This window comes from Gallinula chloropus (genome assembly GCF_964237585.1).
Source record: "Gallinula chloropus genome assembly, chromosome: 14".
Taxonomy (NCBI): Eukaryota; Metazoa; Chordata; class Aves; order Gruiformes; family Rallidae; genus Gallinula; species Gallinula chloropus.
Window position 1 is genome coordinate 1,975,700 of NC_140099.1, and position 253,189 is coordinate 2,228,888.

Consider the following 253,189-nt stretch of genomic DNA (forward strand, 5'->3'; position numbering starts at 1 on the left):
CTAAACCTCTCTGCTGGCTTTGAAAGTCCCATCCTGATTTTCATTTCCAATGTCACATAAATAAATGGATGCCAAGTTCTCTTTTAGGCTCTGAAATGAGTTACTGAAAATATAGCAAATCTGTAGCGATGATGGACATTTAAGAAGGCAGAGAGCTTACAATGGGAAAGAAAGGGAAAGGGAGAGATGGAGAGTCTTTTTGTGTTCATAGGCATGGCAAAGAGATATGACAGTGCTGCAAAAACTGTGCTTGCCCTTTTGCTGAGCAGCAAGTTAGAAAAACTGCAGTTCAGAGTAGCTTGAGGGAGGATGATCTAAAGCTGTACAGGGGAATTAGCATGTCTTAATCCATGGCTGCTCCCCAAAATGGCAAAGCAGGAGCCATCTCAGGGTGGTTATCTCAGCCCCAGTGAGAAAGCATCTGGCACTGCACATCTCAACGCTTGGACTGGCAGCGAAAGGGCAGTTGGCCCCCAGGGTTCCACACGTGATACCGGGAGACCCACAAAGCAGACTTGAGAGCTCCAGGGACTGGGTTGTGCTTGGGTACCCTGTCCAGATCAAGCAAAAGAGGCTCATTTTCCTGCCTTTACAACCCCTTCCCATGGCATAGGCAGGGTGGTCCAGGCAGGATGGACCACTGGCTCAACCCTCAGCCAGAGCAAGCTCAAAAGCGTGTGATGGGAAAGAGCCACAAACCCTCCTGAGATTTGGGGCAAGACTTCTAGCACAAATAGACCTGTGTAGGCTGGACAGGAGGCAGCTGCAGGCAGAAGACCCCACAGATCAGTCAACACAGTGCTAAGCCTGGACTAGTATCTGTTCCTGCTCCAGGACCTGGCTTCCAGACCGAAGATGCTCAGGGTCCTGCCAGCCAGAAGCCTCTGTAGTACAGGGCAGCTATTGTCCCCCTGAAGGGATGGATCTGCAGGTGAAGGGAAGGTCCTGACATCGTCTACACAGAGGCTTAATGAGGATAATTATGTTACAAGGCTTAGAGGTGTTGAGATACTTCAGCACTATGATGCTGTGTGAAGTCCGTAAACAGATTCTTCCCTTCTCGCATTTTATGGGGTGTGGAAAAAAAGCCAACCCACATCCCAGGCCAAATCCCCCTACCAGATGCCAATCTGGATCCTGACTGTGATCCTCAAGCTAACACTAACCAAGGCAACGACAGGAATGAAAAATGTGAAGCTCCATGCTAGCACAGGGTTTGAATTCTGCTCCAGAAGTTCGCATGTGAAAATTGATCTATGACTTTGCAACACACCACCGTTAATAATCAGTCTACCTAACACTTGCTATGGGCAGGGCTTCAAGATACCCCTCTCTTCCCTTAAAAAGCCATGGGAATGGTGGTGTTTCAGGTAGCACGGCGCAGTAAACCTTGGCAAACATTGAACTGTGTGGTCCTTAAACTGCACCTACCAAATCAGCCCGCAAGAAATGAAGCAGCTCCTGCTGAGGCCAGTGGCTGCTGTGAGCCAGGGCTCGAGTTGTCCTTTTGCACTACTAGCTAATATGAATCCAGCAAGATATTTCCTCTATTTCCCACTGCTACTTCCAAAGCTGATCTTTCTTCTTTCTTCTCTGGGGATACGGCAGGAGCTGGACACCAGAAAATCACCCACAGCGAATCCATCCTTCCCTCCGGCTAATGAGGAAATGTACCAGTAACTCTTTCCTCTGTGTTAAAAGAGAGGGGGTTTAAGCTCTCTCTGCATGCCTTCTCCTCACCCCAGCGCTCCCAAGAGCATTTAACACCAAATCTGCAACACGCGTGGCATTTCCCAGGTCTCAGTGGTGAGAAACCTTCATTGTCAGGGGCAAATGCCACATTGTACATTCCGGGGACTAACGGTGAGAAAATGTAGCCGTGCCTCTTTTTAATTTTCTCATCAGGTTAGAGGCATGTACATTGTAGGGGTTAATTGTCAGAAACGTTAATTGTTACCCTATGACTCCTGCTTCCCTTGTGTGTTAGTGGCACGCAGTCGGGGCTAATAGTGAGAAAATTTGACTGTAGCTCTACCACACTCTCTTCATTAGGCTAATGGAACATTTTCCTCTCATTTTCTCCCCAGGGTAGCTGTAGGAGTGCTACCTTATAATTGTTGCTCTTACTGTAATTGGCAGTAGTAGGAGGATGTATAATCTCATTGTCTTTCCTGTGCGGTGGTAGATTTATTTATGACCTATTGACAATTCCCAGCCAGCAGCTGTAGCGCAGTGAGTATTGCATTAGCCTTTCCCCCCAGCAAAGGGAAGACTACACAAAGGCTGTTATTAACTAGAAAGAACATGAACCCAAGATGTCCCTCAGGACCAAATATTAGCATCGCTAACTGCAAACAAAGGCGCTGCTGACCCTGAAGGTATATTGCTATCTTATTCCCAGGGACAAGGCCAACCTTTGTTGATTCACATGGTTTCTGGCATGCCACATCTCACCAGTAAAATGCAAATGGTTAAACTCATCTCTGGAGTAGCTCTAGCAAATTAACACCAAAGATGGGCCAGGTTGTCTTCAAGCAGACGCCACGCTGCCTTGTACAATAGCTTGGTGAGAAAACGAGATCTTGATTCAGCAGAGCACATCAATGAGGGGTATAGTCCACAGGAAAACAATTTTCAGTTCCCACTTTGGGATTTTGCTGAACAAGGGCCTAAACTGGTTTGGTATGAATAAACCGGATCCTTCTTCCCAACAATGACTGTCAGGATGCAGAAGCAGCTTGTAGGTCACAGCTGCAGTTGCCAGGCTGCTGAAAGAGGCAACTTTCCTGCCAATGACACCCTACAAACACCTTTTCCATCTGAGGCTGTCAGCGACCTTATTTATGTCCCTGTGTTCTTTCTGCCTAGGAGTCGCTGTTCCTCTTGCTCCCAGCTCCAGAGGAAGGCTCTTTATTCATGGACCAGTGTTTTCATAGCAGCAGCCTCAGACTTTCAAAGAGGCTGAGGGGCAGTGTAAGCCATGAAGCTCTCCAGGCTGGGGGAGCGTCCTCCTGTGACATCCTCCTGTGTTGGAGCAGCCACTGCATCACACTGCTGCTCCATGACCACCCAGGATGGAGAAAATAAATAAAGGTAAGCAGGGGTGTAAGTCAGTGTGGGATCAGAGCCTGAATGAAGCTAACACAGACCCCTCCCAGTATCTTTAAGTGATGCTCATTTTTTCCACCTGTCATCACCAAGGCTGAGGCAATCAAAGGAACATCTGGAAAATCCCCTCTGTCTCAGGATAGGCAGTACATGAAAAGAAAATCTCTCTCCTCCATGCTACTAGCTTTATTTATTTAATTTCCCATCCTCTCTCTGATTTTCAGTAAAAGCGAAGAGGAGAGCAAGAAAAAGGGAGGGAAGGAAAAACACTGACCCAGATTCACTGGCAAAGCAAAAGTAAAAGAAAGGGGATGGGGGGAGAATACAAAATGTTTGCATCCTGATACTGCATTCATGCTTGTGACAAGAGTCCTGCTCACCTTCACACTGCTCAGCCAGGTCTATCCATGCTCCCAGCTCTTCCCAGCCCAGGAAAAGCAGGTGTAGAGCTGGTCAAGGGCATTTCTTAGCAGGCAGGATTTTTTCTCTTGCAGAAGCGTTTGCCAGCTACACCCCAGAACGTGACCCAGGTAATGAGCTTTGCCATTCGCCACGTCGCGTGCGGGAGCTATTTTGGGAGCTGAACCAGCTTTGCTCTGCTGCTGAAATGCTTTGAACTTGGAGGGGTTGTCTCACGGACGCCTCTACTGATGAGAGCCGTAACACCCACCCTGACAGATTTAGCACACTTGGTGGTGGAAGCTCTCCCAAGAAAGGCTGGGACTTTGAAAGGGAACCTCGTGTCTTTGGATAAGATAGGAGAGCTTACCCATCCAGAGGCAGAGATGATGGAGGAGGGGTGGCCCGTGCTTGGCTGGAGCCTGGCATGAGCACCATGGAAAACCAAAGCGTGTACATACTCTGCAGGAGTGGGAGCCTGGGTTGTTCTACAAGAGCAGAAGCCATGGGGTCCCTGGAGAGTCATACCCTGAAGATAAAGTTTCCAAAGACAGAGGCACGTGGTCAACACAGGAGGAGATGGACACAGAGTCTGTGGTCTTTGCAAAGCCTCCCTGGAGCCTCACATGCCCCAACACAGGAACCACCCTCCTATATTAAATCCCACCCCGATCCCACTCCTTGCTCTTCGTCCAAGCTGACTGCTTGTCCTTCCCACCACTGTAAGAGGGCCCAGTCTGAGTCTCACGGGGTGCCAGTTTGGCTTGCATGACAGGGAAAACCAGCCTGTATTAGCCCATACGACCAGCAGCACACATGCATCGACAGGCAGGATGGATTTTCAGTGCCAAAGAGTGCTTTTGCCTATCTTTCACTGCACACAGATGTGTTTATTAAAACCAAGTGGGTCAGGCAGTTGATGTAACAGCATGATCTATGTAAAAGGCACTGGGAGGTGTTCGTTGTGCTGAGACTCTCCGCTCCTGACAGATTTATTCCTCTTCCTATGAAAAGACTTGACCGAAGTTGAATCTGCCCAACAGAGCCAGTAACAAGCTCCCCACTAACTTCAGTGAGACCAAGAATTCAGCATCATTCACTGGTTTGTACAGGGAATATTTTATTGACTCCACAAAAGGAATTACTCTCACTGGAAATTATGGGGAAAAGAAGAATCAGGTCTTTGGGGTTTTTAGCTTGTAAATAAAAACTAGGGCTCATTGATGACTTTGAAGGAGGATGAGTTTATCTCCCCAAGCAGGAACGGAACAGAATTGCTGCTGTTCTACCAGACCCACCCAGCCTAGCAAACCTGGGGTGACTCAGATGATCACGTGCTTCAGCCTCACACCTAGGGAAAAAATAAAATAAATCTAACACTTTTACAGGCTCCTGAATCCAGGAAGAAAGATTCACAGAATACACAGATTCACATAATTGTAGCAGTCTTTTTTTCTCCAGGCTGAACAGTCCCAGCTCACTCAGCCTTTCCTCACAGGGGAGGTGCTCCAGGCCCAATCATCTTTGTAGCCCTCCTCTGGACTCTTTCCAGGACATCCCTGTCTTTTTTCTACCAGGGAGCCCAGAACTGGATAGCCAGTACACCAAGTACCTTTTTTACAGTACATTTGCCTGTATTGTGGCTGGGCCTCCTTCCTTCCTACTCAGCTGCAGGGATGTGTGCAGCCACATCTGCCCCTTCATCCCCCTGAAGACTAACCATGTTTTCATAGAGTCACAGGGGTTGGAAGGGACCTTGAGAGCTCATCATGTCTCCTGCTTTGTTCTCAACCACATCCTCTCCCCGACCTTGCTGGCCACAGCACGGACGCTGATACAACCTTACAGGCTGGATACATCCCAGGACTTCATTTCACCTCACACTCATTGGCCAACCCCAAGTTCTCACTGGTGGGCAGTGGTACCCCCTTCAATTGGTGTTAGATCCAGCAGAAGACGCCTGCCAGCAGGCAGTGGAGATAATCTCTCTCTCACGTGCTGCCCAGCGACATGCACCACCATCCAACGTTATCAAATCCAGCCGGTTTGCGTGACCGGCTCCTGCTCCATCAGCAGCTGATTTAGAAAAGTCAGTTTGCTAATTGAGAAAAGTTTAATGAATTTTTGGTGTATGAAGAAAAAAAAAAATAAATAAAATAATAGCTGATTACTTTATATTACCAATGTGTTCGTTTGAAAAATTCATTACATTTATGTATTGTGTTTTCATGTAAATACCTCTGCCAAAATGTATTAGCAAAGAATACAATATTATGGTTCATGGTTCATGTGGTATCCGAAAGGAATAATTGTATAACTAATCAGTGAAAACAAAGTAAATGTTCCTCTTGAGTTTGTACAATAAAAAATGGAATTAAAACTATTCAGGCTCAAAAATGCAAATATGCCATGTTTCCCATCAGCAAGAAAATAAAAAATTAATATTTAGAAACCTTACAGGAGATCCAGGGTCTCTGGGATTTTCTGACAGCATCATGGCAAGGCACCGGTCCAGTCTTTGTTCAAATCACATCCCTGCAACACTGTCCTACAGCCCCACCACACAGTCCAGGGCTGCTTTGGGTTTGGGTAATTCACTTTTTGGGGGTGATGTGTAGCTTTCTCAAATGATCTCTCCAGTGTCAGGGAAGAATGGGAGAAAGGCGACATAGGGAAACAACCCTGGGGTGAGGCTCTTGGAGAATAACCTGTGTAATATATTCAAAGCAGATGACTAACGTTGTCATTTGTAATTCAGAGTCAGTCCCAGGGGAGGTGACTCTGGCCCAATCTGCAGGGCTGAAGGGATGCAGAGCTAAGGGACCCCAAATTTCCCCTCTGCTCCGGGCACTGCTGCATCTGAGCCCAGCTCCGACAGCATCTCCCAGGAGCAGTGGGACTTGGTGGCTTTCTCCTCTCTGTGCGACAGCAAGTCATCTCTGAAATGGTATAGCATCAGGGTAGGATAGCCTGTCCCCTCACCTGCACCAGTCTTCACCCCAGTCCCAGGAGGGAGCTGGGAAGCAGAGGAAAGGGCTTAGGAAGTATTTAAGGATTTAAACTCCCAGCTAAGGGCACAGAGGAGTCATGCCCAGTGCTAAGCAGCCAGTGGCAATGGCCTTGCACTGCAAAAGAGTCCATGCAGATCCCACCCCATCTGGGGTTACCTGTAAAATACAGATAGGAAGTCACCAGCAGTACCACTGGGGTGGAATATTGGTGAATTGGGGACACTGAAGTCCCAGTTGTTTCCCGTTCATGTATCTCTTGGGTGTATGTAGCCACAGTCTCTGTGTTTTCCAGAAGGCAGAGAGCTGTGGTGAGCAGGTGAGATGAAAGGAACATACCACATGGAGCCCCCCTGACTCTGGGCACTCCCAAAAAAGTGAAGGAAAAAGAAGTTTTGCTCAAAATACAGAGAACTCAACATGGTGACTGATGCTGTCTCAGATGGACACCTCTGGCAATGCAACGTGTGGAGCCTCTTGGATGGGATTTGTGTGTCTTGACAAGCAAAGAGAAAATAAAAATTTAAGAAAAGCAAAGCATGAAGAAAAGCGGGGGGGGGAAATCCACTTTCAGCATTACTTTGGGACTTCCTGATTTTCACAGCCCAGTGCCAACACCACTTTCACCACTCAGGTACTAGCAGGGCTGACGGGCTTCACCCAGGCTGCCAGCAAAGAAGCAGCCTCTTCCATGAAAGCAAAAAGCAGAGGTGGAGGAGGTTCAGCACAACCAGGTCAACTGCCAAGGTTGCAGGGTATGAGGTGGAGAGCATCCAAAACTGCTCACCTGGGGACAATGCACAGGTAGAGCTGCCCATTCCCAAGATAAATGCAGTCACACAGGATGCCTTAAATACAGTCAGACGGGATACCCCTACCCCTCGATCCAGTGGCTGGGGTGTCCCTTTGCCCAGAACCAGGCTAATTGTGCAGAAGGGTCAATATCCACAGTGCTAAATTATTAACAGCCTCAGGGCACACACCGGGCTCTGAGCCCAAGCTGGCTGAAAGCACTCAGACAGGCTTTCAAAGCAGTTTGGGGGCTACTGCAGTAGCCTTAATCATTGCGGATGCAGTGGCTGAAGTGTATTTATGAGCTGGTGCCTTCTCGGGAGGGTTTAGGGGGGGCACTTCTCTGTGCCTGAGCAGGTAGGCCAAGCCACACAGCCACCTCGGTGGGCACCTTTGGGCTGGTGTGCAGAATTGGCCTCGTCCAAGCATGCACTAGCTGCCTCTAACCACAAGAGTGTGCCTGCACCACAGTTTTGGGAAAATGTTAGCATTTTGTGAAGATGCTGTTAAAACCTCTCTTCATCTGCAGGAAAAGGGTTGTGGGCTCTATGCTAGGGATCCCCCAAAACATTGCTGTCCTCTCTGGAAGCCACCCCCCTTCTCCCAGCCCCCAACCACTGCTGCTGCCCCCATCTTGTGCCTGCTCTGCCCTGGCAAAACTGGGCCTTGCCCGACTAACGGAGATGAGGTCTAAGTGTCCTAGGATTGTCTTGGTTGTCCTCTCATTAAGGGCCACCATGATCCTCTGTAGATCTGGAGAAAAGAACCAGGACTTTGGAGCAAGTTCTGTCTTTTGCCACATGTCTGAGTCGGGGGTTTCTGCCCCAAGGTAGTTTTTATTCCCAGCCATGTAGCGCTGGGCATCAATACTGTTGCTTAAAGCTCTAAACTCTGGAGGTGAGTCCCTGTGTCTGCAGGGTGGGATGGTTCTCATCAATCTTTAAGAAGTGTCCTAACCACTAAGTGCATCTGATCTGGTTGTTCAGGTTCTTGATTATAAATAGGCATTTTTAGGGCACGACTGATCTGAACTGCTTCAGTTGGTGGCTGTAGGATGAGCAGGATTAAAAACTGTGTTTCAGCCCACATAAAGGAAGCCAAGAGTGTCAAACCCTAGTGCAGACATTGCCTTTGGTCAGCAAATCTCACATCCACTCTCTGGACATGTTACATTTTTGTATGTTACTGGGAGGAACGGTATCACCCTCAGGGATTATTTTGGGGGAAGCCACACTGATTTGGAAAATCACTCCTGCTGTTTGAGACCTGCTTTCCATGCAGGACTGTTCATATCCATACATCACTCAGCTGAGCATGACTGCTCTGAGCGTGGCTCCATCTCAGATCATTTGGGCATCAACTACAGCCCCTCACAGCAAGAGCTCTGCTTTGCCAGTGTCCTCTGAAACAACTGATCCCAATTACTGCCAGAAGGAGGAGGTGGTGGGGCTGCATGGCTTTGCCTTCTGCAGCCAACACCAGCCCAACACAGAGGCAAGAGAGTTTTGTCTGCAGGGTCTTCAGAGTAGAGCTCTGCACCTTTAAATTCACAGTAATATATGTACCATACTGATCAAAGTGATGGCTGACCTGCACAGGGTAGAGAGTTTTCACAACAGCCAGCTCCATATGGTAGGCTCACACCGAGGATCTGAGGTCTGATCTGGAGCTGAACACTCCCACATCCATGATTATTTGGCTGGAGCTGTTTGGGAGCCACTGCAGAAGTCAAGCCAAGCTGCCAAGTCTTGGGCTTGGTGCAAAGCCGAGCTCCCTCAAAGCCAAGGTGATGGGGAAGATGGATTTGGGTTGGCAATAGCTCCCTGTCATTTTCCATTTGAGAATGAAGACCAAACTCTGCCGGCAGTTGCCATCTGTACCAGCCTACTTGGACACAGCCATTTCTCTGCATGGGATCCAGGCAAAATAAGACAGCCAAGATAAACATTTGGTTCAAAAAGTGCTCACAGCCTACCAGGAGCAAAATGACATATTGCTCATCTGAAGGCCAGGGTTCCTCTGGGCCCACTGTCTAGCCTTTCCAAAATGGGATGGTGGCTTGCCTTCTCTGCTCATTTGCCTTTACATCACCTTTTCTTACACAGGTAGATGAGAGGATTGAACATCATATGCATGCCATGAAAACATGAGAGCACTGAATGTTTTGGAAGCTACCTGGCTATTTCACCAGCAGTGGTTCTGGGTCTCCAACTCTCTGGCTTCTCATATAAGTTCATTTTGAACAGCTTTTGTTGTATTAATTCAGCAGAGTTGGGTTTTTTTTTTTTTTGGACACACACACACACATTACTGTTGATGCCCTCTGTGCATGCACTTAAATACTTTTTCCCAATACTTTGGGGTTCAGCAGACTTGAGGAACATATTCTGGCCAGGCTTTCCAGCTCTGATCTGCATCTCCCAGCAAAGGACACATTTGGAGAATTTTTCTTTCCTTCATCCTACTTATACAAGAGACAAATACTTTAGCAAATAAACCAGCCCTGGTGATCTTTTCGTACACCCTGAATTACACGTTACACATGAGGCTGTGCTGTCAACAGCGCTGGACCACAGCAACAGTTATGTTCAGCAACAATGCCCAGCATACAGATGAGGCTGACAAAACACCCAAGTGTCAAATGCCTGTTAGTTATTCTGATGGTCTCTAAAAAACAAACACGTTGTGGGTTATGTTAGGACACAGAGTCTGCCTTCTCTTTCTGTGCCTTGTCTATTGCTTCTCTCCTTCAGTTTTGATGGGAACTGAATTTTTGTTTCCATGCAACTAGCAATAGTTACACAGATTTCATTCCTGAGCAGGTAATGGCCACTAGAGTCTATCGTTACTGGTTTATAATTAATTACTTTTAATGTGTTTATTGCATGGGACTTGTTAATGCAGAATTTCCCGGGAGTTTTCCTTACAGACACTTGGTATTGGGACCTATTCTCTTCCCTTGATGCAAATCTTTAGCCTTGACTGCCCCACATAATCATGTCTGACGACTGCAAGTTGTGGCACCTCAAAAATCCCTTTCTTTTCTGGTCAGCTCCAAATATTCTTAACAGGCTGAGTAGACCTTTAGGGGACCTTGCTTGATAACCTCTCCATGATGAATAATTATCGTTATTTCAATATTTGCTTTGCTTGCCTTAAATAAAGGTAATTCCTGACAGCAATTACCTCCCTCTTACCCCACAAGAATGTAATTTCTTAAATAATGTATAGGAATAAACCTGCTAGAGAGCTTTCTGTAGTGACTGATCTTCCCCAGTTCCCAATACTTCCAAGTATCCTAGTGTAAAATTAGATGCTACGTCTTGCCAATTTGCCTGCTAGAGAAACAAGACCTGCCAGTCTGTGGTTTCCAGGATGCTCCTTGCATCACCCAGCATCATAACCACACTGACTCAGACTGATTCAACCCACACTTGCTTTCTGTCTTCTCTCCAGTACTGGCCAAAGTGAACATCACGGAAGAAGTACAAGAACAGGATGAGCATGAAGTCTTTCCTCTGATACTATCTCAGTCTCCAGCAATTTGCCTCTTGGGGACTTTCTGAGCAAAAGATATTTGCAGATGGTTAGAAGCCCTCAGTTGATGCTTCTCTCCGGTCTCTTGAACCCATATAAGCTGTTGTCCTTCACAATTTCACGTTACCTATGGCCTTTTGCCATCCCCCTATACATATTTATATATACACACACACAGAAACCCCTGTATATCCATAAAGGAATAAGAATTGAGGTGCTCACGATGAAGTGAGGCCAAGATTTACATCCTGACATAGTGATGTTAAAATCTGCTGTCACGTTTACCAGGTTCCATTCCTCTGGTAAGCATCACTGTCTCCACAACATTTTTTTGGGTTACATTTCTGAGGCTGATTTTTTTTTCTCTCTTTCTAATATCCATATTCAGAAAGTTTGACATTTTCTACCCTGAGTGCTTCAGAGGATGCTGGAAAACATCCAGTACTCATCCTATCACTTTACTTTTTGGCTGGGTTTCAGTGCAGCCTTTTTTTTTTTTCTTTCAGGCAGAATTAAAAGATCATACAACAGGTTAGGGTTTTTTTTTTTTTAAATACATTTTATTGTTTTAAATAATTAGTTTAATTTCAGCTCCTTTTGTGTTTTCTTCTCACAGCCTTTGCAATCGATGTGTTTACTAGCAACTGAAGACATGGTGAATATCTGTGTTTATCAGCAGATAAATGCAGAAATTACATTTTGAATTCACTGACAGGAGCATTCACCCCTACAACACAATTTTGAGAGTTTAATCAAGAAACAAAAACTTGTGAGCCCAAACAAAACATCTTGGCTTTCTCATTTCAATTGCTAAATACTCACCCAGGCTGCATATGAATGAACTGCCGCCCCGAAATTATGTGCATAAATTATTTGGCAAACAAGGCTGAGTAATGAACAAATGCGGGTGAATTGCTGTGTTGGGGAAGAGAAAGCCAGGCATGATTCAGTCAATCACCTACTCGTTATGGCTGATTCCCTAGGCTCAAATTAGGCAATAATCAAGGATCCTTCTGCACAGCGGCTGGGGTGAGCATGGATGGGCTGTGAGCCTGCAGAGACGGGTTTGAGAGCTCCTGCATAGATGGGGCCGCTGCCTCCGGCATCTGACTCTCATTCATAGAATCATAGAATTATAGAATCACAGAAGGTGTGAGGTTGGAAGGGACCTTCAAAGCCCATCTAGTCCCACCCCTGCAGTGAGCAGGGACATCTTCACTAGAGCAGGTTGCTCAGAGCCCCATCAAGCCTGACCTTGAGTGTCTCCAGGGATGGGGCCTCCACCACCTCTCTGGGTAACCTGTGCCAGGGATCCACCACCCTCATATTGAACATTTTCTTTACAATATCCAACCTAAATCTCCCTCTTCCAGTCTAAAACCATCCCCCCTTGTCCTATCACTCCATGCCCTCAGGAACAATTCTTCCCCAGCTTTCTTGTAGGCCCCTTCAGGCACAGGAAGGCCGCGATAAGGCCTTCTCTTCTCCAGGCTGAACCAGCCCAACTCTCTCAGCCTGTCTTTACAGCAGAGGTGCTCCAGCCCTTGATTCATTTTCGTGGCTCCAAAGTGCCCAGCCAGATCTGGTGCTGACACTCAGACATGCCACAGATGTCAGGAAACTGCCATTCCCAACCCCACTTTAAACTGCTCTCAAGTGCCTCTGTGCCAAATAATAGTCCAGATGTGGCCTAAGCCAGGCTGACTGCTGCCTTGTAGTGTAAGCAGGTTATCACACAGGCACAGGCAAACGTGTCTGCTGTCATATCTGAGCTTCCAAAGTTACACTGGACACAGACCATGCACTGAAGCCTCACCAGGACAGCTCCTGCCAACTCTGCTTCTGGCACATCCTACAGGATACACCCCAATCAGGATTTGTTTGTCCTGAAAGGGCCACTCTAAATATCCATCCATAATCCTCATCCTTGCGGAGTGGTGGGGCAGAGGGAGGAAAGACTCCTGCTGCCACTCCCAGGACTTCAGCCTGAACCCTCCTGATGTCCCACCAGTCAACCTGGTGGTGAGTACCAAATCACAGGCACAAGCAGTCCCACCACCCTACCACCACGCTGTTGCCTGCAAGGCTCTGGCCTACAATGTCCTAAAAGGATCTAACGAGACCTTGTCAATGGGCTTCCCAGCAAGTAGGTTATATTGCAGGATAAACTACCTCTTGTTCCACTAGCTGCAGTGTGATGAGTTCCTGCTACACCAAGGAGCAACTGACTCTGCTGTCCCTACGCATACCCGGAGAGCAGAGTAGCCATTACCTCAAAATGTGGAAATGATGCATAGTCCAAATCAGATCCATATCTGTATTCCCAGCTGGAATTACAGAAGAGTTTTGAGAGTGATTTAAGAGATCTTTACCTCTCAAATAAGACTGTCTTCCAACCTTTTCTTCTAGGGCTCGTTCTTTTCCCACACAGAATTATCAGTCACCTGGATTTTGAGGATTTCATGGGATTTGTGGGATCCTTGCTGTCGATGAAGGATCCGAACAAACTTGTACACAGTTTATACATTGAGTGTGACCTCTAGCCGACAGCTGCTCTCCATTCAACCACACCCTCAGCCCCACCTCCTGCATGCTGAGCATAGACAAGGCACAAAGTTCAGTTTTGCAGCTTTCCAACTGCCCTTTGGCCTCACCAGGCACAGGTTTTAGGGAGGGGCATTGCACTGGCTGTGCTAGCTGTGAGCTGGTATCCACAGATCATCCAGGAAGCCAAGAATCAACAAAACACTCTCTGTGCCGAAGAGTTTTTATTAAACATCACTCCGATCAGACTTTTGGCTACCTGGGCTTCTGCTGAACTACAGGACACAATGCACATTGTAATAAGGAACAGCAGGTGGAACTACAAGAAGGACATTGAGGTCCTGGAGCGAGTCCAGAGAAGGGCAACCAGGCTGGGGAAGGGGCTGGAGGGCAAATCCTGTGAGGAGCAGCTGAGGGAGCTGGGGGTGTTCAGCCTGGAGAAGAGGAGGCTGTGGGGAGACCTTATCACCACCTCCCCTGCCCTGCCAGGAGGGTGCAGAGAGGTGGGTGATGGTCTCTCCAGCCAGGGGACAGGAGATGGGACAAGGGGCAATGGGCTCAAGCTGCCCCAGGGCAGGGTCAGATCAGCTGGGAGGGAAAAGTTCTTCCCTGGCAGAGCTGTCAGGGCCTGGCACAGGCTGCCCAGGGAGGGGCTGAGTCCCCACCCCTGGGTGTGTTTAACAGAGGGGAGATGAGGTGCTCAGGGATCTGGTTTTAGCACAGGACAGGAACGGTTGGACTCGATGATTTTAAAGGTCTTTTCTACCCTTATGATTCTGTGAAGTTTTCTATGCAAACACAGGGCATGACATGATATTAGCACAGGTTATAGGCCCCCAGCTTTGCTTTTGGTAAGCAGTGCTCATTCAGTGCTGAGGAATCATGCAATAGCTGTGCCAAGTGCCCTGAAGAATGTAGAAGTTACATTTCCCATTTTAAAGGAGAGGAGAAATAAAGGCAGGAAAGAGATTAAAACCAGCAGTCAAGCAGAAGCAGCTTCCACTGCAGAAGTCTGTGGTCATGTTGACAGCTTTACAATTAGATGTTTGTTGCAAAGGCAGTTAGCAGTCTGTGTTCCCACCCAGCCCCACCTCCCAGTGCACAACTTCCAGATCAAGACCGTAATTGTGACAGTTCTGCCCAGGGTCATGACAGAGCATCAGTGAGAGAGCTGGGTAAAAATGCATCCAGAGCATCAAAGCTGCTGCTATTTCCCTTCCAGAGAAAACAGACAGCAAAAGAAGCTTGAATATTCAGCTAAATCTGAATGTGAGTCCCACCCACCATCCAAACAAATGCAAAGGAGAGATTCCTAGAGAACTTTTACTCCAGCCATCCTCTTCCAGCCGCTCCTGATTTCCTGAGTGTCAGTAGCAGGTGGTGCAGGAGGTACTGCCAAGGCTTCCTTGGGGGATAATTTACACCCAAATGTAAAAAATATCCTTTTTAGTCCACTGAAAATACCAAACAATACCCCAGCTCTCACACAATGGCCCTTACACTTGACTTGTGAACTGCTGAGAAATATTCTCTGTGACAGTTTGCACTCAGAGGTGTGTAAGTTCATCTGTACCACACTTCCTTGGCTTGCTTAAGAGACTGTCCCATCAGAAGTCTTGCTGATGTCAAGACTTACAACTTGAAGTGTTCCTCCTCTGTCTTAAAGCCTGTTGCCCCGTCATGTAAGGAAATGAGATTGGTTTGACATGATTTGTTCTTGACAAATCCATGTTGACTGTCACTAATCTCCTTGTTTTCTCTTAAATTCTTACAAATTGTTTATTTGTTCCAGGATTTTTCAGGAAATTGAAGATAAGCTGATATGTCTAAAATTCCCTAACTCCTCCTTCTATCCCTCCCCTTCTTCACTAAGTTTCCATTCCTAATTCATATTCTATAGCTTTTAAAGGCTTTTACTCCCCTAAATATTTCATACCTTAGAGAGTCTATCAGCAAAAGAAAAACAGCAACTGGCAGAGGACCTTCTAAAAAGAGTCTCATACTTTAATGACCATATGCTACATCATATTTTAAACAGTTCTAGGTAGATTTTTTCAAAAGGCTGCAGTGTTGGTCTGTCTCTGTTCCAGCTGAAGTATGTAAGAGATTTCTCACTGGCCCCAAAGAAGGCTCAGAGATTCCTAAAATTTATTTTCCTAAGTCCAGAGATGTTCAGTATATACTGGCAGGTAAATGGTGAATATGGTGCCTTGTACAGTTTTCAGCAAGCTCACTGAAAAGGATGCAGAGTCAGGCGATTTTGTAAGAGGCTGTGACTACATTCTCCCTCACAGCTGTCAGCCAGACTTAACTGAGGTGGTCAGTCTGAGCCTAAAACTGTTAGTGGGTGTTATTGCAAGAAAGTCTGCCTGAATACCTGCCAGAGTGCTCCTTTCACACAGTAAAGAGGGACAGGTCAGAGCGTGTGGGTGAGCAGTTCATGCAAGAAGCTCAACATATCGACTTGCTCAAGTGAAAATACCTCCTTGTGCAATGCTGAGAGCACCGAAGAACGATGGAGCCAACCACCAGCTGGATGGGAAAGACTAACAGGTGTCATTCTCACAGCACTTTCCCTCCTGTGCCACAGGCTGTTTTCAGTGGAACGGGGTCTATATACACCAGTTGAGATGTTAGCTATGACCTTTTTTTCACAGTAAGGGTGAGGGAGCCCTGGGACAGGCTGCCCAGGGGGTGTGGAGTCTCCTTCTCTGGAGAGATTCAAGACCTGTCAGGACACCGACCTGTGTGACCTGTCCTAGGGACCCTGCTGTGGCAGGGGGTTGGACCTGATGATCTCTGGAGGTCCCTTCCAACCCTTAAATTCTGTGACTCTGTGATTTAGTTTTGCAGCTGTAGATGGAGCTTTCCTGTACACCACACTTGTAGCTGCCCCCTGAACGCTTCCTTCTCAGCCCCTTTTCGATGAAGGGTTGGGAGGAGAAGAGCTGTCTTCGGCTGTCTGCAGAGCAGCACATCATTTTAAAGTCATCATTCCCCATTAGCCTCACAGGCCAGATGCCAGGCAGAGTGGAATCAATCCTTTTCTATGAAGCCATTTCTAAATAAGCATCTCTGCTCTTAAGTAAATTTTCACTGGGTTTCTAAGCATCCATTAAGCCCAGGGGCAACAGAAAGCTGGGAAGATTCCCTGTTTTACTTGTTTCTTCCAATACTAGTGAGGACTGCTGTGTCCCCATGAGAGGAACCTTGGCAGGGTGGCAAAGACAGAAAAAACTTCCTGAAAAGCACAAGAGCTCCTTATTAGAAGGAGTATTCTTGAATGAGGTTGCCAACACACCTTTAGTGGTTAAGAGAAGCCAGCTTTAGTTTTCAGGGAGTCACATAAATTCACCTCTAGTAGGGGAAAAAAGAGGTAAGACCAAGTAATGGAATAAATATTGCCATGATTGACTCCTCCTTCACAGACTTCAGGTTTTTTTCTTTTTTTTTTAATTTTAACCTGTGAAACTTCCCTCACCATCATGTCATGCTTGGCTTTAATGTAGCTATAAAGGTGGACGTGGCAATTCTGCTGCTGTATTCATCCTGATACTACAGAGAAACCGTTATCCTCCCGGGGCTGCTGTCAGAAGAGATGCAGGTAGTGACTTTTGCGTCTTCCTCTGCTAAAACAGACTTGGGTCGTGACACAGGGTCACTGCTGTGGGACTGGCAGAGGCCGGAGTGCTGTACAACACTACCCCCTTGTGATTTCTGTTGTTACAACACCTTCTGAGCCGCAGTTTAGGACAGTGGGAACTGAGAACACTATTTGATACATACACATGGGGTTTGTTTTTACTGAATTCCTCTTTTCTTGTGCTGATAAACTTGTGCTATTTTTATATGATTCTATATTTGTTGCTTCAACACCTTGGACAGACCCGGTACTTCATCATTTTCCAGCTCATCCTGCATCACTTCTCAGTGCGATGTCCAGTGTGGAAACTTCAGCCTTGCAAGCTCCTGCTTGGGCAGGGGGTTGGACCCGATGATCTCTTGAGGTCCCTTCCAACCCCTACGATTCAGTGATCTTTGCTACCATCTGGCATTTCTGTGAGCTGCAGAGGACCAAAGCCAAGCTGCTTTAGTTGAATGACAGCATCTTTGCCCCCACAAATCGTGGCTGGGATCAAAGAGATCATAGCTCAGGTTGAGCAGCTGCTGTGGCACTGGGGAGACGATACCTCAGCTCCCCAGCAGCGGTATGGGTGCACAAGTGCAGCACCCTAAGTGCTAAAGCTTTGTGGGTATTTAGCAGTAACCCCACTTCAGCTGGCTTCACGAATCTGAACAGCCTGCCAAGTGCTGCCTCTTTACCCTTAAAGCATGACAAAGATGACAAGGAGACCAGCACAGGGACGAGGTGCAGGCACACGCTCACAGCCGGCACAGGGAGCAGCTCCTGAGCAAAGCAGAGACACTTTGGTGACAGTCCCCAGGTTCAGCTGAGAGCCTGGATGGCCAGGCAAGGCCATGGCAATGGGGCCAGCTCAGGGTGCAGCAGGCATGGTGGTGCTGCTCAGCCATCAGCTGCTCCTCCTCAAGGCTGTTCCCAGGAAGGGCGATGCCCTCAGGGCCACTACACTGGCCAGGCCCGTGAAGAACTGTAATGTGCCTACCTAAAAAGTCAGGTTCCAAAATGTGTCCTTTATTTTTGACATGGGTAAGTGGAAAGGGGGAGAAAAAAAATCTATTTTTATTATTGCTTTCGCTCAGAGGTCAAGTAACATGGTACGTTCTGGGTGGCTTTCCTAGAACAATGGAGAACATTTTAGTTGGAAGGAATTCTACTTCCATGTCAAACGCTCATGTCAAACGACTTCCCCTTCTCTGAGAAAAGAAAAAGACTGCTGCTTTGTTCAGCACTGACCTGCTCCCATTGTTTACTCCCCAGATGGAGTACAACACAATATTCTGTCTCCAACGTGCTTATTTCTGGTGCAGCTGGGATGTCACCCTCACCATGACAGGGGATGTGGCATGTTTAGAAGTCCTTTTTCCACCAAGGTTTCCTTGAATTCAGATCTAATATAGAGCAACTGTGAAGTTAAATCGATGTGTGGGTACTTGCCTGAAGTACTTAGCAGCAAAAGAGGAAGGACATCAACAGCTCCCTTTCTTTTCATAGATAACAGAACTATACAGGAAGAGTTTCCTAAGTGTGTGCTGTTTTCTTAACAAATAAATTAGCCATAGAAACACCCAAGGTCACAGAGTTACTGAACAAACACTAGAAACAATCAGGCTTGTGTTGAAGCCCCTTCCCTACTTCAGAAACTGGTTCCCTACGGCATGAGGGTGCTCGGGGCTGGTGGAGGTTCAAAAAGCAGGGAGAGGAAACTGAAGGAGTAAAATGAACCTAAAGCCACCAAAATATGGTGCCACTTCTGGTTCAGAACGGTCATTTAAAAAGCAGCTGTTGCGATAAAGACAGGAAATAAGACAACTAAGAGGGACAGGGGCACTCAGACCACGAACATGTCAACAGCAGCCACAGGACAACTTCAACCCCACTTCAGAGAGTGATGGGGAGGTGGGTGGGGCATCCATCTGGGATGAACTAATTATGCTGAAGCCCCTTTATTTCATGGGATGATGACACCCCCAAAGCACAGTTTGCCTGACCTGCTCTAGAAATCTTTGCTAGGATGGGCTGACTCCCACCACCACAGGGCCTCCTCCTCTCCACTGGCATTAAGGGGTATCTGCTCAGAGGTGTCTGCCCTACCCGTGTTCACCTTCAGTCAGATTCTCCCTCACTGGGAATAATGAACAGTTAAGACCAGCATCAGAACTGGGACCCTCTGAGTTTGCACGTGGTTCAACAGGTATGGAACAAAATATGGTACCAGGCTGTTAAGAGAGCACACAGGAGGCTTTTGCCTGTAACCTCATTGCAGGTAACACTGTTTTCATGGTAAGTTAGATCATCTTCACCCCCTCTTAACAGTGTTTGCTGGTGCTGGATCATCCTCTTAACACAAGTATCACCTTCTCACTCACCGTGCTACAACATGCCAAACAAGAAACGAATTTGGGCCATGCCTGAACTGACAAGGCATTTGTTTGCTCTTTCTGTTTAAACTGCCTGAGGACACTGAACTTCACAGCACTGCTGGTGTGCCAGAGCAGTTCAGCTCCAGCCCAGGCCCACAAAGGTCCTTTGGTGCCTGAAAACACACTCAAACCCCCATTACACCCTTGAACGAAATGATGTGTCTGAACACCTCTGTCCAACAACTGACCTGCAGAGCAACTGCAGGACACACAGAGCCAGCCTGAGTAGAGGTATTATGCATTAATCTTCCTGGAGTCTTGGAAAAGAAATAAATCTAAAAGGATACAGAGACCCATTTCTTTCTCCAAAACGTAAATATTTGTCATTAATCATTTTGAATAGAAGCCTTATAATTCACTGACTTTCAGATAGGTATTTTACTCTTTCCCTCCTTTACTTCAGAACTCAGCAAATCTGAAATGGAAGCCTGTAAGCCCAGGGACTGTTTTCTTCCCTGGAGAAACTCTCTTAGGACACACAGAGAAGTTGCAGGATTTCCCTTTGAAGTCCCAACTTGTCACTGCCTTGAAAAATAAGTGTAGCAAAGGACAATGGGCAAGCCTTTAAAACAGCACTGCAAAGCTGTCCTGTGAGGAAAGGAAGGCCCCACTATTTCTCTGTATTTTGAGGGGCTCTGTAACAGAATCCTGGCATCTGAAGGACCTGCTTGTTGTTGTGTTAACTAGTAGCACGTTCTGAAAAGAGGGATTGTTTAATGTCGAACAACAGTGGGGAAACTGAGCAGAACCCGGCCGGTGCCTGTCCCCAGGCGTATTGCCGCTGGCAGCGCCCTTGTGAGCTGCGCCCTGCCCAGCCAGCTCCAGGCCTATCGAACAGAACTCAGGGCCAACACGGCCGTGAGGGTCTCTGGCGCCTGAGGACAGGCGAGGCGGCAAAACAGACGCTTGAGGGCAACGCGCCGCCGCCAGAGGCTTCAGAGGCGCCGGGACACCGGCCCAGGGCGCAGCGGGAGCCAAGGCCCGAACCTGACCCGGGACGGCCGCGACCCCCACAGCGGCCCCTGCAGCAGGTGCCCCGAGCCCCCCGTGCTGACCAGCCGGGGCGGCGGCGGCGGGACCCTTCGGGCCAAGACGCCGCATTACGGGGAGGCGGGTCCGGGCCGCAGCCTGAAAACAGCCGGACCGCGCCCCGCCCGGGCTCATGGCGGGGCCGCCCCGCCCCGCCGTCGCTAGGCCCCGCCGCCAAGGGAGGAAGTGTCGTGAGGGCTGACAGGAAACTTGGTCGCGGGTTACGGCAGCGGCGGCCGCGCTTGGCGGCCGTTGGATGAGCGGAGAGTGGGAGCCGCGGCGCTGAGGAGACGCGGGGGTGAGTGGCCGCGGCGGCGGGCGGGGAGGCCGCGTTGGCGGCGGCAGGTGGCCGCCCGGGGCCCGCAAGGGACCGGGGAGAGGCCCCGGCGGCGGCGGCGGGGGGAGCGGGACAGCAGGAAAAGGCGGCGACGGGGCGGCGAGGCGGGGCCCGGGCACCGTCTCTGCCTTTGTTCGCGCCCCCCCCCCCCCCCCCCCCCCACCCGACCGCGGCCCGTGAGGAGGCCGCCGCCCCCCCCCTCGCCCCCGTCTCGTCTGACGCCCTCCTCCTCGGTGGGTTTGTGTCGGTCTCTCCCGTAGGATATGGCCGAGGTACCGCCGGGGCCTAGCAGCGTCCTCTCCTCGCAGGGGGATACGCTCTCCCCCTTCCCCGGAGGAGGAGGAGGAGGGGGGGCTGCTTCCTCCTCCTCTTCCACCTCCTCTGCTGCCGCCGCCGCCTGCACCGGGGCCCAGGACGAGGAGGCCGAAGAGGAGGAGGAAGAGGAGGGACCCGCGGGCGGACTGGAGCAGCAGCAGCGAGGAGGAGGAGGCAGCGACGGCGGCAAGGGGGGGCCGCAGCAGCACCGCCTCCACCACCACCACCATCATCCCCCGCACCACAACCACCAGCTCAACGGCCTCATCAGCCCCGAGCTGCGGCACCTGCGGGCCTCCCTCAAGAGCAAGATCCTCAGCTCGGAGGCAGGGGCGGTCCCCGAGGGGCTGGAGAACAAGCGAGCCAGCAAAACAATGGGCTCCGGACAGCAACAGTCATCGCCCCCGACCACAGCACCGTGCTCATCCTCCCTTACTAACCACCTCCCTCCCCAGGGAAGAACTGCACCCTCTCCTCCTCCTTCTCCCCCAGCAGCAGCAGCAACAGGGGACAGGAGCCAGCCTGCTGCCACTGCTACAACTGCTGCTAACACTGCAGCCCGCAATGGACTGGCAGAAGGGACTGGCTTGGAGGAGGAAGAGCAGGAGGAGGGGGATGAAGGAGGGGAGGAGGAGGAGGAGGAGGAGTCTCTGCTGCTACTCTCCAAGTCCTTAGGAGCAGCTTGCAGTTTGAAAGGCTCGGGAACGGACTCTCAGCCCGAGGAGGACCTAACGATACGATACGTCCGATACGAGTCAGAGCTGCAGATGCCCGATATCATGAGACTGATCACCAAAGATCTGTCTGAACCCTACTCCATTTACACATATAGGTATTTTATCCACAACTGGCCACAACTTTGCTTTTTGGTAAGTGCTGGAAGGGGCAAGGAGGGCAGGAGTTGGGAGTGGTTTGGGGCTGGGGAGGAGAGGATTAAAGGGTTGACATTTTTATAAATACCTCTAATAATCATTTGGTGTATAAAGACCAAGCTTTTTTGGAAGTACCTGTCTTCCTAACAAAGTCCTCCTGTGACCTGTGCTTGTATAGGTAGAGCATATGCCTGAAGCTCCTGTGTTTGTTAATACATGTCTGGAGTGGTGGGGAAAGGTTTTGAGCACAGGGCCAGCATCCAGGAATTCCAGGCTTCTAATCTTGGTTCTGACATTGACTCTTGCGACCTTTGGTAGCTCATTTTATCATCCAGCCTCAGTTCCTGGGCTTGGATTTAAAAAAGAAAGTACTTAGCCCACTAGTGTCTTACGAGTGCTGAGTAATTCTTGCACAATGGCTTTGAAACAGACTTCAGCATCGCTAGGAGAGAAACATGGAGTGCTATGTGGAGAGACAAGTACAACTGTTTTGCTCCTTACAGGTGTGGTAGTGTCCTCAGCGTGCCAAATTTGCCCTACTAACGATGTATTTGGCTTTATAATCTTCCTCCTGTGCTACTGAAAAGATTGATTTGGCTGTCACCCTGTCTTTCTAAATGTTTAGCATTTCTTAGGGAAGAACTTGTGCCTTGGTTGAAAAAAGTGTGCTTTCAGAATGCTAATCTGTCCACAGGTATATGCAACTGAGTGTAACCTGGCCTGAGGAGTGTAAGTGCATAGTGGGAGCTTAGCTGTGCTTGATTTACTCATAGGGAAACTTGTGCCTGCAAAAGAGAATGTTTATAGGAGTTTATGATGCTTTCTTGCTAAGGTAAATGATGAATCTTCCCTCTCTTGATGTTTTAATCAAAGCTGGACACCTCTCTGGAAGGTGGGATTTAGCCAGAGCCAAGACACCCTTCAATTTGGGAGTAGCTCTGTAAAATTTTACTAGGATGTGAGTACAGGAGGTGAAGCTAATGGAATCCATCTGGCCTTAAACTTCTGAATGTTCTTCATTTAAGGTCTGGTATAATTTATAGGGGGATTTATATGATTTATAGGAGGATTTTCAGAACTGTGCCTCTTAAAAATCCCTGAAGAGGGAATACAGTAGGATTATAGGAGGTTAAGCAAAGCATTACCTTCTGGAACAAAATAGAAATATAAAAATATTTGAAAACACTGTTAAATGCAAAAGCCACGTTTGCTGTTAGGAGGGTGCTGATCAGAGCACAACAGCATTTCTCAAGCACTGAGCTGTGAGGCTGCTTTACCTCATACTGAGAAGAGATGCCTGTGAACTACAAATGTCCATGCTTTCAGCATCAAGTGTGTCACTGGCAGTGCCAGAGCCACGTCTGACACTGTTAGATCACAGTGCATTTGTTGAGGCTTTAAATCTTTTCCTTTTTCCTTTGGTCAGGGTGTAACTTGAGAGTTTCATTAGGAAAAGAGCAGTGGCAAGTTGTTTAACACCAAAATAGCTGGTTTCTAATAGTTATTTCTAACAATTGCATTCAAAGAATAAGATGATATTCAAGGAAAAGAAAGTGTCTTAAGCTTATTTTATAGCTACAGCTTCTTTTTTTATAAACAGCCTTGAAGAACCAACGAAACTGAACTTGAACTCTGTGTATTTGCCTTTTTTTTTTGAAGGGTAGAACATGTAAAGTACATAAAACTGTAGAGAAGAGTGTGGCTATGAGTGTCTGAAGTCAGCAGATTGCTATCTGCTTCATAATTTGAAGCTCTTGCAGTATGTTGAGTCAAATTTGATGAGCTTTGTTGTGATTGCTTTTAGTATTTTTAAGGTTTGGTTTTTTCAGAGGTTGTCTTGAAGACTTTCTGTTCCATAAAATGTAATTTGTTCCTGCAGCTAATGGATTCCTGAACTGCTTCTATCTAATAAGTCTCTTTAAAATATTTATCTTCAGCTAGGAACTGCATATTCCAATTAGCAGGAACAGTGTCAGGATGGTGGACAGGAGCACAGTGCCTGATCTCACAGGATCATTTGTCATTAGTGCTCTGTGGTTTCACACCCTTCTGGTTTCAGGTTTTGGCTTGGGTTTGATTGCTCTTTGGGAAAGGGGTTAGACTGAACTTTGATTGTATTTGAAAAAAAACCTGTTCAGATGGGAGTTCAGTGAATTCCCGTCCTGAATTTCACCACCAACACCATTTTCATTTAAATCCTCCAGTGCCTGGTCCCCTGTCTGCCTTGCACTGTCCTGGGCTCCTTTCCCTCTCTCAGTATGTGAGGGGAAAGTAGTAACACTATTGTAACTTGAAGGTGGGATGTTTATTTCCCATAGATGATCAGAAATTGTCCCTTGCTGATACTCAGTAAAGTGTCTTGCTGTCTGTTTTGGATACCTGATGACGCAGAGCTGTTTTCTGGGGGCTTTATTAATACTGATCCTGTTGGTGATGGTTTCCTGGGTGTGGAACTTGCTCTGGTTTGGCTTGGCCTTCCCAAGGTGCACTGTTGCTCTACCAGCTAGTGCATCCTTTCTGTTCAGCCACCTTTTGCTTGTGCAGCCTCCCTGCCCCTCTGATTTGGGAACCCAAGATCTCTACCACCACCACATACGTGAAGTGTGTGTGTTGTAGAATTGAGTTTCTCTTGGTTGGGGGCTCCAAACATACACACAGTAGGATGTCCTGAAGGGAGCAGAGAAACAGGAGGGGAATCAGCTTTTTAAAAGGACAGACAATGGCAGGACAAGGGCGATGGAGTGAAGCTAAAGCAGGGAAGGGGGAGATGAGATATTAGGGGGAAGTTTTTTACAGAGAGAGTGGTGAGGGGCTGGAAGGGGCTGCCCAGAGAGGGGGTGGGTGCCCCGTCTCTGGGGGTGTTCAAGGCAGGTTGGCTGGGGCCCTGGGCAACCTTGTGTAGCTGCAGGCCTGGAGGTTGGTGTCCCTGCCTGTTGCAGGGGGTTGGAGCTCTGGGATCCTTGGGGTCCCTCCCAGCCCAGCCCAGGCTGGGATTCTGTGTCGCAGGTGCTGGTGTTGGTGCTAGAGAAGAGTGGAGAATGTGCAGCTGGAGGGAAGACAGGACCAATTCTAATTAGTCACTGCAGTGGTTTTACTGTATCAAACCACTTCCTAAACAAACATTAAAAAAAGTTCATACTCCACTCTAAAGGGACTTGCAGAGACCAGGAATCCTCAGAGCCTCCTCATTTCAACATCCCATTCATCTGTGTAGCCACCTTCCTGACTTCAGGGGTAACAGGTTGGGAATGTTTGACAATCAGTCCTGATGTGTTACACTGCAGCATGGTGTGGGTGAGCTGTGGCAAGGTAATAACCTTCTCCTCCTCCATAAACTGCAACTGTCTGCTTAAACTCAGGCCTCACCTGTCTTTGTGAGAGCAGGTTGGCACTGCGAGCTAGGTGTGGATGCCCTGTGAAGTGCCTGGTTTTTATTTACTCCCAGGAGCTCTGTCAGCCCAGTTTCTCTTCAAACTACCTATGATAACCACTCCTGCATCAAAAAAATGACAGAAGAAAGTGATATATTTTGTCTTGCATGAAGCATTTTTAAAGCATCACGACAGTGTTGCCCCCATATGGATTGTAAATTCATTTTCAAAGTTGTAGCTTACTTTTAAAGTGTTTACATGGCTTCTAGTCTTAGCAGTGTTAAAGTTCTAAACCTTCCATTTAGAACTGATACATTAAATATTTCAGAAAATTGTTTTCCAAATACTTTAGCGTGGGAGAGGTGAGCTTAGGAAACCTTGCTCTCTGCCAAAGTTTGGATAAGACAGGATGTAATAAAAGCAGGCTTCTGGCTGAGTGTTGTAACCTCTCCTGTAATTCACAATACTGCACCATTCAGCTGCCTTTTAAGAAAAATCTGGAAAATCTGTTGCTTTTATTGGGTTCTTAACTTTGCCACTAGCTATGGCAGCATTTATAATTTAAACTTTCACAAGTTTAAAAATAACCTATTAATTCTGTGTAAGTGGTTTTAGATGTGTTGTAAATCCGAAATGACTGCAGTTAAGATCTTGTTTTATACTAATGGCTTGCTTTTTCATTTTTTTAATTGGATTTTATTCATGAGTCTGAGCACACCTCATGTTGAAATTAAGGCTGGTAAGACATCGTCCCTGTTTTTTCTGTTGTGGAAAACTTGGGACGTAAAAGAAGAACCAGAAAAGTTAGTGAAGTGTCTGGGAAGCCTTCCTAGCCTCGTGGCAGACGGAGAAAGAAATTCCATTAGTACCCAGTCCCAATTTGCAAACTCCCTGTGCTGCAGTTTCCTCTTAGGAATGATTGTGGGGTTAGATACAAGCTCACTGTGCTGCTTCTCACTGCCAGGCTTGTGAAAACCTCAGTCCTTGCAGCATCTGAGTAGGAACAGCAGATAGTGAGTGTAGTTACTCCTGCCCAGGAGGGAATTACTCGTGTCCAGTTTCACAGAGTGGGAACAGAGCGACTCAGTGATTTCCCAGCATTGTAAAGACTGCCAGGCTTCAGGTTAAAACCATTAGCCTAAACCTACACTCTGATGGCCTGCAGTAACATGATCGCTGCATGTAAGCCACAGGAGTCCTGCAGAGCTGTTCCTGTGACACTTGGGGATGGGTTTTTGGCACGTGTGTGGCAGGGAAGCTGTACTGCAGTAACCCAGGTTCTGCTGCATTCGAATCGTGAGATGCTTCTCTTTCAGGGGCTGGCTGGTTGTTGCAGACTCCTGTAAATGGGAACAAATATCACAGAACCTGGGTGGGAGAGAGATGCTCAGACTGTGGCTGGCAGATATAATGCCATCTTTGCTCATTAAATTACTGCCAACTGTTTAATTTTGTGGAAAGTAATGTTTTTGCTGATTTACAGACGTTTCTGTGCTACCTCTTCTAGTAAGACATGGTCACAAATTAGAAGATACCAAATGTTTTAACATTTAAACTTATTCATAAGAACAAAGTTGATGCAAATACTGGATTTGAATTCATGTATGTTAATCCTGCATATGACTTACGATTGAAGTAAATCTTGTAGTACTCTGGGGTTTTTAATGCCTAATAGTAACTCTGTCTGAATTCTGTTTGTAGAAACTGGTATGTTTGGAAGTATTCTCTTACACCTGACAAGAAAATTTGGCCCATGATTGTCTTGATTCATAAATGGTGTTGTGTGGGAACTACTTTTCATCTCTCCTCCCTGCTCTCCCTAGTCCAGTCTTTTGGGTTTGTTATTATTCACACAGTTTAACCTTCTCCAGAGAGTTAAGTTACAAATTCTACACCACATTTTGGATTCTTTTCCAGGTGTAGGTTGGGTGGGAAGGAAGGAGAAAGGAGAGGGGGGAAAAAAAAACAACCCACCCTCAAATTGAGTTGGAAATAATACAGTAAGTGGAGTTGACTGGCACTTGCCAGCCTAGAGACAGAGAAATAGATTTCAGTGTTTGGGGAACCTGTAGCAAAGTAACTTCACTCAGCTCTGTGGCAACAGTGCTAAAGCCATCGGGTCCCTCCTCTGATCACTGAAACCAAATTCCTTCCTGTGCATTGAGCTTTTAAACACACGATTCCTGAGCTTAGCTTTTCCTGAAAAGTGCCCTAAACAAGAAGGAGCCTGGATATTTGATGTCTGGCATGTCACTGCTCTTGAAAACCTGCAGTTCTCCACAGGATAGTTACCATCAACAGTTTGCACGTGTTCACTTCAGGGCAGAGCAGAGCCACAACGTGCTCCTTTGCGTTGTGCTTCTTTCCTTCAGTGAGGTGTAAGATTACATCTAGGTACCCTGCATAATTATAGCAGTGTTATGAGCAGTCTGTCTGATGATGGTCTTTATTTAACTCCCAGGTTTTCTCAGGTCTGAGCTGAGCTACAGAACTTGCCTTGAGCTGGCGCTTTGCATACGCAGCATTAGGACAAGTACAGCTTTTCTCTGGAATAAACTGGGGTTTAGAACAGATGAAAGGCTGCTTAGAGGCTGTGTCTTTCAGTCTGTTTGGACCATGCTGCAGTTTTTGCTTTAAAAACCACTTGTTTAGATTGTTCAGGGTTTCTTCATGGTTAATTTAATAATTTAGAGGGCTGGAGCACCTCCCCTATGGAGAGAGGCTGAGGGAGCTGGGCTGGTTCAGCCTGGGGAAGAAAAGGCTGTGGGGGGACCTCACTGCAGCCTCCCAGTCCCTGAAGGGAGCAGAGGAACAGGAGGGGAATGGGCTTGTTAAAAGGGTAGATAATGGCAGGACAAGGGGGATGGATTAAAGCAAAAGGTTTAGATTAGATATTAGGGGGAAGCTCTTTACAGAGAGAGTGGTGAGGGGCTGGAACAGGCTGCCCAGAGAGGGGGTGGGTGTCCCTGCCTGTGGCAGGGGGTTGGAGCTCTGATCCTTGGGGTCCCTTCCAACCCAGACCAGTCTATGATTTTATGATAATGCTAAAAAATGTATTTTTCTGCCAAGTAAAAACTTAGCAATAATTAAATTCACTTGATGAGCTTAAACTATATTAGAAATGGTGTTACGATCCCACTGCATCGTACAGCTCTGGAGTTGCAGCTTGTATGTTTTTGGCTGCTTCATTTCACCTTTGACAGAGCTCCTGGTTGACAGCTAACTTGGTTAATAACCACCATCCAGGTAGAGATGCTGGAAGACCTTATTCTTGGGGTGAAAAAACTGCAGGTCTGTGCCTGCAGTATGATCTGCATGGATGAATCTTCTGTCCTCAGAGTCTCAGCCTCCAAGCTGTGTACAAAAAGGTTCAGGTGGTTGGAGACTATAGACTATGTCCCTTAAACTGGGGAAGAGGGCACTGGGTTCACAGGTGGGCTGCACAGAGGCCTGGCAATACTGGCCTTTGGCAAGTCCTGTCCATCTGACGTGTCTTACTGTTGTAAATTTGGACGATCCAGAAGCGCTTGTGCCAGCACATGCTTGTGCCAATCATCTGCTGTAGTCCTGCTTTATCCTACACTCGAGCTGAGGGCTGGTTCCCCCCAGAGATACAGGTCTGTCAGAGTCTGTGGATCCACTTACACACCCATACATACAAATACCAGTTTCCTTTTCATCTCTGTCAGTCTTTCCTGAATGAATAGTAATTCGTTCTCCCCTTGGATGCCATCCTACTCTGCAGCATTATTCAGTCTTACTGCTGCAGGTTATAATGTCATTAATCTCTCATGCTGCCTAATCCTTCAGTTAACATATGACTTAGATTTCCTACACCCTTTCTAACATATTTCATGGTAAAATCTTGGTGAACACAGTGGCTGTGGAAGCAGTTTGTTGGGTGCATGGGGAGGAGTCAGATTCTTTCCTTTTGGGGTTTTTTTCTTAATATTTCAGAATAACTCCATCTCCTTGATCACACTTTTTGTGACAATGCCACTGGGATTAACTGTCAGCTTGTAGCTCTTAACAAATGAAATCTCTGAACAGTTAAAATGTGTAAAATTAACTCTGTGCTTTTTTGTTTGTTCTTGGGGAGTCATAGGACTGAAAATGACAGTTTCTAAAGATTAAACACAGCAACATTTTTCTCTGATCCATTGTGGCCTTGACATTAAAACCGGACAAAAATTAAGCATGTTATCTGCCACAGCCCTTGTTACATGGAAATTCAGATCACTATAAAGCAGGAATGGACTTACCCCCCCCCCATAGCAGTCCATGTGAAAGGGTGATTTATGCCTTAACCTGGTCTTTTTTCCCCCCCCTTTCTTTCTTTTCTTTCTATCACATGTGTTCTTGCCTGTAGACTTAATGGAAATAGTACTGTGATTCTCTCCAGGACAATTCACTGGTTGTTAATTGACTGTAACTTTATTTGAATGTAATAAAGAAATAAGAGTCCTTTAATCTTATCTAGAATTTTGGAGATGGTTTTCAAATGTGTTCAGGTTTGGGGTTGTTTGGTTTTCTTTATAGCATTATGCAAACAAATGTTGTGTGGCTGTTTCACTTCAAATGAACTGGTTTACTGCTTTGAGTGGCACTGCAGATCACCAACTGAGAATGCATACGTGTATGTTTGTCTTTAAGGCCATGGTAGGTGAGGAGTGTGTAGGTGCCATCGTCTGCAAGCTGGATATGCACAAAAAGATGTTCCGCAGAGGTTATATAGCCATGTTAGCAGTGGATTCCAAATACAGAAGAAAAGGAATTGGTAAGAATAGCCTTTTTTGTTGTTTCTTACTTAAATCCTATAGTTGGGCTAACTGTAGCTGTCATAAAGGTTTAAGCAGAACTGTCTGTCCATCCCCCCACCTTAGTCAACCACACGAGTTCCCCAGGGGTTTTATTTTGTTAAAATAACCTGAAATGCCCCATGAGATTTACACCTGGGATACAGTAAAGCTAAAAAGGAAGGCAGGCAGCAGCCCCTTTCCTCTGCCTGTTACCACTGTCAAGTGGGAATTGCTTTGCCTTTTTCTGTGTGCCCTCATCACTGTGTTTCTGTTGTGTTCAATCTTTTTTCAGTGAACTTAGCCCCTGGCTTTCCCATATCAATTATGCATATATTGCCTGTTGGGGAGAATGTATGTAGCTTGTTGTATTAATAAGTGAATAAAAAGAGTAATGTGTTGCTACTTGAATGAGTGAAATGGAGATCTGTTTTGTTCAGCTATTACATGGTAAAAGAAATCACTCTTGACAGGGAGTTTGCCCTCCCTCATTAATCAGTTTTGCCCTGATGAAGGGATTTTCATTCTAACACCAGTTATTCTAGTTGGCTTAATTAAAGATCTCTTCTTACAGAACTTAATTTTTTTTTGGTGTTGGTTATTGTGACCTTAGTTTTGGTAACATTTTAAACTGAGAACACAGACATCATCTTTAAAGGCTAGAAATGTGCTTCACCTCTCCTGCACGCTGAACAGCCCCTACTTTTGTGATTAAACACTGACAATTACTGGCAGTGGGAAAGCAGGGTGTTACATGGCAGAATGGCACCATTGTGTTTGTTCCCCTCTTCAGGTGGGGAGGGAAAGGCAATTCTAAAAAACTTGAAGCACCATGTAGTATTGTAACTATTGAAGCATGTGCAGATTTCCCCCTCCTCAGTGCAATTCCCAAGCCATTGTTGGTTTCTGTAGTGGAGCAGAGGGAGGAAGATACTGAGCAGTCACTGTCTCTCCTTTCCTTTTAGCTGAGTCATGAAGGAGCCTGACATAATTTAATTGCAGGGGCTTGGATTCATAACTAAATAAGAACTAATGCTGCTGTTATGAAGATCTCTGCAAAATTTTTCCCTTGCTTTAGTCAGTTCATTACTTTACAATTATATAAATAGAATTTACATTTAAAGCCTTGCTTGCTTTAGTATTATGTATGTTGGGGTGTTTCCTACGTTTGCCACCTTGCTGTTTCTCAAAGTGTGCTGTTAATCTGAAGACTTGTTTCTTATGTAGTAGAGTTTTTGTCATGTGTTCACTGAAAAAAAAATAACCTTAATTTATTAAAGTTTTGAGACTACTTTAAAACATTCTCTAGATTCCTTGGGGTTTTTTTTCCTTTTCCTTAGCCTTCTTATGGAAGTGAGATTTATGCAATTTCATTGCACAGCACTTTTTTCCACTAATAACTTTGAAATCAACTTTCAATTTCACCCCAATTCTACAGACAGGTAGGGATATTACATTTGTAGAACTGTTGTGAAATAGATGAACAATAATGATAAAGAAATTAATTAATTGGCTGAGGGGAAGGGATGGGCTTCCACCATATTAGGTACTAGCAAATCCAAATGGGACTGAGCCACAAGAAAAGTGGTTTCCTAAGTTCTGTAGCTAATGGAAGTATTTGTTTTAGTAAGAGGAAATTCCCTTGGAAGATGAATGTCCTTCAAGTATGTGCCAGCAGATTTTGACTTTAAATGCAACAAAAAGGAATGAATCACATCTTGGAAGGCTGTATATATATATATAAACACTATGTTAAACATAGAAGCCTGTTTCTAATATCCTTGTGGTAGAAGAATCTTGCACTCAAGCTGAGTCTCTGGACAACTTTGAAGATTATTGTTTAAATTTGAGACTACAACTTGACTGCATCTTCTTGTTCCTTTTTTTTCCCCCTCCCTGCTTTCCCCAGGTGTCATATCATGTAGGTAGCACACATTAGTCCTATATAAACCAGCATCTTTTGCATTGCAACTCTGACACTTACTGAAATCTATATTTCAGGTACAAACTTGGTTAAGAAAGCTATTTATGCTATGGTTGAAGGAGATTGTGATGAGGTAAGATTTTATAATCACAAACTTTCATATTGTAAATGGCTTGCATTCTCCTATTGTGGGTTCATTTCACAGGTTTTTCTTCTACAGGATTTTTCTTTATTTAGGTGGGGGAGTGGGTTGGTAAGAAGCTATTCCTTTTATAATAAAAGGAAAAATAACCTCAGGAAATGATATGGCACAAATAGGAGAAGGGTTTTCTACATCTGTGCTTTAATTCAGTGTTTCAGGTTGTGTTTTACTTTGGGAAGCTGCCCCAGCCTGTGGTCACAGGCACCTTTTTCCTCCAAAGGCTCTAGTTTTAGGTGCTGCTGAGCAGTGTAGCTTGTACCTTGTGTGTCATACTTCCAGAATGCAGGAAGAGCCTGGAACAGTACGTGCTGTGGTGTTGCAGGCTGTCAGGCTATTCTGACAGCACAGAACTGTGTGGCATAGCACTAACTCAGCTCCTGTGGTTTAGCATGTCACTGAAAACTTGGAAGGAAAGTGACTTGAATCACTGTCAAAGTTTCTCTAGTCTGTATGTTATTAGGCTTTCCTTTTACCAGATTCCACTCCATTCTCTTTGAGTTTGGTGGGTGTTTATATAAAGCAACTAACTACCTTTAAGTGGCATATTTAACTTGTGAGGAACTCTTCCTGCATCCACCCTCCTTAATCTGGTTATCTGTCCCTTTAACTTTCATCTCCTTGCTACAATGCAATTGTCAGCTTGTTCCTGATGGGTGAGCTGTGTCAGAGCTAATGATCCTTTGATCTCCCTGTTACCTCCTTTCAACTGCTCCCTCAATTGTCCTGCTGCTGGTGAACTTGCTTATCCAAAGCTGCCATCGTTGTCACGGGACTTGTGGCACGTTCTCTGTTTGTTTTCCTTGCCGCTGGTGTGGTGGCTCTTGCAGCATCCCTGCATGTCTTTGGACTTCATGCATTGCTGGAGATATTTATTCTTCCCTTCAGATTCCTTTGTACTGGTTTGATTTCCCCCCACCCCCTATCATTTCTGTTGTTCTCAGGCAGTGTAATGCAACCCAGTATTTCTGTTGTTCTTTAAGTTTGCTTTGATTTGTTGCTTCCATCATCACACATAATATGCTTTGCTCTGATCTGTTTTGCCTCTTGCTACACCAAGCTAATAAATAAAAGTTGTGTTTGTTTTTCATGTGGCTTTCCACTGTGATCTTGAATTCTCTTGCTGCTGTTAGACTATTGAGGATTTTAAAACCAGTGAACTTGAGGAATGGTATCACACAGCTCATGGGGCAGGCAGAGAATTGAGATGCAGGAAAGTGAATTGCCTGCTGTTGTTAGTCACTAGTAGGACTGGCTGTGTCTACTCCAGCTCCCAGTGTTGCAGTAATTACCATATGATTTCTGAATGTGTGTGTACAACTTCTCCTGTGATTTCATTTCTAAATTGGGCTGTCTAACAGGTACACACATAACGATCTCTCCTGTGTCTGTGGTTTTTTCCTACCGCTGCAGTATCAGTCCAGGAGTCTTTACTGGGGCTCTCTTTATCTTTACAAAAATGAGATCAATGTGATAAAGATTGCAGGCTGGTCTGCAGTGTGGCCTCATTAAAACTTGGTCATGGGTGTTCAGCTGTGGTGCTGTGTAGGTGCTTTGTACCACCTGCACAGGGCATCTCCAGGGACGGTTCCTGTCCCTCTCCAACCCAAGGCACTGCAACAAAACCTCCTGAAAGCCTGTGCTGGATGGGTGCAGCCATGTTTCAGTTCCAGTTTGGAAACTGTGACTGTGTTTGTGGGATGATGATTCTGAACTACTTATGCCCTGCTCCCTGGGGGCTTTTGGCATCAGCTGAGTCTTGTCCTGGCACCGAGTTTGGAAATGGGAGCTCATGCTTGCACTACACAGAGTGCAAGAGTCTGATTCTGACTTCCCACACTGGTCATTCACACTGATTTGATAGATTTGTTTTTCTTCTGTAGCTTATCTGCAGCAAATAACTGATGTTTTCATGTTTTCTGCTTTGCCACCAAGTGTAGGCTTCTTGCAGATACACATAGGACAAAATAATGATGCTGGTTACTTAGTGAGTGGGGGGCTGCCTGGTTTTTAGTCATGAACAGAAACTTAAAAATCCAACTAGCCACCCATTAAAAGCTCTGTCCAACAGAGCCAAGACACTTGTCCTCACCAATTTTGACAACAGTTGTTGGGGGAACAGTTTCTGGCTGCCTGATTGATTGATTGATGCCTAGAGCTGACCAAACATGAAGTAGTGTATCACTGTAATTTGTCTTTGTGAGTTGTGTAAATAGTTTAATCATCTCTGCTGCTCCTAAGAGATTTTTCTACATCCCCTAAGACAATCAGATGCATGATGAAAATTAAAAGATGCTGCTACTTGGTATAAGATGAACTGGAATAAAAAACCCATGCTATTTTCTGAAACTTGCTTGGAATAGGATTAGCAATGTGAATGCACAGCTGTGGGTGTCATGAAAAATTTCCAAAGGCTGCTTGGAAACTCTTCCCTTCAATCTAATTATGGAATAGATGCAGTAAATATACTTAATTGTAATAACTGGTGGCATATAAGCTGGTGCATGCTCCGTTGAGTGTATTTGCTTTTCAGAGTTTGGATTTTTTGAGGTGTCAACATGGAGCCCTGAAAAATAAGGGATTTATACAACACCATAGGTGAAAACCTTGCAAAGCCACTAATATGCTGGCATTTCAAAGTATATTGCAATATATCAGTGATTAAGGACAGGTTTGGGGCTTAGGTTTTTTCTGTCCCTGTAAGCTAATTTAGTGGGGGAAAACTAAGCCAGGCCTGTGCAACAGGTGATCTGCAGGGCAAGCTTCTGTGGTCAGCCAGCTGCCTAAAAGGTAGCTTATGCTGTGCCTCAAAGTTGAGAGGCACTGTCCTTCCAGCCAGGGGTTGTTTCCTGGCTTGAGGAAGCTGTGGGGTAAGTGAAGAAGTGAGTTGGCTGGGATGGAATCTCTGTGGAGGGAGGAGATGGCCATGGAGCTGGCCATGGCCTGTATTAGAATAGGCAAGAGGGAAGTGACCTGATGCTGGGACTGAGTGGCTGAACTAGAAAGAACCTTGAGGCCTGGAGAAGGTAATCAACAGCATGCTGGGAGCTGGAGAGTCTGGATATAGCACTACAAAACTTGAGGGGTCCTTGTTTTGTTTATGGGTTTTTTTGGTAGTGGTTTTTTTCTGTTGTGGGTTTTTGGGTTGATTTTTTTTAACCTTGGTGACTTCCTCAGGCATTTGATGTTAATGAATTCTAATATTTGGGGTAGTGAACTGAAGGTTTTCAAGATGTAATGCCTGAGTTTCCAACAGGTCACAGTGACTTAGAATAACTGTGGGCTAGGTGCATAGAAAATGTGAGCTATGGAAATAAATCAGGTGAAGTTGAATAGTTTTGAAGGCATTATTCTTCCAGTGTAAAAAGGCAAGCATGTGCTCACTTCAGCAAGTTTGGCATCTGGCTGCTTTTTGTGTTATTTGCTTAGTTTTTACTGACAAGCAGTTTTTGGAAACTTTACTGCTTGGGACCTTCATGTGGAACTGTTACATCCCTTAATCACAATCAGAAAGGAGGAGTTGTTCATTTATACATGGATTTTTCCATCTGTAACAAATGACTGGAAGTAATCTGCATACCAATCATTCAGTCTGTGTTACTGAAATAATGTACTGTGCAAGTGGTAACTAATCAGAATAAGACTCTGATAGGTGGGACTCTTGAGGGCTTGGGGGTTTTATTAAGACACATAGAATGTGAAAAGGAATTGCAGCTTCTTGTGAGAATTGCCATTGAAAGTTTAGAGTGATTTAAAGTGGGTTTTTTTCACCACACCAGTAGGTGTGTCACTTCAATTCAGTACTGTGCTTACAGAAAAATATACATTTAACTTTTACAATCCTATTTGGCATGATCAAGCTATTGGCATCTTCACTTTTTCTTAATCAACAAACCATCAGAGGTATTGAATGTTTAATTTTGGGTGCTACCTTAAAAGTTAAGGGTGTTAAACTGATTAAGGATACTGGACAAACACCCATAACTTGAGTATGACAATATGCCAGACAGGTAAGAGTAATAACCTCTTCTGTGAGTGCTGAGAGTACTTTCTTCCTCTTATTTGATGTAGCTGCATTCACTCAATTACTCTGTTTCTAAACTTGAGTGCATTCAGCTTTTGAATTCCATTTTTCTTCAGTTGAGGAATAAATATTGGGTATGAAAACGTAATAACAAGAAACATTGCACTCTACTTTCACTAGCAAAGATTTCTTACTTCTAAACACAGCTAAAATGAGACCAGCTACAATGTTAGGTTTATGAAATTTAAGGAATCAGAGAAAGTAACAGCCTTCAGAAAGTTGCAGCTTGTGTAGAAAATGATGTTAAATCAAATCAGACCTTTGCTGGTCTCCAGGGGAGAGTGTGATTGTGTTATTAGAGGATTTAACAGGCACATGTGTGTGACAAAATAGACCCGATGGGACCAGAAATAAATGTGTAATGATTTAGGGTTTGGGGCTTGATTGACAGGAAGAGGTGAATCCTTCACAAAATGAAGCTAATGAAGTTTGGATAAAACATGGCTGTGTTGCCTTTTTAGAGAATAAAAACATGTCTGTGGCCCTTTGAGATCAACAAAGCCCTTTGAGACCAGGGAGTTCTTTTTCCATTGTGCTGAGTCTTCCTTAGAAATACCAGAGCCAATGGTTTGCATTTGCTTTCAAGATGAGCATTCACTCCAGTAGTGGGATTCCAAAGAACCTGAATTTCAACATTTAACCACTCCCTTGCAGTTCAGTCCTCTGCAGTGGTGGAAGTCGTTTAGCATCACAAGGTGTGTGAGCCTTCAGTTGGATACAGATGTGTTGTACCACTCTGCCAGCTTACTGAACTTTTACAAGAGGGAATGGCTGTTGCAGCTGGAGTTCAACAATAGTCTCCTGCACTGTGGATTTATGTGGGTCAGGTTTCCTCTTTGGGGTAATGCTTTGTTTTAATGTGAACCAAGCAGCTGCACAAGGTGCATAATTGTGTAGAAAACAGCACTCTTCAGGTATGCTGTTGTGCTGCTGTAATTTGGACTAGATACCCATTTTAATAGATGAAGGATGTTAAGAAGAATTGATCGAGTCCCAAGACTTGATAGTGATATTCTGTGAAGTGCCAGCAAGAGAACTTCAGTCTCCAAATCTTGCCTGAGGACTGGGAATTGAATTAGCTTGCTTCAAGCATGCAGGTACAACAGATTGTCCTGCTGTGACTTAAGAACTCTGACTATTAATATTTTAATGTGTGACTCAGTCCCTTTTTGGAAAATGAGCTACTTTTAGGTCTTATTTTCCCCTGGTGTATCCTGTTCAGGGGGTTGTTAGCTCCAGATTTGCTATTTATTTAAACATTCTTAGGCTGAGAAGCTGTGGGGAGAATTATCCATTGGAATGTGCTCAGAATGGCTTGAAACTTGAGTTTACATTGAAAGGACATTAACATCTCATTGAAGGTGACCAGTCTAACTGCTGGCTGCCTCCCTCTTCTACATGGGCTCAGCTGCTACTCAGACTGCAGAAAAGAAACCTGATGGAGAGGAAAAGGAAAGGTTTGCTTGCTACCAGCTTGCTTTGTGAAGCAGCTCAGCAACAAGCCAGGTGAGCTGGTGGAAAGGTGGGAGAGTGGAAACACAAGTCTAAAGGCAGCAGGGCCACAGAATCTATCAAGTGGAGTCTGTTAAACTGCTCTGCAAATACAGACTAATATTTTGCTCCTAGTTTTGGGTGAGTTGGGGATGCTAATGAGTTTTCCTGCTTTTTCTTGAAGGGGAAGGGAGTCCTGAGTTTTGAACTGGGGTCAATGGCTTTTTTTGGGACTGAGGGAGTTGTATGTATGTAGTTCTACATAGAGTAACATCAGATGCTGGTTTAGAAATAGCTGTTAGTGGACTTAAAAGCATCCATGATCATGGACTTAAAAGCATCCATGATCAGTTGTTTGCAGCAGAAATTGCTCAAGCTGTATTTTCATGTATGGTCTTTCTTCAGCTCTTGTTTAACATACAAATGTACATTGTCATGGGACATAGCTTATTACTTCAGCCTGTGTTCTTGCACAACATGATCTGTCCTTAGTAGCAGAATCCTTAAATAATTGGGTTGGACAACAGTAAAGAGGCAAAACGAGTTTTTATTACTTGGAGTTGGTACACAGCTTGAGAGCTACAGGAGAGCTCTGCTCAGTGTGCTTGCAGGAAAGAGGGGAGGGCAATTCAGAGGGACATACTTTCAGAAGCTGTGTTTGAACTTCTTGTGAACACCAGTGTAGATTTTTTGCTTGTACTTGAGACTTTTGGGAAAACTTTGATGGGAAGATAAAGGATGGGAAGTTCAACATGACCCAGCAACATGAGTTTGCAGCCTGGATGCCACCTGTGTCCTGGTTTGCATCAAAAGCAGTGTGACCAGCAGGTTGAGGGAGGTGGTTTTGCACCTCTCCTTTGGGGAGAACCCCCTGCAGTGCTGCATCCAGCTCTGAGGTCCCCAAGACAAGACAGACCTGCAGCAAGTCCAGAGGAGGCCACAGAGATGATGTGGGGGCTGGAGCACCTCTGTTCTGGAGCCAGGCTGAAAGAGTTGAGATTGCTCAGCTTAGAGAAGAGAAGGCTCAGGAGAACTTAGAGCAGCTTCTGGTCCTTAAAGGGTAGGCTCCAGGAAAGTCAGAGAGGGGCTGGAGGCAAGGGCCTGGAGGGCCAAGCCCAGGGGAATGGCCTTCAGCTGCAGGAGAGCAGCTGGAGAGGGGCTGGGAGGCAGAAATCCTTCCCAGGGAGGGGGGAGGCCCTGGCACAGGGTGCCCAGAGAAGCTGTGGCTGCCCCTGGATCCCTGGCCGTATTTAAGACCAGGTTGGATGGGGCTTTGGGCACACAGGGCTAGGGGAGGGTTTCCCTGCCAATGGCAGGGGGTAGCACTGGGGGGGCTTTAAGGTCCATTCCAACCTAAACCTGTCTGTGAGCCTGTGATTTTGAGTCTTAAATTGTACTGTGTTTACATTTGAGTTTGGTCTGAGCAATGTATGGCAGATCTTCCTGCAACTGGGATCTCACCACACAGGGGCAAAAAGATGGAAATAGCTGTTTTATTCCTCCTGTGAGCACTTTGAGTTTGGGATAGCTGAATATCAAGCACCAAGGTTCATTGCAAACATCAGGTCTGACAGTCTTGATGTGTGTATCCAGGTCTAAATCCATTGAGTTAGAGGTCAAAGATATTACATGACTAAGCAGAACTTCATGTGCCAAGTTCTTGTGACATGTAAACGTTCAGTTGCTCATGCAAAATTCAAAGTATGGTTTGGGCCTTGGCCAGTTTGGGTTGGTTTTTAGGGGGGCAGGGTGTTGGGAGGTGGGGATGGGGTGTTGGGAGGTGGGGATGGGGTGTTGGTTGGGGTTTGTTTCATCCTAGCTCTTGGGTATTGGGTTGAAATACCATGTGCAGCATTGAAGTCACACCTTGACATGAATGAAACTTGATTCCATTGACAACTGTTGATTAACTGCTCGTTGTATGTGGTGTTTTGGTTTTGTTGGGTCTTTTTGAAAGTGGGAGTGGTGGGGGTGTCACTGGAATGTGTGACAGAGCATTGATGCCAGTCATTGCCACCCAGTGTACCTTTAGATAACAACCTGCAAACTGCCACATAATCCCAACTGCTCTCTAATACCATGTGCTCTTTCTCTTCTTTCCTTAAAGGTGGTATTGGAAACAGAAATCACCAATAAGTCTGCTTTGAAACTTTATGAAAACCTGGGTTTTGTGCGAGACAAGAGGCTGTTCAGATACTATTTAAACGGAGTTGATGCACTGCGTCTTAAACTGTGGCTGCGTTAAGAGAAACCATCCCATCCAGCAACTGACATCCCAGCAGCGCAGAGTCGTCCTTTGCATGCAATGCAATTTGTACAAAATTGCTTTGCAAGGTGGACTTAGTAATTTCCAAGCAGCTCTTAACCTGTCAGTGTCTCATTCTGGGTGTCGCACATGTTTGTTGCACTTTGGCATGGCGCATTTGTTCCGAATCCAAACCCATCGTTTCCAACTCCCCAGTTCTTTTGGTACCAGCAAGATGTGCCAGTTGATAGCCAAGATAATGTTCATTCATTTGCAAGTCTACTGACTGTATTACGTACACAAGTGAACGTTTTACCAGAGAACCTGGATGTGGAAGGCCACTTTTGGTTCCAGAACAGAAAAACAAAAAGCCAATGTAGATTGTAAAATTCTATAAGTATACTAACATTTCATACAAAAAAAATTGCCATAGTTTTCTGGAAAAAGGCTTCAATTTTAGGTTTTATTTTTCAATATTGAATTTTTCCATTCTTAAATATTGGTACCTCAGTGATTAGTGAATGAAAAAATGTATTGTAGGGTGGGGTGTGTGTTACAATGAGTAACAGTAACAATTGAATTGCGTCTGCCAGTGCCTGTATAGATAAGTATATTTGTCTTCACCTCTAAGTTTGGAGTGCATGCTTTTATTCTTTTACTTTCTTCAATTGTCTTTGCAAGAAAATTTCTGCTTTTAATTTAAATTCTGGATTTGATAATAAATTATTTCAGATTTTTATAATTTGGATACTTCTCCCAAACAAGGGTTTGGAAGGCCCTTCTTTTCTTATAGCAAGGAGTGTAAGCTATTTTGAAAACCTTGAGTAGCTGCTGAAAGAGAACCTGATGTCACCAGTAAATCTCTGCTGGTTTTGGATGCACTTTTTTTTTTCATTAAAAAGAGTGAGGGACTTTTAAAAAGAAGATATAGAAAATTAATGTAAATTGGTATGATTTTATTTAATCAAAATTATTGCTAGGAGTTCTGAAAAAACAGCTATTTTAAGATAGTTGGAAATTTATTCTTTTATTTTTTTCAGATTCAGATCGCTTTGCTTCAGTGTTCTAAAATGCCTCAATCTTTGGTTCTTGGTCTTGGAAATAAATTTCAAGGTGTATTGTATGCATTTTTAGCTGCTCTCATTTTCTCTAAACTTACATGAGCTAAATTATTGGGGGATTTTCCCCCTCCTCTAAAATCAAAGCCGAGGGGAAGGTCTTTTCTCTCTCTCTCTCTCTCTCTTTCTTGCATTTGCTCTTGCTCTGTTTTTCTCCTCTTTTTTCTTCTCTTTTTTTAATTTTCATGTCTTTAATTGGGCTTACATAGGTTTTACCAGTACCCATCCATTTTTTCCAGTAATTACAGTGTCCAGGCTGTTGTCGTGGTTTGACCTGGCAGGCAGCTCAAACAGCCACACAGCTGTTCCCATCCTACCCAGTGGGATGGGGGAGAGAATCAAGAAGAAGGTGAGACGTGGGTTGAGATAAAGACAGTTTAACAGGACAGAAAAGGAAGAGAATAATGATAAAGTAATAAACAGAAGTGATGTGCTGTACAGCTCACCACCTGGAACCGGTGCTCAGCTTCTTCCTGAGCCACACAGTCTCTGGGCCAAGCCTCAGTTACATGCAGAACACGACACCATATGATTTGGAATATCCCTTTGGCCAGTTTGGGGGCAGCTGTCCTGGCCATTTCCCCTCCCAGCTTCTTGGCAGCCCCACCTTCTTGTTGGCAAGCCAGTCAAGAAGCTGAAAAGACCTTGACTGCTTGGCAACAACTAACAACATGGTGTGTTACCAACATGATCCTTGCCCTAAATCCAAAACACAGGACTATACCTGCTCCCAAGAAGAAATGAACTCCCTGCCAAAACCAGGACAGCGTTCTTGTTCAGTGGGGTTCTATAGCCCAGGTCTGTACCAGTTGGTTGGTGGCTTTTTTTCCACTTTAGAAAAAAATATAAAGAGAAGGTATTAATTGACTTCTGGAAGAACCTATGTAATCTGTGAAAAGGATGAACTCTCAATGAATTTTCTCTTCTGTAGTTGAGCGTACTCTTCAGATTTGCCTTACTATTTTTTTTTAAAGTATTTGGTTTGAATTATGGGGGGTTTTTTGCTAATTACTGTATGTTTAAAAACAAACCCAACAAAAACCCTACCTCCAGTAACATTTGGAAGAGAGCCCTGTGCAGGAAAACTGGATTTAAAGGAAAGCCTGATTTTGCACCGACCAATTGGACGTGGTGATGGGCATTTCTTACCATGTACAAATGATGAGTTGTATTTGAAAATAAAGAAATTTTGGGGTTTTTTAATGGAAATTGGCCCTTCTGAGTTTTCTGCTTGTAGACACTATTTGTGCTTTTGAAGGGGGTTTGTTCCCCTCAGTGAAGAAAACTCCTCTTTAAAATGGGGCTGGAGTCACAGAGCATGGTGAAGCTCAGCACAAAGCCTCTACGTCGCTGCTTTTATCCACATTATCCTGATCCCTCAGGTTTGCCAGTTTTTCTGGGCAGCTTTTCAGGAGGTTTTGTTCATAGTAATGTTAAATCAATCAAACCTGATTTCTCTCAACCATCTTCCAGGGGTCTGGGATGTAGTGATGGCTTAGTGAACGGAGGAGACCGAGCGGGAGGTTTCGTACCTCGGGAGCTGCTGTCGGACTCGTATCACAAACTGCAGCCCAGGCTCTCTTCTGTGTCTGCTGATGTTTAAAAACCAAAAAGCCAGACAGGCAAGTTTTCCACAGGTTAATATTTAAGCTGTGGGTGTCTTCAGATTCACAAGCCAACTTTAGAAGTTATCCCGGATCGCTTTTGCTGAAGGGGCAGCCAACACCACGGCTCCTGAGCAAACTTCAAATACAATTGCGTTTGTTTATGGTAAGAAGTCACTGTCACCATGCCCTGTGTGACAAGTACCGAGCAAAATAGGCACATGTGTCTCCTGACAGGGCCCATTGCCTGGGAGGTTCAGATAACTGCTGCTGTGTAGCACACAGGTCGCTGCGGAAGAGACCGAAGCTCTTTGTGTTGGGTGTGTACTAAAGGAAACAGATTCGTTCTCTTCTTGCTTGAGTTACCCAGTGGGAAGCTCTGAATTTGCAGAGAGGTGAATATAGGTTTTCAAAAGAAATCTAGCAATGAGAAGTTGGTTTTTTCTCCTGTCTGTTGCTAAAACACAGGCCTTTCCCTCCCCCCTCTCCTTTTGCATTGACAAATCGACCGGAGGAGTTGATGGCTTTTACGTTTCACTTTGCCCCGCAGTCTCCTGGCTGACCTGTCATTATATTGGTGTTTGGGTTTGGGGCTTGTTTGTTTGTTTGTTTGTTTTTTAAAGAAATGATCAGGTTCATTACCTTCAAGAGAAGGCCTCATCATCTAATTGGCATGGCAGAGTACGTCACAGACTCTTTTTATTCAGGGCACTGCAAGACATTGCTAGAACCGAGTGCTACGTGAAACAAACGTCACCACCAATGCTGGAGTTCAGGTATCAGGTGGGCATCCATGAGAATATCAAGTGTATCTCAAAATACTGGACTGCTGTTTTGAGTGGATTATGTTCTTCTGTCCCTTTATCTTTTTTTTTTTTTTTTTGATGAGAACAAAAACAGTGGGGTTATGAAATGTACAAGCTGTCTAAATACAATGCAGTCAAATAAATGGTTAAGTTGTTTATTTCCTTTTGAATGGAAACGTCCTGCTGCTTGTTTTGCTTTCCCTACGGACTAGGAGTGCCTGTGCTTGCTCTCAAGAGAGGAATGGCTGGAAAAACGTACAGGAGAATTGTTTATTGCTAGTAGATCTTAATTTCCACACCTCTCTTAGAAGCATCTTGGGTATTTGGATGAACTCGTCCAAGAATATGTTCTTAGTTCCACAGATGAGCTCAAAGGGGTCTATTTTTTCACGTGTACTAGGTTAGGACTAATGGATACCTCCTGGATGTTCCTGGGGGAGAAGAGCTGAGAGGTATAAAAGTGTACGATGCAAACCTATGGATTCTGGACATCCTTTGTGCTTTATTCCCTCTACAATGATGTTTAGGGACCTAAAACTTCCTAAGAATTTCCCAGCAAGCATGTGTGTGTGGCCGTGTGCTTGTGAAGAGGTGTGGAAATGACTGAGTTGTAACCAACCTCTGCTAGAACTTGCTGCTTGCCTGACAGCAGCTCCAAGCTTTTTATTCTTCCACCTTCTTTTCTGCTTCCTTACAGCAAGGCTAGCCAATTGCTAGAGTTTGTTATGAATTGGGGCTTCATGGACATTTCACCACCTCTTTTTGTCCCAACATTAGGAACTGTGGTACGGAACCAGAAATCTCTTCCCAACTTCAGGAACTGGATGCTGAGCGTTGCATGTCCCTGGCCATAAACCAGGAATGAACAGCCCTGATGGTTTGGTTTTTCACTCTTCCAGTTCCTCCAAGTGCTGAATTCTGGGCCAGATAAGGGTTAATGTATTTTTCCTTGCCTTGCATGGCAATGTGTATTTATAGCCCTAGTGTATCTCGTTAGTGTGTGTAGGCTAAAATAGATTTGGAGAGGCCTGGTGTTTCTCTTAATGGGAAATTTTAAGAAGTCTTTTTCTCAGAGATAGTCCAGACTGGCCAAGACTGCTTAGGAGATGTGTCCAGGAATGAGCATTTTATGTCTTGCCCACCAATGCACACTTTAAAACTGGATGATTTCTTGAAGTGTGCAGTGCAGAGGGATCCTGAGCTGTGACTCGTGCAGGGAAAAGAGTTCTGCAGGTCCACAGAAATGTTTTCAGTGAAGAAGCTGGGGATTTTCTCCTCCTATTGCTATCCAACTCCCTGTAGGAAAGATGGGTCTGTGGCAACTTTTGATCATTGATCTTCTTTGTAAGGTTCAAGGGTAAGGTAAAAAAAAGAGAGTGAAATTCAAGAGAGTTCAAGGTATTGCTGCTCTTAACTTGATGTACTCCACAGGAGGTCAGTCCTCCTTCGAAGAAGTCTGTGTGAGGCCTCTTCAAAGGGAATCGTGGGTACCTGTGGTGTCTGGATTGGAGGAGACTGAATGAATACATGTAAAGAGGCAGGAGTGGAGAGATGCTAAGTAGACAAACATATGAGGCTCAGGAAGCTGCCAGAGCTGAAAAGCCTCAAGAGATGGGAGACCACTGGGTGAAGCATCACCCACTATGTGTATCTGCTCCATTCCTCCTCTTCTGAGACGTCCCTGTGGCAACTGCTTCTGTTTTATGGCCAGAACTGGACTGGATGTAACTTGGTCTGAGCCAGGGTGCCTGTGTAGGACACTGCTTTCCAGGGACAGCTTTCTGTCTGCAGGCATTGCAGGCTGAGAAGGGTCTTGGTTTTGTAGACCTTTAGTCCAGGGCTCTGTAGGACAGGGGGTTCCTCTGCTCTAAGACTGTGCCAGAAAAGCTGCCCTGGGGATAATGGGAGTTTTCTATGTTTTCCCTACCAGGCCAGGGGTGTTTCCTCCTGTGCAGTCAGAGATGACTGTGATACCCTGTTACAGCTGAGAAATGCTTTCTGACCTTGCACTTGTCTAAACTGTGCCTTTTAAAATGATGATCCATTCTTGCACCTTGCCTGGTAGTGCAACTGCCCAGGAGCAATTGTTTTCTTCCTTCACTGAACATCTGTTACCATTTAGAAGATGCATCTAAACCAAAGAACCATCCCCTGTCTCACTGCCAGCAATTCCTTATTGATCTTTCGTTGGTGGCACAAGGTGGGAAAAGGTCAGATCCAGTCTGTGATTTCCCCTCTGCCAAAGCCTGAGGGTGGGTTGCTGTGTGCTTTTCTTGTATGGATTTGTATTGCCCATAGGCTGTAGGTGGAGTATTCCATGATTTTCATAGAATCATGGAATTACAGAGTGGGTGAGGTTGGAAGGGACCTTTAAAGCCCATCTAGTCCCACCCCTGCAGTGAGCAGGGACATCTTCACTAGATCAGGTCACTCAGAGCCCCATCAAGCCTGACCTTGGATGTCTCCAGGGATGGGGCCTCCACCACCTCTCTGGGCAACCTGTGCCAGTGACCCACCACCCTCAGAGGGAAAAACTTTTTCCTAATACTCAACTTAAATCTCCCAGTTTAAAACCATCCCACCTCGTCCTATCACTCCATGCCCTCAGGAACAGTTCTTCCCCAGCTTCCTACAGGCACCTTTCAGGGACTGAAAAGCCTCTATAAGGTCACCCTGGAGCCTTCTCTTCTCCAGGCTGAACCAGCCCAACTCTCTCAGCCTGGCTCCACAGGTGCTCCAGCCCTGGGATCATTTTCGTGGCCTCCTCTGGACATGCTCCAGCAGGTCCCTGCCCTTGTGCTGAGGGCTCCAGAGCTGGACACAGCACTGCAGGTGAGGTGTCCCCAGAGCAGAGCAGAGGGGCAGAATCCCCTCTCTCAATCAGCTGGTCATGCTCCTTGTGATGCTTTGGCTCAGGGGGTTGGACTTGATGATCTCTGGAGGTCCCTTCCAACCCCTACAGCTCTGATTCTGTCTGTAATAAGCCAGAAGCAAAAGAAGAGGCTGCAGCAGGGTTAAAACACCACAAGGAAGGCTGAAAAAGTAGGTGACCTTAAGAAACCTTTATGCAAAGCTAAAGTTACCACCAGTATTACAAAGCAGGGGGACCAAAAACTATCAGCTGGTGCACCCCTCCTCCCAGATAGACCCGTGAAAATACACGTCCTGCCCGTGTGGATGAGCTCCCTTCCCTGAGTAATCCAGAGCAGACAACTAATTGAGTAGTCCCGTTGCTACAGCTCCCTCCCAGGGGTGGCTGCACTGGAAAAGGCTCCTAGGCTGGCTCAAAATTACCCTTTAATATCGGAGAGAACAAACAAATGTGCCCTCCGAGTTGGGTGCCCCTGATGAAAGTGGTTGATGTGCTGCTTCTGAAGTGCTCTAAGTGTGCTTCAGCCTCATTGACTCGGAGCAGAAGGATTTGCTGGAGGAGGTAATTACATGGAGAAGAAAACCAGCTGCTCTCCAGCCAAATTAAGGATGTCCTCCTTCCCTGCCTGCCTTCTCCACGCAGCGGTGTGCTCACCTGAGGCTCCTCCAGCTTTCCAGGGAATAAAGGGCAGGTTCAGGTGATAAAATTCACTGGAAAATGTTCCTTTTATTTCTTTTTTCCTCCCCATTTTTTCACACAGGTGACTTTACCCTGCAGCGTTTTGCTTTCCTGAAGTCTGCTTGGACAGAATGTGGTTTCACAGCCCTACACCCCAGTTTGCTGGGGACCAGTGAGCTGGGCTGCCTGGAAATGTAAACAGCCTGGAAAAAGTAAATAAATCAGGAAGGATTTCAAGCCACACATGGCAGTCAGAGTCTTTTTTTCTGCAAATAGCAGAGGTTTTTATCTCGCTATCTCAAAGTGACATTCAAAAAAATTGCCCTCTTGGGGCTGGATGAGAAGTTCTTCATTACCCAGAACGGGGCTGGGTATGATTAAAAAGAGCAAGTCTTCTCCTTGGGGTTGGGGTTGGGGGTTTTTTTGGTTTATTAAAGTGAAAATTGAAAAGCTGGAAATCTCGGGGCTGCTGCTGAAGCAGCGATTGCTCAGGCAGTTTCATATATAAGCTGACAAATGGAGTTTGTAGAAGGCACCTACGGAGAGAGTGGTGAGGGGCTGGAACAGGCTGCCCAGAGAGGGGGTGGGTGCCCCATCCCTGGGGGTGTTCAAGGCCAGGTTGGATGGGGCCCTGGGCAACCTTGTGTAGCTCCAGGCCTGGAGGTTGGTGTCCCTGCCTGTGGCAGGGGGTTGGAGCTCTGTGATCCTTGGGGTCCCTCCTAACCCAGACCAGTCTGGGATTCTATTAAATCCACCAAAAATACATTTGTTGAAACATGAAACTTTGATGTTTTGGTGCTGTCTGTGTAGAAAGAGCTTTTCTCTCTCTCAGCAGGAATTCTGTAGGTCTTTGTTCTGCAGTAAACTCTGTGTTCCTGGAAAGTCCCTTGGAAGAAGCACACTCTGAAAACTTTACCAGCATCAAAATCCCAGGAATGTTTTAAAACCTACAGAAAGAGCCCTTCTTCTTTCGCAGATCCTGGAAGTGATTTCTGTGTTGGGGATTGCTTGGGCTTTTTTTTTTGCTCACCAGCTAAAGAGCTCCAAGCATGGAAATAAAAAAAAATAAATAAATCAAAGGGTTGGAAAAACATCTTAAAAATATCTTTTTAAAGATGCTTTGCCAGCTTCATCTCTCCTCTACTCCTGGTTGAGCTCCACAGGCTTTTATTTTTCAGCCTGTTCCAGCATCGGAAGAGCACGTTACTGTGAGGTGAGTTTTCTTTGGTAAATAGTTTCCAGGGAGATTTAAACTTTTTTAAAATTTAAATATCAATATCCTCGAAATTCAAAGAATTTTTTTTTGAGGTTTATTTCGCTTGTACCCAGCCCCCAGAACTATTTCTGTCACGGTGCACCAGGAACGCAGCAGTATTGCTGTGGCTGGTTTACACCATGTTGCTTCCAAAGCCCATCCTGGTGTCTTGGGGTGCTTTTGGAAGCTCTCCCTGATGCTGTGTGGGGACTGAACTCCTACAGATGGGGCAGAGAGGGCCCACCCCACCTCATCTGCAAGCAAAGAGTTGTGTGCTCACCCACACACCACATCTCTTGGATGCAGTCGGCGCCTGCAGGCTTCAGGGAAACTGAGGCAGGAGAGTCTGGGTGTGCTGGTGTCCTTTGAGCAGCGCAGAACAGCTGATGCTTTGGTGGTGAGTGCTGTCATCCTGCCCTGGAGCACGGGGGCTGTGTGAGGCTCGTGCAGATGGGGTGCTTGGGATACCCATGTGTTAAACACACCCAGGGCTGGGGACTCAGCCCCTCCCTGGGCAGCCTGTGCCAGGCCCTGACAGCTCGTTCAGTGAAGAACTTTTCCCTCCCAGCTGAGCTGACCCTGCCCTGGGGCAGCTTGAGCACATTGCCCCTCCTCCCATCTCCTGTCCCCTGGCTGCAGAGACCATCGCCCACCTCTCTGCACCCTCCTGGCAGGGCAGGGGAGGTGGGGAGAAGGTCTCCCCTCAGCCTCCTCTTCTCCAGGCTCAACACCCCCAGCTCCCTCAGCTGGTCCTCAGAGGATTTGCCCTCCAGCCCCTTCCCCAGCCTGGTTGCCCTTCTCTGGACTCGCTCCAGGACCTCAATGTCCTTCTTATGGTGAGGAGCCCAGAACTGGACCCAGCACTCGAGGTGCAGCCTCACCAGTGCCCAGTACAGGGGCACAATCCCCTCCCTGGACCTCCTGACCACGCTATTTTTGAAACAAGCAGGACCCCCTGGCCATGAAACCACAGCTGCAGTCGCATCCCCAGGCATTTTGGCCATTTCCCCCAGTTCTTACTGGTGTCCAGCAGGAGGTTTTACCGAGGTGCCTGCAGACCAGGGTGGTGAAGGGGTTGCAGCAGGTACAGGGAGTAGGGTTGGTTTCAAAAAGCAGCATGAAGAAGCCTGTGAAGGTGAATTAAAAAGCCCTAGTGTGTTTGGGAAGCTGAATTCCCTCCCCCAAAACTTGTGCATGATGAGGCTGTGCTAACCCCAGCCAGTTTACCCCCCCCCCCACACATGGATTCATGCAGTGAGTGACAGCAAAGAACACCTTTCCTAACCCCCAGGCTATGCATGATTTAAATGGTACCCACTTTTCCAGCCTGCTTTTCCACAGACCAGCCTGACTTGCTTAGAAATGAATAAAAAATGATTTTTTAATTTTTTTTAATACATTTAGAGGCTGAAGGGAAGTTGTGGCTCTCAGACAGTGTCCTGTGTTTGCTGGTCTCCCACCGCTCAGCTTCCTGCAGGCTTGGGACTGAATGTACAAACTGGGCCTTAACCATGGGCTTGCATGTTAAAGTGGGTTGCTGTAGGCTTGTCTGCCTCCTCTGACTGCAGCAACTCCAGCACTGGTTGGGCTGTAAACGGCTGGGGGCAGTGCTGGGGGTGGTGGTCAGGCTTCTCCACCGTCTTGCTCTGAATTCGTGGTGGTCACTTGAAAATCTCAGGATACAGACCCCCTGCAAAGGATTTGTCGTGACTTTTGCTCTGTGTTAACACCTGGGCCCCTCCTAAAGACAGAATTTCCCATGGTTCAAGACCTTTCCCCTTGTGTAAGGCCCTGCAAAGCTTCCAGTTGCTGTCCAGTCTGCTGTCTCCCATGCCTGTGACCCACCACAGCTCCTCACCTTGTCTGACAGGTATGACCAGGCTGCTTTCCCATGCGCTGGAGTAGCGATGGTGTGGCTGGGTTCTGCTGGGAGGCTGCTCCACCACTGCCTGCACAATCCAGCTCAGACACGTTAGATGAATAATCACAGAATCACAGGGGCTGGAAGGGACCTCCAGAGCCCATCAGTCCAACCCCCTGCCCAAGCAGGGTCCCTAGGACAGGGCACACAGGGAGACATCCAGATGGGGCTGGAATCTCTCCAGAGAAGGAGACTCCACACCCCCTGGGCAGCCTGTCCCAGGGCTCCCTCACCCTCACTGGGAAGAAGTTCTTCCCCAGATTGGTGTGGAACTCCCTATGCTCCAACTTGAGCCCATCGCCCCTTGTCCTGTCCCCACAGACACTGAGAAGAGGCTGCCCATGGCCCCCTGTGTCCCACACTTGAGATACTGATAAACACTGATCAAATCCCCTCTCAGTCTTCTTCTCTGCAGGCTGAACAGCCCCAGCTCCCTCAGCCTTTCCTCACAGGGAGATACAATAATGATAATCTGCAGCAGCAGCAGAGGTTTGGGTTCCAGTGTAACGGGTAAGAGCTTTACATAGAAATGAGGCAAGAGAAGGTTGGGATGCAAAGGTGTAATCTCTCTGCTTGGCTTTTAATAGGAAATAAGAGGAAAAGCAGCTAGGCAAGGCTGTGCTGAAGGATAAAGCAGATCCACAGGGCAGAAGACGGAGACAAACCCACGTAAGTTCCATATTTTCATGTGCTTTGCACTAAGCTTAAGCCAAACCTGGTTAAACAGGTTCTTCACTGATAGTCTGTGTTTGGTTACTCACCCCTCAGATTGCCTGGCTGGGGAAAAGGGGGTGGTTAGGGGGAGAAGGCAGTGATGGCAAATCAGAGGTGTGGAGCTGGTAGACTGTCTCCTGTGCCTCCAGCTTGTCTGGAGATGGACTCTCTGCCTGAGTTTTGGGTGGAGAGGGGGAGAGGGAGGGAAGAATTTGGGGGTGTTGCAAATAATCTGTGCCTGAAAAGCATTAAAAAGTGATGCTTGTTGCAGAGGCTGTTAACCTGAAAGGGCTGGGAGGTGATGCCAGGAAGGCTAACCAGAAAATGGGAATTCTCAGTGCAGAGCAGGCTGTTGGAGCCTATGGACAGAGAGCAACAGGGTGAAAAAGCAGTCCTGACTGCAGGCCAGGTGTGTGCCCTCCTCTCAGAATATTCAGCAATCCAATTCATCTAGTACAGTGAGCTGAACCAGCTCCCAGAAAGGTTCAGCTGGCAGAGGAAAGGCTGAGAGCAAAGGAAGGGAGAGCTGGACCCCTGCATAGCAGCTGCAACGAACTGCTCAGCCCTCAGAACTTTCCCCAGGTCTCAGCTGAACGCTGGCAGCACAAACTGCCCTCCCTGGGAGTGTTCCCATCGAGTGGCTTCCCACTCAGTTATAAAATAACCCAGATGTTAAACCCGGATTAAACCCTGCTCCTGTGTGCAGCCCCTCAGGAGCAGAAATCCCTGAGCCTCTGGGTTTCCAGCCACCTCTGAGCAACCTCTCTCTTCCCAGCGTGATGACTCTCCCAGAGCAGCAGGAAGGCAGAGGGACTTCTCAAGAAGTTGCCCCCAGGTTCTGTGCTCACCATGTCCCCTGTCCCAATGTCCACGTGGCCAGGGAAGGACCACATCTTTCTCTTACAGGCATCTTCTGGGTGCTCTGACCTGCTGCAGAGCTGAGTCTCCTCCAGGATAGTTTAACCAGGCAGAGCATTTTGTTCATGTTCAGGGAATTATTCACACCTGCCAAATCCTTCTTGGTAAATAAGATTAAGCTTTACCAAGGAAACCTGAAATTATAAAACCTACTTTTCCATTTGAAAACTCACTTGTTTCCTTTTAGTAAAGCTTATTCTTTCTTACAACTGCTTTGGGGATTATTGTTTGGTTCTGGCCAGTCACTGAAATGGGGAAAAAATGATGAAAGTTTGTGCAAGAGCCCTTGTCTTTCAGGTAGGAAAACCCACCTCAGGTGTGGGCTGTGTCCCCCTGAGCCAGCTGCATCCACTCCAAAGCATCACGAGGAGAAGGATGCCCAGGGCTCCCTCCTCAGAGCCACAGCTTTGCTTCATCTGCTTCAGCCCTGAAATATGGTGGTGCTCAAGTCCCTCAAGAGGCCTCTGAAGGGAACCTGAGCCCAAGTCCACCTGCATCTCTGAAAAACCACCATGGAGAGAAATACGTTGGCTGTAAGTGACTCTTAAACCTTTAGGTAACGTATGGCTGCAGGAGAAGATGTTGCAGGTTGGGAACCTGGGCAGAAGCTGAACAGCCCAAGATAATGTCACCTCAGGGGATGGGGAAAGAGCCCACGTGGTTTGTTCAAACCAGGCTCTGCCCTCTCCATCTTCCATCACATTTAACCCAAGATGTTTATCTGGGAGAAAAAGGGTGGGTTTCACAGAATCACAAGGTTGGAAAAGACCTTTAAGATCATCGAGTCCAACCGTCCCTGTCCTCCCCCTGTCCTCTGGGGTTAAGCTCCAGAGATGGAAGTGTTTCCCCAAGCTCTCTGCTCTTCTAATTATGGATTTGCACCCCCATCTCTTTTCCTGGACATTCACTGAGATGGAGAAAAACCTCAGGTTTGATGCACCAAACATGAGGGCTCAGACATGAGCTCTTGCCATGGGATAGAAAGCAAGAAAACAGGGCAGAACTAGGAAAATAAGTCAGAGGAATGAGGACCTGGCTGGTGCAGAAGCTGCCTCCAGCCCCTTCTATTTTTAAGCCACTGCCACCATGCTGTCCAGGTCTCCAGCACCAGCAGGACCACGGTGGCTTTACCTCCTCATCACTGTTATTTCTCTAGGAGGTGGCTTATCTTGTCTATGCCTGGAGCCATCTCTGTATGTTAGAGCTTTGATGGGAAACCTGGTTGCTTAAGCATGGCAAAAGTCAGTGCTGTGGTGTCAGATGCTGCAAACGGCCAGGCAGGACAGGTCCCCACCGTGGGGATGTCAGATCAAGCTCCTGGGGCCAAGAGCAGCGTGTGGGTGTAATAGAATTGGAAAGGGAGGAGCCTCTCATCCTCAGAAACTCTACGAGGCTGGCTGCCTTCAAAGCAATTTCCCAACATTAACTGAGCTGCACAAGATCCCTGCAGGTAGTTAATTAAGTATCATCTTCTCTTGGAAGATGGGAGGGAGGAGGGGAAAAAAAAAAAACCCAAAACCCCAAACCCAACATAAAATGAGGGCAGAGTGATGTAACATGCCCAAAGGATGAAGGAAGCAGTTCTCAAACCCAGCATGGCAACAGGCTGTTCCCAGCTCTGAGATTCCAGAGGAGGCTGGGCAATTTGGTTTGAGTGGGTGATCCTTCAGCAAAGAAAAAAGAAAAGATGTAGGGTCTGCAGGAAGAATTTAATCTTTTTTTCTTTGTTTTTTTTTGCTTTATGGCTGCTTCTAGTCATTCTGCTCACAACAGCAAAGTGGAACTGGAGAGCCTTGGGGATGAGAAAATTCAAAATAAAGGTTGAAAGCAAAGGGTTGTAGCAAAAAGTGGTGGTAAAGATTGAAGGGACTCCTTGGGTTTTGTCTTTTATTTTCCCTGCTCTACCATTAGCACAACCCTTTTTTTTTTTTCTTTCCATATTTTTGTGGTTATGTTTAGTAACATCATTTGGCTAGATCGTTGTGAGACATCAACTGTACCAAAATAGAGATAATACCTTTTTGGGGCTAAAAATTTGATTTTCAATAAATCAAAACCCTAACCCAGAACTCTTAAGCTTGTCTTTTAAGCTTGTTTTCCCAGGGAGGGGGCTGAGTCCCCATCCCTGGGTGTGTTTAAAGGACGGGTAGATGAGGTGCTCAGGGATCTGGTTTAGCACAGGACAGGGACGGTTGGACTCCATGATCTTAGAGGTCTTTTCCAACCTGGTGACTCTGTGATCCTGTGGTTAAGAGCAGCCAATCCTTAGGGAAAAGTGCAACTTAAAAAACCAGCTTTTGCAAAGACCTACAGACACATTTTTGAACAAAATAAATTTTGCTCAGAAAAAAATCTCTACTTCTTAAGTGTCAAGTTGGGAAAAAACCCATCCAGACCCATGTCAGCACATTCTGCTAATTAAAAAGAAAAGCTTCAAGCTTTATCAGTCCCCATTACACTGAAGGGGTAAAGGGCTCGTGGTCACTGTGTGGTGTGACGTAGGGAAATGAATGAAGCTTGGGTAGACAGAGAAGCACTGTAAGAAAAACCAGCCCCAGCAAGACTCACAAGGGAGGCTTTGTGTGGCAAAAAGCTGTATTTTTTTTAGGTCAGCTCTGCTAAACTGAAGGAGGTGATTCTTATGTTAAATAGGAGGACTGATTGGCTTTTAAGATCAGCCTATCTTGGGGGTGCAGACATAAATTGTGAGCCACACTGATTGTTTTATGGGTGCTGTTTGTAACAGGTTTTGGCCAGGATAGAATTAATTCTCTTCAAATTATGAGTGGTTCAGATTTATGATGAAAACCACATTGATAAACACCAGGATGCTTTCATTATGGCTGAGCAGCGCTAATCACCCCCTCAGCGAGGAGGCTGGGAGGGGGACATGAGGAGTTGGGAGGGGACACTATCTCAACCCATGTGTTTTCTCACTTTTACTCTGCCATTTCTCTCCCCCATCCTGCTGTGAGCAAGTGGCTGTGTGGTGTTTAATTGCTGGCTGGGATTAAACCACGATGTTGGGATTAAACCACAGCACTGGGATTAAGTGGCTGGCAGCAGAGGCAAGTGCTTGGTCCCCAGGTTTCTGCAAGGGGTGTCTGCAGAACTGGTGCTTTCTTGCTCCCCTTTTCCCCCAGAACAGTTGTTAGCATTTTAATCAAGTACCAAGCTTGTTTGTTAAATCATGTGCTGCATAGAACCTGGTTTGATTAAATGGGTGGGTTGCAGCCTGCTTGGACCCCCAGCTGATGCCAGCGTGGGTATCTGCCGTGTCTCAGGCTGGCTTAGGAGGAACAGGGAAATTCGAGGCTGGATCAGCAATAAATCAGGTTTTCACCCTACCCCATCCTTGGGGGTGTCCGTTACCAAAGCATGTGTCTGGTGGGGGTGAAAGAGAAGGAAAGCTCCATGGGCAGAAATGAGAGAAGGTCTGAGCAGGTGAAGGATTGCCCAGACTCAAGGCTTCCCAGGATGGGTGCAGGTGTGTCTCAGTACTGAGGACACTTAGTCAAGGCTCATATTTCAGAGGCCAAGGGTAAGCCTGGCTTGTTAAGGGCAGAGGGGAGTCAGTTCAGCTGAGCTTCACTGCAACTCCAGGAGAGCATGAGAGCCACATCAAAACTGCCCCTGCAGAGAGGACACCTCCATCGTTCAGCATCTCTGGCAAGAGACACCAACACGTGTGGGCTCCCTCATGGAGGCTGAAGTCCACTCTGAGCCATGAGTTAACTCCATTCACTTTGTGCATTGCTTAAGCCATCAAAACAGGATTTAAGTGAAGCTTAAGCAATGTGCAGGGGTCTGCAGAGACCTTCTGGCCTCTGATCGCAGGCCCTCAGTGGAGCTAGGGAAGAAGGAAGGTCCCTTAGGTAGGGGTCAAAGCCAGGCAGAGACTTTAGGGGAAGATGAAGGGGAAAACATAGATAAACTGGGGGAAAGATAGAAGGGGAAAAAGCCAAGGCTTTGTTCTGAAAGTGAGATGCACCATTTCCCCCACGTTCCTGCTCTCTGGATGATGAAACGAGGTGCTCAAGGGATGGGGCAAGGAGAGAATTCTAGTGAGGAACAGCCAATTAGATATGTGTTGCTCTTCTGTCAGTGTATAAAGTGCCATATTTACTCTCACTTTTATTTTTGTGGGCCACTCAGACGATGCTGGATGCACAATCGGCCAGTCCCAGTGTGTAACTCAGCCTTTCTGCTGGAATTCTCAGGATAAGCCGTTCCCACAACATGTCAGTAGGTGGCAAAAAGCTGCAACCCTTGTACTAAGCAAGCAGGAAACATTTTTCCTACTCCTGGAAGAACAGGAGGTACCTGTGGGCAGCTCCATCCCATCGGTGGAGATGGATGGTGTTGCCCCTGGGCCAGAGATCCCTGCACCAGCATGACTGGGAGGGAAGGGATGTGCCAGAAGGGGCAACATCTCATACAGAGAGCAGGTAAAGAGGCTTGGAAGAGAAGCAGGAGTTGCCTCCTTCCTCTTAATTCATCAGAGGACCCTTGTGCCATCTCTTGACTTGCTCAGGAATTATTTTTACAAAGGCTGAAAACCCTATAGGCTGAATCTCTGCCTCCAGCACTGGAAAGCAACAGGTCCAGGGCTGTGTTATCACTGCACAGTCTGGGGATACCTAGTTAGACAAACCAAAATGTGCCATGGTTGATACTTTTCAAGCTGCTGATAATACTTTAATCTTCATGTACAGCCTGAAAAGGAGCTGCTCAAGCTGATGTTCTTGGGTGCAGCTTTGAGTAAGCAGATTGAAGCAATCCCAGATGCCTGTCACACACCTTCCAGTGAGGCCAGGCAGATAAAGGCTTTAATAAGGTTAGTGGATATATCCCAGTGCCTTTGATGGTGGGGTGGGTTTTTGTGCTGCTTTTGAGTGTGTGTGTTGGGAAAGGAGGATGTTGCGTGATGAAAAGTTGTGTCAGATACCCTGAGCACCAGGTGGGACAGAGCCCAGGGAGGTTAGACAATGACATTAATCCAGGCTACGCCATGAGATCCAGTTACAGCACGGCTTTGTTCACCTTTATTTACTTAACACCTCCCTTTACTAAGTGTACGTAAGGCATTTTCCTGCTGGGTAACAGTAGGAGCTATCAGAGCAACCCTGGCTGCAGGATCCCTGGAAAACCTTCCTGCTTTTTTAAATGCCAAGGTAAGATTCATGGACACTTCCTCGTTTCAGTTGCTCATTTAATTGCTAATGATTTTGCCAGACATTTAACTGCTGGTGCTGACTCCCCCCAGCTCCTCGCCTGCTCCGGGCTGAGCATTATGGGTTTGATTCAGTGCTTCAGCCAAACCGGTTCAGCTGATCCTGAGCTGGAGGAACTGGTGTGGCTCTGGCCACGTTCATCCCAACAGAAACCTCCTTGAACCATTTCACTGGGATAGGCCAGACGTCCTTGTGTTTTCAGGGCAGGGATCTGTCTGACCCACATCTCCCCTCACTTCGGGGCTGTGCTGGACGCTGATACCCAGAGCCACGTCATTACCCACAGGAAATCTCCGTTCCTTGTCATTTGGGTGAAAACTGATAAGGGGAATTCTCTGAAGGAGCTGCATCTGGGCCGAGCAGCCTGGGCCTCAGCACGGCTCCTCTGTGCAGACACGCTTGATGCGCGGGATGGGTCCAGCCTTGCCTCAAGGCCGGGTGGTTGGTGTGCGATAGCCGCAGAGACACCTTTTTAGCCAGCGGGAGAGAAGCTTTGCAGCCCTTCCTGAGCCCTGAATTAGAATAGATGAACCCCACTCTTCTTCCAGAAGACTAAGAGTGGATCTGATCTGTGTTTATAAATATCTGAAGAGTGGGACACAGGGGGACATGGGCAGCCTCTTCTCAGTGGGCTGTGGGGTCAGGGCAAGGGGCAATGGCCTCAAGTTGGAGCACAGGGAGTTCCCCACCAATATGGGGAAGAACTTTTACCCAGTGAAGGTGAGGGAGCCCTGGGACAGGCTGCCCAGGGGGTGTGGAGTCTCCTTCTCTGGAGATATTCAAGACCCATCTGGACACCAACCTGTGTGACCTGTCCTAGGGACCCTGCTTTGGCAGGGGGGTTGGACCCGATGATCTCTGGAGGTCCCTTCCAACCCCTGTGACTCTGTGATTCCCTGCTTTGACATTTTCCCTCTTGGCTCTTCCTCCTCTGACCATGCAAAATCAAACCCCACGCAGGTTTCCTCGTCGTTACCCTTCAAAACTCATCCCAGCCAGGATGCAGCACTGCTCCAGCCTCTTCTCCCTGGGGACACTTGCTGGGGACAAGGTGGGGGGGCTCTGCTAAAACACAGCCTCTGGGTTTTGTGCTGCGTGACTTGGATGAAAGCTCTGTGTGCTCAGCTAAACCGAGTGGCAAGTTTCATCCTCTCTCTAGTTGGCTGTAATGACTCAGACTTCAGATGATGAGCTAATATCGAGCAGTTGGAATCGGGAGGTATTCAGAGAAAAACAGCTCGGTAAAGTCTTCCTTGCTGAGTTGCAGCACACATATTGTGGGGTGGGTTTTTTTCATCCTCTCTAAGTTATATAAAAGTCTACATTTCACCTTTATCAACAGAGAAAACATTTTTGTCTCCAGCCTCTGAGAAGGGAGTTAGAAAACATGAGAACAGGACAAGTTGCTGTTTGCCTCTCGACGGGTTCCGATGAATTCATGCAATTGAGGGCTGCACAGTCAAACAATTGTGAGCAGCAGAAGTAGAAAGCAGGTTTGCTGGTTTAATCCCCTCCAAAAGAGAAAATTTTGCTCACCATAAATTGATAAATTAATGCTCAGTGTCTCTTCTCTGCGCAGCCTGTGATATGGATTGACTGGTCCACACGCTCTTCTCCGTGGGCAGCACTCTTCCGCGATGCTGGCAAGACGATTATTGGAAAACTAATCAGCTCTATCTGAGATAAATTGCATTTCCAGCAATTATAGCTTAATTGTTGACAGATGGGAACACAGAAGGGAGATGTGTCACATCATTAAGAGGACAGGTGTATAGACAAGTGCCAGATTAATTGTTCCAGCCCATTAAATCATTGACCTTTCCAGCATCCCCTCAACGGCGAATTCAAAGCTCTCACGGTATTTCCAGCTCACACACGATGACCGTGTTTATCAGCAAACTTCTCAGGGGCATTTTTAAAACACAGACTTCAGAGATGGACTCATTAGCCATGAGCAGTTCTCCTTTCTTGTGAAAATCACTTCTCCTTCCTTCTCTGCGTTGGGGTTTGTGTGCTTGGCTTGCCTGTGAAATCACACGCAGCGTGTGGGCTTTCTCTGAGGAGCGGCTTTCTCTGTGAAGGTTGGAGAGATGCTGTAATGGGTTATATGTTCAGGGGTGCCAAAAAGAGAGAGGTGAAAGCAAGACAGAGAAGCTCTGTGCTGGGCAGCTGTGCTGGAGGCTCCAGTTTGATTTGGGGCTTTGGCTGTGATTTCCAGCTCCTGTTCTGCCTGGGATTTTCAGTAAAGCCTGAGAGAGACAAATAGCTAAATACCACTGAAACTGAGTCAGCCATGGGTGTCTAATTCCTCTAAATATGCGTCAAAATACGTCTCCTCTTCTTTTTCTGGCTATGTAGGAATCACAGAATCAGGTTGGAAGAGAGCCTTTAGATCACAGAGTCCAACCACAGCCTAACCCTGCCCAGCCACCTCTAGATCATGTCCTTGAACACTTCATCTACACATCTTTTAAATCACTCCAGGGATGGTGACTCCACCACCTCCCTGGGCAGCCTGTCCCAGCGCCTGACAACCCTTTCAGTACAGAAATTCTTCCTGCTCTCTGACCTAAATCTCCCCTGGGCAATTTTAAGCCATTTCCTCCTGTCCGATCGCTTGTCACCCGAGAGAAGAGACCAACCCTGACATCTCTGCACCCACCTTGCAGGAAGTTGTAGAGAGTGATGAGGTCTCCCCTCAGCCTCCTTCCCTCAAGACTGAAAAGCCCCAGCTCCCTCAGCTGCTCCTCACAGGACTTGTGCTCCAGACCCTTCACCAGCTTTGTCACTCTCCTCTGGACACACTCCAGCACCTCAACATCCTTCCTGCAGTGAGGGGCCCAAAAGTGGACACAGCACTTGAGGTGCAGCCTCCCCAGAGCTGAGTACAATGGAACTATCACTTCCCTACTCCTGCTGGTCACACTATTCCTAATACAGGCCAGGATGTCGTTAGCCTTCTTGGCCATCCGGGCACACTGCTGGCTCATGTTCAGCCAGCTGTCAACTAACACCCCCAGGTCCTTCTCCCCCAGGGACCTCTCCAGCCACCCTGCCCCAAGCCTGAGGATTCACGTCTTCCACCACGACGATGCACCTTTGCTGCGGTGGCCTTTATGGACCTACAAAGACAACCAGGTAGGAGACAGGAGAACTACATGAAGTTCTCTTTCAGGTAACAGATGATTTTATAGGGAAATGGAGATAATTTTATGAAAAAAAAAAAAATTACAGTTTAGGAGAGATGGAAATTGCATGGATCTCTTTGATAGCTCTGGTACCCTTCATACAACCATCTTCTTCAATATACTTGTAAATATACTTCCTCAATGTACTTGTAAATGCCATATTGCAACAGGACAGCCTGACCAAATTCCTGGTGGGTGCAGCAGCCTCGACCAGCGCACGGCACCACCAGAGATGTGTCTGAGGGAGATGCTGGGGATCCCTCAGTTTCCTTCCACTTGCTGTGCAGCACCAAAACCTGACCAGAGAAGGCAAGTGAATGAAAGCCAGCTTTGTTAGAAGTTTAACCATAAAACTGGAGGTTTGTACTGAAGAAATTATATGTATTTCAGTGTATTCAGGGCAGGGAAGGACAGGAAATTTAAAAAAAGAATATTAAAAAAAAAGGCTTTTTAGAAATACCAGAATGTTTATTTTAAAGATTTCCTTAATGAATGGTTTTACCTTGCATGTTGAACTGGGTTTCTGTGGTTTAGAAAAGAATGTAAGTTCAAAAACTAGTTAAACAGAACGGTCGAGTAACACGAAGACAAGCAAAACATTTCATTTCAGTTGGAACTTTATATTTGAGGTTAACCCAGGATATTTTCCAGCTCCTGCTTGGTTTGTCTGCCAGCCTTCTCCTCCCTCTCCCCCTACTTCATTGTCCAAGACATTTTTTTCCCCCAGATATTCTGATTCAGCCACATAGCCCAAGCAGTCGTTATTCACTCCACACCAGTGATGTCCTTACTTCCAGCTGTCCTTTCCACTGGACTGTGCTCCCAGAAATGCTGCTTACTGTCGTGTCTCTACCCCCAGTCCTTCCAGCCTTGAGAGAAGAGGGGGGTGTTTCAGCCCCACCGGACTTGCTTCTTCAGCACATCCTTTTCACCCCAACCTATGCCACTAGAAATCCTTATCAAAGAAGTCATTGAAGAGAGAAACTCCCTCTGTCTTGGTTCTCACCAGAGTAGGTTTGCAGGAAATCTTCTCTTCCCTTTCCCACTCCTCAGAGCCTGTGCTGGAGGTGTCCCAGAACAGATCCCTGGTCCGTGACTCCTTGCAGAACCACAGGTCAACCTTCCTGCTCTTGCCTGGAGAAAATTCAGCCCCATCACGCTGCCTGAAGAGTCTTCCACCCCATGTGTTTCCTTGGGGAGAGGGGAGAATAAAAAAGGTCATAATTTTGCGGAGCTGCATGCCCAGTCCCTGACAGTTTGACTGGAAAGGGCAGCTGAAGGCATGTAGAGAAGATCAGGGCTGGGCCAGGCAAGGTATAATATGCTCAGGATTATATTTGGTAAAATTACATACTCTGGCACGATGCAGCATGATTTTATCCCCAAGCAGAAGAGAGCTGAGGTGAAAAAACACGAGGTGATAGCAGCAGCCAAGTCTGTTCCCTGTTCTCCTGGTGGAAGTTCACCAGCAGACACGTTTTTCACTGATGGAAGCATTTCTACCCTCACTGATACAACCTTCCAGCCCGTGCTGAAGGTTGTCATGAGCAAGCAAAGCAGAAAAGGGCTTGTGCTTTGGGGATATCAGTGGGAAGTGGCGGATGAGATTCACTTCTGTTTCCCTTTTATTAGGTCACCCCCTGCGTCCTGGTGCCTTCAAACCCTCGCTGCTCCCCCAGCCCTGCACTGACGAGTGCCCCACAGCTCAGATCAGAGTCACAGCCTGATCCAGAACAATGCAGGTCAGCCCTCCAGATTTATGCTACATCTATTCCTGCTGCTCTCCCACCCTCAAGGCATGTGGGGGAATGAAAAGCCCCCACTCAGTGTTTACTGGCACCGCTGGGACACAGACCGTGCCGCTCTCCCTCGTGGGCTGTGGCAGGGAGACATGCCCAAGAGAGGCTGAGATCTGTCGCTGTTAAATGATTTTTACCTGATGTGTTTTCAGATGTCTTTTCAGCCATGGTTGGAAACCATCTATACCAGGAACATCTCACCTTAATTACACATCACCCAGAGGGATGCAAATCTGCAATGGAAATTGCCTGGCTCTAGGCAGTGGGAAGTGGTTTCCATATAAAACTAATCCTAAAACACATGTAACCTCAGCGACTACAACATTTACCCCATTGTCATTTAAGGATGGGCAGGAGTCCAGAGGCTACATGGTGCATATGAACACAACATCGTAGTGGACCATGAAGCTGGGAACAAATTTATGGCATCTGTTGCTCAAGCAGCTCATTCTCTATCTCTTGCTTGGGCCTCCTCAGCAAGGACTGTTGCTCTTATCCTTCAAGCTGTTCAGCAGCATCCCTCCTGCTGAGCCCCATTGCAGCTTCCCAATGTGCCCAAGACTGCTCTCCCAAAGAAGAATCACTGCAAGGTTCAGCACCCCAAAATGCACCCTCCTTCAGTCCTTCATGCATGTCAAGGGGGAGAGATGAGGTTGACCGTTCTCCAAAAAAAACAGCCTCACAAGGTCCCTGAGAAAAACCAGCAATCTCAAATCATCCATGTTTCCCTTTTGCCACAACAGAACACCACACTCCCTTTCTCCAGAGAAAACAAATCTGAGATACACCCAGCCTGATGCAGTAGAACAGCCCTTTTGAAGCCCACCCTGCTTGACCTCAGCTGAAGATTTGAGCTGGTCATTCGCATCACATATCCTGGTGTATTTTGCTGGGGACCCATGCAGTTGTGTATCCCCCAATGACCACCCCTACCAGTGGTTCAGCCCTGTGCTCCCTCCAGGAGGGGACAAGCTCTAGCACTGCACGGGCAATCGTTGGGTTAGCATGGAGCTAGGGCTTGTCTTCAGCTCCCCAGCTGAGGGTGGATGTGTGTTGTAGTAGAGTCTCTACCAGAGTAACTCATGTTTCATGCTTGAAGGAAAGCTGGCAAGGGGCGTTTTAATTAGTGACTGCCAATTAGGAACTTGGCCCTGAGGAATTTCACCTTGTGCCCCTGTGGCTATTCCATGGTTCTTTGTTCAGAGCTAAGCAGGTCTGTTTGGATGCTATCAGAGAAGCAGCTCAGAGACCTGCATCCTACTCTGAGGCACCCTAACGCTCTGCCTTACGACCACATCTCACAGCCTTTCCCACCCCCCAGTCTTCAGAACTCACACTGTGTCACAGCAGGAGATAGAGTGGTGGAAGAAGCTTCCATAGGAAAACTTCTCTGATGACATTTAAGAGGCTGCTGAGTTTTACATCTCCCTGGAAAATTATTCCTCTTACCACGGTCGTCTCCATGAAAACGCTGATTGTGCTCAGCAGGGATGAGGTCTTGGCTTTCGGCGCTGTCTCCTCTCTGGAGAGTGTCAAGGGCTTTCTTTGGGCTGAATTCCTTGATTTTTTGTTTATTGATTTTTGCCTCCCTGTGGAGATTTCGCTTCAGCTCTGCCTGGGTTTGCAAACTAGTTGTCAACACAAGCAGCAGAGGAGCAAACACGTTTTAACAGCTCAACGCGGCGTATCATTAGGGAGCTGGGGCTGGAAATAATTATGCAGCCAAGTAGCTTAGCCAGGGCAAACGGTATTTGCCAGACTGAATATGTGAAAGAATATGACCAGGATGGAGATATTTTGGTTTCTCCATGGGCCATGGCAAATTGAGAGCAAAGTGTTGCAAAAATCAGAAGTAAATACTGATCAAGGGGACAAAACACCAGGAAAGCTCCGTTTGCTCTTCCCAGGAATAAGCTTTAAGCCTCTTGGTCCGTGGGAGAGACACTAGGGATGAGCAGATCCCAGTCCAAAGGGGGAAACCCCAGCCTTTCCCCAAAACCTCAGCATTACCTCTCTGCACCTTTGGGTCAAATCCAGCATCTGCAGCTTGTGCAAGTGCTGCCTTTTGCCAGGAAGGTGTCTCAGGCTCTGCCCCTTCTTCTCCAGAGCCTAGGAGGTGTTTAAAAACATAAATAAATCCACCTGCACTTTCTGAAAGAGGAAGGAAGAGCCTCCAGCTCACAGACCCACACCCGGCCCCTCAGGTGCTCCCCGGATAAAGGCAGCAAGCATCTCCCTGTGTTGCCAGCTTGCAGGAATTTAGCACAGGTTTCCACTGTGCTTGCAGATTCTCTTACAGCTCTGGGGCATGATGGGAGAAAAAAGAATAATAATCTCAATTAAAACAATGTATACATGCTTCGAGGTGTTACTGCTTTGATTTGGCTGCAAGAGGATACCCTCATGCTCCCGAGGGAGGAACAGCTTTCACACGTGTGAGGTTGCCAGGGATATTCATGGCACACTGACTGCAGGCGATGGGTGGTCAAGCTGCTCAGCTGCTTTTAAAAAGCAGCCTTCAAGCCTTTAGCCTTAAAAATATCCAAGGTGTTGGGTTAGTGGCTCTGCCTCATAAAGGGAATTCAGGAACTTTCCCTTTATTTTGTATCCTCTCACCCATGTAGTGATGTTCTCTCCAGCTCCTGGGCTCAGCCAGGGATGGGGGTGCAGTCAGTGTCCAGCACCAGCCCCTTGGAGTACCCAAACTGTGAGAGCCTGTGGCCTGCAATGACCCATGTGTGGAGCTCAACACTTGCCCTTACCTTTGTTTTTGGGGTTGCAGCCACTTCTTGCTGACTCCAGGGCTTTGCAGGAGCAATGGCTTGCAGAGGGCCAGCAGGTTCAAGCCTTTATAAGTACAATATTTATAATAATAGGATCACAGACTCACAGACTGGTTTGGGCTGGAAAGGCAGGGACACCCCCACCAGCCCAGGGTGCCTGAAGCCCAATCCAACCTGGCCTTAAATACGGCCAGGGATCCAGAGGCAGCCCCAGCTTCTCTGGGCACCCTGTGCCAGGGCCTCCCCCATCCCCAGGAAGGATTTCTGCCTTCCAGCCCCTCTCCAGCTGCCCTCCTGCAGCTGAAGGCCATTCCCCTGGACCTGGCCCTCCCTGCTCTTGGACCCAGCCCCTCTCCAGCTTTCCTGGAGCCCCTCAAGGGACTGGAAGGGGTTTGGAGCTCTCCCCAGAAGCAGCCTTCCCTTCTCCAGGCTGAGCAATCTCATCTCGGCCTGGCTCCAGAGCAGAGGGCCTCCAGCCCTTGGACCATCTCCATGGCCTCCTCTGGACTCATTCCAAGCCTGTCTTGTCTTGGGGACCTCAGAACTGGATGCAGCACTGAAGGGGGGTCTCCCCAAAAAAGAGAGGCAAACCCCCCTCCCTCGACCTGCTGCTCACACTGCTTTTGATGCAGCCCAGGACACAGGTGGCTTTCTGGGCTGCAAGCACACATTGCTGGGTCATGTTGAGGTTCTCATCCCCCAACTCACCCCCCAATCCTCCTCAGGGCTGCTCACAATCCTTTCTCCACTCAGCCTGTAGTTATGCTTGGGATTGTCCTGACCCATGGCAGGGCCTTGATTTTAGCCTTATTGAACTTCATGAGGTCTGCACAGGCCCACATTTCCAGCCTGTCCATGTACCTTTAGATCCCTCCAGCATCTCAACACACCACACAACTTGGTGTCATTCAGCATTGCTTGTTCCACACAACCATAAAATCTGATATGAAACTACCTTAACAATTTTCAGGCTCCAATTCTGTCCTAGCTGCTTGGATACAGAAGGGAGATTGACATCTCTAGTAGATGCTTAGGGAGATGAACATCTCCTTTGGTGCTTCAGGAGTGGACAAAACTGGGGCAACCTCCTGCATTAGAGTCAAAGTAGCAAAAACCCTGTTTGACAATAGTTTCATCCCTGTAGGTGTTTTTCTTTGAGTCTCAACAGTTCCCAAGGCTCCAGCCAAGACCAGAGTGAAGACAAACCCCAGATTGCTCCATGCTGAAGCTGAAGCATTGAGAGGTATGATAAGTCTCTTAACAGGTCATACTAGGGCAGATCCCAGATGCCTGAGACCTACAGCACTATTCCCTCCATCCAACCCATTGTTCATGTTGGCCTGAGTACAACCTTTCTCTGCAGGACTGTGCATGGTACAATGTCTCTTTCCCAGTGACTAATGGAAGTGGGCAGAGATTTCCTTTACAGACTGCTCTGAGCATTTTTTTAATTTATCTTAAGGATCTAAGCTGTCTCCTTAAATTGTGCCAAGTTACTAGGTTGTACTGGGTCATCTCACGGCTTGAAATTGCCAGGGTCACCTTCTAGGATGGGAGTTCAGACCAGCTTCCATAAAGGTAAAGTGGAGCATCATCCAGACTTCATCAGTAAGGCCTAGCTTATCCTTTATGTGGGACATCAGTAATGTCTTGACTATGAACTAGAGTCCCCTCTGAATTGTGCCACGTCTCTGGCTGTCTGTACTGAACTGCTGCCAAAGCCTGAGCTGGAACTTCGAAGCATCCTGTAGGTCCATGTAATAATGCAGGAGAAAAGAAGCAGCAGCATGTAAAGGAGACAACCCCCATGAGTTCCAAACACTAAGCTCACATGTCTTTTGACATCAAAAAATCCCCACAAACTGAATATGAAGCATAAAAAATGGCACTAGATGGCAGCATGTGACACCACAAACTGCAGTCCGGGCTGTGCATCACTCCTAGATGCCACCAAGGCAGTCAGCAGGTGGTGGCTGAAGGCAAATAAACTATGGGTGGGGAAGCCGAGTTTCAGGATTTTGGTTAAAGCTGTGTTCCAGGCTGGAAAATTGACTCTTTTCTTCTGTGAACCTCAGGGGATTTTTCTCTGGAAATACCAAAAATCCTCTAAAAGCCCTTGAGAAGGCCATGTCATGCTGCTCTGCTGTCCTTGAAAACATTCCCCCCAGGGAAAAAGGCTTTTGCTGGTGCTGTTTACACTCCAGAACTGCAACCACAGGAGAACAGGCAGGAGTGACACTGTCTCTGTCCTGCAATGAGTATAATCTGTGTTTTAATAACTCATCAATAATTCAGCAGAATCAATGAGTAAAAATTGCCTGCTGGCAGGGGATTTTAAATGAGGCTGTGATCCATGTGACAGTTCACCAGGAGCAGCCAGGCTCATTCCAGGTGCTGCTGCCTCATCCTCCCACCAAATCCAGTAGTTGGTGGCCACCTCTGCTCCCTGAAGCCACTGGTCTTGGCCAGAGCTGCAGCCTTGGTTTCAACTGTCCCTGTCTGGTGGCTCCTCTGGTCTGTAATCACAGCAAGGAAGGCTCAAGTGAAACAGCCCAGCTCCAGCGGGATTGGGGTGGGACCTGTGCAGAGGGTTTGACACTGAATTTTTGGAAAGTGGAAGTGCTCTCAGGGAGGAACAGGGCGTCTCAAAGCATTGCAGGGAGGTGAGATGTTCAACAAAGAATTTCAATTGCAAGGTGGCTGGGATGCAAGGTGGTAGGTGGTCCAAGCTGCACCCAGTGCTGGGATGACCTAGCACCTACAGAGAAACACATGGCCAGTCAGCACAGATACATCTCTCTCATGGGTTAAACAGCCAAGAAGTCCATTTTCTTCTGTTTGTCCCCAGCAACACGGACTGCTGAGGACTCGCTTCACCCACCTAACTAGGCACCTGATAAGTCCGGTGCAGCTGGGCTGTCTTAGAAAAGCAGCAGGTACAACATTGCCCCTTAATTGCTAATTAAAATCCTACTTAAATGAGAACATGGGAAGATTCTTCCAGTGAAGAGGTGAGGGGTGACTGAGCAGCTGTGGGATGCCAAGCTGCCTCCTGGGATTAACACACACCACCTGGGCAGGTAAAGCCCAGAGCCCACTACATCAGCTTCTCTGCAAAACGCTCCCTGACCCTGCAGCAGCTCAGCCAGCAGCACCCTATGGCCACGTTCCACAACCAAGCGATGCACAGACACGGGCGCAGCATTTGTTCAAACACACAATTTATTGAACACTCTGGTCCCCTGAAACCCATAGTCAAAGGTTGGGTACATACAGACAGTAGCCAAGGATCAGTAATCTTCTAAGCCGATCTCGCCGCGCATGGAAGTCACGCAGTGCCTCACGATGGGCGGCTGGATCCTCTGCCAAGTGATGGAAGAGGTTTGGTGGTACGACATTTTGGAAGGATGAGGGCAAGAGGATCTGCTTGGGCACATTCTCATTGCCAAAGAAGAAATGGTTGAGGCGTTTCTCCTCCAGGCAGCGGTGCAGGTACGATGTGATATCCCGTAGCCGCTGCAGGAAATGCTTGCTGCGCCAGTTTGAGAGGGGTATTGTTGTCAGGAGGTGCATCACAGCTGTCTTGAAGGCACAGATGGAAAAGCACGAGCCATCAAGTATGTGAGCATAGAGCTGCAGGCACTTCAGATGGAAGCTATCAGGTGGAGCCTTCCTGGCTACATGCCTGAAGAACTTCACCTCCGCCACAGCGTAGGTCTCTGACCACATCGTACTTGGGGTGGAGCTGCTCTCTGTACTCTCACTGCTCACAAAGATGTCCGAGTTGCCTTGCTCCACCCCAAATATCAGTTCAATGGTGAGCTTTGGCTCATTGTTTTTTGTGACTTGAAATCTGCAGGAGCGCCTGGAGGGCAGCAGCTCCACATGGTATTTGGATGACAGAGGCAAAAACAACCAGGCATCTTTCACCAATTGACGGAACCAGCGGGCTGTTTTCCGCACATCCAGGAAGGAGTCAGTGCAAAGAGTGTCAAGAAGGCTGGGTTTCTGAATCCTCCTCAGCTCCTCCACGGGGTGGTGGAGGAAGCACAGCATCTTCACTGGCTTTGGGCAAGTGCACAGCAGCTCCACGCGGATGCGGCAGGTCCTCGCTTCCGTCCCGTTCACAGTGCTTGGCTCCAGGTGGAAGGCATGCCCAATGGGTGGCTTCATGGGTATGAGAATTTTGTAGACAGTATCTTCCTTACAGGGACCCCAGCCTTCAAAGGCGCTGCCAACCCCAATTTGGTTTTCCAGCACTGGGTAGAAATGACCTGCACTGAGGCCCCTGAAGATGCGGATGTAGGTGCGCACCAGGCGCATCACTCTCTTGCACTCAGTGGCAACGTCCGGCATTGGCAAATTTGCAATAAAGCTTCCCAGATCATCATCGTCTTCCTCCTCCTCCTTAGCTCTGTAGCCACTGGAGCTGTCATCACTCGGTTTGTATGCCTGATGACAACTCCTCCTGAACCACCACCAGAGGCCAAGTAGCAAGACCAAGAGTCCAGCAATTGCCCAGAATGGCTGGTACTGCAGGTCTGTGAAGAGCAGGGATGCCCAGGCCACGCTGTTCTTCTCCTGTGTCCTCGGCTCCAGGCTGCTCTGCTCCAGCTCTTGTAGGAGCTCAGCCATCTTCTGGCTCTGGTAGCTATGCCATTGCTCCATGCGCTCACATGTAGCCTCCTCCAGCTCCTCATTGACCATCTGCACGTGCTGGATGGTGCTTTGCACAAGCATCGCGAAGAACAAAGTGATATCCATGGTCTGCAAGAGAAAAGGGCTTCAGTGGGCCTGGGAAGGATCTGGGATGGGAGCTGCAGAGAACAGGGGGCCAGTAGGAGAGGGGGTGAGGGAGTTGGGAGGCAGCCGGGCCTGTGCCCAGCCATGGTGTCGGCAGCACCGTGCCCTGCCCCAGGCGCTCCTGCCAGTGGTGAGTCCCTCGATGCTGGGTGAGAACCCACCTCCCCGGGGGCCCGTGTTTCTGCCCCAGCCCTCGTCCAGCCCAGCCCAGCCTCCCCTCCCGGCCCAGTGTGTGTACTCACTGCTAGCCCAGGACACACTGGTCAGTGCTGCCTGCGCATGCCCCTTATAACCCCCAGCCCCCATTGTGATGCCGCTGCTGTCACAGGCGCAGGAGCCAATCACAGGTGCTGCTGTAGCCAGCCCCGGCCTTGGGCCTCACCCTGGCTCTGTGTGACAGTATGCTTCCCCTGCTGCCCCACCTTTGCCTGACTTTTTCCTGTACATCTGGATTAATTGGTAACCATTGGTGATGGTTGTGATGTCTCCATCCATCTCAGGGTGACTTTGGGAGGAGAGAGAACAGCACAATAGCCAAGGACTATCTATGCTAATGTGCCCACCTGAGCAGAGCGCTGGCCAGTGTCCACTGGCACCTGTGGGTGGTGTGTTAAATAGGACTATGAGCCAACCATCCTACTCCATAAATATTGAGCAGTCCAAGAGCCCTTTGAGCTCTCCTGAGACGACAGCGGGCTGCACGTCAGGATCTCCCCTTGACAGGGACGCCTCTCAAGGTTACTCCTGGAGGTCGAGAGAGTCCTTGCCTCAACAGATCCGCAACAGTTCCTCCATAAGTGAATTGGGAATAAGTACACTAAAGTTTGTCATCTTAGCTAAGAAGCATAAAGGATTGAGTGTGCGTAAATAGTCCTTTAGCCATAAACCGTTGACCAATTCTGGGACTAAGACTGGATCCAGCCGCACCTAGGCTCCTCTCTGAGAAGGAGTTTAGAAAGCAAGGGGGTCCTTTCCGAACTTCGTTACTCAACGGGAGGGTCTCCCTGACAGCTTCATCTGACCCTGTTCTCTATGCAATAAATAATCACGATTACCTTACCATAGAACCTTAACCACCCTCACGTTTATTATCAAACCCCGTTGGACACACTGCTTGTTATGAAACCAAACCCCCTGTCTTGGCCGGGCTTCTTCCCAAGCCGTATGGATTTCCCCAGCAGTGCAGTGATTTAGGGAAGGGGATTGCAAGGGACAATGCAATTGACATTGCTCCAAGTGCTTCACCCCTGGGTGAAGAGATGCTCCTCTTTGCATTTAAAGGTGACACAGTATCCTTCTGGCTGGTCCATGAGCACCAGGTCCCACCTCCCCTGCTGCAGTACAGCTCTGCGCTACGCATGCCCGAGAATGGGAGCCTGAGAGCACTGCTCAGCACCTTGGTGCTGCACCAGTTAAGGACTGGTATCTACACTGAATCTCTCAAAAAAAATCTCAGCATCTGTGGCCTTCAGAGCTGCAGGAGCTGCACTTTGATCTTCTCATGCCTCTTCTTTGCAACACAAGGAGCGCTCAGAGTAGGCAAGGGGCTGCAGAGCAGCAGCTGTGGGCTCGGGGTGTGGGGACGAAAGGCAGGGTGCAAAAGATGCCCTTCCTGTGGGTTGCTGGGGCAAAGTGAGAGCAAGCTTGGGGTTGAACTGGGTCCCAGAAGGGCCCAGCGACACTGGAGGAAGCTCCCAAATATTACCATCATTGTTATTATTATTGCAACTGCCTGCTAAAATGATCACATTGTGTTTTTGCCCAGGATCCCTGGCCGCATAGGGTGTTGGTTGGGTGCTGGTGGGTTTACCGGGTGAGCTCTGCCAATGGTGGAGCTCGTGGCTATTGGCATCAGCTCAAGAGCAAGCCCTGATGCCCCTCTACAGCATGAAGAAATGCTGTGTTAACCCCTGGCTTACACCTGCCTTTACCACCCACCGATGGCATTTGATGGGAGGAAGGATGGGTTGGGGAAGCCTGAGCTTCAGGCTGGCTCCATCACTGCCCACCTGGTGTCATGAAGCTCATGCTGATTAATGGGGTTGATTTAATGCAGGTTTTTATCTGTATTTAAGGTTCAGTCTGATTTCCAAGAGCTGTGCTATAGGAATGTGGGGCTGGAAGGAGCTTTGGCCCTGTGCATTGCCATTAGGGACAGCAGTGGCCCTTCCCAGGGGGGTTGGATGCTCCTTATGCCTTTCTCCTGTTTCATTTATTGCCTGAAACCTCCACCAAATTCAGCTGGAACCTGTAAATGATCCTGATCTTGCCAGAACTGAATTTCCCAGCAAATTTATTATAATGAAAATGAAAGCATTGACCCCTAAGTGCCCTGATCCCGTTTTAAGGAAGATGCACGGAAAAGCCCAAGGAATGGGCACCCAACATGAACATTTCCAGTGCAGGCGGTTCCTCTGGAGACAGAATTCAGCAGCCAGGGAACACTCGTGGAAATAGCAGCTTGTGATAGCCAGAGGAGGGTGTGAAGTTACCACCTCTCAATCTGCAGGACAAATTAGTGCATGAGGAATTTCTAAGGGGGGGGGGGAGGGCGCAGTGGGCTTGGGGAGTGTGAAGAGGCAGCTCCCGGTGCTGGGCATGTGGGGCACAGCACAGGCAAGGGGCTGGGACTTGGGAGAAGCAGCTTCTTCAGGTGAAGAGTGTGGCTTTGGGGAAGTTACTTCTCCCTTATAAGGTGTGATGGGTCGTGTTTGGGATTTTTTACAAAATCTTCCCCCTCATCTCATCTCATCCACGCGTGTGTCGTGTCTTGTAGGAGATTTGCCCTCATCCTTTAGAGATACAGAACCGGGACCAGAGTGCTCTCTGCCTGCAAACCTGCTTGGTCCTGGGGCAGGGATGGTCCTTGACACACCTGCATGATGCCAGCAAGGATGGGCCCTTGTCCCAGCGACGAGGCAGCGCGGGGGCTGAGCTGAAGTAATTCTCACAGCTCTTAGTTTTTACCCCTGTGCTTTAGTAGCGGCAGATCCGCCCCACACGAGGAAGCGGGGTGTAACACAAGCCAAGATGAACGCTCACCTACTGTGGCTGGGAGATCCTCACCATCCAGCCGTCATACAGAGCTGTGCATGCGCTTTCAGGCACGGGCAAGCCTCCTTGCTCACCTCTGGGAAGGGTTTAGGTAGGGGCAGGATTTAAACCCCACTGTGAGGGGCTGCAGGAGGGGCTGCACGATGCCACTCGTCGAAAACCACACCTTTATTTGCGTTCTTCTGCCTCGCGGCTTACGAAAATAGCCCACTGCGAGACAGGGCTACGATTGATTTAAGTGCTGAATTTTACCTGCTAAGCATGTTGCCTGGCATCTAATTCTAATTAAGCTAATGAGAGCCGTATGCTGGGCAGGCGGAGTCATTCCCAGGGGAACAACTGAGGGGAGCTACAAGCCTGGGATCTGAGATAATTACTGAACCTGTAGAGGTTTGGAGCCATTGGGGCATCTTTTGGCTTTTCTCTGGGGGAAGGACAATGTTGAGAGTAGGGTTGTCCAACACTCGTGGCCAGTAGACCTGTGGATGAGGCACCCAACTCCTGCTTGATGGCAATGGGGACGTTTTGAGCTGTTAAATGTCTCCAGCCAGGGGTTGCATCATGCCAGATTTGTCTTTTTGAATGGCTTTATCCTCAAAATAGCAAAACATAACCTGCAAGTGATCTTGGTCGTTTGAACACGACACCCTCATATAGTCTAGGTGGTAAACAGAAAGGAGATAGGTAGACAGGGCAAAGTCCAACTTATTGATCAATGCTGAAACTTCTGGAGGAGGATCCAAGAGATTTCTTGTGGTACTCCACAATTCGTTTAATTCAGCAGAAGAAATTACTGATCCCTGGGAGACCCCAATGGGTTCGTGTTTTCAGCCGCAAAGCACCAACATCACTCCTGACTCTGCTTTACAGCAGGTCCCATGGGGCACAAGATATTTAGAAACATTAATAAGGCCCCCCCTTCGTCTTCTATTCTCTAGGCTGAACAGTCCCAGCTCACTCAGCCTTTCCTCATAGGGGAGTTACTCCAGGCCTTTCACCATCTTTGTAGCCCTCCTCTGCACTCTTTCCAGGACATCCCTGTCCTTCTTATCCCAGGGAGCACAGAACTGGACACAATACTCCAGACGGGGCCTGACCAGAGCACAGTAGAGGGGGAAGATCACCTCTTTTGACCTGCTGGCCACACTCCTCTTGATGCACCCCAGGATCCCATTGGCTCTCAACCACCAGGACTCTCTTAGTCATCCTCTTGGTTTAGGGCAGTCTGTAACCCCCCCCCCCCCCTTCAAGGCCATCATGTTTTGTGAATGTGAATGTGATTACAAAACCCCTTCAGCATGAGTAACTTTCCTGTCTCACGGGAACGTGAGGATATTGTCAAGGCCTATCCCTTCTGTGAGGAGAGTCAGGCCTCTGACAGGCCTGCTGCCTTCCCTGAAACTCATCCACATTTCTAGAGCTGCCCTCCTGGCTGCTGGTGGCTGGCTGACGCCTCCATGAACAGCCAAGCCTGAAGAGCAGGACCAGGAGTCCAGTGGCCACCCAAATTTGCCAGTGCTGCAAGGCAGCGAAGAGCAGGGATCACCAGGCCGTGCTGCTCTGCTCCTGAGTGCTGAGCTCCAAGCTCCTCTGCTCCACCTCCTGCAGGAGCTGAGTCATCTTCTAGCTCAGATAGTGCTGACGCTGCTCCGTGCCCTCGTGTGTGGCCTCATCCAGCTCTTCGCTGACCATCTGCGGGCACTGGATGACACTTAGCAGCAGCAGGGCCAAGAACGTGGTGGCAGCCATGGCCTGCAGGAGGAGGGAGAGAAGGGCTTCAGTGGGCCTGTCAGTGTTTGACAGACGCAGTCCCCATCCTACAGGGCGCTTCTAGCCACCACTCTAGTTGCGTTTTTGCTCTTCTCCATATTTCCTTTTTCAGTGGTCGTACCTCTCCTGGGATTTATGAATGAAGTCAAGTGTGCGAATAGGCGAGGGGTGACCGAGCAGCTGTGGGATGCCAAGCTGCCTCCTGGAATTAACACACACCGCCTGGGCAGGTAAAGCCCAGTGTATCATGAAACCAGAGCCCACCACATCAGCTTCTCTGCAAAATGCTTCCTGACCCTGCAGCAGCTCAGCCAGCAGCACCCTATGGCCACGTTCCACAACCAAGCGATGCACAGACACGGGCACAGCATTTGTTCAAATACATAATTTATTGAACACTCTGGTCCCCTGAAACCCATAGTCAAAGGTCGGTACATACAGACAGTAGCCAAGGATCAGGAATCTTGTAAGCCCATCTCGCCGCGCATGGAAGTCACGCAGTGCCTCATGAAGGGCGGCTGGATCCTCTGCCAAGTGATGGAAGAGGTTTGGTGGTACGACATTTTGGAAGGATGAGGGCAAGAGGATCTGCTTGGGCACATTCTCATTGCCAAAGAAGAAATGGTTGAGGCGTTTCTCCTCCAGGCAGCGGTGCAGGTACGATGTGATATCCCGTAGCCGCTGCAGGAAATGCTTGCTGCGCCAGTTTGAGAGGGGTATTGTTGTCAGGAGGTGCATCACAGCTGTCTTGAAGGCACAGATGGAAAAGCGCGAGCCATCAAGTATGTGAGCATAGAGCTGCAGGCACCTCAGATGGAAGCTATCAGGTGGAGCCTTCCTGGCTACATGCCTGAAGAACTTCACCTCCGCCACAGCGTAGGTCTCTGACCACATCATGCTTGGGGTGGAGCTGCTCTCTGTACTCTCACTGCTCACAAAGATGTCCGAGTTGCCTTGCTGCACCCCAAATATCAGTTCAATGGTGAGCTTTGGCTCATTGTCTTTTGTCACTTGAAATCTGCAGGAGCGCCTGGAGGGCAGCAGCTCCACATGGTATTTGGATGACAGAGGCAAAAACACCCAGGCTTCTTTCACCAATTGACGGAACCAGCGGGCTGTTTTCCGCACATCCAGGAAGGAGTCAGTGCAAAGAGTGTCAAGAAGGCTGGGTTTCTGAATCCTCCTCAGCTCCTCCACGGGGTGGTGGAGGAAGCACAGCATCTTCACTGGTTTTGAGCAAGTGCACAGCAGCTCCACGCGGATGCGGCAGGTCCTCGCTTCCGTCCCGTTCACAGTGCTTGGCTCCAGGTGGAAGGCATGCCCAATGGGTGGCTTCATGGGTATGAGAATTCTGTAGACAGTATCTTCCTTACAGGGACTCCAGCCTTCAAAGGCGCTGCCAACCCCAATTTGGTTTTCCAGCACTGGGTAGAAATGACCTGCACTGAGGCCCCTGAAGATGTGGATGTAGGTGCGCACCAGGCTCAGCACTCTCTCTCCATCAGTGGCAACGTCCGGCATTGGCAAATTTGCAATAAAGCTTCCCAGATCATCATCGTCTTCCTCCTCCTCCTTAGCCCTGTAGCCACTGGAGCTGTCATCACTCGGTTTGTATTCCTGATGACGACTCCTCCTGAACCACCACCAGAGGCCAAGTAGCAAGACCAAGAGTCCAGCAATTGCCCAGAATGGCTGGTACTGCAGGTCTGCGAAGAGCAGGGATGCCCAGGCCATGCCGCTCTTCTCCTGAGTCCTCGGCTCCAGGCTGTTCTGCTCCAGCTCTTGTAGGAGCTCAGCCATCTTCTGGCTCAGGAAGATATGCCATTGCTCCATGCGCTCACATGTAGCCTCGTCCAGCTCCTCATTGACCATCTGCACGTGCTGGATGGTGCTTTGCACAAGCATCGCGAAGAACAAAGTGATATCCATGGTCTGCAAGAGAAAAGGGCTTCAGTGGGCCTGGGAAGGGTCTGGGATGGGAGCTGCAGAGAACAGGGGGCCAGTAGGAGAGGGGGTGAGGGAGTTGGGAGGCAGCCGGGCCTGTGCCCAGCCATGGTGTCGGCAGCACCGTGCCCTGCCCCAGGCTCTCCTGCCAGTGGTGAGTCCCTCGATGCTGGGTGAGAACCCACCTCCCCGGGGGCCCGTGTTTCTGCCCCAGCCCTCGTCCAGACCAGCCCAGCCTCCCCTCCTGGCCCAGTGTGTGTACTCACTGCTAGCCCAGGACACACTGGTCAGTGCTGCCTGCGCATGCCCCTTATAACCCCCAGCCCCCATTGTGATGCCGCTGCTGTCACAGGCACAGGAGCCAATCACAGGTGCTGCTGTAGCCAGCCCCGGCCTTGGGCCTCACCCTGGCTCTGTGTGACAGTATGCTTCCCCTGCTGCCCCACCTTTGCCTGACTTTTTCCTGTACATCTGGATTAATTGGTAACCATTGGTGATGGTTGTGATGTCTCCATCCATCTCAGGGTGACTTTGGGAGGAGAGAGAACAGCACAATAGCCAAGGACTATCTATGCTAATGTGCCCACCTGAGCAGAGCGCTGGCCAGTGTCCACTGGCACCTGTGGGTGGTGTGTTAAATAGGACTATGAGCCAACCATCCTACTCCATAAATATTGAGCAGTCCAAGAGCCCTTTGAGCTCTCCTGAGACGACAGCGGGCTGCACGTCAGGATCTCCCCTTGACAGGGACGCCTCTCAAGGTTGCTCCTGGAGGTCGAGAGAGTCCTTGCCTCAACAGATCCGCAACAGTTCCTCCATAAGTGAATTGGGAATAAGTACACTAAAGTTTGTCATCTTAGCTAAGAAGCATAAAGGATTGAGTGTGCGTAAATAGTCCTTTAGCCATAAACCGTTGACCAATTCTGGGACTAAGACTGGATCCAGCCGCACCTAGGCTCCTCTCTGAGAAGGAGTTTAGAAAGCAAGGGGGTCCTTTCCGAACTTCGTTACTCAACGGGAGGGTCTCCCTGACAGCTTCATCTGACCCTGTTCTCTATGCAATAAATAATCACGATTACCTTACCATAGAACCTTAACCACCCTCACGTTTATTATCAAACCCCGTTGGACACACTGCTTGTTATGAAACCAAACCCCCTGTCTTGGCCGGGCTTCTTCCCAAGCCGTATGGATTTCCCCAGCAGTGCAGTGATTTAGGGAAGGGGATTGCAAGGGACAATGCAATTGACATTGCTCCAAGTGCTTCACCCCTGGGTGAAGAGATGCTCCTCTTTGCATTTAAAGGTGACACAGTATCCTTCTGGCTGGTCCATGAGCACCAGGTCCCACCTCCCCTGCTGCAGTACAGCTCTGCGCTACGCATGCCCGAGAATGGGAGCCTGAGAGCACTGCTCAGCACCTTGGTGCTGCACCAGTTAAGGACTGGTATCTACACTGAATCTCTCAAAAAAAATCTCAGCATCTGTGGCCTTCAGAGCTGCAGGAGCTGCGCTTTGATCTTCTCATGCCTCTTCTTTGCAACACAAGGAGCGCTCAGAGTAGGCAAGGGGCTGCAGAGCAGCAGCTGTGGGCTCGGGGTGTGGGGACGAAAGGCAGGGTGCAAAAGATGCCCTTCCTGTGGGTTGCTGGGGCAAAGTGAGAGCAAGCTTGGGGTTGAACTGGGTCCCAGAAGGGCCCAGCGACACTGGAGGAAGCTCCCAAATATTACCATCATTGTTATTATTATTGCAACTGCCTGCTAAAATGATCACATTGTGTTTTTGCCCAGGATCCCTGGCTGCATAGGGTGTTGGTTGGGTGCTGGTGGGTTTACCGGGTGAGCTCTGCCAATGGTGGAGCTCGTGGCTATTGGCATCAGCTCAAGAGCAAGCCCTGATGCCCCTCTACAGCATGAAGAAATGCTGTGTTAACCCCTGGTTTACACCTGCCTATACCACCCACTGATGGCATTTGATGGGAGGAAGGATGGGTTGGGGAAGCCTGAGCTTCAGGCTGGCTCCATCACTGCCCACCTGGTGTCATGAAGCTCATGCTGATTAATAGGGTTGATTTAATGCAGGTTTTTATCTGTATTTAAGGTTCAGTCTGATTTCCAAGAGCTGTGCTGTAGGAATGTGGGGCTGGAAGGAGCTTTGGCCCTGTGCATTGCCATTAGGGACAGCAGTGGCCCTTCCCAGGGGGGTTGGATGCTCCTTATGCCTTTCTCCTGTTTCATTTATTGCCTGAAACCTCCACCAAATTCAGCTGGAACCTGTAAATGATCCTGATCTTGCCAGAACTGAATTTCCCAGCAAATTTATTATAATGAAAAGGAAAGCATTGACCCCTAAGTGCCCTGATCCCGTTTTAAGGAAGATGCACGGAAAAGCCCAAGGAATGGGCACCCAACATGAACATTTCCAGTGCAGGCGGTTCCTCTGGAGACAGAATTCAGCAGCCAGGGAACACTCATGGAAATAGCAGCTTGTGATAGCCAGAGGAGGGTGTGAAGTTACCACCTCTCAATCTGCAGGACAAATTAGTGCATGAGGAATTTCTAAGGGTGGGGGGGGAGGGCGCAGTGGGCTTGGGGAGTGTGAAGAGGCAGCTCCCGGTGCTGGGAATGTGGGGCACAGCACAGGCAAGGGGCTGGGACTTGGGAGAAGCAACTTCTTCAGGTGAAGAGTGTGGCTTTGGGGAAGTTACTTCTCCCTTATAAGGTGTGATGGGTCGTGTTTGGGATTTTTTACAAAATCTTCCCCCTCATCTCATCTCATCCACGCGTGTGTCTTGTAGGAGATTTGCCCTCATCCTTTAGAGATACAGAACCGGGACCAGAGTGCTCTCTGCCTGCAAACCTGCTTGGTCCTGGGGCAGGGATGGTCCTTGACACACCTGCATGATGCCAGCAAGGATGGACCCTTGTCCCAGCGACGAGGCAGCGCGGGGGCTGAGCTGAAGTAATTCTCACAGCTCTTAGTTTTTACCCCTGTGCTTTAGTAGCGGCAGATCCGCCCCACACGAGGAAGCGGGGTGTAACACAAGCCAAGATGAACGCTCACCTACCGTGGCTGGGAGATCCTCACCATCCAGCCGTCATACAGAGCTGTGCATGCGCTTTCAGGCACGGGCAAGCCTCCTTGCTCACCTCTGGGAAGCGTTTGGGTAGGGGCAGGATTTAAACCCCACTGTGAGGGGCTGCAGGAGGGGCTGCACGATGCCACTCGTCGAAAACCACACCTTTATTTGCGTTCTTCTGCCTCGCGGCTTACGAAAATAGCCCACTGCGAGACAGGGCTACGATTGATTTAAGTGCTGAATTTTACCTGCTAAGCATGTTGCCTGGCATCTAATTCTAATTAAGCTAATGAGAGCCGTATGCTGGGCAGGCGGAGTCATTCCCAGGGGAACAACTGAGGGGAGCTACAAGCCTGGGATCTGAGATGATTACTGAACCTGTAGAGGTTTGGAGCCATTGGGGCATCTTTTGGCTTTTCTCTGGGGGGAGGACAATGTTGAGAGTAGGGTTGTCCAACACTCGTGGCCAGTAGACCTGTGGATGAGGCACCCAACTCCTGCTTGATGGCAATGGGGACCTTTTGAGCTGTAAAATGTCTCCAGCCAGGGGTTGCATCATGCCAGATTTGTGTTTTTGAATGGCTTTATCCTCAAAATAGCAAAACACCAACATCACTCCTGACTGCCTTACAGCAGGTCCCGTGGGGCACAAGATATTTGGAAACATTAATAAGGCCCCCCCTTCGTCTTCTTTTCTCTAGGCTGAACAGTCCCAGCTCACTCAGCCTTTCCTCATAGGGGAGATACTCCAGGCCTTTCACCGTCTTTGTAGCCCTCCTCTGCACTCTTTCCAGGACATCCCTGTCCTTCTTATCCCAGGGAGCACAGAACTGGACACAATACTCCAGGCGGGGCCTGACCAGAGCACTCACGGTAGAGGGGGAGGATCTTTTGACCTGCTGGCCACACTCCTCTTGATGCACCCCAGGATCCCATTGGCTCTCAACCACCAGGACTCTCTTAGTCATCCTCTTGGTTTAGGGCAGTCTGTAACCCCCCCCCCCCCCCCTCCACTTCAAGGCCATCATGTTTTGTGAATGTGAATGTGATTACAAAACCCCTTCAGCATGAGTAACTTTCCTGTCTCACGGGAACGTGAGGATATTGTCAAGGCCTATCCCTTCTGTGAGGAAAGTCAGGCCTCTGGCAGGCCCGCATTTCTAGAGCTGCCCTCCTGGCTGCTGGTGGCTGGCTGACGCCTCCATGAACAGCCAAGCCTGAAGAGCAGGACCAGGAGTCCAGTGGCCACCCAAATTTGCCAGTGCTGCAAGGCAGCGAAGAGCAGGGATCACCAGGCCGTGCTGCTCTGCTCCTGAGTGCTGAGCTCCAAGCTCCTCTGCTCCCGCTCCTGCAGGAGCTGAGTCATCTTCTAGCTCAGATAGTGCTGACGCTGCTCCGTGCCCTCGTGTGTGGCCTCATCCAGCTCTTCACCGACCATCTGCGGGCACTGGATGACACTTAGCAGCAGCAGGGCCAAGAATGTGGTGGCAGCCATGGCCTGCAGGAGGAGGGAGAGAAGGGCTTCAGTGGGCCTGTCAGTGTTTGACAGAAGCAGTCCCCATCCTACAGGGCGCTTCTAGCCACCACTCTAGTTGCGTTTTTGCTCTTCTCCATATTTCCTTTTTCAGTGGTCGTATCTCTCCTGGGATTTATGAATGAAGTCAAGTGTGTGAAGAGGCGAGGGGTGACTGAGCAGCTGTGGGATGCCAAGCTGCCTCCTGGAATTAACACACACCGCCTGGGCAGGTAAAGCCCAGTGTATCATGAAACCAGAGCCCACCACATCGGCTTCTCTGCAAAACGCTCCCTGACCCTGCAGCAGCTCAGCCAGCAGCACCCTATGGCCACGTTCCACAACCAAGCGATGCACAGACACGGGCGCAGCATTTGTTCAAACACACAATTTATTGAACACTCTGGTCCCCTGAAACCCACAGTCAGAGGTTGGTACATCAAGGTAGTGGTCAAAGAGCAGTGATCTTATAATCCGATCTCGCCACGCATGGAAGGCACGCAGTGCCTCACAATGGGCGGCTGGATCCTCTTCCAAGTGATGGAAGAGGTTTGGCGGTACGACATTTTGGAAGGATGAGGGCAAGAGGATCTGCTTGGGCACATTCTCATTGCCAAAGAAGAAATGGTTGAGGCGCTTCTCCTCCAGGCAGCAGTGCAGGTACGATGTGATATCCCGTAGCCGCTGTAGGAAATGCTTGCTGCGCCAGTTTGAGAGGGGCATTGTTGTCAGGAGGTGCATCACAGCTGTCTTGAAGGCACAGATGGAAAAGCACGAGCCATCAAGTATGTGAGCATAGAGCTGCAGGCACTTCAGATGGAAGCTATCAGGTGGAGCCTTCCTGGCTACATGCCTGAAGAACTTCACCTCCGCCACAGCGTAGGTCTCTGACCACATCGTACTTGGGGTGGAGCTGCTCTCTGTACTCTCACTGCTCACAAAGATGTCCGAGTTGCCTTGCTGCACCCCAAATATCAGTTCAATGGTGAGCTTTGGCTCATTGTTTTTTGTGACTTGAAATCTGCAGGAGCGCCTGGAGGGCAGCAGCTCCACATGGTATTTGGATGACAGAGGCAAAAACAACCAGGCATCTTTCACCAATTGATGGAACCAGCGGGCTGTTTTCCGCACATCCAGGAAGGAGTCAGTGCAAAGAGTGTCAAGAAGGCTGGGTTTCTGAATCCTCCTCAGCTCCTCCACGGGGTGGTGGAGGAAGCACAGCATCTTCACTGGCTTTGAGCAAGTGCACAGCAGCTCCACGCGGATGCGGCAGGTCCTCGCTTCCGTCCCGTTCACAGTGCTTGGCTCCAGGTGGAAGGCATGCCCAATGGGTGGCTTCATGGGTATGAGAATTCTGTAGACAGTATCTTCCTTACAGGGACCCCAGCCTTCAAAGGCGCTGCCAACCCCAATTTGGTTTTCCAGCACTGGGTAGAAATGACCTGCACTGAGGCCCCTGAAGATGCGGATGTAGGTGCGCACCAGGCGCATCACTCTCTTGCACTCAGTGGCAACGTCCGGCATTGGCAAATTTGCAATAAAGCTTCCCAGATCATCATCGTCTTCCTCCTCCTCCTCAGCCCTGTAGCCACTGCAGCTGTCATCACTCGGTTTGTATGCCTGATGACGACTCCTCCTGAACCACCACCAGAGGCCAAGTAGCAAGACCAAGAGTCCAGCAATTGCCCAGAATGGCTGGTACTGCAGGTCTGTGAAGAGCAGGGATGCCCAGGCCACGCTGTTCTTCTCCTGTGTCCTCGGCTCCAGGCTGCTCTGCTCCAGCTCTTGTAGGAGCTCAGCCATCTTCTGGCTCTGGTAGCTATGCCATTGCTCCATGCGCTCACATGTAGCCTCCTCCAGCTCCTCATTGACCATCTGCATGTGCTGGATGATGCTTTGCACAAGCATCGCGAAGAACAAAGTGATATCCATGGTCTGCAAGAGAAAAGGGCTTCAGTGGGCCTGGGAAGGATCTGGGATGGGAGCTGCAGAGAACAGGGGGCCAGTAGGAGAGGGGGTGAGGGAGTTGGGAGGCAGCCGGGCCTGTGCCCAGCCATGGTGTCAGCAGCACCGTGCCCTGCCCCAGGCTCTCCTGCCAGTGGTGAGTCCCTCGATGCTGGGTGAGAACCCACCTCCCCGGGGGCCCGTGTTTCTGCCCCAGCCCTCGTCCAGACCAGCCCAGCCTCCCCTCCTGGCCCAGTGTGTGTACTCACTGCTAGCCCAGGACACACTGGTCAGCGCTGCCTGCGCATGCCCCTTATAACCCCCAGCCCCCATTGTGATGCCGCTGCTGTCACAGGCGCAGGAGCCAATCACAGGTGCTGCTGTAGCCAGCCCCGGCCTTGGGCCTCACCCTGGCTCTGTGTGACAGTATGCTTCCCCTGCTGCCCCACCTTTGCCTGACTTTTTCCTGTACATCTGGATTAATTGGTAACCATTGGCGATGGTTGTGATGTCTCCATCCATCTCAGGGTGACTTTGGGAGGAGAGAGAACAGCACAATAGCCAAGGACTATCTATGCTAATGTGCCCACCTGAGCAGAGCGCTGGCCAGTGTCCACTGGCACCTGTGGGTGGTGTGTTAAATAGGACTATGAGCCAACCATCCTACTCCATAAATATTGAGCAGTCCAAGAGCCCTTTGAGCTCTCCTGAGACGACAGCGGGCTGCACGTCAGGATCTCCCCTTGACAGGGACGCCTCTCAAGGTTACTCCTGGAGGTCGAGAGAGTCCTTGCCTCAACAGATCCGCAACAGTTCCTGCATAAGTGAATTGGGAATAAGTACACTAAAGTTTGTCATCTTAGCTAAGAAGCATAAAGGATTGAGTGTGCGTAAATAGTCCTTTAGCCATAAACCGTTGACCAATTCTGGGACTAAGACTGGATCCAGCCGCACCTAGGCTCCTCTCTGAGAAGGAGTTTAGAAAGCAAGGGGGTCCTTTCCGAACTTCGTTACTCAACGGGAGGGTCTCCCTGACAGCTTCATCTGACCCTGTTCTCTATGCAATAAATAATCACGATTACCTTACCATAGAACCTTAACCACCCTCACGTTTATTATCAAACCCCGTTGGACACACTGCTTGTTATGAAACCAAACCCCCTGTCTTGGCCGGGCTTCTTCCCAAGCCGTATGGATTTCCCCAGCAGTGCAGTGATTTAGGGAAGGGGATTGCAAGGGACAATGCAATTGACATTGCTCCAAGTGCTTCACCCCTGGGTGAAGAGATGCTCCTCTTTGCATTTAAAGGTGACGCAGTATCCTTCTGGCTGGTCCATGAGCACCAGGTCCCACCTCCCCTGCTGCAGTACAGCTCTGCGCTACGCATGCCCGAGAATGGGAGCCTGAGAGCACTGCTCAGCACCTTGGTGCTGCACCAGTTAAGGACTGGTATCTACACTGAATCTCTCAAAAAAAATCTCAGCATCTGTGGCCTTCAGAGCTGCAGGAGCTGCGCTTTGATCTTCTCATGCCTCTTCTTTGCAACACAAGGAGCGCTCAGAGTAGGCAAGGGGCTGCAGAGCAGCAGCTGTGGGCTCGGGGTGTGGGGACGAAAGGCAGGGTGCAAAAGATGCCCTTCCTGTGGGTTGCTGGGGCAAACTGAGAGCAAGCTTGGGGTTGAACTGGGTCCCAGAAGGGCCCAGCGACACTGGAGGAAGCTCCCAAATATTACCATCATTGTTATTATTATTGCAACTGCCTGCTAAAATGATCACATTGTGGTTTTGCCCAGGATCCCTGGCCGCATAGGGTGTTGGTTGGGTGCTGGTGGGTTTACCGGGTGAGCTCTGCCAATGGTGGAGCTCGTGGCTATTGGCATCAGCTCAAGAGCAAGCCCTGATGCCCCTCTACAGCATGAAGAAATGCTGTGTTAACCCCTGGCTTACACCTGCCTTTACCACCCACCGATGGCATTTGATGGGAGGAAGGATGGGTTGGGGAAGCCTGAGCTTCAGGCTGGCTCCATCACTGCCCACCTGGTGTCATGAAGCTCATGCTGATTAATGGGGTTGATTTAATGCAGGTTTTTATCTGTATTTAAGGTTCAGTCTGATTTCCAAGAGCTGTGCTATAGGAATGTGGGGCTGGAAGGAGCTTTGGCCCTGTGCATTGCCATTAGGGACAGCAGTGGCCCTTCCCAGGGGGGTTGGATGCTCCTTATGCCTTTCTCCTGTTTCATTTATTGCCTGAAACCTCCACCAAATTCAGCTGGAACCTGTAAATGATCCTGATCTTGCCAGAACTGAATTTCCCAGCAAATTTATTATAATGAAAAGGAAAGCATTGACCCCTAAGTGCCCTGATCCCGTTTTAAGGAAGATGCAGGGAAAAGCCCAAGGAATGGGCACCCAACATGAACATTTCCAGTGCAGGCGGTTCCTCTGGAGACAGAATTCAGCAGCCAGGGAACACTCGTGGAAATAGCAGCTTGTGATAGCCAGAGGAGGGTGTGAAGTTACCACCTCTCAATCTGCAGGACAAATTAGTGCATGAGGAATTTCTAAGGGTGGGGGGGGAGGGCGCAGTGAGCTTGGGGAGTGTGAAGAGGCAGCTGCCAGTGCTGGGAATGTGGGGCACAGCACAGGCAAGGGGCTGGGACTTGGGAGAAGCAGCTTCTTCAGGTGAAGAGAAGAGTGTGGCTTTGGGGAAGTTACTTCTCCCTTATAAGGTGTGATGGGTCGTGTTTGGGATTTTTTACAAAATCTTCCCCCTCATCTCATCTCATCCACGCGTGTGTCGTGTCTTGTAGGAGATTTGCCCTCATCCTTTAGAGATACAGAACCGGGACCAGAGTGCTCTCTGCCTGCAAACCTGCTTGGTCCTGGGGCAGGGATGGTCCTTGACACACCTGCATGATGCCAGCAAGGATGGGCCCTTGTCCCAGCGACGAGGCAGCGCGGGGGCTGAGCTGAAGTAATTCTCACAGCTCTTAGTTTTTACCCCTGTGCTTTAGTAGCGGCAGATCCGCCCCACACGAGGAAGCGGGGTGTAACACAAGCCAAGATGAACGCTCACCTACCGTGGCTGGGAGATCCTCACCATCCAGCCGTCATACAGAGCTGTGCATGCGCTTTCAGGCACGGGCAAGCCTCCTTGCTCACCTCTGGGAAGCGTTTGGGTAGGGGCAGGATTTAAACCCCACTGTGAGGGGCTGCAGGAGGGGCTGCATGATGCCACTCGTCGAAAACCACACCTTTATTTGCGTTCTTCTGCCTCGCGGCTTACGAAAATAGCCCACTGCGAGACAGGGCTACGATTGATTTAAGTGCTGAATTTTACCTGCTAAGCATGTTGCCTGGCATCTAATTCTAATTAAGCTAATGAGAGCCGTATGCTGGGCAGGCGGAGTCATTCCCAGGGGAACAACTGAGGGGAGCTACAAGCCTGGGATCTGAGATGATTACTGAACCTGTAGAGGTTTGGAGCCATTGGGGCATCTTTTGGCTTTTCTCTGGGGGGAGGACAATGTTGAGAGTAGGGTTGTCCAACACTCGTGGCCAGTAGACCTGTGGATGAGGCACCCAACTCCTGCTTGATGGCAATGGGGACCTTTTGAGCTGTAAAATGTCTCCAGCCAGGGGTTGCATCATGCCAGATTTGTGTTTTTGAATGGCTTTATCCTCAAAATAGCAAAACACCAACATCACTCCTGACTGCCTTACAGCAGGTCCCGTGGGGCACAAGATATTTGGAAACATTAATAAGGCCCCCCCTTCGTCTTCTTTTCTCTAGGCTGAACAGTCCCAGCTCACTCAGCCTTTCCTCATAGGGGAGATACTCCAGGCCTTTCACCGTCTTTGTAGCCCTCCTCTGCACTCTTTCCAGGACATCCCTGTCCTTCTTATCCCAGGGAGCACAGAACTGGACACAATACTCCAGGCGGGGCCTGACCAGAGCACTCACGGTAGAGGGGGAGGATCTTTTGACCTGCTGGCCACACTCCTCTTGATGCACCCCAGGATCCCATTGGCTCTCAACCACCAGGACTCTCTTAGTCATCCTCTTGGTTTAGGGCAGTCTGTAACCCCCCCCCCCCCCCTCCACTTCAAGGCCATCATGTTTTGTGAATGTGAATGTGATTACAAAACCCCTTCAGCATGAGTAACTTTCCTGTCTCACGGGAACGTGAGGATATTGTCAAGGCCTATCCCTTCTGTGAGGAAAGTCAGGCCTCTGGCAGGCCCGCATTTCTAGAGCTGCCCTCCTGGCTGCTGGTGGCTGGCTGACGCCTCCATGAACAGCCAAGCCTGAAGAGCAGGACCAGGAGTCCAGTGGCCACCCAAATTTGCCAGTGCTGCAAGGCAGCGAAGAGCAGGGATCACCAGGCCGTGCTGCTCTGCTCCTGAGTGCTGAGCTCCAAGCTCCTCTGCTCCCGCTCCTGCAGGAGCTGAGTCATCTTCTAGCTCAGATAGTGCTGACGCTGCTCCGTGCCCTCGTGTGTGGCCTCATCCAGCTCTTCACCGACCATCTGCGGGCACTGGATGACACTTAGCAGCAGCAGGGCCAAGAATGTGGTGGCAGCCATGGCCTGCAGGAGGAGGGAGAGAAGGGCTTCAGTGGGCCTGTCAGTGTTTGACAGAAGCAGTCCCCATCCTACAGGGCGCTTCTAGCCACCACTCTAGTTGCGTTTTTGCTCTTCTCCATATTTCCTTTTTCAGTGGTCGTATCTCTCCTGGGATTTATGAATGAAGTCAAGTGTGTGAAGAGGCGAGGGGTGACCGAGCAGCTGTGGGATGCCAAGCTGCCTCCTGGAATTAACACACACCGCCTGGGCAGGTAAAGCCCAGTGTATCATGAAACCAGAGCCCACCACATCGGCTTCTCTGCAAAACGCTCCCTGACCCTGCAGCAGCTCAGCCAGCAGCACCCTATGGCCACGTTCCACAACCAAGCGATGCACAGACACGGGCGCAGCATTTGTTCAAACACACAATTTATTGAACACTCTGGTCTCCTGAAACCCACAGTCAGAGGTTGGTACATCAAGGTAGTGGTCAAAGAGCAGTGATCTTATAATCCGATCTCGCCACGCATGGAAGGCACGCAGTGCCTCACAATGGGCGGCTGGATCCTCTTCCAAGTGATGGAAGAGGTTTGGCGGTACGACATTTTGGAAGGATGAGGGCAAGAGGATCTGCTTGGGCACATTCTCATTGCCAAAGAAGAAATGGTTGAGGCGTTTCTCCTCCAGGCAGCGGTACAGGTACGACGTGATATCCCGTAGCCGCTGCAGGAAATGCTTGCTGCGCCAGTTTGAGAGGGGTATTGTTGACAGGAGGTGCATCACAGCTGTCTTGAAGGCACAGATGGAAAAGCACGAGCCATCAAGTATGTGAACATAGAACTGCAGGCACTTCAGATGGAAGCTATCAGGCGGAGCCTTCCTGGCCACACGCCTGAAGAACTTCACCTCCGCCACAGCGTAGGTCTCTGACCACATCGTACTTGGGGTGGAGCTGCCCTCTGTACTCTCACTGCTCACGAAGATGTCCGAGTTGCCTTGCTGCACCCCAAATATCAGTTCAATGGTGAGCTTTGGCTCATTGTCTTTTGTCACTTGAAATCTGCAGGAGCGACTGGAGGGCAGCAGCTCCATATGGTATTTGGATGACAGAGGCAAAAACACCCAGGCATCCTTCACCAATTGATGGAACCAGCGGGCTGTTTTCTGCACATCCAGGAAGGAGTCAGTGCAAAGAGTGTCAAGAAGGCTGGGTTCTTGATTGCTCCTCAGCTCCTCCATGGGGTCGTGGACAAAGCACAGCATGTGCCCTGACTTTAAGCAAGTGCACAGCAGCTCCACGCGGATGCGGCAGGTCCTCGCTTCCGGCCCATTCACAGTGCTTGGCTCCAGGTGGAAGGCATGCCCAATGGGTGGCTTCATGGGTATGAGAATTCTGTAGACAGTAACTTCCTTACAGGGACCCCAGCCTTCAAAGGCGCTGCCAACCCCAATTTGTGTTTCCAGCACTGGGTAGAAGGTGTCTATCATGAAGGCCTTGGAGACGTGGATGCAGGAGCCCACTAGGTCCAGCACTCTCTTGCGCTCTGTGGTAAGGTCGTGCACTGGCAAATGGATTTGCTCCTCAATATATCTTCCCAGAGCATTTTCATCATCGTCTTCCTCCTCCTCCTCAGCCCTGTAGCCACTGGAGCTGTCATCACTCGGTTTGTATGCCTGATGACTCCTCCTCCTGAACCACCACCAGAGGCCAAGTAGCAAGACCAAGAGTCCAGCAATTGCCCAGAATGGCTGGTACTGCAGGTCTGTGAAGAGCAGGGATGCCCAGGCCATGCCGCTCTTCTCCTGAGTCCTCAGCTCCAGGCTGCTCTGCTCCAGTTCTTGCAGGAGCTCGGCCATCTTCTGGCTCAGGAAGATACGCCGTTGCTCCATGCGCTCACATGTAGCCTCGTCCAGCTCCTCATTGACCATCTGCAGGTGTGGGATTGTGCTTTGCACAAGCATCGCGAAGAACAAAGTGATATCCATGGTCTGCAAGAGAAAAGGGCTTCAGTGGACCTGGGAAGGATCTGAGATGGGAGCTGCAGAGAACAGGGGGCCAGTAGGAGAGGGATGAGGGAGTTGGGAGGCAGCCAGGCCTGTGCCCAGCCATGGTGTTGGCAGCACCGTGCCCTGCCCCAGGCTCTCCTGCCAGTGGTGAGTCCCTCGATGCTGGGTGAGAACCCACCTCCCTGGGGGCCCGTGTTTCTGCCCCAGCCCTCGTCCAGCCCAGCCCAGCCTCCCCTCCCGGCCCAGTGTGTGTACTCACTGCTAGCCCAGGACACACTGGTCAGCGCTGCCTGCGCATGCCCCTTATAACCCCCAGCCCCCATTGTGATGCCGCTGCTGTCACAGGCACAGGAGCCAATCACAGGTGCTGCTGTAGCCAGCCCCGGCCTTGGGCCTCACCCTGGCTCTGTGTGACAGTATGCTTCCCCTGCTGCCCCACCTTTGCCTGACACATGCCCAAGGATGGGAGCCTAAGAGCACTGCTCAGCACCTTGGTGCTGCATCAGTTAAGGACTGGTATCTACAGTGAATCTCTCAAAAAAAATCTCAGCATCTGTGGCCTTCAGAGCTGCAGGAGCTGCACTTTCATAGAATCACAGAATCATCAGGGTTGGAAGGGACCTCGAGAGATCATCGGGTCCAACCCCCCTGCCAAAGCAGCTCCCCAGCTCAGATTGCACAGGTCGGCGTCCAGACGGGTTTTGAATATCTCCAGAGAAGGAGACTCCACACCCCCTGGGCAGCCTGTCCCAGGGCTCCCTCACCCTCACTGGGGAAAAGTTCTTCCCCATGTTGGTGCAGAACTTCCTGTGCTCCAACTTGCAGCCATTGCCCCTTGTCCTGTCCCCACAGACACTGAAAAGGGGCTGCCCATTCCCCCCTGCATCCCATACTCAAGATATTTAGAAATATTAATAAGGTCCCCCCTTAATCTTCTTTTCTCCAGGCTGAACAGTCCCAGCTCACTCAGCCTTTCCTCACAGGGGAGATGCTCCAGGCCCTTAATCATCTTTGTCGCCCTTCTCTGGACTCTCTCCAGGAGATCCCTGTCTTTTTTATACCAGGGAGCCCAGAACTGGACACAATACTCCAGGTGGGGCCTGATCAGGGCAGAATAGAGGGGGAGGATCACCTCCTTCGACCTGCTGGCCACACTCCTCCTGATGCACCCCAGGATCCCACTGGCTCTCTTAGGCACCAGGGCACACTGCTGGCTCATGGCCAACCCGTCATCCACCAGAACCCCCAGGTCCTTCTCCGCAGAGCTCCTCTCCAGCAGGTCATCCCCCAGCCTGTACTGATTCAAGCAGATTCAATTCCTTCCCAGATGCAAGACTCTACACTTGCTTTTGTTGAACCTCATTTGGTTTCTCCCTGCCCAGCTCTCCAGCCTGTCCAGATCAAGCTCATGCTGATTAAAGGGGTTGATTTAATGCAGGTTTTTATCTGTATTTAAGGTTCAGTCTGATTTCCAAGAGCTGTGCTATAGGAATGTGGGGCTGGAAGGAACTTTGGCCCTGTGCATTGCCATTAGGGACAGCAGTGGCCCTTCCTAGGGGGGTTGGATGCTCCTTATGCCTTTCTCCTGTTTCATTTATTGCCTGAAACCTCCACCAAATTCAGCTGGAACCTGTAAATGATCCTGATCTTGCCAGAACTGAATTTCCCAGCAAATTTATTATAATGAAAATGAAAGCATTGACCCCTAAGTGCCCTGATCTCATTTTAAGGAAGATGCAGGGAAAAGCCCAAGGGCAGGGAAGTGCCTTGAATTAGGGCAGGGAAGTTTTCCCATTGGAGAAGCAGTTTGTAATTCACTCGTACATGGAGCAAAGGGGCACTGAGGGGAGGATTCGTCACAGGGCCCCGGTCTAACATCCCACTGCCGTAGCAGATTGCCTCTGCCTTGAAACTCCTCCTTAAGAATGAGTTTTAAATTACTGTCACAGCTGTGTGTGCCACTTTCTAAAGTGCACGTCATGTGCCAAACCACGAGGGAAGCAGCTGCTTCTCACAGCATCGTGGCTCACCACAAAGATCAAGGTGGGGGGGGGAGTGTAAGGTCCAAAACCCTGGGCAAAAAAAGAAAATCCCCAAATTCAGAGATGCACCAGTGTAAGTCTGAATGGCTGGGGAAGCTTTTCCTTTCCTCTTTGTGTTCTACCTGCCAGGAATGCGAATGGAAGAGATGAGTTGTGACAATATCTGACGTGTTGCAGAGACTGATGCAGGGTTTTGCCCTCGAATCTCAGGAAATGTGGGTGCAGGAGGAGAAGGAAAGCAGGCAGCACTGATTTTTTGTAAGAATAACACCTGGGCTTGGTGCAAGTCCTTGGTGAGTAAAGCAGAAGGAACCACAATGATGCAGCTAGGCTTGTTGTCATTCGTTCTGCTCGTGGCATGTTCAGCTAGCAGTAGCTCGAAGAAACAGAGCAGCAAAGAGAGGAAAATAATCCAGCCCCGTGTCACTGGCCGGGATACACACCGGCACAACTAATAGACCGCAGTATTACGCATCTGTAAAGTAAAGAAATACATCTCTGTCCTCCCTCTGCTGCCTGTCACCTGTGTTAACAGGGAATGTTCATCTCAGCCCAGCCAAGGCTGAGGATACAGGTGGTGCTGAGATCGCATCGTCTGCGGTGCCTGGTCACTGAGCCCTTTGGAGAGCACGCGCAGGCGGCGATGCTGCAGGCGGGTTATTCGCAGCACGTTCTGTTTTCCTCCCAGAGAGCTGGGCCCTGGCGTGAAGGAGAATCTGATCACGCAGCTGATGGATCAAAACTGGCATTTTCCTTGGGGTGCAAATGAGATGGTGTGGCTGGAATGAAACACGTTGCTGGAGACGGTGGACAGGCTCATCAGAGACGCCCGCAGCGGCAGAAGTAACCACATCTGCTCGGTCACTTGATGGGCGTGATTATTGGTTTGCATTCCTCTGATGGCTCATCAGCACCATCATGCAAAATAGCCTCCATTTATTGTCCGATTTCTTGGGTTTAATGGCTTTTCTGGTGCTGAAAGGTTGAGCTGGGCTCTAGGGAGGGCAATTACCATCCTTGATTAATCAGGAAGATAGATAAACTGCAGGTTGGGCAGTGGGTAAGCAAGGGGACCTTAAGGAATCGCTGAGTGGGATGAGCACCCCTGCAAAACATCTGGGCAGGATGCAACCTGGGGATCAGGTACCTGCTGATGGAAGGGGAAGGATGGGGGGGGACATCCCTGCTGCCCACCCACGGCAGGGGCTGGGGAAGGGAAAGGGTGGCAGAAGTGGGAAAGCCTTCTGCAGCCCCTGTTGAAGCCCTCAGTGCTGTTGGCTGTGCAGGTAGAAATGTGGGGGCTGCTTGCTCCCAGCCCAAACCTTGGGTTGGGTTGGATGCCTGACATGATGTGGAAGGTGGCTGCTGGGGCACAGAGTCTTTTCTCACTGTAGAAATGGAAGGCCCATCACTGGTCCCTGGTCCCTGAGGACAGTCCCTGGGTACAGGACGGGCTTTGACTGTAGAGACAGACAGGCTGGCTCAGCAACACGCTGTGGCCCTGGCTGTGAAATGTCTCAACTAGGGGAAAATTGACTCAAACCCGGGGATTTCACATCATTTTCCCTGCTGAATTGTCAGTGAGGTTCTTTGAAGGATCCAGTCCTGGGGCTGCCTGCCAAAATGCACTCATCGGCGCGTACTAAAAGGAAATGTTTGTTTTTCCCATGTGTTCAGTTTGGCAGGAACTAAAATTCCAGTAAAACACATCTCTCAAACGATCTGGTAATATAAATGACTATATCAACCCCAGAATTGGCTTGGGGTAGTGCCAAGCTGCCATGTGCTATTTGCTCTCAGCCATATCTTCCTGTTCCATACAATTCACATTTTTAGAATACTTTTAGTGTCTAGCTGCTTTCAAAAGCAGCAGACAAGGAGCAGAGCCCATCTTCTCAAATGCTGGAAGAGTCTTTTAAAAGATTTTGTGTGTGTTGGGTTGGTTTCTGCAGCCCTAATTCTGCAGCTGTGTGATCAAAGAGTAAATTCTTAATATACCCAAGTATTTTGTGAGCTCTGCTGTTTGTGAGGAACGGTTTAGATGTGATAAAAAGAAAATAAAAAGGTGCTTTTGTTACTGCTTGCACAAGGCGCTTTGTTTGCATCAGTATTAAGCCCTAATGGCCATGAGGACAGGTTGGCTGCCCAGCACCCCCTCACTGCCACCTCTGCTCCTGGGACCAGGGATGTGCCCAGAGCATATCACAGAATCACAGAACTGCAGGGGCTGCAGATCCAGAGATCATCCAGTCCAACCCCACTGCCAAAGCAGGTTGCTTAGGACAGGTCACAGAGGTCAGTGTCCACACCCCCTGGGCAGCCTGTCCCAGGGCTCCCTCACCCTCACCAGGAATAAGTTCTTCCCCAGATTGGTGTGGAACTCCCTGTGCTCCAACTTGAGCCCATCGCCCCTTGTCCTGTCCCCACAGACACTGAGAAGAGGCTGCCCATGGCCCCCTGTGTCCCACACTTCAGATATTTATAAACATTGAACAGATCCCCCCTCAGGCTTCTTTTCTCCAGGCTGAACAGTTCCAGCTCACTCAGTCTTTCCTCGTAGGGGAGATGCTCCAGGCCCTTAATCATCTTAATAGCCCTCCACTGATTCCTCCAAACCATGGGGCTCACACTCTCATATAACTGGTGTTAATAATAACAAACATTTCCTCTCTCTTAAACTTTTTTTTCCTGGTTGTAATGCCATAAACACCCCCCCACACACACACCCCCCCCTCCCCCCCCCCCCCCACAACTGTACTAGCTGCTAATCAAACTCACAAGCAGTAGGCAGGCCAGTAGAGCTCAGAAATCTGCAACATTTTCCAGTTGTTTCTATTCTTCCTTAAAAGAATGCGGGGAAAAAAATACTTGTTTTCCTATCAAGTGTTCTCAAGTCAAAGTAATCTTGCATGGGCAATCCTAGGACTGCTGTTAAGAGGAACCAGCCAGCCTGAATTCCACAATGACAGGCTTAGGGAGAGAACTGGGCTGGTGGTTGGTTTGGTTTGGCTTTTGAAAGGCTTTTCCACGGGGAAGGTTAAGAAAAATATTTGTCTGCCCCAAAGCTCTGAAAAATAGGAACTGACATTTCCCAGGGACACAGGCGAGCTGTGGAGTTCAATCTCTCATAAGAAGGTTGCTGTTTAACCTGGAGTACAGCTTTTCTGGGACACAAAGACATGAGTAAGGCTACTTTTGGCTTTCTAAAGGTACCCAGGACCACTGCTGGAAAGCTTGTGTTGGAGAGAGGCACGGCTCATTGTGGCTTGGGAGGGATGCAGGGATAGGGCTTGAGCCCGGAGCATCACAGCGGGGGGGGGAGTGAAGATACAGGGAGGGGGTTTCAGGCGTTTGCTGCCATGTGGTCCACCCCATGAGTGTCATGAGTGGGGTCAGTTCTTTAGCAAAGGCAGCCAAGGGTACAGCAGCAGTCCTGGAGCTGAGGGTGTGCTGGACATCATCTCAGTTCCTTGTTTTGGGTGACTCGGGCAGGTAGAAACCCTACAAATCCTCCCTGCTTGCCAAACACGATTGCACTGCCTGACCTGACTGCAGTGCATGTGAACACACTGTTCTCCCACAGGCAGCAAAGGAGTTCTCTCTCTCCCATGCAGACTGGGAGGCAGGGGGTCTGAGTAGTACCCTGGCCCCACCGATCTGCTGAGGGGGTCAGGACATCAGTGCTGAGCCACAGATTCCTGCCAGCTGCAGGCACAGAAGTCAGAGCACACAAGCTTTGCAGTACCACATCTGTGGGCTGCCAGCACTGTAGCCCACCCAGGTTGTGTTCAAAGTAGCTTTTAGTCCCACACTGCCCCAACTTCACATTAAATTAAAGTTTTGCACAGAACATTTCCTCCAATAATATTTCCTGATGTCAATGTGAACATTGGCTTCTTTCAGAACTGAATTATCAAAAATGCCAGGGGAGGCTTGAAATGGCTTTCCAGAGGTGCTACCTCACTGAAAAATCACTTTATTGGAAAAAAAACCCAAGAATTGTGTCCTTGAGAACGGCTCTATGCTTGCCAGCAACAGGAGATAAAGGATGTAGACTTGATCCACGTCTGAAACCCAGCAGTCCAGTATGACAGAAGCTTAAATGGTTTTTATTACAAAAATTTATTTATTGTAGTTATTTACACCCCTTCCTTGATAAGTGTATAAATGTAAACATTTCTTATAGACATATTTCTCTTATCTTGCGGCCTCTCATCCCCAGTTCAGAGTAAATGTCATTTTTAAGCATACAAGTAGTGAGGAAATTTAAGCTATATTCACAGAATATACATCCACGTGCAGGTAAAGTCCACCAGCCCTAAGCTAGTGGTATAGACACTGTCCCGTTTGCTCTGCTTCTGCTTCTCGTGTGTACGCTGGCGTCTGTGATGTCATCGGCGTGATCCTCACTCTTCTTCTCTTTCAAGCTGTTGATGAACCTCAGGGTTATTTCATCCCACTCCTCAGGGAGCAGCATCAGCAGAAACCCAATGCAAATGATGATGGTGGCTCCCAGCCTCACCACACTGAAGATCATTTTGTGCTTCAACAGATCCACAGCTGTAAAGCAGAAGAAACAATGCTGTCAAAACTGCAGCAGGATGACCTATCAGGATGACCTACAGCATCAGACCAGCCTGGTGCACCTCCATAACCAGTGTGTTGTGCTCTGCCTATGGTACAGGCCACATCACTCTCAGTCCCTCTGGAGTGACCAGCTCCTTGAGTGCAGAGAACAGCTTTGACCTGGGAGTGTGGTGCTAAGTGCCACATCTCCTCACCACCTTCACCTGGGGAACCCTCCAGAGCCTCTTTATCTACAGCAGCCTGCATCAGCACGTTTCCTTGGACTGCATGCACTGGTGATGGGGTGAGAGCAGCGTGTGGGTCATAAAGCTGGGGTTGATGCTTCCAGGCTCAGCCTCCTAACTCTGCAACACACAACAGCACATCTGAGCCCCTCAGCAGCCTCTTACGGGTACAGACTGCTCCACAGCTCTGACCTGCATACCCCTAAAAATAGATGTTTTCTTAGAAAACACACTCAGAAACCTGGAGTGCTGAGGCTCAGAGGGTGGAGGAGGAGACTGGAAGAGCAGAGACAGAGGCTGTTCAACAGTACAGGACTCTGGAGTAAACTTCTACATACACACCCTGCCCTGGTGCTGCACTGCGAGTCACCAGCACAGCGCTGAGCTGCAGCTCACCCCACCACATCTCAGCAGCAACCAGGAGCTCTGGGCTGCTGGCTGGAGACCAGCCTGCCCTCCCTGTGTGGTATGGATGCCTCTCTTCACACCCAGGGAAAAGAGGCAAGACGGAAAAAAAGCAAGGCTCTCACCAACTGAAGCTTGACATGAGCCAAGAACGTGCACTTGCAGCCCAGAAAGCCAACTGTATCCTGGGCTGCATCAAAAGGAGCATGTCAAGGGAGGTGATTCTGCCCCTCTACTCCACTCTTGTGAGACCCCACCTTGATTATTGTGTCCAGTTCTGGAGTCCCCAACATGAGAGACATGGAGCTGTTGGAATGGGTCCAGAGGAGGCCAAAAAGATGATCAGAGGGCTGGAACACCTCTCCTATGAAGACAGGCTGAGAGAGTTGGAGTGGTTCAGCCTGGAGAAGGCTCCAGGGAGATCTTATAGCAGCCTTGTGGTACCTGAAGTGGCCTACAGGAAAGCTGGGGAGGGACTTTTTAGAAGGGCATGGAGTGATAGGACGAGGGGGAATGGTTTAAATTGGAAAGTGGTAGATTTAGATTGGGTATTAGGAAGAAATTCTTCACTATGAGGGTGGTAGGACACTGGAACAGGCCACCCAGGGAGGTGGTGGCTGCCCCCTCCCTGGAGGTGTTCAAGGCCGGGTTGGATGGACCCTTGAGCAGCCTGGTCTAGTGAGAGGTGTCCCTGCCCATGGCAGGGGGTTGGACTTGATCTGTAAGGTCCCTTCCAGCCTGAACCATTCTATCATTCTATCAATCACCCACCATCATCAGGAGCAGCCGTGGCAGCCGCAGGAGAGTGAGCGGCTTTTGAAATATGTGCCAAGAGCTTTTGGCTATTTAGACAATGAATTGCTGCTGCTACCTGCCTGCTCCTCTGCTTATTTCTCCACCCACAGCCCCATTACTTGTACCTGCATTCCCAGGGACGCTGAGCACTGTGCCGATAGAGATCAGAATTGGGTATGTCAGCACGACGCCAACGTTGACCAGGATATTGAAAGCTAGGGAAAAAACAGGAAAAAACCACATGATTAAGGGTGAAAACACTAAAGACAGACTTTTCTTCTCCACCTTGACCCTACTAATGTGGTAGACGCTCAATATGCACACCATGATGATGTAGTTGTCACACAGTGACTGAGTTTTGTATTTTTATATATGAAACGAGGGGAGGTTCTGCATGGGGAAGAGGGAGGGCTGTATCTCCTTTCCTAACTACAACACCAAGGTTTGGGTTTTACAGCTTTGTCCAAGCCTTAATCAGATACCAAGAACCTGGTGTTGATGCCACAAGCAGACTGAGCATACTGGCTTGTCTGCTCCACAGGTATGCTCCCTCATGGTTGAGGCTTAGGCACTTGGGTAGGTCTCTGGGTGGTAAATTATCCCTGCTTTTTGTCCCATCTGTGCTCCCAGAGCAGCTGCAATTCAGGCTGGAGCAGTTTCAAGGTGCTGCCAGCACCTCAGCTGTCAGCCTGACCGTGCCTCAGGATGGCTGCATGGATGGGCTGTGTACCAGGCAATGACATCCTCTCCATTTCCATTTAATATACTTGTAGCAGGGACAAAAACCTCTTCAATTATGAGATAATAGAGACTTCAGTCGAGGCAAGGATGTTGTTTTAGCTGGAAATTGAAACACCTCTGGGCTGAATCCAACAGATTCTGCCTGGCTAGAGAATAGCAAGCGTGGCTCTGGAAGAGGGAGTGTTGTGGAGGAGCGGAGGGGACCTGAAGACTGAAGGAGAAGGAACAGCACCAGGCTTACACAAAGCTGTTTGAGCTCTGCTGAGAGCCCCACAGCACCTACAGAGCATGCCAGGAGCAGCAGGGGGCACATGGCCCTTTGAAACTGGACTCGGAGCAATCCAGTTGTGCCAGACAGGGAAATACTGATGAAACCACGGTAGGACTGTAAAGATGGAAAGGGGACAATTAGGATGACTGCTTTGTGTTTATTCTCATATTAGTATTAAAGCTTCTTCTAAAAATGTTCATCATTTCTCAAGGAGGATTTGTTTCCACTGGGAACAGCTTTGCCCTGTGAGATGGCTCTGCTGATTATGAGGCGGGGGGGTGTTGGGAATTTTACCAAAGGCTTATTCTGTACTGGGGGAGAGGAGAAGAGCTAGAAAAAATAGTATGTTTTTTTATCACATACCTAACCAGAGGCCGGCTACGCCACACAGGTAACCCCACGGCACAGCAGAGAAGGGGGACCAGTACTCCACTTTCGTAAAATACAGTATGATGGGGGTGACAGAGATGAAAATTAAATTGAAGAAGCCCAGGGTAGAAACAAAATGAGCTGCTTCCCCGAAGTTTGCACTTCCCAGAAACATTTTGAACAAAACCTGCAAAGGAGAGGAGAGGAGAGGGTTGTAGACGTCGTGCCTGCCATGGGAAGCAAAGTCCTTCTGCACAGAGCCCTCCCCTCCATGGGGAGTGTGGGGCACAGGGACAGCCCTGCCCAGGACAGTGTACCACAACCCAGCCCTGTCCCACACAACTTTTCCAAGGGGAACTTTGAGCTGATCGCTGCCTTTCCCTGCTTTTTAGCACAGGGGGGGACACCACGTTAGTCCAGTGCAGATGGTTGTGTCTGTGCAGCAAAGCTTGATGCAAACTGGCACGAGGGGTGAGTAACTGTACACCTGAAGACAAGACTGTTGATGCAGTTCCAGATTTGGGCTGTACTTGGCACTGTTAGGGCCCCAGTGGCTTTCACAGCACGACCCCACTGTGCAAGGAATGCCTGCCCTGGAGGGACTCCCTTCAGATTCACAGGCAGCCCAAGTCTCGTGGAGGATCTGTCCTGCATGAGCCTAAATCAATGCACGTCGGGCCATTTGTGAATGGTCACAACATACTCATCAGTGAGACAACTGAAGTCTGAAGCTGGGAGGCAACCTCTCATCCCCCTGCAACTAACCCCAAACTTCTGCTCCTCCTTACATGCACTTCACCCTCCCCAAGCTGACAATAAATACGGCCACCTCTAGCCCAGCCTTTTCCTAACTCTCTCAGGCACATCCCTGCCTTCTTCCTCCCTCACCTTCAAGAGCAGCTGCGGCTTGCAAGCCGGGCTCAAAGCCCAGCATGTCTGTAGTGCAACACCCACAGCAGGCACATGCAGGGGCTCTGAGCCCAGCAGCAGTGCAGAATACACAGGGATGAGCAGGGATGAGCTAGCTGTCTGTCCGTCCCCGCTCAGGAAAGCAGCACTACCCACACTCAGGCTCTCCATCGATTCTGCATATGGCAATCCCCTTCAAAACAGCATCAGTAAACTGGGGTGGCAGGGAATGATTAAAACATGACCCTGAATTCCTAGCAGGAGAGTAATGGAGATTTCATTGAGGGCTCATAAAGCAAAGGCGTTCTGAGCGTTTGGCAGCTGAGAACTAATTAGCCTCATAGTAGACTTCCTGACATCGTTGACATCACCTGGTCACAATATGAATGATGCAGGAGGGATGAATGAGATAAAAGAGTTATTTTACAATGACTCACTTTATGCTTGTGCATTTTTAACACCCAACGTGGAGAGACCGCAACGCTACTCGTAAAGACTTCTGACCTACCTTATACAACGCGGATGTAGAGGCTGATCCAACAGCATATGCTACCCCAATAATTGAGTCGCCCTGGAAACCATCTGCATATGCCATCATTACGATTCCTGTGATTGCCATTATTGCTGCAACTATCTGCACAGACAAAGCAAAGGGATGTGAAGCTCGGTGCAACTTCATTACACGGAAAGAGATCGTTACCGCGTGGGGGTTTAATTGAGTGTTGCTAGCTGCTTGCTCTGACTTGCAGCTTTCTTGCTTTCCCTTAAAAAAATCATGTGTGGTTGGGAGAGATGTAAAACATAATGAAAGTGTATGCACTGAGTGATAGGCATCCATAGCACTGCACACCCTCCTGGGACCTACTGACACAACACCCATCACTACATATTTTACAAGCTAAACATCCACTTTGGAGATAGGACTCTGAGGCCAGGACATTTTAAGACATTATGCTCTACTATACCACACAAGAAATATTCAGCAATGCCCCCAGCTCAACTTGGAATGCAAGCACTTAGACAGCTGCCCTTCATGGACATCATCCCAGGAAACGAGCCCTGTATTGTGGAATACAGCACACCACTGGGAGCTCTTCCAGGCTCAGTGGTGGCAGTGACAGGACAAGGGGCAGTGGGAACAATCTGGAGCAGAGGAAGCTCCATGGGAATGTCAGGAGGAACTTTGTCACTGTGAGGGTGATGGAGCCCTGGGACAGGCTGCCCAGAGAGGCTGTGGAGTTTCTTTCTCTAGAGACCTTCAAACCCACCTGGATGTGTTCCTGTGGGATTTAGTCTGGGTGATCCTGCTCTGGCAGGGGGGTTGGACCTTTTGAGGTCCCTTCCCACTCGTAACCTTCCATGATCCTGTGTGATTCTGCTCCAGCTGTGCAGAGCTCTTATTTCCTATTAAGCCATGCCAACTTTCTTGGACAGACATGCCAAATTTCTTTATGAAGGCTTCAGCTTTGTGCTTGGGTATTTTGGGCTCATTTGAAAATCCCAGACAGAGCTTCTAAGGAGTTTCAAAGAAGAACAACAGGAGTAATTAACTACAGTGTATCTGAAATCCCAGGTCTTGACTTTAAGGACCTAAAGGAAGTTGTTAGGGACCACAACATGTTTTATTGTAGGAAAAACTCCCCTCCCCACCCAATTGCCCTCTGTAAAAACAGAGGCTGAGCGCCAAAGATGCTGAATACCTAGCTTCCATGGACTGCAGAGGAGAATATGCTTCCTCAGACCTGTGGAAAATCACAGCCCCATTTCTGAAAGGTAGGGTTTGAAATAGAGATTTTAAAAAAATTGAAAAAGTATGATGTTAACCAGGTTATCATTACAAAAGAAAAGCTGTTTGTGTGTTTGTAGAGCAGAAGGTGCACACAGGTTGATACCCAAAGCTGGCTGTTACAGAATCAGCAACAAGACTGAAGGTTCAGACCCTATTTTCTCTTCCCAGGTATCCATTACAGCACACTAATCCCCAGCAGAGAGGAGAGCCTGGTGGGCCCTCCCCACTCACACCGAGGGAGAAACTGATGCGGCTCACCTCGACAGCACCAACCTCTACCAACACTGACACACCAACTGGCTCCCAAAGTCAACTGCTGAGCTTCTCATTGTCTTGCTCCCACAGCTCTGGTACGACTCCTGAGCCAACACCACCATGAGACAGACACTTGCTTCCTGGAAAACCTCACTGAATGTCATTTAAGAAATACTGACTACCAGACAAACCTAAGTGACTTCAAAGGCATCTGGACCAAACCATGTGCGGTTTGGCAGAGAAGTTTGACTTTCAGATCTCACACGGTTTTATCAGGAGCCCCAGGAAACCCACTGACACTCGTATCGAGCAGCAGGGAGCCAGGCTGAGGCAGGAAGTACAAAACCCCCACAGAACAATGTCAACAGAGCCAGTCAGTAGAGCAAAACCATGGGAGGCACAGGGACATGCCAGGGAACCAAGAACCAACTCCAGGGTGGAGCCAGTCTCTGAGACTAGATTACAATTACAGACAGGACCTCTCAGACACCAGAGGGACTATCAAACTCTTATCAGCTTCCAGAAGCCGCCCTTGCCCTGTTCCACTGCCTGGCTGGTTGCAACTCAGGCTGTGCTGTACGTCTTGCCTCACACATCAATTCAGATGCAGCATCTCAGCTGTCAGCTGGAATATTTCAGCTGGAATATTTCAAGCAACGTGTCCCACAAGGCAACACAGAGAAGTCCAATGTAGTTCTCCCCTTTTATCAGAGAGAAAGGGGCAAGATTTAACTCTTTGTGCACTCACCACTCAGACCCAACAAGTGAGTTGTGCATCCTGTCCTAGGGACCCTGCTTTGGCAGGGGGGTTGGGCTCAATGATCTCTGGAGGTCCCTTCCAACCCCTGTGATTCTGTGAATCTCTGATTCTGAGTCCTTTCCTCGGATTAGTGGGAATGAGTAAACCCATCATACCCAATAGATTCTTCCTGTTGGGAAAACCATCTTCCCAGGTGGACTACACCAAGTTCAGAGAGCCCGTTCCCTAATTTAATCAAATATTTAGACAGCCAAGCACCGTTTTTCTCCTGAAATGACTGAAACAGACAGAGTATCATCTCATGAGACATGAGATAAATAAGACCCGACACTGGAAAACAGCAAGAACATTATTTTAATTTCATGTTCAAAGCTCTTCCTGCAAATTCTACATCACCACGTTAGCACAGTTGACCTCTGCCTAGCAATTGTCATGGTGTTTGCTCTGGAAACCCCAGAGCACATCCTGCAGGCTTCTCTAAGCTGACAAGAAGCAGCAAGGTCACAGTGAAGCAAAGCTGGTTGGCGTAGCTGACAGCTCGTTAAACAAGGCTTTTTAATTAACAGAAGAGGGGAGTAACTTTCTTTTGGAGCCTTCTAGGTAAGGACTGAAATTAGCCTGCCGCTTTTTCTTCTTTTCCCCCTGGAAGAGAACTAGGCCAATGAACCATTTACTCAGAAAACATTTTTCCCCATGTGAAGCCCAGCCATAAATGAGGTGCTGTAGTAACAAAACCCATCTCCAGACTTCAGCCAGCCTTTTTGGGGGAAAAAAACATCCCAAAACCACTCCACACCTACCTAGTAAGTATAAATTCAACTTCACTGATGAAACACACAAACATTGAAGCACATAGCTAAATCTCAGCCCCACAAGCTAAGAGAACTGCTCAAATGCATGAAGTCTTGTAGATGTTTGTGCTTGCTCTGAGTCTGTCTGGACTTCCAGAAGTCCCAGAGGAACATGGACACATTTTTAATTTGTGAGGCGTTCAGAAATGTCCAGGCAAAGAAGATTAAGGTGCAGGCAAGGATTGTGCTGTGTTTCCTTGTCCGGGGCAGTAGGTACTCAAGGTACCTAAGGTCTTCCTGCACTACTTTTGTAACAGACAGCTATACAGTCACTGCTGCATATGTCCTTCTCACCTGGATACTCCTTCTCTTGGTGTTTTTCTCTCTCAGGCTGGGTGCAGACTCCTTCCCACACTACAGCATCACTGAGGGCACGTGGCTCTCACTGCACAACACACTCTCTGGGTGGCTCAAACACACTCAGGGCAGCTGGACCTCAGCACGGAGCCCCCAGCAGCACTTCTCCAGCTCATCAACACTTCCACAGGCAAGACTGTGCTGTACCATAAGGTGGCCATCAAGGCAAGTTTGTCTTTAGACACGCTCCTGGGTGCTGAGTGCTTTTGCAAAAACACTGGCTCAGAGTTCATGATTAAACCCTTATTTCTTTTCATCCCCTTACTGTCCAAATAACCTAATTACACTCGCTGAGAGGCTGGGAGGTGAAAGCAGCAGCAGCATTCAAAGCACAAAAGGCTGGGTCCACGCTGCTTTGTTGTATTTTAGTTCCCAAACACTCTCCTGCGTGGTTATTAACATCATTAAGTGTTATTCTGGCAGGAGGGCTGCTGGAAAATGCTGCTAATTACCTTTCCAGCACTGCACATCCAGAATCTGCCAGTTAGCAGCAAAACCAGTTTCTTTTATCTGCAGGATTTGCTGTTCACTTCTTCTGCCAGGTTTTTCTTGTGCAAACCTCTCAGTGTTTGCAGCATTAGTACTAATGCATATTTATAGCAATGTGGGGTTTTTTAAGTCAGTGAAAAATAACTAACAACTGGAAACAGCTTTAGTATTTATTGCCTAAGTTTCTTTAAGAGAGTAGGCTAGGAAAATGCATTAGCTGTGTTTATTCTTCTAGAAAGAGGTTCCTTTTAGATGAAAATTAGCTTAAAGGGATCAGAAAATTTACTGGGTTTTCAGCTAGGACTCAGTATCTTCTGACACAAGGGAGTAATAACAGAATCACAGAGAACGTTAGGAGTTGGAAGGGACCTAGAAAGATCTTCTAGTCCAACTCCCTGCCAGAGCAGGATCACCCAGACTAAATCCCACAGGAACACATCCAGGTGGGTCTGGATGTCTCCAGAGAAGGAGACTCCACAGCCTCTCTGGGCAGCCTGTCCCAGGGCTCTGTCACCCTCACAGTGACAAAGTTCCTCCTGACATTCCCATGGAGCTTCCTCACTCCAGCTGGCACCCGTTGGAAGCTGGGATGATCAAGGACCAGAGGATGGAACTACAGCCTCAGGAACTACCGTTCCTGTTGATTTCTGTAGAGAAGAGCCGTGGATTTCAAACCGTGCTTAGTTCGTCATCAGCAGGTGGAGGACAAGTCACATTAACCTGATGCATCTGCATTTTCAATCACCTATGGAATATCTGGCTTTAGCACTGACAGATGAAATGTCAGAAAGGTCAGTGTCCTCACCTTCAAGGGCACTGCAGCTGAGGTTCCTCAAACACCCCTGACTTTGTCTGGTCTGGACAGACCCTCCACTGAGTCAGTCCAACACCACCACCCCCACCCCAGAAGATCCCTACCCAAGAGCTCACTTGTGTGATGGCACACACGTCTTGAGGTGCCCAAGCCATCACTCATTGCCCAGCCAGCCCTGTTTCCCTGGGAAATCAGAGAAACTCTTTCACTTCAGACAATTTCCTCTTCCTTTCCCAAATCCCAAATTCTCTTCAGTGTGCTGGTGTCTGCTCCAGGAGCCAGGTCAGATGCCTGTGAAACTGGGTGCTTTCTCCTTTTGTATCTGAACCCTCCTATGGCATTATTAATCAATAATGGGTCCTATAACACTTTAGTGCAAAACACACCTTCTTGCAAACCAGTTGCTGTCCCTTTTAAACTCCATTTGACACAAGCACATGTGTGCTTGTTTACGTGTATGTAAAAAGAAACAGGGTAGCAACAAAAGCTGTACTGAAAGCAGCCACCTAGCCAAAGAAGGAATTACTTTGGTTAGAACCTAAACATTTATCACCAAGTTTAAAATAAAATTAACTGACTGTGCCTCAGCACTGTTCCCCAAGACAGAACAGGTTTATATGAAACTGCATGTCCTCCTATTCTAATTCATCAAATTACACTTAGCCATAATAGCTTTTTGTAATTCCCACATCGTATTACCTCTGGAGTCTGAGATCTCTAAATGATCTTCTGCCTTGGGTTTGCATCATAAAATTAAATGAGAAATGGTTTCATGGTATATACATACCATAAGGCAGTGGCACTGTGGCAGCACAATAGCTTATGGACTTAAGAGCAATTATGTAAACAAGAGAGAGTTGAAAATCAGGCATGTCATTACCCTTGCTCCCATGAACCTGTCTTTCAGCACAATCCAAGAAAGCAAGAAGACAAAAGCTTTGTTACAACAGAACAGGGCAGAGACGTCTGTGGCCGTCAGCTTCTTTAAAGCCAGTAAATACAGGTAGTTAGTCAAAGTCCACAGAATAGAAAAGGGAGCAGTCCTTTTAAGAAAGAGTTTCAGCGTCAGACCATCTTCACCAAAAATCCGACTGCATTCCCTACGGAAAGAAAAGAGTTTGAAACTCAGCTGGGATTTTCCTTAGCATTCACTCCAGCACAACAAACATTCCTTAGACCTTTATCTCATTCAGTGAAGTGCCTTTCCTAACTACCTACAACCCCGTAAAGAAAATAATCTACAGTCTTCTTAAAACAGCAATTTCCCAAATAGAAAAGAACTAACTTACCTGGCAGAATCACACTCTGTGCAACAATAATCCCTGGGACTCGGAGGGAGAAATGAAGGTTATCTATAACGCACCGACAGGTCTCAGACTCTGCCTTCGAGGCCGTGAACAGAGGGATTATAACCACAATTTTTTTTCTCTGTAGCTTGACAATTTCTTCTTGCTTTGCTCCAAAACCTGGTTTTCTTCTTATTGAAATATTTTCTAAGGTACAGCCAAGTGAGCTTCAAGAATTTCCTAAAGATACTCAACAATACTGCCAGGCGCATCACCATCGGCCGGCGAGACTGAGCCCTTCAGACAGGCGTGTAAGGAAAGAAAGGACAGGGGAGGGAAGGGTATTGAATGGTTGTAGTTTGTTATACAGTGAAACGTTGTGTTTGGAGATGCTTCTTTGTGGACTAAAGTGCACAGAAAATCTCTGGCTTCCCAAACACCACTGCAGACTGTTTGCCTCTGTGGCTTTCCAGAACGGGAAGGGTCAGCTCAGAGGACACTGCTTTTGGGGACAGGACTCCTCTGCAAAGAGGTACCTGCGTGGACTGAGAGGAGACCAAGCATGCAGCTGGATTAAAGGCACGTCACTGCACCCCTGCTGAAACGTCTTGGCCTTCCCCAACCTGGGAAGGATGTTCTTTAGCGACTCCCCTGTCTGCAGTCTTGGCTGAAGGGGTATCTCGAGATAGTCCGGGTGTGCTGGTTACACTTCTTGGCACAGCAGGGGCTCTCACACGTCTATTTAAAACAAGTGAATGCTTTGTACAACCATGTTTATGGTTGTATGGTCCAACAATGGAGTGGACCAAGGGGCCATGAACCCGCATCACATCCTAAGCAGGCAACACGAGGGGCATCATCGCAGTGCGATGCGGCCTCAGGGCCCCAGAGTATTCACAGCCCAATATGGCTGTGTGTGGAAGAGTGCTAAAACACTAATTATGTAGAACTAATTAGTAACTTCAATGATTGCACTGCAATGTGAAGTGAAAAACACTTGTTATTTGGGGGTGGTGACGGCAGTGTAGTAATTATCCTGGTTTGGCTTTGCCTGTAAAGACAGAATTGTTTTCAGGTGTCCTAAAGCACTTTCAGCAACTCTGGGGAATTCTGCTGTTAAAAATAATGCAGCTTTTTACTATTAAGAGTGGAAACCATCACTCTCACTTTGTGGAAAGTAGAATAATAACATCTATGTAATACATGAGATCAGTTATGTCTTACTTAATAACCATTCATTCCCTGCTGCCACTAAAATGACCTGGAGTGCAAAGCAGTCATTTCTGGCAATAATAAAATCCTTTCTCAAACTCTGCCAGGGTGACCAACAAGTTAATGCTCAGCAGGCAGATCTGCTAATTATGTCCTTGGCTCTGGCTGACCTAGACATTCTCAGAAGTCAGCCTATCCTCTAAAGATCAAACAGAAATACTACACATGGAAGGAGAAGCACTCCTGTCATTTATCTGGGATGCAAAGCAAATAAATGAACGTTTGACTGTGGGTTTTTCTATCACCCCTTTCAACAGGAGTTAAAGGTGATGAGTTTCCCTGCCTGAGAGCAGACTCACTGGTAGCACAGGCTTGAATGTTTGCTGACATGCAGATACAGCAGCTTACATTTAAAAGATGTTTTTTCTCCCCAGGAGACTTAGGTGGATGCAGAGGGTGTTTCTGAGCTCAGACTACATCTCACCTCTGGCTTGGCTGCAGCATGGCTGTGTCACCATCACATGACACCAAAGCCAGGATGCTGCCCCCCCCATCTCCTGGCAAGAACAGACCTGCACTGTGAACCACAGACCTGCTCCCTCTGGTCCAGTGGGAATTCTGCCCACGGCTCTGATGCACAATTGGATCGTTGCACAGTTGTACATCTCAGAAGCTGTCAGGATGTCTTAGAGGAATCAAGCTTGTGCTGTGTGAGGACAGAAAGGTGCTTGGACTGCTTCCAGTCACGCAAGGCACAGTCAAGTATCCCAGTGCTGTGCTGAGAGTGTGGAAAGGCAACAGCAAAACCACCTAAGCACATCAGTGCTGGAATCTGCAAGGCAGCAGGAAAAGCTCTTCTACATATGTGCCATGGGAGATTGTACCCCAGTCATCCAGTGCCTGCCCCACTGCCAGGGAGATGCTGGGAATCAGCCTGGTGCTTCTGCTCCTTCACCCACTGGGAGGGTGAGTGGCTTTCAAAGCCAAAAAAAGAGAAGGGGGTGTGGGGTGTGTGTGCCAGAATGGGTCAGGTTTTGTTGTCCTGCAGACCTCTGGGATGTCTGCACACAGATAAATGCAGAGCAGAGTCAGGCAGATGAAGTCCAAAGCGCCCTGTCTGTGAGTCCTCGTAAGGAGGAAGGTGATTATTACATTACTCTGGGTTGGGCTCTGTGGGATGGTCAGCTCTTTGGGAGAGGGAGCTGTGGCAATGCCTCAAATGTCACATATCTCTGAGTCCCCAGAAGCAGTGGGAGGGATGAGCAGACATTCACAGCTAGGAAAAGAAAGTGGGAATGCTTCACAGGCCCCAGGCAATGGGATGTTTAGGCAGATGGAAAAGCCTCCATCACACACTGCAGCATACAACGGCCAGACAGAACAGCGGCCAGCGGTTCCTCATCCCTCAATTAAAAATTTACAGCAGGGACTTGTGACAGGCTTGTGCTGAGCGAGACAGAGACCTGATGAATTCACCTCCGTGCCTAGAACTCCATGAATAATGCTCAGCGAGTGAGGAGACAGGAAGAATACTTTATATTCCCAGTCATGGCTGCAGCAGATTGCCTCGGGCTTTGTGAGGGCTGGCTGCTCAGTGGTTAACTCAGCCTCTTTGGCATGCAACTAAAATTAAACTTGCAGGAGTCATCACGGCAGTGATTAAATCCCTGGGCTCAGGAGACACAGCTCCATGGATCCCTCCCCATACAGATAATATCTGTAGGCCGCTGACTTAAAAGGCAGAGACATATCTAAGGGCAGCTGACCCTGAAACCATGACACAAGCTATTTCCAAATGCACAAGAAGTCTATTTAAAACCTGCCCTCTAACATTAACAGCTCTTTTTATTTGCAGGTAGCCTTCAGCCCTCATCTCTGGGCAGCGTGCCACGCTCTCAGGAATTACAGCACCTCCGGCAGTCGTGTGGCTTTGCCTCTGGCACCCACTAAATAGCTTGCCTCGCCTCTCAGCTATTCCGATGCCAGCCCCTGCAGAAGAATGAATGGGTTTATTCACCCCTGACACACAGCAGGCTCTGGAGTGCCCTGCAGCAGCTGCTTTTAGAACAGCTTACAGAAAAAACACTGAGCTGAGAGACGCTACCTGGGGTAACGCGAACACGGGGAATGTAATTACATCACCCGCATTAGAACTTGGCAAGGCCACCAGTGACATTACAGTAGTAAGAGGCACAGCAGGACCTTTTGTGAGCACAAGTTGTTACTGTGTCATTTGGTCCTTCTATCTAAATGATGGCATCTGCTGCAGGATTTTCCAGCTCCATTTCAGGGGATGGACACTGAGCAGACTAAGGGTGAACTGTTTTCCAAGACTGATGGAGTTCTCCTCTTGCTTCTTGTCTGAAGGCTAAGAAAGAGCCTAGCCAGCTGCATTTGTCTGCTCCAGAGTTGGAGCAAAAGGAAAAGGACCTGTGTGTGAGCCTCTCACATGAGCTGTGGCTGGCTTGTGACTGGCCATGACAGCACCAAGGGAATGCTGTCCCCCAACAAGGAATGGCCCAAGGGAAGCCCCATTTTGAGCTGCTGGTGTCCCTCCCTCCTGATGAGCCATCGGGGTAGGAGCAGCTTCAGGCAACTGAGATCCTTGTCTCTCCTCTGAAAAGCAAAGGTCTAGACTTGCAGTGCTTCTCCAGAAGCTGGACTGAGCTGCTGCTGCAACAGAGATGGAGAGATTCCTAGGTGACAAACTCGCAGATGACAGATGACAGCAAGTATCAGCTACTTATGACTCTGTTTTTACTTCAAGTGACGCTCACATCTTGTTATCTTTCTTGCTAGAAATCCAACTCTTCCCAACATGTTCATCTTTCATTAAACCTGCACCTACCTACATTCTTTCTAGCCAATGCCTCAAGGCTGTGTAGTGCCTGTAGGACCAACTTCAGCTATTACATTATGGATATATTCTGGCAGAAAGCTGTTGAGCATCGTGGTCTTGTCCCTGAGAAGCCAAGACAGCAGAGGGGGAGGCAAAATTTATTGACATTGAAAATATTACCCACCTATTCCAAATTATGACTCTATTAGGATCCTATGTCAAGTCTGTAGAGTGTCTTCTGCTGTGGTAAATACCAGCAGGGTTAGATTTCCTACAGCTGAGCTTCATGGAAGGAGTTTGAAGCTTTTTATGTGGGTCATACCTTTTACCTACAACACTGAGGAGACACCAAGAGCTGCCCCAAGACAACCAAGATAGTTTAACGAAATGCAGCAGCTAAGTAACCTTGAGTTAATATCTAAAACCACCAAATTTCATCTCTAAGGTAAAGTGTGAAAGGTAAGAAACACACACTTGACAATCTCAAAGACTGTAAACCTTTCAGAAAGCCAATCCAATGTTGAAGACTGAGACTCCTATCCTTCCGAGTGGGATTTATTAAAGGAACAGCAGCTCTGTACAGCTTTGCCAGCCTGGGGCAGCACTCTGAGAGTCGCTCTCATGATCACTGATCTCTGCCAGGATATAATAGACACTGTTTGTTCTGATCCACTGGGAATATTGGCTGGACAAGATGTCATATGTCTTTAAAGCATCTAGTAAGTAACTACATCCTCCCAAAACACAAAGACAAATCACCTCTGGACTCTGAGGCAGGCCTGGAATTGCTATAGGATGGGCTTTATTGACAAGAATTAGCTACTCTACAGAAATAAAACCAGAAAATGAGGCAACAAAATGTAATAAAAAGCCCTGTAACAGGAACAGTATCAAGAGCACAAGCTAAACAATCACACAAACAATTGATCTAGCTAAAATAATTACCCTGTTCTGGGTAGGACGCTGGGTTAAATGGCCTCCAAAGGTCCTTTCTGAACCAAACCAGTCCGTAAGTCTCTGAATTTAAAAACTACCTATGATGCTTTTCAATTCTTTAAATCATGAGAAAAATCAAGTGCTCATCTTGAAGAGAAGTCCATTCCCATACCCAAACTGGAAGAGTTTGGCTTGTCAAGTCATAACACGGCACAAACCAAGTAGTTGGCCCCCATGATTAACTCGGGGTTCGTCAACAATTATCTCCTCCTGGGATGTGACATCCCAACATATCTGGAGTAGGAAATGCCCTGGGAAGAAGCCTTTCCATTGGCCCATCAGCTCTAACCCCGGCCCCCTGTTTCCACACATTCATAAACCTACTTCACATCTCCATGTGTCAACTTCAAAAGCCTGACAGCTTGGGAAACATATCAATTATTCAAGCATACATTCATCATGCATCACCACAAACGTTTTGCCCCAAGTTTTGCTCAGAGGGATATAATATCAAACCAACTACCTGCAGGGGATCAATCTGCAGGGATACTTATTCTCACCTTCGTCCTTCTCTGCTGCGCATCTCTCATTACTTTACCCCATACCCAGAAGCCAAGCTGACACCGTTAATGTTCTCACCAACACTCCAGCAAGAATCTGAATGAAGGCATCATTAGTGTACAAAGCACCAGGGTTTTCAGAGAGGTGGTTAATTAAGTGCAACTGTTCAATTTCAGTCACGCTGATTTGACAGAAATGATAATTTAGGGCCAAATTACATCCCAGATCCTGGCAAAAGCAGCCGAGGGAAGAATTTGGGCCTGCTACCCTCCAGCCTGAGAGTCACAAATTGAATTCCCCCTGTGCTCAGTGACAGCTGTGCTGAACCCTCTGTCAGTGGGAGCAAGGGATGGGCTGCACGCTGGTTAATACCTTACAGAACAGACACTTCTGCTGGAGTCATAAAGCTGCTTTCAAAGCAAGTTTGCATTGGAGTAAACAGAACTGGGTCCCCAGCTCAAAATTACCCTGTGAACTCCTTCCCTCTGTGGCAAGGTGTCTTATCTCTTGGCAAGATGGATTTAGTGCCATCTTTTAAAGGAGCTTCTACGTCAGATCAGTAGAGTAACGGAGGTGGAGGAGGAACTGTGAAATGAATTGTCCCAGAACGCTGTGGTACTTCCAAGCCCTGAGAACAGGTTAGACGTGGCTAGGATGAAGCTAACCCAGCTTGGTCCTGCTGCAGGACTCCCCTCTAACATTGTCTTTCTGTGATTTCACAGTGGCTATTGAAGGATTTACAAACTTCCCCCTCTGTAGAGTAATGTTAGAGTTAATACTATGGACTACGTTGCACTGGAGCTTGGAGGTCAATTACAACATGCAGACACGTGGCATAACGAAAGGCTGGAGTCAGGGGGTGTCTTCTCCTGCCCCTCACAAGGCAGAGGAAGAGGTATTTCCACATGGAGCCTGACAGAAGACGGGACACACATCATTTCCTCAGGATGACAGCCATAACAGCTTACTCCTCAGAGCTACAGGGGTGGTGGTGGGAACCAAGAGTCTGCAACCAGCTTTAATTCTGACCCCACACAGAGGAGAGAGGAGAAGGCTACTAGGATGCTGTTGTAGTTTTGCATGGCTGGATCCATGGTGTGATCCAGCAGGAGGGGGAAATGGCAGTTTTCATTCCTGAGCATAGGGAGCAAGCCATGGTCTTCCACATGGAAAACATCTCCTCAGCTTTGAGCGCCTGTCTGACTATGAGTTGGTTTGGTTCGATCATAAATGGACCACAGCAGGTTAGTTAACAGTCTGATCCCACAGGAACACAAAATATATAGATATTAGATAACACAACAGAAAGATTATAAGCAAATTACTGACCTCAACTCAATAAAAAACCCTCTAACAATCAATTATCCATTTATTCAAGCATATGTCACTCATCTGTTAGCCTTCTGTAAGCTATTTATGAGTGAGGTTTTCTGCAGCATGACCTTTATTCTGCCTTCTGACACCGTGACTCAAACTGAGAAGAGCAGTGATCTCAGTCCACAGAAATCAGGTTGTTTAAAGGGACATTGCCACAGTAAAGCCTACCTGAATTTCTTGATTGGAGACTGCTTTTCCTGTGCAGTTGCAAGGTGCCCAGAATAATAAATGGGAAAAACCATAATGTTCCAGTTTGTTGAGAACCAAGTCATGAAAAAAGGACAGTCAAAGGTCTCATAGGTGATTTTGACAAACTGTGTGGTCCCGACCCAGGAGGAAGAGACAGACAAAATGATCAGAAATCTCCAGATAAGCTTGAGAAATGTGGATGTGCAAGATTGGCATCGTGTCTGTCCTTCAGCTTCTTGGCTGCTGCTCTCTGTGTGTGTTTGTGTTCCTTCTTCTCCTGGAAAAAAAAAAAAAAGAAAAAAAAAGAAAAAAGAAAAAAAAAAGAAAGAAAAAGAAAAAGAAAGGAGTTGCACACATAATGAATGTGTTCTAAACAACTCTGGGCAAAATCTCCCCTCCAGATCCAGACATGAGCCATTCCTTGCCTTCTCCCTGGAATTCCTCTATGCCCCACAAACACCGAACCCCTGCAGAGCAGCACTTCAGCAGTACCATCGCTGTCACTTCAAGGGGATAGGAACAAAACACAACCACAATGCCGAGGCCTGAGGTAACAGCGTCACAGTTAAGCTGTTGCCACTGTTCGCTTTCTCAGCCCTTCGTTCCTTCTACAACAGAGCTAACGTCCCTTGGAACCAAGGGCATTATGAAGTCAATTACTGTGCATGTGTGCAACATAAAAGCTATCTGAGGCTGCACATCTGAAGCCAGGAATAAGTTCTTGTTATTCAAGATGTCAACTCAAGAATCACTTTTGTTATTTGCAGGCTGGGAAGGGGAAAAGACAGAGTTTGGAGGTTTGATATACCCAAGTGGAGAGAGGTTTTTTTCAGTCAAATGTATTTACATTTTTGAAGTCAAAAAAGGAAACAGGACAAAACTGAAGCTTGGCAAGCCTACAAATAAACCTCTGCAATAGACAAGGAGGAATCACAAGCCTGTCGTTTCCCATTTCAGTACGGCACTTTTCAGACCTGATCTGCAGACCACTGCAGATTTCCCAGCAGAAGTGAGGACTGGGGGGAGAATTTAATCTTACTGACCGATGACTAGCTCTCCAGAAACATCTTTCAGAGATGAAACCCACAGGTCCCAGTGAAACCAATGGACTGAACTGCGTTGGACACCGAGAAGCACTAACGCTGCTGCCCTCCAAGCTCATGTGGCAGCAGTGAGCTCCAACCTTTTACCCCATCAGACCATATCACGTCCATTTGATAGGAGAAACAGGAGTTTCTTCCAAAAATCCTGACTGGCAGCTATTCTTCATTATTACTATCACTTATCAGTCTCATCAACACATGATGTGATATATACACAAGAAACAATATAATTTTTGCTGTGAAGAGGAGCTATAGATGCCCATGATATGATATATGTAAGAAACATTATAGCTGTTGATGTTAAGGAGCTATAGATCCACTGCATTGAGTGCATATGCTGTCCTAAATTCAACTTAATGTGAACAAGGTATCCTTTCAGACTCGGGCTTGATTTCCTTTTGTATCACTGTTTCTACTACAGTCATAAGGAAACGTCAAACTGAGGTTCGAAGTTATTACACTTAGACCAACATTACATCTAAAAAAGGACTCATCATAGCAGGGAGCACATTTGCAATCAAGAATTTTCCTAACCAGGACATGGAGCTTTTTGTAATTGTAATTGTATGCTCTATTTTTTCCCCACAATGATTCAGTATTCAGTGGCCCCATTGTTTAGTGGTGAATCGAGAATTTAAATAAAATTACAGGTTTATTAAAAACATGCAGAGGATAATCAGACACAGCTCTGAAAAGGCAAGCATCATTTTAGCATTCCCTTTGGCTGCTGAGAGAAAATAGATATTTTTATGGCACTAATAATGACTGACATCTTCTATTAAAAGGTAAATTACAGTTTATTTGCAAGTTAGAATGGCTTAAAAAGAATATATTACGTAGCATCCACTTGCAGGTTTTCCTGCTAAGCAAAACTACTGTGCAATTAGCCCTTCTTCAGCTAATAGTTAAAATAATCATACACTGATAGAAGACTAAAGCACCGTTATCCGTGCTTTCTATTTTTCAATTACCGGATAACTATGTAATTGCTGTTACTACTCATGACACCACCACTAGCATTTGGCCTGGATTTTACAGTCTTGGGTTTGAATGTGAGGGAGAGGTACAGAAACATACACTTGTTGCAAGTCCTACCTTGGATGAAAAGACCTAGAGAAGTTTAAGTGTGATTAAATGCACCCTGGGGAGTTATGGAAGTGATTAATGGGTAGGATTCATCCCACCTAATGTACTTAGAAAATAATTGTATATTGAGAAAAAACAAGCTGTCTAGGGCCCCTTTACTTTTAATGATAATGGACAGGCATGGTGAGATGGTGGCTGATTTCATCCTCCTGTATCTGAGCCCACTGGAGGTGCTATATGTCTGCCTAGACTAGATATTTACATTGAAGTGAAATTGGGATGGAACCTTGGCCAAAGTGACACAGGAGCTTGACAGCTGCTTTGAAAATCCATGGGATGTACATGCCAAGATCTTGGATAAAGATTCAAAAGGACAAGATAAGAAACATCTTTAAAAATAATTACAGGGCTTGAACTCAAGGACATGTGGTGAGCAGGCACATAATTCAAACCAAGTAGGTTTAAGGAGTTCCAAGTCATGAAGCTGGGGCTGGAGCAAGTTAGAAAGTAGCACTTGTGTTCAGATATTCAATGATGTGCTGAAGAGGAGAAAACAGGTGGAGATGACGCTGGTCAGTGGCAAACTATTTGAATGGCAGCTGGCAGAAATGCCCCTGGATGGTCATTTTGACTGTTACATCACTCTTGCTTGTGATGTCTCTGTGAGAAGACAGTAACAGAGGAGCCTTTTGCTTTCATTTTTCAGAAGAGTGAGATGAGGAAAACCAAAACGTGATGATTCTGAACTTTTTTGACTATTTGGCAACTGCATCCTAGAAAATAATATTATTTATAATTGTTTAGGCTCAGTCCTACTTAGACTTCAGTGCTGAGGAAAGGAAGATCAGGGTAAAATAAGAAATTAAAAAAATGCAAAATAACTGATGAGAAGAGTGTGATGTCAAGGCACTACTCTTTCCTCAAGGGGAGTAAAGTCCTTTCTTATAGAAGATGGATTCTGATTTTGGATGTACCCTAGTGCCAGCATGCACAGAGTTATTTCAGCCTGATATCTGCAAAAATGTGAATAAACTGGTTTTCTTGTATCCTAGGTATGATCTTTACTGCAAAATGCTGTATCATCCACTCCTTGCAGCAATAATCACCTCCAGTGTTTTCCTGAGGGTTTCCATCAAGACAGTACTCCTGGAGTACGGGATCCCCGCATTTTCCAACACAGGAAGAAAGTGGCTGACTCTTGATGCCATCAGTGGTGAAGTGACAGAGGAAGGTTCACCTCCCACAGTTCCAGTGTGCAAGGCAGATCCAACCTGTTCTTCCTCCCCTTTTTGCTCACAGTATCTACAGACACAGTCTTCCAAAGAACTTGGGCGGTTAAATTATTGCAGTCATTTAACAGCTCTCTTGGCCTCAACAGTACAATTCAGCAGACTCAAAGGCCTGTGGATGCATATTGCAATCGCTCCCATCCCTGCTGGTGATGGATGGACATCCTGGTGAGGAGGTCTGTGTTCACCACACCTACAGCTACCTTCGAGCTATTCTTCTGCAGTAAAGTGGGTGACATGTTCCTGATGGAAGCCCTGATGCACAGCTGAGTGATGATCTGAACTGTGATGGTCTTCCCTAGATAGCCTTCCACCTGTTGCTCCTTCTCTTCCTCTTCATCAGACTGTCCGCGGTACGAGCTGAGATTGTCATTGTCTTTGAGAAGGAACATGGTTGGCTCTTAAGGGTCCTGGCCTCATGCCAGGCCGAAGCTGAGGAAACACAACCACTCTGTACAAACGAACTTGCGTGCTAAGGTTAATCATGCTTTCAAGATCTTCTGTGCCCACCGGCCTTACCTAACACATTACGTGTCCCTGCCGAGGCCCAGGCCTTTTCCTCCCATCCTTGCTTCCTTCCCACCTAACCCCACTTGGCACACAGGTACAGGAAGGCCTTTCACGTGGCTCTGCTGTTCACAGCACCGCAAACCAACGTCAACATGCTCGGATCCTGCACCATCTTTCCAAAGACAGACAGAAGAGGCTTGTCTCAGGCATGCTGTGAGGCCGGGAATGCGGCTGGTATGCCTACCTGATCTGCTCTGCCTCTCGACTCTGCTGTGCCGACAGATTCCCGAGGGACTTCGATTCTGCAGCTCAAGAATGGGAGCAGCAGAATCTTCAGCAACAGATAGAGGGGAGAGCTGCCTAGTCATGCCTCTGTGTCTGCTGGGGCAGTTGCCTCCTGGCTTGCATTGGATGACAGATGATCGTGAGGCACCTGAGAAGAAAGAGTTTGCATCAGTTTGGCTGTAAAGTCCCTGGAGGAAAGCGGGGCGTTCAAACAGGCTGTCAGTGAAACGCATACAAACGACTCAGCGGGAGAAAGGAAGCACACTGCAAAAATCAAGGGTTCAGCTCTGGGTAGAATAAAGTAAATAGGTAAGTAAATAAATACTTAACTCTCTCCCCCCTTACAGGTAAAAAGGTGCTGTATGACAACCGGTCTTTCCCCCTGAAGAAATGAGAGCCCTGTGCTGTGGTGTATCCTTAGCCCCACGGCTCCGTCCAGAGGGTCTGCACAGTCAAAGGAATTTGTACTCACGTGGGCCCTCTCCTGAGCACTGACACTGAATCAGGCAAAAGGAGAGGTCACCATTCCCCCTTAGGGTGGAAGGGAGAGCTGAGGAACCTCTGCCTCCCGGGGTCAGTGGTGACAGTCTCTCCAGAGGAAAGCTTCCTTTCCATCCTCCAGAATGAGCCTTGAGACTCTTGTATGGAATGAAGCCACACTCAATGAGAGGTCTTTAGGATGAAGACTTCTCCTTAACCATTGAAGATGTCCGTTTTAAGCCTTTATGTGCACCAAATCAGAATCTCTGTATCTTCAGAGAAGTTGCTTTTTCTTCTTCTGTTAGCCATGGACAACACCAAGATGCTGCGTTTCATGCGAAGGCTGTACAGAGGCACAAGGCAGCAGAGAAGACCCAGGTCCCAGAAATACCAGTGGCAGCAGATGAAAAAATTGCCAGTCAGCAGGACAAAATATTTTATGAACAAGAGCTTGAAGGACTGGATTAAGAACCAGGAAACAACAGAAAAAGAGTGGAGTGCTGGAATCTGGCAGCGTGTGCCTGGTCATCTTGCACATGGTCCTGAATTTGTGGAAGGTTTCTGTGTAAGAAGTCAATACATGAACAGCACAAGAGAGTCCTCAGTCAGAAAGTCAAGATGACAGGCCATTTTGGTAAGTGTAAATGTGTGTTTGTGGTCAGTTGAGATCACCCACCATTTGTTTGGCAGCTGCTACTTCAACTGGTGACCATCTTACCTAAACCTATGGAAGGCGCATATATACCCAGGGCAGCCACTGACCTTCCCACGACTTGGAAGGATTTAATTTGATAATAACACCTATTTCACATTGTAAAGAACATGAAAATAGACACAAAACCTGTAAGTAAGGTGCCAAATGTGCAATAAATACAGCAGACATCTCAGAGGGCACCGTTCTTTGCTGCAACATGAGCCATTAAGTACAAGAAACTCGGTAACTTTGTGCAAATAACTCCATGCCAAACAATGACATAAACATATATTCTAAAACAAGGTCTGTATTTAAGATTCAAAAGGCTGTATTAGTCAACACTCTTTTGAAGCAGCAGCTTAGGTTCATATAATCTTCAATTAACTTAACGCTATATTTGATTCACCAGGTCTAACTACAAAGATCATGGAGAGATGCATAAAATATGGTATAATACAGAAAAACCCTCTCTCAGCCTATTCAGAGCCTCTAAGGTTAGTTCTTACCCACCAATTAGGCAAGCAGAGTTTTTAAGTACCTTGGAAGTCACTCTGAGATTGAAAAGTACATTAGAAGTGGTAGCCCTTGACCATTCACCCCACAAGCAGCAGCATAACACCTTCATTTCACATCTGAAAGCGAGTCCCAGCCTCCACGAGGTTAAGACAATCAGTACTTTTGGAGTTAAACATCCAAAAAAGGCACTTAGTATTTTTCAGGTTCCCAGCTGAAAGAAGTTTCATTTTCAGAAAGCATTTTCTGACTGCTTTTCCTCTGAGAGTCAGCCACCACGGTGCCTCGACCCAAATCACTACTCACTTTGATATGCATCATTTAAATACATTTCATTATGTGTAAGACATGCTACATCTCAATTCAGGCATCGTTCAGAACAAGATCAAGATTCACAGTACACTCAGCAGAAGTCTAGCAGACGATCCAAACCCAAAATTTCAAGGAAACCTGTTTTTCCTCACAGGCAAAAAGAGGTCTGAGTTATTTATATCTGCCACAAAATAGCAGCATCAATCTTATCCCGTGCATTGAGAAACTCAGCAGTTGAGACCTGGTGTGGTTTAACCTGGCAGGAAGCTAAAACAACCACACAGCTGTCTGCTTGCTCCCCCCACAGTGGGATGGGGGAGAGAACTGGGGAAATGAAGTAAAACTCCTGGGTTGAGATAAAGATGGTTTAATAGGGCAAGAAAGAGAATATAATAATAATAAGTAATAATAATAAGTAATAAATTATATTATTATTATTATTATTATTATTATTATTATTATTATTATTATTATTATTATTATTATTATTATTATTATTATTATTATTATTATTATTACAAAAATACAAAACAAGTGATGCACAGGACAACTGCTCACTGCCTGCAGACCACCAAAGCCCAGCCAGTTCCCAACCCACTAGGAAACACTGGAAATACTGCCCCGTGTCTCCCCTCACGCCATGCAAGAGGTTGCACAGTATCTGTAACTCACCATGTACAGAAGCATCATCTGGTTCCTGTAGACTGACAGAGTCAATGCTGAGCATGAACACAGTTCATGGCTTTAGCAGAGACGATTCACAGGCTGAGAATTAATCCACATTTTGGGCATCATTTGATATTTTAAGGGAATGCTATTGGAGGACATTAAGGAAAAAACCCAAACAAGACAGATTTTGCTGCTAGAAGCGTTCTCTCATTATTTGGAGGCTATAATCAATGTCAAAGCAACACTCAGCCCATAGGACTGACAGAGGAGGGAAAGGAGAACTGGAAAGGACCACACGTGACTGTACCAAGCACACCTTAACCAGTCAAATCCAGCTGGATGACTTTTCGTTATTGGATAAAAACAAACCCCTGCTCTTTCCCAATTTCAAAAATTATTTTTAGTTTATTATTCTACTTCAGCAAACCTTTTTCCTTGCCCCACAAATGTGGATACTTTACAGTGTAGGAAGTGACACCATTTCTCTGCGCATGGAGACCAAAGAGAAACCAGCAAGGGGGACCCCTGGCTTTCCACATGCTTCTAACAAAGCCTGTCCTTGTCTTGCTTTAATTATTATATACTTATCCCAGTGTATATCAATTTACCAAGGTAATTATGCTTGTGACTAACCTAAACCACATGATTAATATCACAGAAGTCCTTGGCTTTTTCATGTTCCTGAATACCGTTCTGAAGCCCAGCTGCACGAGGAGGTGGGTCACCATGAGATGCTGCTGCCACGCTCATTCAAACCAGGAACCAGCAGCCCTTTCCACCATCCACCTGCAAGCTACGTGCAGCTCCCCTGACCCTCTGAAAGATGGGATACAGGACTGTACAGATTTCCACGTGCAGTACTATCGCCTCACTGTGGCTGGAAAAATCACATTTGTTATTTTGCAGGGGGGCTTGGAGAAAAGGGGTTATGCTTTGAAGATCAAAGTCAACCCCTTTCAGGTTATCTTCATGTCCATGACATCTTCAGCAAGTGAGACCAGAGCTTGGAACACAATGAAAAGCCCCACGCCTGACTGAATGGGCTGCCAGTAAAATAATCAATGCAACATAAAAAAGCAGGCCTAGAAGTCATTTTTATGGCCAGGTCATCACTGAATCGATTTTTTTTTCTGTTTCTTTTCTTTTTTAACCAACTGCCCTCATAGAAATGCAGAACCTCTCAAACAAGTAACTGCTTTCCCTTGTGAAAGCCAGCCATACATTCATGATGTTGGATTACTGACACAAAGTCTAGGCTTATTTAGAGACAACATCATCAGGCTTCCTGGTATGCATCAAAATGCACACTCTTCTTTTTGATTCCACCAATAAATCGATGGTTACATAGGTGATGTAAAGGAGCTGGATAGTTTCTTCGTATTATGCTCCCAACACCCTGTAGAGCAATGCTCATCTGTGCTCAGAAGAGAGACCAGCTTTTCCAAAGAAGTCAGTCAAGGCATCCATAGTGTAATCATTCAGTATTAAATATGTGCTTGTTTTACCATGTCCTCAGAATCTCAGCTCCTAACATGTCATTGTTCTTGCAGTGATGGAATGAATGACGTCTTCATATCACTGCCCCAGAAACAACTGCTGGGTTTTGACAGATGGATGGAAGCAGGAGCCAGTCTGGCGTCGTGTGGAAAGTGCGTCAGCTGAATGCTCCTGCCTGCTAAACCGGGCACCGGTGAAGGGATCGGCACCACTCCCTTTGCACTCAGCGCTGCCTGTTAGCGCCAAGCACCCGCGGCGATGACGGACTCCCTCACGCATCACCAGCCCGTTGCTGCCAGAGCCACTGCACACGCTCGCACTGAGAACAGTCAGTTCACCATCGTGAGGGCTGGAGGGGTTTGCAGTGAAAACCTGGTCGTAATGCCACGCAGTAAGGAGAGGGTGGTGGGAAATCTGTGCTCAGGGACGTATCGGATGCACATGGCCCTACAGGAAGGGAGACCGAGCTGCATTGCTGTTGGCAGAGGTGAAGGGAGCTTCTTCTGTCTATTTTACATCAGTAAAACCTCATTAGTTTGGATTAGCCACGCCTTTAATTGGATTGTTTGCTACTGATAGCTCACAACTGGAGGCAGGGCTACCCAATGCCCTCAATCCAACGGCGAGTCAGGTCCGTAGGATATTTTATTTCAGCCAAAGGGACTGGCTGTAAAATGGAACCCTGCCCTGCCTCATGCTGGTGTAAACCCACAGCAATGCAGTGCAATGAGCAGAGCTGTTCTGGGCATGCACTAAAGCTCCCAAAGACAGGAGATGACTCGGGAAGTTAAAATTCAAGGGAAAACTCTCCCCAACTTTTAATGAGTTCAGAACCAGCAGTTTGACTCGGGACATGATGCTGTAATTACATCCACTAAAACCAAGCCAACAAGCCACAGGGAGAGTGCCTTTGCAGAGAGTGTGCTACACAGCTTTGAGGAATAAGCATCTCTTGTTCAGTGAAGAAAAGAATCATTTCCCTGTGTCTCAGACGTTTGGAGATGATGTTCTCCATTTAAACACATCTTTTTGAGACACTGCAATGCTCTCTGTGTATCAGAATCATGTACCTATGTCTGATCAGCCCAACGCCTTGTTCATTTATTATTTGCTTGTTCTCTAAGTTTTTATGTTTGAAGGGGAGGAGAAGGTTACAACACTATTTTATTTTTTGTCCTAGGGGAGAAGAGATTTTCAGATTTTAATGATAAACAAATGACTCAGTGACAGCGTACAGCTTTCCTCTTGTACTGTGATTAACTATTGTCAAGAGCAGAAAGCAAAAAAGCAGATACTTTTTTGTTGTGGTTTAACAGTGACATCCATCAGCAATTTCTGCCAATTATCCCTTCAGGGTCTGTACACAGCCCTTCACATCAGGAGACAGTACCTTCACTTATGATTAGAAATCTCAACAACTTCCACGCGCCCTCCTATCCTTGCAATAAAGGGAACAAAGAGGCAGCAGAGGGAGTAAATAACTTAAATTTCACATCTTATAACTAAATTAGTGCCTGATCAAGGGATGTGTCACTCTACGCCCTTGCACCTAATTACCCTTTCCAGATGAGCAGGTCCAGCCTAACTGTCAGGGGAGGAAATCCAAGTTAGGCAGTCAAAAAAATCCCCCTCCCCCATACGCATCAGTCATGGCTCACCCTTAGGTACCAAAGCTCACACACAGGGCTTACCACCTCCTACTCCTCTGACCACCATCAAGACACCACACCCCGGATTGGAACAGACAGTGTGATGGCAGTGCCATGGTCCCTCCCTGTTACACCTTCCAACATCTGGGTAAAGACCACCCTCCCATCCCACATGGGGAGAAGGAAAGCTCTGACCACAGTGACAATTAAGTGCCTCAAGCATGGTCTCACAGCAGAGACAAATAACAGAGATACCTGTCAGGGATGGTCAAGGTGCATCTGACTGCTTAGAGGAGGGATGACACAGGTAACATGCTGAAGTCACCTTCCAGCCCTGCATCTCCTTGGCTTTGTGATGGTAACAGGGTTGGGACCTAGTCCTGAGGTGCTAACTTCTCCTGATTTAAGATCCAGACTTCTGAACAATAAGGCCAGGGACTTTGATGCCACTTACAAATAAGATCTGGAAAAGAAGCACAACAATCAGAACCAACCTGTCAACAGCAAGAAAAGCTGACAATAACTGGATAGACTGAGGATGCACTATGAAATCAAAGACAAAAGATGTGTCCAACTCTGCCAGCTGCAATACCAAAAATGAGTTTTGAGCAAAAAAAATATGAAGAGCTAATGAGAAGGAGTTGAGTGCATCTGCATCTAACACTATGAGATCTGGCAACTTAAGGAATTTGGAATTAAATTAAAACAGCCAGAACTGGGCAGGACCACCTGTGTATTATCCATGACAGCTGTGAAAACAACCTGGAATTCCACTTGGTCCTGGCACCTGCAGCATGTATTTGCTCCCAGCTTCTTTGTTTGCCACAGAAGATGGTTTTGAACTGTACTGCCAAGGTGGAAGCTGCATCATGCTACTGTCCCAGTGCCTGATACGACCTGCTAGATGAAATCTGCAGTCAAAAGAATCAGTGACATCTGTTCCTATAAACTTCAAGGTCTGTGAAAGGCCCCAGCAAGATGAGGTGTAGCATCTGTATGCACTGGCTGTGCTTGGAATGCAGAGATGGTGAGATCTGTACACAAAGTACATGCAAATACATCGTGCTGTTGCTAGAAGTAGTAGTAACAGTACTGAGATTTAACACACACATACTGAAGAGCCAAAGAGCTCCCATTTATGTTCAATACAGCTAGGTCACAGAGGGGGGCGTGTGTGTATATATATATTAGTGTGTGTGCATATATATATATGATTATCCACCTCCAGAAGATAAGGAAAGTGGGAAATAATTAGCAAATAAGTTACACATCTATTCTGCAATGGTTGAGTCTCACCTCCCTGGGGCCCCAAAGCTCGGGGCTCACCACTGAGACTGGGGGTCTATTAATTGCCATATGCTGGATGCTTTGGCTTCTGGATGTAAAGCCAATGAACACTTGCAAGTCTGTAAATCCACCTTTCTGCACATCAGCTACATGTTCTTTTTACAAATAACCTTGTCTGAGACGGATGCTTTCCAGGCAAACCAGGAAATATGATGTACACAGTCTGTATCCACTGCTGCATCCTAAAACCACCAAACAGGGACTGCAGCACAAAACTAATTCAGGCTGCAACATCCATTATGTGCAACAGCTGAAACCATTAACAGGGGGAGGTGGGGAAGCATATAAAAGCTCTGCTGGCTGTAAGCAACCCGCAGACCACCTTTTTGGGAGCCCTAATGCATGAGCATCATGGCCAGCTATCTCTGGTGGACTTCTCAGCTTGCTTCTTATTGAAGTAAATGGCTCTTCTTTGTATTGCTCTGGATCGAGCCCCTTCCTCAAAACACATACCAACAGTATTCAAAACCCTGAACTTCTTCACAAATCTTTGATCCACTTGTTCACCCACCTCCATTTCACTGGGAGTACAATTAAAAGCATGGAAATATTCTTTTCCCTGTGGGTTTTTTTTCCCCTCCTTACTCACATCGGGCCAACAAGACTTTTTTTCCTCATTCTCATTTCAGCCCAGCTCCGAAACATTTATCACTATTCAAGCACTGACAAAGAATTCCTTTGATTTGACACCAAAAATAACACACCAGCACCAGCGTGGGGGTGTCAGAACAGATCTTGGATGGAAAGTTTATTTGAGAACATCTGTAGCAGCAGCTGGAGGATGGATTTTGAAACGTACTAGCTACAGGTCTTCTAAAGTTACTGGGTGTGACATAACACTGAAGGAATGTAGAAGGAAGAGCTGCAAATGAAGAATGATTTTTATATGTTGAAATCCAAACTTCTACAACTTCTACATGAAACAATCCACATGGATCTGTGAGAAGGATTTAAGGCATCCATTCGGAGTGGAGTTGTTCTGGAGTGATGCCTGCTGTGGGAAAACGTTGCTGGCATCTCCAATCACCTTGAAAAACGCTGTGTCAAAATCTCACACTTAGTTGTGACAGCTCTGGAGTTAGAAAACACTGACCTCCAGTGATGGGAAGAGCATCTCCTCCTTCAGCAGAGAACTGTTCCCATGCAAAGGGCCTCTGCTTGTTGGTTCCTCTTCACCCATCTGGACACCCTCTAGAACAGAGCCTGGGAAGAGCAGACCAGGCACACAAATACCCTCCCTCCACCTATGCAACTCCCAAAAGAGGTCACATGAAAGATTTCAAGGCCCCTCCGTGAAGGGGAGGGCAACTTTCTGGTTAAAGGGCTGCTGGGGAATGCCAAGCCAAGCTGCCCCACTGCTGCAGAGGAAGAAGGGGGCAGCGCAGAGGCCCCCAGAAGTAGCTCTGCACCCCTTGTCCAGCCCACACTGACATGCTCTGACTGACCCAATCCCTGCTGCAGTTCCTGGGGAAAACAACTGACTTTAGTGAGCTTTGGCTCAGCCTCTGAGGACGATGCTGGGGGTACTTCCACACCAGACTACCCTGTGAGGAGGCGGCAGCTGGACCATCACATGCTTTTTAATTCAGGTGAAGCCAACACATACCTGTCTGAGAGAACAACCCCCAGGGACCTACCAGCCTTTGTCCCCTCACTGCAGCTCCGGAGCAAGGATGTTATTTGGAGCTTTTGCTTACACCAACAGCCCCTATGAGATCACCTCAGTAACAACTTCTGAATGAGCCCCTTGAACACACCTTGGAAGAGATATCCTTTGTGACTCTCTCTCTCAAACATGCTTGACCTGACACCCACTGAAGCCAGTCACAGGATTCCTTGGCCTGGGATCAGAGCAGCTTTCCACCCCTTCAGCACCGACTGAGCTGCAGGTAAACACAAGTCATTCAATTCAAAGCTGCACACCATCCCACTAAAGAAAACCTCTGTTCCCCACTTGGTAATAAATCACACCAGATTGCACTCCAACAGCTTCACGATTTGCACACTTTGCTCCAAAATAAAAGGTTATGAGTCCTATTAAATAAATCCTCTGGAAGTTAATCTTGTCACTGCTAAAACTTGGTGACATTTCTGAAAAGGAACAGACCTCCCGAGTTAAACTCTCACTTGATTTTACTACAGTAAATCAAGAGTAGCTTCAATGAAAACCACGTGGCTGCTTTGACATCAAGTTGCTGTGGAAGGAGTTTAATCCAAGGACACCCTAGAAATCCCTTGTATGTATCTCGTTATTAATTAATTATGACAAGGCCTCTGCTTTCAAGAAACACTGCTGTAAATCCAGGCTGGTTCACAGGTCTCCTCAGATCCAAGTGCAAAAGCAGGCAGCACCCTGACACACAACTCAATATCAAATTGCTTGTATTTATCTCCTACACAAACCATCACCTCTCCTGCCTGATGGGTGCCTCCAGAGAGTGATTCATTCCAGCCCCTTCAGATACCAATCTTGGGAGATGAATCACCTCTCAGAAGTGTCCAGCTCTCCCACTGACTCCAGGAAGCTCAGACAGATTCCTCAGTCCTTGCTGAGGCTTACATTTAAATGCATCTGGATGCAAACCTGCCTGGCCTGGGCTCAGCCACAGCAGCAGTGCTGCAGTACATGCTTCAAGCACATGCTTCAATTTCCTTAAGTTAGAGCCTAATTAAGCACGTTTGAGGAAGGGTGAGGTGAAAGAACATTTTACAGGGGCAAAAGCAAGTATTTATCACTGTCATGTTGCATTCTGTAACCCCAGGGAAGACTTCTGCCCGTTTTCCCTGTCGCTCCTGGGGTAATGACTCTGTCAGGTCTCAGCCCTGCCTGTCCCTGATGGCACATTTGGGACGAGTCTCCAGAAGTGTCTGTACAACCCACCTGGCTCCAGCAGCCATGTACCCGTCCCCTTGCCATAGCTGATGCCATGATGGGGAGTGAGGGCTGGGCAGACCCAGATGAAGACACACTCTCAGAAGGGTTTGGTGGCTGTGGTGTCAGCTCAATACAAACCTCACACCCTCCAGAACTGCTCAGCCCACACACTGACCTTTCCTGGCAGCTGCCTCTGCTCCACTTCTTTCCACAAAAGCGGCGCTTTCTGACCAGTGATCTGCAAACATCTGGGCACCTCTTTACTACTGAAGGGCTCTTCTTGCCTGGATTTCATCCCACTACCCAGGAGCGAGCAGTTCCTGTGGTTCAACCAGAAGATATCTAGGAAGGCACAGACTTCAACAGCTTGAAAACTGCCAACACAGAGCACACTGCTAGTCCCCCCTCCTCCCAGCACACAGGCTCAGAGCCCAAGTTGCTGCAGCATCTCTTCCACATGCCCTCCCCATGCATGGGAAGGGAAAGGGGAGGGGGGCAGAGCTCATGGGAAGCTGTCTGCCCTGTCCCATTAGGATTCTTTGGGAATCCCTGCTAAAAACCTTTGCTGACCTGTAAAACTGCCTGCACACGCTCACACTTAACGTATGGGCCCAGTATTAGTTCAGCTTGGCCAAGCTTCATCCCCAGCAAGAACCTTTCCATTTTCAGCCTGTGGGATATGACAAGTGCTGTCATGTAGTCACTTCCAGTCTACTGCCCTTTCTTCCTACGACGACTGGATTGTCCCTCCCTGAGGAAACAGGCAGTGCAGTATTTCACGCTGCTGCTGCTGCAGTCCAGCGTGGGGAGAAGGTTCAGGCTCGCTGAGCAGAGGAGCCTGACAGCAGATGTTCTGGCTTAGTCCTGGGCAGCACAGCTCAGGGGTTGTGGCAGACCCTAAGGGGTAGGGACAGGCTTTAATCCTCTGCATCTGCTGCCTGGCGTGACACCAGCCTGGTCTGCGCTGGGAGCTCCTGGGGAATACAGAGCAGCAGTCGCCCTGCTATCCAGCATGGCAGGCCAGCTCCCCTGGCTGTAACGCTGCCCCTGTCAAAGCATGTGTTACAGTTTCACACATCCTAAAATCTGCTGCTGTGCAGCAGCACTGGACGACACAAGCAGCCAGGTCCATCAGCTCCTTTAACCTCCTTTAAGGCATTTTTCCCCCAAAAGAAGTAATACCAGGTAACTGCCAAGCCTGCAGAATACCCACTGCCACACACACCCTCTCAAGAAAAACAACACAAATGCACTTGCCTGCTCTATGGAAACCCAGCCCCAGTTGTGATTTAAGCCAGTCCAACCCAGGTAGACTGAAGAACTGGAAGTCATGCTCTGCTGACAAGCACCGGACCGTGTCTCTTGCTGTGGTTTTATCCGGGCTGTAGCCCTGAATTTAACTCACCCAAGGGAATCACATTTTCATCACCAGTCTGCACACCAGAGCTCAAAGCAGAGGCAGCACACACCTTGCGATTTGATGACTCGAGGGCTGTTAACAAGGTCCCAGGGCTGGTGGGAGAAGAGTTTGTTTCTGGCAGGACAAACAACTTCGGAAAGTACCACTCAGCTCTTCAGCACATCTGACACTGCACAGAATAAACTTAAAGCACTTAAAGCCTGTGTTTTCTACAGATATCTAAAGCAAAAACTTGAACCTGGATATCAGGGATAGTTTTAGAACCTGTGCCTTTCGACCTCTGATTTATACCACACATCTGCTGGCTGTATATTTTCAGCACGCCGAGCTTTGGGTCTGCATCCCAGCTATCAGCACAGTCATATCTCAGGCTGGACAGCATCACCACAGTCCCAGCTGCCACTCAAGTGTGACATGAAGTTGGTTTGCACTCTGCAAGGAATGAAGCTGTCACATCCGACTGAGAGCTCACAAGAGATTTCACCATTTCCACCGTCACAGAGCCACAGAACCCCAGAACGGAACCTCGAAGGATCATCTAGTCCAACCCCCCTGCCAGAGCAGGGACACCCAGACTAAATCCCACAGTGATGGGTGATGCTGACACAAACCCCACAAGGTTTTGTATTTAGGAATTGCTTTAGAGCTGGCACTTCTGAAAAGAAAGGTGGGGGTGGTGTGATTGGTTTATGAGAACAATTTCCATCTCGAGCTGAGAGACAGCAAGCACAAAAAGTTCATGCCTCTGTCTTTAAAGCAGAAAGAGATTTATCTATAGCACAACATTAAAATACTACAGAGAATTTAATCCCATTATATGGGCCTAATTTCACACGTTTTAAAAGCCAGAACTGAAGTACAACAACTTTATCAGTTGTTCACATTTCAGCATTAGTTTCTTCATCAGAAATCCACACAGCACTTGAACACAAACAATAGAAACGTAGCTGTGCTTATCCCAGATGACATTAAAGTGCTAAAAATGCTCTCCAAGCATTAGTTACCTTAAAAATCCACACAGAGACACAGACACACACACACACATTCACCTTACTTCAGACGGAAGGGAGCAGGAGGAGCATGCAAACTAAACACCTGCCCAGGGTTAGATATAGGGGGGGGGGGAAAAAGCATTTACCGTCTGGCAGAGGCGAATTTAATTCAGAAACACTGTAAGATGGTAACGGTGCCACTCTTGCTGAACGCTTCTTCATCCTCTGCAACTGCTCTCCTACTCACTCGCTCGCCTCGCCTCTCGCCCGCATCGCTTGTGGTCCCCGAGTACTACAGTGCACACTCGGCGGTGGCTGGCGGCTGGATGCTGTTCTGGAGATGCTGCAGGAGGCTATGAGTACTGATTTGCTGTTTCCCTGGGAAACCATTTGCAACACATTCAAACAATGCTTGACCTCTGCTAACACTTTCCTTTCATTCCATTGTTAAGTGCAGCGGATAAAGCATCAATATATTAAGGAGCTACCCCGCTCCCTGGGCGGGAAAATGAACGCGAGGATTTCACATCAGATCTCTGCTCTGTGCTTGCAGAGGAGATGGGAGGCTTCTCAGGCAACTGCAAGGGAATTATGCAACGCAATTTTCTGGTTCCTTACCCTGTGACAATATAGGGATGATTACAGTAATTATTTGGAATAAACTTTGAATAATGGAACTCCTAGAACGCCGCTGCATCAGGAATGCCTTGGGCAGAGGAGCTGGTAACATCCAGCTCTGTGCCTGATAACTAAGGGATGGTACTGCAGGAGTTTCTTCTCTTTTAATGCCTTACAAAAATGGTCACAAACAGTATATATATATTTAATCTTTTTAAATATATATATATATATATGCACCACAGTTGGTCTACATTTCTTCCTCACTTCCCTTGAGGCAGCTAGGACATTTCTGTCCCTCTTTCCTCATCATCTTCTCTCTCTTCTAATACATCAGCATCATTATTAACCTTATTAATACTAACATTATTGGAAGTTGTTCACTTGGAGCAGTGAGAAGCTTTCACTGAGCAAACCAGTGACAGCCTGTACAGCTTCTGCAACTCTCTGAAAACCCATCCACCTGTGTAACCCAGCACTGTGCTGGGAGCTTTCTTTGCTAGGAGGTGGTTACTGACACCTCTTAAGAGTCTTGGCTTCAGAGCTCTTCACCAAGAGAACTACTACCACGTCTTACCAGAGAATCTGTAGGTAGAAGGCTTTACCACTGATATTCAAGGTTATTTGCTACAGGAACTATGGGAAATAAAGAGGAAAAGGACAGAAAGGCAGCTTAGCTTTACCAGGATCTGCTAGCAAAGCTGCTGAATTTTTAAGGGTTACAAGCATATTTACATCTTTCATCTACAGTCTTTGTGGCTTTGATAGCAACTAAGAGTGGGGATTCCTGGCATGCAGCTTGGTCCTCCATCCCCTACTACACCACCAAACAGAGAGAAGTTACCAGCTGTAATGAAGGCCATGAAATGATTTGAAAAGGATCGTGAATCAGTGACCTGGAATGTCATGGGCATCCTAAGCAGCCTGGAGGGATCTCATGTTTTACATCATAGCAAGCACCATGATGCATGCAAGGACTGTTCCCAACACTCACCCATACAGAGCCAGGACATGTGGAGGAGCAGAGCTGAAGAATCAGAGTCCCAACTGGATCATCCTTTGGGTGCAGAAGAGCTGAGCACAGCTGAAGGACCAAGTTATGACATCCTAACAGATGAGAGTGAGCTTTGGCATCCTAACAGATGAGGCAGCCCGTGACTCACTATTCCCAAAGGGGTAGGGAATGACTCTTGGGACTTTGGGGCAACCAAGCCACCAGCACAAGACAACTGACGTGCACAACTGTGCCCTGCACATCACTTCGGTGCTGCTCTTATCCCTCTTTGGGAAACAGCACGGTCTGCACTCTGCTACTAGGGTGCAGTGACAGATGAAGAAGAGGGCAAATCTTATATGAGGAGCAGCTGAGGGAGCTGGGGGTGTTCAGCCTGGAGAAGAGGAGGCTGAGAGGAGACCTTCTCCCACCTCCACTGCCCTGCCAGGAGGGTGCAGAGAGGTGGGCGATGGTCTCTTCAGCCAGGGGACAGGAGATGGGACAAGGGGCAATGGGCTCAAGCTGCCCCAGGGCAGGGTCAGAGCAGATGGGAGGGAAAAGTTCTTCCCTGGCAGAGTTGTCAGGGCCTGGCACAGGCTGCCCAGGGAGGGGGCTGAGTCCCCAGCCCTGGGTGTGTTTAACAGAGGGGAGATGAGGTGCTCAGGGATCTGGTTTAGCACAAGACAGGGACGGTTGGACTGGATGAGCTTAAAGGTCTTTTCCAACCTTGTCATTCTGTAAAGAGGCAGTGGTTCACCCCATGGAAGGGCAGAAGAAAAGAGAAGGTATCTTATCACTCCCTCTCCCACTGTCATCCCACTCCAGTGTCAAGTACTTGGGACACAGTAGGAAAGAAGTACAGGGGAAAGAAACGGTTACAGCTGCCTGGTTTTCCAGCCAGCACATCCTCTCCTGGAAGGCTTGGATACTTCCTTTGGGATCTTCATTATATCCCCTGGGACTGATAAGGCTCTGCACCATGACAGACTTTGCCAAAGCATCACACTGCATCGCACAAAGCTAACCAGCTCTTACTGCTTAATCTGCATGCAGAGGATTTCCAGCGCTATGTAACAGCCACCATTCCAAAGAAAATTATCTTCCCAATTTGCAGAAGGAATTTTATTCTCCCCTCCAAAGTGCTGAGACTCAGCAGACTTTGTGATAGAGTAATCACCAGTCAAGTAATTGCCAGCTCCACCATCACAAGGCTATCTATTAATACATGTCGAGTCCTTGAGCATTTATATAATACAAACAACATCATAATGTAACAGAGAGATTGTTTCTAGAAAACCATTTCTGCAAATAGGAGCTTATAATGGAATCATTAACGAACCTTAACAATGGTGAGGATGAAACACATGAGACAATGTCAAGCAATTCCAGACGTTTCTTTCAGACAATCTCAACACAAATGGCAGAACGTGATCACATCTGAAAGTTGCTGCCTTTTCCTCCAAAGGAAAACCAGCCATCACTTTCACACTGTAACTCAGAAGCCACATTCAGACCCACAGAGCGCTCTTTCAAGGATCTGCCAGAGCAATCTCTGCTCCCTGCAGCAGTTACAAAAGAAACAAAGCAAATGTAAAGCTGCTTTTAAAATATCTACCTATAGCTCCCATCAAAGATCCCAGCCTGAAAATCAGCAGCTCCTCTGGCTGCACAAGCAAGAGCTTTGGCCATCTGTTTCTGCTCCTACTATGAATAGCTGACTGCATTTCCCTAGGAGATGCTATTATACAGGTCCTCTGACCCTTCCTATGTACTCTCTATCTCTGCTCTAAGTGTGCTAAAGAAATGAGTAAAATAGTATGGAGTGGAAGGAAGAGAAGCCAACTTTTGTCACTGTCTCCTGAGGTACCTCAGCCACAAACCCATCGCATGTGATGTCCAAATTTACCAGGCTGGCTTGACAGTTACTCCACAGACTGCAAGCCACCATGAAACCTGTGGTCCTGTGCCAGCTTACTCGCCTCATGTCTGTGCAAGGCACCACAGGGGGGGTTCTCCAGAGAAAACTCCAGAGTAAACTGGTTTCCAGGTACATTTAAACCAGGTCTTCACATGTTGCTGCTCTCCTCGAGGTCTGTGCTCTCAGCATGCAGCCTGTGCTAGTTTCCTTGCTTGCAGGGAGTGGATGCTGTGTGGTACCTGGCTGCTCTGCCCAGGAGCCCCACATCAACTTGGGGGTTGGACTCAAGGATCTCTTGAGGTCCCTTCCAACCCCTACAGTTCTGTGATTCTGTGATCACTGTAGCACCTCTGAGCGTGCTGGCTCGGCAGCCTGCAACTAACAAACCCAGTACAGCTCGATGCTCCACACAACCAACCCTCTTAGCCAGTGATTTGCACTCAGGCTTCCCCCTGCTTGTCAAGGGAAGATGCAGGATTAATTACAGCTGTGTAAATCATACTGTGTGTAACTAACTACGCAGTGTAAATGATAACCCAGCCTGTGGGCTCATGACCTCCTCAGCTGTTAAGACACTAACCAAGGCTCCTGAGCCAGATGAAGGATCCATTCCCTGCACTCTTTTTATTGTCAAGGATACTCATGGAATAAGGGGTGTCCCAGGAGAGATTAGGGACTCCTCATCCCAGGCCAGGAGTCCCAGCGTTCCAAGGCCTCTGAAGTGCACCCAGACTGCTTCCTACCGCCCACCCCGTGCAGGCACAGCGCACGCTGCCTGCCACAGGCTGTCCCCTGGCTCAGTAAACATTAACCCAGACGAGAGCACAGGGAAGCTGTGAGTTTGCTGACTCACTGACCAGAGAGTAAACCAGCGCTGGAAGCGGAGTCAGAATCAGAGAGTGCTGAATCACACCCACTAACAAGTACTCCACGCTCACAGGCAGAAAGGGGCCAATGCCATCAAAACTTACACTGTCCCCTTGGCTTACAACATCTCTGTCTGCATATTTCAGGGACCTACTGCAAAAGTTAAGGCTATTTACTCTTCTTCACTTAAGCTGCAACCTACATCAAAAGCTGCAGCTGAACTCCAAGTAACCACTGGTTTATCTTGAGTGTCAGCTGCACGCAGATGGATGGGTGCATGGATGGATGGATGGATGGACATTTGCTGTGGTCCAGACATGGATGTTACTCATTTACACTCACAAAAGTGGCAAGAGGGAGTAAAATCATGTGTCCCCATGGAGGACACTGCACTGTGTTGTGTCACTGGTTGGTTATGGTGTCTACAATCCTATTAATGAACAAATGGAGCTACGTCAGGGACTGTTTGGGAGGATTTTTTACCCTACGGGAAACAATTAATAACCAAAGTTACAATATTAACATAATCCCAACAGGGAATGACAGACTATCTGATCCAAAGAGGATGAGAAACGTGCCATGGCCTCAGGGAGACAGAATCAGCTCAGCTACAGGAAAACAGCTGCCCAAGTACACAAAATACTGAATTTCCACACTGATGGTGGGATTCATCTCACTTGAGTGTGGAGACCAAAGTCTGAACCAGCTGTACAAAATCCTTCCAAGGTGAGTGCTGGGAAATGGGTGTCTCTAGATCTGCACACTTTGCACAGCCTCTCATTAGATGTCTATTGCAAACTGTGATTAGTAACTGAGGGCTTCCACTTCTGCCCACTGACTACAATGATGGGGAGGTGACGTGCTCAGACCTGGTTATCTTGCTTTTAGACACCCTAGTTCAGATAGATGCTCCCAAAGGGAAACACTGTGTAAAAACGCCTGATAAAAGGCATGAAAAGACTTTCTTTGCTTCTAATTTATTTTGGAACACTGTTTAGATCCAAACCCGCAATCTGTCTGTGTTTTGAACACCACGAGTTACAAGGTCCATATGAAATCCACTTTGCAAACGTCCCTGCAGCTGACAGGTCAGTCCATTCCCAATCACTAGACTATAACACTCTCATAAACATGATTTTTATTGGCTCTTCCAGCCTGAGCATGTGTTTTAAGATGACAAGCTAAAAGGCCATTATCAAGTTCATTTTATCCTGTTGGAATATAAATTAGATGCAAGACGCAGAAGAGAACAGTCAAGCTGGGATCAGAACAGATGTACCCTACCAAAGTGGGTTTTATGTATAGCAAAGTCAAGGCTTTGGTTTAAACTTTTGCACTGCTTCTAGCAAAACCAGAAGCATACAGCAAATGTTACTTGATTCAAACAACAAATTCCATCCAAAAAGTCCAACTCCTGGCTCCACACAGGACCAGCCAAGTCAGGGATGGGACTGAGGGCATCGTCCAGATGGTTCTTGACCTCAGCCCAGCTCGGGGCTGTGACCACTTCCCTGGGGAGTCTGAGCCAGTGTCCAACCCCCTCTCAGTACAGAACCTCTTCCTAATATCCAGCCTAAACCTCCCCTATTGCAGCTTCATGTCATTCCCTCAGGTTCTATCCCTGGTCCCCAAAGACAGGAGATCAGCCCCTGCCCCTTTGCTCCCCCTCATCAGGAAGCCACAGACCCCATGAGGTCTCCCCTCAGCCTCCTCTCCTCCAGGCTGAACAAACCCAGGGACTTCAGCCTCTCCTCATAAGCCTTCTCTTCCAGACCCTTCCCCATCCTTGTTGCCCTCCTCTGGACACTCTCCAGTAGTTCTATGTCCCTCCTGTCCTGTGGCACCCAAAACTGCCCCCAGTGCTGAGATGAGGCTGCACCAGCAGAGCGGGACAGTCCCCTCCCTGGACCAGCTGGCTGTGCTGAGCTTGATGCACCCCAGGATAGGGTTGGCCCTCCTGGCTGCCTGGGCACACTGCTGGCTCAGGGGTAACTTGCTGTCGACCAAGACCCCCAAATGTCTCTCACATATCACGTGGTGTGGAAAAGGCTGTGCACACCTTTTTCCCTCTGTGCTTTCTGCAGGAGCAACAACTGTCTCTGCCCACAGGCTCAGTGGCTACATGACCAGCACACGACTCCAGCAAAGAGATACACAATTAATCAGGTATAAATTAATTATCCCATACTTGGGTGGTGAACAGCACCAGAGTCTTACACCCACAGGTGATGCTGGGCTGGGCAGCCCCTACTCAGAGTATTTAAGTGCTTAGAGTCCCACTCATTTGTTTAAAGCAACCATGTTCTCCAGGGAATTCCTGATGGATGGTGCAAAACTCACCACATCAGCAGCAGGGAGCTCCTGCCTGTCCTCTCCAGATCTTCTGTCCCAAGAGCTGGAACCAGGCAAATCACCCTGCAATGGCACCTGGGCCTGGGAGCCACAGCTCCCAGCCATCACTTGGCTTGCCAAGGAAAAGGCTGCCTTAACTACAACCTCACAAAGTACCTCCTATGACTTGTTTGAGAATATTCATAGTGAAGGCACACAAAAGCCTCACATGTTTTGCTCTCTGAGGCAGAACGTGGACTTTACCCATATTTTCTGCTACCCTGCAAATTCCTTGAAGCAGCACACACACTGCCTGCTAAAAATCTCACCTAGTAACTGCTGAAGAGACTTTAATCCCCCTGGGGGCTGGTTGTTTACATGCTGATCTCCAGTTCACGTTAACACGGGTTGCTATTTTCAGTAAATCAGCCCAGGAATCCATTCTTTAATACCCACTCTGTTTTTCTAACAGAAAAATGCAATGCAACCTATTTTTAGGCTTCCCAAGCAGGCAATTTCCAGAAATAAGATTAACAGCACCAGCTAAGCATACAGCCAAAGATGATGATAGGGAGATTTGCAGTGGTACTCTGCCATCTAGGACAGGAAAGCTTGTCCCTGATGCCACAAACAGCCCTTTCAGACCTCAAGGGGCTGCTGCTAACCATGCCACAGCTCTCTTCTGCTTCTGGCTCTCACACCACTGTGAGACCAGTTTAAAAAGGCTCAGGTCACTGACAGCCAGTGGTGCCTCAGCTACCAGAGGCCAGATCCAGCATGCACCTAATAGTTCTGACACTACCAAGTGGCTAAGATGCTACACATCACTGCAATATGCTGCTTATTAACAAAGATGGACCTGCTGGAGCAGGTCCAGAGAAAGCCACAGAAAGTCTCAGGGGGCTGGAGCACCTCTGCTCTGGAGACAGGTCGAGAGAGTTGGGCTGGTTCAGCCTGGAGAAAAGAAGGTTCTGGGGAGAACTCAGAGCCCCTTCCAGTCCCTAAAGAGGCTCCCAGAAATCTGGAGAGGGACTGGTGACAAAGGCAGGGAGGGACAGGCCCAGGGGAATAGCCTTCAGCTGCAGGAGGGGCGATTGGGATGAGATCCCTGGCAGGGTTCAAGGCCGGGTTGGATGGGGCTTTGGGCACCCTGGGCTGGTGGAGGGTGTCCCTGCCCATGGCAGGGGTGGCACTGGGGGGGGGGCTTTGAGGTCCCTTCCCACCCAAACCAGTCCGTGATTCTAAACCCAAAGCATCTGATGGTTTCCCCAACACCAGCACCCCCCCTCACCAGTAGTCACACGACTTGTAAGTATTAACTTTGCACAGGGTTTTTTTATTCACTGTGTGCATTTATAGACCTGGTAACTAGTGTTCCCAAGCCTTCCCAGGGAAGCACAGGGATTCAAAATTTCACTTACAGTAAACCTCAAAAACTTCCTTAATCATTCAGCTTTTGAAACACAAACTGCCCACCAGCAGTGACCAGGAGACAGACTCCCATGTCTCCAGACCTGGCAGTTTCTCAGGCACTGCAGTTTCTTAGGCATTTTATTCCTTTATAACATGGAAATACCATATAGTAAGAACTATTAATCTTCCAGTGCAATTAAATATGTAGGGAAAAAGATTAACTGTGGCCACAGAGAGCTGTTCTTTGATTTTAATAGAAGTCACTCAGTGCCTCATGGAAACAGCAAATAGATCAACTTCAGATGCACCTTCAGTATTCTGACAGTGTAAGAAACAAGGCAGGGATTTCAGGTTGATGAAACCATTAGAAGTTACCTCTGACACTACAAACTCATTTCTGTCTACAGAAGAACAATAAAATGCTGCTCAAGTAAACCCCAAAAAGGACTCAAAGGATTTCAGCTGCCCAGTGCACATGGTATCCCCGACCTCAGCGCCTCTGCCAGGCTGAATGCATCCTGCTGTCCTAAATCTGAATCAACAAGGCAAAATGTCTTTAGTATTCCATCATAAACTTCAGCTTAGGGCCTTTAATGACTGCTAGGCATGGTGAAGAGCAAGAACCTCATGGGGAACACAGACAAATCTCATCTGTAGCAAGCACCAAGCTCATCACAGACCCTACAGTACAGCCTACCTGCTTGAGGTGGAAGGACCTGCTCATTTGATAAGCAGTGCTGGTAAATAACAAGGCTAAAACATCATGCTATGAGCTTCTGAAAAACTACCCACCGTAGCCTTCAGCTGCCCAGAGCCTGGGCATCCCACATCGAAAGTCGCCTAAGAAGTTTGAGAAATGGCAATAAAGGTCCCTACTTCAGCCTGGCTGCTGGAAGTAAAGCACAGCACAAGCAGAGGATCGACCCACAGCCCGTTCAACAACAAAGAATAAACCTGCTACCAGTTTCAAATATCCAACACTGAGCTTCCAGACAGGGTAATAAAATGAGATGCCCAACGCTTAGATGGTTTTTTCCCCCGAGGAGAGCAGCTTAGATGTAATTGCACGGCAGGTAATTATTTGCCTTCCCGATGTTTTATTAACAGAGCTGCCACAAGTGAAATAAGCTGCCTCCGTTTTCTGGTTCTGCAATTATGAGGTGCCTCTTCTTTACCACAAGAGAGCATTTGAACTGAGAAAAAACTTCCATTTTGTGTTTGTCATCATGACTGCAGAGCATGTCAGGGAGACAGCAAATCACTTCTCATATTTACTATCTTCTGGGTCGCCAGCAGTTGATTAGATGGCTCAGGACTTTTTTCAATAGCATAATCAGGATAGCATAGCAGGCTAGAAATCCAGGGCTGGATGGTCCCTAAACGTAGCCACAAGTGTGCCTCTGTCTAGGCAGGTTCTAGGGTAGGAGTAGAAGCTTGCACCATCCATCACGGCATCCCTACCACTGCACCACAAGTGCCTTGGATGAGGAAATGTAACCAACTTTTAGGACAAATTACAGTATGAGATAATGTTTGTTGTCATGTTGGTGGTGCTGCACTCCATTTCACAGCCCCTCTAATTTTAAAGGCTGGGTGAGGAATTCACAGACCTTCTGAAGCTTCTGTAAGGATCCAAAAAAGGACTAAAATGATCAGAGGTCTAAAAAAAACCACCCCCCAAGATGTGTGTGAAGATGGAAAGAGCTGGGGTCAAACAACTTGAAGAAGACAGAGGGGAGACAGCAAGTCATCTTCATGTGTGCAAAAGGTTGCTGCACCAATGAAAGCTTGTGTCTGTATTGACAGTGCCAGGAGAAAGAGGCTTTGATTGCATTAATGATCAGTTCAGTGGGACAGCAAGGCCAACTGTTAAACAAGGAGAACAGCAAACCACTACATGAGATGACACCTGATAGAAAATTCCCATGGCAGGTGGGCTTTCTGATCATGGATGAGGTGAAGTTGACCACCTCAGAGCATAAGGACAGGCAGGTCCCACTTCCTATCACAAAATGATTGGGATAAATAATTTGACCTCAGAATGAAGAACAGACCTCCAGAAGATGCTGAACATAGTAACAGCAATCCTTCCATGTGGCTGTGTTTGGGTACTTAAGCTCTTCTAACATGAAAGGCCTTGCATTTCATTTAGCCCATCCCATTCCTTCCCTCAACCTACATTCATGAAGCAACACTGAGCTAATAATAAAAAGGTGCTAATAATAAAAACTAGCTATTATTAGCTGAACTAATAATAAAATCTAGGGTGAGGAAAACATACTGTAAGCTCTGAATGGGTGTCAGAAGTAGGATACCCTGCAGGATTCCCAAATAAGCATCCCATCACTGTATCCAAACACTCTGAGGTGGTGTTTTCCAGCCTGTACACCACAGATAATGCAGGACCACTGCTAAGGATGGGCACAAGATGTCAGGAAGCTAAGCAAGCCTGCTGCCAGCAAGCACTGCTTATTGGTCAGGCTTCTGTGTCTTCTTTGGAAAGAATTCAGATCTCTGCAAGTCGAAATAGTTTGACACCCACTAGCATCAGACATGGGGTTTTAGAAGATTCCCAAGGCAGATGAGAAGCCTTGGGAAAGACTCCTACAGCAGAGCATCGGGGCTTCATGGGGAAGGAACATGAACAAGCCACTCTGCATCCCAGGCTTGGCTTCAGGAGCTGACTTTGAACACAGAGCTTTTAAAGGAGGACAAAGTGACCAAGCCTTGATTCAACAAGTAATTCTGGTTTAGGCCCTATGGCAAGATTAATTTCCAGCAGCTCTAATGGTTACTCAGAAAAATCTTCTACCCCTTTGTTTCTGCTATCTCATTTAAAAGCATTCTTGTTTTCTATTTTAAGGGCTGACCTGATGCCATGGTGGCTTTGCCTCTACAAAATCACATCTACATTTATTTCCTGATGATGAAACAACAGCCCAAAATTTCAGCTGCAAGACATCAGCTTTAGGAATTTCCTAGAAAAGTTCTCTACAAATTACCTGGGAAACAAGTCAAATCCTTGCACTCTGAAATTAAAAATCTGGATTCTGAGAAATCTCCAACCTTTTCTGAGCACTTCTTGTCTAATCTTCACATAATCCCCCCTAATGCCTTTCAGTGTAAATCTCTGTTATGTGCAACATCTTATTAGCAAGACAATGGAGATAAGACAAGAGAAGTCTACTGAGCAGCATTAGGGGATTAAGGAAGGATTAAACAGTGGTGACACAATGCAAACGTTGAAGCTGTGTATTCACCATTATTAGTCTGGTCTCTAATACTCTTCCTGGGGTGTCTACTCAAGTCCTCAGACCGTCCTGAGGGACTGTGCATGGTGTGATGAGTGGTTGCAGGGCTCAGCCATCACCTCCTGACTGGGGATGGTTTTGTTACAGGCACCCTAATAAAATAGCTTGAATTCCAGGTTATTTCGGTTTTAGTTCAGAATATGATTTTGATTTTAAGGGAAATACAGCAGCTATGAGAATTAAAGCACGTTAAGGCCCTTAGGAATAGGTAACTAGGGCTGTGTGTGCCTTGATCACTCTGGGAATCGTTGTGGACTCTGAATTAAAGCAACAGGTACTGGTTATGGACCTTAAGTCAAAACAACAGATACCAGAAGAAACTGGTTGTGGCTTTGGAAGATCAGCCAAAGATGAAATGAGCATGTGCAAGGATGGGGTTCAACCAGGGACACAGTGAGGAAGACAATGGACGACCACCAGAGCACCCCCACTCAGCAGAACTGCACAGGCATTGGGGACATTTAAATATGAGACTGACTTCCAGGAAATAACATAAATATGCTAATCATTACCCTCCCCTCTTTGCATTTAAAACTATCAGCATAGTTAACCAATGATTTTCATAGAGTAAAAATATAGATCATGGACCAGCAGGGCCCAGCAGCCACCCACAGAGGATCTGCCTTGTACTTGAAACACCAGTGCACTCCATCCTTTACAAACGAGACCTTAATCTGAAATAAACTCTTACTCAATACTGAAAATCAAGCCCATTTACTGCAAAAGAGCACAGTATTGATCTGGCGCCGGTTTAACTTGCCAGAGGTAAATCAGAGCCCGCGGCAGGATCGTATTAAGTTATTGGAGAGCCCATCTCCTCGTTAGGGAAAGCACTTTGTGTTCAGCACTCAGTCCCTGAAACAATTAATCAGGCACCCAAGCGTTCCCTTACACTGCCTGCTGGTTAGTGGCATCTTCAAGCTCAAGGGAAGCCTCAGCTCACAGTAACTGTGTGCAAGTTACCGGGAGCAAACTGGTGGGTCTGGCTAGGGCAGGTCAAGCAGATGGTCCTGGAGAAACTCAGCAGAGAGTAGCAGAGCTTTCCACAGCCTGGGGACACAGTAACCCATGGAGGTTTATTTCTAACACCTCAACATTCCTGTTAAATATCCAAGGTGGGGTTGCTTCACTTTTCCAAAATCTCTCAGAACCTGGAATTCACATCAGTGAAAAGATGGAGGGCTTTCAGACTTGGTTTTTTCCCTCCCTGATGACTCTCTTGCAAACCTTTTGCCTCAGCCATGTCACAAACTGAAGCAAAACAGCCAGCTTCAAGCATTTTTGAGCCCTCACTGTATCCTGCCCACTGTGCCAGGGCACAGAAGGCTTCCTCGCAGTAAGTGCTGTCCAGGGAACGGAAGGATCATGATTAATCCTGTCTCTTAAACCTACACCATAAGATTCCTGGTACCATGTGGGCCACATACAGCAAGCACAGAGTCACAGAATCACAAGAAAAGACCTTTAAGATCATCAAGTCCAACCGTTCCTGTCCTGTGCTAAACCAGATCCCTAAGTACCTGATCTACCCTTTTTTTAAGCACCCATTGGCCTTAGGACTCAGCTGGTGGGTTCAGCCTCTCAGAAAGTGGGTGTATGTGTTGGTCCATCCCACCAGCTCTCCTGGGCACAGCCTCCAGCACTTGGATCTCTGCAAACTGGCATGGCTTGAAAAGAAACCTCCCTTCTCAACAAGAGATTAAAAAGGCCAAAACACTTGTGGCACACAGTAGGGTGCTTCATGGCAAGCTTCCCAAGCCTCAGGCTAGGGACAAAGAGATCTAGAGATGGGCGTGGGAAGAACAAGATAACCCCACTGCTAGGTGTGGTGTGCTGGGTACCAGGGAAGGAGTCACCCTGGGATGCAGCAGGACCGACTGCCCTACCGATGCTGCTGGCTTCTCCAGGGTGGCCTTTCTGCAGCTGGGTTTTGGGACCTGGCAGAAGGGGTGGTCCTGCAGGAGCAGCGCTCTGGGGCTAATGGGAATGCAGAGGAATGATGCAGAGGCTTTGGCAGAGCAAACCGACTCTTCTGCTTCTTCCAGATGCATCCTGGCAGCAAAACAACTCTGCATTAGCTTTTCATGCACATAACACGCCTGTGGGCCCTTACTCTGCACGAGCTGTACAAAGGCAGTTTCCTGGGAGAGCTCAGGCAGACTAAGAACCTTTCTTCCTCTCACCTCCAAAATGTCAAGAGTCTGAAGAAACAAGGACCAAAACAAAAAAACAAAAGGGGGGGGGGGGAGAAGGGGGGGGTAGAGGAGGAACAGATTTCCACATGTCGTGCCCACCCAAGCTCTCCATCTTGCAGGCTCACACTATTGTATCTTACCTGGCAATCCATCTCTTCATTTTCTGTGCACATTAACTGCTCTAACGATGCAAACTGAGTAGTGAACTTACCCTTTGGAAACACACTTCCCCCTGTATTGCTTGAGCTCCATTAGAAGTGAGGTGAGCTGGACCTCTCACACCATGCTGTCATTTGAACAGCAGTTTTTCTCTCAGGGATTGCCCCACAATGGGTGTTTTGAACCATTTCACTCAGTGACATGGCATACAGGATGGCTTTCCCTCCTCTGAGGAACTCCTGTTTCAGGAGAGCTTCTCCTGCTATTAACTCCTGGGGTTTGTTACAGAAGAAAAACGTAGCATTAACCTAATTACTTCAAAAGGAGGTTGCAGAGGGTTTCATTCCACTTGTTCTTTCAACTCTCCTCTCTCTTTCAGATATATTCCCCTGCCCTTAGCTCTTTCCACTGTGGGATTCTGGGTGTTTAATAGGATTCTCAGTATTCCTGGTGCTTGGCTTGTGCTGCAGACAGTGCTCAAGCGTTGCTGGCTTAAGCCTAGAGAGCCCAGATTTCCCTGCTTGGCTCAAGTACCCCCAGAGCTGCAGAGGGGTGCTGAGCCAGGCTCTGATACGGGCTAAAGGAAAGTTCATTTAAACCTGGTCCCAAAATGACCTCATGATGGTTTTTGTTGGGTGAGGAGCTGAAAAGCATGACACAATAAAGCTTCTGGAAGTCTCATCAGTGAAACTCAGCTTTAACCTCCTCTTCCTCTAATCCTTGCTTGCTTAAAGTAACTATTTAAACTCTCTTCCCAAAGAGGGCAAAGCTGTTTTGGGAGAGGACATGGAAAACACAGACTGAAGCAGCTGCTCTTCCTCCAGCAAAGCTCCGAGCGGTGGAGCAGGATGCCAAGTGCTTGTCTTGGTGTACAAGCACACAGGAGGCTTTGGATGGGAGAAGTTGGAGGCTCTGGAGCTCAAAAAGAAAACACCTTTTGGATGCCCTGCATGCAAACATCTTCCTGATTATCTGTGTTCTGGTGCTGTAGAGCAGAGCCCTGGGTCACACAGTCGTAGAAATGAGAAATCCAGCAAACAGGTCCCTTGCAGCTTTTAGCATCCTCTGCATGTGCCTTCCTAACCAGAGGCTCAATTTAATTACAAAACCTGTGCTAAACCCAGCTGCCAAAAACACAGTCAAAAACCTGAAACTATTTTCCTGGTGGCAGGTGAAGCAACTGTCTCTCTTTGCAGTGTCAACAAGCATCTATCAAACTAGCCCCTCCTCTGTCACTCCTTCCCTTCGTCTCTCCAGCTGCAGCTCCCTTGCATTCTGCTTGCAGGCAGCCAGCAATGCTGGAGTTTCTTTTCCACAACACAAAGCAAATGAAAGGACAAAAAGCAACGTCTGAGATTTGGCTATTTCACCCACTTGCAGAATCACCAGCTTCCCAACTTGTCCCGGAATGAGGGGACCCTATAAGGAGACTCTTCTGAGCCCTGAAGACAAGACACCCAACTGTCAGGTCCAGCTGCAGTTGTGGAAGCCTCCAAGAGGAACAAGCACATCACCCCTCTTGATGATACTCTCTTGCATGATTACCTGATGCTCAAAGAACTGGTGAAAACCAGAACAGGGGCGCCAGGCTGTGCTCTGCTGGGCTGCTGCTCGCTGGATAATGCTGTTTGGGTTTTAATTTAAGAGAGTATGGAGCACTGGCACTGCTGTTCCCAGAGCGATGTAGCTGTTTGACATCACAGATTCTGGATAATTTTCCACTAATGCAAAGGAAAAATACTTCTGAGCTGTGGATTATCATATGGGTTTCTTCCTGTATCAGGAAGCTGTAAACCAGACAAAGAACTTTTCCCCAGTGGGGGTGAGGGAGCCCTGGGACAGGCTGCCCAGGGGGTGTTGAGTCTCCTTCTCTGGAGAGATTCCAGCCCTGTCTGGACACCAACCTGTGCAATCTGAGCTGGGGAGCTGCTTTGGCAGGGGGTTGGACCTGATGAGCTCTGGAGGTCCCTTCCAACCCCAAAGATTCTGTGATTCTTTTGACAAATGCCTATGAACACATCTCACCAAAGCCAAAGTGAAACAATGGATGCAAGTTCAAGGACTTGAAATGTTTCACCGTGGAGATGTAAGTGAGTCTATGGTCACTCACTGAGAATCTCATATCCCATACATACAGATGGGGCTTTACTCCCCAAAAATCTCATCAGGACAAGGGGAAACAGCCTGAAGTTGCATCAGGGGAAGTACAGGTTGGATCTTAGGAAAAATGTCGTTACCGAAAGGGTTGTCAGACCTTGGAAGGGGCTGCCCAGGAAGGTGGTGGAGTCACCATCCCTGGAGGTGTTTAAAAAAGGAGTAGCTGTTGTACTTGGTGACACGGTCTAGTGTTGGACCTAGTAGGGCTGGATAGATGGTTGGACTCAATGATCTCGGTGGAACCTCCTTCGGGGGAATGGACTAAAGCTAAAGGAGGGAAGGTTTAGATTAGATATTGGGGGAAGTTCTTTACAGAGAGAGTGGTGAGGGGCTGGAACAGGCTGCCCAGAGATGGGGTGGATGCCCCGTCCCTGGGGATGTTCAAGGCCAGGTTGGATGGGGCCCTGGCCAACCTTGTGTAGCTCCAGGCCTGGAGGTTGGTGTCCCTGCCTGTGGCAGGGGGTTGGAGCTCTGTGACCCTTGGGGTCCCTCCCAGCCCAGACCATTCTATGATTCTATGATCTTGAAGGTCTTTTCCAACTGAAACCATTCAATGATTCTATGACTCACTCTGCTGCTCACCTGGGGCAAGCTTTCCATGGCTCAGTCTCTCCACAGCACCATCAGGCTCTTCCATCCGTGCTCAGGACCCAAATCTAAGTGTGACCTGATTTCCAGGAGTCCTGAGCATCACAAATTCCCATTGAAATCAAGGATAACAACAAGATTCAGCACCTCAGAAAATGAGGACACGCACGCTCTGAGCTGCCTGGGCACGGATTTAGAAGTGTGTTTGAAAATCTGGGCTGCTAATTTTACTTTCCAACAAACTGCTCCTTATTTATAGCTCAGACTGTATCCAGTATAGCACGTAGTATCCACCCAGGAACTGGGGTGAAAGGCAAGAACGAGGACAAAAAAGCAAGAGGTGTTTAAAAAGCTTTAAAGGGGAGAGAGGGAGGGAAAGCAGCAGTTTTCTTTGAGGAAAATTACACGAGATATTCAGGATGATGAACGGCCCAACACATGGAACAGGGAACAGGACAGTGGTCAGGGGATGCTGATGCTGCCCAGAGCCACAGACCCCCAATAACTTGAGCAGGTGAGGTGGGAATTGGAGATCTGCAGTCCCTCCTGGCCCATCCACAATCGGATATGAATAATCCCACAGAGTCCAGCAGAGCTAACTTAGGTTTTTTTCCAAAATTAAGACTTTAAAAGGAGCAAAAATTAATTAATAAGTGGGTATCTTCATAATGCCCAAAGTCTTGCATCTATTGTGGTCAGCTTGGAAGAAGCCATTGAGACACTGGCACATCTTGGGAAGTGCTTCACTATAGTGCACATATAGACTCATAGAGTGGTTGCAGTTGGAAAAGACCTTACAGATCGAGTACAATCATCTATCTAGCCCTACCCTGGAATGATCTTGGAGCAAAGCATCATGTTGTGTATACAGCATGCTGCTGTGAGATGAGCAGGTATGTCCCTGCTTGCACTGAAGACACTGGATGGCCTTACACAAGAGACTGGACTCGGGCAGAAGCTGACCTGAAGCCTCTGCTGGTGAAGCTGGGGCCTACAGAACTAAGGAAGGGTTTGGAGGAATCCCTGTCCAGGTCTCACATCTGAATTCCCTTTAACTCTCATTACCAGCTCAAAGGCCAAGCAACACACCTCACACAGCCCACAGTGGGGAACACACAGATAAGTACAGAGACAAACCTCAGGCTCCTGTGCCCAAGACAAGCATTTCCCCTCAGGGCCATTCATTCTTTGTTAAGTCAAAGGTTGGAAAAACACTTCACATCGAGCAAATTTTAAAGGATTGACCATTTATCAGGTGGAATTACAACCAGGTGCCATTTAACATAGCCAGGTATGAAATAATGAAGGTTGACATTTGGATCCTCTCCCCCACATCTCACTCACATGTCAGTAACGTTTCTTATTTTTTACCTGTGCTCCCAAAGGAAGAGGTTTTCCCTTCCCAGGCCCTCTCCAGATCACTCAGGGTTAACCAGTAGCAAACGAACTGGAGAAGTGGGAGCACAACAGATGCTGGTCTCCCTCTGCAGGGGCTGCTGTGCTCTGAGGTACCTTCTGCCCATCCACATGTGTATTTACGCTCGGGTGAACCCTGCTGTATCTCAGGAGGGTCCACAGCTCCCTCTTGTGTCACTAAACCATCGCTGGTACCTACACCTCTGAGCTCTCCAGCCACCCTGTGCACCTGGACCTCTCCCCTCCAAGCACAGACTCACCATGGATCCCCTGGGAGTGCAGCTCTGCCAGCTCACGCTGCAGGCTCCCCTTGTTCATGCCTCCTCCTTGCACACTGCGCCTTCCAGGCTGCAAGGTGAGAGATGAGTGTCCCAAGGCAGCATCACAGGGAGCAGGGCGAGGAGATGGAGTCACGCAGCTTCCCACAGCCCGCTCTGCTCTGGGGCAGGCGCTGTACCTGGCTGTGTTTGCAGGAAGACAAGAGGAGGCTGCAGTGCCATTCTGCTGTAATTCTGCCCCTGACGAAGCGGCTGGGCTTGAGGTTTCCAAGTACCTCTGAAGGCAATCTGGGAGGAGAGGGTTTCTTACATTTTACGAGCTTAAATTATTCATTATTCCAAAGAAAAGAACGATTTAAAAAAACAAGCCAAAACAAGACAAAACCAACCAAACTTTATGAGTGAGGAACAAATTCAGAGGGGAAAAAAATCAAATACAGAAAGATGCCCCAAGTCACCCTTATTTGAAGGGAAATGTGCTAAGCATCATGCTTTTTTTTGCAGTAGAGAGCTGTCAGATGGCCCAGCAGCAGCTACATTAAGACAATATATTTTAGCTGGCACACTCTGGATCAGGTTTCTCAAGCACTGTCCCTTTGTAATATTCCTCTTCAGATCCAGATGAAGTCAAGGACCAACTGAGCCAGAGCCAAGATGCATTTGCATCCATTTTTGCCCATTTCCCCTCAGTTTATCTCACCAATTAAGTGTTAGTGTGATGTATGAAATGGAATTAGCTTCTTGTTGAAAGGCAGCGACAGAAGGGGAAGAGATTTACAAGCCGTGCTGTTCTCTGCCCAGCAGCTTGACTCTGATGGAAGTTCCCAGATATTAGTCACCACCAAATGAACGTAACTGAACCACGTGGCCACACAGGTAATGAGCCCTGCAGGGGGAACGACTCCTCAAGGTGACCCCACCACAGCACAAGTAGGGATCACCATGCCAAATACATCTGAAAGAGGCAGTAGCTGGCAAGACAACAGTGGGTTTCTGCCTTCAACCTCTGCTCACTGGGAGCCAGTCACTACTAGGATGCTGCGACCTGAAAGCCAGTGAAGGAGGACAGAGAGGGGCAGGGCAGCAACAGCCACGTTGCTGCTCCCATTAACCCTCTGCTAATGGTTGTCCTCACTGCAGAAGATGCTCTGGGGCATGTCACAGAGGCAGCAACACGTGGAAGTACAAACAGTCTCCTTGCAGTATCACCAGCTCAACCTGGGGCGACAGGTCTGCAGCAGGGACACCATTCCTGCACATGGATCAACACTCTGAGGGAGACCCACTGGGGGATCCCCACAGTGCTGCTAAAGCAGAGCATGGCTGGGATGACAGGGCACAGCAGGAGAGTAGGTAACTTCATTCACTGGTCTCTCTAGGAGCTCATCTCCTCATTGCCCTCAGCCTGGCTGTGGTCTCCTTTCTTCTGCTGCTGCTTTATTGCTTCTCTCCTGCCATTCCCACTCCCTCCAACACATGAAACAGCTCCCAACCTCTCTGGCCTCCCAGAAGAACCCAGGCACTGGCTGTCCCAGGCTAGCCCTTTGCTCAAGCACAAGTCCTGAATGGAAACCTACCAACTGGCCCCAGACACCTCAGGCCACCTGGGGACAGAAGTTACCAAACCCTGCTCAGACCTCCTCCCAGGCAGACCCTACCTGGGGCTCAGCACCCTGGCAGCTGTAGGGGAGTCAGTGGATGTACACAGGGGACACAAGCACCTACCCCTTCTAAGCACCACTGCTAAGCCAAAGAACTCCTGAAAGATTTGAGTCCACGGGAAACACAACCCTTGGGTGCATCTCCTGCCCGCACACAGGCAAGTCTCTCCTTCCCCCCATGCAGGGATGAGCCAGGCTCTAGCTGAAATGGATCCCTTTGCTAATGAGGCTAGACTTTCAACTGATACTAAGTGACTTTACTTTGCTCCATCCTCCAGAAGCTCTTCTCAAACCGGGATTATTGTTGCCAACTCCATTACCATAAGCTGTTTGTTATAGTTCTGGAGCATTTGGAAGTTTCATCCTATTTCCAGGGGTTTATCACCATCCAAAGCTGCTCCTTTCAAGCCAGTATTTCTCACCCTGGCACTCAGCCCAGAGGTGAATTTCTTTAGAGAGCCTGAGTATAATCTGTGGAGTATTTTCTTTATGATAATCAGCATACACAGCACTACGATCTTCTGATGACAGATTTCATCCATCTTTGTTTTGCTTTAAAAGGAAGCCTATCACAGAGGTCTCAGAGGGCTTTCAGTGAAGGCAATATCAAGACCTCAAATTGTACAACACCAAGAGGAGACATAAAGTTGCAGCACACAGCTCCAGCTCTCTCCCTTTAAGGATTTCATCCCCATGCAGAAGCACAACAGAAGCAAAGTGATGCTTGCTCAGAAAAACAGAGTGGGGGAAAACATGGGTTAGTCCTCCAGGAAAGCTGGGTATGACTTCTAGATTTCATACTAAGTTTCACCTTTAAACTCCATGTTCCTTGGGCACACGTGCAGCGTTTTGGGTCACTGCCTTTAAAAGACAGAGAGATGATTGTAACCAGGGAGACACAGAAACAATTTGCTCCAGGAATCTGAACCAGATTCCCCAATTTTACTGCAATTAAAATCTTAAACTGACTTAGAGGGTTTTTTCCTCAGTCAGTTTAAGGGCAGATTCTGACTTTACCAGAGTCTCAGGAGGTTAGGCAATTATTTACCTTTTCTTTTAGGAAATTTTAAAGGGTGATTGTTATTTTACTTTCTTTGCACAGCGCTTTGTCTTAGCAAGAGAACTGCTGTAAACTGATAGCTAGTGATAATTATTCATACAGCACGTTAGAATTCTCTGGAGTATTTAGCAGGCGTTGAAAACTGAAGAACAAGTTCAGTCCCTTCCTGATTTAGAACTTTTTACCCACTAAAAACGCTGTGTGGAAATGGTCCAGTTTTGAGGCCGGACACAGACCCTGTGACCCAGAGCAGGCAAGAGACTCTGGATTTCACCTAAAGGGTAGAACAACAAGGCTACAACTCAGCCAGATCAGCTCTGCAGAAGGCTGAGAGCCAGCCCTCGGGAAATGCTTCATGTGATGGTTTGAGCAGGCTGATGTGGTAGTTAAACTTGGGTCACTGAGTCTGGATGTTTGGCCAAAACTCCCAGGTAAATCAGCATAACGTCCCTAACAGGAGATTTTTCAATAGTGATGCTGGTAGTTGGACAGAAGTTGCACTTCAAGCTTCAAGAGCCAATCTCTGCTCTTACAAATCACCACTGAAGTGACATGAACCACACTGTGCCTTGTCTCTGCTTCCTGCCAGCTCTCCAAGATGGATCTGGTGGTGCCACCAACGCTGAGGCTACAGAGCTTAAGGGCTGAGCAGTGAACCACCTTCGCCCCTACAATGCAGGACCAGCCCAAGCCTGTAAGGAGTCCTGGGGGCAACACCTGCAGTGTAGTTTCATGCAACTGGTCAAAAGAAAAAAAACATTGTTCAAAGCTCCAGATCAGAATCACATAAACAGGGACAACTCCAGAGGTCACTCAATCCATTTCTGTAGCTCAGTGGAGGATCCACTCAGCCTTGCAGGAGGATGATGTGGGTCCAACCAGCTATTTAAACCCTCCAGTAACAACTCCACAATCTGCTCCAGAGATTCACTGCCCCACTGTCTGATAATGTAACACTGCCTGACTTACTGAAGCCTGTTACTTGTCCTGTTCCCAGTGGCCACAACATTTGACAAATGTCACTCAGCTCATCCTGGAAGTTATTTCCCTGTAAATTAATTGGTGAGGGAGTGACACAAGCTAAGCAAGATTTACACAACTCAAAGATGGATTTTCCTGCATGTGAGACAGCCCTACAGGCAGCTGCTTAGCCTGCTGGGATCAGAAACAGGGAGAATCATTAGTATTTAAAGGAAGAAGACAGCCAGCCCCACCGAGGCCATGGGTGGAAAGTGCAGTACAGTTGTGTGCTTCCTCCACCTGCACTGCCCAGCACAGGGCAGCTCACACCATCCCACTGAGGCACCCTCTCTTCCTTGGCTGACCCCTTTGGGACCAAGTCTGGAAGGGAATCCTGTCCCCACTCATTTTCGTGCTCATGGGTAAAATCCTTTTCACCCTTTTTGTGAACAGCCAGCTCCCAGTGACATCTACTCCCTTGTGAGCACGATAACCACAGAGCCATCAGGCTGTCATCCTAATACCCTCCGACCCAGGATCACAGAGCATTAGGAGTTGGAAGGGACCTCAAAAGACCAACTAGTCCAACCCCCCTGCCAGAGCAGGATCACCCAGGAATGCATCCAGGTGGGTCTGACTGCCTCCAGAGAAGGAGACTCCACAGCCTCTCTGGGCAGCCTGTCCCAGGGCTCTGTCACCCTCACAGTGACAAAGTTCCTCCTGCCATTCCCATGGAGCTTCCTCTGCTCCAGCTGCACCCGCTGCCCCTTGTCCTGTCGCTGCCACCCCTGAGCAGAGCCTGGCTCCAGCCTCCTGACTCTCACCCTTTACATATTTATAAACATTAATAAGGTCACCCCTCAGTCTCCTCTTCTCCAAGCCCCCTGCTCCTCAACCCCATAACACATGTGTGTTTAGCATATAAATCCCATGAGGCAATGCAACTTCACCTCTGACTTCAAGGAAAACATCAGTGTGCTGTGCTCTGCTTATTTATTACCAGAGGGCAGTGATTCACTCCTCCTTTCTTCCTTAGGGATGGAAGGGCCCTTGCAGTGCTGCTGCACTGACACAGGTACTGGATTATGGAAAGACTCCATCCCATGGCAGGCAGCAGCAGAGAGCTCACTGTGCAGCAAGGACTGAGCTCACCTCAGCTCTTCAAGGCACTGACTGCTCCTCTCTCCAAGTAGGAAACCAGATCCCTGAGTAGTAAGTGGTTCAAACTACTCATTGTTGTCTTAAGCACAGACACTCTGATAGTCACATTACCTAAATTTATCTGTCACAAGCAGCCTACGTGTGACCCTGAGTCTGTGTGTGTGAACTGGGACGATTCAGCTGGCAGATGTGTGTGTGGTATTCATCTGCCTCATATGGGTGTAGGAAAAACAATCAGACAACTAATTCCTGAGAACTGCTCTGAGGTCTACCAGCAGAGAAAGTCAGGACAGTCCAGCATCATCACAGCCCAGTCCAGTCCAGCATCATCACAGCCCAGTCCTTGGGAAGGAACTGATGGTCAGTAGGTTTATGGGGACCAAGGTACCAAAAAGTTATAAAGCATCATAGACCTGATCTTTGAAAATGCAGCTACTGAAACATGTTACTGCCTCCCCTGCCCTGCCAGGAGGGTGCAGAGAGGTGGGTGATGGTCTCTTCAGCCAGGGGACAGGAGATGGGACAAGGGGCAATGGGCTCAAGCTGCCCCAGGGCAGGGTCAGCTCAGCTGGGAGGGAAAAGTTCTTCCCTGGCAGAGTTGTCAGGGCCTGGCACAGGCTGCCCAGGGAGGGGCTGAGTCCCCACCCCTGGGTGTGTTTAACAGAGGGGAGATGAGGTGCTCAGGGATCTGGTTTAGCACAGGACAGGGACGGTTGGACTTGATGAGCTGAAAGGTCTTTTCCAGCCTGGTGAATCTGTGCTATGTTAGCCACATTTGTGAAGCAGCTGAAGTGCACACTAACCTACTATTTATCATTTTTCTAAATGATCTGAACAAAAGACAGCACAAACAGATTCCTGCTGACTTAGTTGGCATTTGGGAAGCCAAACTCTGTACTGTATTCCTTCCAGCTTTCCAGAGTAGGAGGCACTGGTGCTTACAAGTCCTCTAAAAGCCATCATCTCTTGTGGTCCTGACCTTCTCTGTTCCAAGGGTCTGGCTCAAAAGCTTTTCAGCTTCTAGGTTCGTTTGTTTCCTTGATGTCTGGACAAGGCATGCATCAGGAGTGTATCAAACAGTGCCAAGTCAGGGAAGTGGGATGCTGCGAACAGAGAGTGGAAAAGGGGACTCCAGCCCAGGATATGTTCAGTCATTTCAGTTTTGTCCCTGTGCAAAAATAAATTAAGAAAAGGCTGCCCCATGAAAAGGATGGCAGCTCACCCTGCTGGCTTTAGGACATGTCCCCCAGTACCTTATTCCCTGCCAGCTGATGCACTGCAGCAGGCAATGTGCTCCCAGACAAAACATGAACTCGTCTTTAGACTGTTTCCCAGGAAACTTTGGGAGTGGGAGGGAAGACAAAAGAGCCTCACTACAATTTGCACATCAGTCTGAGTGCCAGCCGAGCTATCCTGGGCTCTCAAACCCACACAAGGAGAGAGGACATCACGAGGGCTTAGTGCCCCAGGTGCCTGTTTTGAAGGGGCCTCAGAGAGTGATGCAGGCAGCCTGACTCAGGGGAGTGATCCTTGGCTTGCACGTCTGTGGTACAAGCAGTACCATTAGGACATGAACCTCCTGTCTCTTTCCCATTTTTCCTAGAAATCTCATTTTTCTGTGTTACAGAAACCTACCCTGACTGCAGTGGCATTGGGAGGACACGAGAAGAGCTGGTTCCTGGCCTGAAGAGACTTCATCACGAGCCTGTCCTCTTCCTCCTCCTGCTCCAACGGCTCAGATGGAAAGAGAAACAATCACCCCAAACCAACCAAACCAGCGAGTTGACCCCAATAAAGGTATTTACAGTTAAAAGGTTAGTGTGAAACTTAACCCTGTCAGAAGAACAAGACCACCACAGTGACAAGCAAGTCAACCCCACAATGGCTTGAAGGAAAACCAACCTGACCCTCAGCAATGCTCTCTGGCACACTTCATGGCAGGCAAGATAAACTGCCTCTCCCTTACTCACATATCCTTTCTTAAAGTAAGAGGAAGCACAGGCTCCCTACAAACCACCAAAAACTTTAATCACAACATCCAAAGATAATCCAAACACCTTATATTAAGAGAAATAAACCAAAATCCTTTATACTGGAGGCATCACTGCAAGCATGTGGATACACTAATTAGGAGCACATCAGTAGGTAGCTTTGCAAGCAAGAATCTTGTAGAAATGTCTCAAGGGATGTTTCCCAAGCCAGGCTTTGATAAAAACTGCTGCTGATTTGGGGTCTATACATTGTGAAAACTGAAATGAGCCTGATTTTCAGAAGGTGACAGGACCTTACCTCTGAAAAAGGATGAGCCTTTAAAGTGAAATACCCCAAAATTACCAGGTAGTTTGAAAACTATTGCTCACATCTATCTCCTCTGCTCTCTGCCATAATGAGCATGTTCTACTCCCAGGACCAATGTGTGCTTCAGCCCAATGTATCACAGAGAGCTGCTACGGATGCATCCATCCCCTCCACAGACCTACAGCAGCACCACAGCCAGGGTGGGAAGAAGCAGCACAAACCTCTGAGAGCTGTTCCCTTGTTCTACCCCAGGCCCCAGCCTGCAAGATGCTCACAGCCAGAACTGGATGTGTTTTATATCAACTCACCCAGTGCTTGACATAAAACCTCATGGATCAGTGCCTCAGCCACAGACATCACTGCAGCTGGGGGAAGAAGGTTGTATATTCAAAGCCTCCTGTTTATTCACTTCAGTGCTCAACTCGGTAACTGGTGGTACCTTCTGCATGGATCCAACAGTCTGAGCAGCCTCCCCACACACCACATACAGGTCATGTTGACTCTCCATGCCAGGGAGCAGGGACTGGGGATGCTAACCAGAGGGGAGGGCTTCATTTATTGCTATCTGCAGCTATTGCAAGTTGACATGAACAACAGCTGACAGGGAAGGGCACCAGGAATTGAGGTTTCAACTGCACTGAGGGAGGAGGGGCAGAGAGAGGAAGATCACCCGGTTGGAAGCATTTGGGAAAGGGATGGAGCCAGAGGCTCTGCTCAGCAGGTCAGGGAGTGGTGATTGGCAGGAATGAAGCTGGAGTGGTCCCATGATAGCAGCGTCCAGGCCACGCAATGCCTGGCAGAGTCAGAGCTCATTTCCCAGTCTTCCTCTGCTCTTTTTCCCCCCTCCCCTCCCCTTTTGGTTCATTTGTCAAAGTTTCCTCCCCAGCAGAATTTGATGCCAGGGTTTTCAAAACCTGCACTGTCTCTAGCTAGACACCTCAAACCATGTTCTGCCAGCAATCTGAGGGCACCTACCAGAGCTCTTCATGGCAGGTAAATACTAACAGACCCTGACTGCCTTGACTTCAGCGCCTATTTACCAGTTCCAGAGACTCTGATGAGGTATCTGAGCTCAAACAAGCATGGAATATTTCAAGTTCTTTTGATACTTTTTTTTTCTCCCTTGCTTTTATACTTGTGGAAGCACAACCAAGCATATCACAAGCAGGCTCACACATCACAGCATCAGCCTCTCCCTGCTGTGCGATCTCCGTAACATTTACTCTAGCAGGTAACAGGAGGAATATTTGAGCTTGATTAGCCTGGAAATGAGAGCCAGCACGCTCAGGATCTGGTACACGGTGGCGACTCAGCTGTAAGGACATGAAAAGTTTGCACTGAGCAAGGCTTAGACCTGTGTTAGCTCTACATGGATAACGCTATGTCATAAGCGCAGTGGTGCTGTGCAAAGGCTACAGCTTCACTTTGAGCACAGAGATGCCATCTCAAGGAGAACAAGCCTCTGGCCCATTAAAAAAGGTGTTGGGGATTTTTGGGTGGGTGTTTTTCTGGGCTTCTTGAGGGATTTTTTTTTTTTGAGAGGGGGAGGTGGGTGTTCTTTATGCCCATGAATTCTTTTGGGTCATTACAACTGACCAAACTTACCAGGTCTCTGCTTAACACCTTCTACATACCCTAGAGTTCAACAGCATCCCAGGACAGGACTTCTGTCCTGCTCTGGATGAACTCCAAACTCCAAAGCAAGGGCAGCTTAGGCAGACCATGTGATTCCATATTACATTTACCTGCCTGACAAGGCAGCACCATGCTGTGGTAGACACAGTCAAAAAAAAAACCCAACTGGAAACACTTTCTCCTTCAGATTCAAAGTGTTTTGCATCAAGGGAGAAAGAGTACTTCTTAGCAAGGTTTCTCCAGGGTGCCTGATAAAAAGCAGGAGTTTCAGGTCACTTCTGCTGGCATAGAGTGAAAGTATTCAGGAAAACTGACTTTTTTAAACACAATTGCTTGCTGTGGAAGTCACCCAGCTTAGGGCTTCTGTTCCCACAGGCTGTAAGAGCAGAGACAGAAAGCAGAGCACCTGGTCAGTCCCATGAAACAGTCCACTGAGTTTGCCTTTGGGTGCTAGGTGACAGGTTACAGGGCTCGCTGTCACAACAGGAGATGACATTTTTAAGTAGGGAACTGTGAAATGAGCAGAAAGGACGCGGCTGCTTAGAAGATGCCAAGGAGCATCCCCCCTCGTGCAAAGAGCAGCGGAGGTGAAAGCGTGATGGTGCTTTGCAAGTTGTCTTAAGCAGGCAGTGAGGAGCAGAACTGCAGAGCAAAGACAGCCAGGAGATCGCAGACTGGACCCAGATAGGTCAGCAGAGCTCTTACAGAGGCCGGCACATCACTGACATCCGAGGCAGTGGGCAAGAACAAAGACAGAGCAGCCGCACCACTGCAGGGCAGCCAGCCTTGGAGCAGCGCTTGGACAGGCACAAAGGAGGCAGAGGGGAACACACAGGCATCCATCAAAGCTGCCCCTCGATTTAGCTCTCTCATCCTTTCCATCTGAGCCAGGGAAGACAGGAACAGCACAGCAGCAGCTCCTGCAGCTGGCTTTTCTGATTCACACAGTTTCCCTACACCTCTCCCCACTCGCAGAGCCACAGCAGTGATGGATTTCAGCTCCAGGCACGGTGACCAAGGTTAACCATGGTCAGTGCTGTTACCTTTTTCTTCCTACGTGCTGCTCACCTTGGCAGAGCAGAGTCTTTCTGCACCATAGCACTGTGCTCCTTCACGGGTATCCCCTCGCTTCCTCAGTCACGATGGACACAATCCTCATGTCTCTGGCACCTGGTGTCGAGCTGCCACGTATTTTTTCTCTGGCAAATCTGAAGCTGAGCCCAGCTGAAGACAAATTGCAGGTCTGACCTGGTGTGCCTTCTTGTCCCTACAAGAGTTAAGGCTTGTTCTGCTCTCAGACTGCAAGCCTGAAGAGATAAATAGCGACAACTCCTGAACTGCAGTGCAGAGCCCCTGTGCAGGCTCTGCCCCTGGCTCTGGCTGCTTGGAGCATCTCTGCTGCCACAGAACAGCCACGGAGTGGCAGACGAGGTATCCTGAGAGCACATCAAAACACCCTCCAACAGCTGACAGCCTCACGGCAACTGCCTGCAGCACACAGCTCCCTGGTCCTCACAAAGGGAGCCCGGGCAAGGACTCAGCAGTGTCCCAGCCCTGCTGCTAAAAACCATCACTAACAGCCCTGGGAAAGCTCGAGAGGACATGTTTGGCCAGCTAGCCTTGTCCAATCCCTCCCCTGAGGTGACAGCATTTGACCACCCTGTACTTAACTTTATAAAGCACAGAACAACCCCACTGTCATTAAACAGCAACAAAACACCCCAGGGAGGCCAGTGTTGCCGTCAGCTTACCCCAGACTTCAGAGAGCAGAAGCCAAGGTGATCTCCAAACACGGCTCACAAGCCCATCAAGGATCACGTGAGGATGCCCTTGCTGTTGGGGCTCTAGCTAACAGTGTCTTACCTTCTCCTCCTTCATCCCATAGAATCACAGAATGGTTTGGGCTGGAAGGGACCTTAAAGATCATCAAGCTCCAAACCCCTGCCATGGGCAGGGACACCTCTCACCAGACCAGGCTGCTCAAGGCACCATCCAACCCAGCCTTGAACACGTCCAGGGAGGTGGCAGCAGCCATCACCTCCCTCAGCAACCGGTTCCAGGGCCTCTCCACCCTCGTACTGAAGAATTTCTTTCTAATATCCAATCTAAATCCACCACCTTCCAATTTAAAAGGTCCCCCAACAGGACCTGCTTCAGCACAGACCCACTGCCAGCTGCACGATGCCACACCATGTGCATTGCCCTTAAGCCACCAGCTTACCACACTAATGGCAAGCTTCAGCCTTACACAAAACCCAGAGCAGAACCAGGCCCCTCTTCCCTCTTACACTGAAGGTGGATTGCACATATAAGCCCGTAACCCAAATACCCTGGCTTTCCACCTGGAGTCAGCAGAAACAGCTGCCTTCAAATAAAAACCACATCATCTTCTGGGAAATATCTGTGCCATAATATGCATGAGCCAGAAATAGACACTTCTGAGAAGAGAAACTGCCTCTGGTACCAGCCAGCTACCATCAGTCCCCTGCTCTGTCTCTACTGCAGTTCTCTGCTTACCCACTAGTGCTTCCCTCAGCTGTCCCACGGTAATAGAACAGGCTGCAATGTGGTTTTCACCCCTCAAAAAACTGGATTACTTTATCATGGAACTATAAATATCATGAAAGGCCCAGGAAATCTTACCCAGCTCACAGTTCAGGGCTTGTCTCTCAATGGGAATTTAATAGCTGCCAGAACTTCTCATTTCAAGTCACGTAAACAGAAGGAGGGAACAGAGGCTGCTCCTTTCAGCACAACCACCAGACAAAAACCAGGCTAGCAAAGAGCCAGATTGCAGATGTCAAAACAAGTGATTGGTTTTGAAATACAGGGGAAAGTTCATTCTAATGATCCCAGCCGCTTACATCCTCAGGTAACATTATAAGAAAGAAAGGAAGAAACAAAAGCATTCTCCCAACTTCCCTTGGTTCAGGGAGAGGGGGGGTGATGGCAGACATGATGTACCTACAAAGTGTATCCCTCTCAGCCCAGCCTGGTGAGACAGCTGCCTGCTTGCCCAAGGTACCACGGTGTGGAGGGGAAAAAGGGCTCGTGAGGATTTTGTTTAGTATCTGCCTCTGCTACAGACACCCTCGTGACTTGGCCCTGATGTATTCACCTCTCTGCAGCTTGTCTGCTTGAACTGGATGCTCTTGAGGCAGGATCTCTCTGAAATTCCAGTGTGTGTACAGTGCTTCAGCACAACGTGCTTCACCTTTCAGAAACAGCCTCTCAGGTCCTACCACACCAGAAAGAAGAGTAAATATTTGCTGTAATTCTTCAGTACTCTGGGGTTTAAACCTGTCAGGCACTGATGCAGGAGCAGGCCAAATCCCCTGGAAATCCCACTGGCTGCTCAGCTGATGGGATCCCAAATTTGCTCTCCTGTCCCTGGGGGAAGATGCTGAGTTGTCACTTCTGCAAGGTGTTCAAACCTAGAGATGGCCCCGGCAGCTGGAAACAGGGCTGGTGGCAGCAATGGGCTGAGCCAGAGCTGGGTTTGGTTCAGGAGTTGGGTATGAGGTCTGGGGAGCTAAACTGGGATTGACCAGGGCTTCCAGTGGGAAGGAAGCGGCTCAAGGGTCACACTATGCTGCTGTCACAGCAGCAGCTTGGAAAATCATGCTTGACAACCAGCCTGCCCCTGGCCAGACACATGCCAAGGCTGAAGAAACTAATCTGAGTGCCAGAGGGATGTCAGGATAACACAAAACCTGGGATTTGAGAAGTGACCCCGTGACCACTGATGACAAAGTCATTCATAAACCTGGGACCAAATAATCTCCAGATAGCCAAGGTCACCCCTTGCATGGCTCATTTTTTGAGGTCTGGGTCTTGAGGGCTTTGAAACCAGCACCACAAAGATAAAGAATCTTTTAAGTCCAAGCAGAACATGGGGAGATTTGAAAAACTTATGTCTTTTCTGTAATTAAAGAGTCCCCAGTTGCCTACCACAGCAGAGCCACAAGACAGGAGGAAGGGAGCAGATCACAGGTCAAGAACAAGACCAACTTTGCTGGGTAAAATTCCATCACATTCACCATTGTTTCTGGTGAGCCTCATAAGCTCCTCAATTTAGGAACTGATCTGGGCTCACATGGCTCTGCAGAAATAATAATTATTTTCCAAAACGATTTAAACTGATTGGAAGAGTTATTTATTTGCCTTTTTATACATTTTACTTAATTTATTCACTTTTCACCCAAGCAGTACATTGCTTTTTAAAACAGGCCTTCAGAATATATTCATTTCATTGATTAATAATGGAGTAAATTAGTCTTTACTTACTTTTTGCTTAATGACCTAGCAAAGGCCTCGGAATTTGGCTTAAAAACAGTGCTGCAAGATACTTCAGCTGATGAATTATAGCATAATAATTAGCATCCTTGTAGTTGTCAGGCACAAAGCCCAGTGATGTACAAAGCCTCTGCATACACAGGCTATAAATGATTTCAGTAGCCCAGTTTGATGTGTTTATCACTGTGATACCACAGCTGATATTCCACATATCTGTCAAATATCCCAAGACCATCCTTCCTTTCAGTTCAAGTTGTAAATGTGTTTAAGCTCCAGAACATCAACAACAGATTTAATACAAACCGTTAGGAAACACACCCTCACCTAGACATTTTTGTCTCAAGAACTCATTAACAAAATACCAAGGCAAATATTGCTTCCAGAAGAATCTTCTTAGCATAAATCAGGGAGCTGCCCTCAGCTCTACGATTCTCTCATCACAGTTGATCTCAGAGTGACCTAAGCCAGAGCAATTTATAGCAGTTAAATGGCTGCTCTAATCTATGCTCTTTGGAGAGTACCCACCAGCTCAACAGCCATGTCCACCCCCAGCAGGTCAGGTCCTACCTGAGCAGCACGTTGTGCAGCGTTTCATCTCCTCTGGCTTTTAACCAAACAGCAGGTGACAGTGTGGAAAACTCAGGTTTTCAAAAAGAAAGAATGATTTAATCTGGAGTGAGGGGAATAATGTAGCACAATGGGATGAAGCCACCTGAAAACACAACCTGGAAGCTGCTTCTATGCACACATGGCATGAGAAAACCTTCAGAGAAGAAGACAAGCTACTGACCTCAGCCTCACCGAGCAGTAGTTAATACTAGGGCAGGAGATTAAGGTAACTCCCAGTGCCCCAACACTCAGATACTGCTTTGCAAGAAATACACTTGGGAGCTGTGGGCTCCCACTGATGCCCAGAGCTGTAACTGACCCATCAAAGGGTTTCCCTGACCAGCTCCTCCAGTCTAGTTGTGACGATGGTTGTACGAACGTCCAGTGGCACCAGGTGGTCCTCAGCTGGCACAGCAAAGATGGACCTGGGTGTTTCTATCCTTTTGCTCAACAGCCCAAGTAAAGCCAAAGATGGCCCAATTTCAACTTAAATCCATAGAATCATATCATAGAATCACAGAATGGCATGGGTTGGAAGGGACCCCAAGGATCACAGAGCTCCAACCCCCTGCCACAGGCAGGGCCACCAACCTCCAGCCCTGGAGCTACACAAGGTTGCCCAGGGCCCCAGCCAACCTGGCCTTGAACACCCCCAGGGATGGGGCACCCACCCCCTCTCTGGGCAGCCCCTTCCAGCCCCTCACCACTCTCTCTGTAAAAAATTTCCCCTAATATCTAATCTAAACCTCCCTTCCTTTAGTTTTAATCCATTACCCCTTGTCCTGCCATTGTCTACCCTTTTAAAAAGTTGAATCCCCTCCTGCTTATAATACCAAAGAGACATTGAAATCCATCTGTTTCACCAAAAGCAGCAAAAGATGAGGAAGGCAATAACATACTTCCTAGAAAGTGGTTCTGTTACAGTGTTAAAACTTTACAACCAGGCTAAAAGAAGTGAAGGCTTGAGATGTGACTTTAAACCCTATTTTTTTGACCAGGTAGGTTTAGCAGATTGACTCCTCTGGTTAAAGCAGTGACTGCACTGACACTGGTGTAACTGCCCATTCCCATCAGCAGCCATGCAGCTAGCGACTGCCTGCACCTCCCTCCACCTCTGCCTGAACGAAGGTTCAAATTCAGGAGTCCAATTTCAGTAAAGCCAATTAAAATGGGAGCTTTGCAGCCGCTCTGGCTGCCAGGGAAGTTGTCAGCCCTCATGACACCCAAGTACAAGTGACCTCTCTGACTGCCAAGCTGTCCGACCAACATTTGAACCAACTGCCAAACTCTTGTTTCACCTCCAAACAGGACTGTGCTGGCACCAGCAGGAATCACAGACTTCCCCAGGGCAGAGCACAAACTTCCCACGCTGGTCCCACCATGTATCTGATGCCACTTTGTTTTAGCCCCTACAGAATTTATGCAGACTGGATAGCAAGTGATTCTTTCATTAAAAGGGTCAAGTTTGGCAAAATTCGGCCAATTTCAGATCATAAAATCATCAAATGCTTTGAGTTAGAAAGGACCTCAAAGATTATCTAGTTGCAACCCCCTGCCATGGGCAGGGACACCTTCACTAGACCAGGTTGCCCAAAACCCCATCCAACCCAGCCTGGAACGCTCAAGGCTGAGCCTGAATAGGCTCTCTGCTTTCTTAAAAGAAGCTTTAGGAATGAAAAGAACATTTCAGGAGAGAAGAAGATCCAGTTTTGGGAGCACTTTCTTCACTGAGCACACTTCAGCAGAACGTTTAATCAATCCATTTAACATAGGGTGAGGGTTTGCCCACACATGCAGAACTGAAAGCACTTTATTTTTAGGCTCAAGTGGCAGAACTTCAACCTGACAATGAAAAACATCACAGTGATTTAATGACCACATCATTTTGGCCAACCCAGCAGTTTGCTGACATTCTGTCTGTAAAAGCAAAGCAGATGCTCTTAGGCTTGCTTGTAATGATTTTTAAAACCAGAGGTTTTAAATGTATCACATGGCAGACTTCAGGCCCAGGAGTGGCTTTAAAGACAGGACAGCTTTACATCAATGGCTGTAGGAGCAGTCTGGAAAGGACTGTGAAAGCCAGCACAGAGGACACATGGTGAGGAAGGAAGGAGAACCCAGAGGTTTACAAGGAGGGAAAGAAGAGATACTACAAAAATTCACCTAAAGGCAAGTGAGGAACAGTGGAAATTGGCATGGAAAGAATACAGAATGCAAAGGAGGAAAAACACTGAGGGGAATTAGATTGAAGAACAAGGGCACAGAAGCTTTGCCTCTGAAGATCAGAGGCAGGACAGGGCAAGGAAGTTTTTCAGGACCAGTTACCATACCTGTAGGATGCTCCAGGCATCCAGCATAGCACAGCAGACAGCAATCCTGCCAAGCATCAAGGTCTGCTGCTGTATATGGTGTAAGATATCCCTTCCAGGGTGACACCACAGGCGGTTTCTGTACCCCCCAAAGAAGATGCTGGGAGAGAGATCCTTCAGGTAGAGGTTTTGCTACAACCATACACAGCACTGCACAGGGCCCACAGTGGCCCTGAAGCCACCATTCCTCCAAAGACATAAAGAAAGCCAATTTTAAGCTTCCCTCCTTCACAAGGTCAGTAACTTCTGAGAAAGGGTTTGCTGGGTCCTGGTGCATCCCAGAAAGTGCCAGCAATCCTGTGATCCAGCGTCTTTCCTATAAAAATCAAGGAGCTTCTCATGAGGCTTCTTCTCTGTTCTCATCCCTCCTGCTCTCAGTCCAGAGAAACAAAGCAAGACTCAATCACCAGCACTGATCCATGTTTCAGAGCTGCACATGGCAGCCAGAGATCACCTCCCACGTTGAGCACACCACCTTCCTGCACCAGAGGTGTTCAGTTGGATCTCTTCCAGTCTATGGCAGGACAGCTCAAGCTGTCTCACTCCACTCCAGGTACATGGCTAGGAGAGGTGAGGATGTTGTCTCCTGATGAAAGCCACATCCTGTCCTGTGGGACAGACAGCTGAAACACGGCTTCAACTCTCATGTCAACAAGCTGTAAAGAAGTGTGGGCAAAGAGGTTTGTCCTGACAACAGCCTGTATTCCACAGCCACCCTGGTTCAGGTGTCCTCAGCAGGGCTAAGAGAGCTCCTCTGCAGACCTGCAAGCGGGGAAGGGCAGGACAGAAAGACAAACGCCACCTAGCAGGGACCTGCTTGCTGCCAGGATACGGGGCCAAGCCACATGTCCACAAAGGAGGATCTCTGCATCCTCTAATGAGGCCTCAGAGGAAATACATGAGATTATTCTGCAGGTAGCAGACTGGTTGAAATGCCACAGCTCGAAGGGTTCTGAGAGCTCCAAGATCTCAAGTGGCTTTGGACAAAGGGGCTCAGAGTCTTTACAGAGAATTATTTTGAAGATTTCTAAGAAGGGATGAACAGAAGACCAAAAGGCACATCCCAGAAGAACCGCCTGGTGATCAGAGACCTCGTGCCTCTACCAAGTACACTGTGAGAAGCCCACGGGGAACGCCCTGAGTGTAAAGTCCTAGCAACAAGTTTGGCTCAGGTGTATGTTGAGTTCAAAGTGGAAATAATCACCAAGCCACAGACACAGAGAGTTAAGCTCCTCAGAGAGAGAACTGCAGAACACTTCCATGCTGCAGCACAACAAAAGGCAGCACTGCTTTTCCTAGAAGAAAACGCTACTTTTCCAACAGCAGGCATATCCCCTGCAATTAAGAGGAAAAATTAGTGAAAGGTAGGCTGCTAACATCATCACTCAAATCCTTCCTCAGAGATAGGCTGTAGCATAATAGAATTTCTCAAAACCAAGATAGGAAAAGCAGGCAGCCTCCTCAGCATGAAGATTAGCTAAAACGTTGGTTTAATCTTCCTTTTGGACTGCTTAAATCCAGGCTTCCCTTCAAGAATCCAGAAGGCAAAGTTTAAATGCAGGTAAGGTCACTGTCAGCGTAGGGAGGACCAGTGGGGAAAAAAGCCCCAAGTCTTTGAAAGTGTCTCTATTAATTATAAATCACTGACAAGTGGTCAGCCAGTTTAGGTGGTGCAGATCACTGCTGGCACAGAGAAACTGCAGAGAAACCCTTCCTGGCTGCCAGCAGAGTTCTCTGAGTTTATATTGAAAAATTACAGAATCACAAGGTTGGAAAAGACCTTTAAGATCATCAAGACCAACTGCTCCTGCCCTGTGCTAAACCAGATCCCTGAGCACTCATCTCCCCTCTGTTAAACACACCCAGGGCTGGGGACTCAGCCCCCTCCCTGGGCAGCCTGTGCCAGGCCCTGACAACTCTGCCAGGGAAGAAATTTGCCCTCCCAGCTGAGCTGACCCTGCCCTGGGGCAGCTTGAGCCCATTGCCCCTTGTCCCATCTCCTGTCCCCTGGCTGCAGAGACCATCGCCCACCTCTCTGCACCCTCCTGGCAGGGCAGGGGAGGTGGGGAGAAGGTCTCCCCTCAGCCTCCTCTTCTCCAGGCTCAACACCCCCAGCTCCCTCAGCTGCTCCTCAGAGGATTTGCCCTCCAGCCCCTTCCCCAGCCTGGTTGCCCTTCTCTGGACTCGCTCCAGGACCTCAATGTCCTTCTTATGGTGAGGAGCCCAGAACTGGACCCAGCACTCAAGGTGCAGCCTCCCCAGTGCCCAGTACAGGGGCACAATCCCTGCCCTGGACCTACTGGCCACACTATTCCTGACACAAGCCAGGACGCTGTTGGCCAGCTGAGCAAACTGCTGGCTCATAGTCAGCAGTCAACCAACACCCCCAGGTATTTCTCTGCCTGACAGCTCTCTCGTTACAGAACAAGACAAGCTGGGGCCTCTTGGCCATGACCAGCCAAAGTCACAAAGAGGTTTAGCAGTCCCTCTGACTTCCCACCTTAACCAGACCAAGTAGACAGTGATAAGCTCATAGAGCAGGTCCAGTCACCAAAGGATGAGATGCCATCATCAAACCCGAACTGAGGAAGATCCAAGTCCACCAGGAGAGGAAACAGACTTAGCTGAACTTGGTCATCAACAGAGACTACCAACCCACAATCACACAGCTTAAGAATATTCTCAAGGTCACATCAGGAGCCTGGGGAACAGCAGGGAACTGAAAACAAACCCCAGACCCATTTCCAATCTGAACCCCCAAATCATCCTTTGTCTCCTCTTGAAAACACTCACCTGGCCAGACCCAAGATCATTCGTGAGCCCTAAATAGAGTATAGGGACTGGAAGAGAGCTTTGAGCACTGGCAATATTGTCCCTATTTAGCTAACAAGTATTGATTTTTTCTGCAGCCTCTCGAATGCAGATGAAAGCAGCAGAGATTTGGTTCTTTTGTTTAATTCCCTGAATCCAATCAGTGTTAGTGATGCTGTCACCAGACTCTGAGGACTGATTACCCATATGCTATTTAAAGTCAGAGAGGTGCTTACATCTCATTTTATCTGGGAGCAGTGGGAATTGTAGGTTATGTAGAAAGTTTTATGGCTTTTTTTTTTTTCCCTTTGTTGTTGTTGTTGACAAAGCTCCCCTATGTGAGGGGACAGATCTCTGAAAAACCAAGCTGTTCTCAGGGCAGAGCAGACAATGCCTGGTTCTCCTGCAGATTTATCCCTTCTCCACACAGCGCAGAATCTCTGCTTCCACTTCTGCCACAGTTCCATATTCCCATGAAATTTTGGAAAAAACTATTCTCTTCCATAAATCACCCTGTAAAGCACTTTCCCTGTTATTTTGCTGAACAAGCTCCAGCCAAAGTTTTCTAACAGTAACTAAGAAAAATAGAAAGCAGCAGGGGGGACAATTAGTCTACACATCATTTATTCCTTCTCTGTAGATAGATCTTCCCTTTCAATTCAGATGCAACAAGCACTCCAGCATTTGCCTGCAGTCTCACCAGTCGTCCACATCTGTTACAAAGATGAGCCTTCTTGACTGAGATGACAAATAAAGATGTGAGTTTACCAACTGCCAATATTTTTGCAGGTTTGCATTAAGAAAAAAGCCCCAGAGGTCACAGGCTGGAGGGTCACAAGGCATCACTCCAAGCCTCGCAGCTGAAGGCAGGAGTAGACTTTGGAGATTTCTATGATATTTACAATTCTTTGCCTTACAAGCCACTCCACTGGAAAATCCGTTCTGCCTGCTCACACAAAGCAGAACCTCATTCAGGGCTCTCTGCTTTCACTGAGCTTCAGGTTTGTGCTGCCAAATCGAAGGCATCTAGTCTTGATGTCAAGATTGCAAGTGACAGAGGATTACAAACTGGGCAGGTATGTCTGTATTGCCTCCTGGTGTCCCCTATACCCTGTGTGGTGCATGTACCAGCCACCTTCACTGTCTCTCTGCAAAAAATCTCCCCCAAAATCACGTACAGCACTACATGTATCCCTTGAAATGACAGCTACTCCTCTTTGCATTTCCAATACAGGCAGGTTTGGTTTGGAAGTAAATACACTGTTTGCAAATAAATTCATTAAGCCCCTGGAGACAGCTGCCACTGCTGCTGCTGCAGCACCCCTGCATCTCCACCAGACCCTTGCGGATACGAGCAGCAGCAGCAGCAGCAGCAGCAGCAGCAGTGAGCCATCTAAATTCTGCGCCCATCGCCACATCCCCACAGTTGTAAATCTATTACCAAACACACTCTCAGACACAACCCGGGACACGTGCCTGATGCACACGGCATCAGGCTATAAATAGTCAGATCTAGACAATCACACTGGCTGCACTGAAGATTATGTGATGGAGCTGGGACTCTGCCCTGCTGAACAGCCCGTGACCGGTAGAGACACCTTGTAAAAGCTAAAAACCAGTACAGCCATCTCCTGGGAGCAGAGAGATGCTGAAAGACTGCAGTTATACCATGCACCCTTGGAGTACTCTGGTTTTTTAGTCCAAGGCCTTACAACTAAGTGGAATATTTCTGTAAGCAGTAATTGGAGAGTGCAGAGCCTGCTGGAATGTCCAGTAAAGGCTGTATGAATTTTCAGTAGTCTTTTTCACTGGTCCCTGGTGGTTTGACCTGGGGGTTCATGAGTAAAGCACTGACTGCTTCATTCAAGCAGTACTGGGCTGGCAAGCACCAGTGGGGACCATTGCAGCTGGACTTCCTGGACGGAAGGCAGGCAGCAAAGGTCAAACTACTCCACACGTTATTTTCCCCTTATCCGACATCTCTGTCCAACAGACACAAGCTGTTTGGTGTCAGGGGAGCTGCATTAGTCTTCCAGAGCTGCCACATCCCACACCCCAAGCACAGGAAGAAGGCAACGGGGTCTTGTATCACTAGAAGGGATGTGCACAGCGTTTCAGACCATGTGAGTCCCAGCCTTGGCAGGGCAGTGCAGAATGGGAGCACGTGTTTAAATGCAGACATACCTGAGCCCCTGCACTGAACCCACCCCTCTGTAAAACCCCTGTGTGCTGGTCTTCTAAGAAACACCAAAAGCCAGCCAGCTGGATTCTCTGGTGCTTTGCATTTGGCATTGTCACCCACACCTTTACACACCAGTGTTGCCCTTTTCTTCATTCACCATGCCCTGGAGCACTTTAACCCTGCCTTGTTCAGACATGACAAGCTTTACAAAGCCACAGGTAACAGTCAGACCCAGAGACTCAAGAAACTAGTTTGGATCCAGGGCAGAAGAGCAACATTTGGAGTCCAGAGTGAAACTCCCAGCACAGAGCTGCTCCCTGCTGCAGCTCGGGGCAGCGAGCTCCCTGCCTACAAACATGATAAATTAGATATAAACCAAACTACCTGCCGCAGACATCGGAGAGCTGTTGTGACTGGCACTACCACAGCCACTGCTGGGTTGCTGAGCTCAGCTGAGCTCTTGGCTTGCTGCAGCAGTGGCCGAGCCAGGACAGAGTCAAGACGAGCTGTGGCAGCTTGTGGATCTGCTCTCCACATCCAGCCCAGGCAGGCTGCAGAGATCTGACTCATGCCCTAGGGACAGTTGGACAATGTGCTGGTTTTGGCAGAAAAGTAAATTTAAAGTGTTTCCCTCTCTTTTTTTTGCTGGACACTTATTAATGCCATGATCTCCTTTCCATCCTCATCTTCCCCTCGGCTGCCTCCTGCTTGTGGGCCTGTTCTGTTAACTGGATCACTGAAACAATCAGGATGAAAACTGCACCAAGCCCAGGCAGAGAGCTGCTTCTGAGAGACAAGGTCACTTGTCCACTCCAAAAGCCACAGAGTGGCATCACCACAAAAAGCCCAGGGAGGTTTGAGAGTGCCATTTCCTCTCTTTGAGTTACCCAGGTCCCCAAAAAGCCTCCTCTGGGGCAGGAATGGAACGAGATACAACATGAAGTGTATGCTGTGTACTATCCAGCCACAGCAGAAGTACCACCTCTTGCATCCCAGCTGGGAAGAGACCCACTCTGAGTGCATCTCCTGCCTGAACCCTCTGCCAGCCCAGGGACCAACACACATTTGAACTGCTCTACAATGCAAAGCTCACAAGACTTAGAGAGAGCTGAGTTGTCCTCTGGTTCCTAACCAGGTCTTTGAAAGCTACTTGCATCCTGTTGGCCACAAGCAATCTCCAAACTGTAAAATGCTGCTGAAGAGGAACAAAAAGAGTATTAAAAAATGCTTGACCCACACATGCATCTTGTCTGCTTATAAAGGAAGGCAGGAAAGTATGGGAAATAAAACACCTTGAAGACAAACAGTCCTCATGATGCAAGATTCCTCTGCAGCTATAGGGCCTCCTTATGAATAAACCACTGTAGATGATGGCTAGACATTATCATACTACCTGGCAAAGGCAAAGGTACAGGGAAAACTGTAACTCTGCCACTGACAGAATGAAGAAACACCTTGGAAAAGTCACTGTGCAAGAACCTTGTGACAGGGGCTGTGCAGGGAGCAGTTCCCCTGCCTGGTGGAAGTTTCCCAGCCCACACCAGGATGAACAGAAGACTATTCAACATGAAAAATAAAAACAAAGACAAGCAAAGAACATTACCATCTACCCATTACCACTTCCATTCAGCCTGCTGTATGGTGTGACTAAGCACAGCTAGCAAACAACAAGGTGCACTGAACAAGGTGACAATCAAAACTCCAAAGCATTTAAAACCTTGTTCACTACAGGGGTTAACATTGCCCTGGGCAAGGGAAAATTAACACAAGACCAATCCTGCCATGTCAGGTCCATCGAGGCAGGAAATCCATCTCCAGCAAAGGGCAACAGAAAGCAGAAAGCCCAGGAGCAGACAGAAGCACAGTGGAATATTCTCTTGATTTTCTCATTCTGTTGCTCAGTGGGTTCCTGGTAGATTTCCAGCAACAGCTTTAAATATTAAATCCCTACCTGCATTCAGTCCTTCCATATTTTCTACAACAGAAATGTACAACTAAAGTTGGAGCTGTTACATCCTGCATGAAGAACACGGGAGAACTCTGTGCCACCTCCTCACCGAGGAAGAGGAGTGAAAGGGGAGCTGTAGGCACCACAACAGACTGGAATAACTTAAAGCCAAAGGTTTCTCTAAATCTGTGAGGGACAAAGGAGATCACAGGTACTGCATGGGAGGTTGGGGGGACCACCCACCTCTCGTGCTGAGCATGGGCAGCTCTGGGATGCAGCTCTGCCCCATGAATCAGAATTTAAATTATTGTTCGACTCAAACTGGTCACAAGCAGCATGGGATTGTTGTGCTATGGTCCCCTTGTCTTTTCCAGGCCCTGCTAAATAACTCATTCCTCAGCAGGACACCAGAGATGAATGCAAATACAAGGTACAAAACAGATGGCCCTGTTAGCTTCTCCCAACACAGCCCTCAACTTTGCAGAGAGCAAACAAACCAAGCTCCCAGATTTACTTTATCCCAAACAAAGCAGCATGAGCTTCAAAGAGGTCCCTTCCAGGTCCACAGGACTGCCACTGCCTGAACGTCCTGCTGAGTTCTAGCAGCCCCATTAGTCTGGCTTACCAGTGAAATCCCAAGTCAAGTAATGTACCTAAAAGCAAGCAACTGTTCCTTCTTCAGAGCAGGTAACTTTCAGGGCTTTCAGGAGACCCAAGAAAGTACTGAAAACTAGATGCCATCACTCACAAGGAGGAATGCCAAACCCAAATGGATACAGTTACATTAATCACAACTAAGAATTAAAGGAAATAGCCTTACAGAAGAAACCCACAGATTCCTTCTCAGGTGGAGATTTCACTCAGCTTCACCACTTATCTGCTCCCACTTTCACCTCTGCTTGAGAGAAGTGGTCACAGGCAAAGCAATGAGATGGCCATGACATCCTGATGAGCCACTGTCATTAAGGATGATGCCACAGCCATCACCCTCGTGTGCCAACCAGCTCCTCTCTCCTCAAGCTGGGAACAGCTCTGCTGACAACATGTGCACACACAGGCAGGGTTCAGGTCAGAGACAACATCGCCCATCAATCCAAGGTCAGCTCTGTGGTGAAGAAAAGCTGCTCATCTGGAAAATGGTTTTAAAGCACCAACTCACACCACCCTGGACTGTTACAGCAGGGCTCAGAACAAGCCCTGATGTGGCCAAGAAGAGCACCAAGCAGCCCAGCCCTTCTCCCCAGGCTCACACAGTCACTCCTGCACACAAGACCTGCTCCCATATCCACAGGAATGGTACCAGTCTTTGTGCTACCACAGTTCAGAAGCAACAGGATCTTTGCTCTTCTTTCTGCAAACACAAACCACCTGCATTTCCCCAACATCACTGTTTCTCCACTACACAAGCATACCAGCACAAAAAGCTTCGGCACATAAAACTAACCAGGAGGAGTTTTCCCAAGAGAAATCCCAGTTCCCTGCAGTTTTGTCTCCTGCAGTTACTTAGTTTTGGTAACCAAACTCAGACTGAAGCACTTCTCATCATTAGAAAATGGACAAGAACCATTGGCTGCTTCTTCCTCTGATGTCTAGTAAGGGCTGAGCTCACACTATAGACCTTCCCAGAGCTGGGCTGCTGAGGACTTCCCTTCTTACCCTGGCCAGAACTAGCAAAAAGACAATCTCTTAGAAATGAAATCTGAATTCAGCTGAGACTCCAAGAGATCCACAGGTCCATGAGATTACAAACTCTGGAAAGGATGTGAGGATCACCACCCACTCACACACTGACAGCAGCGTTACTTCCTCATATCCCGAAGAAATGAGGTTGAGAAGAATCACTGCAACTAGTGTTTGAAAGACATAAATCAACAGCCACTGATGTATCTAACAAGATTCCAAAGAAATTCAGTTTGAGAGGGTTAATAAAGGCCAAAACCATTTCTATTAACAACAAAGTGAACTCGTGTGAACTAACAGCAGGTAGGTTCTGCCATCTATAATTCTTGGTGACCTGTGTCAGAATTGGCCTCCATCTCCTTACACCTGGCAACAGTGCAACAAGAAAGGGGCTGACATGACTAATGTGGCATTACTGGTCTTATAAAAATATTCATTGGTCTCAGGAGAGGACTCGAAGGTGGCAAGTGAAACAGGAATTTCTGTCCCCTGGAGACTCCCCAAAGCAGCGAGCGATGCAAACTCATTCAGCATCACCACTCACCTGAGGCAAGGCTGCTTTTTTAATAAGCTGCAAATCTTCTGCAGGAAAAGCTGTTTTTTAAGGAGGGGTACTGTCTTTCATGGGACAAATTGATACATCCTCATTAAATCTGACACACCAGCACTTCCAGCTTCTAAGGGTTTGTTGGTTTTTTGGGGGGGAAGTTTCTCCAGAAAACCACAAATATCTCCAGGTAAAGCAGCTCACTGCAAAGAACTAATCCAGCTGGAGAAGTTTCTGCATTTCAGAGTGATTTCAGAGCCTTCCTCAGTGATTAATGAGTTTGTTAAAGGCTTAGGGAAGTTTTCTTTTTTAAATGGCATGCAGAGAATTTGCTGGCTTTATTGTGCTCCTGAGATGCTTGTGCAGCTTAGTAAAGCCCCTGTCCCATTCACAAAATTAATAGGTCGTATGGCTTCTTTCTACAGACAACAAATTGAATTAATCTGGCTGGAGAGGTGTATGCTCTTTAAAATTCTCACTGGGGAATTAATTTGAAAAACTGATTTGTTTTCCAAGTAGCTCTCGATGCTTTTGTTAGAAGCTGAAGAGCGAAGCTACAGCCCAGAGATCAAAATTCATCTGTAGACAGTCACAGGCTGATTTGAGCACAATTCTGGATACCAAGCCTGCTTTTAGAAATGAAAGGAAAAAATCTGGTTCAAATGCTTGGTAGGGAAGCCCCCACTGGCAGCGCTGACTGGTCTTGGTTACGTTGGTGAGCTCAGCTGGTGTCTGTGTCTGTCCCAGTTTAAAACCTCCAGTACAGATCAAGGAGCGGCTGAGGAAACTGGGGTGGTTCAGCCTGGAGAAGAGGGGGCTGAGGGGAGACCTTATCAGTCTCTCCAACTACCCGACAGGAGGTTATAGCCAGGTGGGGGTCATTGTTTTCTCCCAAGTAGTAAGGGATCAGGTGAGAGGAAATGGCCTCAAGTTGTGCCAGGGGAGGTTTGGGTTGGATACTGGGGAACATGTCTTCACCAAAAGGGTTGTCTAACATTGGAGCAGGCTGCCCAGGGAAGTGGCTGAGGCACCATGCCTGGAGGGATTTAAAAGACATGTAGATGTGGCTCTTCAGGACATGATTTAGCAGTGGAGTTCGCAGTGCAAGGTTTGCAGTTGGGCTCAGTGATCTTAAAGGACTTTTCCAACCTAAAAGACTCTGTGACCATTGCTGATGTTAGTTTCTACAGGTATAACAATTATTAGTAAGCAAGTATCTGCTATAAGAATCAGAGAATTCCTCCACACTGGAGACAACACCAAGCATTGCACTGTGACAAGTCCCTAGACTACTAATAACACAGCATCAGCCTGCCCTTTATCTGCCCAGTGCCTAGCACACAGGTCCCACCACACCAGGGGGTGAACCTGGCCCACCAAACACTTACCAAGCTGAGTGCTGCCCCTTTGCCAAGGGCTGACTGAAGCCCAGAGGTTTTACTTGAAGCTTCACCCTGAGGAGAGATGAAAAAAACCCCAGCAAACCCCAGAGTTTCTGTATAGCTGCCTCGAGTGAGATGACAGACTTTTTAGTAGGGTGTGTAGTAGGGGTGATGGGTTAAACTAAAGGAGGGCAGATTTAGACTAGGTAGAAGGAAGAAGTTTATATATATATATATATATATATATTTACAATAAGAGCACAGGTCACCTGCAGAGGTGGTGGAGGCCCCATCCCTGGAGATATTCAAGGTCAGGCTTGATGGGGCTCTGAGCAGCCTGATCTAGTTGAAGACACCCCTGCTCACTGTGGGGGGTGGATGCACTAGATGGTCTTGAAAGGTCCCTAGGTCACTTCAGCCCACAGCCTTCTGTGATTCCATGACTAAGACTGACAGCACGAAGGGCTGTTTCTTCTACCAGACAGTGGGGCCCAGGGCCAGCACTGAAATTAGAAATCAAGTCAGAGGAATAAAACAGAAAAACCCCCACAAGACCCAAGGAGGAGAGAAACCTCAATCCCCAGCATTACACAGTCATGGTCCTTCAACAATACCAGTGCAGTACCACCACCTCAGACAGTTCCTTTGCAACAGACTCGCCTCCTGTGCTCTACTAATCCAGAACTGGCCTCTTTAGCAGCTGGCAGTAAAAAGAAAGTGCCAAGTCATCTATTTCCACATTTGGGGATGATGAAAAGCACTCGAAAACGCTCAGCACTTCGGCAGTAATTATAACAAGCACGGTCCTTGTTTTGGGGATGTATAATGTATTCTGGTGAGCAGGATCACATCAAAGAGGAAGCTTTCAGACACTTCAAGGAGCAGAATATGAAGGCAGATATAATTATCCCCATGGTCACAAGTCCCTCTCTTAAGGAAGGATCACAGAAAGGAGAACTAGATCAGGGGAGTGTAGTGGACATACAGCTGAGGGTGTAGGTTGGTGTAACAACCTCATTACCTCGATACAGCACAAGCTGGGCTGGTACCCCAGCAGTGCTGCACACTTGGCATGACTTTTCCACCTGAGGCTGAGCTATCAGTGTTCCAAAGCTCCCACCTTTCTCTTGGGAGAGTGCTCTACAGCCCTCTGCTCCCTCTTAAGGGCTCAATGCTGACCACCAGCTCCAGCTCAAGGCATCACAGCTCTTTCAAACGGCTCCCTGTGAATCCCAGTTTCCTCCCTGCAGCCTCCACTTTGCCACACACCGGCTGTTCAGGCATCTGTGTATGTGTGTCTGAACGATGCCCCCACCCCACCACCCAAGGGATGCGAGTGCTGGGGAGAGAAGCAGCGATGCCTGCAATGCGCCTCTGCCTGTCTGCAGCCCCACTGCAGGGGAAAGGGGGCTGAAACCAGGAGAAACCACAGGGATTCAGCAATCACACCTTCTGGCTAAGCCAGGTTTGGGAAGATTGGCCAAGTTTCGGCAACCAAAGCAGGGACTTAATCAGTTCAGCCTCATCACCACCATCAGCTGCTCAGAAATCTCACACAAAGTGACATGCAGCGTGCCCCAGTCACAGATGCATGGGGGAATTACATGAAAAAATACTTTTCTCTTTGGCCTTGTTTGGAGGTAGGGGAAAGAAGAAAAAAAAAAATAATCTGGTGCACCTGAAAAAAAACCCAAAACACAGAAATGAAAATGCATTTGAAACTTCCCTTGGCATTTGTTCTGGATTTTTGACTTCCAGTCATTACCAGAGATGCTCAAGTCTCCGTTCAGCATGGAAATAAGCAAATCCTGAACAGCAGAGCCAGCACTGGCTTAAGGATTTTCCACTCCACACTGGCCTCTTTCATCAGTTCACAGAATCACAGAATCATAGGGGCTGGAAGGGACCATCAGATCATCAGGTCCAACCCCCCTGCCCAAGCAGGGTCCCTAGGACAGGGCACACAGGTCGGTGTCCAGATGGGTCTGGAATCTCTCCAGAGATGGAGACTCCACAGCCCCTGGGCAGCCTGTCCCAGGGCTCCCTCACCCTCAGTGTGGAAAAGTTCTTCTGCATATTGGAAGTTCTCTGACTTCCAACACCAACTAATTACTGATTGGATTTATAGGCCCCTAATGCTAATCAATAATTTTTTTTTTCCAATAAGAAGATCAAGTAACCCCAAGACCTGCCTCCAGCTTCCTTCAAGCAGGGCAACTTACAACGGGTTTGTAAGTTCTCCCTAAGAGCAGAGGGAACCACACCGACACAATCATCTCAGCTGTCTCCAAGAAATCGTGCTAGAACACAGCAAGGAAAGGAATCCTTCCATTTTTCATCCAGATGAAGCCAGGATTTACTGAAAACACCGTGCAGTTTCCTCAGATGCATTTTCTCTGCAACAGCTCACACCGTAGCCTGTTATTTTCTGTGAAGAAGATTAAGAACTGAGGTCATTTGCTGAACACCAAGGCTGGCAGCTTTATCTTGTTAGTTAACCACAGAAGTCCTTTGCCTGGCAGGGTGCAAGCATGCGAGCACTAAAAATATTCAGCTGAGATGGGGCAGTGTTATCTTATTTGAATAAGGGGAAAGCGAGCCCAGAACAGCTTCTTGCACATTTCCATAGACAAAAAGCTCAATCCACCCCCAGCCCCTTCCCTCAGATACTCAAAGGGTTTCCTGATGGATTTTTACTCGAGAATTTCATGATTTTTTTTCTCCATAAAACTTCAGCCACAGAGGGGATGAGATAACGACCGCGCTGTCCCAAGCTGAGCGCAGCAACAGAGATGTGTTCCTCCTTCCTGCCCAACTGTGAGCTCTGCTGTTTCCAAAGGATTTACAGCAAGGCCATGTGCGACCAGCTCCAAGATGAATCACACCTCCCACACTCACCTGATGGCTCTCTGAAGGGCAGGGGAGGCCAATCCTGCTCCCCAGACTGCTGCCAGTTGTCTTCATTACAACTTTGCAACTTCCCTGCTGCTGGAAGCCTGAGATGCTAGTGCAGTGTGCTTGTGAGATCCCCTGCTTGACCTGTGCAGTTAAAGGTGTATTTAACACCACTATTAGGAAAGCTCTTTTGATGCCCACTACCCATGCTTGCTCTTCCTTCCCTAGTAATCCCCTTCTTCCCTTCAGCCACCCAATCTCAGCTCTCCCCTACACAGCTCACCAGTCTGGAAAGATGAAAGGAATAAAACAAGAATACTTGTGGTGCCCTTTCCCCCAGCCTGTGTTTGCTTTCTGCTGGTTTAGTGAGTTCCATCAGCACAACACTGAGTCAGGTAGTTGCATCCAGAGCCTGTGCAAGGTAAAGTGGGAGCACGTGCCTCAGGCTGAGGCTCTGTCAGGAGGACTGAGGATACAGACCAGAACTGGGATAAACACGTGGCTGCTTCTGTGATCACCAACACACCAATGCCAAAGCACAGGCTAGCAATCTTCAGCCATGCTGAAACTCCTTCCTCAAGTAACCCAAACACAGCATTTCATACGATTACATGACAGCACCAGTTCAAACAGGGACAGAAAGTACAAGAGAGAGTAATTTTTCCCACATGAGTTCTGACATTTTAGTCCTAGCAGGCTCTGCCAGTAGAATGAAGAATGATCCAAAGGCTGTTAAGAGATAAGTTTGAATCCCTTCCCTGCCCCAGATTGCCTGGGCAACCTTGGGCAAATTATTTCATCCATCCAAGGTGCAATTCCTCATCTGTAACACCAGGACACCAGCGCTTTCTCCACGACATATCCTCAGAGCATCCCAGAAGGACAGTGAGTCACTGAAGTAGCAGAGGCCAGTTTTGATAGATGCTATCTCCACAGCATCAAAACAGCCACAATGACTACTGGCATCATCACACTCATAAAATAAAGGAGGACCTAATCAGAAGAAAAATGACTGCTTTGGTAGCAAGTCAACTCATCTAGGAAGGAAAGCAAATCAGGATTTTCCACTTCCTCACCTCAGCCATCCATAAATAAGTCAGTCTTCTAATTGGGAACCAGCAGAAGCATCTGCCTTTGCCCTGATGCCATGCCTTGGCTTTCAAATCAACCAAGCAACAATATTCCCTTCCAACGCAGAGCACTTCTCAGTGCTCCTCTGCCTCACACTGGTAATGGCTTAGTCATCAAAACAGGCAAGCCTTGGGTAAAGCCATGGACTTCACTAGCATTACAGAACCCGGTGGATGACTGACAGCAGGAGCTGCTCGGTGGCAGTGCCATTTTCAGGCCTGTCACCAGCAGAGACACTGCCCCTCCATGCAGTCACCAGCACCAGCACCCCTCCCAGCCAGATGCCAGTGAGAGCCAAAGTGCAAAGTCCTCATAAAAGACACATCTGGAACCAGCCCAGACCAGCTGGAGCATCTGCTTTGTATCTGCCTCACTTCACAGGATCTTTCCACTGGCTTCTTTGCTGCAGAGAAGTGAGCAATTAAAAAACCTCAAGCTCGTGCCTGTGGCTGTGTCTTCTCCTGACTCTCTGGTTATCACTGACATAATCACAACAACATTTTGGAGCAAAGACCCAAACTCTGCTCTCAGTGAAGTCACTGCAGACTCAGAATAAACTACAGGCTTATGAGCTTTGCTGTACCAAGCCCTGAATCACAGAGGTGGGAAGGGAACAAAGCCCACAGCTTCTACAGCACCAGGAAAAGCAGAGGGAGACTCAGGGAGCCTTTGCATGAACAGCTCAGGCACGACAGAGGATCCAAACCTACCCGCTCCGACACATCCTTGATCAAATCCCAAACATTCCTGCAGAGCACAACGCTGTAGCAACACAGGCAGGAGCACAGGGAGTGCTGTGAGCACCACGCAGCCCTGCCAACCCCTTCCACTGAAGCCATCCATGCCACAAAAGCACCCTGAAAGAGACCCTCTCTCTGCTCATTAAGCAGCAAGAAGAGAAGAAGTGAAAGAAGCCAGACATCTCCCAGGCTCAGGTCACACTCCTGTTGGTTTGTTTATCAGCTGCAGCGGGGGAGAGGGAAAGAAAAGGAGAACAAGTTGCTCATTTTAGTTTCTCTTTTTGACCATACCCTGGATGACAAAGTCACAAGTCAAAGAAATGAGGACAGCTACATTATAGCTCTCAAAGGAAGGCAGAGCTGAAGCATCTATAGCTCTCAAAGGAAGGCAGAGCTGAAGCATCTCTCCTCCTGCCTTCATCTTTCAAGAGCTTGTGAGATATTTCCACCCCACACGAGCCCTCCTTCCCATCCACCACACTGACCAGCAGCATGTCCAACCCTCTGACATAAAGCACATCCTCCCTGAGACTCCTGAAGCACTTCAGATGTGAGGGCTGCTCACCCACATCTTGCTTTCCTTAGGGGAAGCAAATTGGGCACATGCGGCTAGCAATGGCAAAGGTGGCTTTAAGATGCCAAGCCAAGGAGGATTTACACAGATGGAACTATAACACAGCCTTTGATCAGGCAGGCTGTAGCTATCTAGCAAGCAGCATTATATAGGACAAGGACATCAGAGGTGACTTTTTCATCCATTAAAATGAAAATGAAATCACACGGGGCAGTCATGGGACAGGGAAGCAAATTCTGCTGAAACAGAAGCACCCATGAGGGTCACCTCTTCACCAGATCCTCTGGTGGAATGACTTTGCTCTGGACCCAAAGTCCACAGCCTTTCCCAACCTTGAATGCTTGTGCCAGGGTTTCCAAAGCAGCACTGGGACAGAACCTCAGTAGCACTTCAGAGCCAGCCTAGCAGGGCTTTGCCAGGTTCCAACATCAAAAGAGAGCAAGGACAGCTGGCTCCTGCCTCTGTGGACACCTCAGAGCTGTGCCCTGCCATCACCCGGGCCAAGGCTGCCACGTACACACTAAGGCAGCGTGTGTAACGCTGGCATCGCAGTGAATGAGTGTGCAGCTTAGTTTGACCAGACAGATGATGAAAAAAGGAAACAAATTCTAATTCTCAAGGGGAGCAACCCTGCCTTCCTACCCCAAAAACCAACCCCAGACCCCCAGAAACTTCCTCCCAGCTAGCAAAATGGTATGTCCAAAACACATCCTTCCTCAGGGAGGGACTTACAGCAGTGAATTCCACACGTGTGGTCCCCTGAGCAAAGAGGCTACAAGAGCACAGACCATTCATTACTGGCAGGCATACTCGTTAGGCACAACCCAGTCTAGACTGCACTGTGCTTGAGTAAAAGGAGGTCATATTTCCTATTTCCAGCTACGTGGGGGGTTTATTATTATTACTTTTGCTTTTTATTAGCAGCGTGGGACAAACCCCTATTTCCCTGAGCCCTGCACATCGCAGGGGACACCAGCACAAAGGCAAGAGGCCAAGTGGCTGCCACAGGGCCAAGGGCTAACGGAGATGACTTCAGCCTTTCCCCCTTAGATCTACAAGGGGGAGCTAATTAACTGAGGATGGAGCATGGTCCAGGGCACGGAGCAGCGGCCAGGGATTCAGCTGCCCTCAAGCTCTGCTGATGTGCAGGGGAGGAAAAGCTTTCACATCCTTGTGCCTGCCTGCCCCTTCCCACCTGGTACAGAGGCTGAAGAGCTCCCCTCTTTTCTACAGGAAGACTTGAAGCCATGTCCCCAGTCTCTGCAGCAGCAAAGAATTAGTTAGGTAAAAGAATAAAGCATCAAACCCTTAAATGCAGGGCAAGTCTCACCAGGAAAACGCCTTCTTCCAGCCCCATCACTTAAAAGCCCACAACATCAGTGAGTGGTTAGGAAGCATTTAGAAGAACAAACACCCCGGTGGGCTGAGATCAGGAACAAGAAACCCTGCCTCCACAGGTAATGTTTTACTAAGTTATGAGCAGGCAGAACTGTGACTTTGAATGAAAAAGCCAACTCAGCTTCCTCTGGAGCGCCAGTACTGCCGTGCCAGCATAAATTTTAATAAAATAGCAATATAAATGTAGTCTTTTTACCCCTTGAAATGTTGCTGTGTATAGAACAAGACTCGCAGGCCTTTAAATAACAGTCTATTCAAGCATTACAATAAGCTGTTTTGCCCGTGTAAGTAGGTACTCTATTCCAGCAACCTGACAGCGATTCAGAGAGCTGCCTCTCCCTATTCTGAGCCATAAAGCCACTCCACATACTGACAAACTGATTTGTCATGTCTACTACTACTACAATTTTTTTTTCCAGCCTGTTAGTCTGTGCCCCCATCACTAAACAACTCACAAAGTCAAGGAAGATAAAACTTTCATTTCTTTTTTTTTAAAGGAGCCGCTTCTTGCCTGTCTGCCACAGCACTGATTTAAACACAGATCAATATGAAGATCAAAGACAGCTAAAAACGTGACGTTCCTCTTAGATGCTGATGGACCATAATGCAAACCAGGCCCTAACCAGCAGGGGAGGCTGAGAGAAATCTTTTTCAAGGTAGCAGTTATCACAGCATTCCCCATCTGCTGCTTTGAGGAATCCAATCAGGCCACTTCCAGACACACAAAGCTGGGCTGGGAGGATTGACCACCTAGAGAAATCATCCCGTTCCTTCACAAACAACCTGTTCACAGGGTGAATCAAGGTACAGACCAGTCAAAGAGGCTCTACAAAGATCCTCCACTGCCTGCTGCAGCTGTAAGCAAGGTCTGTACTACACAGAGGCATCTTTATAAGCCTATTTAATTTTTATTACCTTTAAATTACAGCACAGCCACACTGATTTCACAGTTAAGGTAGGAACTAACATTAATATTTGTAAGACGCATTTTTCTATTACTTGCCCCCCAAAAAGCTGCTTTCTTCATCAATTTTCACTGCATGCCTTTCGAACCTGAGTAGAACTCAGCTTGCAAAGCCTACTGTAAATCAGGCACAGCAAAACAGAGCTGAGATTCCCCTCTAGCACTTACATGCTACCTTCTGAGAGCTGCTCCAGCCTAGAAAACCCCAAACTACCTTATTTACAACTGCTACGTGAGGGCCAGTATTTGAGAATTTAAAGTGTGGGGGGCAGGGGGGTGTCAAGGGTAGAAAATAGCAGTTTCCAAACAAAAGCATCAGTTGGGTTTGCTTCCTGCTGCCACCTTCCATTTATGGGATTTACACAAGAGAGGGCTGCAGTGGAACGGTGCTGAGTGACACAAGACAAGGCAGCATCAACCCCCATTGAGAATGTGCTGAAAATACAGAGTAAAGGAAAGGAAGGGAGCATCACCGAGCTGAATGTGGGTAACCTCTCCCCCTCAGATCAGGCACACCAGTGATCTCCATCCCGAATGGGAAAGTGAGATGCATTATATAAAGGTGCAGTTTTTATATCCCATCTCGTTTTTCTCAGCATCTCTTGGGCTTCTTACAGGACCAGCACTGACTGCAACAGAAACAGGAAAAAAAGCTTCTCCTGACTTTACCCCAAAACATGGCAGGGAGGGGAGGTGACACAGAGGCAAACGAAGCTGTAGGGGGAAAAGGAATTATTAGGAAGGAAATTGAAATTGCTCAAGCCAATGCTTCAACTGGAGTCTGCCAGCAGGAAAAGGGACAGGACCTTCTCATCTCAAAGGTCACCTGGATCAAGCACTGCCCAGGGCAGACAATGAGCACATCTCTCCGGCAGAGCGCGGCTCCGGCACCTTCGCTCTCTGTGATGCGGCAGATTTCAGGACAGGGCTGGCTTTTGTGCTGACATCCCAAATCCACTTCAGAGCCCTGAAGCGAACAGCTTGTTCTCCCTTCCGTGTTTTTCACAACAGGCTCAGGAGCTGTCAAGCTGTCTTGCGACAGATGGCCTTGTGCCCAGCGCAGGCTTCCTGGAGGACAGCAGAAGCCATGCTGTACTCACCTGGGCATCTGCAAACCTGGAGAAGGGATGGTACAGAAGGGGCAGTTGTGGCCCTGCCACCTGCCCACTTCTGCTTCATGCCATGGAAAGAAGAGCACTTGGACATCTCTGGCTTCTTTATACCTCTGAAACACAGAGTCCTTTGAGCAGGTGAATCAGCTCCATGGATTTTAGGGCAAAAGTGTGTAGTAGTAGCATAGCAGTCACCACTCTCAATGTATTTTGCTCCAGCATATGCAAAACAACCAAAACACTCATAGAAATGTTGTTGGGTCTCACTTCATCCTCTCTTGGTCCAAAATCACAGAATCACAAGGTTGGAAGAGACCTTTGAAGATCATCAAGTCCAACCATTGCCATCCTATGCTAAACCATATCCCTAACTAAATCCCTAAGAGCTGCTACCTGCCCAGGTTGCTCCATCCCAGAAGCAGGATTCTGCATCTGTCCTTGCTGAAAGTTCCTGCAAGTGACAGGTGGTGAGCCCCACGCTCCAGCAGCACAGCCCTAGTGCTGGTTACTGCATTTGGTGAGAATTTCTTCTTTGACCTGAGAAGTATTTCTCATTTGTCAGTTCAGATGAAGCATTCCCACCAGCCTTCCAACAAATTGCAGCCTCCTGGCACCTGTCAGCTGGAAAATTCCCAGGTGTTATGTGAAAAGGCCTCCGCTCACATCTGAGATCTGTCCTGCCTCAGCTGGCTGCTCTTCGCTCCCCACCCAGATCATACTGATGACAACACACGTCTGATAGGGGCTGGAAAAGGAGGCATGGCAGTACCATTCAGTCAACAACATGAACACTTCCCAGTGGCACACCAATGCCTCTAAGTAGTGATGGATGCTCAGCAGAAACAGCTTCTACAGAAACAGGAGCAATCATTCAGAATTAAATTAATAATTCTTCTCTCAGGCTGTGTGGTCTTTCTTCTGTGAACTCAGAAGTGGAAAAAAAAAAAAAAGACATCAAGGTAAATTGAAAGCTCACATCAATAAATTAAGGTTAAAGTAGAGGACAGTCAACTTTTTAACATTTTTGCCACCTAGAACTAAGTGGCATCACTATAAGGACTTTTGGACTTGATGATCTTAAAGGTCTTTTCCAGCCTTGTGATTCTGTAAGCTGCTAATCTGAACCGTGTTCCTCCCTCAGTTTCAGAGCAATATCCACTATACACTCAGCTAAGGTTGCAAATCCAACACCCTGCGGTGGCGATGCAGGTTTGAGCACCAGCATATCCTTAACTCTGCCCTGCCACTTCCTCCCAGCAAAAGCCATAGGAGCAGAGCAGTGACACTTCAGCAATGCATCAAAAGAAGAAAATAAACTGGGAAGTGGGGATCAGATTGCCTTGGTTCTCTGACTCCTCACCCCAACTTTCTGCCAGCCTGTGTGTCATACAGTGGGAATATTCTTACTCAGCACAGTGGCAACAGGAGTTGTGGCTGGTGAGCTGTTTTCCAACCATAGCAAAATAGCCAAAATCTGGAATTGAAGTATTTCATACCCAAGGTCAGCTGAAGAGATCTGAAGTGTTCAGGTGGTTTAGGAACAAGAAGCCTAGCAAGAGCATGACAGCCTCTAAATTCCCTTGGGCTGACTCTTCAGTATTTAGATAACTAAGAAGCATGGGCAGATGCCAACCCCCTCCTGTGGTATTTGGGCAGAACCACTGCTCGATGCTCAGGACTGCCATATGGGGAGGATGCACTGGCTCTGCTGGCAGGGAATCTGTGGAGGGAATCATTACGTTTCACTTCACTCTGCAGAGTCAGGCGCTGCGTGGTCCTAGTCAAGCAGGGTAAATGTGACCCAGCAAGTGCAAAGCTGGGGCTCAGGCTTGAGAGCTTGTCCTCTGGCTGATGGAAAGCCCTCAGTAACCTTTAGCCCTTGTGCTGTTTCACTGAACTCTCTTGAGCGTGTGAAAGCCTCCACTAAACAGGACGGATGAGACAAACAAGAGGCAGCATTATTTGCACAGGGGATTTTAGTCTACCAAGCCCATCTCCTCTGCAGAGCTGGCATGCAGCCTGCACACAAATGAAGGAGTGATGGAGGGCTGTCCTGAGAAACATCGAGTACCAAACAGCAACAACCAACAGACACAGGGGGCTAAAACCAGTGTGGAGGCCTTGAGCAGCCTGGTCTGGTGAGAGGTGTCCCTGGCCCATGGCAGGAGGGGCTGGTCACAAGGGCAGGGAGGGACAGGACAACCGGAGTGGTCTTTAGCTTGAGGAGTGGAGTTCTACATTAGATATACAGAATAACTTACTAGTAGGGTGGGGAGGCCCTGGCACAGGGTGCCCAGAGAAGCTGGACCTGCCCCTGGATCCCTGTCAGGGTTCAAGACCCAGTTGGATGGGGCTTTGGGCACCCTGGGCTGGTAGAGGGTGTCCCTGTCCATGCCAAAGGGGTGGGACTAGGTGGGCTTTCAGGTCCCTTCTAACCCAAACCATTCTGTGAGTTTGTGATCGCTGCACCTCCAAGGAATCAAACATGGATGTAATTTTGCTGTTCATGAAAACAAAACAGTTCAGTTAAAAATAATGGCTTCTGTTCCAACCCAACGTGACTAATCCAGCGATGCACACACCAGGCAATCTACTTCATTACTGGTTTAATAAAAAATGATTTCATGGATTCTTTTTTTCCCCCCTCTCCCCTGAGATACCAGCGTATTGGTGATTACTTGGGATTATCTCAGCGCTCATTCCATTAAGTAACCCATTTCACAAGGATTTAGACATGCAATTCTGCAAAAGGCTTGATGCTGCTGTGTGTTTTCCCTTGGAAATAAGAGGCCTGAAGAACAGGAAGTGCAGACTGGGAAGCTCCCAGGATTGAGACCTCAGAAACAATTCTCAGCTGGCATTAACAAGCAAATTCTGCCAAACTCTATGGAACGGAGTGACAGTGCAGTCACCACTTAGCAGAGGCAGGTTCCCATCACCCAGGTGTGACACCCAGCTGCTGTGCCACACGCCACAGCAATGGGCAGCGTGGCTTTGTATTATCAACAGCAGGGTGAACACTGAAGCAAAAAAGATACTGTGCTCTAAAGAGAAGGCAAAGGGGAAAGCAAGCAGCAAAAACGGTCCTACCACCCTGACATCAGTGCAGATCCTTATGACAAGCATCACCTGCTGAACTGGACATTCAGCCACATCGGAGGAAGCAGCTGGGTTATCACTAGTCAGCCAGAACAGCACAAGAGATGTGAGGAAAGCAGCCTCTGAAATAAATTCCAGGCCTCAGGGTGGTGTTTTGTAACCTCTGCTCACCACTGCCAGCCTCTCCTTTCCATTTCTCAAATGTTCAATACCAAATCGAACTCCCTGAGAGATGTGCTGTTCTTGGATCAATGTACATCACTGCAGAGCCCACTGAGTTTCTTCAGAGCATAAAGTTCCCACCAAAGGGCCAAGCCCAGCAACGCTTCTACACTGCATTTCAGTCCATTTATTTGCAAGGCAGGAACAACTCTGAATTCACTTATTTTCTAGAAAACGTGCCTGGTCTTTACCACCTTAGCTGGGCAAAGCACAAAGGTTTGTGTTGACCTTAGTATCTGTGTATCTGGTTTGCTCTCTGTGAGAGATTATCTGCATCCAGCAGGAAAAGAATCCTCTCAAAGAAAGAATTAATCTTTGATAAGCAAACAATTTGTTAGCACACCAATAAAAGCATAAGAACCTCACTGAGGAAGGTTGGTTGGTAATTTAAGGCAGTGATTCCTGCCTCAGATATTTCTTACCCTATAATAAAGATGATTAAGAGCCAGAAACCCAGCAGCTGCAGTCATATGATGTAAGAGACGTTACTAACAGACAACCTGATCCCAAATACGAATTTTAGTCTTTGTACCCTTAACAAAATCATGATCACACACTGCAAGGTGAAAGAAAAAATCTGCTGAACACATTCCAAATCATTGGACACCAGTATAAGGCAAAATTCAGGGATGAGATCAAAACAGAACCTTTGCCTTCATCACCCAAAATCGACAGCGATAAGATTAAGGAGAAAAGCATCACAGAAAACCAAAGCAATAGTCTTAATTTACTGCTGAATCCTTCACTTCTGTTTCCTTCCTTTGCCTTCCTTGAAAAGTGCATGTTTTATTTATGATTAGAGGAACTTATCCCTGAAGGGCATGTCTCACCAAGCTGATCTCTTAGGGGACAAAGTAAATTTAATATGAACTTTGTCTGCTTAAAATTGCCAGAATGTTAAATGAGCCCAATATTTATATCAGGTTCTCTTAGTTGCTGCATCTCAGTTATAAAGGAAGGAGCAGGCACTGCTGCTACAATTAGGAATGTCTTACTTTCACTCAATACCTCCTTTCACCATCAAAAACTAATTACAGACAAAATAATACCCTTTTCCAGAGAGACAGGGAAAGCTTCTTTTACTGACAAACAAAACCAAAACTCTGCAAAAGAGCAGAGTAGTTTAAACAAACCCATGCACTCCCCTCTGTCTAACTTGGATCTTTCACCAGAGTTTGAGAGACAGATCACTGTCAAAGGTGCACAAACAAACAGTAACCCACACAAAACGATACACACCCCTCTAGCTCTAAAAACACAACCTCTTGCTGTGCAATCACAGACTGGTTTAGGTGGGAAGGGACCATCTAGTCCCACCCCCTGCCACGGGCAGGGACACCCTCCACCAGCCCAGGGTGCCCAACGCCTCATCCAACCCGGCCTTGAACCCTGCCAGGGATCCAGGGGCAGCACCAGCTTCTCTGGACACGCTGTGCCAGGGCCTCACCACCCTCACAGGGAAGGATTTCTTCCCAGGGCTGCTCTCAATCCAGCTTCCAAGCACTTACAGTTCTGTATTCAGCTGACCTAAAACCCTTTCCAGAAGTCTTCCTAGACTTCCTGGAACAACTGGTGGTCCACTTAAGTAACACCATCCTTGAACGATGCACCCAGCCAAGAAACATTTCTGTTCTACCACTGGAGATCACACAACAGTCTTCACCCCATCCTAACCCTTTACCAATGGGGCAGCAGACAAGGTCTCTTGAGCAACCTCAGGCTTATATTAATCTCAAAAGCACAGACTTAACAAGTGGTTAGATGAAGAGTGCATAAGCATCACTGGAGGATGGGCACGTGATTTAATTAGCAGAGTTTTCCCCCATTGCAGTGGGATTCCCCATCACCAAGGGCCACACCTAAACGAATATTACAAGGTTTTAAACTTCTTCTGCTTCACAGCAAAGAGATGAGTGTGGAAGGGAAGGATGACAGTATTTTGCTCCGTACATCAGTTCATTTGTTTCTGCCTCCAGCAGATGAAAGCAATCTTACCAATGGCTGATGACTAAGTAGTTCAAAGGCAGGGGGGTGGGGAGAAGCCAAGGATTAGTCCCATGAAGCTGGCCTTTCTGGAGCTAATCAAATCTTATTTGCTCTAATTTGATCCTTATTAGACTTCGCAAGGAAGATTCTCCTCAGGCCATCTACAAAAATTCCTCTTTCTTTTTTCATTGCCACGCTGTTTGTAGGAAAAGCATACATTTGCATACAGAGAGCAAACCATCTCCAGATTTTCCAGCAAGACTGAGATGCTGTTTGCACAGAAAAATCCTCTGAAAGAGGAGAGAGGACCAAGAGCACCTGTTCAGGCTCAAAGTGCAAATTTCTGTTTAATTCTTCCTTTGAGTGTTTGTTCATCCCATTAGAGGACTCTTACCACTTGCAAATTATACCGAGTCCCTGCTAGAACAATCACCCCAAGTCAAATGCTTCACTATACAAGGCAACTCTCTAAGTAACCCTCTAGCTACGTGCATCAGACTTTACCTCCAATTTTCTCATATTCATCACAAGATAAAGATGATTTTCTGACTCCTCAGTGTCACAAAGCAGCACAGAGTAACAAAATGGAAATGCCCATCAGAATCATAGAATGGTTTGGGCTGGAAGGGACCTTAAAGATCATCAAGTTCCAACCCCCTGCCATGGGCAGGGACACCTCTCACCAGACCAGGCTGCTCAATGCTCCATCCAACCCGGCCTTGAACACCTCCAGGGAGGGGGCAGCCACCACCTCCCTGGGCAACGTATTCCAGTGTCCTACCACCCTTGTAGTGATGAATTTCTTCCTAATGTCCAATCTAAATCCACTCCTTTACAATTTAAAACCATTCCCTCTTGTCCTATCACTCCAGGCCCTTTTAAAAAGTGCCTCCCCAACTTCCTTGTAGGCTCCTTCAGGTACTGGAAGGCTGCTATAAAATCTCCCCTAAGCCTTCTCTTCTCCAGACTGAACAAGCCCAACTCTCTCAGTCTGTCTTCACAGGAGAGCTGCTCCAGCCCTTGGATCATCTTTGAACCTACACAAAGTTTCTTCTGGTTGCTTCTGAAGAGCAGAGGTGTGTCCAGGGTTTGCACACCTCTTCGGTCACAGCAGCAGAGAGCAGACACGACAGCAAGCAGGCCACTTGTTCCCACCAAGGAGTAGAGACATTACAACCCCCCACCAGAACGGAGCTCCAAGTTACATGCTGGGGCATTTAACAGTGTTGAAAAGCAGTTCTTCCATCATGCAGGCTCTCATACATAACCCAACTCAGATTCAATCCAAGGAGCTGAAAAATCAGATCTCATCATATCTCAAACTTCTCATTCTGGGACAGGGCACATACTTGTGGAATGAGGAGTAACACAAGTAAACAAAATACTCCAAGCATGAAGAGTGAACTCAAGGAACAGAGAATAAAGTACTTCATTCTACTTCATCCTACCACTCTGGCTACAAGTACGTGCTCACACAAAGTCAGGTGTAGAAGTTAATCCTACAGAATACACTGTTGATAGAGTAGCACCTCTGCTGCCTTAACTGCCCAACTCCTTGTGCAGAGAAAAGCAGAATTTAAGAAACACAATATACCATAAATCCAAACCACCACAGCACACTGTTTCTCCACAGCAGCAGTGATATTATGGAAACCCATGGTTGCTGGACACTAATTAACACCGCTCGTTAATCAGTTATTTATAAGAGGCAGCTGTTCTGCAACACAGACATAGAAATGTTGAAAATATTCCAAGGTCTCTCCACACCCACCTCTTGCTCAAAGCACCATCAAGGCCAGTATTGGATCAGGTCAGCCATGGCTTTATGGAGCTGGATCTTGAAAACCAGGGAAGGAGTTTCAGCCGTTGCCTGGGACAGCCTGCTCCAGTGCACCACTACTTCTAGTGAGAAGTCCCAAAATGAACCTCCCAGGCTGCACCTGCAGCAAGGCTGACCCTTACCATATTGTTTGTGTTCGGGTGAAGAGTTTGCCTCTATCAGCTTTGCAACACCCTTTCAAATAGGCTGCTAGGGTTCAGTATTAGATTTATCTTCAGCTGGGACAGCAAGACACGAGGGATAATTTTAGAGGCTCTCAGAAGATGTGATTGTAGCTTGTAGCTGCTGCAGTGCCAGTCTGACCAAAAAAAAGAGCATGGAGGACCAAGGTTCTTCAGGTTTCTTTGCTCTGAATGAGTGTTGAGTGACAGAGGGCAGCTTTTAAAGTTCTCTAGGCACTTTGTATTGTGATCATGAGGGCAAGTACAGTGCCACTGCTGCAAAAGACTTCAACAGTCAAAATACCAGCAACCCACCACTGTTCACTTGCACACACACAGTGAATGGTGGAGCCAACTGACCTCTAAACCAGCCAAAGCAAAAGTCTGAGTGGCCACAGAGACTCTAAAATACACACCCTCAAATGAAAGTCACCGTTCAGGGCAGACTCAATGCAATTCTTGTTACTACCTTTCAGCTGTCACATCTTGGGCAGGGGAGCACCACTGAGTTAATCACAGAATTCACAGAACATTAGGAGCTGGAAGGGACCTCGAAGGATCATCTAGTCCAAGCCCCCTGCCAGAGCAGGATCACCCAGACTAAATCACACTGGAAGGCGTCCAGGACCCCAGGCTTTGAATGTCTCCAGAGAAGGAGACTCCACAGCCTCTCTGGGCAGCCTGTCCCAGGGCTCTGTCACCCTCACAGTGACAAAGTTCCTCCTGACATTCCCATGGAGCTTCCTCTGCTCCAGCTGCACCCGCTGCCCCTTGTCCTGTTGCTGCCACCCCTGGGCAGAGCCTGGCTCCAGCCTCCTGACTCTCACCCTTTACATATTCATAAACATTAATGAGGTCACCCCTCAGTCTCCTCTTCTCCAGGCTAAAGAGCCCCAGCTCCCTCAGCCTCTCCTCATAAGGAAGGTGTTCCACTCCCTTAATCAAACACAGGTTCTTAAAGAGTCAAAGCTTGGCAGCATGGAGTAGGCAAGTAAGATGTCAGAGCTGGTCCTACTGCTATCCCTGCTGATGACAGGTTTGTTACTGTGCCCCATCCTCCTTCCACATTTCATCCTCAAGTGCCTCGACAGAGAGGATGCTCTTTTGTAGGCTGACACTGTCTCTCACTCTGTCCGTGTGCATGGCAGGATGAGGCCCTCATTCCAAGTGGAGTATTCAGGCACATCTATGAAACAAGTAACAATTCCTTGCTGCAATTACAAAACATCCCCAAGGCTCCAGGAAAAGATCCAGGTTATTTTTCCTTCGGTAAGCTATTGGTATCCCACAAAGCACAAACTTCTTTTTTACTCTCTTAAAACGAACGTTTCTTAGGCTTTGAAGCATGAAATAAGTAAGCCCCACAGAGAATGGTATTTTTAGCCTCCTGGATCACATGATGTGCCAATGGTTTCTGTCAGGATCATCAGTCTTGCAAATTTAAATTGATTGAAGTAATAAGAGTGCTTGGCAAACATACCGAGTTGAAACGTCTAAAAAGCCAAAACTTCTAATCAGAGGCTATGAAGTAAATGCAGCCTTCATAGAACTCCTGAACAGCTCCTATCAGCAGTGCTGGGAGAAGGTTACTGTGTTGCAACACTATAAAGCAATTCTTGTCTTTTTAATTTTATCATAACCAGTTAATTTCTCTCTCATCACTCTGCCCTTTCTTGCCAAGGGTTGCTACCAAGCTGTCTCATCCGCACAAAGAACTCATTAATTCAGTATTGCACAATCATTTCTACTACAAACAAACAGCTGGATACTTGGGGTCATGCTTGTCCTCCATGGATGTGTAACGCAGTATGCAAAACAGGCAAGAAATGTATGATGAAATACTCTTACAAGGCTGGATTTATACTGATCAAAGACAGAACACCCAGAGAAGAGCTGCAGAAATCCTCTGTTTTAGTGTTTGTTTCTTTCTTTTTTTCCCCATTGTGATCAGACATTAGAACAAGAACCCAATGGACAGAGATTTTCCATTCCCATGGCCAGCTGTCCATCACCATTCTGACTTGAGCTGGGAGGTCCACACCTGCTGAGTGAGCATCCCCCACCACACGTACACAAAAAGCCCTCCAACGAACAATAGGGAGGATGAAGGGCAAGGAAAGTTAACTCAGGGCAACAGAACTTGTATTGGTCAAGGTCAATGAAATTGCAAATTAAAATCTGCCACCCTGCATGGTTTTCTAAGAGTTTCTTTCCATTTTAAGGTATTCATACTCCAGATAATGATGTATTAATTGAAACAAATAAGGTGTTTAGGAAAAAAAAACCCACCAAAACACATGGGCCAGATCTTAACTGCACCAAGATAGGTTTCTAACAATACCAGTAAAATCTGTGGGTTTCCACTGGGGTAAAAGAGATGGAAAGATCTCCCTTGACTGCCACTGTTATTCTTGAATTACACTGGTAAAGGTAACTGGAAGTTCTCATCAGGGCTGGGAATGGCTGGAATATGAAATGTTTGGAATATGAAAAATCCTTTGAATGTCTGGAATATGAAAAATCACTATTTCAGAGATACAGTCTGTCAACTAAAGTACGTGATTATGGGCAAATCTAATTGCTAAAAGCAGGTGACTCAGGGGAAGGCTCCACTGACATCAGCTGGAGCTGGGATACACAGCAAGGATAAGGCATCAGAGCAAGTCTGTACACTACAAAACAGCCTGCGCTTGCTCACATGACTAAAACCAATTGTACTTCCTTTTCCATTGATTGGCATCTATATATACTCACTTTGAGCTTGAAATGACTTTCCCCTAAGCAAGGGCTGCCCAATTTGTGTTCAAACACAGGAGCCTGGGAGCTAGGCACAGCGTCCGAGTCCACAGCAAGCTTGAGGCATCAATCTCCATCAATCTCTTGCTGAGACCCAGAGACTCCAGGAGATCCAGAGTCTCCAAGCCCAGCTACAGCCAGAGACTGACCTGAGTCTCAAAGGATTTGTCACAGCTTAGAGACAAATTAACCGACTGCTGTACTGTGGGTTTAACATAGGTGCATTAAAGCTATATGACATGTATGGCTTGGTTCATATATTAAATGACAGGTCATCTAATAATGTATATTGCTATAGAATGTTATACAAAACAAAGGTCAGATTAGTCAACCTTAACTGTCCCTTCCAGCCACATCTATCGCTGACACAGCTTTATGAACACACGCACAAAACCAGCTGATCTCTGAACTCTCTGGTCCAAACATCACTGAAATCTAAGGATGCCACTGGTAGTAGCAGAAAACCAAAGCTTGAGATTCACAGTGAGCAGATTACCTCCAAAGAAAGTTTTATATAAACACAGCCTGTGGTACTGCTGGGTGGAACCCAGCAACTGGGGCACCTCTCCCATGAAGACAGGCTGAGAGACTTGGGCTTGTTCAGCCTGGAGAAGAGAAGGCTCTGGGGAGACCTTATACACAGCTTTCATCTATTTATCTATCACGTTTTCTTTAAGATATGGCAGATTAATGAGAGGAATACAGTCATTAATAGCCATCCACAGAACTGGAAGAGAATCATAAATTCAGACTGGTTTGGGTGGGAAGGGACCTTTAAAGCCCAGCCAGTCCCACCCCCTGCCACGGGCAGGGACACCCCCCACCAGCCCAGGGTTCCCAAAGCCCCATCCAACCTGGCCTTAAACCTTGCCAGGGACCCGGGGCAGACACAGCTTCTCTGGACACCCTGTGCCAGGGCCTCACCGCCCTCACAGGGAAGGATTTCTTCCTGATACCTAATCTCAATCTCCCCATCTCTACCTTAAAGCCAATTGCCTTGTCCCGTCCCTCCTTGCCCTTGTCACCAGCCCCTCTCCAGCTTTTCTACAGGGGAAGGAACTGGAAGGGGCTCTAAGGTCTCCCCAGAGCCTTCTCCAGGCTGACCAAGCCTGTCTCCCAGGCTGCCTCCAGAGCAGAAGTGCTCCAGCCCTCAGATCATCCTCCTTCAGACTCACTCCAACAGCTCCATGTCCTTCTTGTCCTGGGGACCCCAGAGCTGGCCCCAGCACCGCAGGTGGAGTCAGAGCACAGAATACTCTCCATTTCCCCTGTCCTGGTTTGGGTCAGGATGGAGTTAATTTCATTTGTAACAGCAGATGAATGCTGTGTTTGAGAGTAAAATGGGAGTACTGCTGATAACACCCTGATGTTTCTAGTTGCTGTCAGACAGTCAAGGACTTTCTCAGCTCTTCATGAGAAAGGAGGGGCAAAGCCAGGGCAGGTGACAGAACTGACCAAAGAGAGTATTCCACGCCAGTTACGTCCTGCCCAGGATATCGGGGGGCTGATGGGAGGAAGGCCTGGGGCGGCGCCGGGACGCGCGGTTCTCCAAAAAGACTGTCGTGGTTTCACCCGGCTGAGGGCCAAGATCCACGCAGCTGCCTGCTCCTTTAAGGAAAAGAGCAGGTTAAAGGAAAGGGGAGGGGGGGGTGAGAAGTAAGGGAAGGGAAAAGGAAGAGAAAGGGGCAAATAACCCCAAAATCAAGAAATTAAGAGGCCCGTGGGCTGGGATAAGGATAGTTTACTAAGATAACAGAAAGATACAATGTAACAATGCTAACAGAACTTCAAAGCAAACATATATAAAGCAGTTGATACACAATGCAGTTTCTCACCAAACCATACAACTCAGGCCGTGCCACCCAGAGCCGTCCCAGAACCCGACCGTCCCCCAAGAACCGCGCGTCCCGGCGCCGCCCCAGGCCTTCCTCCCATCAGCCCCCCGATATCCTGGGCAGGACGTAACTGGCGTGGAATACTCTCTTTGGTCAGTTCTGTCACCTGCCCTGGCTTTGCCCCTCCTTTCTCATGAAGAGCTGAGAAAGTCCTTGACTGTCTGACAGCAACTAGAAACATCAGGGTGTTATCAGCAGTACTCCCATTTTACTCTCAAACACAGCATTCATCTGCTGTTACAAATGAAATTAACTCCATCCTGACCCAAACCAGGACATCCCCTCACTAGGCTCATCAGTAAGTCCCCAAGAATCACAGGAGCTATTCCAGCACCCACGTTGCAGTAGAGTCATTCAACCCACCCCCCAGCAAACAATTACAGCGATCTGATTTTATTACACTCCTCTTAAGCAAAACATCAACAAAAAGTCTGACTGTTCAGGTAGCAGACTGTACTTCTGTTCAAAGGCAATTTAAATTCCAAGCTACCAGAGAGCCCTCTCAAACTTGCTCCCGCAGTGTCTGTGCATCCAGGCACTGGGCAGCACTCTGGTCCTGGTTACATCAGCCTGAAATAAACTCCCATGCTGCAGAGGAGTTATTCACAAGCACTTACTTCAGTCTGAACCCAAGTTCACAAATGGCCACATCTCACTTCTTGGAGGGGAAGGTGACAGCTTAACAAGGAAGTATTAAAAAAGCATTTTCAACTTGAGCAAACCATGTGTATTCTGCATTTTAAAACTACCCTGACTGTCCACAAGAGCTTATGTGTCAGATGCTCACAATCTGTGCTATAAATAGACTCCAGCAGTCTTCTGAAAAGCATTGGGATTGAGGGATTGTCAAACAGAGCACCTAAATATTCAGTGATCTAATTTTGATCTCACTCTCACAAGGTATACACACTGGTGTAAGGCTGTGGTTTTTTTAATGGAGAGAGGATTCGTGTAGACACAAGATTACTACCCTATATTTATTTCTATTTTTAATCCTTGTGATTAATTATTAATGTTACATGGCATGTTTAAGATAAGAACATATTGCTGCTCTAGAAAAACTAATAGAGTAGGCTTCCTTGCTTTTCCAGATAAAAGAAAATAACAAAGATGCAATCTCCTCCAATTTGGCATAACGGCCCTGTCAGCCCTGTGATCACTAAATTAACGGTGCTGCTATCACTTTCAAACAGTATATAACGCTTAAGGTTATTAGTCAGCTGTTTGCCTCTCTGCAAAAACAAACACACTCAACAAAGCAGCAGAGAAAACCTGAATATATCCCAAGCCAGCTGCTCTCCTCCCAGTTTGAGCCTCTGGTTTGGGAGTTGGAATCTGCAGAGATTAGCACTGAAGGTGGCAAGAAAGAAAGAGAAGAAGTTACAGGCACAGTGCTGATGGATGAGCATCTGCAAATCAATACAAGCCAGGTGAAAATTCACACACTTCAGTAAGAGCAGTTTATTTGCAAACTGCTTCAAAAATGCAAGAATGGGGAGGGGGGTGGAAAAACAGGGGGCTGAGCCAGGAGTCCAACTCTAGAACCCCCATTACAGCTGAATAACCAACTAGCAATGGCCCCTGCCAGCAGATCAGCACCTCTCTAGCTGTGTAAGAGAGAACCAGGTTTCCTTTTCATTACCCAAGACATGGTGAATGCTCTGTGCCCACTGGCTCCAGCCAAGGGGGAAGTCACAACAGGTTTGTCACCAACATGCAAAACCCAAACCTTGAGGCTACAGCTCATGCGAGAGCTGGATGGTTCTGGAGAAGACAGGCAGCAGGCAGCTGGCTTCAGGCAGCTTTCTCCACACTGCACAAAATGAGACTGGGCTACTCATGGCCTGATGTTGTCACAGAGGCCAAAGCAAAAAAGTGTGAGGTTTTGGTTCAGAGAGTGACTGACACCCTGATGTGGGGAGGGGGTGACAGAAGAGGGTCACTAATTCACGTCCTGTGTCGTTTCTTACAGCATCTCCTACTGGCTTTGCCACATGAGGATGCAGCACTAAACAGGCAGGGAAGACTCTGTGATCTGGCACACTGCATTTAGAGTCCAGTTATTTAGAAGCATTCCTCAGCTACCTCTTCCAGGAGCCCCAGAGCTACACCAGGCTCTTAGCCCTAAAGAAGCATCAAGCTTTTAAATATTATTTTTTTAAACAAAAAAGAATGTCTGAGTGAGAAAAAAAATATCACCCATGCCATGCACATCTGTAGTCTCCAAAGATACAGGAAGGGTGTCTGTAAGACAGATGAGTCCCCATCCCCTGTTGAGTGCAGTGCTTAAACCAAACTTGGGCCACCAGCAATGCAACATTTCATGTACAAAGCACCAGGGAATCATATTTTAAACATATTATTATTATTATTATCATTATCATTATTAACACTAACAAGAGAGACACACTGATCTTTATGGACTCAAGAGATTATTTTCAGGAATTTTTAGAAACTAATATGGTCACGACCTATCCAGTTGGGACTTGGTATGTGGCAAGTGGGCACAACCAGCTCAGCTGTTCACCTTCTCCCTGGGTGGCTGCAGGGAGACACGTCCTCCCAGAGACCATGTCCAGTGAGTTAGAGCTGGAAAGAAGAGTTCCCACCTTGGGTAGGAGAATAACATATGCCATGGCAGATCTGACCACAGGCTGTCCTAACATCTGACCAGTCACCGCTCCCTGTTCAGATGTCCTTCACAAATTGCTTACAGATAGTCAGATTTTTCATGCATGGACTAGATTTGTACTTGAATTGCAGCCCCTTTGCCATCGAGGTCTCCCACAAATGTAGCTGCAGCTGTTGGTCCAACCCAACAGCCTTTTTGTGCAGTGAAGGGGGAACTGTTTGGCTGGTGGTTTTAATGGATGGTTTTTGACTTTCCACGGCCACAGGTCAAAAAGCACTTGGCTAGATGTCCTGAACTGGACAATCTCAGTTGATCTCCTAAACACTCACACAGTGTATTTATTGGGACCATTAAATGCATTTCTTCTGGCAATTAAACAGTTTCTGCTTCACTATTCATTTGGCCTCCTATAATTTGTTATGTAGGTGGATGCTTCAACCTGTGTAAAGGTCAGGGTGATATCTACAAAGCACTTAAATCTAACTCCAAATGGTACCTGAACCTTTGCTTGTCATGTACCACATCTAACAATGTCACCATCTGTGAACAATATGCCGAGATGACTTCACTGGCAAAAAACACTCAGGAGAAACATCACAAAATAAGTGACAAAGTTCATTTCAAAGTCGCTGATAACTCTGCCAACAATTTTGACTCATTATATGCCCATCCCTGGCCTCAATCATCTCATAAACGTTGGGGAAAATTAGAAAATCATCTTAACATATAAATTTTGAGTTCTTAATAGAGTAATGAAATACTGAGTCTTAAATGTGCCTCAGCAATCACTGTTCTGTGGAACAGTAAATTCTAAAGAGATGGCACCAAACCAAGCTCTGTCTGGAACTTCTGTATTTAGAGGGAGACAGTTCATATCAACAACTTTGGTCTGAAATGTCCAGGAAGAAAAAGCAGCACTGGTCTTGGTTCTGGGACCTTAGTTGAGAAATGCTACCAGAACCTTTTATAACTCCAGTTAGGCAAAACAATTTCTGAAGGAGTGGGAAAGTAAATAAAAATCTGAGCAGCTCAATATAATAGGCAGCCTGGCCCCTGCTCCCATAAAAATACCCTATTAAATAATCAAACTGGCTACACATAAAAACCACCAAGCAAACTAAACTGGAGAATGATAGTCAGAGGTTCCTCAAGATGAAATCCCAACAGATTAATGTAGCTGCTTTCTCAGGTTTGTGAGCAGCAAAGGACAGGAGACACTGCAGATGAGTGCCAGGACAGCTCCTGATACTGCTCAGTACCAGACAGGGTGGAAAAGCTTTTCCACTGGGAGGAAAAGCATCCAAGTTGCTCTCAGTGGCTTACTGACAAATAGAAGGATGCTACATGAGGGAAGGGTCCTTTCAGCACGTGGTATTTACATAATAAGGACCTTAATCGTTATGTTTTAAATTATATAAACAGGAAAGTACATGGGAGGAAGACCTGGAATGGCTTTAACAACCTGGAAAAATTGGCTGGGAAAAGAGAGTTATTTGTAGAAGTACAAGGTTGCTCCCACCTAAGTGCAGACACAGGGCAGGAAATAGCTGCTGTTTTCTGGAAGAGGACTGGGAGTTTAGAGGAAGCCCCAAGCTGAATCTGCATCACTCATTATGCTGTTGCCAAAAATTCAGACACTGAAGTGAGACAGGTAATCCATTGTACGTTAAGGACATGAAGGCATTCTTCTCTGCAAGGGTCCACTGGCAAAACCTCAGCTGAAGACCTGTGTCTAACTTGAGGAAGCGAACTTACAAAAAGGTGTAGGCTCACTGGGTAGAGCCCAGAAGGAAAAAGAAGGTAAGAAAAACTCTAGAAAGTGTAACTACACAGAGTAAGTGGGAGAATTTGGTTTGTTCAGTAAAGATGAAGGAAAATAAAGAAAAAAGGTCCTGAGATCTTTAAGATATTGCTGCAGAGGAAGGGACCAGTCATAAGAGGAACAGGAGAAACATTGGGTCTGAACTACATCCAGAAAGATTTAGCTATGAGGAAATCACAGTAAATGAAGTACTGGAGCACACTGCCTGGAAAATGGGCAAATCTCTACCACTGATGTTTTAAAAATGGATTAGACATGTATCCACTAAGAGCGATATAGGTGACCCTGGTCATTAAGACATTAGTAATTTCTCCATACCTATGACAGCTCTGTGATCCTTTTATCAGATGAACACTGCTCAATCCTTGGGGCTCACAAAATTCTTTAGAAGTGGTCAAATCTGGAACACTGTAATGGGATAAAACTTCCCCGACTCTGGAATCTGTACGAATAGCAAAACTATCAAAGACCATGTCAGGTTCTGCCAGTCACAGAATCCTAGAATCTGCTGAGTTGGAAGGGATGCATAAGGATCATCCAGCCCAACTCCTGGCTCCACACAGGCAGGGACACCAACCTCCAGCCCTGGAGCTACACAAGGCTGCCCAGGGCCCCAGCCAACCTGGCCTTGAACACCCCCAGGGACGGGGCACCCACCCCCTCTCTGGGCAGCCTGTTCCAGCCCCTCACCACTCTCTCTGTAAAGAACTTCCCCCTAATATCTAATCTAAACCTTCCCTGCTTTAGCTTCACTCCAGCCCCCTTGTCCTGCCATTATTTACCCTTTTAAAAAGTTGATTCCCCTCCTGTTTCTCTGCTCCCTTCAGGTACTACCATCCTGACTGTGCACTCAGATACGGAGGGAAGAAATATTTCTCCCTGGGACATGCCCTATGAACAGCCTCCCCTGTTTGACACCCCTCTCTCCCACACTAAAAGTACCACTTGATCACAGCTACCCTACAACACTTTCTTTCTCTCTAACAAGGACACATTTGCAAAATTCAATGAAGAAACTGGTAAATGCCAATACACCAGCTCCTTAACCTCTTGTATGCTACGCTGAGCAGTACTGAAATTACGGATACATCCCCACTGTCTTTTACAGGCAGAGAGCAGCAAGTTATGGCCCCACTCAGAGCCCACCACACACAACAGGGCTCGTCAGGGCTACCACAGGGCAGAGCTACCACGGCTTCTCGCTGGGAGTTGCCTGACATCCATGGCTCACAACACGAGCAGAGCAAATCCAGCTCTACTCAAAGACTAAGCGTGCAGAGCAAGAAGCTAAAGGCAGCTGCTGTAGAGCCTTTGGCTCTGCCAACAAAGCAAAGTCATTAGCTGCCAGTGCTGTACCTCTCCATCAATCACAGGACCCCCAGGACTCCAGCACACTCTGCCCCAGCATCTGATCTTCCTACAGGCAAATAAATCAAGCTGAAGTGGCTCAGAAATGCCTCAAGACTACTCTTTATCTCAAGCTATCTGGCAGAGAAAGACAGCTCTCATTTGCTGTCTGACTGGAACAGTCCCTTCCCAGTTCCCATCAGGATGGGATCTCTGGGTAGCTCCAGCACTGCAAGGACCACAGTGAAACAGCACTGAGAGTGCTCGACCCAACTCCATGCACGTAGCTCCCAACTGGCCTTGTGATGCTGTTGATGTTTAAACAGCATAGAAATGGGCGAAATAAAGTTGTTTCACTGATAACTTCCAACACCTCTGTCCTCAGAGCTCTCTTATCAGGGCTTTCAGCCTGATTCCTCCTGTCATGCTCCTGGAGGTCAAAAGCCAGCCCAGAGAAACCAGCATTTGTGTATTAAACCTGCTCAAATGCTCCCTGCTCTCAAGGAACCTCTGCAAACCCGTAAGGTAAAAAACACGAGAGAACTTCATAAACCACCTTCTGTAGGTCTACAGATGTCACCTTCTTACCAGCCACCCCTCTGTGCTCACACTTAGGAAAGCAAGGCTGAACTTTGCAATTTACCTCCAAAGCAGAGCAGAGTCCTCCCATCCAGCAGCGTTACATAAATGAGCGGGGAGAGCCTAATAGATTTTGTAGGTCAGTGCTTCCAGCAGGTATTTCTCAAAAGACTATGTTTTGAGTTCAAAGAAAGCAAAAAAAAAAGTCACCACAACTATCCTTCAACTAGGTTTTTCAAAGGGACAGTCCAGTAAAAGTTAGTAAGAGCAGAGGCAAAACAGAAGGGGGAAAGAGAGCGATTGATTTGTTGTTAGTTGATCTGAAAATGGTTTGAAAATTCAGGGCATGTGAGGACAAAATATAAAAAAAATATATTCTAGCAGAGAACAACTCAAAAATAAAAATAGCAGCGGTGGGTAAGAGCAGTTCTTCAAAGAGATGTCAGGCTTTACAATACTTTGTGCAGCAGCAGTGACTAGAAAGGCTTCATATTGTTGCTACATGGCAATATTCAAAACCAGCATTCATTTCTTTGGTGTGTGGGGGGAGTAAACCCAAACCAGCAAACCCCAACAGAAACACATACAGCAGAATAATAAAATGCAACCAGAGGGAGGTTGCTTTAAATCCTGTTTATAAAACCCTGGGGTATTTTTCCTGTTTCAGTTCAGTCACCACAATGTCAAATTGTAATTTCCAGCGTGGGTCAGAAATGTCACAACTGGTGATGCGACGGGTGGCACGAGTGACAAGAGTAATTCCTGGGAACCTACCCCTCAAACAAACAAACAGAAGTTCTGACATTTCTTTATTGCCTTTTTTTCAAGCCAAAAGTTACACTGAGGATTCAAATTTTCTGTTATAATGGACAAACTTTTACACTTTATACAAGACCTCCTGTGCAGCAACATTTCTTTCCCTGGGCTCTTCAGGAGCTAGGATGTCTGAAATGACTGCAGAACCCCCTCTCTCTCTCACTAGCCCACAGGAGAAAGAAGGGGAAGCTCACTTTTCGTTCTCTGGGCACCGTGACATATTTGTGAGCCTAATAACATCCTTGCAAAGTAGATAAAATATTAAGTATTATCTCTACATTACACCAGCAAAGAAATAGAGGGCCAATAGTCAGCCACCAGTTTTCTGCAAGTACAAAATTAACCTTGGATTTATTATTTCAAATAAGAGGAGATGATAATCATGAATATTTTATAACATTTTCTGTAGCCTTAATAAAACAACTCCATTCTCTCCATTTTTTAAAACTGCAAGTGGTTCACAACCATCGCCTGTGATGCTCTACAGACCTTTACCAAGCTCTGGTTCTGGAAGATGAATCCTTTAATCATCGAATTTCAGACCAAAACCTGGAAGTATCCTATAGAAACATCCTGGGTTTTACCACATCACCTTAAAGTCCCAAACAAAGGCAGGTGTACCCTGTAAGAATCCTGGCATCCCAGTACCGCCCCAAGATGCAGACAAGCAGCATGAAGCCAAGATCTCTCCTCCCAGGCTAGTTTCTTGTCTGTGTGCTGGAAGGAATTATGAAATAAAAGATTTGTGAGCTTCACAGGATACTTATTCATACCAAACAGACCAACACTTTTGTTTTCTTCCTCCTTCTCTGTCACCACATATATAGGAGGCTGGAGGGAACCTGACTTCAAGTTTTCCTGGGAGTTGCCCCCATTCATCAGCTGAAAAAACGTACCCAAAGAACCAGCAGCAGAGACAAGCAGTTCTACAACAGCAAAACAAATCCACTTTCCTACAGAACTGCATCTTCTGGCCAGATTCTCTGATGTCTAAACAGTAATTACACAAATTGAAGGTAGAAATACCCATCAAAAGCTACTAAAATATACATACACTAAGAACTTCCAAGGCATGGATCAGTGAAGAATGGAAGTGCACCAGGAACCTGCATTATTATTTGCTCTTCTCAGGGGTGGCAGCGACAGGACAAGGGGCAGCGGGTGCAGCTGGAGCAGAGGAAGCTCCATGGGAATGTCAGGAGGAACTTTGTCACTGTGAGGGTGATGGAGCCCTGGGACAGGCTGCCCAGAGAGGCTGTGGAGTCTCCTTCTCTGGAGACATTCAAACCCACCTGGATGTGTTCCTGTGGGATTTGGTGTGGGTGATCCTGCTCTAGCAGGAGGGTTGGACTAGATGAGCTTTTGAGGTCCCTTCCAGCTCCTAACGTTCTGGGATTATACTCTTCTCTGCACATCTTCTGTTGGCCACTGTCTGAAGTTGCATGTCAACTAGATGCATCTTTGCTAAGACACCCAAAATCTTATGCAGTTCATCTTCAGCACCAAACTAATTCTACAGCTTTCCCACTGCAGGAGAACCAAGAGGCTCCCCTTCTTCTAGCTGTCTACTTGTTCTTATACTCCATGGTGTGTCCATGTTTTTCATGTTGGCTCCTGGTAAATTCGTTGGATTTGGCCAATAGATTCAGAAGTTACAGGGGGAGGGAGTAGGGATGGAGACAGGATGTTCACATAAGCCTTGTTTCCATAAGAAACCAGGTTAAAAAAAAAAAAATCAACAGATGACGAGTTACAAGACGTTCTGTAATCTGCCTTTAGAACACCCAGGAGTGAGGTGCAAAGTCCTAACAGGGCATATGAGGATGTGTTTGACAAGGAGCAAGTGCTTACATTAGGCAGAACAACATAATCTTTAAAAACATTATTGCTTGATAAAAAGAGAGACCCAGCAGCCACTCCAAAGAGCAGGAACCTGTTCACTCACAGACCTACCACAAGGTATGGGGCTGTTCTGTCCTTTCTAAATCATCCCTTTTACTCTCTTCCAGACCTTAACAAGCTGCTACAAAAATACCATAAATTATAGAGTATGAATGATGTCAAAGCCTACTCTCAGAGGGAGGCTGGGAACAGCAATCATGTATTCTTCAGTTTGGGAATACACAGACACAATAGTTGTTCAGAGCATATAAAAAAAAATGGGGAGAGGGGAGGAGGAAGGGGCTCTGCACATCAAAGGCACCAAATAGATTTCCTTCCAGATCTTCCCTTCAGCCAGCCAAGTCCATTGCCACAAACACACTGGGAGAAGGAGGGGGTGCAGAGGGGATGAAAAGGGAATGTCAGGACCAAGGAGAATGGGTTAAGTCACTGCAACACACAGGGAAGGCATAAATGCAGATGACCCCGTGCCTACATACTCTGTCCAAACTGCATGGTGTTACTCCAGAAGGCTTCAAGAGAGACCTTCTTCTGAATCCCTGAACATAACAGGAGATAGTGACCCTAACCTTGAAATGAAGAGCAGTGAAGCTTCTCTTCATGTGCATAAAGGGTATTTGGCAATTCAGGCTGCTCTAAAACACAGTTCCTGCCCACAGTCCCAAGCAGGGCAGCAAAAAACCTCCAGGAATGTGAACAAAATGGGATGGTTTATTTTACCCAGATACTCACTATCCATCACCCACAGGAAGGATGTGAAGCCCAACAGTCATGAAGCCACCAGAGGATTCTGCTGTGAGGTGATCTTTTGCCAGGTAACACACACATCATTAGGGCCACTTTGCCACAGGGAAAAAAAACCAACAAACCAAACAAGCCAACAAGCAGAGGACGTGATCAGAACCTGGATTTTGTTCTCCACAGCTGTGATCATCAGAAAATCCTTAAAATGGGCTCTAACTTGTGTCTGCAACTAAACCAAAAACTCTCCAGCTGTGAGCATCCCACATCCGAGAGGAAATAAAAATGCACCAGGAACCTGCATTATTATTTGCTCTTCTCAGGGGTGGCAGCGACAGGACAAGGGGCAGCGGGTGCAGCTGGAGCACAGGAAGCTCCATGGGAATGTCAGGAGGAACTTTGTCACTGTGAGGGTGACAGAGCCCTGGGACAGGCTGCCCAGAGAGGCTGTGGAGTCTCCTTCTCTGGAGACATTCAAACCCACCTGGATGTGTTCCTGGGGGATTTAGTCTGGGTGATCCTGCTCTGGCAGGGGGGGTTGGACTAGATGGTCTTTTGAGGTCCCTTCCAACTCCTGACATCCTGTGATTCTGTGAAAGTTATACACACTCACAAAGAGTGAGCACCACAGCTAAATCACATGTGCATGCTCACCAGGGTGGTATTTCAAGGTGCCTGCACTAGAAGCCTTGGTTCTCAGAAGAACCACTGTTCCATCTGTGCACAATGCCAATGTTCCAGCCAGTCCTCTAGAGCCTGCCCACATCCAGACATCTTTTCATCTAGCTGACTTCTCTAAGCCCATAGCCCAGGATGCCTGTCTTCACAAGGATGTTGAAAAGGTTGCTCTGAATTTACTTCAAAGCAGATGTGAACAAAAACACTGCACAGACCCTACCTAGAAACAGAGTTGCCCTAATTTGATCTAATTAACCTCCTTTCCAGCACCGAACGTGTGGATACAAACAGGATGCACTGGAAAACCCAGCTAAGCAGACTCTTCGTTGCTTCTGCCTGCCACAGTGGGTAAAGTACAATCTCAACCTTCTAGGTCTACCTTCTGACCAGCCAGTGAGGTCTGCATCTGAGAGAAGATGGCCTTCAGAAGGCATGTTCCTGGACCCATACGTCCATGAAGACACTAGGTCAGGTAACAGTTGTGCACTTAACTGCACCTTGAAGTCAGCCCAATGCTCCCTGCAAAGCACTGAGCTTTGTGGCACACAACCACAGACATAAATCCATGCCCACTGCCAAAGTGTCCCCCAAGAAGAGTGACAGAAGGCAGGCCTGGTGCTGGATGAATCCCACCATCAGGACACGTTGGGGTCAGCACACCAACAACAGCTGAACTACGGTTTTCAGCTGAAAAAATGTCTTTTGTCCCTTCCTCCAAGGTTCTTTTCTCAATGCATGTGAAAAGTGGCACTTCTTTGGTGACATCCCAGACACTTCACCAGTCTGCACTTTTTTTGAGAGCATTTATTCTGAGGAAAAAATGTTTCAGTTTTTCTTCTCATCTTATTCCTCCCTTTTTTTCCCATTCCAGCCCCCCCTGGAAAGAAGCAAAGAACTGACAGAAAGTTAGGAAGCCTCACGAGATGTGATCTTGTTTTCCATCTTCCCCATAAATGTTAAGTTCAGTCATTTTCCACCTGCTTTTTGTGTTAGCAGCACCACCATTGAGTAAGTGCTTTCTCACAGATAGAACTGATACACCTCAGATAGAGGTCCAAACCGTGGTGCACAAACACAACGAAGGGTTCACTTTCCCACCATCCCTGCTGTCAGCACTGAAGAACTTCTACTGGTGGAGCACAGCAAAGCGTCCCACTTGCACACAAGCTGCTACAAATCCTAGCCCTTGTAATCCTATCACACAACAGGTTATTTCTGGCACTGCAGAGAAAAACCCCAATCTGCACCCACACAATTCCAAGGCTGCAAACTCCACATGGTGAGCTCTGTCAGAGAAAGTACCCAAAAGTCCCATGGAGGGTCTTAACAACTGTACTATCAACTGTGCTGTCACAGCTACACCTCAATATAAACCACATTGTGTGAACTAATGGTCACTTCTCTGTCTCAGAGCATTCCAACAAAGAAGATGTGTTCCAGCCCTGTTTCACACCTCTCTCACACAGGCACAGCACCACGTGGTTTCAGTCCTGCCCTCAGATGTTCAGGTCTATGATGCCTGTTAACTGGAATGGACCTGCACAGCTGCGTTCCAATGAGTCATATGAAAAATAATCAGTCCCCAGCAGGAAGCTGTTTTGTTAAGAGAAGCACACAGCATCTTCAACTACCCCATTCATAATAAAGGTGTGTGTTAGCAGTCACCAAAAACATCCCCCAGAAGACTAAGCCTCTGCAGGAAGGGAGACAGCTGTCCTGTGTATTGCTTCAGCAGGCAATAGCTCAAGCAATACTGCCTCAGTGCCATCAACAGCCCCTTCCCAGTCATAACCCAAGTGCAAAATGCCTGAAACAGGAAGGAATTAAATGGGAAGAGTTGCCAGGTTGGCCTCAAGCTACAACTTCTTTCTCCCTCTGGATGGAGAGAATCAGAAAATGGTTTTGGTTGGAAAAGACCTTCAAGATCGAGTCCAACCATTGATCCAGCCCTATGAGGTCCAATACTAGACCAAGTACATCATCTACTCTTCTTTTAAACACTTCCAGGGATGGGGATTCAAGCACCTCCCCAGACAGCCTGTTCTAATATTTAACAACCCATTCAGTAACAAAATTTTTCCTAATATCCAACCTAAACATCCCCAAATCAACTTGAGACCATTTCCCCTTATTCTGTCAGGGACACTATCAGGTCTATGACTGGTCTAGTAGTAGATATGGTGGAGTCCTTATGGAGAAGTCACATGGACCCATGAACTGCCATGCTGGTGCTGGCCTCTCTCCTCCTCCCTGCCAAAAATATAACTGTAAATGTAAGTGAGACTCAAAAGACGTGGGAGCCCTTCCTGCTTCAGACAAAATAGACTGGACAGCTCTGAGACAAGGAGCAGCTTTAAGGTTAGCAGAAGCAGCAGAAAACATCATCTTCCACCCTAGACCTGAATCCTGCTCCCTTGCAGAAACCAGAACAGGAGCAAATCAGCACCAACCTCCTTGCCTCTACAAAAGGACAGCGGAGACCTCTCTTACTCACTCGCCCTGCCACCCCTGATCCAGGCCAGCCGAGCCAGGGAAGCACAAGTCCCTTTTATCAAGGTTATTTGGAAGGGAAATCTAGGAAGAATCAATACAGTTTTAAAGTAGTAAGAGAAAGGTCATCTTGGTGCAGCAGATCCCCTGCGTGTCTCTCCCCTGACCACACACGGCATTGCTGTGGAATAAATTCAGCACTGCCACTCAGCAGCGCCTGGGATGCTCTCACACAGAACTGTAAGCCATTCCCTGGGTATCAGCGAGGTGTAACACCACAGAGTCCACCTTTGTGCAGTGAAATGTGCTGCTCACAGACGCCCAGCCCAAACTGGAGGGCGACCAGGGACTCCCACTTCACCGGGCTGTAAGACTAAGAGATTCAGCCTCACTACATAGAGCTGGTCCACATACATTCAGTGGGTAATTTAACCAGGCAGTTGAGCGCTGTGCTTTCCCCACCACCACCCCTATTTGCCACAAAGAGATGGGGACATTTTATTTGCAGGCATTTTCATGACTCGTTATTGTGATCATCCAGCAGCAGCCCTGGGAGGTAAAAAAAACATCCTGCCACCAGTTGCTGAGCAAACCAGCGAGGCCCAAATTCACTTTCATGGGTGAATTCCCACGCAGGTAGCTGAGCAAAGCCCATCAACCTCCAAACGTGCAGAAGAAAGAATTGAAAACTTTTAAAAACACTAATAAAAAATAATCAAAAAAGCAAAGGGAATGCAAGCTTTGGAAGGATACAGGTTTGCTCAGAACTGTGTGTCACTTTGGAATATTATTTTACCACATTTAACTAAGATCAGATATGCAGCCTGAGAGGATGGGGAAGACGTGTAAGGGAAAGAGTGCTGGAAGACAGTCAAAATGAGGGATGCCTCTTCCGTGCTCTCCAGAAGAGCACCAGGAGCTCATGGCATACCCAGGTCATTCCCTAATGAGCCATACGCATTAGCAGCCCTTTCAGGTAGGAGGAGGGAAGGCGGCAGCACACAGCTCAGTGCTGCCATGATACCAGCAAGCTGAGTGAGCTTCAAGCCACCTCAGGTGAAGCGGTGCGAGTGAGGAGAAGCCGCGGGCTGCCGGAGAGCCGCGCCACGCGGGAGCACGAGGCGCAGCCCAGCCACCGCCTGCAGCATCAGAAGGCCTGCAGCATCAGAAGGCCTGCAGCATCAGAAGGCCTGCAGCATCAGAAGGCCTGCAGCAAACGAGCATGAGAAGGCAGAGGAATGAGAAAGCACGCAAGAGTACGTGGAGAAAGCTACCATGCTACTAAAAGTACCTCTACCAACTTTAGCACCTGGCCAGATTAAACGCAAGACCTGCTGTGCAGCCACCAGCGGAGGGAGAGACTGCACCATCAAACATTATGGCTTGTTCTGCACCATCTTTGGCAAACTAACACCCCTCCCCCACACCTTACTGTCTCAGTTTCCCCTGCCAAACAGGAGTATTTTTTCTCAAAGTCTTGGCAATCTTCTTTATGAGGCATCTTTAAAGCTTGGGAAATAATTCTTATTTAGATACCTAAGACTGGGAGATACTTTTTGGCCATTAATTCCAGCCTTCTGCTAATTTCCAGCCTTCATTTATTCATGGCCTGTTCGTACCCATTTGTCTGCGTGCCAAGGCGCCGCTTCAGTTTAAATAACTCTTCTTTCCTACATCCTGCTGTTCATCTTCCCAAGATTTATCTGGAGCAGCAGCCATGTTCCCATCTTGGCCAGCCTACACAAGCCAAGCTCTGACAGTCCCCCTGTATTAGGGTATGTGCTCCATCGCCCTGGCCCCCCACGGTGTCCTTTCTGATCTAAATTCACCCAGGCTGAACTCAGTCGTTCAGAACTGTGCCCATCTGTCACAGAATCACAAGGTTGGAAAAGACCTTTCAGCTCATCGAGTCCAACCATCCCTGTCCTGTGCTAAACCAGATCCCTGAGCACCTCATCTCCCCTCTGTTAAACACACCCAGGGCTGGGGACTCAGCCCCTCCCTGGGCAGCCTGTGCCACATCCCAACAAGTCTTTCAGTGAAGAATTTTTTCCAAACATCTGAGCTGACCCTGCCCTGGTGCAGCTTGAAGCCATTGCCCCTTGTCCTATCACCTGTCACTTGGCTGCAGAGACCATCGCCCACCTCTCTGCACCCTCCTGGCAGGGCAGGGGAGGTGGGGAGAAGGTCTCCCCTCAGCCTCCTCTTCTCCACGCTGAACACCCCCAGCTCCCTCAGCTGCTCCTCAGAGGATTTGCCCTCCAGCCCCTTCCCCAGCCTTGTTGCCCTTCTCTGGACACACTTGAGGACCTCAATGTCCTTCTTGGCATGAGAAGCCCAGAACTGGACACAGTACTGGAGGTGTGGCCACTTGAGGTGTCACAGCATAGCTGGGTACCACAGTTTCATCCCTGAGCTCCCCAAGCATTTGACCCAAAGAGAGTGAATCAGCTGACAAAAGCCCAAGGACTGCATCAGCTAGTGACAGCCCTTGTCCTCTGACATGTCCCCAGGTAAAGCAGAGGTCCCACACGTCAGCTGCACATGCAAGGCTGCCACGCCAGCCCTTCCAGCACAGAGATCCACACAGAGCCTGGCCCTGTTCCAGGAACACATACATACCCACTCTGGCCAAAATTAGTGAGCAAGGGAGGATTTATAAAATCTGTTTTGCTGAAATCAATTACTTGGTAAGTTATTGCTGCTGGTGCTGATACACAGCCCTACATCTATTGAGTATTTTTTTTTTGTCCTGAACAGATTGACAAGCCTGCAAGGAGAAGGAACTACAACGGGACTGCAGCCTGTGCCATGGCACCCACCTGTGCCCCGGCACCCACCTGTGCCCCCAGAGCTGGTGGGGAAAATTAAAGAGACTGTTCTATCTACACTTTGCAATGCAGCCCCCACTGAGGCACACCGTCCCTAAAAGAAGGGCTGGGAATAACTCTCCTTGTGGCAAATCCTGGCCCAGTAGGGAAAGGAAGGGGTTTGAAATAAAGCTTGATCACACCCCAGCCTGCATCTGGAGTCCTCGCAACCCAAACACCATGGGGTGGCTCAGGGGCAGCTGATGTTCCAGTACAAGCTGAAACATCCCTGAAACAACTTCAGGTCGTGCAGAGGCTGATTCAGACACCTCTGCCTCCCTCCCACACCCCCTCAAGGGCAGCTCGATGGAGTCAGCCTCATCCACCAAAAATTTCAAAGCCCCTTTCCCCAGCTGCTCCTCTCTCAGTCTCTCCAATTACTGTTTGTGCTCTGCACCGAGAAAACTGAGGGCTCTGTGAACTGCCAGAGAAGCAGCTGGGTGCCTCCAGCAAACAGCCTGGGACTCTGCTCCTCTCCCTGGAAGTGACAAGCCACCAGGAGGGCAGGGTGCTCAGCAAGCAGGGGGGCCACCCGGGTTTGCCATGTGATGCAGACTGCAGCAGCGCTGCTGGCACAGCTGCTGTGAGAGCCAGGAGAACATTCCGAGTTACATTTCCCCTCCACAGCTTTTTACTCTGCTCAGAGAGCTGGAGAGAAGAATTGCCAAGCCAGTGATGCTGGCTCAGCGTGCCTGTAATCCCAGCCTTATTATGCAAAGCAATTAAGCATGGACTTAACTTCAAACACACTGCCAAAGCCCAGTGGCTTAGTGCAAGTCCAGACTTAAGCAGATGCTTAAGTTCATTGCTGACTTGAGGCTTGGCTTGCCAAATTAAACCACAAAGCCTCGCCTGAGCTCTTTGTAGGGAAGAAAGAAAACACAAAGCTTATTCTTTTCAGCAGCCATGCTGACACTAAGGACAGGTTCAGCATTTCTTCCCAGGCACCAAGCACCACGAAGGACACACGCTGCTGTAAGGGCTGGAACCACATCCAACCACAGCCACCCAGCATCACACTGCGAGCCCAGTAACACAGCCAACAGTCCCACTGCTGCACAGACACAAAACACCACCCTCTGCTTCTAGGAGCTTACACAGCTCTGGGGCTTCAAAGCAGGTCTGAAGGAGCAAAGGGAGTTTCAAAGCAGCACAGGAGAACGTACAAGGGAACTTGTTTTAAAGTCTAACAACTGCCTGTGGGATACTGGTGTTCATGACATGCTGTGGTGGGAATCAACCCCTCCAAGCAGGATGGAAAGAAGATGATGGACCATGAAAAGAGCGGGGATGAGGAGGACAAGTGCAGCCACTGCGTTCTCAGTAGTTATGCTGGGGCTGAGAAAATACAGAGAAATGCAGATCTGTGATGCTGAGAGCCAGGACAAGACATAAGACTTCGTGGATGGCGGTAATTCCTCCATCAAAAAGACATTACACAGGCAGAAACTGCTTAACTCGGAGGTGGACTTGGTGAAGGTAATGAAGATTAGGGACAAGAAACTTTGGCTGGAGCAATTTTAACTCAGGGGAAGGCACAGAAAAGGTGTCAGGACAGACTTGAAGGAGAGGAACTTTGTAGCGTGAGAGTGAAAAAGCTTTCAGGACTGACATGAAAGGCAGATGGGGTGGCAGTTGGACAGAGTGAAAAAAGAAAGGAGAAAAACATACATACTTTAGAGACACTAAACCTGGCTGTATTACCAACTAGAAGCAAGAGAAGAATAAGAAGTTACAGCAAAAGTGAGGAGAGAGAACGGGGAACTGTTTGTGGGGGTGGAAAAGCTGGATCAGACCAAATGAAAGTGCACACACAGAAACATGAAGCCAAGAGGTCACAGGCATGGCACCATCCACAGCTCCAGGCCAAAGGCTGAGCTACAACCAGCAGCATCCCCTGGGAAATTAGAGTGACTTTGTCTCTCTTCCAGTGAGTTTCTCCACAGTCCCCCTTCCTTCCCACGGAAGCCAAAGACCTCATACATACTCTGCATCTGTTCAATGGAAGAACTGAGGGATCAAGCCATGAATCCGAAGGTGCAGGGTGGCTGAGATCAGGAAGAGCCCTTTTCATCTAAGGAACTGGTGCGTGGGGGGGGAAACCCAACATCCTACCTTGCTCCCATCCCTGTGACTTCTTACGCAGGATGTCGTGTGGGGTTTTTCTGCAACATACATGGACACAACTACCACCCCAAAACACATGCTTCTGCTTAATCAGATGACTTACAGAGAAATAAATAAGGTATTTTCCTTTTTTTTTTTTACCTGGCTCAAATCATCATATGCCAGCTCCCAAGTCTGAAGTAGGTTAGTGCACCCAAACATAGAAGATGAAGTACAAGTCTCTAGAAATCACTGCAGTTCTCTGTAGTAACTGCTCTCCAACACTACAGTGCTCTGACAGTAGATTTCATGGCAATTTGTGACCAGTCCCTAGCCTTCACACACAGAAACCTAGGCATGATCCCCTGTTAGGCTGTGGAATACATGCCAATCCACAACAGGAGAGATGTAAATCACCAGCACAGGTCACAGCGCCTTGGGCTTCTTTTTGTCATTTCCCAGGACCCCTCAGGACTGAACAGCAGCCACCACCCCCTGCCTTCACCTTTTCTCATCAAGATGCACAGCAGGCTGGGGACAAAGAGGTGCCTAGAGGAAGGTGACTGTCATCATCCAAGTAACATCCCCACCTGGTCCCTGGCCAGCTTGCTCCCACCCGAGGGGTACCCAAGAAACAGCCAGCACAAAGCCATCCTGGGGACAACAGCTCATCCTCAGCTGCCCTCTTCCTCAGGCACCTTTCAGACCCAGTCAGGAGCAAGGTGACAGCGTAAGCAGATGACTACAGGTGCTACAGCCTCAGCCCTATGACAGGACAAGGGCTCCTCTGCCACTGGGGAGGGTAGGGACACGACATACCCAAAAGGCTGCACACATCACATGCACGCCAGCAGAAGGCACAGGTACTGCTCAGTCACACTACAGTGGTGACAGAATCATGTTCACCAAATTAAACTGAGGCATCAGGTACATTAATTATTAGTTGTACAAACTTCCAACCTCGAGTGGTGAAATTCTGACAGTGCTGTAGCTGCAACAGACAATTAACCAGGAGGAGAAGTGCCAACAGCACTTGAAGCAGCACCACTTGAAGGTAATCCTTCAGCCTAGACACAGGAACCAAGTGCAAGCTTCAAGCCAGGACCTCCAGGAGCGACTCTCACTGCCTCGATGTCTATGTTCAAGATGCCTGAAGGACGCCTGGTTTTAACCCAAGGTGGGGGGAAGACTATTTCTGTGAGAATTCTAACACGTTAAAGCTCTTTATAAACACAAAACACACAGCCTCAAGGATAAGGCAGGCATTTACCAACTGCAAGTGCTCCAAAAATCATCATGATGGTTCTAAAACTTATGAGACTGCTTTAAAAAGCATTCAGAGCTTAGAAGCTTATGAAAAGCTTATGCTTTTCATCTACCTGAAAGCATTTAAGTCCTGGGATACCTCTGGGTCACACACTTCCAGTTTTCCTCTTTGAGCACGAATGACCACAAATTTTGCTTATTTTCTTCAAAGAGCAAAACCTGAGGGACAAACCATTTCTGTTTTGCCTCAGCACCCAGTCTTCAAAGGCACAAAGGGCTGGGATATTTGCAGGAAGATCCCAAGAGTCAGCACTTTTGAAAGCCTTGGCCTCTCCCCGCACGCGTTACCCAATTTTAAGCAGAGGCAGTTGGTAGCACCTGCAGAGCCTGGTCCTGGGCTAAGAAAGCTTTTCTGTGTCCAGGCAGTGCCCTCCTGGCCCCCTCAATGTCCCCGTGCAGAGCCACTCGCATTGCCAGCACTGAACTGGGGTCTGCATTTGGGTAGAGAGTGGGAGTGCAGCTGCAGGCTGACAAAACGCATTCTGCCACGGGAGGAAACTCGCCACGAAGTATTAACCCAGCATCCTCATCCTTCCCTGGTAAATCACTCCACAGAGATCATCAGGAGCCGCTGAAGAATTTGGGACGCGGGTCCCACCTGGTGCAGAGTTAAATAGTCCCTGGCCTGCCATGCATCCAATTCCTCCAGACTGCTCCCAGCATCTCCCCAACTCCTCTGACTACAGAGAAACCCACCGACCTCACCAAACAACACCTGCCACGCTGTTGCCACACTATGAATAACTAGGAATAACCCCCCCAGGCTTGGCTGTTTGCTTTTCCAGCCGACCATTACACAAAGAAACGCATCTGTTTGTGTTTTGGAGGCACAGCTTCCCCCCCCCTCTGTCCTACAGAGCCCACAGACATGTCTGGCTGATACCGGCAGCTTATTAATCGTGCTCTTTGTGCACTGGAGCTGCAGAGGACTCCACTGGCTGCTCTGGACAGCAGCTCACCTCCCTTCATTCCAAGGAAGAAAGTCTGCTCCTCAGTGCCCACCTCACTCAGGGGAGGGGGGGCTTTACCTCTCCTTCTCTCCCAATCCCTCCTTTGCCTCCACTCCCCTTTTCTGTTGGGTTTTTTTTTAAGCTGTGGCAGGAGGCAGCTTTTGCAAACTGCGAAGTAACTCCTAAGGCAATAAAACCCCAACGCGTCCCCGTCCTCGGTGTTAAAGATGAAGCTTTTCTTTCATTATAGCCGAACTTTCCCCGTTAAATAAACGGCTCGACGGGGCACCGGGACAGCCGCAGCGCCCGAGGAACCCACCGCGGCTCCCCCCGCTGCTCCTACCCGGGAAACTTCACATCTAGCGAGTCTCTGCAAGGACCGACTGCTTTCGTCTCAGCTGCTTCTTTTAAAGGGGGAAAAAAAACCCCAAACCCCCCCAACACCCATCCCAAACCACCACCAACCCCCACCCCTAAAAGCCAGCCCCCAAGCCCCTAAAACACACAAGCGCCCGGCATTTAACTGACACCAAGAGAAACCCCCCTCGGTGACTCCCCCCTTTTCTGGAATAATCTAATTAGTTTCGGGAGGAAGAGGAGAAACCCGGGAGCTTCACGCTGAAGCGGCCGCCCCGGGGGGACCCACCGGGACCGAAACTTTCCCGGTGCGGCGCGGAGCTCCCGGTGAGCAAACGCATCCCCCCCGCCCCCCCCCCCCACTACCCCCCCCTCCATCCCCACCCCCCCACCCCCGGCGCGGAGATGATGGGGCGGGGGGGGGGGGGGGGTTGGAAATGCAAAATAAACCCTAAAAACGACAGCGAAAGGTCCCCAGCAAAGCGCTGGCTGCCGGATGGAGCCGAAGTTACGCGGCGAAACGCCGTTTTCCCCCCCTCTCCGGCCACGCTCCTCCACCCCCCCACCCCCCCTTTCCTTCCTTCCCCGGCCGCAGAACCAGCCTGGCCCCCCGCATCTCTCGAGCCGCCCTTGGACCCCACATCCCACACACACACAGCCCCCCCACCACCACCCCTGAGGGGCTCTGCCTGCATCCCCCTCCCCTACACAACACACACCCCCCCCCCTCCCCGAGGGCCGGAGGGCGCCTTACTTTTCTGGCTGGAGTAGCCCGGGTAATATCCATAGTAGCCCGTGATCCGCAAGATCCGGTCCTCGATGGTGGCCACGCCGTTGGGTGCTGCCTTCCCATCCATAGAGGGCGGGAGCCGCGCGCGGGGCGGCCGGGCGGGACGCCGAGCCGAGCCGAGCCGAGCCGGCGGCGGCAGCAGCAGCAGGAGGAGGAGGAGGAGGAGGAGGAAGGCGGCGCGGACACGGCCGGCGCAGCTTGCGGTGCCGCCGGGGCGCTCGCTCTGCCTCCGCCGCCTGGTGCAGGACGGGCTCCGCAGCGCGGCGGCGGCCCGCGCCCAGCCCGGCCTCTCCCCCCCCCTTCCCCAACCACCCCCCCCGCCCAGCCCCGGGTGGGGAGCGACGATGCGGGAGAGGCGGGGAAGAGGGGCGGGGGGGGGAGAGGTACTTCAGTCGTTATTTAAATCGGGGAGGGGGCAGGAGGAGGTGGGGATGGCGAGTTGCGGTCTGAGGGCAGCAGCTGGGGCTGCGAGGGTCGGCTCCGTGCCCCCCCTCCCCACGGCAGCGTGAGGGGTCTCTCCTGAGAGCAACGAGTCCCGGGCTCGGGCGGGGGTTGGTGTCACCCGGCTCCTGCCAAGCCCCCAAATCCTCCCTCCCCAGGCGGGGTTCTGCCCTGCGGGGTGACCCCGGCTTGGTCAGCACTTGGGGTTTGACATCCACGAGGAAGATGCAACGAAACCTGTGAACCGCACACCCGAAGGGCCCGATCCTCAGATCTGCCCTCCACAGCTGTCAGAGGAAGGACAGAGACCGCGTTTGGCCTCAGAGGACCCGGGGGGAAGGGTCCAGCACTGCCTGCTGTCCATGCCCCACCAAGGAGCGCTGGTTTTAAGGCGTGTGGCTCAGGGACCTGCTTCCTCAGCCGTGGCAGTGGAGCTGCCCCGCGCCCCAGGAGAAGGGCTGCCTGCCCTCTGCCATGCAGGCAGGTTGTACACCTGCTCTGACTAAGACCTATCCATAGGATGTCCTCTAAATCTCTGCATTTGGGGGGGGGGGGGGGGGGAAAGGGTAGGAAATCCACCGTTCCACTTTGTAACCCGTTAGTAACCATCAGGCTTGGAATGACTTGACTTCTCCTGCTGCTAGTCCCTGTCTATTTCTCTCTGCTAGACAGAGACTGTTTGTAACCATCCGTTCCTCTCTCCAAGATGTTTTTCTATCCAGTAATCACCCCCTTTTTCCAGCCTTGTCACTGTTTTGTGGCTCTGTCACCTTACCTTCACCTACTCCTTTTCCACCCAGCCGTTCCCATTAACTAACTGGTGCACGGGAGATCTGGCCAAGCCATTCCCTGGCCCTTGCTTCCTCCTCCATTCACGTTTGTTCTTCTCCCTTCTGTGTGTGGCTAAATCAGCTGATGGCACCAAACAGCCTTTCAGGAGAGCAAACAAATAGTGTATCTATTCAAAATAGCCACCGCAGAGGCTTTGCATGGGGAGTCCTTAGCTGGGTAGTGCTCACACGGTGCTCTGAAGATCAGTGTTTTCCTAGGTATGAATGCAGACATAATAAATGCTTTTAAGATATTCAACACTCTTCTGATCTTGATTTCTTGTCTCCTGCCACACTGCTGGGTAATGCTAACGGCAGCTACAAACCACCTATAACTCAGGAATCCAAGGCATAGCTCATTCCATGGCTCCTGCATCCCCTTTTAGGCTAGCTATGGAACAAGGTGAGTGGCTTTTAAATGGTTTTCTATTTGCCTTTTTCTCCTTCTTGTTGGTCCAACAAGACTCCTTCACGGTGAATTTACACCAACTGACAGCAGACTTTTAACTTCTGATCTGTGGAACGTTATAAGCAGCCTGTACCCTTCCATTTCACAGACAATGGGACAGAAACTGCTGAGAGACAGACTTGTATTACTTGGGTTTGAGGGATGCTGGGTCAGTAGGAGCTGGTAAGGCTCTGGCTCCTTCCACAGGATTAAAATTCCCTGTCCTAGTTAGGGAAACACAGTTGATGCAAAAATCACTTGCCTGGTGTGTCGTGTGGAGCCTGAATAAACCACAAGTCATCTCCCTCCCCCCTTCCCAATTTCACCTCCAGTGGGAGTTGGTGTTATGAGAACATTACCAGCATTGATCTCAGCTTCAAAGTCAAATTTCAGGACTTAAAAGTGTTACTTTGCAGGGAAGGAAAGAAACGACTGGTTCACTTGAAGGTTAAACTAATATGCCCAGAAACAACTCCAAGCTTCAAATTATTTCCAAACACCTTAGTTCCGGCTTAATTTTTCATCTCCTCTCTTCCTTTTATCCTTAGGCTCTCAAGGACATGCTGTGCATGTTTAAACATCACTAGATAATATAAGCAAAGCCATTCTTGAAATTGCTCCTGACTGTGGTTCCCTTCCAACATCACTCTCTGCACTGGGAGCACAGTGGTACCCTCTGTCGCCTTGAAAGCTTATAATGAATTGCAGCTCCACATTGTTTCAGAATTCTTCCTCTACTGACAATTTTTCTTTTAGGGAAAATCAAGCAGATTGCTTTTTTCTGCAATGAGGCTTTTTGGAAGTTACGGTTAAAGGAGAGCAGAGGACGCCTAGCTGAGATTAATGATCTCGTATTTATTACTAAGAAAAACACACTTAGATGATTTGGGGCACGTGGGGACTCAACTTGTTTCATCTTTTCAAGTTATGATGCCCATCAAAGTCACTGGCTGCATAAATAAGTTATTTGCAGAGAGATCTGTATATTTACCGTCCTGTGACCAAATTTTAAGGGTTGATCCAGAAAAGAGCTTTAAAAGCATCAATTTAACCTGGAGCTTGTTGTACAGGTTGTGTTTCCTCCAGACTTTACCAATGGGTATCTTTGAGAGACTTACACCATTAATGACCACAGAATTTGGCCACAGGCTTTGGGTTTGTTGTTTCTAAAACATACTTAACTCCAGGCCATATGTTTGCAAAAATAACCTCTTGAGTGAGAGAACAATGTAAATGTCTCCTGATCTTCTTGCTGATTCTGCAGACAAACAGTCCCAGTGCCTTTTTTTTGCTGCTCACAGCTTTCCCAGACAGCCTCAAATAGAAAGGAACAAGAGTCTGGGTGTATTTCACAGCTGCCTTTCAATTCTCCCTGGATGGTGCTGTCATGAAGCGGCCAGTGTCCTCACATGAGTAGAGCCTGAGGAAAATGACCTTTCCTTTGCTTGCCTGTCTGTTTTCTGACCACATTGGCTCTGGTTCTTCTGGTTCTTTCTCCATGAGGCAAGAGGCATCGTTTCCTCCTTCTCAATTCCTTATTTACATTGCAAAGTGCCCTAAAGACCCAACGATGGTCAAAGCTTAGGAGGTCCTCACACTGAACAAAGGACCCAAAGGATGTATGGAAAGACATGGGCAAGAGGAGTAGTGAAAAAGGCTTAGTTTTGAAGTGACTACCTGAGATCCTAAAGGGATCAACCACAGGCTTTGTGGAATACAACCCAGTTCTCCTGTTTCCCAAGCCAGTTCCCTGTCCTCTTTCACTACTTCCTTCGTCTCAAAGTACATCCCAGGCCCACCTGAGGTAAGAGAAAGAGCTGGTTTCTGTCTGTGGACAAGATTACTGCAAATCTTGTCGTCTCCTCTCTTAGAGGAGGTTCTCACCCGAGCTGCTACCAGTAGTGAGCTGTAAGAACCAGGCAGCTTTGATCTGACAGTGCCCATTTCTTTCTGAGCTGCCCCATCAGCCTGTGAACACATGAAGAATGGAAAAAACCCTGCCACAGCAAGGAATGTTTACTGCCAAGCGACCCTTTCAAGTGCAAAAGCAATTACAAGTTGATCATTCTGAATTAACTGTTTCCATTCCGACACACTAGGTGGGCTGTTGAAGAAGAATGTGTTGCTTTGACTTGGACTGCAACTTCACAGCATCCTTCCAAAGCCACGGCAAACAGGAGCTGTGGCTTTTGGAGAACATTGGTGTGAGGGCCCCAGTTCCCAGCTCAGATAAGTCACATGAAGAAGCTGGACCTGTAGAGCAGGAAAAATCCATACCATTTAAAGTTCCTTTAACTGTCCTTTTCAACAACACGTATGAAAGTTGCTGGAGCATTACAGGTTCCTGCACACTCTGCCTCACACACACCCACCAGGGATAAAGGATGGACTTTGCTGACATCAAGGTCAAAAAGGACTCATTGACAATAAGAAACCATTTGGTGTAAAGATGCTTGGAGCTGGCAGCTTGGCTTTAAGAGCTTTTTTTCTCCTCTGCTTGGAAACTGGGGAGATTCAGGCTTGGAACAAAATTTGAAGTCCAGTTCCAAAATATTTCAGAGCATCACCAGATATTAAAAGGTTTTCATTTGGCAATGAACTAGGCAGCGTTCTTAATGCCAGCTGATTTCATTGAAGAGAGGCAGAACAAGAAACAATCGATTCCTTCTGAGTCTGAGACACAACGATGATCTTAAGGGTGGAGGAGAAACCTGCCAGAAAAATAACAAAAGGAATGTTGGAGCACAAGAAGGAGAAACGAGAACAAGTGGGAAAGAACAGAAAATAACAGAAATTTTAGAAAAGGAGGAGGCTGTCAAGAGAGATATGTCCATGCAGACACCAAACAGTGACAATCTGAGCTAGAAAAAAATGCCTTCCTGATCCCAAACCAGGCTGTGCTTTCCATTCCTGGAAAGGAAAAGAGCTTATCCCCAGCCCTTGGACCTCACCCACCCTCCAGCCAAGAGGAGACTTCCCCTCCTCCCCAAACACACCCCTTCCAGGGGCAGTTGGGCACTTTACATCCTCCTGCGCCGCTGTAGCCCCAAGAGCAGCAGAGCTTCAGGCTACAACGCAGTTTGCATGGCTGTGTGCATGTTCTGACCCACTTCCAGCACCAGCAGACAGAGGGGTAGTTAGTATCTGTGTACAACTGCAAGCCCCCAGCTCTGTGCATTCTTTCTAGCTAAAGCAGGAGCCATCATTTTTGCTTCCAAACAGCACAGGGAGGTAGCTATTCCTCCCAGCCCTATTCCTCCCAGCCCCTGCTCTCCAGCGTTTCCTGGAAGCATTTCTTTAGCAGTAGTGCTGCCAATTTATTGATGCCTGTTTCTAAGAGAGGGGTAAACAGGCAGAGAAGAGACTCAGTCCAAATTGCAACTGGTTGTTGTTGCAGGTATTTGCTCCCTGAGGGTCATCCAAGGTACCTCTGCTCAGTCTCAAGGACAACAAAAGCTACATATGAATGGACATAGCACATGGGCACCATCACTTAAGATGGGCTGAGATGTTTTTGCAAAGTACTGAGCATGCTTTTTGCCTTCCTCCTCTGATGTCTAGAGTTCAGCTGATAGACTGGTTTATACCCATAGCTCTGCTTTTTCAACTCTCACTTCTTCAGCAAGGTCTGAGGTTGCTGGATGGCCACAATGTGGTTCTTGTGCTGTTTTCAGTAGAGCTGTGACCAGAAGAAGACCTTTCTTGGGAGAAACAAGGATTGTGAAGGCTGGACTTTCAGATTCCAGTGGTAGGGATAAAGAAAGGAAATAATTTGTACAGAAAACAAGGTACCTTTTAGAATAAACCTATGATGGTATTTCCAAGACACAACTTCCCTGCTAATGCCTGCCCTTCCCATTCAAACCAGGATTTGGTCCCTGAACAGTCTTCAGCATTCAGGAAGCATGGAGGAATGGAGTTCTGTGAGGGGACCCACACTGATTCCTTGAGCACCTGGTAAGATTGTGTGTGCTTCTCCCTGTCCCTGGATTTGCAGGATGGTGTCATTGGAAAGCGAACAAGCTGCTGCACTGACATGGAAGTGTCCAGGCAGGTGGCAGTCAGGACAATACTGAGCTCATGATGCTGGGTCAGAAATCTCCTCTGCCCTGGGATCCCCTGTGACAGTTTTTCAATTGCTTTGGAAGCACCTCAGGACCCACAGTGAGCAGCACTCCATGTAGCATACACAAGAAATCTGCAACACTGGACAGTTTCACAGAGTAGCTTCCTTGCAGATAATAAAGTCCTGGCTCTTTGGGTACATCTGCACCTATGAAGATTTCCAGATGGTCTTTTGAGATAAGAGTGTTTGAAAAGTGGCACAAAAAAACCCTCAAAAATCTCTACTACCTCCTGGTGGCAGAGATTTGCTGTCTGGATGAACAGAGGAGATGCTGATGGAATCAGGCCTGATTATCTGAAATCACTGTAAAGGTTTTGGTGCCTTCAGATCAGTACTAGAATCCCTTAAAGTTCCCACTGACACATGAGGTATTACCAGGGCAGCAACCTGACCAGTCCACCCTCAAACTTCTCCTTCCCACACTACTCCTTGCCTACATCAAATCAATTCCTTCAGGCTGCTTTATGTCCTTGCTGGTTAAAACAAGATATCTCTACCTCCTTCCTTTGGACACAGCTTGTGCTGTTGGAGAAAATGACCTCCTCTCCTGACTCACTCCCAAACTCATGGAGATTAAATCAAGTGATGTGACATACCCCAGCAATAGTTAGTCCCATCCACTGGCTTTCCTGGTCTTTTAGATCAATGTGCTATAGCAGGATGGAGGTTCAGCTCCTCCTGATGTCCTAGACCAAATCTGGTGCCTAAAGAGAGGTGTAGCCTTACTGATCACCTCCTGCTGAGGAATGATCAGCTGGATGATAGATCCATGTGTGCTCTCAAGAGCTCACAGCTGCTCTCCAAGGACCCTTTGTGCCCAGCATCCCATCACTCAGGTTGCACTTTCACTCCAGAAATCTTAATGTGATTCCTCTCCACTCCTTAAGGTGAGCCAGAGCTCAATTCATTGAGCTGAGCATCAGCATCTGCTGTCATTGAAGATGCCATGGGGCATCAGAGAAAACTGCAGAGCACTGGCAGGTCTAACAAGCTCTGTGCTAGTCAAGCCCTCGGTGTCGCCTCTAAATAACTGTGTGACTTGGAAAAAAGGGTTTCTAAAGGCAGTGATGTTTCATCCTGAGTCAAGTGTACTTCCAGGAGGCAGAAGAGCAGGCTGGTGCATTGTCCCAGGGCTGATGGATTTGCTGACTGCACGCTCTGAGTTACCTGAATTGCACCTGGGAGGCTATAGGGCAGCACGACGCACGCAGCCCAACAGCAAGCACTCACATTCGTTGAGTCAGTGTGCAAGTGCATATGCCTATCTCATTTGAAAACATGCTGGCTGGCCAGAAGAATGTGGAGAAAGCAGGGCTCCCAGGCTTGGGACAGTGCCTTTAGCTGTGCTCTGCTTTCCCTACTCACCCTTTGGAGGAGTACAACTGCAAGCTGAGCCTTTTCCTTTTGGGAACGAGGTTTTTATGGTGTGAACTGCCTGTGAGGGTGAGGTTGATTTTTATCCTTTTCTTTCCATCTGTTACCGTGCTGGGCTCACTTGAGCAGATTTCAATTGGCCTTCACTGTCCAGGCTCAGCACGCTGACTCTGTCATATCACCAAGCAGCCTTGATATCCCTGACCCCTCTCCAGAAGGACTTCAGGAATTCAGATTCCCTGGGTCTCCTCCAGTCAGGTTTGGCAAGTTTCTGTATCTTCACCACGTAACAGATCTGGCTGGAGCTCCACATCCCCTCCTCTTTGGGCTCACACTGCCACATTCACAGCCCAGCCCTGTCACCTCTCTTCTGCCCTACAAGTGGACATGCAGGACTGCTGGTGTTACACACGTAGTCCCTGCTGCAGCACTACATCACACCCAAAGAGCCCAGCCACCTTCCTCCAAGGAATGCAATAAACTTGACCCAGCCTCCTTATCCAGGTCTCACCACATCTTGCAGCCCTGCTATGCAGAGTATTCAGTCCTGTTTCTGTCATATCCCTCAAATCTGGGATTTCTCATGACAGGACAGCAAAACCAAACCTGGAATGCTCTGGCCAGTACCCTAGAAACTGGTGTGAGCTTTCCCCATACCTTTTGCTGTAATGCATATTTGGAGATTTCCTTTCCCTACCTTTGCAGCTGCCTCATAGCCGTGGGGGGAAACTTACACCAAGGAAGGCTCATCTCTAGAGGCTCAGTGGGTGAAGTCTGGCTTTTAACATCTGGTTTCTCTCTGGAAACTCCTTGGGTGAGATGCCTATGTAGGAAAAAGAAATCTGGTGTCCCGCTCCCTCTGCTGGCACACTCCTTCAGCCACTGCTTTCTGCTGAAGGTCTCCAAGCACCCTGTTTTCAAGCTGGCTCTGCTGTTTGGAGATCTATCCCTCTGTCCAAGGAGAAAGCTTGGGAGGGGTGGGACAGCAGATCTCTTCTGCAGACAGTTTTCTAATGAAATCCAGGCTGTTCCCAGGCGGCACTGCATGGTTTATGGCTGCCAGGAACTTGAGCTCTGCTGTTCAGAGATTTATTTCTGTGTCCGTAGAGACACCTGCTGCTACCTCAACTTTGCTGCTGGTATTTTTTTCCTGCTTCCATAAGCATTTCAAAATGCATGTGTCTCCCTCCCCTCTCTTACATCACCTTCACCTAGCCAGCTGCTTATTTCATTTCAGTGCTTTAGCCATTGGCAGTAGGACCCCAGTGCACACATCTCATTCCCCCTTCCCATTGACACAGTATTTAAGGAGGTCACCAGACTGCCTATGAGCACCAGGCAATCCTTTCATTCTGATATTCTTATTTATAGTAATGCCTCTTATCCCATGTTTGTCAAATGTCACACATCTGTTTAAGATCAGGTATAAAATGAGGTAAGTTGCCTGTCACCACTAAGCACAGACAGGGACATCTCTTCCAGAGAGCTGGAGCAGATGTGCATCTGCAGATACCAGGGAGCCAGAGGAGTACTCCCTTGCCCAAGAACCCCAGGGATCACAAACACATGAAAGCTGTACCTGAAACAGCATCTCAGGAGGTCATTGAAGCCAAGTCTTCCTCCTGGGCTGGACAATCAGCTTGACCTGTACAAAGATTCCCACAAGACTCCATAGCACTAGAAAGAAAACAGCAACTAATCCCACATACTGCACTGAAGTCATTTAAATCTGGTTGGACTTGATGATCTTAAAGGTGTTTTCCAACCTTGTGTTTCTGTGAAACATGTTTTTTGGTGTTTACATGATCAGAGTTTGGCTTGTGCATCTAATGGGGCTTGTCAAACATTGCCACGGACCAAGGTATTCTGCAGCCAGAACAAGCTGTCGTATCGAAATACTGACCCAGATAACATCAAAACTAGTTGCTATTCATAACATAAATTATTAAATCTTTCATCAGGAACAGAGCCAGCTGTTAATGCCTTCAGCTAAAAATATTCTTTTTCAATTGTGGGACCTTTTTTCTGTTTTCCAAAGTCCTGCAGCTTGCCATGCCCGACGTTCTCAGTGTCTGTCGGGGACTGAGCTTTCTGCTGCTCCCTCCTGCACTACTGGAATCTCTATCTTTACAAGAACCCAGTATTTTTACTCAAAAAGAAGAGCTGCTCAATTGGTATGGAATGCTGCTGGCAGCATCAGCTCTCAGTGACAGAGACGGTGCTTGGGGTGGTGCTGAGATCTCCTTGCAGGAGTGCCAGAGAGCACCGGCGCTGCAGGAGGGCTTTATACCTTCTTGTTTTTTAAATATATGATAGCCCGATGGTATTTGGCAGAAGACACACTGCAGGGCAGGAAACCTCCTCCTGTCAGAGCCAGGGCAGTGCTGGGTTTCTGTTTGAGGTAGAACATGGAACTGACACATTTGCTTTATCTCTGAAAGAAATACTGATCCCAGGGCTGTGCTGATTAGACTATTGAAGTGTAGAGGAGCAGGAACCAGTTCCTATCATCTGGTGTGAAGAATGTGGCCTTCCAGTCATCTTCCTTTGTTTGTAATGAATTACCTCGCTGTTAGCTATTTAATTGGGGTATAAATCAAATGTTTCCATTTCAGGGGGATGTCATGTGTGTCTGAAACTTCTGTTGCTACCTCTCAATTTATTACACTGAGAGCAGAGATCATTGGAGTTCAGGTTCCAAAGCCAAGCACTAAACACATCAGAAATGCAGGACCAATGGTTGCCTGTGACATCCAGGCTGTGCTAAATGGGGTTTAACCACCTGTTTAAACCATGTCCCATACCCAAAACGGCTCTGGGAAGATCCCCCTCTCCTGTACAGCTGCCCCACTTCCAAAAGCTGTATTATTTATGCCTAGCTCAAAGGATGGCTCATCCTCCTCTTGCCACTTGACTTGGACACAGAGCCAAACCCATTCTTGGTCCTACCACACACGTGATCTCTCACATCTCTAGGCCTTAGCAAGTAGCACAACCTCAAAGCCAGCTTTTACTTATTCCCCTGAATCCAAGTCCATATTCCATGACATTATTTTTCCCACAAGTCTCTTACCTCCAGGAGGTGCCAACACAGCGAGGACAAGCCACCCAGCCCCTATTTTTCCACACTCATTTGTCTCTGTGGGAGCTGAGCCCCTATTTTCTGCACAGCACCAAACCTCTGCACTGAGCAGACGTGAATAATTCCCTGTGGGACTTTTCTGGGACACGCATCACAGGAGAAACTGGGAGGTTTGCAAACAAAGTGCAAAAGTCACATTTTTTGACTTCACAACACGCTGCTCCCATCAAACGGCCTCGCTGCCCTCGTTTGACACACGGGGAAGTAGGTGCAGAGACAAAGGCACTGATTTCCCAGATATTTAACTGTGTTTTAGCATTTTATACGTTGAAAGCACAGCTCCCAGCTTGGAGAGCTCGAAACATGCAGTGGGTGTTTGAGTGGACCTCACAAAACGAATCACTGATCGATAACCACAAACTGCCTGGGAAAACATGGGGTAAGAAACTTGCCTGTCGTTCCTTCTCCAGCTTTCTGCCTCACCTTGGCACACTTGGCAATGAAACACAAAGGGTTTGCTTCCTTCAGGCAAATCAGTGTCCAACAGGATTGCAACCCACTGCTTTGTGTGTGTACCATCCTCATTCACCTGAGAGAGCAGCCACTCCACCACAGCATTGCTTGGTGAGCTACAGAAGGAAAGGCAGAGGCAAAGTGATATGCTACAGAGACACAGCACAACTGCATTCCATAAAACCAAACCCCAAAGCCACACACAAACACCAAACCAACAAACCACAGATAGAAGCAACCACTTCAAAATGTGACTTAAGAGATTAAAACCCAAGCCCAACTGAATCTGTAACATGCAGAAGTATCATCTCAGCTGAGGGAACACTCATGGCTTCCAGGACTGATAGTTCCCTTTCTGCATAAGCAGTGATTGATGCTGGAGGTATTCAAGACCCATCTGGATGCCCACCTATATGACCTGTCCTAGAGACCCTGCTTTGGAAGGGGGGTTGGACTTGATGATCTCTGGAGGTCCCTTCCAACCCCTAAAATTCTGTGAATCTATGAAATCTGTTGTGTGCTGAGATCTTGCCAGTTGCATGCCAAACACCTGGACCATCTCTCCTCCTGCTCTGAGCTGCCTTGTCTTGCTCCACTCCCTCCTGGGTCTGCTCCTTAGCTTTCCAGTCCCACTGCTATTCCAGCACTGAGCTGGAGAAGTCAGTGCTGGAATAAGCTGGAGAAGTCAGCTTTTTGCTGACTTGATCACAAGTTGGGCTCATCACCTTGTACCTGAAAGAATTTATTTTCCTCCAAGTCTTGTGCAAGTCAGTTCCAAGGAGAACTTGTCAGAAAGGGTGAGAAGAATTATCACACCTTTCTCTAGCTTTGCAAAATGTACACATCTAGCCTAACCCAATCCTTTATGTTCCTGCTGTAGTCAATGGAGAGAGAGAACCAGTTCCAGGGAGTGCTTCATGGCTTCCTAGTCCAAACGCCTCAGGCAGGTGGCATGACAGTGTTACCCTGTGATTGCTGAACTGCATTTAAAAGGACTTTTCTTCCCCACTTTTTTTTAAATGCCTGTAGGCTTTCCTATAGAAAATGCCTTACAACAAGTTCCTTGCGTTAAAATGCATTTTGTTAAAGGAAATTTGTCTGGTTACTTCAGAACCTCCTGCTGTTTGACCACTTGTTAGTGCCCCTCAGTCTCTTCACTAGGAGAGAAACGATGTTTAACTGCTCCCTTACATCTTCTCTGCTAGTTCTGCTTTTACAAGCCTCCTTCATATCCTTTCCCTGTTAATCTCCGTTCCCAGCTGCAGACTCTTCTTCACTTCACTTTTTCCTGTGCAGAAGTTGTTCAGTACCACTGGCCATCTCTGATGTCCCCGTACCCTCGTTTGCTGTCCCTTTAGAGATGGGGGAGCAGCACTGCACACACCATACCTGCAGACAGGCTTTGGATCTGCAGAAAAAGACAAGTGATGTTTTCTGATCTGTTATTTATTGCTGCCTAGCAGTCCCTCTCTGTTCTTTCTGAGTACTGCTGAGTCTGGGAGAGCTCTCAGCGATGTTGCTGCAGTCTGAGGATCTCCGTTCTGCATGGGAGCAGCTAACTTGGAGCTCCTCCTTGTGAATGTTCTGTAGCAAGGTATTGCTCTCTATTTACTCTCTTTGAATGTCATCTGGCATTTTACCACCTCATTAGTACAAACAGATGCTCTGTCTACCATTTGCACTTGCTCTGCCCTTTTTACCACCCCTTAAACAGCCTTTCAGCACCATACCCTAATGGGCACCTGGAGGAAGATTGAACAAAAAACACACAGCTTTCCAAACAAAAATCTCTGAAAGCAACAAACCATTTCCATGACTTGTGACTCAGGGGACATGTCTTGCTGCCAGCGTGACTTTAGGCCAAATTTCAGCTCCTCTTGCCCAAGGCTTCCTCAGCTGTAAAACAAAGATATGTTCACAGTGCATGGCAGAGGCCAGAAAACCACCCTCAGCTGTTTCCACCTTCAGCCTCATGGGCTGCCAGAGCTTCTGCATGTTCTTAGGATGATACCCTGTCTCCTGAAGATTTCTCCTGATGGGGAATACAAAAGCAGCTTGTCCAAATACAGTTACACCCACTGTGAAAAAATGATATCTTTACATAAAGCCTGAGTTTATTAAACTCCCTTAGAAGTTTATTCTACTTTCTAAGTAGCTTTCAGGTGAGAAAATCCTTTTAAGCATTCAGAAACATGATGCAGCAAAGGTTAATCAGCTTTCCTTGAGGGCAAATACTACCTCCAAGCTGATCTCCAGTGTGTTACAGGAGATACAAGTACAAAGATTAGAGGGCTGGAGCAGCTCCCCTATGGAGAGAGGCTGAGGGAGCTGGGCTGGGTCAGCCTGGAGAAGAGAAGGCTGTGGGGGGACCTCATTGCAGCCTCCCAGTCCCTGAAGGGAGCAGAGGAACAGGAGGGGAATCAGCTTGTTCAAAGGGTAGACAATGGCAGGACAAGGGGGATGGAGTGAAGCTAAAGGAAGGAAGGTTTAGATTAGATATTAGGGGGAAGTTCTTTACAGAGAGAGTGGTGAGGGGCTGGAACAGGCTGCCCAGAGAGGGGGTGGGTGCCCCATCCCTGGGGGTGTTCAGGGCCAGGTTGGATGGGGCCCTGGGCAACTTTGTGTAGCTCCAGGCCTGGAGGTTGGTGTCCCTGCCTGTGGCAGGGTGTTGGAGCTCTGGGATCCTTGGGATCCCTTCCAACCCAGACCATTCTATGATTCTATGAAAGCATCACTGCTACTGACCTGCAAAATAGACATTCTGCATTTCCTCTATAACCACGTCTAATTTATTTCTTTTTTTTAACCCAGGGCCTCTTCAAGGGGTATCCCACCATTTGTGAACCCTCCGTTCACAGCTTAGTCCTACAGCAGAGGAAGGCAGACACTCCGCCCCAGTTTCATTTGGGCTGTTGGAAGGCTGAGTTTTCCAGCATCATGGGCAGAGAATGAGTTCTATTCATTAGAACTTTCACTTCAGATCTACAAGGAACAAGCTACCCACTCCAGCAGCCTGGGCAGCAAAGGGTGATGCACCACGGACACGGGATGTGAGGGCAGGAGACACCCCTGAATGTCCAGTGTCCAGGCCAGCTCCAGTGAGGAGCTTTGTCTAGCTGACACTTTGTATTGCCCAAGAAGAAACTTGCCTGTGCCAGCCACCACAGAGGCTCCCAGCAGCCCATCCACGAAGCAGCATTAACAGCAGCAGCCAGAGCCTGTCAGTTCCAGTCTGCTGGCCACAGGATGTGCCCCGCGAGCAGCAGATGAACATCAGCATAAGGGGATCAAAACCAGCAGCAGAAGGCACAACTAGACAGCCACAGCCCTGGTGAAGACAGTACCTCAGTGCAAGGGGAGGGGAAGGGGCCTTTGAGCTCCTTTTTAACCCTGATTTTGCCCGAGTGATCAAAGCTCCCTTGTCAACTGCAAGCAGGAGCTGCTCTCTTGTTCTGTCTGCATCAGGTGATGTGCAGACATCAAGGCAGGGATGTGAGGCTGTGCTTCTGAGCTGAAAGGTGGCGTGTCAAGACAAGGGAAGATCACAGGCTCGTGCCAGAAAATGGCACCAAGAGCTCTGTGACACAACCAGACAGTTCTCTTCACTACAACCAGCCAATGAGTCTTGCCTCTGCTCCAGCAGCAACCTGGGCTGGATTCTCAGAGAGCCAACTGTACCTTGACTCCTAGTCATGCTGCCACCACACAAAGTCCTCCTTATGGTGCAGAGCTCCATGGGTCAGTGCAGAGTGCATAGGGCAGCAGGGATGCTCAGAACCAGCTGTTGGATGCAAGGCCGTGAAGAGACTGAGCAAACTTGGGTCTTGGAAGCAGGACAGACACACGGAGTGCTTTGCCCACCCTAATTAGCCAAACATCACATGGCTGCATCAATGATCTGAGCAAGTTTCACTTAACACATTTGCAGTACACCTCATGCACAGACAAACCAAAGGACCTCCACCAGCCAGAAGGGAAAAGGGAAGGAAGGGGCTGAATTAAAGGGATTAAGCAGTTTGTCTGGTCAAAGGTAAACCACAATCCCTGTAGGATATTTTAGCACATGACCTATCCCTGCCAGGGATTAGTCTGTTGCTCCCAACAGAGAATCAATGCCATACCAGAAGTGTTGCCTAGTTAATTTGGCTTAGACAGCAAAATCATCTCCCTGATGTGGTGTGGGGACTTACACTCCCAAGCAGAGCATCATGACCATCAGGTCACTGATAAGACTCTTGGCCAGTCTCTTCTCTTGGAGCTCTAATGCACTAAGAAGTACATGTTTACTAGACCCCGACTTTGTTGTGTTTCTGATCTGAACTAAAAGACTTTATCTGGAAATTTTTTTGTGAACAGACATAAAAATGACAAGAGAAGGGAAGAGTAATTCCATAAAGAGGGTGGCCATCACCAGCTTATTGCTCCTCTTGCATCTCCAACAGCGACTCTCCCAGATGAAATCCATGCAGAGCTAAAGAATTTAGCATACAACAGAAAGAAAACATCCCAGCACTGTTCAGGGAATGATGGAAAACAGAAGTAATAAGAAAGGAAAGAAGCATATTACAGCAAAACACATGGAGGGAGTTTGAGAGTCTCTCTGCAATCAGCGTCAAAATTTCTACGAGCACAAGAAAATGAACTTACACAGAAAACAACAGTCACAGGTGAATGAGGCACTTACAGCAACGGGCTGGACCCCTCGATGAGACCCCAACATGCTCTTCTTGCCAGCAATTGCACACTCCTTGCTATGCCAGGGAGTGTTGTAGGTACATTATTAAAGGACTGAAGCATCTCCCCTGCAAGGAAAGGCTGAGTGAGCTGGGACTGTTCAGCCTGGAGAAAAGACTGAGAGGGGATCTGATCAATGGGTATCAATATCTGAAGTGTGGGACACAGGGGGACATGGGCAGCCTCTTCTCAGTGGGCTGTGGGGACAGGACAAGGGGCTATGGCTGCAAGTTGGAGCACAGGAAGTTCTGCACCAACATGGGGAAGAACTTTTCCCCAGTGAGGGTGAGGGAGCCCTGGGACAGGCTGCCCAGGGGGTGTGGAGTCTCCTTCTCTGGAGAGATTCCAGACCTGTCTGGACACCGACCTGTGTGCCCTGTCCCAGGGGCCCTGCTTTGGCAGGGGGTTGGATTTGATGATCTCTGGAGGTCCCTTCCAACCCCTGTGACTCTGTGATTCTGTGATCTTTGTCATGTAGTGTTTTCTGTACCAGGAGCGCTCGGGATAAATACCACGTTGAAGTTGTGAATAATAACACCGACATTCTGAACTGTCAAAAAAAACCCCAAAATCCCCCCAAAAAACCCCAGAAACCCATCACTGAAAAAGTCTGATGGACACCTAAAAAGAAAAAAAAAATTAAAAATTCAAGAAGTCTCACACCCATTCCCTTGCTACACCACACAGTTTGACACAACCAGTCTCTGTTCCAAGATTCACTCGCACCGAGGGAGATGGGGCAGCGATTACAGTGCCTCTCACAAACTGGTAATTTTTGTATTTACAGTTCAGACACTGATAGTAAATATGACAAAGGGGCACTAAACCTTTAAGTAACTCAAAAATATTGCCAGGCAAATTGAAAGAGAAGCCAGAAGAATACTTAATGCAGAGCATGGGATCAGAAGCCTTTAAGGGGCTGCGTTGATAGAGGGAATTCTTACAGCCAGTTATTAGCTAATAAGTGGAGCAGCTCGTTGGCAGAGACACAGTAACACGCAGCAGGCTGCTGGAGCTCCTAGGAAAAACACAATTAACTTGGTAACACAATTAAATACAGTAGGTCTCCAATAAGTGTGAGCAGCTTACAGTAAACCCAAAGGGAGCGTTAAGAATTCCATCCATCAATCATCACAGCACGAAGCCACCCCCGGACAGCGCTTCGGGAAACCTGGTTGTGATTGGATGGCTGCTCCAGTTACTCTGTGAACAAAGCTGGTCTTTGACTGGTTTTAACTGTTATGGATCCTTGAATTTCAGTTTAAAAAAACCCACAACCACTCTGATCTTTTTGATTTATAAACGTTACCTGTTGTGGTGTTGTAACTACACCACTGGTCTGTCTCCACCTCTGCCAAACCTTTGACAAGATTTTCACCCTTTCTCCATCTATAAAATGGGGACAGTGGCACTACTTTCAATTAAAAATTGACTGGCAACCTAAGGCTGCTGGGATGGAAACGTGCTGGTAGTGCTGCAGCCAGCTCACATTCCCTTGATGCCTCCATGTCTTCCTTCCCCTGATGTCTTCCCTGGAATGCTCTCTCCTGTAGTCATCCTTCCAGAGCCACACCTTCCACCTGGCTGTGGGAATGCTTCCTTTTGTCTTCAGGATGGATGGTGGAATGCTCTCTTTTGCTTTTGTTGGTCTTGCCTTTCTACAGTGTTAGTCATTATATCCTTGGCATAAACCACTTTAATCCTGAGTGGTGGAATTCACTTTGTTGCATGGTGTTGTAGGGATGAGGTTTTATGGTGATTGAGAGAGAGGAAAGAGTGGGGTAGAGAAGAAAGAGAGGGAGGTACAGTTCTGATTGTTAAGGCAGATCTCTAGTACCTTACACCTGAAATAATCATGAGCAGTGCCACAAATTTGGTGAAGCTGTTATGGCAGAATCCCAGCACAAGAGAAGACTGTGACTCCAATCATTCTAAAGACAAAACCCAAAAATATCAAGAATTTTATTGCAGCTTAGAGAAAACAATCTAGTGTTTAAAAAAAAATAATAATCACTGGCTGCTCCATCTTACTGTGATAATCAAGTTTATACTCAGTGCAGCAGTGATTTGGAATTACAACACATTCACTCAACAGCTTGTCACTCTTTGCAGCCTCCCTACTCACAGAATCACAAAGTTTGAAAAGACCTTTAACATCATTGAGTCCAACTGTCCCTGTCCTGTGCTAAACCAGATCCCTGAGCACCTCATCTCCCCTCTGTTAAACACACCCAGGGCTGGGGACTCAGCCCCCTCCCTGGGCAGCCTGTGCCAGGCCCTGACAACTCTGCCAGGGAAGAACTTTTCCCTCCCAGCTGAGCTGACCCTGCCCTGGGGCAGCTTGAGCCCATTGCCCCTTGTCCCATCTCCTGTGCCCTGGCTGCAGAGACCATCACCCACCTCTCTGCACCCTCCTGGCAGGGCAGGGGAGGTGGGGAGAAGGTCTCCCCTCAGCCTCCTCTTCTCCAGGCTCAACACCCCCAGCTCCCTCAGCTGGTCCTCAGAGGATTTGCCCTCCAGCCCCTTCCCCAGCCTGGTTGCCCTTCTCTGGACTCACTCCAGGACCTCAATGTCCTTCTTATGGTGAGGAGCCCAGAACTGGACCCAGCACTCAGGGTGGGGGTCTCACCAATGCCCATTTCATTTCATTTCATTTCTGCCCAATGTGGAGTGAGGAGGCTGAGGACAAGGACCCAGTAGCCTCTCACTATGCTGGATGAGCCCCCACTGCACAGCCAGCCCTCAGGGCAGCTGCAGTCCAAGAGAGCAGGTTTGGGCTCCTTTCTGTACCCATCTCCATTCATAAATCAGGGAAAGTACTAAAGTGGAAATCCCAGCAGCAGGAGCATTTTGAACTCAGACAGTCTCCACCCAAGGCAATTACAGAGAGCGGCTGTTAATCACTGTGCAGACAGGGTAACCTTTGAGGACTGTGTGATGAGAATTTGAGGAGTTGGTGTGAAAGGGGTTGGTTGAAATGTTTTGATTCACCTCCCCACAGGTTCCTCTCTCCATCTATTCAGCAGTCATCCAGAAAAACATCATCATAATCTCCAGAGCCCAGTACCTGTTAGTACTGTGAAACCTGGTTTAGGAGGTCAGCACCAGTTGCTTTTCTAGAGAGATGATCTCCAGGGTTCTAGTCTCCATGCCCCTCTGTGTCTGGAAGACATTCATGTTGACTGATCTCTCTGTACAAAGGGGAGCTCTCATTTCACCCACAGAGATGGGGGGATGCTGTCATGCCCCAAACCAGAGCACACAGTGAGCACAGCTGCTCTGGGTCACCCTCCAGCAATTTCCTCCAGCACCAGGAGCATGGCACAGACCCTTGGGGTGAGAGCAACAAGGGAAAGTGTGGCCCTTGAGTAAGAAGTATGTTTACAATCTACAAGATGCTGCTCCAACTCAGGTGATGCAAAGCATACTCCAGGACAGCCCAGAGTAGTCCTTATTCACCTGAACTGCCCCATTGAAGGGTTTGAGCAGATGCTCCACCTTTTCTCTCTCTATTTATATGTCTCAAGGTGGTACAAGCTCACTTTTCTTAATGGAATCAAACCCTGTCTTCCTTTGCCCTTTCCTCCTGCCATCACCATCACTGCTCAACCCAAAGATTAGCAATAGATCCAAGGCAAGGGAAAGAAAAAAACCCCAAAGAACAAAAGGGAAGAGCAAGCTCAGCTCTCTTGGGCCACCTGATGGTTCATTTCTCACCCTTTTAATTCCCTAATGCAAACGCACAGCGGTGGAGGGTCCATTGCCTCCCTCTGTGGTGTTGGTGGTAGTGTTGGCAATGCTCCTTGGTCTCCTGGTAAAACTGGACCCTGGAAGGTGGGCAGATGATACAAAACCCATATTGAACCATTCCCAGGCACAACAGACCCTCCGTGATCCCAGGCCATTCACTACAGTGATAGGTATGGAGGTGTTCTCTAGGGGGTTGATCAGAACCCAGGAAGGTGCACATGAAGGACACTATTAACCTCAAAAACAGTGAATTGGCTCTGCCTTGCTGCTGCCCTACGCAGCACATACACAAAGGGGTGCACTGGCACATGGCCAGAGGATGGCTAAACGTGGAGCCTACTTACACCAGGAGCTTGTCACCTGGGACTGTTCTTCAGAGTGCAGCTCAGGTGAAATCTTTAAGCAGAACAGCCCTTTATGTCGAATAGAAATAGTATCTTAATCACCAAGGAGCCCCTGGGCCTCACTTGGAAACATTCTGATTTAAACTGCATTAACTGAGTGCACACAGCTACCAAGGCTTATAGAGCATCTTCCCCTTACTGCTGGTCATAAACTCTGGAGCCAGCAGCTGCTTGGAGTGCTGTTGGAGATGACTGGGGGGTGTGTGTGTGTGAGAGAGGGGGGGTTACACTGATTCAAACAGCCTTTGGCTCAGCCCCTGACTGCCCCTGGTTAAGCTGTTTCCTGCAATCACTGCGCCCGCACAGGCACGTGTGGGTCTCGACAGCTGAGGAGAGGGGTGTGAATGTTTGATGCAGCGCTGCAGCTCTGCTGATGGAGACCCATCTGTAATATTCAGCAGTGCTGCCCTGCCACAGCTGCCCCAGTAACACGCTGCCAGCCACCACCTCCCAGCTTAGGAACTGGATGGCACATCCAGAGAACTATCCGTGTCCCCGTAGAGCAGCGCCAGGGGCAGGTCCTGGGCTTTGAGTAAACGTGGAAGGAGCTGAGAGCAGCAGCTCCTTGCCCTCTCAGGTGTTATTGCTCTTTTCAGTGCTGGCAAGGCTGCGTGTGCCTAGTGCAGAAATTCCCAGTCCTGTTCTAAAAAGAAGATTAAAAGGAAGGGGGAAAGCTTCCCATTAAAAAAATGTGGTTACTACCAAGGCAGAAAGTCCTTCCATAGCCCAGCAATTCCTGCCTCCAATGTCTCTCCCATGTATCCTCCAGAGGTTGCACAAAAATACCCTGAAAATTATGAAAAGCAGCATAGATCCTCTCTGGCACAAAGACATTTCACAGATACATCTAAATAAAGTCATGAAACACTGATACTCACTGTCCTCAGAGAAAGTCCACACTGCTGCTCTGAGTGCTCTGGTGACTCTCCTGATACTTGGCAGGCTTCTGAGAGCAGTGGCTCCTGCAGCCCTGAGGACTTCTGGTTTCAGTATATCCTCAGAGATGTCTCTTTTGCTTGCTAGGAGAGCTCGAGGTCATGACAGGAGCAAGCACAGGCTCAAAATAAAGTTAAAAGATGATCCTCCCCTGAATTTATCAACAGAGCTCCAAGTGTAGCTCCAGCCATCAGCACAGCCATCACTTTGGGGCAATGTCACCTCCTTCACCCTGGTAGCCAGGACAGTGCTGTGCACTGCACAGACCCAGAGGAGCATTGGGTCCATACACACACCACCACATAGCACAGAGCATCTCCAGGCTCTCCACTGACAGCCACGCTTCTGTGAGCAGCATTTATGTTCTAAATACAAAGGCAAGCTCCCATTACAACCCATCCTTCACCCAGTGCAGGCTCACCTCCAGTCCAGAGCTCTTCTCAGAGCACAGCTGCCATCACATCTTCCTCCCCCCCACTCCCCCCTTTCCATTCCCCCCTTACTGCTCTGGAACAGAGATGGAACAGAGCAGTATTTATTCTTTGCCAGGCTTGAGATAAAGAGATTGGTTTGTGGAGAGCTTACCACAGCCTTACAAAGGGACTTAATAAAAACCCCCCTCTGTTTTGTCTGGAAACTGAGTTCAGCGATAACTCTTCTTCATGGAGGAACACACACCAGCTGTGTTGGCTGGGAAGGCTTTAAACACCCTCCTGCTTAACCAACCCTGCTGAGCTGCTACCCCATAGAAAGCTTTCACCAACCACAACTAAAGAGCCCTGTGGCAATATATGGACCAGTCTGTGCTTCTCTGACCCATCCCAGGCACCACCTTCCTGCACAAATAGCCCAGCTGAGAGCCAGCAGATGACTCAGAAGATGGTGAGTGGTCTTGTTGGCATGGAGGCAGAGCAATCTGCCCATAAGGCAGGTGGAACAATGAAGCACACCTGAATCCCTTGCTAGTGTGAATTGAGTGAGCTCCATCACCACTGATGAAGCTGTGCTGATTGATAAGGGGTGAAAGGATCAAGAAGGCTTAGTTGTGGTGAACTTGGGTTATTTTCTGAGGGATGATGCCTCTAGGATCAGGTCCAAGATGCAGCTGGATATGTGTGCAGGGCAGGGAGGGAGCACCAAAGCAGCCACCAGCTGGTGTCCATTTGACTTTCCATAACCAAACATGGAAACCACCTAAGGGTATGGGAGAAGGCCCTGCACTGCCACTGCTGCCAGTGCTCTCTTGGGAGGTGGGGATGGGCAGGAGAGGATATGTGCTTCTGGCTGTTCTGTCATCAGCATCTCCCCTGGCTGAAGCTGTGATGCCAGGAGCCAGAAGGGACACTGGTGACAGCCCAGCACTCAGGAATCATGGATGAGAGCCCGGGGCTGCTGGCTGAATGGCAGCAGATTCACAAGCCATGAAGGTAAACAGCCAATTGTCCTTTGTCCCACACAGACCATGGGCCACATACAGCCCCATCCCAGTGAATCCTCCCTCCCACCCACTGGGCACCTCGTGGGTCACACATTTTCTTCAAGGAGTCTTGGGTGCAGGACACCTTTACCTCTGCCCAAGCCAATGGCAGAACTCCAGCCACCTTCAGCGAAGGCACAACCATATTCATTTTAAAAAATGAAAACACATCCTCCCAGGGAAATGTTCAGCTGTCAGAGCAGAGTAGGTCACAGCAGCATTTGATCCACACACTCGGAAGCTACTGGTACACACCATGTTCTTTATGGGCAGTTTTATGCCTCTTGTCTGTCTCAAGCAGATTATTGCACTTGCAGCTATTACTTTAAGGGCTCTGTGGTTTTTTTTTTTAAAAAAAAATTTGGGGTGCCAGCTCTTTGAGGAGGCACCTAAGCCAAAATAAAACTGATCCCAGCCTGAGGCAGAAGCTCCCTGTTTGCCTCATTTTGTCCTCCAGTGCTCCCCAGATCACACCTTGAAGTGCCAGTCACTTATTGGGCTGTGTGGACCGGGAGGAGATGGTGGAGGGCTCCAATCTCATGTGATAGTTCCCAAAATCTGGCATCCCAAACACAACAAGCCACAGGGCAGCCTCCTCCCCCATGACCTGAGCAGCTCCCACTGAAACCTCAGGGATCCAATTCAGCAAAAGGATCCTGACAGCAGCTTCCCACTTGCTCATGATGTGTTTGATCATGGAGCTGTCCTGCATGCAGCACGCTCCTGGGGTGGATGCGCCCAGAGCTTTGCTGCAACTCAAGTCATGGCCCAGGCTACTCACTTTGTTCTCCTTCACCTAATATCTCATTTTCCTGTTGCATCTGCAGCAACATGAAGAGCTGAAGCCTCATCTCCTGCATCTTGGATCAGTCCTCAGCTACAGAATCATCACACCTCCCCTCAAAAGGAGCTTAGAAACCATCCATGAAGCCCTCTGCTTTGTGGTCCTTTATTAGCCACTCCACGTTTCCATTTCAGCATCCAATTTCTCAGGACACCAGCCCCACAGCAACTCCCTTCTCACTTGGGGATATCATTTTAAAGGGCAGAATAATCAAATGTCACACCAAGGTTTTCCTTGCAGCATTTGAAAAGAGAGTCCCTTTAATCTGATGTATGACACATCCTGAGCAGGTACGGGATGGGGAGGGGGGGGAAACAGATCAGAGAGATTTTTGCTTTCATGTGGCTACAAGATAAATCATTGTCCAGGGCAATGGGTAGTAATTGTAACTCCCCTTCGAGTTTCACAGGACATCAGAGGGCTGTGAGGGGCTGAGATTGCTCAGTAGCTACTGCACCTTCCAGGCTCCAATTACCCTCCTTGCTGCTTTCAGCATCAAAGGCAAAAAAATTGCTTTCTTCAAGCTGACTGATACACAGAGTGGAGCCAGATGGGCAAAGGGACTTAGAGAAATGATTGCAGACTCTGCTGTGCCCAGGTCTCATCTATTCCCTTTAGCTCCTTCCAGAGGAGGACGCGCTCTACGGAAGGCGTGGGACGGGAGGTGCTGCTTTCTGTGCCTCCTGTTCCGTGTGATGAGCTGCTGATTAGCTGGAGGCAAAAGCTAAGAAATTAATCTCTGTGCAGTGTGTTTGTTGGACACTTCAATGTATCAGAGAGGAGGAATCAAACTGCAGAGAAAAACCTTGCCCTTCCACTTGGGAGAAACAGCTGCCCCTGCAGCGGTGGCTGTCAGCAGCAGGTGGCCTTGCAATGTGTGTTGCAGAGGAGCTGTTTGCCCTCCTGAGAAGAGAAAACCAAAGCTGATGGAATTAATGTGCCAGTGGATCGCCCAGGAACCTTGTGGCATGTGAATTTCAATTGCTGGTGCCCCAGCTTGGGCTGGTTCTGTCACACCCTGCTGCTCTCCTCCAAGCAGAGCCATCCCTTTGCCAACCTTCCATCCTGGAATGGGTTTCTCTCCTCCCATGCAGCACAAGACCTGCCAGGCTGCTCAGCCATGAAGCAAATCACTGCCAGGCACTTGTAATCACCACGGACACATTCTCCTCATCTCTGGAATCAACACACAAACAATCTGGGCACAACCTGGCTTGGCCCAAGCCAAGCACTACCTCCACCACACCCTTACGTGGCCACACAACAGCACTCTGCTCCGGTCTGTTGCACTTCAAGCACTTTCAACTTGTAGTGCCCCTTGTAGCTACAGGGTCACGCAGATGCTTCCATGGCTGCCTCAAACCCAGCAGGTCCAGTCAGCTCCACTACAATGGCCCAGGCTTTGCTGGATACAGACCTCAATTAATCCATGGCATTGGCAGCATTTCCAGGGCTGAGGGTGACTTGTAGAACTGAGGGTGGCTGCTGCACAACGTTCTCCACTGTACCAGCTCTGATGCCATACTTGGTTATGTCTGACCACATGCAAAATCACATGTATTGCTTCAAATTTGCCTTACAAGCAGTGGCCATGGGGGTGTCACCCCAAGAGCCGTCAGGCAAGCAAGAGCCCCTCCTTCAGCTTCACCATTCTTCAGATCAAATGTTGATCTCCACGGTGTCAGCTGAGATCCCTATTCTGCAGAAAATCCCCAGACTGTGGGTTTCACCCAGTCAGAGCTCTCTTTGCTCTGGGTTTGCTGTGGTGGTGGAGCTCACAAGCTCCAGTTGTCTCTTGGACTGGGTTATCTGCAAGAGGGATGCTTTGTGGGCTCTTGGGTTGTAATAACTCTTGACCCATTTGGATTTCCCAAGCAACACGTGCTGAAAGCCCTCTCTGAACACTTCCAGACCTGACCCTGAGCTTTAGGTGTCTCAGCCATCGCACCTCTGGGGACGTTATCCAGCACCACAAGCCCCTGCCTGGCTCAGGGCCCTTTGCATTGTTCTGAGGTAAATGGTAAACTGCAAATAATAAGATGCTTTTCTTGTTTCCCATCTCCTCAAAGTCCATGCTCCAACATCCAAAAACCCCCATATACTTGCTGTTCCCACTGCCTCATCTCCTTCCTATACTTAGATGGGATCATGTAAATGTTTCAGGACAATAGCATGTAGGCTGACTGCAAAACAAATATCCAATTAAATCCTCATCTTTAATAGATGCTGTATGGCTTGCATGCAGCCAAATCCCTTTATTAGCCTTTTATTTTTAATGCTATTAAAACACATTCTTCAGCTTCAGTTCTAGAGGAATGCCTTCTCCAGCATGTGTTCACCAGCTCATCCACTGCTGTAGAGCCTTTAACAATTCCCTGCCCTCTCCACTGCTTTGCTCAAAATGAGGATGGACTTGGGTTATTTCTTATGTTTGGGGTTTTTTGGGGTCGTGGTGGTTTGTTGGGTTTTTTTTCTGGAAGATAAATTCAATTACAAATAGTAAAATTCACCTCTGATGTAGGGCTAGATGTGCAAAGTCACCCCTGCACATCCTGAAGTTAATATTTCATCAAACCATCTGGAGAAATTGAAAGCACAGCAGCCTCTGTGCTGCTGAGAAGATGTGGTCTCCATGCATGAGCCAGCGTGCCCCCACGCAGCATCAGGGCCACCTCCAGGTCCCACAGCCTTACCCCACCTGAAGACCTCAGCAATGCTTCCCTGCTGATTTTATGAAGGCTGGAGGGATGGTGAAGGTGATGCTCATGTGATGCCACCTCCCAAGGGCATTGCTATAGGTGGATCCAGCTTCCTGCTTCCAGCCCGGTGAAGTGAAGGGTTGGGGTTTAATCAGCTTCTGTTTCCTTTTCACCTGCTTGTGGAAAGAGCATTTGCCTTCCAGCCATAGCATTCATTTCTGGCTTGGTTCTTCCACCATTTGATCAGCTGCTGAGATGCTGGGTGCCCTCAGATTCCTGGTCTGTTCCTAGATGTCTCCTCTGGCCTCCCGCATTGCTGGTCCTCCTGTCTCGGTCCCCTAGCAGAGACTGAACCTCTCAGTAGCACCAGCACATGCCCTTACTCCCCAGAATTTGTCCTGTCTTCATCTCTCTGCCCGCAGACCCAGCACCACTGGGTCTCTGCACCAGTAGCCCCACCAACACCATTTCCTGCTCTGCAGGACCAGCCCCAGCCACCCCTGCGTCTGAGGAGCAGCTCTGCCCTGAGAGCTCAGCTCAGAGGTGCCTGTGCAGGCATCAGGCAGTCGGTGCATCACCCCAACTCTACGTGGGGAGCACAGCTCATTCACCAGCATGCCAAAATGCCTGACAGGGAACCACACAGATGCACCATCCCTCTGATTTCTTCTCTCTTCTGGCACCCAGGAGCTGTAAAGCAGCCACATCCAGGAGCTCATTTCGCCCCTAAACACATTACCTCTTGTGGAGAGGATTCAATGTCATCCTTTACGTTGAGTTTGACATAAAATCCCATTACTTTTGGCACTGCAGGCTGAGAAGTGCTTCTGTCCTGTGCTGACATGCAGCTGGTAACACCGAGCCAGGCGCTGGGTGAGCAGCACACACTGCACCCAGCCAGCAGCTGAGCTGGGTGCCTTTGCCTTCAGAGGTGCATGGACCCAGCACTCCCATAGGACAAGGTCCCATCAGCACCTACTTGGCATCAATTCTGTGGTCTGTGGGGACAGGACAAGGGGTGATGGCTTCAAGTTGAAGCACAGGAAGTTCCACACCAACATGCGGAAGAACTTTTCTCCAGTGAGGGTGAGGGAGCCCTGGGACAGGCTGCCCAGGGGGGTGTGGGGTCTCCTTCTCTGGAGATATTCCAGCCCCATCTGGACACCGACCTGTGTGCCCTGTCCTAGGGACCCTGCTTTGGCAGGGGGTTGGACTCAATGATCTCTAGAGGTTCCTTCCAACCCCTGTGATTCTGTGATTCTGTGATCAGCTGAGCTTGTTGTCAAGTTTGCAGCTGTATTTCCCATCAAGGGCTGATCTGTCTCATCTGTCACACCCGGTGGGACAGGCTGATCCCAGTCAGAATGGGATGCTCAGCAGCATCAGATATTGGGGGGGAAATTCATTTGCAAAGCTTCACTTCTCCATATGAATAGTGGTGTCTTCCATAAAGACATGGCCAAGCAGATGGCTACTCTAGCAGCTGTGAAGGACAGATGGGAATGGGGTGAGCAGCCCCAGCTGCTAACATTGGCCCCAGGCTGGTGAGCATCACAGAACTGGTAGGGAGGAGACACCTCAGCCAGGGGGCTGGTGAAGGGTTGTGCAGCATCCCCCTTCTCCAGCCCCGTGGCACCCACCTCCCGCCTCACAGCCAGATCCTGGAAGTGACAACAGTAGTTTTGGAAACCCAGCCCATCACTTACAGCAAGAACAGAACAACCTGACAAGCCTCCACCACCACTTTTGATGCAAACCACCTGCAGGCACAGACCAGAGGAGCCAGAGACCTGACACCCTCCTGCCCATACGTACCTGTCACACACGCAGCACTTCTCATTCCAGCCCCAATTCAATGAGGCATTTTCCTACCTCTCCCCTTTTCATTTCAAACCCAGGACCTGAGTGGTTTTTTATGTAGGTCTCCTTGGCCACAGTTGCACCTCCAACATAATATTGATCTTCTGCCTAGTTAGCTCTTCATGCCCAACTGTGCTAAAGCTGTGGCAGCTCCAGTCTCTCGTGGGATACAGGGACTGAGGTTATTGGCATGTTATTTAGTCTCACAAAGCACAAGCTCACCAGCAAACCCCACAGCCCCTTGTGCTCGTAGGCAAGGGTTTGTCATCACAAACTGGTCCCGAATGGTTGCACAGCTCCCGCTTCTGCTCCTGTGACAAAAATCCAATTTCTGGGTATTCCAGTTGAATTTCAGTCTGTATCCAAGTGAGATTTAACCAGACCCGTGTGTAATGCAGAACCAATCAGCCAGTGGATTGGGAAGATGTTATTTGCTGGGGTTTTTTAATATTAAAAATTCAAAATGTAAATAATCTGGGGGGGAATACATTAGAAGCCCTGAAATTGCTTAAATTAGGTGCACGTAAGTGCAGAGTAAGTTATGGCAACAAGAAAACACAGCTCCATGAGCAGAGGATCTCAAGAGGTAAATCAATAAGTTTTAAAGGGCATATTGACCAGTAAGAGTGAACCTTGAGAAAACAGCTAAAAATGGAAAAATATCTAGTCAATCAATTACTCAAAATAAAGAATTTTCAGCTTTCTAATAAAAAAGTATGATTAAAGCCAGTGATTTAAGTATTTTTGACTACAAAGTCCCAGGTCCAATTACAGCCTGATGCTGGCAAATTATTTCATTATCTAGACTTCACTCCTGTAACAGCAGATGTTTTAATTTTACTGTGGAAATTCTTGATTTATTCCTGAATATACTTCTACCTGGATAAGGTCACATTTTTTAAGGGATTTTCTTTCCTCTTTTTTTTTACCAATTTATTCTCCATTAAAGAAAGAAAGGAAAAAAAAAAGGAGGAAAATTGAAGTGCAGTGAAGCTCTGTTAACATCAGTCTTTTTCTCATCGCCCAGTTCCATTTCCTCCGCTTCAGATGAAAATGAATTCACCAGTGAAGAGCCTCAGTGACTGCAGCTTATCCTTCAAGTCATTTTGTATGTAAGATTTGGAAAAATACAGCTTGCTTGAGTGAACTCTGGCTGGTCCAAGCGATGTTTGTTCACAACCCATCAGTAGTGTCCAGACAGCTTTGCCAGGTACCACACAGGTCCCTTTCCAGCTCGCTGCTGCAGAGTTACTTCCTGCCAAACCCATGGGCATCACCACAAGGATGCTGCGAGCAAGAGCTGGAAACACTCCTGCAATGGAGTTTGTCACATCAGGCTGGATGTGGCATCCTTCCCTTGGTGTCAGGTTTGGTCCCTGAGCACTGAAATGGGAGCAAAGCTTTTATTGCTTTCCTTCCAGTGCCTTTGTTATCTGTCACAGTGAAATAAACACTTCTGCTAGGAGCCCCTAGAAACTTCCAAGAAGGGTAGGTCAGTCTCTGTCCCCAAATTCTGCCCCAGCACAAAGGTTAACGTTTCTCTTCTTGCACAATGTGCAAGATCCAGCACCTTCCTGGGGACATTTTTGGAAACAGACACTCCAGACCTGCAGTTCAACTCCATCCATGTCCTTCCACAGACCACCCTGTGCTGAAGCTGCATCAGCAGCTGGGCAATGTCTGTTGGGACATCCAGATGAAGTCCCCCACCTCCCACAACCATGGTGCTGGACCCCTGCCCTCCAGGCAGGAGCCTGGCTTGGGCTGCACGGAAGCCTCATAGCTCTGTGTGTGAAGGCAGTGTTGAAGCATCCTACAGGAGATGCAGGCAATGTGGCTTAGTTATCACAGCTAGTATGCCAAGGGGGTTCATGTGCTTCTCTTCCTGCAGTGAGAGTAAAAGCAGGGACACCAGAACTGTTACTCAGCCTATTCCTACAAGGAGCCTGGAGAGGTTTTCCCCACCATCGGGATGTTAAGACACCTTTTGCCAGACAGAAAGAGAATGTGGCACATTTCTACCACTTCAGGAAGTGATTTTCAACCTTTACCATCCTACCTTTGGGTTCTGCTTCAGAGGCTTTGCACCAAAAGTCAGGGCTGCAGCCACAGCCTCCCCTTCCCTCCAGCACCTTCTCTTCTCCTCTAACTGCAAAGCTCAGCTGGTGCCTGTTTTGGATTCGTCTTGTGTCTCCACCAGCACATTTCTGCAGCCTTATGTTAGACCTGGGGTAAATCTGCAGGAAATCAGACTGAGGAAAGACAGGAGCAGATGAGAGAGTAAATAAATAAGGGAAAAAAAACCCCACACTGTGCCTGGCAGGTGGGAAATCTGTGTTGCAGATACCATGCAGCTCTGTGTATCTATAACCCACTGGCTGAACTTCTTTGTCTGCGGGTATCTTAGCATACATATGCATGCTAATAGTGTGGTGAGCTCAGATACGGGCATTTGGTGGTCAATACACAGGGCTCCCAGTGGTTACTGTTAAGAAGGGTCTTTCTGGTGAGAATGTTTCTTCTGGGAAACTACAAGAAAGACATTGAGGCCTTGGAGCGAGTCCAGAGAAGGGCAACCAGGCTGGGGAAGGGGCTGGAGGGCAAATGCTATGAGGAGCAGCTGAAGGAGCTCTAAAGGTCCCTTCCAACCTTACACATTCTATGATTCCATAAAGGAGCTTTTCATGCCTGGCCCCGGAATCTCAACCCAAGAGCAGACCCTTTGACTCAGGCACAGCAGCACCAACCACCCACATGTGGCTTTACCACCAGAGCAAGCAGGGAATGTCTTTTGGTTTATACTTCCAAGTACATCGATGAAAACAACCCCAAGCTGGGCTGTCCACGGATCGGTGCCTCACTGCCCATCGCCTGCTTCTAATCGGATTAGGCTGAGCCCAGTGCCAGTGACCTCATGCTTTGCTCAGCCACAGGGACCCCACACATGGCAGCAACCCTGGTGGGTGTCTGGGACATCCAGCTCATCCCCTCCTTTGAGGAACATACAACCTTCCATGTTTCTGAGGGCTTTCCATGGCCTCAGAAGGGCCCCACGCACATTGCCCTTGTGTGGGGTCTGGTATGACCTCTCTCCTCTGCTATGTTGTCACAACCCCATGGCTTGGCTGGCAGTCAGGGACATCAGGAGGAGACAGGCTGATTCACAGAGGCTTGCAGAGAGGCAACGTGATCACAGGGAGTCATTTCCTTAGAAAATAAACCTATGGAAAAAAACACTGTCATTGTTTATCTTCCTCCAGCAGGTTTTGTTTTCTCATTGGGAAAAGTCAGCAATGCAGCAAACAGCTTCATGAATATACAGATTGGTTTTGGCAACTACCAATTAGCAAGGAATGTGTTCCTGCAATCCCCACGTGGCCATTTCCCTGGGAATTTCTTGTTTTGAACAAGCCATTTTTCATTACAGAAAACACACACACGCCTGGACAAACAGTTCTTGCTGGCTCCTACTACTGGAGAAAGCCTGGAGAGGGGTTGGCAGCCACTGCCATGGGTAGGCCGCGCTGCCGCTGCCTCACACGCACCCAGCGGGACCTCCAGTGATGCACCCTACGGCAAAAAGATGTGCACCCAGGCCATGCATGACACCATGTGTGCCAAGATGTCTGCAAGCAGGACTGGGAAGGCAATTATTAACCCTGCCCACACCCCTCTTCCTTGCTTGTGAGCCTGCTGCTGAGATGGCAGGCCCGTCGAGGTGTGTGTGGTAATACTCACCAGCCATAAAGCTGCCCTTTCATGAGACACTGTTCAGCACCTCAAGTGGGACTTGAGGCTCATCTCTGCCGTATTACCTGGGTCTTGAAAGATTTGGGTACACAGCCCCTTGCTCACGGGCCAAAAAGGCAAGGGTAGATATCTCGGTGGGCAGGAAGAGACACCTGGCTGCATGTAAAGATCGACAGTGTGCATGTGTCAGGGATGTGGCTCATCACAAACCCAGCCGAGGCAATTTGAGGCATTACAGTTTATAGCCAACACCTACCTCCAGGTAAATACCACCCAAAAAGTCCAGGCTGCTGCTCAGAATGCCCCCACAAGCCCAGTCTGAGTCCTCACACTCACCTTGAAGCGTGGAGAAGGAAACACAACGCTCAGCTCTTCCAGGGAATCACTTCACAGCTTTACCTGAGAGACGCCGGATGCCACAAGCCACAGACCAGGCAGACGAGGCGCTTCAAGGCAGGTATGATGGACACCTTTTTATTTCCCAATGTTTTAATTTAACAAAGTGCTACATTCCATAGTTACAGTATGAGGAGTCGTTCTTGTCCGAAATAGAAAAACCACAAGAAAGCACAAGGACTGCTAATATCACTCTATGGAAGCAGAGCAGTCCAGAGAAACCTCACGTAGGTGAACATCTGGCATTAGAGACACCTTTAGAAATCAGCAGCTGTTTAGTGCAGGTGAGTTTTGTCAGGGCAGGAGCTGCACGGCAGGCAGGCTGGTTCCTCCAGCTGGGACATGGGGGTGTGATACCTACAACAAAATCTGGCCTTGTGCTATTGGGCAATCCCAGGCTGGGCATCCATGGGAAAAGAGAGGTGAGGGACAAGAGAGGTGAGGGGCTCATCTTGCGCTGAGTCGAGAGATTATTATTGCTGCAGCGAAGTTGCCGTTGCGGCCGTGCCTTCGCGTGTGGCTACGGCTGTCGGGACCCACCTCTACATGCAGGGGCATGCAGTTCACCCAGCACAGAGGATGAGAAGGGTCCATCCTGGCTGTTCTTCCCATCCTCCTTCTTTCAGAAGAATCTGCTTGTTTGGCAATGCAGAGGTATAGATTAAATCATCAGAGCGTTAAGAGACCGGAGGCTTCAGCTCCCACCTGAAACCATCCTCCTCTCCTCCCCCCCTGCAATCTGGTAGCTTCAAACAAAGGAATCCAACTCCAGGAGCTGTACAGAGAATATTTTTAAGAGCCCAATCCAAATTATACCGCTCTTGGATGAGAAGGGAAGGAGCTGCACGTTGCTTGTGCTTTAAGGACCTCCAGAAATGACACCGATGTCAGGGGCACTGCAGAAAACCCTGCCTGTGCTCCAAAGGCTCCTCAGCCTTCACAGGGACCCAAGGTGCTTTTGACTGTCCCTCTTGCCTCCATGTTAAGAACAGCTAAGCTGATGACAGAGAGCACCCAGGCTCTGGGGTAAGTGCCTGATGGATAACCAGTGTTTAACAAACACCTCCACTTCAGACGGACATCGGGGGGGGAATCTCTCTGCACAGCTGAGTGGCTCAGAAAAGTTGGCCAACAGTAGTCTTCTGCCAACCAGGAGCTCCCAACCAAGGCACCTTGTTTGATGGTGTTCAGAGACAGAGACAGGTCTGGGAGTGAAGACAGACCACAAGCAACATTTGTGGGCATCTCTTCTAGCCCCTAAGTCCAGGTCCAGCACAGAGCCAGCACTCAACTGTGCATTCAGCTGGACCTCCCTTTTGGCCACAATTCTCCTGCTTCCCCAGTCTGTCCCACCATGCTCACCACAAAACTGCTCTGATATTTGCAATCACTTGTCAGCCTCCCTGGCTGCACTACTGATTTCCAGCATCCCAGCAACCCACACCATGTCCTTGCTGAGCACAGCCTGGTTCTTGAGAACATCTAATGCACTAAAACACCACCTTCATCATTCTGACCCACAGCATCACCTTCAGTTTCTTCAGCTCATCATGTTGGGGAAGGAGAAGAGGGACAGTGAAACTGTAGAAAGTCAGGATTTCCCAAACTGCAGATTTATTAGCAGAGTGAAGGGCCATGGCACCTCCCCATCAGCCTTCCCAATCCATCAAATCAACAACCCATCCATAAAGCCCTTCCTGTGTGGGCAGTACTGCAGTACTTACACTAGGACCAGCAGCTCTGCTCAGCCATCCCTCCTCCTCCTCCTGGCCAGCCCAGGAGCTCTGTGTTGTGTCAGCTACTTGACATAACGTGTGCTGTTACCCCACACTGGGCAGGCACTGGACCCTTAACAAGAAAGCAAGAGGAGACTGTCCTTGGCAGGCTGTTCCTGCACACAACCCTGCTGATCTCCAGCTGTTTGTGTCTTGCTGGTACATCTGCTCTGTCCTGCAGCATTGCTAGCAGCTCCTTGTGTCATTTCAGGTCTTTCAGGCTACGGTTGCACACAAAGGACTCAGCCCAGCTACCATCCTTTCTGCTCCAAGACAGACTCCCCCTTGCAGAGAGGCCAGTGCCCTATATTGCTGCTTATTTTCCATGCCTCCTCCTGGCTGGATGAGGGCAAAGCACTTAAAGAACATCTTCCAGCTGTTTATGTAGTGTTGTTTCCAGCCTGCTTGGCACTGTACCTAAAAGACATGCCTTTCTGGAGAATGATCTCCAGCAATCTGGAGTGGAGGAGAAGTCATTCCACCTTGCAGCCCCCACTGTGCTTTGCCAGGAACAAATCAGCAAAGAGCCCAGGAGGCAACATTTCCAGATTCCCAAAACTGCAAGAGAGCTGGGAACACTCAACTGGACTGTTAATAACCCCCAACCACCTCCAAACTCCAAGAGACTTAGGAATAAGAAGGAAATAGGGACAGATCACTCTGGACAGAATCCTTCTTATCTTGGACTGATCACTTGTTATGGAGCAGGCTATAATTTTGGGTTGGGGCAGCTGGACTTCACAGTGGGCTGCCAGTCAGTGTCTGTTAAAGTTGCAGGGCTACTTTTAGCAAGGCAAAATTTTCCTGGACAAAGTTTCAGGAATGAAAAGAGAGAGATGCAAGCACTGTGGAGCCTTGGCCAGGAGAGCCTGTCCTAGAGGGATTAGGGTACGAAGACTCACCAGCATGTTGATGGACCAGGTTTTACTGTGCCTCCCCCAACCTGCTTCCCCCTCAGCAGGATGAATGTGTGTGGGACCACACACAACTCTTCAACTGGAAGACTAGCTTCAGTAGCAGCATTTTGGATACACGCTGTCCTGCCTGTCCTTCTCTAGGTGACTCAGTAGATGTGTGGGTACGGCCTTCAGGAAAGTACCTGGGCTCTGAAGAGCACTGCTTGTTCAGAGAAGAATGTCCCATATGATGACCTAACATCCAGAGGAGGTCTTGACCCTGTCAAGAAAACTGAGCTTTAGGAGAGTCTTCCAATGTCCTCTTTACCTTGCAAACCCACTCATATGCCCACAAGACATTTGCTTACCATCACCTACATCTACCCTTTGCAAAAGAACTTTTCACCTTTACAAGGAACGAAATCCTGCAGTGTCCCTCCTCAAACTCTCCTCCATTCCACTTCTTCAAAGACTCTGGGATTTAATCTCAGTAGATGCACGGTCTACATTGGACAACAGGCCTTACTTGCCTAATCAGGTCTCCTCTGTTGCTTGTAAGAAGGGTGATTCCCCTTAGAACAGTGATTCCCACCCCAGAAACAAGGATGTTTTGCATAAATATCAGGTTGAACTTATTTCACAACTGGAAGCAGAGATAAAAGTAACGCAGCCCTTTTTCTTGCTATTTTGACATAATTTCTGTGCAAAGCAACATTAGTTCCCCCTGCTCAGCTCCTGTAACATCTCAGACACTGGCTGTGTCCCCGTGCAACACAGTGCTAGCAGCCCAGGCAGCAAGGCAGCTTGCCCTCACCCCATGCCACCCTGAGGCTTCACCTCCTCAACCCTCTGTGGCCATCTGTCCTACAGCTTCACCTTTCCCCCCACAGCCAAGGGTTCCCATTGTGACCGTTTCACCTCCCCATTGCAGACATCTCTCCAGCTGTGGCTGCTGCTGCTTTCCTACCATGAGCCACTGACACTGACAGTCACCTGCTCTGCAACCTGTGGTGCCTTTCTGCACTTGGAGGTCTGGAGATGAGACCCCCACCACTCCAGAGGTGCTGCCATTCCCGCAGCCTTCAGGGGCTGGAAATGCAATTTCCAGTGGGTAAAGGAGCCAGATGCTCCGTTTTCATCTCTGTGTGAATGCAGACTTGCCAAAGAGGTGAACCAATTGCAAGGGTCCCTCAGAGGGGAGGTGGAAGCTGAAGAAACCCCTGACCTGCCTCTTCTCTTACCTACTTGCACACTGAACAAAAGCTAGGAGCTCCATGCAAGGCTCTCCGGCAGGAGGTGAGCGCTGGTATTTATTGTGCTGTGACAGACAG

General features: G+C 48.1%; 4 protein-coding genes across 5 annotated transcripts; 1 reads left to right on the forward strand and 3 right to left on the reverse strand.

Annotated features, from left to right (window-relative positions):
* The first annotated feature begins 20,737 nt into the window (after positions 1-20,737).
* NAA30 (N-alpha-acetyltransferase 30, NatC catalytic subunit) lies at positions 20,738-41,218 on the forward strand. The gene is made up of 5 exons (XM_084270566.1): positions 20,738-20,778; positions 21,078-22,001; positions 30,029-30,152; positions 32,173-32,228; positions 39,977-41,218. The coding sequence occupies exons 2-5, from the start codon at positions 21,081-21,083 to the stop codon at positions 40,112-40,114; spliced, it is 1,239 nt and encodes a 412-aa protein (XP_084126692.1). The 5' UTR covers positions 20,738-20,778; positions 21,078-21,080; the 3' UTR covers positions 40,115-41,218.
* A 20,150-nt stretch (positions 41,219-61,368) lies between these two features.
* Positions 61,369-66,338, reverse strand: CCDC198 (coiled-coil domain containing 198; the record flags this gene model as incomplete). The annotated part of the gene is made up of 5 exons (XM_084270687.1): positions 61,369-61,613; positions 63,671-63,836; positions 64,232-64,330; positions 64,984-65,068; positions 66,328-66,338. 5 exons carry the CDS (start codon positions 66,336-66,338, stop codon positions 61,369-61,371), a joined length of 606 nt encoding a protein of 201 aa, XP_084126813.1.
* A 14,684-nt stretch (positions 66,339-81,022) lies between these two features.
* On the reverse strand, positions 81,023-83,098 carry LOC311197000 (inositol 1,4,5-trisphosphate receptor-interacting protein-like 1; the record flags this gene model as incomplete). The annotated part of the gene is made up of 2 exons (XM_084270688.1): positions 81,023-81,151; positions 81,605-83,098. The coding sequence occupies 2 exons, from the start codon at positions 83,096-83,098 to the stop codon at positions 81,023-81,025; spliced, it is 1,623 nt and encodes a 540-aa protein (XP_084126814.1).
* A 12,933-nt stretch (positions 83,099-96,031) lies between these two features.
* On the reverse strand, positions 96,032-217,590 carry SLC35F4 (solute carrier family 35 member F4; the record flags this gene model as incomplete). 2 transcript variants are annotated; one of them, XM_084270516.1, is made up of 8 exons in its annotated part: positions 96,032-96,283; positions 97,860-97,949; positions 99,110-99,302; positions 100,533-100,658; positions 106,220-106,439; positions 113,719-114,013; positions 117,972-118,160; positions 217,488-217,590. In XM_084270516.1, 8 exons carry the CDS (start codon positions 217,588-217,590, stop codon positions 96,042-96,044), a joined length of 1,458 nt encoding a protein of 485 aa, XP_084126642.1. In that variant the 3' UTR covers positions 96,032-96,041. The 2 variants fall into 2 exon arrangements, with proteins under 2 accessions (XP_084126642.1, XP_084126641.1); XM_084270515.1 differs by having other exon boundaries at positions 113,719-114,016.
* Positions 217,591-253,189: the final 35,599 nt, after the last annotated feature.

Bases quoted from the DNA above. Each gene is read 5' to 3' on its own strand.
- NAA30 (XM_084270566.1), top strand. From the start codon at position 21,081: ATGGCCGAGGTACCGCCGGGGCCTAGCAGCGTCCTCTCCTCGCAGGGG. The intron at 30,153-32,172 runs GTAAGAATAGCC...TCTATATTTCAG, and splicing joins ATACAGAAGAAAAGGAATTG to GTACAAACTTGGTTAAGAAA. The intron at 32,229-39,976 runs GTAAGATTTTAT...CTTTCCTTAAAG, and splicing joins TTGAAGGAGATTGTGATGAG to GTGGTATTGGAAACAGAAAT.